Source organism: Doryrhamphus excisus, chromosome 15, assembly GCF_030265055.1.
Source record: "Doryrhamphus excisus isolate RoL2022-K1 chromosome 15, RoL_Dexc_1.0, whole genome shotgun sequence".
In the NCBI taxonomy this organism is placed as follows: domain Eukaryota; kingdom Metazoa; phylum Chordata; class Actinopteri; order Syngnathiformes; family Syngnathidae; genus Doryrhamphus; species Doryrhamphus excisus.
Genome location: NC_080480.1, coordinates 14,205,929 through 14,494,286, shown reverse-complemented (window position 1 = coordinate 14,494,286; position 288,358 = coordinate 14,205,929). Strand labels below are relative to the sequence as shown.

Genomic DNA, 288,358 nt, shown 5'->3' with positions numbered 1-288,358 from the left:
AAAAATCTTAAAAATAGCTACTTAGGATTTTGCCACTCTCCTGTGTCATTTTGTACATACCAAATATGAATACAATTAATTTTTTTGCATTTTTAAAATGTATTATTATTATTATATTATTATTATTTATTATTTGGGGGTAACTTCAAGCATAACCTATAATTTTATAATTTATTACAGATTTTGAACCTCAGCTATGAATGCATAGAGGAAAAAATATAATTTTGACATTGTGAAAATTGAAAGAAGAATCCTACGAAATAACATCAAAACACAAAATGTAAAGTAAAGTAAATATATTTTTTATATTATAAAGTAAATTGCAAAAATATTCACATATAAAAATATTCATATCCTTTTTTTTAAACATAGAACTTTTTGTTAAAGTGTAAAAAAATATATATTAGTGGAGAAAGTTGTAAAAAGTGTCTTTTTTTTCTTTTTTTTTTACATTGTATGACATTTTTTCTGCTAATTTCTGCCAATCCTAATCCTACTCATTGCAGGTTTTTCCACATGCACCTTCATATTAATATGTTAAAAAATAATAATCTTGTGTCATTTCCAGCCAAAGAAAAGCTAATTTAGCAATTTGGGTGCGCATCATGGTAGCGTGATTAGCCTGCAGGTGTACCTAATGAAATGTCCCGGTGCTGAAGTGATTGCCGTGCATGTGACAGCCGCCTAAACTGGATAATTAGGATGAAACAGCCAGAGGAGAGCAGTCGTCAGAGGACATGATATTCCCTGAAGCCATCCCCGCCCGCCCCCCCATCCACCCCCCTTCTCCTCCGCTGTTGAACCCTCCCTTCTCCTCCCCTCCGGGCCCTGGGCTCTCCGCCTGGAGGCCCAATCGGCAGCGTGGCACTGACAGATTGACAAATAAGGTTAATAAGTACTTTCCAACCTCTCCTAAAGGCTAATCAAATATTAATCCTTGAGGTGTGGTCAGCAGAAAGAGAGGGCTACCAAACAACAACAAACAATTGGTGGTGGAGAATTGATTGAATTGATTCTGTAATGCTCGGGGTGGGGGGGGGGGGGGGGGGGGGGGGCGGAGGGGGGGTGGAAGGGTGTAGGAATACATTGCAGCCTGGCGGTGCTGCAGACAAATATTTGGATATATAAGCGATTAGAGCGAGTTTCAATTTTTTAATTTTTTTATTTTATTTTTATTTATTTTACTTTTATTGAGTCACCAAACAATGATACATTGATAATATCAGTTTTTTCCCTTATCTACTTGTATTTATCTATTGATATTAAGACTATCCAGGTGTCCTTTGGTATTTATTTATTTTATTTTTTATTTTTGCTAATTGCTAAATTAGCTTTTTTTTTTGCTGGAAATGACAAAAAATTATTATTTTTTAACATATTAATATGAAGGTGCATGTGGAAAAACCTGCAATGAGTAGGATTAGGATTGCCAGAATTTAGCAGGAAAAAATGTCATATAATGTAAAAAAATATATAATAATAATATTTTTGTAAATGTATAACTGACTTATTTGGTGTTATTTCTTAGGATTCTTTTTTCAATTTTCACAATGTTAAAAATATATTTTTTTCTCTATGCATGCATAGCCGAGGTTCAAAATCTATAATAAATTATAAAGTTACAGGTTATGCTTGAAGTTACCCCCTACAAAATATGATCATATGAATAATAAATAAAAACTATGCAAAAAAAATAATTTTATTAATATTTGGTATGTATGAAATGACACAGGAAAGTGGCAAAATCTTCAAATTTTGTAATTTTTTGTATTTTTTTTAAATTATCACCAAAAATGCTATGTCAAAAATATAGTTTTTCCTCTATGCATTCATAGCTGAGGTTCAAAATCTATAATAAATTATAAAGTTATAGGTTATGCTTGAAGTTACCCCCCAAAATTAATAAATTTGAATAATATAATAATAATATATTTTTTTTTAATGTAAAAAAATTGCTATTTTTAGGATTTTTTTTCACTTTTTATCAAAAATGGTATGTAACCATAGTTGTAGGTTATGCTTACCCCCCCCCCAAAAAAAAGAGAGAGAAAAGGGACAGAATTTGCAACTTTCTTAATATAATTTTCTAATATATATATTTTTACTCTTTCAATTTTCAATCTCGTCTCTATATTCAATCTTCGCTGTTTTTTTTTTGCGGCTGTGGGCTGTGTGACCTCTGACCCTTCACCCCCCCCCCCCCCACACACATATGTACAAAGCTTGCCACATAAAAAAAAAAAGACGACGGTGATGTTTCTAAATGCCACCTTATCACCACATGTAAATATAAACACACTATTAGTGACTTATTTAAATTGTACACACATTTCTTATATAAACCCCCCACCACCCCTTGTACCCCCGTCACTCCCTCCCCTCGCTAATCGGACGCCCCGGGACATCTCGGGAGGGGGGGGCCACACACTCGCCGACTGACTGATAGGGCAAAATTGGATCCAGTGAAAAATGCAAAGACGCTTATCAAGCAACACTTGCAGGCGGCGTTCCCTGCAAGAGCATATGTCAACATCATTTATTAGATGTGGCCGGGGACTAAATTATGTATGATCACCAAAAAGAAAGAGAAAGGGAGGGTGTGTGTGTGTGTGTGTGTGTGTGTGTGAGGATCATATGCAGCAGGTGGATGGGATAATATTTGAAGAGCATATGGAATGATTAATAAAATATTTGCCATCAATCATTAACCCCTCCAGTCGGGTTTCATGTACATTAAATGGCCGCAATATTAGGTACACCTGCCTGCATAATCCAATGCAGTCCTTCTGGACCCAAACACAGACGGGGAGAATATTCTTGTTGTAAAAAAGGCCACAAATATTAAATTGTGTTATTATCAGTATCAACATTTCACCCATTTTGGATTATTATTTTTTTTAAACAGTGCTCTTATATTAATACTATTCCATATACTACAATCTAGTATATCTATATTATATTTAATTTTTGCTGTTGCTGTTCGTAAAAAAATAGTATTATAATAAGGATGGTAACGGTTTAATTTCACTTGAACATGCATCAGATTGCAATTGAACGCATCACATAATCAGTTCACAGTTCCACATGTCCAAAAGGAGTAGGAAGAAGCAAAGCTTATTAAATCCTACCCCTCCATCTGGTACTTTTACAATCAGTAACTGTTACATTTGTTCACTTCCTGCTTTCCATAATACAGTTTAAGGGTTTTTTTTGTTTTTTGTTTTTTTTTAAATAATGTATCTCGTACCGAAGTGGCTATTGAGTAATTTTGCCCTCAAGGATGGTAATGGTAATGGTAAGGGTTTTATTTCATTTGAACATGCATCAGATTACAATTGAATGCATCACATAATCAGTTCACAGTTCCACATGTCCAAAAGGAGTAGGAAGAAGCAAAGCTTATTAAATCCTACCCCTCCATCTGGTACTTACTATAATCAGTAACTGTTACATTTGTTCACTTCCTGCTTTCTTAATTTAATTTAATTTAATTTAATTTAATTTAATTTAATTTAATTTAATTTAATTTAATTTAATTTAATTTAATTTAATTTAATTTAATTTAATTTAATTTAATTTAATTTAATTTAATTTAATTTAATTTAATTTAGACATCATGGCTGGTTCAAGACTCTTCATCCTTGTATTTAGCAAACATTGCTTGTATTGTTTCTTAAATTCATCTATACCTAATGTTGTGGCCGTTCAGTGATGTTCCACATGAAACTAAAAACAGAAATGCAACACTTGGAGAAAGAAATAGCGCTCGCAAAAAAAAAAAAAAGTGTGTGGAGCGCCGCCATTTGCTCCTCTCCGGTCCGGCGTGCGCTAAGTAGCTTTTAATATTGCCAGATGAGCAATCTCTCAAGCAAAATACTCTTCAGAGATGCGATGTAATTGAGTGCACATCTAACAGTATGGAACAAATCCCACACAGCGCAGGGGAGTTGACAAATTGCATTAAAAACAGGCACACATACAGTATATATGTGTATATATATATACAGTATATAAATATAAATATATATATATACAGTCAATTGGTGCAGGATTGGATAGAAAGAAGCTCATGTTGCTTGCTTATCCCATTACACATGAAACAGTTTAAGCTCTCAAACTTGCTGACACGTACGAGGAAGCGCTTAAAAGCTAGCGTGTTTGATGTGTGCAAAGAATATATATATATATATATATATATATATTTTTTTTTTTTAAATCAAGGTGGGAGGGGGTGCAATTGTTTTTAACAACAGTAGCAAAGGCAGCCATGATGGAGGTCGACCCAAAGTGTCAAATCATCCAAGTTTACCCGATTTTGAAACATGTTCCGCTTCTTTTCAGGACATGTAAACAGGTTTTGACATGGGCCTGCTTAAAAGGAGAAGAGAGATGGGGGTGGGGGGGTAGGGGGGGTTGAATGTGTGTGGAGAAAAAAAAAAAAAAAAGGAAATCAAAACCTGTCAACACACAGTAAGTACACCTGCTTTAAATCTGTTCCCCCATTTCAAGCAATCTGTGGGAACCAGGCCTGTGGAGTCTAATCCTGTTTTCAACACACACACACACACAAATACATACATATAGACACCCCCCCCCCCCCCCCCCCCCCCTCATCTGTATCACACTTTCAATTCCACTCACCGGCATCTTTGTGTGATGTTCATTTGATCTCGCTCTTTAAAAAAAAAATCTATTCAAGTTTTTCTTGGGTGCGTCTGCACAGACGCCTTATTTAGCGTCTACATTTGGAATGACAGGAAATCAAGAGTGTGTCATTTTAAAAGGGTTATAGAAGTCGAAACCCCCCCCCCCCCCCTCCCCCCCCCACACACACACACACTTCACCCCCCCGGCCCCTTTTATGATGCTCCAGGTTTAAAATGTTAACAAGGGGCGTTTTAGCAAGCTGATTCATTCATTCATTCATTTTCTACCGCTTATCCTCACAAGGGGTGCTGGAGCCTATCCCAGCTGTCATGCGAGAGGACTGGTGGCCAGCCAATCACAGGGCACATATAGACAAACAACCATTCACACTCACATTCATACCTATGGACAATTTGGAGTCGCTAATTAATCTAGCATGTTTTTTTTTTGGAATGTGGAAAAAAAACCCACGCATGCACTGGGAGAACATGCAAACTCCACACAGAGATGGCCGAGGGTGGAATTGAACTCGGGTCTCCGAGCTGTGAGGCCTTTGCGCTAACCACTCTACACTGTGCAGCCCCTTTTATTTCCTTTTATTTACAAATGTGGGTAATAAGAGTTTAAAAGTCAATATAGGGGTGTTATGAGGGCTAGAGGGCTCTAATGTTTATCACAGGGCACATATAGACAAACATGCAAACGCCACACAGAGATGGCTGAGGGTGGAATCGAGCTCGGGTCTCCTAGCTGTGTAGCCTGCACGCTAACCACTCGGGAATCATGGCATGTTTTGCTAGTTTTGCTAGTCGCCAAAAAAACATGCTAGTAACCTAGCATGTTTTTTTGGAATGTGGGAGGAAACCGGAGTACCCGGAAAAAAACCCACGCATGCACGGGGAGAACATGCAAACTCCACACAGAGATGGCCAAAAGTGGAATCGAACTTGGTTCTCCTAGCTGTGTGGTCTGCACGCTAACCACTCGGGAATCATGGCATGTTTTGCTAGTCGCCAATTAACCTAGCATGTTTTTGGAATGTGGGAGGAAACCGGAGTACCTGGAAAAAAACCCATGCATGCACGGGGAGAACATGCAAACTCCACACAGAGATGCCCGAGGGTGGAATCGAACTCGGGTCTCCTAGCTGTGTAGCCTGCATGCTAACCACTCGGGAATCATGGCATGTTTTGCTAGTCGCCAGTTAACCTAGCATGTTTTTGGAATGTGGGAGGAAACCAGAGTACCCGGAGAAAACCAGAGGAGAACATGCAAACTCCATGCAGAGGGTGGAATCGAACTCAGGTTTCCTAGCTGTGAGGCCTGCGTACTAACCACTCAACCAACGTGCAGCCCTTAAATACTTTAAATAGCATATTGCTGCTTTATTAGCATCTGCTCTGCCTCACAAAGTCACAGTACATGCTGGGGATTTGCACCTCAATGAACCGCAGCTCCCTCAGTGGCGGCAGCACTCGTGCAGCCCCGCATCATGATGCTACAGACAGCCCTCGAGACTTGGAAAAAAAACATTATTGTCACCTTTACTCTTGATTAGCCAAAATAGTAAACATAATAGAAAACGTGGCCATGTTGTGCGTCAAGAAGGACGTACATTAGAAGTTCTGTTTCATAGTTAGGTTAGCTTAGTAAAAAAAAAAGTGATTATTCCATCATGTTTTGCGGCGTGTGTAAAGTTGACCTTTTATATGACTTTGTATTCATGAAAAATAGATTTACCTGCTCATAGAATTATGTATGCTCTCATTTCATCCATTAGGGCCGCACAAAAAAGCCAGTGCGGTGCTTTTTTAATGATACACATTGTTTGCCATTAACCTCAAGAGTTATTCCACGCTAAGTGTGTGTGTGTGGGGGGGGGGGGGGGGGGGGGGGGGGTCTACTCAGGATCAGGGGACAAACAAACGACACCCTCATCCTTTTATCCATTACATACATCACCTTTCGTGACTTTGACGTTTACATTTGTGAATTTCTGTGTTTTTACCGGCCGATAAAGAGAGAAAAAAAAAAAAAAAAAAAACTTGCTACGATGCCGCTAAGTCGCGACAAAGTCCTCCAGTCAGCAGATATTGGCAGGAAGTGAGTAGTCGGTCATGGTCGCTCAGCTAAATCCCCTGACTGGGTATGAAGGCTGGCCTTTTGCTAAGCTAACACATTCCCTCCCCATGCAATGTGATTATTGGTTCTATATTTTTCACGGCATACAAATGTGATCTAAGGCTCGCTCGTCGTCTCGGCCTAACTTAGCGCACACGTACACGCACTCTGGGATTTATGCAGGAAAATATCCACTTGTTTATTATTGTTTGACATTTAAGAAAACAGAAAATGTAGCTTTTTTTTAGCGCGATGAAGCGATATTAAATGTCTTTGCATATATTGAGCTGAAGTCGGATTTTTTTTCCCACGCAATTTCTTACAGAGCGATGAGTACGTCGTCTCGGGTCTTCTGTTATTAATATGTCAGGTATTGATATTGATATAAAGATCAGGTAAAAAAATCTCGATGGATGCAGATGTGGCATTTGGCGGTGTTGGTGGTACTGCTACAAATCCCGACTGTGTTTTCTATTCCGCGCTCTAGCAGTCCAAATTGTACATCGATATTTATATTTCCGTTGGGCCTATGCAAGAAATCAGGTGATCTGAAGAGTTTCGTGCATGCATTTGTTGTAATATACGACATTTTGTGGTTCTAAAGTACAGGGTCAGGCAAAATGATATGGCATATTTGTAGGTTAAATAAAAGGCAAATAAAGTAAAGTAACAAAAAAAGTTTTGTTTTGATTTTCATTTAAATTAATTTGTTTTGATAAACGTTTCCATAATGAAAGTGCCATGCTCACCGGAATTGAATTATATGAAAAAAAAATGGCATATGTACTTTTTGAAAATAAAAACACTTTAGTTTTACTTTATTTGCCTTTTATTTAACCTACAAATGTACCAGTTTTCTGAATTGTTTGGCAGTTTTGTGGTTCTAAAGTACAGGGTCAGGTAAAATGATACAGTATTTTTAGGTTAAATAAAAGGCAAATAAAGTAAAGTAACAAAAAAAGTGTTTTGATTTTTGTTTCAATTAATTTGTTTTGATAAACGTTTCCATAATGAAAGTGCCATGCTCACCGGAATTGAATTATATGAAAAAAAATGGCATATTTACTTTTCGAAAATAAAAACACTTTAGTTTTACTTTATTTGCCTTTTATTTAACCTACAAATGTACCAGTTTTCTGAATTGTTTGGCGGTTTTGTGGTTCTTAAGTACAGGGTCAGGTAAAATGACACAGCACATTTGTAGGTTAAATAAAAGGCAAATAAAGTAAAGTAACAAAAAAAGTGTTTTGATTTGCGTTTCAATGCAGATCCAGTAGCTCTGAAATTGGTAACCCATAACAAAACGGTGTTTTTTTGAAAATAAAAACACTTTAGTTTTACTTTATTTGCCTTTTATTTAACCTACAAATGTACCAGTTTTCTGAATTGTTTGGCGGTTTTGTGGTTCTAAAGTACAGGGTCAGGTAAAATACAGCACATTTGTAGGTTAAATAAAAGGCAAATAAAGTAAAGTAACAAAAAAAGTGTTTTGATTTTCGTTTCAATGCAGATCCAGTAGCTCTGAAATTGGTAACCCATAACAAAATGGTGTTTTTTTTTTAAATAAAAACACTTTAGTTTTACTTTATTGCCTTTTATTTAACCTAAAAATGTACCAGTTTTCTGAATTGTAGCCAACAATATTCCTCTCTGTTACCAGTCCATATTTTAAAGACATTTTACCTTCCCTCGTGCCACCAAAGCTTTAAATTATTCATCATTCCAAAGAGTTCCACTCGTACTAAAATAAAAATATATTGCATTTCCTGTCTCGCCGTGTGTTTTTCTTGCAGTTAACAGTAATGGCCGGGACATTTCCCATGACATTTGGAGGTTAATTTGCACCGGTTTCACGGTCATTTATTGACGGGAGGGCTCCGAAATTAACATTCACCACGCTTTTTATTGACAGGAGTGTCTAATAACCAATCAGACGCAAGCCGGACGACCAGCACGGAAGTGGATCTATACAACAGAACGAGAGGCAATAAGAAATGCTGGGGTGAACTTTCTCGTTAGCGTTCACATGCCAGCATTTTTGTCACATTGCTTTTACCAGCCAGTAGGAACTATTTTGTGCTTGGTTGATTTGGATTTTTTTTTTTCCGCCCTATCAAAAAAAAAAAAAAAAGCGACAAGCTGCAGGTTCCGGAACAATGTCCCGTGTTCGAAAACGTGTTCTGCATTTGGACACAAATGTCATCAGCAAAACGAGGAAATTAGTTTGAGGCTGTAAAAACACGTAACCGTTTTTTTTTTTTTTTTTTTCTGACCTCTTTTCTAATTCCCAGCTTCTCCGCTCGCAGCCTTATCTCACCGCTCGCTGTTGTGCTGCGCCGTGGATCATTTTCCACAAGCGCACACATCCAGCGCGACACGCCACCACCTCACAGTGAAAATATGCTTATGTTCAAAGGAGTTCTAATGTGGAGTGATGGGCGGGTCCACGCTAGCCTCGCAGTCGCTGACACGCAGCTGTCTTTGCCGTAAATCTTTGCGGCAAATCCACTCGGGAGGGGAGAGAAAAAAAAAAAAACGACTTTTTGCAGCACTTCAGCTGTGAGAGTCAACTACTCCATTTTAGTCCTCAATACACTTTTGAGATGTAGTTTATGTAGACGCAAAAACCCTAATTATTGTGATTGACATATGAATCATGTCAATACAATCAAAGGAGTACTAGGGCTGGGTTAAACGATTATTTTTGTAATCGATTAATCTTGAAAACAGTTTTTCGATGCATCAATTAATCTAACATTTTAATTTAATTTTTAAAACCGATTTGATTCGATTTCCATTCGACTATCGATTATCTCCCCATAATTTGACATACATAACAATTAAAGTCTTTTAAAAAATTAAAATAAATTAAATTAAATTAAATTAAATTAAATTAAATTAAATTAAATTAAATTAAATTAAATTAAATTAAATTAAATTAAATTAAATTAAATTAAATTAAATTAAATTAATTCAAATTGAATTGAACAATACAACAATAAAGTGCACAATGGAATCTATAATAACAATAAATATAATAAATATAATAAATATTCTTTCAATAAATAACACTATTGTGCAAAAAACCACAATCTGAATCAAAATTAAGAATGGGAACGATTAATAGATGATCGATAATTGATCATTAAGAATTTCGACAATCACGTAATTTTTTTCGATTTTTTTCGCCATTCTAAAAAAAATAATTCTCAGTGCCGATGCATCGACGTGCAGTTCTTGCGTCGACTTATTTTTTGTGTCGATGTCATCGACGTCCCAGCCCAACGAAACTGGTTTAGCTATGGTTTATAACCATATCAGTGCCATGTTTCTATTCAACACTCGAGCAGCAGTTTTTCCAACCAATGTTGCCATTTGACTCCAGTACGTTTATGCAAGAACCAAGCAAGAAGATACGGGTACAATGTTTCTTTTCAATGCTCTACTATTGTTATAGTTGCTTGTATATTTGTCAGACCTGCATCAGTTTTCTTTGCGGCTCTCTACAAGTTTAAATTTTAAATTAATATTACTAATTTCCTCAAATCTTGCAAGAATTCAGCTGAAGTAAAACAAAACCTGCCTCAAGAAGCTGGTTTAACTGTGGTTTATTATCATATCAGTGCCATGTTTCTATTCAGCATTCTAGCAGCAGTTTTTTTTTTAGCAGCCAGTCCTGTTGTTCGCCCCCTGTAGGTTTATTCAAGAACCAAGCAAGAGCTATACCGGTACCATGTTTCTTTTCAGTGCTCTACTACCCAAAATATCATGACCAATATTGCCTTTATATTTGTCAGACCTGTATCAACTTTCTATACAGCTCTCTACTAGTTTAAAAATTTAAACCAATTTTACTCATTGTGGTTTATTTATGTTCGATGACATCAGTGTCGTGTTACTTTCCAGCAAATTAAATTGTATCAAACAAGCTTCCACTTTACCGAGATCCTGTTTCTTTGCAGCACTCTACCCGTCTGATGTTATTGCTCTGTATCAATGCAAAAAGATGGCCGAGTTACAGTAACTGATATCATTGAACATGTTTATTTTCCATGCTAAAGCAGTCAAAATATTAGTAAATATTTGACATTTGCCTGTGTCCTGTTTCTCGTCAGCGCTCTACCAGTTGGCCATATTGGTTGAGATTGATCATAGTATCAGTGTTGTTTCTTTTAATTGTCCTAGCAGTCAAAATGGACAAATAGATAATTTCTATTCATAGCTTTGCGGTTCTAAAGTAGGTTTTCTATTCGGCGCTCGAGCAGTTTTACCTAAATATTTATTTCCTTTGTGTGTTGCAAGAATCTAAGTCTAAGACCACAATTGTTATGTTTCTCACAAATTTCAACTACTCTATCTTCACGCTAGCTTCTCATCAGCGCTCTAACAGTCCCCCCCAACAGTTTGGCTAAGTTGACGCAACAAAGTTGTTGATTTTGACTGCATTCCGACACGGTGTAGCTACAGCAGTAACACAATCAGTACAAATGACTTTACAATACTCCGGGGTCAAACGTCACACAGCTACATTTTCTCGTTAGCGCTCCACCAGTTGCAGATTTCAGCGTTTTTTTTTTTTTTCTGCTCGTTGCTAATCTGTGACGGCTTTGTGGCTTTGACACAATGTCATCTTCCGCAGTTAAGTAGTTCAATTGTCGCATTTATCACCGCGGCTCGTCTCTATGCGTGCAACAACAAATTAAAGCAGCTACAAAAAAAAAATATTCATATTTTTCCTGCGTAATGAATGTTCTATTATTTATACAATAAATTATGGATGGATTCGAGGGCAGCCCGGGAAAAAAAAAAAAACGACAGTTCGCCATCAATCCTCGTTTGAATGGTGCGCCACCACGTCGGGACGCTAACCGCCGCCGTTATTACCTGCACTCAGCGTCATTTAAGGGCAAATTTTCCCAAAACGCTGATTAAAAGATGCATAGTTCAGTGATTCGGTGTCATTGAAAGAGCTTTTTGGATTCATGCACTTTGGAACTTCACATGTGGCGGCGACGGCGACGTTCACACGGATCCGAGATAGGCGGGAAACATTATTCATGGTGTTTTTTTCATTTTTTTTTTCATCTTAACTCCACTTTATTAGCTTATTTGATTCCCCATTCTCCTCATAGTTGATTCAATACATTCCATATTTGCATAAAACTGTCCGGTAAGATTATCTTCACTTATTCCATCTATCCTAAGAGTCACCTTGTTCAGGATCTTATAGGAATAATGAGATTTTAAATTGGAAGACACTCACACAGAGAATGAGGCATTTACAGTTAATTCATCTCATTGAGTTACATTGCTTAGAGGTATTGGAGGGTTTAGATTTTCATTCAAGCATCATATTTAACAGTGTCTGCCCCCCCCCCGTCCCCGTCCCCCCAGCCCCTACTCTCGCTCCATCATTCCACTTTACTGGCATTGAAATTTAAATGGCCCGAGCCTGACAGATCCAATATTGCCACACACTGTTGCTGTTTTTCCCTCCCAGCAAATATATTCTCCCAATCGTTAGCGCCGTCTTTTTTTTGCGTTGCTCGTCTCCAAATATTTAAAATACGCAATTTCTAGAAAGAGATGCAAAAAAAAAAAAAGGGACAAAAAAGAAAAGGGGTGGTGGTGAGGGAGGGAGGGAGGGGGAGAAGGCGGGTTAATTGGCTTTTTATGACTCCAATTAAATAACATTATGCATATACTGGCTTAACGGCTTATGTGTGGCCTCTATTAACAATGTCCTCTTGATTGGTTCTTTGGCTTAAGGTCCACAACTCGTAGAAAGTGTCGTGGCGGCGTTGCGGAGAGGAAGAGCAGCGGCGTGACAGGAAGTCTGAGACAATACTGTTCCTTCCACACAATAAAAAAAAAATAAAACAATCAAATCGACTGTTTAATGACGCAGAATAGTGGCGCCATTTCCTTCCAAAACTTCAACTCGATCCAAGGACGAGATGTACGTCAAGCCAACTATTGTGTCAATCCAAAACGCTCCTGAACTAGACTGTTTTGTGCATAGACATTAAAGGAGAGATTATGGGCAGAAAAAAATAAATGTAATTTGACCCTTCTCTGTTTATTGACGCTTTTCCTTTGTCTGAAGCAAGTACTACTACGTATTATTTCCATCTATCATGAATTAACTACATTGGGAACATTCAAGGTGAGATTGTGGGCAGAAAATTGTAACATCTGGGAAAAAAAAACTTAATTTGACACTTCTCTACTGTTCATTGACACTTTTTCTTTGTCTGAAGCAAGTACTACTACGTATTATTTCCATCTATGCCGAATTAACTACATTGGGGACTTTCAAGGTGAGACTGTGGGCAGAAAATTGTAACATCTGGAAGAAAAAAAAAACTTCATTTGACACTTCTCTACTGTTTATTGACGCTTTTTCTTTAGCTGAAGCAAGTACTACTACATATTATTTCCATCTATGCTGAATTAAATACATTGGGGACATTCAAGGTGAGATTGTGGGCAGAAAATTGTAACATCTGGAAGAAAAAAAAAACTTAATTGGACACTTCTCTACTGTTCATTGACGCTTTTCCTTTGGCTGAAGCAAGTACTACTAAGTATTATTTCCATCTAACCCGAATTAACTACATTGGGGACATTCAAGGTGAGATTGTGGGCAGAAAATTGTAACATCTGGAAGAAAAAAAAACTTAATTTGACACTTCTCTACTGTTCATTGACACTTTTCCGTTGGCTGAAGCAAGTACTACTACGTATTAGTTCCATCTATCCCGAATTAACTACATTGGGGACATTCAAGGTGAGATTGTGGGCAGAAAATTGTACAATAAATAAATAAATAAACAAATCAAGAATAAAGAAAATCAATCAGTAATAAATAAATAAAATAATAATAGTAATATAATAATACTATAATAAATAGCCAAAAAAGTTACCACTTCCACACGGATAGGGAGGATAACTATTAACAGTTATTTAACCTTTAACATGAACATGAATCAAATGTAATAATTTTTTTCTGGGTACATGATACCATACAGCATCCATATCAAACTAACATTAAACTTTCATATCAAGGCAAGGGCCTCAAAGTAGTGTCCTGCGGGCCACATTTGGGACCCCTGCTTTAGAAGGTGCCTATCAAAAAAAAATCCCTGATTTCCTTTGTTTTTTCCGGCCATTTTGCCTCGCCAACAGCGTCTTTCAATAGTTAAAAGTAACAATCTCCATACATTGAAATGATCAGTGACTGCCACACACTCAGTAGCGCTACATGCAACTCTTGAAAGGCTTAAAAAAAAAAAAAAAAGTAAAAAACATGGCCATTAGGGCCGCCTGTGATATGTTGAAAGAGAACAAGAGGGAGTGAGAAATGAAAGAGGGAAGAGGAAAAACAAGCATGTGCCTGTCCTGAAGCGCGACTCCTGAGGTGTTAACTAATCTCTGGTGGCCAGTCCACGGCGCTGCCTCCTCTAATTGCTCCCCGTATTTCAGTCTGCGGCGAGAGAGCAGCCATTGTAGCGAGCGCCCAGTCAGCCCCCAGAGGTCTCACACCTTCATTATCACTCTTTATTGCACAACCTTATACTGGCACTTGGCACCAAACAGCCTGCCCGTTAAAAATAGAGCCTCCTTCTCCCCTCTCCTTTTGCTGGTTTCACTTTTAATTACTAACACCGAGCCAAAGTCCTCAGCAGGCCCTGAGTGCTTCTTTTCTCCACCCCCCCCCACACACCCACCCACCCCTTCACTAATTAAAGCCAGGATGGAGCTTATTGAAGGGACCCTGACTCTGTGCTCTCATCTATTATTAAGAGGCCAGGACAAATCATTTTCAAATTTATATGCTGAAAAAACCGTCCGGGGACTGACACAAGGTGGTAAAGGTTTGGGGGGGGGGGGGGGGGGGGGGGGGGGTGAAATGATGCTGAACACATGGATTGAGGGGGGGATATTTATGTACAGATTATTAGGTCCATTCACAATGTTCAATACAACAGCTGTACCGTATACATTCATAAACAACCAAAGCAACATGAGATAATTAGTGCATGTGTACCTAATATTGTGACCAACGAGTGCACTTTTAATGTAACATGACGTTATGGTTCTGCAGCCAAATATGGTACCAAATATTTAAGACTAAATATGGTGGCAGAATTACAAATATTGCAATTTTTATATTGAATTGGGTATAAATACCTTGCTGAGTGTAATACAGAGAGTAATACAGAGTTCTAGTGTACCTAATGTTATGGCCCAGGAGTGTTTGTATCGTAGCATAGCACAAAAGTTATCAAGCCGTACTTTTGGTGTCAATCTGGTTTTAAAAATGTTAACTATTGCAATTTTTATATTGAATTGGGTATAAATACCTTGCTATGTGTAATACAGAGTTCTAGTGTACCTAATGTTATGGCCCAGGAGTGTTTGTATCGTAGCATAGCACAAAAGTTATCAAGCCGTACTTTTGGTGTCAATCTGGTTTAAAAATGTTAACTATTGCAATTTTTATATTGAATTGGGTATAAATGCCTTGCTATATGTAATACAGAGTTCTGGTGTACCTAATGTTATGGCCTAGGAGTGTTTGTATTGTAGCATAACACAAAAGCTATCAAGCCGATTTTAACAGAACTTGGTGGAAGTTATTACGGCGGGTCATGTAAGAAGTCATGCGATTTTGGTGTCAATCTGGTGTAAAAATGTTAAATGTTGCAATTTTTGTATTAGATTTGGTCCCCTTACGTCCCCTATCTCGCTGTACATGTTTGTAATAGAGCAATACAAAATGCAGAAACTGTCAAGCCAATTTACACAGAACTTTTACGATGAGTCGTACCATTTTGGCCTAAATCTGGTGAAAAATGCTAATTGCTAAATAAATGCTGAATATTGCAATTTGGCTCTCCATCATTTCACTGTACACATCCAAGGTATTTTATTGTGAATGAGTGTTTTTATTGCATCATAACACAAAAACCAAGAAGCCGATTTTAACAGAACTTGGTGGAAGCTATTACGACGGGTCATGTAAGAAGTTGTGCGATTTTGGTGTCAATCTGGTGTAAAAATATTAAATGTTGCAATTTTTATATTAGATTTGGCTTAAGTCCCCTATCTCAGTGTACATGTTTGTAATAGAGCAATACAAAATGCAAAAACTGTAGAGCGGATTTACACTGAACATGGAAGACTTTACGACGAGTCAGGTATGAAGCCGTACAATTTTGGCTTAAATCTGGTGAAAAATGCTAATTGCTAAAAAAATGCTGAATATTGCAATTTGGCTCTCTGTGTAAATATCATCATCCATGCCTATATGTAATGCAGACTTTTAGTGTATTTAATGTGGCCGATGACTGCGTTTGTACATCAGTGTACCACAAAAGCTACTAAGCAAATTTTAACAGAACTCGGTACAAGGTCTTAGCATGGGTTAAGTCAAAAATCCTACAATTTTGGCTTAAATCCGGTTTAAGTATACACACTAAATCCATTGCATATAGCATGAATGCCTCATCTCAATATGCAATTGGCAGTTCACAGCAGGACAGCAACTGAAAACAACATGGAAGCAGTGACGGATCAATGCTGAACGTGCACGATGCTACTGCATACCCGGCATCGATCCCGTGTCTTCTGTGTAAACAGCGGTGCAACAAAATAGCGTATATAAACAGCATGGCGGCAATGCAAGAGCACAACGTTCCGGCCGGATTCATGTTCTCGCCGATTAGCTGGCTCGCTCGCCACTAACCCCCCCACCACCCCCGGCGGTTGGTACATTCTTAATTGTCTAAACAGTCCCGACCCCCGACAGCTGCACAGGTGAGGGAGCGAAAAGACCAGCCTTTCAGCTGCGGCGCCAGCTGGCTGCAAAACATCAAGTCTGAGAGAGACACTTCAAGCAAAGATGGCGGCTCTTTTAAAACAACTATACCCGCATAGCGACACACTTAGCTTAGCATGAAGCAAAAAAAAAAAAGCATCAGAATGACAATTTAATGGATGCTATACTGGACGCCGGCGTCCGCACGCGGGATAAGTAACACGCAATTAGAGACAAAGGATGTTCATCTCGACTCTCTTAACCTTTAATAGGAGGAGGTGTTGAATGGGAGGAATAATGAATTTAGCTGCGAGGAAGAGGAAGAATAAGAGGAAGGAACAGTCCCTTAGCCTTAACGAGCAGCTCACATCGTCAGGGCAATTAGTCACTGTCATATGAGGGCAAATGTAGAAGCCTTTGCATGCTTGTTAAGTAAAAAACTTACATAAGGGTCACTGACTCCCAAAGACAAATGCAGCGCAGAACGTTTGGAGCGTGAAAATAAACCTCAATCTAGGACGTTTTTAATAGAACTCTGCTGGTAATACGACTCAATATAATTACTAGAAAATAATATGGCATAACAATATGTATTAAAAACATCCGATTTGAAAGGCATTTACAGTATTTAACACCTTAACATAGTATATCAAAGTGTATTTCCGTGTTATATTGTATTTATTTACAATATTAATTCTTAGAAAATGTAATGACATATTTATATGCCTAAAAATTTAATAATTAATACAAATTTATAATTAATAATAAGAATTAAATAATTGCCAAATACAAGGGTGAAAAGTCTTGAACCAGTCATGATGTGACTAAAAAATAAAATAAAAACATACAAATAATTAAAAAAAATAATAATTAATCATTAATAATAATAATTGGTAAATAATTGCTAAATAAAAGGGTGAAGAGTCTTGAACCAGTCATGATGTGACTGAAAAATAAAATAAAATAAAAACGTAAAAATAATAAAAAATAATAATAAATAATAATTAATCATTAATAATAATAATTGGTAAATAATTGCTAAATAAAAGGGTGAAGAGTCTTGAACCAGTCATGATGTGACTAAAAAATAAAATAAAATAAAAACATAAAAATAAGAAAAAAATAATAATAAATAATAATTAATCATTAATAATAATAATTGGTAAATAATTGCTAAATAAAAGGGTGAAGAGTCTTGAACCAGTCATGATGTGACTAAAAAATAAAAAAATAAAAACATAGAAATAATAAAAAAGTAATAATAATAATTAATCATTAATAATAATTGGTAAATAATTGCTAAATAAAAGGGTGAAGAGTCTTGAACCAGTCATGATGTGACTAAAAAATAAAAATACATAAAAATAATTTTAAAAAATAAGAATTAATCATTAATAATTGCTAAATGATTGCTAAATACAAGGATGAAGAGTCTTGAACCAGTCATGATGTGCTATACATATCACTATATTGACACTTACTATGGTACACATTATGTCATTGGATGGTATGAAATAAAGTAAATACATTAAAAAAAATAATATAATAAATTTTTTAATAGTTTTAAAAAAATTAAATTCGGAAAGCAGGAAGTGAACAAATGTAACAGTTACTGATTGTAAAAGTACCAGATGGAGGGGTAGGATTTAATAAGCTTTGCTTCTTCCTACTCCTTTTGGACATGTGGAACTGTGAACTGATTATGTGATGCATTCAATTGTAATCTGATGCATGTTCAAATGAAATTAAACCATTACCATAACTTAGCGGGTGTTTAGCATCAACAAGTCTAATTCTAATAAAAGTTTTTCATCACTGGCTTCAGATGTGCGGCAGCCCGAAGAACAAAAGGCGAATTTCACCGCCGCTCAATGAATTTAATTCCCCATTTCTATGCATTATAAATGTACATTTCTTTCAGGGAGGATTTCTCCAATTTGTGCGGTCGAGGGGGGGCGAGGGGGGGGGGGGGCGGCGGTGTCGGGTATATATGGGTCAGAGACCCCGGCGCCTTATCAGTAATTCGCCATTGCCTGGTTATTAAGGACAGCTTAGGTGGAGAGGGCTGGAGTAGCAGGAGGGGTTGAGGTGAATTGATTGCCTGTGGACATGTTAAACATGACCCTGCCAGGCCTCCACTCCACCGCTAAAACGTGCCAACCTGTGCGCCTCACTCCAAGTAATCAGCTGTAGAGTCTTTAATAACATTCAGAAAGTACCCCCCCCCCCTTCTTTCCAACACACTTCTCCCCCTTAGGGACAAGTTGGAAATAATCGAAAGCCGCGAGGCAAGAGACATTTACACTCTTAGAAACGTTCTTGGAGGTTCATTCATTCATTCATTTTCTAACGCTTTTTTCCTCACGAGGGTCGCGGGGGTGCTGGAGCCTATCCCAGCTGTCTTCGGGCGAGAGGCGGGGTACACCCTGGACTGATGGCCAGCCAATCACAGGGCACATATAGACAAACAACCATTCATACTCACATTCATACAATTTGTTGTCGCTAATTAACCTAGCATGTTTTTGGAATGTGGGAGGAAACCGGAGTACCCGGAGAAAACCCACGCATGCACGGGGAGAACATACAAACTCCACACAGAGATGGCCGAGGGTGGAATTGAACTTGGGTATCCTAGCTGTGAGGCCTTTGCGCTAACCACTCTACATTGTGCATCCCTTTTATTTCCTTTTATTTACAAATTTGGGTAATAAGAGTTTAAAAGTCAATATAGGGGTGTTATTTCATGTCTAGAGGGCTCTAATGTTCATCACACAGGGCACATATAGACAAACAACCATTCACACTCACATTCATACCTATGGACAATTTGGAGTCGCTAATTAACCTAGCATGTTTTTTGGAATGTGGGAGGAAACCGGAGTACCCGGAGAAAACCCACACATGCACGGGGAGAACATGCAAACTCCACACAGAGATGGCCGAGGGTGGAATTGAACTCAGGTCTCCTAGCTGTGAGGCCTTGGCGCTAACCACTCTACATCGTGCAGCCCCTTTTATTTCCTTTTTACAAATTTGGGTAATAAGAGTTTAAAAGTCAATATAGGGGTGTTATTTCATGTCTAGAGGGCTCTAATGTTCATCACACAGGGCACATATAGACAAACAACCATTCACACTCACATTCATACCTATGGACAATTTGGAGTCGCTAATTAACCTAGCATGTTTTTGGAATGTGGGAGGAAACCGGAGTACCCGGAGAAAACCCACGCATGCACGAGGAGAACATGCAAACTCCACACAGAGATGGCCGAGGGTGGAATTGAACTCGGGTCTCGTAGCTGTGAGGCCTTTGCGCTAACCACTCTACATCGTGCAGCACCTTTTATTTACAAATTTGGGTAATAAGAGTTTAAAAGTCAATATAGGGGTGTTATTTAATGTCTAGAGGGCTCTAATAATGCTTAAATATTCATTAATTTTCTACCACTTGTCCACACGAGGGTCGCGGGGGTGCTGGAGCCTATCCCAGCTGTCTTTGAGCGAGAGGCGGGGTACACCCTGGACTGGTGGCCAGCCAATCAGAGGGCACATATAGACAAACAACCATTCACACTCACATAATAATGGTAATAATAATAATAATGAAAATAATAGAGAACAGGCTGAGTAGGTGTAAGATATGCTAACACAATGCTAATTCATTCATTAATTCATTCAATCAAACCCTGGTCCTCCTTGCTGTGAGGTCTGTGTGCTAACCACTCGACCGCGGTGCCGGTTCTTGGAGGTAAAAAAAAAAAAGCACTGAAGTTGTTGTTCACTGTTTAGCACGTTGGAAAGTCATCTGCTTGCAGCAGCCGGCTAATTACGGGTTGCATGGGGGGGGGTGCGAACTACCCCACCCTCGTAAAAAAAAAAATAAAAAAAAAGGGGGGGGGGGGGTGGTTCCCCTTGATTAGGGCCGACTCGGGAGGTGAAGCCCCCTCTGCAAACAGCAGATTGAAGTTCATGACGGGGGTCTCAGCTGCCGCCCGCCCGGTCATGAATTGCCGGCTGCGAGAAGGTGTTGACAGCAGCAGCTGGACATCACAAAGTGATGAAAAGGAAAAGCCGCCGAAACGCTCCGCTGGGGACAGGACAGACTGGGAGGGGTGGAAGGGGGGGGGCGTGCTTGGTCATCTGCTGGATGGAAGCAGAACTGCAGCAGATCTGCTTTGACCTTCACGTGTACTTGGAAGAGTCGGACCGAATATTCGAGCGGGAAACTTTTCTCTTGTTTCAGGCAAGATTTTATTTATTACGTGGCAGCAAAACTGAGAAAGTCAGTATAAACAGATTAGCATCGCTAGCTAGGCCTTATCACTCTCCATCCTCCACATGTTCAAGGTCAAAGGTCACATAAGTCCCCGTTTTCGTAGCTGTTTCGGGCAATGCCTGAAACGAATGAATGACTTGATTCTCGTAAATTCATGACTTTAGTTTCGTAATATCACAAGTTTTTTATCGGAAAAGTAAAGTACGACTTGATTCTAGTCAATTCACGACTTTCGTTTCGTAATATCACAAGTTTTTTCTCGTAAATGTACAGTACGACGAGATTCTCGGAAATTTGAAAAATTATTTTTGTTTATTTTTCGTAAATTCAGGACTTTTGTCTCATAATGATTATTTTTCTCGTAAATCTAAGACTATTCTCGTAAATTCACAACTTTAGTTTCGTAATATCAAGTTTCTTCTCGTCAAAGTAAAGTACGACCTGATTCTCGTAAATGTGTCTATTTTTGTAATTACAAGTTTTTTTCTTGTAACTGTACGACTTGATTGTGTTAATATTACAAGTTTCTCATATCAGTACAACTTGGTTCTTGGAAATTTGCAAAAAATTATTTTTAGTAAATTCACGACTTTAGTCATATGAGATTTTTGTCTTGTAAATCTATTGTAATCTATTTTCGTAAATGTACAACTTTTTTTCGTAATTAGAAGTTTTTTCTTGTCAATGTACGACTTGATTCTCGTAAATTTACAACTTTACTCATGTAATACCGCAGCTTTTTTCTTGTAAATGTACGACTTGATTCTTGTAAATTCACAACTTTAGTTTCATCGTATTACAATTTTTTTTCGTAAACGTAAGAGTTGATGATGAGTTTCATCATTATTCGACAAATGATGAATGACTTGTGGGTACTTGCTAAGTCCCGCCCATGTCTTGCAAACATAATTCCGTTCAAATTTTACACACATGCTAGTTCACAAAAAGTGTGTTTTCTCCCTTTTAGTTGGGAACTGATATTTTCCTAAAACTTTCCTTAACTACTGCTGATTATGAAAGAACAGAAAAATGTAGAAACAAACGGGTGTAACATGGCGGGTACTAAAGGGGTTATCTTAATGAGTGAAACCCCCGTAGGTTGGATGGACTTGAAATTTCTCCAACAACTCTAGAAAACCCCAACTTTGGACCTAACTTTCAGGGACTGACAAGCACTTGCGTTCAATTGGGGTAAAGTTGTTTGAAAAACATGGCTGCCGTCATCCAAAATGGGTCAATACCCACTTGTGTAATGATGCTAAAAATTTGAGGATATCAATATTATGTGTAGCCTAGCATGTCTTCAACAGCACAAATGTTATTTACAGTCTGTCAATTTTCACTCAATTTATGACCTTTGTTTTTGTATTCAAATGATGAAGAATGACATGAGACAGGCCTTTTACACTGGCTCTCTGACCCCCACCCCCTACACACCCACACCCACCCATTGTCCTCTCAGCTCCACAATGGTGAGTGATGTTATTGGAAATGAGGTGTGTGTGTGTGTTTGATGAATAGAGATGGTGCCCTAAGGTGAGGACAGACTATATTGGTGTGATTCTACTATTCACTATTAATGAAGTGCCTTAAGGTGCAAATTAGCTTTTAATGGGTGTTACTTTACTAGCTTGCTGCCACCAAATACAAAGAAAGACACTTTTTCTTTCTTTTTTTTTTTTTTTGGGAGGAGCGGTGGAGAAAAAGCAATTACAATATGTATCGTCTCCGGTTATGGTGAAATAAAACAAATATTAGCCATCAAAAGACTGGGGGGGCGTGTCGGGGGAGGCGGGTGGGTTAGTTCACATTGGAGAGATTCACTTGACATGAGCGTGCAGTATGTTACACATGTGCATGTTTGCCATGTTTGTTTGTCAAAATATGGAAAAAAAAAAGAGGAAAAAATATATTATAATAATATATTTATTTTCTTAGAATGCAAAATTAAAAGTATATCTAGTCCATTCATCCATTTTCTATGCTGCTTATCCTCACTGGGGTATGCTGGAGCCTATCCCAGCTGTCTGCGGGCGAGAGACAAGGTACACTCTGGACTGGTGGCCAGCCAATCACAGGGCACATATAGACAAACAACCATTCACACTCACATTCATACCTATGGACAATTTGGAGTCGCTAATTAACCTAGCATATTTTTGGAATGTGGGAGAAAACCGGAGTACCCGGAGAAAACCCACGCATGCACGGGAAGAACATGCAAACTCCACACAGAGATAGCCGAGGGTGGAATCGAACTCAGGTCTCCTACCTGTGAGGCCTTTGCGCTAACCACTCTACAATGTGCAGCCCCTTTTATTTCCTTTTATTTACAAATTTGGGGAATAAGAGTTTAAAAGTTAATATAGGGGTGTTATTTCATGTAGAGGGCTCTAATAATGCTTAAATATTCATTCATTTTTTACCGCTTATCCTCACGAGGGTGGTGAGAGGGTGCTGGAGCCTATCCCAGCTGTCTTCGGGGCGAAAGGCGGGGTACACCCTGGACTGGTCGCCAGCCAATCACAGGGCACATATAGACAAACAACCATTCACACTCACATTCATACCTATGGACAATTTGGAGTCATCAATTAATCTATCTATCTATCTGGGCTGAAAAAAATTCTGGCCTCAGGTTGGGGGTTCATAACATAAAATAATAATATATTATGTTTTGTAAATCTCAATATGTCAATATTGGCTGCATAATTTGTTTTCGGCCCGCCACTGATACAATTGGACCGCCATAAATAAATCTTATTTGTGGTCTTATTGGACACTTTTGGATAGACTAAGATGTATTGTAGTATCGGAAGAGTATTTTTGCTCTGTATTTCCTTGCACTTGATCTAAAGTATCAAAAAAATAAATCCAATTAAAATAACCCAATTACATTCCTCCTTAACGAGACAGCAGCCACAAGCTAATGAGTGAGCAGATTGTTGTGTTAAGTTTTTTGGATAATTTTTTTTTGTTTCCCTCTGTATGTGTCAGCGCCACTCTGCAAAAAAAAAAAAAAAAATCAATTGGCTTATTGATCCCCCCCGACTAATTAGGCAAAGATAAATGGTTGAACTAAATACATACACCCTTTGTAATGACCCGATAGAGTGCACGGCACCGTAATTGACTTGCGCATGATAGCACGCCACCTTTCCGGCGGAGGTCGGGAGGCCGGAAACGAGCCTTCGACGTTTGATTTATTTATTTTTCGGATTTTCTTAGCATGTCTCAAAGTGTGTTTTTTTTGTCTGTGTATATGTGTGTGTGTGTGTGTGATCAAACGCTAATTAGCGTGAGCTGACATCGGCGCTAGCCCGGGTGGTGGGTGGGGGTGGGGGGTCAAAGATCACGGATGACGGCGAGAAGGGGGAGGAAGTGCCTCATTAGCTGGTATCAAATCTAAACGCATCACTTGTAATGTATTTTTATAAATAATAATAATAATAATAATAATAATGCAGATTGACAACTAGGGGGCGCCCTCTTTCATTGCCTATTTTCCCTGGAAGCCCGAAATATGAAAGAAATAAATTTATATGCTCTCCCCTCCCATTCCAAGTCCCTCACACTCACAAAGTACCCTTGTTGACTCAATTGGATTAGCACTAATATGTAAACACAGGAGGTAATCCTCTAATGAGAGCGGAGGAGGGAGTCAGACATAAAAAAAAAAAAAGGCAAATAAATAAGTTAAAATAGCCCAAATGTCGGCAGGTGTCCGCCGCCAAAGATGGTGACGTACGCGGCGGAAGCAGCGATTAGAGTTGGGGGATATTGTAAAGCGTGCGCCGACCCCGCCAGGTGACAGCGTAATTACTGGCTTGTAACTTAGCGGGATAATAGGAACACGGCCCCCGGGGGATAAGACAAAGACCTGTTAATTATTAAAGCTCACGTCAGACCCCACACACCAGAGACTGGCAATTATTCGTGTTGTTGTTCTTGTTTGTGCTTAAACGCCACCGCCGCCGCTCTTAATATGCTCATTAGGCAAAATGACGGCTTTTTATGACTCTTCGTTTGTTTTTTGGTTTTGTTCGACTTGTCAGATGTCGAGAGTTTTACTCAACACGCTCCATCACACCCTTTGTTCTACGCAAACCCCAAAACAACAAGAGACTTTTGGCTGCATCAAGTCAAGAGGAAGTCACTTGGATGAAACCAAGTCATCATTTTTTCAGAATTATGGAGAAAAAAATAAGAGAAACCTTACAAAAATTACATTTTTTTCCCTCCAAAAAATAAAATAAAAATTGTCTTACAGGGATGTATATTTTACACAATTTTACAAAAAGTTGTCCATATGGTTTGGGGGGGGGTCTCATAAGAAAAAAAATGTTTTTTTCTGAGCATAGTATTTTTGAAGGAAAAAAATCAATATTTTCTTAAAGTAACTTTTCACAGAATAAAGTCCAAAAATGTTTACAAAAAAGTTTTTCAAGCAATAGTTAGCAAATAAATGTCCTTTTGGGGGGTGGAAGGCATAATCTTGCAAGAATAATATCATATTTTTTACAAAAATAATGTTATAATTTAAATTATAACCTAGTAATAATAATATAATAATATTCACCTCAAGGTTTTTCCATAAATTAATGCATGATGGCTGTTTCACATTACCTTACATTCACATTACCACAACGCATGTAGTCAAATGATGGAGGGAAAACAAGTTCTCACATTCGTTGTGGAAGTGGTACTTTTTTTTTTTAGCTTCCTTCTTTGTCCTTCTTCCGCTCTCTGTTACAAACTCTTAAGTTTAGAATAAATATTTTGGAGTCTGACTTTCTAAAGCAATTATTAGCAAAAAAATTCAGTTTCCTTTGGGGGGGGGGCATAATCTTGCAAGAGTAATATAGGAGTAATATATTGAAAGACGAGTCCTATGTAGTACTCTAGTCACTACGAGTCAGAGACATTACCTTACATTCACAGTGAAATGACGGAGGGAAAACAAGTTCTCACATTCGGTGTGGAAGTGGTACTTTTTATTGGCTTCCTACTTTGTCCTTCTTCCCCTCTCTGTTAGAAACTCTTAAATTTAGAATAAATATTTTGGATTATGACTTTCTAAAGCAATTATTTATTTGCAAAAAAATTCAGTTTCCTTTGGGGGGGGCATAATCTTGCAAGAGTAATAGAGTAATATAATGAAATATGAGTCCTATGTAGTACTCTAGTCACTACGAGTCAGAGATATTACCTTACATTCACAGTCAAATGATGGAGGGAAAAGAAGTTCTCATATTCTGTGTGGAAGTGGTACTTTTTTTGGCTTCCTACTTTGTCCTTCTTAGAAGTTAGAAACTCTTAAGTTTAGAATAAATATTTTGGAGTCTGACTTTCTAAAGCAATTATTTATTAGCAAAGAAATGTCAGTTTCCTTTGGGGGGGGGCATAATCTTGCAAGAGTAATATAAGAGTAATATATTGAAAGACGAGTCCTATGTAGTAGTAGTACTCTAGTCACTACGAGTCAAAGAAATTACCTTACATTCATAGTCAAATGAGGGAGGGAAAACAAGTTCTCACATTCGGTGTGGAAGTGGTACTTTTTTTTGGCTTCCTTCTTTGTTTAAAGAAGTTTAAAATAAATATTTTGGAGTCTAAAACTGCGGCGCTCTAAAACAATTATTTATTAGCAAAAAAATCCTTTTTTTTTGGAGGGGGGGGGGTAAGCTTGCAAGAATTTCGTAATTTCTCCAAGAATAATGTCATTTTTTTTGTAATTAAAAAAAATGTTTTTTTATGTTTATAAGAACAGTGTGTTTTTTTAAATATAAAATGTAAAAATATAAAAATACATATAAATATAAAAAATAAAATATATAATAAATATAAATATAATGTAAAAATACATAAAAATAAAAATATGCAATAGTAAAACTCACAACTATGAGCGGCGCATTTTTCCCAGAATGCTTATCTAAACTTATCCCCACTTAATGACTTTCCGTGACATATCGGCCACAATTTAAACAGCGTAATACGCTGCAGTCAAATTTAGCAAATGTGATCGAATTAGGCGAGTACTCTTTTTTGACGCTTAGACGCCATACTTGAAGCGCTTTAATGAAAGGCGTCTGAATCAATAGCGTGAAATATTCCGTCTGAGAATGTAAATGTTAAAGAGTCGAACACGCGCCATTCAGAGACGCAACAATTACCTTCCACCCACCGACCGGCCCCCGAGCTTATTGGATTCAACATGGAGGACTTTTTAAATGCTTATTGCCATTTTGTCAGATGCTCTAATTGGACTGGTTTGAGGGACAAAAAGTGATTTAAGTTTGATGTTGCATTAAACCCCCTCATTCATTTCAAGGCTTATGTTCAATTCCGCATACAAAAAAAAAACACCAAAAAAAACAACAAAACAAACCAGCAATTAAGTTTGTTCTCATTCTATTGTGAGCCATATGCAGCTTTGGAGGGGTCGTCTTCTATCTCCTAATGGGCCCCGTGGGGACGAAGGGGTTAATTGATGCAGATGTTGATGGCTTTTCCACATGATGCGGGGAGCATCTCCCCAGTGGCTCCTATTAGAGGCACTTTTAATGAAGTGCTAAACACAAAGCTTCCCTACAACTGGCTTCTGTTCTCAGGAATACTCGGCAAAGAAAACGCTTTGCAGGGAAAAAACACACACACACACATACACACACAAAGTCCCCTAGTGTGTTTTGTTTTTTCTCAACAAGTCGAATCCTTTCAGATACCCCCCCCCCCCCCCCCACCTCTAAAATCAATGCTCCTTTCTCATCTTATGGAAGCTAGCGGAAGAAGACAGCATGAGAGGAAGTCAATCAGGGAGGTGTTAACGTTGCTTAGAGCGAGCGTGGCTGTCGCTGTGCAGGGAAGACAGAAATAAGAAAGAAATAAAAAGGGTGGATTTGAACCTCTCAATTGTGGCTGCTTCCGTCATTTCGCTCCAGTGCTGCACCTTTAACGGGATCACGGGGTAAAATCTGCTATTTAAGAAGTTGGAAATCTTAAATCTTAAACACTCCATTGTGACAGGTATTTTTAAAATGGTGGAAATAAGCAAATATTAGGTTAATGAAGTGAACAAAAACGTGTGTGTGGATTCATTCATTCATTTTCTACCGCTTTTCCTCACGAGGGTCGCGGGGGTCGCTGGAGCCTATCCCAGCTGTCTTCAGGCGAGAAGCAGGATACACCCTGGACTGGTGGCCAGCCAATCACAGGGCACATATAGACAAACAACCATTCACACTCACATTCATACCTATGGACAATTTGGAGTCGCTAATTAACCTAGCATGTTTTTGGAATGTGGGAGGAGACCCACGCATGCACGGGGAGAACATGCAAACTCCACACACAGATGGCTGAGGGTGGAATTGAACTCGGGTCTCCTACTATTTGTGAAGCCTGTGTGCTAACCACTCGCACACCGTGCAGCCCCTAAAAGGTTTTATTTCCTTTTGTTTACAAATTTGGGTAATAAGAGTTTAAAAGTCAATATAGGGGTGTTATTTCATGTCTAGAGAGCTCTAATAATGCTTAAATATTCATTCATTTTCTACCACTTATCCACACGAGGGTCGCGGGGGTTGCTGGAGCCTATCCCAGCTGTCTTCAGGCGAGAGGCGGGGTACACCCTGGACTGGTGGCCAGCCAATCACAGGGCACATATAGACAACCATTCACACTCAAAATGAATGAATATTTAAGCATTATTAGAGCCCTCTAAACATGAAATAGCACCCCTATATTGACTTTTAAACTCTTATTACCCAAATTTGTAAATACAATGAAAACCTTTTAGGGTCTGCACAGTCTCCGAGTGGTTAGCACACAGGCGTCACAAATAGGAGACCCGAGTTCAATTCCAGCCTCGGCCATCTCTGTGTGGAATTTGCATGTTCTCCCTGTGCATGCGTGGGTTTTCTCCGGGTACTCCGGTTTCCCATGCTAGGTTAATTAGCAACTCCAAATTGTCCATAGGTATGAATGTGAGTGTGAATGGTTGTTTGTCTATATGTGCCCTGTGATTGGCTGGCCACCAGTCCAGGGTGTACCTAAAGACAGCTGGGATAGGCTACAGCACCCCCCGCGACCCTCGTGTGGATAAGCGGTAGAAAATGAATGAATATTTAAGCATTATTAGAGCCCTCTAAACATGAAATAACACCCCTATATTGACTTTTAAACTCTTATTACCCAAATATGTAAGGAAAAGCAGTAGAAAATGAATGAATAAATAAAAATCCTTCTGTTTCAGATGCCATGTGATGGTTATTAGAAGCAGCCGATGTATTGTATATTAGCAATAGTCGTAGTGGAGGTTGGCTAACGTGATGCTAATGTAATGGGGCTACCAGCAAGCTCACACTCACTAAATTCTGCTCATTAAAATGACAAACCCAAACCCACACACACACACACACACACTTACTGAGGCGTGATGTTCAGCTGTGTATGGCATCTGGCCCCCGACACCCGCCCCCGGCCCCCTCATCTCACCCCCCTGCTCCCCCGAGGCCGTCATCACGTGATCACGTGCACACAAACACGACTCGTCGGGCCCAATCAAATTTGAAAACAATCAGCATCCCTTTCGTTTCCAATTTAGCCACCTGCCACAACACCCCATTAGCGTGGGCCCACCATGTACCATTAAAGCGTCGTATGGATCGAGGAAATAATAAAAAGCAGCGTCGGCCTCCTCCGTCCCGATTATCGGGAGACGGCGCTTTCAAAAGAGACATCTTAATAGCGGTGTCAGCGTATTAATTAGAAGTGTTAATGAGCTAAAAAAAAAAGCAGCCCAAATTAAATTAATGCAGCCGCAGACAGAGAGCGAAATTAGCTTCAATTTCTGTAAATGACTCTGAAGTGTGCGCAACATATCAGGCCGCTCCCATCCCCCCTAAGCTAATCAAGAGCTACATTGCAATTAGCTGCTTAATTAAGGCAACACTCTGGCTGGTGAAAAAAATCCACCACAATTAAGTAATGGCTGTTACGGCATGAAGACGGAGTGTATTTTTCCAACATATTCTACGGCTAATGGCCTGCAGGGGATTGCGGCGGGGCCGAGATGCGCCAAGATGGAGAGCTTTCCTATCTCACGCTTCAGTGGGGATCTTTGCTCCAGCTGGAAGCCACGCAGCCGCCATGACAGCGTGGGGTTGCAGTGTGGGGAGGGGGGGATCAAACGTCGGAGACGTCGGAATTGGCACCGAGCGAGGCGACGGCGGAGTCCTAATCGCCAGCTTTGTCGCGGCCGCTTAAAGGCTTCCCAGTTGGACTCGGGAGCCGCTCGCTCGTTGTTGACACTTTGCACATATTCTCGGCAGCGGACCTGTTGGCGGTCCCGGGTACTCACTGACTGTAGACTATGTTGGCCCACAGTCCCTGCTGCCAAGGGTAAACAGGGTCCGAGCTAGACCCAGGCCGCATCCTCTACAGTACAGTCCTTGCTGGCACAACCTCGGATTTGGATATGGATCCATCTCAGGAGACTTTTGGGATTTGACTTGTTCGGATTTCAAATGAAAAAAAAAATGATCACTTGAACGTGGAAATTGTGAATTTTAACATTTTATTATTTAATTTTATATATTAATACTACGAGCATTAACATTAATAATATTAACATTATTAATATAACATATATCATCATATTATTAATATTATTATTATATTACCATTGACATTTATAATAATAATATTGATAATGTTCATGGTAATATTATTAACATTATATTACATAATATTATAATATAACTAATATTAATATTAATATTAACATGAACATTAATAGTATTAATGTTAATATTATCAACATAAATATTAATGTTATTGTTAGTTAATATTAATATTAACATTAATATCATTAATAATATAATAATTTAAATATGAATTATTAATATAATATATAATCATAATATAAACTGTACAAGGTTCCTAAAATATTGTGACAAGTCAATAACACACAATAGGTTATTACTTAGGCCTTTAAATAAATATAAATATTTTACAATAAAAATAATATTTGCAAAAATGAATATTTTTAACGACGTCTCATGGCCCTCCTGCAGTACCACCACAGCCCACCAAGGGGTCGCGTCCCACACTTTAGGAATCACTGAAATACGGTATATATATATATATATATATATATTTTTTGTTTGTTTGTTTTTTTTTTTGTTTGTTTTGTTTTTTTTTAAGCTAACTTGCCCAACAGAAGTGTTCAGGTTGGCTGTGTGTGTGTGAGTGACAGGAAGAAAAACTCGCTACAGAAGCTTTCTAAGTCGTGATACTCACAATTTGACTTTTAGCTAACAAGAAAACGAAAAATAGGAAGTGGAAGGGCTGAGTGTGTTCCGTACCTTGCAGCCGCATCTTTCCAGGTCGGCGATGTCTGTGTGTGTGAGTGACAGGAAGAAAAGCTCTTGACTCCACAGGAGAAGTAGTTGGTGGTCACTTCCTGGTTGGCATGTATAAATTCAATTCATATTGTATACAAGTTTTTTTTTCATAATATTTTCGAGAGAAAAGGATACTTACTGTATGTCAGCTTTTATTCGGGACACCAAGTGGGTTGTTTTCCACCTTAGCTTGGCTTGGGACGGGGTAAGCTAGCTAGAGAAACGCTGAAAAATAAATAGATTGGAAGGGATGTTACAATTTTTTATTTATTATATATATTATTATTATTTATATTATTTTTCTATTGTATTTTGGGAAACATTTCAAGACTGTCTAATGTACGTCACAAGTGATATTTCCTTGGATGCATTTCGGAAGGGTGCACTCGGACTACGTATTCTGTACCGTGCTCAAGCAATATAATGTTCCATACCGTACTTCCGGACTCAAATTCAGACCTTTTCCAGACCAGCCTAGTCTTGTTACAGTCAAATACTCCTAAAATGTCCCTAAGGACTGCCTCTTTGGACACGGATTCCCAAAGGCTATCGGCTTATTTTCACAATTCCAAAAGTGCCCGACTTGTGTGGTGAGCTATGATAAGCAGCTTTCCCTCCGGAAGCGGAGTCAAGAGACTGCGGTGTAAACGGCGTCCTTCAGCAGGTGAGGCCCACGATAGAACGTATCGAGCGGAGTCGCTCCCGTTGAGACCGTTTGAGTTTGTGTCGGGTGTCGCTGTCAGTCAGTAAACAGTTGGGCCCGTTAACATCGCAGTTTGTCAGCAGGTCAAAGGGTGGCGCTCTCTTGTTATAGCATCAACAGCTTAGGAGAACACAAGATGAGAATGGTTGCACCCTCAACATAAAAACAGGTTGGCGCTATCACACGTTCCTCCCAGGACCAAACCAGGGTTCTACAGAATGAAAGTCGAGAGTGCTGACCATCGAGCTAAATGCTAGACTCTAGTTCGATGTTTTACCAACATACTCTATATAAAAACACTGGTTCCAGAACCGACCATGTTATTATTGAAAATAATAATTATTAAAAATAATTTATAATTAATATAATTTATTATTATTTATTATAATTTAATTTATAATTAATTTAATTTATTATGATTTAATTAATTAATTATTAAAATTATTGACAAGTAGGATTCCTTATTTATTCATTCAATTTCTATCGCTTATCCTAACAAGCATCACGAGGGGTGCTGGAGCCTATCCCAGCTGTCTTCAGGCGGAGAAGGCGGGGTACACCCTGGACTGGTGGCCAGCCAATCACAGGGCACATATAGACAAACAACCATTCACACTCACATTCATACCTATGGACAATTTGGAGTCGCCAATTAACCTAGCATGTTTTTAGAATGTGGGAGGAAACTGGAGTACCCGGAGATAACCCATACATGCAAACTCCACACAGAGTTGGCAGAGGAATTGAACTCCGGTCTCTTAGCTGTGAGGCCTGAGCACTAACCATTCGACCACCGTGCAGCCCACATTAGATAAAGTTGAAATTCAGACCACAATGTGATGAGGGACTGTATCAATATTTAAAGCAATTGTGCCATCTTCCCCCCCTCAGTCCGGAGTACCCGGAATCGAACTCGGGTCTCCTCGCTATGAGGCCTGCGCTCAGCCCTTCATTATTTATAAATAGGATATTTTCATGCTGCATAAAAAAACCTGTTTCTGACCTCCCCATATGTTTTTTTTGTGTACATTAGAGCCCTACAGACATGAAATAACACCCCTATAGTCACCTTCTCACTTATAATACCCAATGTAGTTGACATAAGAGGAAAATAAGACAATATAGACTCATGTTAGCATTGGGAGGGGTCCTTCTTTTTTCTGTTTTTTTTACTTCCTGTTTCAGTTCAGTACTTCCTGTAGTCACTATCATTATATAAAAATTATGGTACACACATTGTTAGGTTGAAGTCTGAGTGTTCCGAAATCTTTTTTTGTTAACAAAATGTCAGTTTTTATAGGACCAAAACACAAAAAATATGTATGTGTGGACATGGTGTAAATATTTAATTTAATTTAATTTAATTTAATTTAATTTAATTTAATTTAATTTAATTTAATTTAATTTAATTTAATTTAATTTAATTTATTATTGCTGTTATTGTGGCTTTTCCCAGACTTTCTTCAGGCTTCTGAAAAATAAAACATTTTTTTAAATGATCTATTTTAGCCTGAAAGCTCTAGGTTTTGGTATGAAGACAAACTAAATAGAATGGGGAAAATAAAATAGCTTGCTTGTGCTTGAATCAAGCACCAAACGCGGACGTGAGCCGGATCGGGAATGCTTGGCGCTGCGGGATACGGGTTACCTTCGCCGCCACGGCCGCCGCCGACGAGGAGAAAAGACACCTGAAGTGTTTGAAGCTAAATGAGCTTTTCAAAAGACAATAATTAGACTTCTCACGCCTCCAGGTAAATTACCTGCTAACCGACTGCACTGTGTTCTAATTATGGACTCCTGCCCAGCAGCCATTGCAAATCCTAAAGCGGAAAGGATGTATAACATGTTTTTTTAAAAAAGACATACAAAAAAGCACATGTTCCGTGCACTCAAAAGTGACAGATAAGTGCGGTGGTAACCTTTTCGAGGATTTAAACCCGATGTTTGGACACAGCAGCTTTTTCCTTTCTGCGGGAACACTGGAAAGCTGACAACAAGCGACTTATCTGTGCTTTACATATTCCACACCGGATGTCATGACACTGCAAATTGATTTGTAAGACTCCCCGCCATTTAAAGCATGGGGAATGTTTACATTTGGTGTCTCCATTGCCCACAAGGTGGCGCCAATAACAGGCTATCGTTCTTTTCCCTCAACCAGCAGCTCATTAATATGTAAATATACATTTTCTTTGTTTTCATGGGGGTGTCAAAGTTTGACGTGAGATTGACACATAGCAAAACCCGCCTTCTGGATAGATGTGTCGTTTTATATTTTATTACAATACCACCACGGCGGTCTAGTGGTTAGCGCACAGCTAGGACACCAGGGTTCAATTCCACCCTCGGCCATCTCTGTGTGGAGTTTGCATGTTCTCCCCGTGCATGCGTGGGTTTTTCTCCGGGTACTCCGGTTTCCTCCCACATTCCAAAATCATGCTCGGCTAACCCGAAGACAGCTGGGATAGGCTCCAGCTCCCCCTGTGACCCTCGTGAGGATAAGTAGTAGAAAATGAATGAATGAAAGTCTATATGTGCCCTGTGATAAACATTAGAGCCCTCTAGACATGAAATAACACCCCTATATTGACTTTTAAACTCTTATTACCCAAATTTGTAAATAAAAGGGGCTGCACGGTGTAGAGTGGTTAGCGCAAAGGCCTCACAGCTAGGACACCCGAGTTCAATTCCACCCTCGGCCATCTCTGTGTGGAGTTTGCATGTTGTCCCTGTGCATGCGTGGGTTTTCTCATATTTCCTCCCATATTCCAAAAACATGCTAGGTTTCTAGTCGACTCCAAATTGTCCATAGGTATGAATGTGAGTGTGAATGGTTGTTTGTCTATATGTGCCCTGTGATTGGCTGGCGACCAGTCCAGGGTGTACCCCGCCTCTCGCCCGAAGACAGCTGGGATAGGCTCCAGCACAACCCCCCCGCAACCCTTGTGAGGAAAAAGAGATAGAAAATGAATGAATCACCGCAGCGTCCCCGGCACCTGAGAGACAGTCATGTGATACTTTATTAAGCCGTGCTAATTGAGAAGCCCATCAAAATATGTAATTAAACACTTAAGCGTAATTACCCGGCACGGTCGGAACCCTGTGAATTAATTATGAAAAAAAAAAAAAAATACATCACATTTATTTGAATTCATTTGTCCCCTTTTCCACTTGTAATAATTAACATGTTAATTGCCTTAATCTGAGAGACAGGAAGTGACTTTATTCGACACGAAAGGAGCGATTCGTCACTTGTTAGGATGCGTTACGAGGAAAAACGAAAACGACGGTGGCTTATTTATGGAATACTGAGACTTCCCAGGTTAATTTGCGGGAAGTGAACGCGTCGTTCTCTGATGTGAAACAAACACCCCAATGTGTGTGTGTGTGTGTTGATTATCAGCATCCTGCCTGTGTTTGATGCATACCTGGAGAGACACTGAATATCCTCAGGCCACTACTAACATGTCAGGCCATGAGAATGACACACACACACACACACACACATTACCGTGGCCCCGCTGGAGCCATTTACCTTTCTCCAAGTAGGTTCGAGATATTAATTAAGATAAATCCAGCTCAATTCTCACATTCTGCCATCTGCTTATTTATCAGAATTATGTTAATCATTTCTGTAGGGGCCCGCCAGAAGAATTATTATCCATTTTTGCGCCTAATTCCTTTTAACGTTTGCACGCCGAGTTGCTTTGCATGAGGGCACCGTGACGTCTTTTTCGCCGTTTGTTGGAGTCGACGCACGTGCTGGCAGAGAACTAGCATGTGACCTCATGGTGTGTTCTTGGTTTGTCAACTGAGTTTGGGGGGGATTAGGTTTATGAGGGATAAGGTTTTTTGCAGGTTTAGGGTTCAGGTAGTACAAGGGTTTTGATCAAGACGTCAGGTTAATGCAGATTACAGGAGTTTGGGTCCACGTTTCAGGTTATTGTACTTGCGTTTTGGTCAATAGAGTCTGGGTTCTAGGTTTTGGTTCCTGGGAATAAGGTATGTGGTTTGGAGTTTTTGTTATAAGAAGTACAGGTAACCTCTTATCAGGGTTGGTTTTTGGTTTTTGGTGGAGGGTATGGTTCTTGGGTTATAGGACTTTGGGTACGAGTGATAAGGTTTGCGTCACCTTGTGTTTTAGGGTTTAATTAAGAGGCATGGCGGTCTGGGTCCTGGGTGGTTTGGGGTATGGGATTTGTTCTAGGGGTATAAGGTTTGGGCTTTCGACTGCGTGTCCTTGTATACGTTTTGGGTTACAGGTTATTGTACTTGGGTTTTGGTGGATAGAGTCTGGGTTCTAGGTTTTGGTTCCTGGGAATAAGGTATATGGTTTGGAGTTTTTGTTATAAGAAGTAGAGGGTGCAGGTAACCTCGTATCAGGGTTGGTTTTTGGTTTCGGAGCTGTTATTCTTTTGCTGACGGGGTGTAGGGTTTGGTTCTTAGGTTATAGGACTTTGGGTACAGGTGGTATGGTTTGTGTTACCTTGTGTTTTACGGATTAACAGGTATGGCGGTCTGGGTCCTGGGTGGTTTGGGGTAAATGTTTGGGTTATGGGATTTGTTCTAGAGGTATAAGGTTTGGGCTTTCGAATGTTTGTCCTTGTATACGTTTTGGGTTACAGGTTATTGTACTTGGGTTTTGGTGGATAGAGTCTGGGTTCTAGGTTTTGGTTCCTGGGAATAAGGTATATGGTTTGGAGTTTTTGTTATAAGAGGTACAGGTAACCTCGTATCAGGGTTGGTTTTTGGTTTCGGGGCTGTTATTCTTTTGCTGACGGGGTGGAGGGTTTGGTTCTTGGGTTATAGGACTTTGGGTAGGGGTGATAAGGTTTGTGTCACCTTGTGTTTTGGGGTTTGGCGGTCTGGGTCCTGGGTGGTTTGGGGTAAATGTTTGGGTTATGGGATTTGTTCTAGGGGTATAAGGTTTGGGCTTTCGACTGTGTGTCCTTGTATAGGTTTTGGGTTACAGGTTATTGTACTTGGGTTTTGGTGGATAGAGTCTGGGTTCTAGGTTTTGGTTCCTGGGAATAAGGTATATGGTTTGGAGTTTTTGTTAAGGTTTGGCCTTTCGACTGCCCTTTATGTTTTGGGTTGAGTTAGGGAGTAAAGGGTCTTTGTTCCAAGAGTTTGCGGGTATTGACTTTTTTGGTCACAGGGGTACAAGGTTTTGGACAAGGGTCCTAGGGACCAGGTTCGCGGGTATACGGCTTTAGGAACAGGATAGTTTGGTTCGGGTTATGTTTTGGTTACAATGGTATGGGGTTTGGGTTATGGGGGTATGAGGTACGGGTTCAGTTTGTGAGTGTTTGGCTCTTTAGTTTGGATTGGGAAGGATAGGGTTTGGGTTTGGTGGTACGGTTGTAGAGGGTAAAACTGGTATAAATCAAGGCTAGTAGGTATATGGTTTATGTTTTGGTTAACAGATGACATCATTCGTAGATGTCATACTCAGGTAAAAGCGTCTAAAAGCGCGGACCGATCCAACTGGTGCACAAGGCTAGGACTAATGAGGGCGAGGCTACGCGGCGTGATTAAATTTAGATCTGGAGGGAGATCTTGACCCGAACTGGCCCACGTCTAAGTGACATTTGCTCAAGAGAAACACACTGCAGCTGAGGCTTATTAACCTTTTATAGATCCCAGCACTGCCTCGCCACTTAATTGGCCGTTGGATTATTAAATAGACCAAAAATCACAGTCATCTCATACAACAAGGTGGAGGTCCGATACGGGAAAGGGAATGATCTGGGAAGACTTGCGACAGGAAACACTTCCAACATGGGAAAAGACGGAATAGAATATATACGTAACAAGTGTCTTTAGACAATCCATGCCTAAAAAGTAAACATTACAGTACAATGAACCATATTATATGTATATTTTATTATTTTTTATATTATATAAAATTATATTTATTTTTTCAACATATTAATGTATGTATTTTAATATAATATATAATTTTTAATATATTATTTAATATATACTATATTATATATTTTTATATTATATTTTATTATTTGTATTATTTTATTATGTATATAATATAAAAATAATATAAATTATATATAATATAAATTATATATATTAATATAAATTATATGTATATTTTATACATTTTTATTAATTTGTATAATTTTTAATTATATAAAATTATATTATGTATTTATTTAATATATTAATATATATATGTAATATATTTTTATATAATATATAAAATATATATATTATATATTATACTTTTATATATTTTTTATATTATTTAATATATACTATATTATATTATATATTTTTTATATTATATTTTATATTTATTATTTTATTATGTATATAAAATATACACATTTTAACAAGTGTTACTAGACAATCCATGCCTAAAAAGTACACATTACAGTACAATGAACCATATTATATGTATATTTTATTATTTTTTATATTATATAAAATTATATTATTTATTTTTTAATATATATATTTTTATATTTTTTTAATATTATATAATATATATTATATTTTTATATTTTTTATATATTATTTAATATATACTATATGATATATTTTTATATTATATTTCATTATTTTTATTAATTTATTATGTATATAAAATATACACATTAACAGATTTGATTATTAGCGGAATAATGTTGACATTCGTCAATATATGTTTGCCATTTTATTCATATTCGTAAGTAAGTTTCTAATGGTGATTAAATGTCACATGAGGGGGTGGAGGCGAGGCCGAGCCCCGGTTTCCCAGTAATCCCACACAGTCTTGCTTCCTGACAACTTTAATACGGATCCCAAATCTCCATACAGAGGGAATTCCATCAACGCATCTTTTATCTTAAAGCCACGTGAGTGTTGATGCAAATAAGAAGAATCGGGGACAGTGAAGATGACCGACAAGGACTGTGGAACATGAGTTGTGTGGCGCACATCAAGTGTGTGATATGGGGGGGTGGGTGAAGGGGGGGGGGGGGGGGGGGGATCAACATATTCTAAATGAGCAGACATAATCCCACTGAATGTGGAGTTAAGCCATTTCATAATTAGCAGCTTTTCTAATGTATGCCAGACTTTAATGACCTTTGCAAATGAGAATGCTTGTTGGAATTCTCTCCCGTCTTTTTTTTTTTTTTTTTTTAAATATCCCTGCCATCTTTGCCGTCTGATGGAAGGAGCGCGCTCGCTGATGATGATATGCATAAGCCTAATGAACAAGTGTGCACGCTCCTCGATGGGAAGTGATGAGATTGGAAATGCATTTCCACACCTTGCATATTATCAACGGGAGGGGGGGCCGGGGGGCCCGAAGTGGCGTGCCCCTGACCCGTTAACAATGCATTTTAAGCCTTTTTCCTTCAATTAGGTACACTTCTACCGTCTCACATTAAGGTGCTGCTAATGCATCACACAGAGGCTAATGTTTAAAATATAAACACCTGATCATGTAAGGATGATCCTTGATTTGGGAATGTTACATTTTCATTTCACTTTTGCTATGTCTCACGTAACTAAGGTGTGTTCAAGGCCCGCCGAATCCCGACTTAGTTATATGTTTTTATAAACCCCAACACCCAATCCCAATACGTTTTTTTTTCCAGTAGCAAAAATATATGATGCAGCAACTCTTCACTGATGCATTATATCCCATAAAAACGGCAACAAGTTGGCAGAAGTGTATTTGATATAAAAACTGTGTAGAAGTGGAGCATGCAAAATGTTACCCAATACAGCAGGGGTGTGCAAACTGCGGCCCGGGGGCCACATACGGCCCGCCAAGTGTTTAAATACGGCCCGCCCGTTCTTCACAAAATATCGTATTTTCCGGACTATAAAGTCGCACTTTTTTTTCATAGGTTGGCTGTTCCTGCGACTTATAAATGAAAAAACTGTTTATGTTACATAAACACTGGACACCTTTTCTGTTCATGTTTATTTTTTGTGTAGCTGAATAACCATTGTGTTAGCATAGCTTACACCTATTCAGCCTGTTCTCTATTCCTTTATTGGTAGAACTTGCCTTCCAAGAGGACGTAATGTCTGTTCTGGTCAAGTAGTTTGTGAAATACCGTATTGAGTATTTATAATATAAGTCGCACAAGGCCAAAAATGCATATTTAGGTAGAAAAAAAACATACATAAGTCACACTGGAGTATAAGTCACATTTTTTGCAGGTAATTTACCGTATTTTCTGGACTATAAATCACACTTTTTTTTCAATAGGTTGGCTGTTCCTGCGACTTATACTCCAGAGCGACTTATAAATGAAAAAACTGTTTATGTTACATAAACACTGGACAACTTTTCTGTTCATGTTTATTTTTTGTGTAGCTGAATAACCATTGTGTTAGCATATCTTACACATATTCAGCCTGTTCTCTATTCTTTTATTGGTAGAACTTGCCTTCCAAGAGGACGTAATGTCTGTTTTGGTCAAGTAAAATGCGACTTATACACCAGTGGGACTTATGTAAGTTTTTTTTTTAGACGTAATTATGCATTTTTGGCCTTGTGCGACTTATACTCCGAAGCTTAGAACTTATAGTTATAGTCCAGAAAATACAGTCTATAGATATTTTGATATTTGAGTTGTCACAAAAGCAAAAAAATCTTAAAATACTCAAAATACTCGTCGGGAACTGATATTTTGCTAAACTTACATTCGTATGTTCTACTGCTGATTACTAAAAAAATGGAAAAAAGGTCGAAACTAATCTTTTTTTTCTTATGAATGACTGGAGTGATTTTTCTTTTGGTAGGTTCCATGTTTATTTACCTACAAAACCAATATTCTGTGTACCTTGAAGTAGTAAAAATCATTAAAAATGGCTAGGATTTAATGAGTTAATGTATGCAGTATATTATTTGTTTATTAATTAGAATTTAATTGAGGTAAAAAAAAATTTGTACATGTATGTACACGAAAGTATGATTTTTTTTCCATTGTTGAGGCCCGTTTTAGCATTTAGTATAACTATTATGTGCAACATAACTAGCTTAGTTAGCTACATAAGACGGACTAAATATTCCAAATAGTCGGGAGTTTTTCCTTGCCTCCGTCGCAATATGAACTTTCAATCGACATAAGAAAGTCATGGGGTATAAAGGCTGAAACAGTGGCTTAGCGTAGCACGCTAGCACACATCCCATGATCTCATGTAATCTGGTCAGTAAAGCTAATGACCGGTCCACAGCCAGCTAAAGAAAATGACACTTGCGATATCGAGAGTATTTAGCAAAAGTCTCAACACTCGGCGACACACAAAAAAAAAAAAAAAAACACGCATCAAAAGCCGCCAAACACGCGTCTTTGGCTTTCACACTGGCTCATAATCTGTCTGGGATTTCACGTGTGTTAACACAGCTCCCGACGCACAGAGCAAACACTTGAGCGGCGCTACATAAATGTCTCAATGTAGCAAGTTGACAACAAACAAGCTATTCAATTCCAGGGATTTGCATGGGAAATGCGAGCATTAGCCGAGCGCAGGGGCCCCGGCGACGTGAGAGGAAAAAGATGGCTTCAAACGAGATCCTTTTGTCAGGATGGCAGACGAGGCCCTCGCGCTTTGGCACGCGCCGGCTTGGCGACGCCGCAGATTAGCGGCGGCCTGACCACGGAGCCGGAATAAGCTAATTGCTTAATTAGCTGACCCAATTCCGTAAGCTTCTTTGGGCATATTAACAACAGCGACGCGGCAAACACTTGACAGAGGCAGTGTTTGTTTTTTTTATGGAATTACAGTAATGAGGATCAAATACAAGTCACCAGCGAGGATAAGGTGCACTTTCATTTATTTATCCCCATGAATGCAGATTTACACGCAAAAAAAGACGCTAATTTGTTAGTGTTTACATCCTTCTGTTTGTCCTTTTTATTTAGCGAAACAATTACGCCACTCTGGGGAGTTTTCCGCTTCCCCTCCTCGTTTTTTTTTTAATGCATCATTTTTTGTTAGCAATGAAGAAATAACGAGAAGACTGAATGATGATTGAAACTGATGAATGTACTTTTTTTTTAGGGGGGGGGGGGTACTTTACATACATGATCTCCGCTCAGCACTATTTGTATGAGAGGAAGTCATCTATATGCTAATTCATTGGCTTCATTTCTTCCATACAGGACTGTTTACCTATTAGCTCACATGGATGTAAAGGGAATTGGAACATTAAAAGCAAAAAAAAAAAAAAAAAAAAAAGATGAGGAATGGAGAGCATTAGCGGTACATCAGGCTCGCATTAGCTTCCTGTTTGTGTTTGTCCGCGTTGGAACAGCAAGGAGCTAACTTCCATGTTGGCGACTTGTTGCCTTTAAAAGGGCAGTGGAGCTTTTAGCACACAACATAGTCATTTATTTGGGAATGGACGTTAGCAAGGCTGCGATGATTAAATAATCGATTAATCTATTATCTAATTAATCAACAACTATTTTGATATTCAATGTTTTTGATTTACAAATGTTAATATCCTCCGATTTTATGATTTTTTTTTTTATTTCCATACTCATCCATCAACGTGGATTTATAATCTTTGTGTTTTAGGCAAAACATCGTGTAGCATTATATAGTGTGCATACAAGGGGGCGGGGTTGCTAATAGCCGTTTCCCACCAAAATTAGTGGCCATATTAGACGCTACCGATGCTAAAGCTACGTCTTGAAGTACGTTACTTGGTCGTGTGGAAACACATTTGGTTTGGTAACAGTTTACGCATGTTTGTGTAGCATTATATAGTGTGCATACAAGGGGGCGGGTTAGCTATAGCTGTTTCCCACCAAAATTAGTGGCCATATTAGACGCTACCGATGCTAAAGCTACGTCTTGAAGTATGTAATTTGGTCGTGTGGAAACACGTTTGGTTTGGTAACAGTTTACAGAGCAAAAGCACTTGTCTGTGTAGCATAATATAGTGTGCATACAAGGGGATGGGGTTAGCTATAGCCGTTTCCGCACCAAAATTAGTGGCCGTATTAGACGCTACCGATGCTAAAGCTACGTCTTGAAGTAACCTCTTTTCTTTAGAAATTTCCAGTCTCTACTAATCCGGATTGGATTCAGAATCCAACACATATGGCTATTAGTTAAAAGTGGACCAACTCCTAAAAAGTTGGGTTCACCAGCTAGCAACACAACACCGGAAGTCCTCGTTAGCACTTGGGAGTGTGATGAACTACGGCAGAGTGGGCTGAAACCCGACGCCTTTGACGTTACTTGATCGTGTGGAAACATGTTTGGTTTGGTAACAGTTTACACAGCAAAGGCGCATGTTTGTGTAGCATTATATAGTGTGCATACAAGGGGGCGGGGTTGCTAATAGCTGTTTCCCACCAAAATTAGTGGCCATATTAGACGCTACCGATGCTAAAGCTACGTCTTGAAGTACGTTACTTGGTCGTGTGGAAACGCGTTTGGTTTGGTAACAGTTTACACAGCAAAGGCGCATGTTTGTGTAGCATTATATAATGTGCATACAAGGGGGCGGGGTTGCTAATAGCTGTCTCCCACCAAAATTAGTTGACATAGTAGATGCTACCGATGCTAAAGCTACGTATTGAAGTAACCTCTTTTCTTGAGAAATTTCCAGTCTCTACTAATCCGGATTGCACGGCGATCGAGTGGTTAGCGCGCAGACCTCACTGCTAGGAGACCCGGGTCCAATCCCACCCTCGGCCATCTCTGTGTGGAGTTTGAATGTTCTCCCCGTGCATGTGTGGGTTTTCTCCGGGTACTCCGGTTTCCTCCCACATTCCAAAAACATGCTAGGTTAATTAGCGACTCCAAATTGTCCATAGGTATGAATGTGAGTGTGAATGGTTGTTTGTCTATATGTGCCCTGTGATTGGCTGGCCACCAGTCCAGGGCAACTCCTATAAAGTTGGGTTCACCAGCTAGCGGCACAACACCGGAAGTCCTCGTAAGCACTTGGGAGTGTGACCAACCACAGTGAAGTGGGCGTGTCTATTAAAATACACTCCCAATGCCGTCTTTGGTCCATTTAGCGTTCACATTGGAGCTCAAGGGCACACACACACAAGATCAAACCAGTTCCTTCTGACCAAAATCAAACACGACAAGTGTGAACGCACCCTAAAACTTTTAGTTTGACTCGTCAAGTTGCATCTTTTTTTTTTTTTTGGTGCTTCTTAGCTTGCGTGTGAACACAATCGGGGAACATGCCAAAGCACAAAGACGGGATTAAAGACTTCCTTATAAGGACGTGTTGGATGGATCAACGTTGCCAGTGACGTCTGGAAATGTTAATGTAATTTTCTCATGAGCCGCCGCGCTGAAAGCGATGCAATCAACTGTTCCCCGATTCAGACGTCTGTTGTGTTTAAGAGGATGACGACCCCTCTTAGCCGCCCTCTTTTTTTTGCCTTTCTTATTGTCGCCACTGAACGCCGCACAATTGCCACTTTACAGCCGCTAAGAGCCGGACGTTTCATCTCCAAGCTTTCCTCTGGTCTTTTTCGCTACTCATCATCCCATTTCTACTTCCTCCAAAAGTGCCACCACTTCATTAACCTTGCCGGGCGTGAGATAAAGACACAGGCGGCGCATCAAAAGCTGCTCACACACACACACACACAGGCAGCCATTGTGTAGCTTGCAGTCATACATGAGGAGTTATTTCACAGATTTAAAGCAACAGTAACCAATTAAAGTGTTCTGTCTTGCCAGACAGCATTTGAACGCATCAGCCAGTAGGAGACTATCAAAACAACAATAGAGGACAACAATGTTTACATTTCTGCCAATGTGATCCAAGAGGAGGTGCGGGGTGTTTTTTTTTTTCTATGTTGACCCTCAAATGCTACAATCACAAATCTGCATGACCCCTGACCCCTGTATATATATATGTAGTACCTTCTTGGCACACTAGGGACCCTGCCTGTCCAGATAGCTGCGTTCAGACATAAAGAGTATGACATCATAAGTCGACTAACATGCTTTTATTGCAGGTTTAAATGACATCACTTCCTGTCACCCCGAGGGAAAAACTATTTTATTTAAGCCTGATTTATAGTATGTCTTCACTAGTTTATTTACTCTTATGTCTACTATATTCGGTAATACAAGTGTAAAGGTGACTATAGGGGTGTTATTTCATATTAAGAGGGCTCTAATTGTTTTAAAAGGCAACGCTGGCCATCAAAACTAGAAATCAAAATATAAAAATATGAATTATGCTGAGAGTATTGGAATGTTAGTACCAGTCCCCATCGATGCCCGACACAATAGTATCAACTATGAAAATATTAATTTATTCATTTTCTATACAGCTTATCCTAATGAGGGTTGCGGGGGTGCTGGAGCCGATCCCAGCTCTCGCCCGAAGACAGCTGGAATAGGCTCCAGCACTCCTTGTGACCCTTGTGAGGATAAGCGGTAGAAAATGAATGAATAAATAAGGAATCCTACATTTCAACAATTATAAGTATTAATAATAATGAATGAATTAAATAATTAATTTATTATTATTTAATTAATTCAGTTTTCAATCATTATTAATCATTATTAATAACTATTAATAATTAACTAATTAAATAATACACAAATTATTAATTACATTATTGAAAAGTAGAGACGTAGAGAAAAGATACACCCTGGACTGGTGGCCAGCCAATCACAGGGCACATATAGACAAACAACCATTCACACTCACATTCATACCTATGGGCAATTAGCCTAGCATGTTTTTGGAATGTGGGAGGAAACTGGAGAAAACCCACACATGCAAACTCCACACAGAGTTGGTTGAGGAATTGAACTCTGGTCTCCTAGCTGTGAGGCCTGTGCTCTAACCACTCAGCCTTTCATTATTTATAAATGGGATTTTTTCATGCTGCATAGAAAACCTGTTTGTGACCTCCCCATATGGGTTTTTATTGTTCATTAGAGCCCTACAGACATGAAATAACACCCCTATAGTCACCTTCTCTTGGGAGGGTTCCTTCTTTTTTTCTGTTTTTTCTTTTTTCTCACCGCTCAGTCGCCGTGCAGTCACTATGAAAATATTTGATACATAATATTGAGTCTTATTTTACAGAAATTAACTTATGGTCGGGTCTGGAATCAATTAAATGCGTAAATGTGGGCTTACTGTACTACCATACATGACTACAGTGAACGTGTGGAGTGTGGTTCCCAGGCACGGAGGAAACTTTTTACATCTAGTGTGTACAGCAGTACTGTTAGCGCCAACACAACATCAACATTGAAGACGAATAAAAGCATAGAATTTCAGTTGCTTGCCATTAATAAGCCGCTGTAGCACCCCAAATGATGCCGAGACTTATTTTTAGCGAAAAAAATGACGACATACGGCGGCGTCTTTAAGGAAGATTGATTGGGAGGTGATGCAAGTAATTGGTGCTGTCATGACTGTGACCTGCACACTTCACACTCGGAAGCCAGCTTCAGCCCTATGAGTAACAAACGCTCCCTTTAAAAAAAAATTTTAAAAAAAACATGAAAGTGGATGAGAGCGAAATGTATTAACTGAGTCACAACATTGTTTTACTTGCACCACATACAAATCTCTGTGCTGCCTTTAATCCCTCTACCCACAGTTTCTCTCCGAAAAAGGAGGATATAAATTATTTTCCTTTGGTGGGAAACGGCAAATCCCCGTCTGGATTCTGTTAAAAGGCTTAAAATGTCACTAAATGCCAAGGCTGAGACTCCTGCTAGCGCGCCGGGGTCTTTAAGACAAGATGTTCAAGCGTTGAAAGTTACCTGAAAGTGATGAGGTTAATATTCTTATCGCTGGGCGAGAGAGGCTTGTGTGAAAGTGGATATTAAAAAAATAGCCAGCTAACCCTTCGCATTAGCAGCTATATCGGGCCGGATTAGCCGCGTAAATACAAATTACACCTTTAATTGTTTATTGTCGGGGGTTAGTGTTTGCGGAACGTTGCACGGCGCGTGAAGGGGAAATGGTTGGGATGCTGTGGGGGCGGGGCTTGCGACAATAAACGCAAGACCACGGCACAAATTTTTTCAAAGACTTGGTTTGTTATTTTACCATCACACCGTCATCACACGTGGGCATACAAATAAGACTATATGCATTAGATCCATATATTTCTGCCGCAAGGCATGCTGGGTAGCTTGTGGCATTCTGTCGCAACATGCATTTTTGGTTCATAGCAACTAATAATAATAATAATGAATAATATTATTATTAATAATAATAATAATAATAAGTCAAATAATAAGAATAAAGTCAAAAATTATCTAAACAAGAAAAGTTGAGAAATATTTATTATTTAGCACCATACCATTTTTACATTGTTTAAAGCTGTCGTATTATGCTAACAACATAACATAAACGGCAAATAAAGTTGTAATTTTCGGAAATTCAGGTTGTGGAAAAATTTATATTATGAGAATATACTCGAAATATGAAAATAAAGTCATGATTATGAAAAACTTTTCCAAAGAATAAAGTCAAAATATGGAGAGAAAAAAGTTGTATCCCAACAAGAAAAAAGCTGCAATTTTATGAATAATAAACTAAAATAAAATAATGTTAGAAGCACAATTTTTTTACCTGTAATATTACAAAAAAATAATTTAAAAAATAATAAATAAAAAACATTTAGAATTTTTTTGAAAATTCCATCAAAACAGTAAGAATATGGAAATAAGTAATATGAGAATACAATTGACAAAAAAAAGTTGAAATAGTGGGAAAATTTAAAAAAACCCGGCAAACGAAGTTCATATTAATTCGGCTTTTTTACCGATATGCCAAAGTTGAGAAATATAGAGAATATGTTGCTTTAAAAGACATTAGAAGTAGCCTCTCATTTTGCAGTCTGTGGACCTGGCTGGAAAACGCTTGGGCCTTTGAATAGCGTTTTAGAATTGCTATATGCTATGCTATGCTATGTTTACCAGGATTCTAAATTCTCATTCCATTTGTTTAGTCAATTTTGTATGTTTGTATTGGTGTTTTCCATTAGTTTGCGATAGTAATCCACATGTGGTTTGCTGCATGCTAATGTTTAGCTAACCCAACAGGAAACACACGGTGGTCCTAAAGTGTCAAAAAGGCTTCCTACGAGACGAATGAAGGAGATCCATGCTACAGGTTTTTAGACGACTTGACGTTATTAGCATAGCAGTGCCCAGCAATGGAGGACAAATGAGGTTTTAGACCACATCCTGTGAGACGGCCACCAGGGTGAATCACGGCTATAATGCAATCTCTAAAAAAAAAAAACGTAGGCTGGAGTGAGGCATCCCGCTATCTTATTCAAAACTAGCGTCGCGTGTATATATTGTGTTTCAGGGGGGGAATTTCACTGAGCACGCAGCGGGAGAGGGATAAAAGTGAGTGAGCTCATGACCAACGCGGCGAACGAAGCGCGGGCCCAGAATCTCCTGCAAGTTGAAAGTTGCGGCGGCGTTCCGGCAAAAAAAAAAAAAAGTCTGTCAGGATCCTGCACGCCCGCTGATAACATGCTTGGATTATGGGATGTTTAAGGCAAGTGAAAATTATTCATTTGAGATGGATGAAAGCTGCACTTGTCAAGTCTACCAGTCATGCACTTTAGATATTTCATTTCCACTCGCCGCCATGCATAATTTCCTCTCAATGCAAATTTCTACACATAAAAAAAAAAAAACATGCTTCTTCACCCCTTAGCACGCTTTGACATAGAAAATGGATCTTTGCCACTGAATAGGCAACAAAACAATGCAATTTTGGTTTTGCGCTGGTGTGAGAATCCAATTTGGTGAGTGACAGAATGCAAACAAAGACTTTTTTTCAAAGCATGCGAAGCCGCAAATTTTTTTTATTTTTTTTTTAAAGCAGTCAAGCAGTGGAGCTGATCTATGCGCTCTAGATCTAGATTGCTATTCAAATATCACCACGGCCGACCACTGATGAGAATCCTGGCCCAATAAATTAGCGGCGCCCTTCTCGTTTACTTCTCGGAGCTAATGAGCCTGATCAAATTACCTGGAGGACCATAATTACACATGAGCTGCCAAGGGGGCGGGGCTAATGATGACACAGCCGAGCCTCCGATAAAAATAGGGATATTTATATATTTATTACACAAACCCAACCATAAGTACATTTCCACAAAGTAGGATTACTTATAAATGGGATATTTGTTATATGTTTAATGTTAGAGACATACAGACATGAAATAGCACCCCTATAGTCCACGATACACTCCTATTATCCATTATAGATGCTCCTGTATGTTGCTATAAATGTGTTTCTTATAGGGGAACAGAGTGAGTGGTAGACAGGAAGTAACCTTGGGGGTTTAGAGTTGAGTTTTAGTTTGTTAGGTTAGGGTGTTTTTATGAAGGGTTTTAATCAAGTCTGGTGCTTGTGTGTCACACCTCACAATACAGCACGGGAATACCATATATATATTTTTAATGCCTGAAAAAATTGTTAATTTATGCAAAAAATATTTGCGTAAATATGCATGATGTTTTGACAATCGGGGAGGCAGTGGCAGATTGTGCAGATATCAGAAGGTCGGCGGTTCGATCCTCAGAGAGGACATAGATGGAAATTAGCAACCATGTCTCCATCAGACTACCCTAGTGCAGCTGTGGATACAGACGTAGTTTACCACCACCAGCTAGTGACTGAAAAATGGCTTCACTTTGAAAAGTGCTATAAAATCTAATCCATTATTATTATTATTATGTATTCAACCACAAAACAGCATGATTTATCAATATAATGTTGAAGTTATATACACTATTTACAGTCATGTGCATGTTGATTAAGTAAGTCATTTAGCTCTGAATGAATCGTTTACTCTGTTTTTACTCAACTCTATTTGTATTTATTTTTTCTCTACTGTAAAGCGTATTTGAGTACTCTGAAAAGCACTTTATAAATAAAATGTATTATTATTTCTTGTCATTACTATTTATCAAGCTACAGGTTTATTGCACGATTATTGCACAGGATTTTTTATTATTGAATCTCTCCTTCACACATTGAAAAAGTGAAAAAAAAATGTAAAGCACTATATAAATAAAATGTATTATTATTATCATTTATTGTTATTACTATTATTTATCAAGCTACAGGTTTATTGCACGATTATTGCACAGGATTTTTTATTATTTAATCTCTCTTTCACACATTGAAAAAGAAAATGATAAAAAATGAAAAGCACTATATAAATAAAATGTATTATTATTATCATTTATTGTTATTACTATTATTTATCAAGCTACAGGTTTATTGCACGATTATTGCACAGGATTTTTTTTATTATTTAATCTCTCCTTCACACATTTAAAAAGAAAATGATAAAAAATGAAAAGCACTATATAAAGCACGATATAAATAAAATTGATTATTATTATCATTTATTGTTATTACTATTATTTTTCAAGCTACAGGTTTATTGCACGATTATTGCACAGGATTTTTTATATTATTGAATCTCTCCTTCACACATTAGATAAAGTTCATTCATTTTCTACCGCTTATCCTCACGAGGGTCGCGAGGGGTGCTGGAGCCTATCCCAGCTGTCTTCAAGCGAGAGGCGGGGTACACCCTGGACTGGTGGCCAGCCAATCACAGGGCACATATAGACAAACAACCATTCACACTCACATTCATACCTATGGACAATTAGCCTAGCATGTTTTTGGAATCTGGAAACCGGAGTACCTGGAGACAACTCCACACAGAGAGGAATTGAACTCCAGTCTCCTAGCTGTGAGGCCTGCGCACTAACCACTCGACCACCGTGCAGCCCACATTAGATAAAGTTGAAATTGAAACCACAATGTGATGAGGGACTGTATAGATATTTAAAGCCTGTATTTTATTTCTACAATATGTCACCAGCCAATAAAAAAGCATTTTGGACACCTATTACAATTCTATTCTATTCTATTCTATCTATTACAATATTTAGCATCTTTTATGTGCAATTTCCAGGCATTAAAACAATTAAAAATTCTATTGGACTCAAAATATACCAATAAATTTAAAGCTTAAAAGTGCGGCCTCATCATGTTTCGAAAAGGGCGAAATTCAGTCATGAGATCGTGCGGGCCGATACCTAATTTTGTGGCGGTATTACCCCAATTGCAATCAAGCAAGATTACATATTCCATCTTTGTGTCGGGCGCAGTTCAAACAGACTTTTTCATAGAGATTAAGCACTTGACGGCTAATGGCGTATTCTAATGAGCTGCCTGGACACCAGAGCTCACCTCGGAGGATTCCATTTCATCAAACACACACACACACACACACACGACATGAATTGTTTTACTTATGAATATTAATGTCCCTCTAATTTGATGCTGTTGTTAATGCTTGTCGCTAGGAGCCGGGGCGAATCAGGTCCCATTCCTGTAAAAACCATGTATTAGACACCCCCCCTCATGTGACACTAAGCCCTCGCCTTTGATTCTTAATTGCACCAGTGCAAGCGTTTGCAGGAGACGGGGCGCAAAGCTTTAATTAACTCTAATATCACACGTTCAAGTCTCGACTGTCAGACGCATCACACGCGTGCCACTTCCTTTTTTTGCGGAAAATATCATCCCTAAACTCTGTTCCGACTTCATGATTTCATGCATCTCAAAGTGAGCCGTGTGTCATGTTTTTTTTCCCGTATTGTTGTATTGGCTTTTTTCTGCGATGCTTGTTGCAAGGAGCGAGCGAGGAGGTAAAAAAAAGTTGAGAAATAGGTTTTGCTGGAAAAGATGTGTGGCAAGAAAAGGAGGCTATTAAGTAAATCATTCCACCTCTTCCCACTAATCTTCAAAAGGATTTATTGGCCACCAGAGCTGGAGTTGAACATGCTCCACTGTGAGCTGCTGCTGCTGCTGCTGCTGCTCCAAATCATTCAAGCTTCCTTACAAGCTAAAAAAAATGCTGTTTTTGTGCTTTGCATGCATGCAGGAAGGCAAGCGCGTTTTAAACTCCTCAATTGTGATGCAGATATTAGTAAAGAGTAATGTTTAATTACGATAAAAGAGCTCGGTGCAGCACTATAGTTTATAAGCCTCTGTCCGCCATAAGCTAGCGCCCGGTTTAATCCTCTTTCTGCGTCGGTACGGCTCGATTTTTTTTTTTTTTACTCGGCATTTATAAAATTAGCAAAGAAATTAACTGTCTGCAAGTGTGGCAAATTGGATTGTGTAAGTTGTGTCTTCATGTGTGTGTGTGTGTGTGTGTGTTAGCCAGGAAGCAAAGCCAGGCTGCCACCTACAGTACAGAACGGAGGGGAACACTGTGGCTTACTTCATTAACCCCCCCACCCCCCCTTTCCTTGCTAATTTCGTTACAGGAAATTTGTTAAAATCCATTATTGGAATTATTAATGAAATAATTTCAATTTGGCTGGAAGACTGTGGAAGGATTACACGTGTGTCTAATGTGCACAAAATGATTTGAACAGTCGGTGACCTACTTTTGACCCGGCGCCACCTGATAGGCTGAGGTTTTTTTAAACAATTAGCCACTCGTTAAAGCACCACACAGTGACATGAAAGAAAAAAAAAAAGTGTCAAATGTAAGTAAAAAATACTTTAATGTGTTGCGATTCCTGCCTTGGATATATTATGGGTATAATATGACAAACTGCTGCAGTAACAATGTGTGAATATTCCATGGAAGCATCAGCTAGCGTTACACTGCAAGCCTAAATAAACACAAACACTCACAACCGGGCCACACTTAGTTCAAATGTTTGTGTACTAGCAGGAAAAAAACCCCTAAACTGAAATTCTGGAATTAGTAATGGTGTAAAGTAAATGGTGTTGTTATTCCGGAAAATGGCTGAAAATGAAATTATGAAAGTGAATAGCCAATGTGAGTAAAGTTTAGATTATTCCACTCTTCTCTTACTTCTTCGACCAAACAGTTTTGAGATGGAAGATTTCCTTTTAGGTTTGTCTCTCTTTAACCCTAGTGATACCAAAGAAAACAAAAACCACAAAAAAAAACCTCAATCGTGGATCAAACGTGTACCAAAACAAAACACATTATGTAGTACTTTACAATAAGGTACACAAAATTACAGTGGTTAGAGGAACAAACATACACAGCCACTACTGTAACCACTCTAAATATGTGTTTTGTTCATCGACAACGACTCTATTCAGTTCAGTAACTACTCTACATTTGTGTCCTCGAATGAGTTATTGCCACTAATTAGTTCCTCGGTAACTACTCAAAATGTGCCTTTGTGCCTCAGTAACTGAATGTATGTGACTAAATATTTGCCTTAATTCCTCAGTAACTACTCCATTCTTTGGTCACTACTCTAAATGTGTGCCTGAGTTCCTCAGTAATTAATCAGTTCTTCAGTAACTACTCTAAACATGTGCCTTAATTCCTCTAACTATTTTACGAATTAGTTCCTCGGTAACTACTCTAAATGCATGTGCCTTTGTTCCTCAGTAACTGAATGTATGTGACAAAATCTATGCCTTAATTCCTCAGTAACTACTCTAAATGTGTGCTTTAGTTCCTCAGTAACTATTCTATTAATGAGTTCCTCGGTAACTACTCTAAATTGATGTGCCTTTGTTCCTCAGTAACTGAATGTAAGTGACTAAATCTATGCCTTAATTCCTCAGTAAGTACTCTAAATGTGTGCTTTAGTTCCTTCGTAACTATTCTATTAATTAGTTCCTCGGTAACTACTCAAAATGTGCCTTTGTTCCTCAGTAACTGAATGCATGACACTAAATCTATGCCTTCATTCCTCAGTAACTACGCTGTTCTTTGGTAACCACTCTAAATGCGTGCCTTTGTCCCTCAGTAACTATTCTATTAATTTGTTCCTCAGTAACTACTCAAAAGTTAGGTGCCCTAGGTCCTCAGGATCTAAATTTCTGTGCTTTAGTTCCGCAGTTACTACTCTAGTCAGTTCATTAGTTCCTCAGTTACCACTCTAAATGTGTGCATTAGTTCCTCTAACTAGTCACTTCATTGTTTCCTCAGTAACTACTCTAAATTTATGTGCCCTAGTTCCTCAGTATCTAAATTTATGTGCTTTAGTTCCACAGTAACTACTTTAGTCAGTTCATTAGTTCCTCAGTTACCACTCTAAATGTGTGCATTAGTTCCTCTAACTATTCTAATAATTACTTCCTCAGTAACTACTCTAAATTTATGTGCGCTAGTTTCTCAGTATCTATATTTCTGTGACTTAGTTCTGCAGTAACTACTATAGTCAGTTCATTAGTTCCTCAGTTACCACTCTAAATGTGTGCATTAGTTCCTCTAACTATTCTAATAATTACTTCCTCAGTAACTACTCTAAAGTTATGTGCCCCAGTTCCTCAGTATGTAAATTTCTGTTCCACAGTAACTACTCTAGTCAGTTCATTAATTCCTCAGTTACCACTCTAAATGTGCCCTAGTTCCTCAGTATCTAAATTTCTGTGCCTTAGTTCCGCAGTAACTACTCTAGTCAGTTCATTAGTTCCTCAGTTACCACTCTAAATGTAGTATGTACATTAGTCATGACTTCCTCAGTAACTACTGTATTTGTGTACCTTACTGTATATATCGACGATTATAAATACTACTTACCTAAATTTCTCATCATGGCATTCAACTGCTCGTCCTCCGCCACTTCCCTAGAAATTTGCGGAAAAAACCCAAATCTCTCATGATGTTACTACGCAATTGCCTATGCATTTGATTATTGTATTTTTACAAACAAATTGATGGATGACTTGCTCTGAAACATTTCATTTGGAACATACATTCCTAAAACCTGAATCTTCCTCACCTGAGTCGGTCGTCATCCAGAACCTCCACGATGGCGTTCCTGCCGTTCACGATTTCCATCAGCCTCCGCATCAGAGTCTTCTCCCGCGCTCGCTCGTCTGTGGTCTTGCCGTGATCTGTTACATGCACGGGAATGCCGGTTCAAAGCAAGAAAGCATCGGATCATTCAAGAACCAGATTGTTACCAGGCTTCTCCAGCAGGGTGCGGAGTTCCCGCTCGACACGGAGCTGCTGCTTTTCCAGATCCTGAGTCCTGGCACTGAAACACACCATATGCAAAACGTCCTTTCTTCTTCTTCTTCTTGATGAAGGTTTGAAACAGAACTGTACCAAAATGGAATCAAGACTCACGTGTAAACAAGTTCTGACTCCCTCCTGATGAACATTTGCTTCTTCTGGATGAGTATAAACCAGTCAACCATCAGTGGGTCCATCAGCAAGTTGGTCTCACCCTCTGAAAAAACACAAATGTGATGTTAATACGTGCACTTCCCCTTTCGAGTTAATTTGACCTAGCTTACAGCGGACATCATTGGGTTAATCCTATTTTGACTACATGATCATGTGATCTGTGATCATGCATTAACGCGTACACTAATGATAACATGTAATAGTTGCAGTATCTTGTTATATTTTGATGATTTAAAACACTACTGAATCTTCCTGTGATACACATACTTACTGTATGCTAGTTCTGTATGCTAGCACTTACAATGTCCGCTCTAATTGGGATGGCTGTGTCTTCCAGCACAAGACATGTGCTCCAGTCCTCAGGTAGGGGTTCATAGTCAAAATAGATTGCGATTACGTCCATTGTAAGCTAGCTGAAATTAACTTGTTTTCTTGTGTTATAATGTACAGAAAAGGGTCGTGAATGATGGGCAAAATTCCACAAAAAGCGCACTTCCCCTTTAAATAGCTAGCACTATTTGTACAGCTTAAAATGCAATATTGAATGTAGTCAATTGTAACTCATAATGGCATTAATTTAAACATTCAATGTACTTTTCATTTTAAATAGAGTCGTTTTTAAGTAGAGCAAGCCGAGTGGTTCACAGCTAGGAGACCCGAGTTCAATTCCACCCTCGGCCATCTCTGTGTGGAGTTTGCATGTTCTCCCCGTGCATGCGTGGGTTTTCTCCGGGTACTCCGGTTTCCTCCCACATTCCAAAAACATGCTAGGTTAATTAGCGACTCCAAGTTGTCCATAGGTATGAATGTGAGTGTGAATGGTTGTTTGTCTATATGTGCCCTGTGATTGGCTGGCGACCAGTCCAGGATGTACCCCGCCTCTTGATCGAAGACAGCTGGGATAGGCTCCAGCATACCCACAATCCTTGTGAGGATAAGCAGCATAGAAAATCGATGGATGGATGTGTTGTTGGGTCTGCACGTCGTGTGGTTAGCGCGCAGGACTCACAGCTAGGAGACGCGAGTTCAATTCCACCCTCGGCCGGTTTCCTCCCACATTCCAAAAAGGTATGAATGTGAGTGTGAATGGTTGTTTGTCTATATGTGCCCTGTGATTGGCTGGCCACCAGTCCAGGGTGTACCCCGCCTCTTGCCTGAAGACAGCTGGGATAGGCTCCAGCATCCCCCACGGTAGAAAATTAAAAATGTAAAAAAATTTAAAATTTAATACAAAAAAATTACATTAATAGATTCATTTAAATACAAAATAAAAAAATATATAGCAGAAAAAAAAACATTTACAGTAATTAAAATAATGAGTTCACCAGAAGGTAACCACCAGAGGGCGCAATTAACTCAGGCCCAACTACTGCAGTTTGTCAAGTTAAAAAGTCAAATGCAGAAAGAGCCAATGATGTTGGACCCTCCATCCATTTTCCTCCGCTTATCCAGGTCCAGGTCGCGGGGGCAGCAGTCTCAGTAAGGGAGCCCAGACTTCCCGGTCCCCAGCCACCTCCTCCAGCTCCACCAGAAGGACACCAAGGCGTTCCCGGGCCAGCTGTGAGACATAATCCCTCCAGCGTGTCCTAGGATTGTCCCGGGGCCTTTTTCTGGCTGGGCATGACAGGAACACCTCATCAGGGAGGCGTCCGGGAGGCATCCGGACTCGATGCCCGAGCCACCTCAACTGACTCCTCTTGATGTGAAGGAGAAGCGGCTCTACTCTGAGCCCCTGTGATGTTGGACCCTTTGGAACCGAAATATTCCTACATAGTTGGAATGCAGTTGACGGGTGGGAAGTAGGGGTAGATAGTGTAGATAGAAAAGGCAGCATCCGTTTAACTGATACTAGTGTGATGGGATGAGATGGATATTATATTTTTATTGTGCTATATTTTCACAATCTGGGTTTCGTGTCCGTAATGTTACATTGATTATATATTTTTAATTTCTGGATTTTCCTATCCCAAAAAATAGCAGAAAACCTCTCTCAGTGATAAAACATCAGCATTGTGACATAACGCATGGTTCCATAGGTTGGCAGTTAGCGCCTCAACGTGTGAATCTCCCAATATATTATTTTCTTTTCTTACAATGGGCTGGTGCGTTCAAATGTGAAACCGAGTACCTTCCTCACAGCGGCGAAGCTTCTTCTCCAGTTCCACGCCTTCTCTCTCCAAGCGCGCTACGTTTGCCTCGATGTCGCTCAGCTCGCTCTCAATCTGCTCCGCTGGGATGTGATAAGACTCGCGCTGATATAAAACAAAGAGTCACATTCAAGTGGTTTAATTTAAAAAAAAAAAAAAAAAAAAAGCTCAATGTAAAATGTCCATTTGTCTCCCCTCTTTTTGACAGCACATGTGTGGCGCTGTTAATTAATCTCTTAAGAGACTTAATGGAGGGAACTTACAGAGGGTGACCTCATTTCAGTCCTGGAGGCGTCGGTGGGTGACAAATACTTTCCCTTTTTAGCACCTAAGAGGTAGATAAAATAGGATTAGATGGGTCTTTTATGGCAGCTTTTGTCACATCCAACTTTGCCTAAAAACTGACATTTTATCAACAATGATGGCCGCCACGGTGTGTCAATCAGTACGTTTTCACGCACTAAGAACAGTACCGAAATAGTTCAGTTTAGTTAGTTTTAGTTCAGCAAATGCTGTGCACGTCCGATACACTAGGGGGCGATAATGGTCATTAGTATGGGAATCCCATCCGTTTTACGGAAGCTGGTTCTAAATGAATCAGCTTTTTTGGCTTCCAAATAACACCTCAGATTTTTATGGATGTATTACCAAAATACGTGCAATTTTTAATGTTAAAATAATTATAACAATAATTAATATAACCATTTATTACCTCCATAGGTGGTGTTTTGCCAGTGTTTGTTCAAAATAACATAAAATTTACAGAATGGATGTGGATAAAATTTCCAGGAATTGTCGGAAACCGGATATGGAAGACCTGATTCAATTTTGGGGGCGATCCGGATCACTGTCTGGATCCAGGATTCTTTCATATTGTGAGATTTGTGGCTAAAAAAATGGTCATAGCACTTCTAAAAAAAAAAACAAAAAAATACAGAAAAATTTCTAAGAGGTTCCACAAATGTCAAAGACTCATAATAAATAAAACTAAAATTAAATAAATACATAAATAAATAAATAATGCAGATTATGCAGTCTCGAATAAACGCATCTCTTATCTTAATTCTGTAGCAACTTCTCTTGTGTGTGTGTGTGTGTGTGTGTAACCCCATGAGGAGGCCCACCCTCACCCGTACACTACCCCCAGCACACCCCGCCTCCCCAGGTCAATTGACATTGAGACACCTGGTCTACAACATGTTCTGCTATTATAGCATGTAGCACCACCCCGACATTACATTTAAGGACATTGTTTGGGTGTAATCAATACATTTTTTTCTTAATTCAGTGGGAAAAGGAGACCCTAGCAAGTAGCAGAAGCCCACACAAATGTGTGAGTCACAAAAATTCAAAGGCTGGTTGTAGAGTCCAGCTAAATGCTCACCAAAAAGCAGGTAGTAAAGTCCATAGCGAATACAGCAACTCCATATTGAGGCCCGATTGAACTGAATGGTAGCCTGATTAAAAATTACCAACAGCTGCTTCTTCCAGGTCTTAGCAGCAGAAGCAAAACAGGAAACTGAAAACCAAATTAAGAGCACCGGAAGGAAACAAAAAAACAAAACTGAAATGTTGGGTTTTTTGTATCCGTATAAAGTGGTTTGGAAAAAGCGATTTTAATAACTGGTTGGGCCAAGCAAACTATTTATTGGCAAAACAACAAAAACGGTGCATATAAATAAACATACTGTTTATGGTTTTGGGTGATATTTTTGGCAAGAGAAGCTGTACCTGATGATGGTGAGCTTGTGGATTCTGAAGGCGGCCATCTTGCCAGAGATTTGACAGACAAGCGCGTCCTGGGGGGATCTAGTGGAATAAAGAAGAGGAAGATTTACATCTTCTTGGTTTAAGATGACAATCAACAATTTACATCCTTTTCCATCTGCATTGCTTCATTTTTTTATATCACCTAGACGTCCATGGTGAGCTGGTGGAAAGGAAACTAGTGCTGACGTTGGAGACCTCGTTGCGCTGTAGAAAGGCGTCGACATCGAGCCATGTTCTCCATTTGTGGAGTCATCTCTGCTTGCGAGAAAGAAGGAAGTTGAGCGTAATCAGTTGAAAAAGAGGACAACAAAAGTGAAAGCATGCTATATTTAGCAGCTCCCAGAAACAAGAGGATGGATAACTAATATTCCTCCTTATTTACCTTAGTTGTGGTGTGATTTGGCAAAATTTGGGCCTAATTTGCATGTCACAGAGCGGACCTGTAAGCAAAAAGTATTAGTATACATGGAACAAATACAGTAGAAAATCCATAAATAAATGGCTAAGATGAATGAGCTAACCTTTAGTGGATGTTTCTGTTATGGTGTCACACTTGATTGCCGTAGAACATGCAGGTTCTTCACTGCCGCTGCTTAGAACGTTTGATTCTGGGGTTTTGCTGCATTCAAGCATTCGCAGATTGGACTTTTTGGATAAACTGGATGCAAAAAAAAAAGTACAGAAAGAGATGAATAGCATTTAAAGGCTAAATAAATCAGCAGCGTTTACCATGTCTCTCCAGAGCAAACAGGAAATAAATATTTGTTGTTATTGTTGCAGTTTTCCTGTGTCTTTCCATTTCTACTCCGGTCGGCATCTGGTTTTTGCGGGAACATGAGCTGCCCCCATTGCTCCGTCGACTTCCTGCAATCGGTTGTCGATGTCTCCAGGAAAAAGTTCTGCCGGGCTGCTTGTGTCTTCTGCGCTGACGCCGTCCAGTAGTGGGTTGGAGGTGCGGGATGGACCAATTGGGGTTGCGGTGGAAGCTGCGTGGAAAAATTTGACATCCCAGGTCTGGTCTTGATACGAGTCTCGGAGGACGGTTTGGTGTTGTTGTCTTTGTGGACTTTGCAAATAAAAGTGTCCGGGTCTTTGCCGGGTTTGTAGCCTCCTGCATGGAGGGTTCCTGAGCACTCGTAGCATCTGGAAGACCACAATGAGGAAAAATGCTGAAATGTTGATACTAACAACATTAAACTTATGTATAATGTTAAGCTATTTTGGTTTAAAAGTGCACTTCATCTCTTACATGAAGCAGGTCCTGTGGAAGAGTTTTCCCTCCGCAAAGTGGCGCTGGACTAGATGAACGTGACTCTTGCAAGCGACGCATTTGCTGTTCATGGTGCCATTTTTGTTGCCGTTTTCTAGCTTCTGTGAAAAGAAACCTTCATAATAAAAAAAAAAAGTGGATATATTACATCTGATGTGACTGCCGCCGTTAACTGACAGGAGATGCAGGCTTCGGCGATGATCGTGTGGTGGTGACAGTAGGAGGGGCCTGGTTCTTGGAGAACGAGGCTTTGACGGACACCGGGAGATTCTTCTTCTCTGATGGCGCCTCCTTGGAGATCTCTGATGGCCTCTTAACTCCTCCCACAAATAAAAAAAAAAAACTTGAAGCTTCAGAGAGATAAATTATAGCGTTGCAACTTTAAGCAACTCAGGCTACTGTGTATTATGCTCATTTTTCAACCCTATGTATTAATTTGTGGACTTCTATAGAGCAGCTACACACAATAACCAGCATAGAAAACTTTCTAGATCTTCCAGAATCTGACCCTATTCAGCTGTATTTCCTTTGATTTGTGCTTCCCGTCTAAACTGTCTGTTCTACACACTTGTTTTTTGCAGGACTACTACTACTACTACTACTACTACTACTACTACTACTACCAGACATCCTCCGTGGATTAATGCACCTTTCCTAGCGAGAGCGCACTGCTTCCGCGTGAAATACCGTTGACAAATTTTGCTGGGAATCACCAAATACAATAACTTCTGACCTCGTGAAACAGAAAAGCAAAGTGTGAATCTGGCTTACTTCCACGCCCATATAAGGAAGCCTGTCTATGTGTGACATCACAAAATAACTGTTTTGCAACACCCTCTAAATCCGAGCGTTTTTAGCCATCCCTAACTTATTTCAGGGCTCACTTGCAAATGCGTAAATCTCGTTATCTGAAACTTTGGCATCGTTTAACACGAGAATACGACATTCTGACAACATTTATAGGTCAGAAAAGTGTAAAAAGCATAATGGGTGCCCTTCAAAATCATCAAAAGTTGGAGGTTATTTCTGTCATATCATACTCGCTGTGTTCTCACTGTGGGTGCGTCCTTTGAAGTAGTTGTAGTACTGAGAGACGTAAGTGAGTATGCTGAGCCTGTCCGGGATCCTTAAGGCCACCATGTCCTCTGCGTCCAACAGAGCTGGGATTCCCAGTTTCTCCTCAGCCACCTGAAAAGCCTTGAAGAAGAAAACATCGACATTTGTAGGCCATCTCGTGCGTCACAAGTCAGACAATACAAATGTCTTTAAATAGTCTACAGAATGAATAGTGTGCTTCCTGTGAAGGATAAGCAGGACGGAGTATTGTTCAGCACCAAGCTGGGACATGCTTATTAAAACGTTCTAACAAGAAATACACAATGACAAACATGTTTGTTATCTAACAAGACCCGTAAAAAAAAGAAACGTGACACTTCATGAAAAATACACGGGTGTCCATTACTACCACAAACTCATGTTTCCTTTACATGGAGCATCTCCACTACTCCAAAAAGTCCTCAAAATAGCCATGGAGGTGCTGCAGGAAGTGAACTTTCATGAGAAGTCCTTCACAGAGCACACACACCATCCTAAACAGGAAAATGGTGGAAAAAGCATCTAAATAATAAAGGAAAAGTCCCGGCTTTGGAGGTTAATATAACAAAACCAGGCCAAGTGGACAAAAAGACAGTACTGGATTTCAAAATGGCGTCAGAAATGAAACGATGCGAGTCAAAGATCCTCTAAAAGACTGTTTTTAGGAATCTGTTTTTACTGTTTTTAGGAATCTACAACAAAAAGCACTAGTCATAGCTTCTTTATACGACAGCCAATCACAGGGCACATATAGACAGACAAACAACCATTCACACTCACATTCATACCTATGGACAATTTGGAGTCGCCAATTAACCTAGCATGTTTTTGGAATGTGGGAGGACACCGGAGTACCCGGAGAAAACCCACGCATGCACGGGGAGAACATGCAAACTCCACACAGAGATAGCCGAGGGTAGGAATTGAACCCTGGTCTCCTAGTTGTGAGGTCTGTGCGCTAACCACTAGCCCACCGTGTGCCGGCCAGAGGCAATTTTTCGGGGATTAATGCGAGTCAAAGGTCCTCTAAAAGATAGGATTTCTCTGCTGTTTTTAGTAGTTTCCCACAAAAATGCTTGTCGCAGATCCTCTATTTGACGAGGAGGACTTGTACTTACAAAAACACACATTAAAAATCTAAATCTACATGAACCCTGCGCTGTTTGTCTTGATGTTTCAGGCTTGTGCGGTGTATTAAAGTGCTATAAAGTGTTTGATATTGTAATGGTAATGGTTTTATTTCATTTGAACGTGCATCAGATTACAATTGAATGCATCACATAATCAGTTCACAGTTCCACATGTCCAAAAGGAGTAGGAAGAAGCAAAGCTTAACATTGTCAACAGTATGTTAAGAGGTTGTCTCACCAGCTTGTTGTTGTCAAACACATCCTCCATGCGTAAAGAGTCGTAATCTCTGCACACACACAAAAAAACAAAACAAAACAGTAACTTTTATTATTATTTTTTTCCCCTCTCAAGCAGTCTTCAGTTGTTAATGCAAAGATGAATAGAACTTACATGAGATCAGGTCTGTGTCTGTGGATGAGGGCACAGAAGGCCAATCCACTCCTGAAGGACGTGGTCATGTTGGTGATGCTCACATCTCTGTAGCCCTCACACTCGCACCTGCACCATTGCTCCAGAGCCTGGATGGCCGACATGTTCAATAAAGTGTGCAAATGTTTTGCAGTGAGCAGTGAGGAGAAAGGAGGAAGAGTCAAGTGTGGAGATAAACAGGCGCTGTGAGTTCGGGAAGCGTCGCGTTGCAGCTGCGTCCTGTTTGCTTCTTGTTACCTGAGTGAGCAAATGAGCGAGTGGTGGAGTTGTGTTCCTAACAGCTGATTCGTCACAAGTTAGAGTGGGACGGAGAGAAACATTTAAACTCAAAGTACGAAACGGCGTAATAAATTTAAACACAATTGTAAGGACCAAAAGAGTACTAGAAAAAATAAAATTATTATTATTTTTTTTTAAACAATTTAACGAATAGTAGAACCTTAATCACACCAACATTTATTTGACTATATCGCGAGTGTCTAAACATAGTTATTATATCTATTCAAACGCTCATAAGTACTACTAAAACATTTATCTTTCCAACTATAACTTCCAAAAATAAAAAAACACAGTAGCTAGAAATTGATTCCAAACTTTCTAGCTAGCTTCATAACTACCGCTAACCTGTTAACTGGCTAGCTCTTTAGCTAGCTACAGACGTACACGTAGCAAATCATAATAAAGGTCACTTAATAACACCTGAAAAGAGTACAAAAAATTAAATTATTTTATTCTTTTTCTTAAAAAACAATTTAACGATTAGTAAAACCTTTAATCACCACAACATGTATTTGACTATAACTACCACTAACCTGTTAACTGGCTAGCTCTTTAGCTAGCTACAGACGTACACATAGCAAATCATAATAAAGGTCACTTAATAACACCTGAAAAGAGTCCTAAATATATTAAAATTAGTGTGGGCGATAGTGTATGCCCAAGAAAGATGATAGCCCCTTTTTAGGGCCCCTTTTTATCTAGTACTCGCAAGTTGTCTGTAATGGTGTGTGCAGAGGTTCTTATCTACTGTGCACAAGGTTTCAACTTGAATTATCTTGTGCACTGAAGAAAAAAACATATACATATGTTATATATATAAAAACATTATACAAGAACTGACCCATTTTGCAGCATTAAATGACCCACAGACCTCACAGGTTTGTAACATGACACCTGACATCATTAGCTTGAATACCTTAATATGTGACCATTGCTGTGTGAATAGGATCTAAATAAATCAATTAACTTACCCACTTTTATTTCAGCAAAGGGCAAATATAGTCATACATAAAAACAGAGCTGTGTTGTTTTTAATGATGGCAAAAACCTGAGTCAAACATCCTTTTTATGACAGAAGCACACTGAAAAAAAAAATCCTCCTCAAAGATCCTCTATATAACAAGAGCGTCTCCTGTTCTCCTGCAAAAATGTTCGTCTTTTCCAAGTTATGAAGTGAAGTCGCAGGCCGTTCTTGGTCATTCATGGTCCATATTGGGCCCACGGGCTGCCAGTTGAATAGAAGTGCCTGCACTATGAGAAACAGCAGCGGTACATGGGGGAAATAATAATGGCCACTAGGGGGCAGCGTTACACTGCTCTAGTCAATGCATGCAAGCAGCTGTCTGTCTTTGAAAGCATACAGAAAAAATCATTATAGCAAGTTAGGTTGCATTTACACCAACACATATGATTATATTGTAACGGATGGTTTATTATACAGTGATACACATGATGTTGAAGGCATAAATACATTCAATAATTTTAATATTGTTGGGCAAATTGATGTTTTAGTTTAGTTTATAATTATAGGTGTGTGACAAGTGCACAGGAACTTGAGCTTGCAAGTGTGCCTAATATAGTGTCTTAATAGCGTGTCAATGAGCACAAACAGGAAGCAGGAAAATGATCAATCATCACCCACGTGGTCAACTTCCTGCATGTGGGACGACACGACGCCACCCGACAAGCTCAGAGCGCCATGGATCTCCGCCTCATGCGCTCTGGCTTTGGCCCTCAGCTTGGCGATGCTGCACGAGCGCAGCTGCTCCGAACTGGGCCCCTCCCACTTACGTAACCTCTGACCTGTCGTTTCCGTGATGGCGCTCGGCGTGGCGCTGGCAGCTTTCGTCCAAGGGTAGTTGTTGTTTTTGTCGTCTTCCTGTCCTAAGGGTCGGCGCTCGCTGCGGGAAGCGTCCATGTGATGTTTTAAGCTCCTGGTGGCTTTATCCGACACGTCGGCATCTTCGCCTTTGGGATGAGGTTCGGCACGCTGACCCTGGAGTTTCAGCTGACGCCTCATCTTGGCACGGCGGTTCTGGAACCAAACCTGGAATCATGTTTAGGATGCGGTATACACCGTAAATACTCCTATTCAATTCACTGCAGAATCTCTGATAATAATATATATATATATAACATTGAAAATTTTTAAACTAATTTATATTTTTTAACAGACGAGACAATTATCTTTTTTGCATTTTTTTGCTGTAGTTCTGAAAGTTATCATTTTAAATATTTTTAATATTAAAAATATTAATAAAACATGCATATTTTTATATTATAATTTATATATAATACAATTAAATGTACAATTTTATAATTCAATGTTATTTAGAATTTATAAATTATAAATTAATTTAATTACAAATTAATCCAGCCTATTTATTATTATGTATGCATTGTTTCTTTTTAAGATTAAAAACATTAATACAATTATTATAAATTGTATTATGATTTAAAAATAAATTCAATGTTATTTAGAATCTATAACAGGGGTCACCTGCATTCTGGATTTTTTTTGCGGTAGTTTTGAAATTCAAAATGTTTATATGTTAATAAAAAATATATACATATTACAGTATATTATTACATATCAAATATAAATGATGCAAATACATTGACCATTTATAAATTAATTTCATTATAAATTAATCCAGCCTATTTATTATTATTATTTATGCATTGTTTGTTTTTAAGATTAAACATTTTTACATAATTAACATTAATACAAATATTATAAATTGTATTATGTTTTTAAAATAAATATAATATAAAGAGATTTGCCCTATGTATTATAGATAAAAACTTATTTCCATATTCGATTAAATGCGATTAATTGTGAGTTAACTATTGACAAAATGTAATTAATCGAGATAAATAATTTTAATCGATTGACAGCCCGAGTGTAAACAGAATAGATTCTCAAATCACAACTAACCTTTGGCCTTGTTTCATGTTCGATACCCAACGGTTTCACACACATAGCTTGTATTTGCCCACCTGCACTCGGGCCTCGATGAGGTCCAACCTGAGGGCCAGGGCCTCCCTCATGAAGACATCCGGGTAGTGTGTGGTCTCGAAGGCCTTCTCCAGCTCCTCCAGCTGCCAGCTGCTGTAGTTGGCGCGGGCGCGACGCTGCTTCACCGGCCTCTGTTCGTCTAGGGTGGGGTGAGCGGGTGGGGGAAAGAAGAAAAAAAAAAACACAGCGGCCCAATTTACAGCATCGCCGACGGGTGACAAGGAGCTAATGGCTCTAGATTGGCTAATTAGCGCGGCGATCATTAGCGCCGCTTCGGCACGGCTGGATAATTGATTGTTAGTTACGAGCCGTTAGCCTTTTGTAAACATTTACACTCGAGTCTGACGCCACTTCACTTTAACGCTGACTGCCTGACTTATTATTGACGTTTGAACATAACTTTCAACGAGGCGCTTTACGGTCGAGCATTCGTGGGATACTTTTTGGATGTCGGGAATTTTAATAATCGGACTCACCCACGCCCTCGGTTAGTTGCCCCATGACCATGGTCTGCGAGGCCAGGAGCAGCGCCTCCTTGCAGGGTTCAGGCTGCAGGTAACTCCTCAGGGATTCATAGCTGATAAAGGGTCCTGGGATCAGAATGGGAGGCCGGGCGGCGAAGGCGGGGAAAAATTGGGCTGCACCGGGCGCGTGGAAGACCGCAGGCAGGAACGCGGAGACCAGTTTCCCCGGTCCGAACATCTCCAAGCTGATCCGGTTGATCCGTAGTCCTACGCTGATGAAAGCATCCCAGTGGGAGTATTGGTTCTGATACCTGAGGGGCTCAAGGCAGGTAAACACAGTTAGGGGGTGGACTCTCACCTGTCTCCGCCCCCTTACAGCAGTCACATGACGTCCACCTCAGCTGGAACATGTAACCTCGTCTCTCATCAGGATCATCATCATCGTCTTCTGGAGTGTGATAACGAGCGTCTCTCCTCCCCGACTTGCTGACATGTTGCAACACCTTCTGAGGTTTCAATCCCAAGAGCCAATGCGGAGACCGTTTGTTGAGACAAGTACGTTGTGAGAAACGGGTGGGACGATCCCCGAAAAATGATGGCGGCAGCGGCGGCGGTGGCGGCTTCCAGAATAAACACACGCTAACCGACATGTCAAAGTGACAAAAGCCTCTCAGAACACCTTTGGTGTTGATGTGGAACAGCGGCAGTGGCGGCGGCGAGGGAGCTGACGGCTCGTCACCCTAAAGATGGATGACATCCATTGGAGTGGCGAATGTATGGACTTGTTTGATGGTTACACACGAAAAAGGGGGCGCTTCATTTATCAGCTTTCAGGTGCTTTGTTTTGACTTTGTAGCAAACGGATACATTTTAGTAGCATTGGGACTTGAATTAGAAGAAATGTATAAATGTTGGGTGACATGCCACATTTCTGTCTGTATTCATGAATATTATACACACATATATATATATATATATATACACTATATAGATATATATATATAAATAATTAGCCCGAAACCAAACAGCTTTTCGGGAAACTCCCAGTTAGTGCGAGATCAAATTGCCAAAATTGCCTAAATCCAAACAGACATGCAAATTTTTAAAGCAACGTGTCATATCATTAACGTTAAAGCTGGAGCCTATCCCAGCTGTACAACCGGGGTAATATTGATGTATATAGCCAATATTGTATTGTCTGTATTGTAAAATGTGTAATAATACTGGAATTAATGATTAAAAATAAATAAATAAATAAATAAAAAAAATAAATAAAATAGTGTATATGGCCAATATTGTATTGTCTGTATTTTGAATTTGCTAAAAAAAATTCAACATTTTATAATTGTATTTTATTCAACAAAATGTGTAATAATACTGGAATAAATTATAAAAAATAATAACTAATAAAATAAATAATAATAAAATAAATAATGTATATAGCCAATATTGTATTGTGTATATTTTTAATTTGCTAAATAAAAATTTCAACATTTTATAGTTGTATTTTATTCAACAAAATGTGTAATAATACTGGAATTAATGATTAAAAAATAATAATAAATAATAAAATAAATAATAATAAAATAGTGTATATAGCCAATATTGTATTGTCTGTATTTTTAATTTGCTAAAAAAAAAATCAACATTTTATAATTGTATTTTATTCAACAAAATGTGTAATAATACTGGAATTAATGATAATAAAATAAATAATAAAATAAATAATAATAAAATAAATAATAATAAATAAAGTGTAAATACAAGAGTATTATTACTACTTATTACTAAACGTATCTGAACGTACTAAATATATCTGCCAACTGTTACTTTACGTATTTATACTGTAATCCTTTGTTTATCACCGTTAATTGGATCTAGAAGTAGGATCGTGGATCGTGGATCGTGAAGTAGGATTCCTTATTTATAAATACAATATTTTCCTAGGTAGGGCATAGAAACTGTGTTTATGACCTTCTAAAATACAGGTTTTTAACATTATTAGAGCCCTCTAGACATGAAATAACACCCCTATAGTCACCTTTATACTCGTATTACCCAATATATAAAGACATTTAAGACATAAATAATACCCATGTTTGTGGAAGTGACACCGGGGGTTAAGAGTTGAGTTTTAGTTTGCTGTGGGTTACAATGAGCAAGTCTGGTGCTTGTGTGTCTCACTGGATATCTGTGAAATAAGATGAAAAATGTGCTGGTTTGTCCCGAAAAAAAGATGGTGGATGCAAAGAGAGGCGGATGAGGACAACATTTGGGGGTGTACACTCCTGTGGAACGGAGGTTCAGCGGAGGATGCTTATTGTTCGATTCCTCTCCTCCCGCACGCCTGATGACATGTTATCTCAAGACGGCAGCCTGGTACCATCAACATGTTCCGATTAAAGCCCCCTCAACACATTTAAAGCGCCAGGATTATTCGCACCCCGGCTATTCTGCGGCGTTGACGGGTGGCTGACGAGCGTCAGCGTGAATTAAACACAGGTGTGCCTCAATTAATCCTGACATCAGCTAACGGTGCACATCACGCTAACAACGCCTGATCGGGCGGCAGTGAAAACACGGGCCTGTCGGACGTAGGGGCTTTGATCAGCGTGCCAAGTCGGGGTCCGGTGAGGAGGCGGGAGGGAGGTGAGTCACATGGTGGTCATTCCTGCGCCCTCACCTGTGGGTCTTTCATCTGCACCTGTCTAAACAGTGATTTAACGCCTCGGTTAGGCACGCAGGGGGCGGGATTAAGGCTGGATTGATTAGGATATCTGCTATAATTGTCTCTCATTGAATTATCATTGAATATTGATTTGGCCAAACGCTGATTAGATGTCAATTTTACACTGATTTTAAGAATGACTAAAAAACAATAATCCAATAATCCCTTGAAGATGTCTAAGGAAGCTAAGTTCAAAGGTCGCAAGGGTGCTGGTACTCTGCCGGCCTCAAATTTCCACCAATCCCCTTAAAACATTAAGGGATTAGCCACCTCAGTAGCACCGTAAACAGAGGATACCCTTAAAAAGCATTTCAAATTGCTTAGACACGGTTTCATATTTATGTTATGTACTCTTTGTAACTTATTAAAAAATTGTATGTTTTACATTTTATCCTAAACATGCTAAAAAAAATGCTATTTTTTGACATGCCGTGGCAGATACAGAGTGGAAAGAAAAGTTCTCCTCTCATTTGGTGTGAAGTGGTAAGTTCATGGCATCCCTGTCCTTCTTCTCCACTTGAAATTTAGAATAAGTCGATTGGAGAGGCTAACTATTTAGCTCGGTGTGATGTAAACAAAGGCGGTGCTTCATATGGACCGCACACTCATAATGTTAAAAGCCCCTTATATAGAAAGTCATAAAGTTTTCTATGCTTTTATATGTTCTAGCTACAAAAAAACTGTTTATTTAGATTGTATTTATTAATATATTTTGCGGAAATTTGCCTATTGCGGTCGAGTCTGGTAGCAATTAACTGCCATAAATGAGGGACAACAATCCTAAACAAGAAAAGTTCTCCTCCCATTTTGTGTGGAAGTGGTAAGTTCATGAAATCCTTGTCCATCTTCTCCACTTTAAATTTAGAATAAGTCGATTGGAGAGGCTAACTATTTAGCTCAGTGTGATGTAAACAAAGGCGGTGCTTCATATCGACAGCGCACTCATAATGTTAAAACCCCCTTATTTAGAAAGTCATAAAGTTTTCTATGCTTTTATATGTTCTAACTACAAAAAAACCGTTTATTTAGATTGTATTTATTAATATATTTGGCGGAAATTGGCCTATTGCGGTCAAGTCTGGTAACAACAATCCTAAACAAGAAAAGTTCTCCTCCCATTTCGTGTGGAAGTGGTAAGTTCATGGAATCCTTGTCCGTCTTCTCCACTTTAAATTTAGAATAAGTCAATTGGAGAGGCTAACTATTTAGCTCAGTGTGATGTAAACAAAAAGCAGTTTATTTAGATTGTATTTATTAATATATTTGGCGGAAATTGGCCTATTGCGGTCAAGTCTGGTAGCAATTAACTGCGATAAATGAGGGACAACAATCCTAAACATTGGTCATTTTTGCAGGTATGACTTTGATCAAAACGTTGCATGTTTGTTCATTTAAAACCCTTTAGTTGCTACAGTATAGCATTTAGCATACATACATACATATAGCATATTATTAGTTAAAGAACTGAAAAGCAAATTTTCCATTGGCCGGCGGCAATATCAGTTTGACAAGCCACAGTAATAAACGTGTCGTTAAATGAATATTAACACATTTTAATGCCCGCGGCGCAGCAGTTGAGAGCGATTCTAAATGGGCTCGTTAGGATTAAAAGTTGTGCAAAGAGCAGAGAGCATGTGTACAGTATGGCGTGTTTGCACAGTGTTAGATTTAACATTTGTCTAATGAATCAGAGCGAAATGAAGCTAAGCTACGATAGACTCCGCTTGATGAGTATGAAAATGTGACATGTCATTAACAGCCCAGGCTTCACTTAGGCTCTCATTAAACGTTGATCTGATCTCTCCTCGCTCATCGTCGTCGTCGTCATCGCCGCCGCCGTGCCCCGCCGCGCCGTCTATCCCGCAAATTACATCACATTGATGACGATAATAATTGATGATTACCATCCGTCAGCGCGCGACGTGTAGCAGAACTCTCGTTTTATGGGCTTGAAGTGGCAGCGTGGCTGAATAATAACGTTGGGAAAAGAGCGTTACGTCAGATGCTATCTTGTTACGGCGAGTGCGTGGCACCATGACATCGTTAATCCACTACAACGCCGCTTTTACGGTAAAAGGCGACAAACACGATATCATTACGACAAATTGTGCAAAATGTGAGGATATACAGAATCAATATGATGGAGTATTAGGGTCACATTGGAAAAAAAAAGATTTAGTAAATTCACGGTATTATTCTCGTAAATTTATGAGAGAAATTTACAATAATATTGTGATTTTACAAAATATTTTTTCGTAAACTTTGACACATTGGAAAAAAAAAAGATTTAGTAAATTCACAATATTATTCTCGTAAATTTATGAGAAATTTACGACAAAAAAAAGATTTAGTAAATTCACGATATTATTCTCGTAAATTTATGAGAAATTTACAACAAATTATTCTTGTAAATTTATGAGAGAAATTTACAACAAAAATATTGTGAGTTTACAAACTATTTTTTCGTAAACTTTGACACATTGGAAAAAAAAGATTTAGTAAATTCACAATATTATTCTTGTAAATTTATGAGAGAAATTTATGACAAAAAAAAAGATTTAGTAAATTCACGATATTATTCTCGTAAATTTATGAGAGAAATTTACGACAAAAAAAAGATTTAGTAAATTCACAATATTATTCTCGTAAATTTATGAGAGAAATTTACGACAAAAAAAGATTTAGTAAATTCACGATATTATCATCCTTCCAATGAACCTAACACTCCATTGTACATAAAAGACATGTGAAGGCATACTTAAAAATATTAACAAATAAGGAGTATGTAAAGCTATCTTAAAGTGAAAACAGGAAGTGAACAAAAAATTAAAAAATTAAAAAAAAGTTCATTTACGGGAAAAACTTTTAAAGTTGTAAATTTAGGACTTTTTTTTCCCAAACTCTCTCCTTCTTAAAGGTGTAGCATCAAAAAAAAAAAGCGAAGTTGCACCAGTTTCAATAAATGAATACCAGCTGAAAGGAGTCGATTTCAAGCTGAAGGACATCTGACTGGCGGCTAGCTAAACCCACTGACAACACTCCGACTAATAACACCAAGACGTCTCCGAGGTTACACTGTCATCCGGGTCACCCAGAACCCACCCGAGAGTCGACGTGAGCAGTCACCATTGTGGTCTTAAGCCCTCCTTCAATTATCCACCAGCAACTTCTTCTTTAGAAACGTCTGTCACAACCTCAAGTCCACCACCTCCCAAATTCTGCTCCCTGATTATCTGGATCAATCGGCATTAAAGGACGGAGAAGATGAGTTTGACGGGGGGGTCTGCAAATCCGGCTTAACTACCTGTGTGCCTGGGACAAACGCAGGTGGCTATTGAGGCGTCAGCGGCGCCACACACCGTGTTTGTTTAGCCACAGCTCAAAAGGTGACACTTTCTATCTAGTTAGCTTTTCCTCACAATTTGAACACCCGAGGAAATATTTGGAGCTTTTTTTGCAGTCTGTCACTTTAAAGAAAGAAAGAAAAGATGGTGTCTTGTTGCATCCTTTAGGCTTGGAAGAAAGCTAATGCACTCTAATAAGGAGACAATTCATATATCTGCATTACTCCTAGTTTGTTAGTATTCACAAAGGTTTATTAAGTATCCCTTTGATTGCTATTGGTTGTTTTGCAAAGGGGACTTTATAGCAGGAGGGGTGCGGGTGGGTGGGGGGGGGGGGGGGGGGGTGAACAACTGATGGCAACAACTGTCCATATAATTATTATGCTAAGTTTATGCTGAGTCAGTTTCTTTATTTAATTAAGGTACTCCTTAACAGGTTTTCCTATTAGTTGAAGGAGTATAATAAAACTAAAATAAAGTAAAAGTAATTGATTGGCTGACTTCCTAGCTGTTCTAACCACAAACCGTGTGAATTAATCTGTAGTTTAAAGAAACATTTTTAAAAAATTGTCTGCATTTAACTATTAATTTAATAGAATTAAACTAAAATAAAGTAAAATTACTCACTCTTTTCCTATGTCGCAGTGAGTTCCATAGGTATGAATGTGAGTGTGAATGGTTGTTTGTCTACATGTGCCCTGTGATTGGCTGGCCATCAGTCCAGGGTGTTAAGTCCCGCCTCTCGCCCAAAGACAGCTGGGATAGGCTCCAGCACCCCCCGCGACCCTCGTGACGGTAAGTGGTAGAAAATTACAAATTTCCCCACTGAGGGACGAATAAAGGCATAAAAAAAAAATTAATGAATGAATGAATATTTTGTGAGGGGCTGCGCAGTGAACAAGTGGTTAGCATGCAGGCCACACAGCTAGGAGACCCGAGTTCGATTCCACCCTCGGCATTCTCTGTGTACTTCGGTTTCCTCCCACATTCCAAAAACATGCTAGGTTAATTAGCGACTCCAAATTGTCCATAGGTATGAATGTGAGTGTGAATGGTTGTTTGTCTATATGTGCCCTGTGATTGGCTGGCCACCAGTCCAAGGCCCGAAGACAGCTGGGATAGGCTCCAGCACCCCCCGCGACCCTTGTGAGGATAAGCGGTAGAAAATGAATGAATTTTTTGTAACTATGTAACAACTGCTTCCTTACCAGTACTTGTACTATAGTACTATATAGTATAGTACTACAGTACTATGATGGTGCTGTCATCTTATTATTATTATTGAGTAAACCTTGTCATTGACATTTGTAACGTATTAAAAAAACAGCAATAAATGGCATAAAGCAATTTTTAGTGCACACTAACTGCTTGGTTGGTATGTTCACAGTTCACATGTCCGAAAAGTACTTTCGAGTACATAACTGCTGAATGGAAAGCATGTACTATATCTTCACGTTTTTACATTTTATCCTAAACATGGGCAAAAAATATATATTTTTTTGCTATTTTTCGACATGCCATGGCAGATACAGAGTGGAAAGAAAAGTTCTCCTCTCATTTTGTGTGGAAGTGGTAAGATCATGGCTTCCTTGTTCTTCTTCTCCACCACTCATTTAGAATAAGTCAATTGGAGAGGCTAACTGTTTAGCTCGGTGTGATGTAAACAAAGGCGGTACTTCATATCGACAGCGCACTCGTAATGTTAAAACCCCCTTATTTAGAAAGTCATAAGGTTTTCTATGCTTTTATATGTTATTATTATTATTGAATAATAATTATTGAATAATTGACATGCCATGGCAGATACAGAGTGGAAAGAAAAGTTCTCCTCTCATTTTGTGTGGAAGTGGTAAGATCATGGCTTCCTTGTTCTTCTTCTCCGCCACTCATTTAGAATAAGTCAATTGGAGAGGCTAACTGTTTAGCTCGGTGTGACGTAAACAAAGGCGGTACTTCATGTCGCCAGTGCATTCATAATGTTAAAATCCTGTTATTTAGAAAGTCATAAGGTTTTCTATGCTTTTATATGTTATTATTATTATTGAGTAAACCTTGTCATTGACGTTCACTTACAGTACGTTGAGCTTAAAAACATGATTCAATGACGGTCATCCCCTGCCTCTTTCTTGTCAGAGCACACGCTTCTGATTGCACAAACGGCTACTCGCCACACTGTGGTCAGGCTTGAGCAGTCGAGTGCTTTCCTACTTCCAAAGGCTTTCATGTCTGTTGTAGAAAAAACCCCGTGAGGAATGTGGATTGGCATAATTCAATCAGCACACATTAAAAGTCTTTTGTAACTTGGGAGGAAAAGTGGATGTCATGCCTGAGGAGGCGTCAATGTTGGGTGCCGGTAATCGAATCCCCGGCAGAGCGCGGGGTGCACTTTTAGTTTTAGTCGAGCATCGTCGGCAGCCTTTGGGGGGGGGGGACCCGAGAAGAGGCCCCGGTCTTGCTTTTCATGTCATTAAGGTGAAAAGCGGCCTACGATGCAAAAGCAAATCACACTTGAGACATCAAAGTGGCAGCGGGAAAGAGATTTTTTTTTTTTTTTCCACGCGAGCCGAGCGCAACTGAAGCGTGGACGAGGAGGAGATGATCTAAAGCCAGGGGTGCCACTGAGAGGAAGAGCGGACAGATGTGCGAGGGGGGGCAGGTAGCGGCACATCCCCTCGTTCCTTTAACCGAAACAAAAAGGCAGCATTTACATTCCTGCCAAGCTGATCACTGTGATCAATACCACTATCTGGCACCACCAAAGTGGGCGTGGCTCAGGGGTGGCTGGCCTCAGCTGAGGGCATGCAGCCTCACAACTAAAGGTAACGACGCCGCAAGTTTTTCCCAACTTCTACCCGCCCTTCATGCTACCACGCTTCTTGCCGTCACTCATCTCCGTTCCGCCTGGCTGCTGCCCGGCCAATAGGATGCTGGCGCCTGACCAAGAGCCGTCAGGACTTGTGCAGCAGGTTGATGGATAACCGTAAACACAGCTCTCGGCTAGTTATAGGACACCATGCAGGTGCAATTAACGGCAGGACGACATCTTGTGTAAATACAGTCATTAAAAGCAGACTCATAGTTCAGGAATAGTCGACTTTTAGTCCAATTAAGGCCACTATTCAATTACAGTATTCCGTAGGGATACATCCTGATGCAGCTTTTTAGCAATTCCATTACATGGTAGCGTTTGAAGTATCGCGAGTTGACAAAATCCAGCCGCTATACGTACATATATATGAACCGTATCGGCTCATATCGGTGTGATAATGATATCAACGCGCACATCATGGCTCAGTATGATCCATGACATGACATTGGTATGATAGTGATGACTGTATAGGTATGGGTCCATATTGCTATGAAGTACTGGACCATAATGTATGGGTATGAAAGGCAATATTAAGAATTACAATTAGGGCTGCAACTTGCGCCATGTTAGCGTGGACTTTTTCTAATTACGTTACACTTTTTTCCTCATTTTTTTAATTTTGTTTTCTTAATTATCGGTTAAATTCTCATTTATTATACTATTATAAATATTCTAATATATTTTTCCTAATTTTTTCTTTTATTTTCTAAATTATCTGTTAGTCTCATTTTGTATACCATTATAAATATTCTAATATATTTTTCCTATTTTTTTCTTTTATTTTCTTAATTATCTGTTAAATTATCATTAATTATACTATTATATTCCAATATATTTTCCTCATTTTTTCTTTTATTTTCTTAATTATCTGTTAAATTCTCATTTATTATACTATTATAAATATTCTACTATACTACTATATATATCATATATATATTATTTGTACATTTCAAGGTTGTTGTACATTTTTTCTTTTACTATTATGTCTTTATTTACAATATTTTGATTGTGGGATGAACTTTGGACTGCCAAATCAGTTAGTGTGGTCCACAACACATCAGAATAAAGTTAAAAAAAAAATGTCTGTCACTGTTCTCCAAAGTCAACAATATCTTGTTTTGCTTAGAATACAAAAGATAATAATTCCCCATGGATGATGACAAAAATTCAAATCAAAATTCACACTTGAGAGGCTAAAATCAGAGAATATTTATATTTTTTAATTTAAAAAAAGCATTAATGGAGTACCAAAATAGTTGCTGATTCGTTGGACCATTAATTGGAATATCAACGAGCTACGTTTTCTGTTCAAATTAGTTAAAAGGTCATACGGGCACCAGGAATCGCTACTAGCTTCTACAGTTACAGTTAGTAATGGCGTCAATGTGTTTCATCGGACACTATTATGGGATGGAAGACATAGGTTCTCATATCTTTTGCACCAATGTCTTATGTTTGGTACAGTCGACTTACATTAAAGAGTAAATAACAGAATTTGAAGTATTTTAAAACAGCCAATCACCCTGTATAAAAAAATTAATAACAGTAATTTAGGTAAATAAACACCCGTGCTATAATTTGCTATATGGAGTATATAAAAGCTTGACTTATCTTAGACTACACTGCATGTTTAATTAATAAAAAAAAGGTAAAGCACATGAATGGACTACTTTGTTTTGGTTCAGAGACCCCTAGTGGTAGAAATTATACACTGCATATTAATAGTCATGAGCAAGTTTTAAAAAGTTTGTGTTGCTTTGGGAGGGGGGGGGGGGGGGGGGGGGTTGTTCCTATGTTCCAAAGAGTGTAGTACAAAGGTACCGAGTGCTAAAAGCTGAATGGACATTACTGGACTTTTTATTTCTGAGTGACAGCTTCCACTGAGTGACAAGTGCGGGCATGCCTCCTGCCTCATCCTCACGTTCCGCGAAACACAACACCCAGTGGCAGTCTGACGGGGGTCGGACTCGTATCACGTCATCAAAGCGGACCTTTGGCTGGAAATGATTGAACAATTACCGCCACGGTCAATTTGTCCCCAAAGGGGGGAAGTCCACTTTCCTCCTTTCGGGGCCCCGCATGCCTGCATTGTTTGACTGGGGGGCTCTTTGCGCTCCATCAGGAGGCTTTCAGAGGAAGTTGGCGGCACGGCGCTAAACAAGACACACTTTCATGGCAAAATGGTTTCCATCGCGGCATGTTCATCGCGCCTTTTAATCTGTCTGCCGCACGCCGGCGAGGAGCGAGCCGCCACGCAGCGTGACAGACGCTTGGCTGCTTTGTCTGCAACGAATTGAAAGGCGCCTGTTAGCATCGTTTTTTTTTCCCCTCATCTTACACAGAGTTAATAATTGGGTTTGGTAGCTGCTAGGATGTTTTATTTACTATTTCAACTCATCTTTTTTTTTTTTTTTTGGCTGCATAAAATTTGTTCCACTACTCACTCAAAAGCAGATTGTGTCATTCCTTTTATTCAGCGGGGGTGTGCTTCAGAAACGCTTTTTAGGTGACAGCAAAACATTGCGGATTGCGGACAAAGACATGAATGACTTTGTGGTTTTCCGTTTAAAAGTCCAAAATGTTTCGGTGACTGAAATTCATATAAATTCAAACCCTTGGCCAAAGCCTAATTCCATACTTGGGTAATACGAATCAAAGACGTGTGTGTGGTGAAAAATACCAAATAATCTAAATTGCTTCCATGTGAAGGACCTTCATGGACTCTGAGATCATAGAACTGGTGTCGATTTGTCCGTAGACGCCCACTAAGAACGCCTTGTGGAGTAAGATGTCTGCATGCTCTGGATAGGGGAGGAGAACAAAAACAACAAAACTCACATGGATGGAGGGTTTGGACATGTGCCGTCATTTACAGACTTTTTTCCATGTATCCAAATTTGAAAGTTAATCATACTGCTAATTATACTGCCCCCAACATCGAAAGCTTTAAGTCTCGTCTTAAAAAACACTTTTATTCTCTGGTTTTTAACTCGGAGTGAGTCGTATTTATTTTAATTGGTTTTATTTTTTTTTTTATAATTTTATTGCTTTGCTTCTTGTTTTTAATATTTTAATATCTATTTTACTATTTTATTTCTTAAATGATCTTTTAGTTTTGGATTCAATTCAATTTGTACCTTATTTATTGTATTTTATTTTATTTTTTTATTTTATTTTACTAGTCTGTGCAGCACTTTGGAATCTCTGTTGATAAAAGGTGCTATATAAATAAAGTGGATTGGATTGGATAGGCTAGCGACAGTGAGATCGGGAGCTTGGTGAACTTTCTTACCAGTAACGTGCTTGTTAGACACGCTTATGACTTGTTAACTGCTTATGTTAATTATATATAATTATATGTTCTTTCTGCAGTTATGTAGCTCAGTCACACATTTTCCGTGTGTTCTAAAGATATACAAACAGATAAAAAAGGGGCAGCGAAGAATGAATGTAATAGGATGCACTGATTGTTTTTGAGTTTGGACAAGTTAACAAAACTTGTGTGAAAGCAACGCGCCCACAAAGCTCCGAAATCATTATTATCATGAATGTACCGGTTACAGCATGTATATAAAATCATACAAGCTTGTTAATGGCGGGTTTTCTAGGCGCAATAGATGTGTCCCATTATGTGTTTTAGAACACAGGAAAGAGAAAGCCGTGTTCATGTCTCACATACGGATTGTGAATGATGGACAAAGTTCCAAAAAGAAGTGCTGCTGTTCTTGAACGTAGCTCATTCTGTTGTTGTCTGCTGTTGTGCAGTTGAATAACCTGGCTTGGTTTAGAATTTTTTTTAGATAAAATAAGCTATATACGTTTTTTTTACCTCTATGTGATGCATTTTTGGACTGATTCGACATATAGTCTTGAAAAAAACGGTATGCGGTCATCCGAAGGAGAAATACGCAGCCCTGCCGACGTGGTTGCGTCCTCTTACCTTGACAGAGCAACACATATTCCGGAAGATTCCTCAAGGCTGTCTGCACCACGTCAAAGTCCCCGCTGCCCATACAGTACATGAACGTCGGCAGGAAGTCGGTGGCCAGGCTGCGGGACAGAGAAGTTGCAATCATTTTTGTCAAAAAAAATATATATATATATACAGAAATATTTTTTTACGGAATCATTCCCACTTTCCATTGTGGGAATACAGTACCTGGGATTATTCTGGATGCAGCGCAACGCCAGGTTGAAGGCGATATTCCGACACAGTTCCTCAGAGGACGTCATGAGTCTCTGCAGGTCGTTCTGCCCCCCGCCCCCGAAAAAAAGAAAATTTTATTGAGAAAACACACATTTACATGATTCAAATAGTTCACAATTGAATACTTAAATCAACATGACCTCGTACTTCGGTACGAGGTACATTATTTAAAAAAAAAAAAAAACCTTAAACTGTATTATGGAAAGCAGGAAGTGAACAAATGTAACAGTTACGAGGTACATTATTTAAAAAACAAAACCAAAAAAAAACTTAAACTGTATTATGGAAAGCAGGAAGTGAACAAATGTAACAGTTACAAGGTACATTATTTAAAAACAAAACAAAAAAAACCTTAAACTGTATTATGGAAAGCAGGAAGTGAACAAATGTAACAGTTACTGATTGTAAAAGTACCAGATGGAGGGGTAGGATTTAATAAGCTTTGCTTCTTCCTACTCCTTTTGGACATGTGGAACTGTGAACTGATTATGTGATGCATTCAATTGTAATCCGATACATGTTCAAATGAAATAAAACCATTACCATGACCATAAATGCACCATGCAACCTTCACTTTTAAGTCTGAGTCGGACTGCATGTGTTCTATTTGCTTAGTGACTCACGATGAAGTACTGGATGATCTCCGGGCTCCTCCTCGACTTCTCATCCACCTCCGTCAACACTTCCAACACGTCTGCGGAGAAAGAAAAGCAAAAACAGCGCATTGAGTCATTCTGTCGTTCTGACGCCAAAGCTGCCGATTCAGCCTCACCCTCCACGGCCTCCCCTCTCGACATCTTCTTCAGATATTTTGTCATGTCAGCGCCGCTTAGAGGAACCGACGCAGAGATGTTGACCATAGGGAGGGAACCGGCCGCTACCTCATCTGGGGGTTGATGAATAATGAAAATTGTAATCTACGAGTAGGGGCATCAAATCCATTTTAGAAATGGAGGTTGAGTTACCATCTCTGTCTTCTGCAGTGACCTCTGAGGAAGAGCTCTTTACAGGAAGCGTGAGACCGGCCAGGAGAGACTTCAACTGGACCAAGTCGGGATTTTCAGCACTCATGCTCCTGGAAGAGGAGGTCACAGAGACACATTTGTATGATTATACGATATGTACTATGTATCATTAGATGACTTACTGCAGTATGTCGGAGTGTCTCTGCAGATACGGGATAGCGGCTGCTGCATCATGGGTAATGTACTTTTGCGTAAATTGGAGGAATTTATTGATGATGACTAAAGGGGAACGGCTCCTTTGAAAGTTCTGTAATCAGACAGCGACAATGTTTAGAATTTTTAAAAAAATGGCAGCCAAAGTCAAGCACCACTTACCTTCAGGACCTTCATGAAGGACAAGAGGCAGTCTTGAAGCGCCCTCTGGTGGTCGGTGTGGAATACCAGGGGTTGCAGCTGCTCCAGGATAGCTAGGACGTTGCTGAAGAATGTCATGTGGTTCTGCTGCCGGAACTCGCGCAAATTTAGGTGAATGCGACCGTGAAGGAGGCCAGCGATCATGGGTAGATGCCTGGGAAGATGTCAAGAAAAGCAAAGTCAATAAAAATGGCGGGTCATTTCACTAGTGAAATGCTGTCAGAAGGATATCAGTGAAAGTAGATACATACATACGTATGCATGACGCGTTCACAGCCACACAAAACAGTCAGACATCTCATTCGCGACAATATAATATTGGCCTGTTTATTACATTCATTCATTCATTCTCTACCGCCTTTTCCGCATGAGGGTCGCGGGGGTGCTGGAGCCTATCCCAGCTGTCTTCGGGCGAGACGCGGGGTACACCCTGGACTGGTGGCCAGCCAATCACAGGGCACATATAGACAAACAACCATTCACACTCACATTCATACCTATGGACAATTTGGAGTCGCCAATTAACCTAGCATGTTTTTGGAATGTGGGAGGAAACCGGAGTACCCGGAGAAAACCCACGCATACACAGGGAGAACATGCAAACTCCACACAGGGTGGAATTGAACTCGGGTCTCCTAGCTGTGAGGCCTGCGCTCTAACCACTCATCCCTTCGTTGTTTATAAATAAATGGGATATTTTCATGCTGCATAGAAAACCTGTTTCGGACCTCCCCATATGTGTTTTTTGTACATTAGAGCCCTACAGACATGAAATAACACCCCTATCGTCACCTTCTCACTTGTAATACCCAATGGACTTGACATAAGAGGAAAATAAGACAATATAGACACATGTTAGCATTGGGAGGGTTCCTTCTTTTTTCTGTTTTTTTTTACTTCCTGTTTCAGTTCAGTACTTCGTGTAGTCACTATCATTATATAAAAATGGAATGTGGGAGGAAACCGGAGTACCCGGAGAAAACCCACACATGCACGGGGAGAACATGCAAACTCCACACAGAGATGGCCGAGGGTGGAATTGAACTCGGGTCTCCTAGCTGTGTGGCCTGCGCTCTAACCACTCAGCCCTTCCTTATTTATAAATTGGATATTTTCATGCTGCATAGAAAACCTGTTTCAGACCTCCCCATGTGTTTTTTTGTTGTACATTAGAGCCCTACAGACATGAAATAACACCCCTATAGTCACCTTCTCACTTGACATAAGAGGAAAATAAGACAATATAGACTCATGTTAGCATTGGGAGGGTTTTTCTGTTTTTTTTTTACTTCCTGTTTCAGTTCAGTACTTCCTGTAGTCAACTATCATTATATAAAAATTGAATGTGGGAGGAAACCGGAGTACCCGAAGAAAACCCACGCATGTACGGGGAGAACATGCAAACTCCATACAGAGATGCCCGAGGGTGGAATTGAACTCGGGTCTCCTAGCTGTGAGGTCTGCGCGCTAACCACTTGACTACCGTGCCGCCATTGTTTATTACAGCCTGATATAAAATCAACAACAATGGAAGGCATGTGCGATGTCTGATATTTGCCGTGATTGCACGCTCTCCGATGTCCAGATTCAGGGATCGGATCGGAAGTGAAAACAAGTGGATCATTGCGGAACTACTTCTTACCTGAGCAAGAGGACAGGATGCGACACGGCCAGCTTTCTACATGCAAGGTTAGCATCAGAAACACGTCCCTCTGATGATTTAGAGTCTCCTACATCAGCGAGCAGCGTGACCAGACGGTGGACCAGGACGTCAAGCTGATAAAATACAGAGCATAAATAAAATCATATTATACGTATATTAGGGCGCATCAAAAAACACAATTATTTAATTTTGATATGGCCGGGTACTAAAAGTGTAGAAACAACACATACAAAATATTTTTCCAATACATGATTAGTTAGGGGTGCCACCATATATCTGTTTTTTGTGGAATAACGTGATGAACAGTTCAATGGTCGCCATGGAGATTTGATGTTTTTGTTGGTATTTATACTCCTATTACATTCATTCATTCATTCATTTTCTACCGCTTTCCTCACGAGGGTCACGGGGGTGCTGGAGCCTATCCCAGCTAACTTTGGGCGTAAGGCGGGGTACACCCTGGACTGGTCGCTAGCCAATCACAGGGCACATTTTAACAAACAACCATTCACACTCACATTCATACCTATGGACATTTTGGAGTTGCTAATTAACCTAGCATGTTTTTGGAATGTGGGAGGAAACCGGAGTACCCGGAGAAAACCCACGCATGCACGGGGAGAACATGCAAACTCCACATAGAGATGGTCGAGTGTGGAATTGAACCCTGGTCTCCTAGCTGTGAGGCCTGTGTACTAACCACCACCTATTACTAGTTAAAACCTTAATTTTGGTTCGTTAACATGAGACTCACTCGAGAATGAGTTACAGTGTGTACGCAATGGAATTGAACCCTGGTCTCCTAACTGTGAGGTCTGCGCGCTAACCACTAGACCGCCGTGCCGCCACTCCTATTACATATTACTAGCAAATTTGTGGTTTTGTCTTTGTGATTTGAATGATTTGTAGTCATATTTATAAGTATTTAGTGCTCATTGCCTCTACTGTAGCTAACATTAGCTAGCTACAGTTTGCTAATGACAGTTAGCTAATAGCTGAGCAAGCATAACATCAACAACAGTAATATAGAGTACACAGTATTGCTGATGTCTCATATTTATTGAGAGTGGTACTGTAGTCCTACATAATCTGATATACACTTTTTTTAATATATACACTTTTGATATCAACTTTTTGGCAATTAGACTAGAAATTGCACATTTTCCGAAATTTTACAAAAGTTTACGTGTGAGGTGGCACCCCTAAATCTCAATGGATTTCCTCAAAACTTTGCAAAAGACATTTTTATGTTCATTAGAAAAATATTATATAGAATATTATGAATTTAAAATTTCCCATTCAAATTTGATGCACCCTAACATACTTGTATGTACAGTTATGTTGCTATAATATGCTGTACGTTCAATGATAGCTAAAGTTAGTAGCTAAACTTTACCAAACGGCTAGATTTACCTTGGAGGTGCTTCCGTCCGCTGTCCCCCCGCTACTTAAAGTCCCCTCGGGTAAGGCGACATGCTGGATGACCTCTGGGAAGTGGAGGTAGATCTGCAGCAGCAGGTTCTGACAGCGTTTAGTCATGGCGCTGAACGGGAACAAGCACACTTAGCCACATGCTAACAAAAGCAAACAAAATGACCTCCTCTTACCATCACTTTTAATCCCTCAAGCTAGCGCAGACTGTACACTGGTATTAACGTCATGAAAGTGCCACTTTTTGCAGCTTTTTTTGATACAAGATCACAGCTCATGATCGTCTTTTGTGTCCGTCCACAAAACGACAAGAATTCACACGCAGTTAAGACAAACTAAGCACATGAAAAGCAACAATGTATTTATTTATTTGCCTTCATGTCTGTGGCAGTTTCATGAAAATCCTCTTAAAGAGAGAGAGTTGAACTCCGCTAACGAGACAGTTTATAGCAGCCGGAGCGACCTTGAGTAAAGAGAGGCTTGTTGTCGGTATGTAATTGGAATCAACAGCAGCTTATCTGCCGCTGAAGACCGCACAACATCTACTCAACACAAGGCCGAGCGTCTGTACTTTGTGCTTATGAGCATCCACCTCTGCTCAGGCTTTTAAAAAAAAAAAATACTGTAATTCGAGAGCTAATTTTGTCTGACCTTGGCCAAAGTTTCCTCATTAAAGTGCTTTTAATAAGCACAGACACGTTGGGTAAAAAAAAAAAGGAGGGTTGGCCTCCACAAAGAGTTGCACCCTGATCTCTGACAGCGGCTCACAACACAGGCGAGTTTTAGCACTCCAGCCTTAATCCTCTCGGCTTCATTATAACGCGCTGAGCTTTTAAAGAGATCACGGTGCCGACGACTTCTGCCGGTTTTAATTTCACACCAATAGACCTAATTATCGGGTTTTTCCCCGGTCCGCGGCATTGTGGCTGACAGAGGAGGAGTTCAGCAGCACCGTGGAAGGAACATCGGGTAGCGATTTGGACCCCCGGTTAATCAGCGGCAAGATAAAAAACACTCACTGGCGTGGACTAATTGGGGGAGAGGAACACACAATAGCTCGACAAAAATGTGAAGTATACGCTCGTACTATAAAAAGTACACCTGCGCCATTACATCATTTCAGGGTTGCACTATTTTGATTAATACAATAATATTTTTCTGTTCAACCACCAACCTGTCCTCCCACTTCTTAGTGCAGCTGATGAGGTACTCGGACACTTTCTTGATGTTCTCCAAGCGGCCGTTGCAGTACGAGCGGAGAAGAGGCAACCTGGCCTGGATGAGAGAGCAGCAGGCTTCCTCCGCCACGCTCTGCTCGTCGTGCGGGGAGTTGCGGACGTTGAGTTCCGACTCGGCCAGGATGAGATCCACCAGACTGATGAGCTCTTCGGAGCTGAGACGCAACACAAACTTCTCGGTTTTCTTCTGTGGGGGGAAAACGCAGAAATACATAAGAACGGGCGGTGGTGTTTCAAGGGAGATGATAACTGAACTGGAACAGACTTGTGAGATCTTCTGATCGCGTCCTTGCCAGATGCGTGGGATATGGCTGCACGCCCACAGGAAATCCAGAGCAGACGTTGGGTCCAATCTGGAAGATGTTTTGAAGTGAATATAAAAAGCATGGTATTATAAAATGCATACTATGCTATGTTTACTTGTAGTCTTTTCGCTTGCTGAGGAGGGCGCTGATGCACTGCAGCAGCGTGGACCAGTTGGACTGATGCGTGAGCAGGGCCAGAAGGTAAGGCCTGTAGGCCGGTGTGCCTCGTGCCTGAGACAGAGACACGATAAGATGCATCAAGGAAGATATAATCAATCAATCAAACTTTATTTGTAGAGCACTTTTTATACATAAAATTTTACATGTTAAAAAAAAAAAAGAACGACACCCCAACCCCCAACCGAAAACAGCCCCCAGCGCAGAGAGCCCCCACTGAGGAAACACTGGATATATGGGATTAATATAAAAACATAAAATAAGAATATAAAAAGTATATATAGAAATAAACATAAAAGTGAAATCTATAAGAACATTAATAAAAACTAAAATAAGCATGTGTAAAGCTATAAAAACATTTGGTTAAGATCCAAAACAAAAGTTATAGAGCAGGGGTCTCAAACACGCGGCCCGCGGGCCAAATGTGGCCCGCAGGACACTAGTTTGAGGCCCCCACCTTGATATGAAAGTTTAATGTTAGTTTGATATGGATGCTGTATGGCAGGGGTCCCCAAACTTTTTCCAGTGAGGGCCACATGACTTTTCTTTCCTCTGAAGGGGGCCAGGGTCAGGGTAGTATGTTTGTTTATGTTCTATGACTGGGGCAAAGTGTGGTTGTAGTCACATCACAATAGGTTACCATTTCCAGTTCTATGACAGAAAAATGACCATGCTTTATTGTTCGGGACCGGGACAAATGTGGAAGTGGGCCGTGTCCGGCCCCCGGGCCTTAGTTTGGGGACCACTGCTGTATGGTATCATGAATCAAAAAAAATTATTACATTTGATTAATGTTCATGTTAAAGGTTAAATAACTGTTAATAGTTATCCTCCCTATCCGTGTGGAAGTGGTAAGTTTTTGGCTATTTAAGTTTACAGGAAATAACTTGAAGGCTACCGTTTAGGTCGCTAGCTCTCTAGTTTGCGAGTTAGCATGTGTCTCAAGACCCTGCAGTTGCGCAATATGTTATAAATAAAAAGAGTATAAATGTGACTATAGTCGTGTTTTGTCATGTCTACAGGGCTCTAATAATGCTTTGTTCATTTTAATCTGAAAAAAATAATTTGTCTACCCACCAACTATATGTGGTTTCTTAAGTTTTTATTATATGTATTTACTACTGATTGATTTTCTTTATTCTTGATTTGTTTATTTATTTTTCATCTTATTTTGTGCAGAAAAATAAAAATTAAGATATTTGAGAACAGTGGAATGTTTTATCAGAGCTTTTATTTTGGAAAATCGGAACCAAAGCACTGAAAAAGTTTGTATATTTTTCGGAAAACCTGATACGGCCCAGCCTTGCCCAGACCCTAGCTCCAGTGGCCCCCAGGTAAATTGAGTTTGAGACCCCTGGTATAGAGTATAAAATAACCATTAGATAAAAGTCAAGTTCAAAGGTTAAAAAAAGAGTATACTAAGAGCAAGAGTTAAAAGCTAAATTAAATAAGTGGGTTTTGAGCCTATTTTTTTCAAAAATCTCAACGTTCTCTACGGCTCTCTAAGGAAGATATAATACAACATGGGGATGTTCTCACCTTGTTGAGGGCAAACAAGAGCTTCTGCTGAAGGTCGGGACACACGGATGTAACCTCGGGGTCCAGATACTCCATCCAGTCCACCAGAAGCCCTGAGCTCAACCCGGATTTTGTCAGCTCGGAGCTGCTGGCAAGGATAATTAAACATTAACATTTACATTAAGCAGAGCTTAAATGTAACAACATTCAATAGCGCTCACCTGTTTTCATTGGTATCCTTTTTCACGGCACGCTCCCCGCTTTCCTGCAACAGCAATGATATCACCATGGCAGCAGGGCCGGCTGTCCCGTTCTGTGTACCGACAGTCATCAAGAGAGACAACAGCTCTTCTAAATAAGGTGACTTGGCCTCCATGAGTCCTTGTAGCACTGGAAGAAATCATCAATAAAACAGCACACTCAGTTAACCCGTAATTAATTGATCATTAACATCCTTGAATACCTTTTCCAATGAGCTCAGCCTCAGCGTTACATCTCTCTCCCGCTTTAAGCATCGCTATGACGGCTCTGAGCGGCACCTCTGTGTCGCTGCGATACGCCAGCGTCTCATCCAGGTGAAGAAAACCTGAACGTACTGCGAATAAAATCAGTGGTTATAAATAAAATAGTGTGTTAAACGTACACAAAATGGTGCTCACCGTCATTGTATCTGTGTGTGTGAGAGTTCTGGCTGATAAAGGACTTGAGCAGGGTCTTCAGTGGCCCCACTTCCACAGACGGGTTGTCAAGCCAGATCAGCATCTCGACACTGACCTTGAGGAACAGTGAGGAGAAAGAGACGTCCTGCAGCACGAGGCGCTGCCAACATGAAAAAAACGGTTAAAATGGTATAAAAGAATAGAAATTGAGTTTTAAGGTGAGCTGGATTTACCTGGTAGAGGTGAAGCTGGCGCATGAGCGGGCACGAGAGGGCGTGGTTACGGTGCATGGACAGGACGATTTGTCCGGCGTGGGTCGAAGTGAGCAAGGCCGCAATGGCCTGCAGGAGACAGAACGCCAACCCCCCCTGGTGAACGTGACCCTGCTTGGCTCGCATGATCTCTTTGGCCAGAGCTTGCTGCAAGGCCAGGGAGAGCTGGTTGGGAGGCGGGCCGTGCCAGCGCGGCTCCGCCTTCAACGGGAATATCTGCAGGAGTGGGGGCGGGGGTTCCGTAAGTTTCGGATAACGGTAACATGAAACGAGATATTACTGCGATACATACTCGAAGCATCAATCCTGTCAGATCATCATCAGGACCGACCGCGGGAAGCTGAGTTGCTGCTCTCATCTTAACAGAGCCGTGGGGCGTTTCCACGGTAACTTTAGCTTTACTTGTATCAGCGTCATCTGTGAAAAGCAATGTATGTTATTTTCATTCATTTTTGACATACAATGAGTTAAAATTGACCCGCCATAAGTAGTTGAAGCACCTGACCTCTGTGCGTAGGAAGAGAGGAGCTCAGCAAGGTGTGGAAAGTGTGCCCCCCGGTGGCACCGCGCTCATGCTGCACCTCCACAAGGTGGGCCATGTAATCTAGTTGGGGGGAAAAAATAAAGTCAAATTCATTCATTCATTCAAGTGCTGATGGAGGAAGTTTGTTAGACCTGTAGAAGGTTTTGTATTGTTTACATAGCGGCAATATGCACTTGTAACAATGAGTGTAACTTTAGTTGCTTTTTAACTTTAACAATGATAAGGAGGGAATGAGAAAGTGGAAAGAACTGAACTTAAAAATTCATTCATTCATTTTCTCCCGCTTTTCCTCACGAGGGTCGCGGGGGGTGCTGGAGCCTATCCCAGCTGTCTTCATGCGAGAGGCGGGGTACACCCTGGTGTACTGGTGGCGAGCCAATCACAGGGCACATATAGACAAACAACCATTCACACTCACATTCATACCTATGGACAATTTGGAGTCGCCAATTAACCTAGCATGTTTTTGGAATGTGGGAGGAAACCGGAGTACCCGGAGAAAACCCACGCATGCACGGGGAGAACATGCAAACTCCACACAGAAAAGCCAGAGGGTGGAATTGAACTCGGGTCTCCTAGCTGTGAGGCCTGCGCTCTAACCACTCATCCCTTCCTTATTTATAAATGGGATATTTTCATGCTGCATAGAAAACCTGTTTCAGACCTCCTCATGTGTTTTTTTTGTACATTAGAGCCCTACAGACATGAAATAACACCCCTATAGTCACCTTCTCACTTGTAATACCCAATGTAGTTGACATAAGAGGAAAATAAGACAATATAGACACATGTTAGCATTGGGAGGGTTCCTTCTTTTTTCTGTTTTTTTTTTTACTTCCTGTTTCAGTTCAGTACTTCCTGTAGTCACTATCATTATATAAAAATGGAATGTGGGAGGAAACCGGAGTACCATAAAGTCAAATATGAATCTCAAATCAGGAGTAAATTAAATATCAGATCATTTTTCACGGTGCCCGACTGAGATGCCATAAAATTCCGCTGGCTGGAATTATTTCCAAGTTTCGCTCCGAAATTCTGAAAAAGTTTGCTCTTTGTGTGTACTTTGGCTCCACCTAAATCACCGCAAAGTAGTTGCGCCTGGAACCAAACAGGAAACAGACAACCAAAAAAACAGCATGTCCCCTCTTCTTCAAGTTGTATTAATCATTATTTCTTATTTTATACAGTTTTCATTTGTAAAATATATAATGCGTTCGGGGGAAGAGCTGCTCCCTTTATCAATATCAACTGATATCAATAATGAAATCCCATATTCAACATCTCGCTTACGTTTATCCATGATGTTCTGCTCCAGTGACTGTGGATCATGAGAGACAGCCTGGTCCAAATACTGCAGCAGTTTACTCATGCTCGAGACCGGAATACCAAAGGACTGAACAAACAGAAGCAACTGCTGAGGTTCCAGGTCCTGCAAAGCTGAAGGAGGACACCGGAGGTGTTACAATAAACCAAACCAATTGAGGAAATATGCAGATTTTTATCGATTAATGGGGGGGTACCTGCATCTACTAATCGTGACACCTCGGATCGAATCATTCTCAGTTTCAACCAGTCGGGCAGCAGCAGGGCCTCCTCGGATGTGTCCACCAGGAAGGCGGTGGGTAAAGGTTTCTTGTCAGGGAACCAAATGTCCAAAAGATTGTAGAAGTCGCTCTCCCCTGTAGTAAAGACACAGCCATTATGTTAAATCGAAACTAAACATTCAAAACAAATTTTTAAAACTACCTTTAGGGGGTCCCAGAGTAAGAAGTATGACCATCGCGTGAACGACAAGGATGTGCATTGTAGCGGTTTCCCCTGTAGTCCATCGCAAAAACACCTGATCTTGAGATTCTGACTAAAAAAAACCAAACAGAAATCGATTGAAAACGATCAAACAGTGAGTTCATCCATCATGATCTTCACAAGGAGGACGGTACCCAGCTGTATAGATCCTCCCCTTCCTTGGTCTTCCTCATCCTCCTTATGTAGGCCGAGAAAATGGAGAGGAAAGCGCTGAGAACGGCCTCCGATTCGGGTCGACAGGAGTGCTTGGAGAACAGGCTGTTCATGATGGTGGAGCGCTCCACGATGAGCCGGGCGACGTCCTGCACAGGAGACGCGGGTATCTCGTGTTAGCGTTTAATAGACATTGTAGCGACAAAACGATAAAACTGACATTGGAAAAATATCATGCTAAGATGAAGAATTCATATTATTTTGTAGTATTTACCAAAGCTAGGTCATTGTGAGAAGCCTGCTCCTCCACTGGTGCATGCTGGGATAGGTAGATGAGATAAGCACTGATGGTCTGAGGATCTGTCTCCATGTGAATGGCCTTGTGGGGAGGAGGAAGGAGGAACATGTTTTAAAAGCAAACCTCTCCTGCTGATGATGTTCAAATGTTTAGATGCCGGTCATGCAGACCTGCTGCAGTGCGGTGGACGTCATGCCTCGCACGCTGTCAAACATGGGAAGCTTCGGGAGGTCCTGCAGGAGCCACTGGTACCCGGGAAGGAGCTCAGCATCAGCAGAATCCTCTTCCATAGGCTGGTCGCGATCTTCTCCATCTTTGAGGCCTCCTTCAGTAAGAACCAGTGCTAACCCCTGCAAGCGGGTGCATGTGTGATGAATGAGGTTTTGAACGCAATTCGATTGATAATAAGAGGATTACCTTCATCGCCAGCACTCTTGACGCCACCTGAGAGGAGCTGAGACGTCGCAGGAAGTAATCCAGCACTTCACATGTGGTTTGCTCATCAGCTTTTGGTCCAAGCAAAAGATCTTGAAGACGTCCGAGGAGCTGCCTTTGTTTTTGTTGTCTCTGGAAGGAAATCACCATTTGAGTTAACCTGTTTTACATTTTAATGCATAAAAAGAATCACATAACATTTGTTTATTGCATTAAGGCTTTTTGACTTTGTCAGGAAACTCTATTTCAACAAAATAAAACCAAAAAAATATTTTTTTTACTACATTTTAAAATGGTCTGGTTGAAATTATGACCACTGTACTGTTAGGGTCGGTTATATTAATATGACTATAAAGTAATATTTTGAGCCACAACTGAAATCATAAGTGTACAATTAGCCAACACAATGACAACAAAGCTCCTCTTCTCATCATTTTGACGGCTTTTCCAGTAATACATGTGAGGTGAATTCACTCATTTGATTGGCTGATTTCACATTTACAATTTGGATCATGGAAAGAATGGTAGTAAAGAAGTACTGTGAACCAAGATCTGGATCTGTTCTGGTTTTTGATTTCAGTTTATACTAAAGTTCTGTTGCTGAAAACAAGAACTTTTTCTACCTTTTCTTGGCATTAATATATATATATGGGTCAAAATTCACCCAAACACCATAGATGTTTCTTTAGTGATTAATACTAAAATGAGAAAATAAATAAAACTAATTGATTTAAGGGTTTTGTTCTATAGTTCTCAGTAATAGCCAGGTAACAAAAGAATTCAATTTATTAATATGATTCTTTTGACGTTCATTTTACCATTTTTGGAAATTGAAATCTGGGGTATAGTGACAAAAAAGGCCGACATGCCCACACCAAAATGATGAGGAAGCCTAAGAAGGTAACCAAGACATTCATTCATTCATTCATTTTCTACCGCTTTTTCCTCACGAGGGTCGCAGGGGTGCTGGAGCCTATCCCAGCTGTTTTCGGGCGAGAGGCGGGGTACACCCTGGACTGGTCGCCAGCCAATCACAGGGCACATATAGACAAACAACCATTCACACTCACATTCATACCTATGGACAATTTGGAGTCGCTAATTAACCTAGCATGTTTTTGGAATGTGGGAGGAAACCGGAGTACCCGGAGAAAACCCACGCATGCACGGGGAGAACATGCAAACTCCACACAGACATGGCCGAGGGTGGAATTGAACCCTGGTCTCCTAGCTGTGAGGTCTGCGCGCTAACCACTAGACCACCGTGCCGCCGTAACCAAGACATAAGAAGCAAATTTGATGGTAAATTATTGTTTTTAGTGTATTTTATAGCTAATTTAATACACGGGTCAAAACCGACATGTTAACATAAGAAATGATACTAGAAATCTAACACAAAAGTATGAAAGGTGTGATGGAACGATGAGAATACTTGTCTCTTCTTGGCCTTCTGCTCTCTGCTCCCTCCCTCGTCGTCATCATCTATTTGCAGGCTGTCATCCGCAGCGTCGTGCAGGAGGAACTCACACAGGCACTGCACTGGAAGCACGTCTAAGGACCCCTCGCTGGATTGGACCAGATCAGCCAGCCATGGCATGGACTGAGAGGAAGCCTGTGTGAACAATGAAAGTTATAGCGATGACATTGTGGGAACTTTTTTTTTTTTTTTTTTTTGCAAGTGGACCTGTCTCTGTATGATGTTGAGGAGGAAGTCCGGGTTGCGGCTGCGGCAAAGAAGGTGGCCGAGGCGTAGGGACTGGTTGAGTGTCTTTACTTGCTCCTGGACTTGAGGTGGAGGTCGACGAGGAGGACCCCTGAAAACAAAGACAACACTGAAGTATGTCGACAAGCCACTTGTGTTTTCGGGGTTGGGTCACATGACCGTACTGTGGGTCCAGACTGGTAAGCTGTGAGAGCAGCAGGCTGTTGCTCTCTGTGATGGTCTGCTTGGTGGAGGCGGCGGCGAGGTGGCTCTCGAAGGCAAGAATCTCTTGCTTCTCCCGTTGAGAGATCTGCAGCTCGCGGCTGATCATGTCGGTCTTCGTGTCGTCATCCGCCACGGTGCATGGCGGGTACGTGTAGTTACTGCGGAGGCATGAATGTTCAGCTTTTGCATCATTTGGAGAAAACAATAAAATAGAGACCGAGGCACCTACTTTGTCATCACCATCTCCATGAGCATTTTTAAGGTGGGGTAACCATCCCAGGCGGCTAAACCTGCAGGATAAAATACAAGATGGTGAGCGATATGAAGTAATATAATGGGAAAGTACACAATTGTATCTGTTTAAAAATGATTTATTTACAACTAATAATGCATAAGGACTGCACGGTGGTCGAGTGGTTAGCACAAAGGCCTCACAGCTAGGAGACCTGAGTTCAATCCCACCCTCGGCTATCTTTGTGTTGGAGTTTGCATGTTCTCCCCAGGTACTCCGGTTTCGAGTACCTGGGATTAGCGACTCCAAATTGTCCATAGGTATGAATGTGAGTGTGAATGGTTGTTTGTCTATATGTGCCCTGTGATTGGCTGGCCACCAGTCCAGGGTGTACCCCGCCTCTTGCCCGAAGACAGCCGGGATAGGCTCTAGCACCCCCCAGCAGTAGAAAATGAATGAATGAACGTTCATCTCAGCTGCACAGTGGTCTAGGGGTTAGCACACAGACCTCACAGCTCGGAGAGTTCGATTCCACCCTCGGGCATCTCTGTGTGGAGTTTGCATGTTCTCCCCGTGCATGCGTGGGTTTTCTCCGGGTACTCCGGTTTCCTCCCACATTCCAAAAACATGCTAGGTTAATTAGCGACTCCAAATTGTCCATAGGTACGAATGTGAGTGTGAATGGTTGTTTGTCTATATGTGCCCCGCCTCTCGCCCCAAGACAACTGGGATAGGCTCTAGCACCCCCCAGCGGTAGAAAATGAATGAATGAATGTTCATCTATCTATGCTAGCAATGTCCACGATTACGTGTGAGCTCCTATTACTAATTCATTCATTCATTCATTTTCTACCACTTTCAGGTGAGAGGCGGGGTACACCCCAGACTCGTGGCCAGCCAATCACAGGGCACATATAGACAAACAACCATTCACACTCACATTCATACCTATAGACAATTTGGAGTCGCCAATTAACCTAGCATGTTTTTGGAACATGCAAACACACAGAGATGGCCGAGGGTGGAATTGAACCCTGGTCTCCTAGCTGTGAGGCCTGTGTACTAACCACTCGACCACCGTGCAGCCCCCCTATTACTAGTTAAAACCTTACTTTTGGTTCAAATGGGTTTTTTTTGGTTTGGAATGAGTTGAGATGTGTTTGTTATGCAAGAAAACCCCCAAAAGAGTGGAAAAGCTTTCCAAACTTTTCATTTCTGTCAATGTAATTTCCAGTGTCCCAATGCTTTTTTTTTCAATATGTAGATTATAAACAGTGCGGACATTACCTATTTTCTGTGGATTGAATGCAGCCACCACCAGCAGGAGCAGCCATGCCTTCCAGTACAGGGTGCATATTGCCAAATTTGGTGGTTGGTACCTTTGAGACATTTAGAGTCATTTGTTTTGACTTAAAACGTAAATCTATGCGACATGTTGAGTGCCTTAAAAGCTGAAAGTTTTTACCCAGCGGGCAGCTGGATGTTTTCTGGGTGGTGGTATGTACACAGATTGAGCACGGCGTCAATGAGCTGGATCCGCTCCACGACGAGGACCTCCAGATCTGTTTGACAGGAAGTGAAATCATTATAGTGTTTGACTTTTCTGTAAATTTTGACGGTATTTACGTACCGTCTGACTGAACACCAGCCGCCCTTTTGACAAGATGGTCTGCCAGCTCCATGGCGTCGGCGGGGCCCAGCGGCAGATCACGGGACAGCCCGATAACCAGAATACGCATCAGCGTGTCCTCCAGCAGGGGCACCTCAGAGCAGAGGCGTAAGAAGAAACTGCGAAGCAGCGAAACGAGTCTCAGTCCAGTTAAGAAATCAAAAGAGTTAGCAAACGGTCACTCACTTCCTGTCGCTCTCTGGCGGCCAGTTGTCCCACTTGTAGTAGGTCTCTGGTTGCTCTGTGAAAAGCACTTTGTGAAGGCTGCAAAACAGGAGAAAAATCAGAGCTTGCGAAATCAGACAATGCTCTGAAACGCCGCTGAGACACAAACCAGTGGACGTAGTCCTTGGCGCCCACTTTGCTGATGGTAGGAACCACGGAGTGCAGCCACCACACGGCGTCCCTTTGAATGGAGGCGATTTGATTCTGAAAGGATCTCAGGACCTCCAGATCTGCACCAGAGAAAGACGCCGATTCAGAGAAAGTCGAAAGTGTAAAAGACGCAATCGGCGCTACAAACGTACTCTTCTTCTCTCCTTTGTCCCAAGCAATGCCGGCTTCTTTGACTTGAGCTGTGATGCCCAACATCATGGAGACGGTCAGTAAATCAGTCACCTGGATCACAAAGCGCTCCTACAGGAGAGGCGAGGAGAGTCAGACTTGATAACCTTGAGGAGAACCAGGGTTTAGACACTTACTTTGAACTCCATGTCCACGTAGCTGGCCTCCTTCCTCTCCTGCATCAAACCAAAGCAGAAGGACTGGAAATTGATTTCATGTTTAGTTTGTTTGATGATCTCTCTCAGCAGAGCTCGCGAGGCGCGGAGGTAATCGTCCTTGTTGGTGAGCAGATCCTGGAACACCATTGCCAGGAACTGCAAACACATAACAATGAGCCTTGAACATCCTTACCATTTATTATATCTCCAAATGAAATGATAAAATAATCAAAATACCTTTGGTGCTTGCTCCGGGCTGTGCTGCAGAACCGTGTGGAGAACCTGCATGTTGTTGGGGTTCCTGGCATTGGACAGCTCGTTGAAGATGACCAACTTCACCATGGTGGCCAAGTTGTCCCTGTGCGCATTCAGGAGTTCCCTGAAGATATCAAGGCCAAGAAACAACATTCAGTTTAAAGCCGTGTAGACTGCATTTAGAGGTGAAAACAACATGAAAACCAGAGAGAACAAGCAATTGTGTACTTTATTTGGAAATTGAATGCATCCAGGCTGCACAGTGGACGAGTGGTTAGCACGCTACCTCACAGCTATGACTTTTTTTCTCCCACATTTATGACTTTATTCTTGTCATAAATATTACATTATGCAGTCATTTTTCCTTGTAAATTTATGACTTTATTCTCGCCAATTTACAATATTATTCTAATGAATTTAATTTAATTTAATTCATGACAATAATATCGTAAATTGATGAGAATAGTTATAAATTTACAAGGAGAAAATGTATGTTATTCTCGTCAATTTACAATATTATTCTCGTGAATTTAAATTAATTTAATTTACGAGAATAATATTGTAAAATGATGAGAATAGTCATAAATTCATAATGCACGAGAATAATTTCGTAAATTTATGAAAATAATCATAAATTTACAAGGAGAAAATTTATTTTATTCTCGTCAATTTACGATATTATTCTCATGAATTTAAATTAATTTAATTCACAAGAATAATATTGTAAAAATGATGACAATGGTCATAAATTTACTAGGAGAAAATGACTGTATAATATTTAATTTAATTCATGAGAATAATTTATTTAATTTAATTTTGTGAAACTGTTTTCCCGAATGTGACCCTAATACTCCGTTATTGCCTGTGCTATTATTTTCCATAAAAAAAATACACCACATGGCTGTGTTGTCATTAAACCCCATAAATCAGATTGACTTGAAATTTCTCACACATGGCAACACACGCTACGAAACACCCACTGTCACTTTAAGGTGTTTAGTCGAATCACTGCCAAATTTGGTAAACACCTTTAGGGGACTAACAAGCACACGTGTGTAAAATTTTAGCAAGATTGGTTGTAAAACGGCTGCACGGTTGACGAGTGGTTAGAACACAGGCCTCACAGCGAGGAGACCCGAGTTCAATTCCACCCTCGGCCATCTCTGTGTGGAGTTTGCATGTTCTTCCCGTGCATGCGTGGGTTTTCTCCGGGTACTCCGGTTTCCTCCCACATTCCAAAAACATGCTAGGTTAATTAGCGACTCCAAATTGTCCATAGGTATGAATGTGAGTGTGAATGGTTGTTTGTCTATATGTGCCCTGTGATTGGCTGGCCACCAGTCCAGGGTGTAGAAGACACCTGGGATAGGCTCCAGCACCCTTCGCGACCCTTGTGAGGATAAGCGGTAGAAAATGAATGGAACGAACGCACCCAGCTGTCCCCTTCCTTCCTCCTGATAAGCACATTCAAGTGCACTGCGTATTTCTGAGTGTTTATCGGCTCTGCACCTTTTTATTTAGCACAGATGCAAATGCATTTGGTAGCGTCGGTTACAATAGGATGGTAATGTAAAGGTTTCTAGGAATTATAGAGCTCTTTAAAAAATTCTGTCTGTCTGGTAGATACCTGACACAGAGCATGTAATGGTTGAGGAGCACTTTGGGCTTGAGTCGGATCTTGATCAGGTTAGAGATCACCTCCATGTCGTCGGCTCCGTGTGTGCTGCAGTTCATACACAGCGACATGAGGAGGTCTTGAGCTGGTCGGGTCAACTGCACGCAGGGGAAAAGAAAACCAAGAGTTCTGCAATGTGCTTTGACGCCACATCGAAAGTCAAGAGTACCTTTGGGTTCTGGAGCCACATCTCCAGCCTCTGCACCGCCATGAGTCGGGCCTCTTTGTATCCGCACGCAGCCGTCAGCAGACGCAGCAGGTTACGGGACACGTTATCCATCGGCTGTCGGCGGTTCAACTGATCCCTAAGAACGTCCAGCACGTAGTCTTCCACACTCTCCGCTAGTTCCTCGTACCTGCGTTGAACCGGACAGCAACCCTTAGAACTAATTCAGCAAAAAAACGAATATACCGAAGATCATTATACCTTGGCATGATCTGCCCTTCATCCTCAGGACTGAGTTTTTCCTCAGCGATCAGTAATTCAGCCTGGCTGTCATCCTCATCAGGAGTTGATGGATGAGGACTGCTACCTGCAGTCAAGACAACCAGGGTGTTTATAGTATGTAAATAATACAATACACCGCCTTAGGTGAGAGCGCTGCACCTGCACTGAGATCGCCACCGGCTCGACCCGTATCGGCTTGCAACAGCATGCTTTTAGGCGGCATCTTGGTGCCGAAAGCCGTCTGGATGTTGTCCACAAAATTCTTGCAGTGAGAACTGTCCACCCAGATTCTTTCCCCCAGGGAGTCTTCGATGTACACCTGAAAAACGTACGTCCTATGAAAACCTAAACAGCGCAAAAAGATCAGCAGAGGACGTCTCACTTTGACAAATATCTCAGGCCAGTTCTCGTCCTCTTCATACGCGGCCATCAGCAGATTGCAGGCCAGCACGGACACGAGGCTGTTTCCTTTGGCTTTAAAGTTAATGGAAGCATCTCGCCGCAGCAGGCTGCACAAGGCCTTAGGAGAAGAAGAACATGTTCCTAGGTTTAGTAAAGCTTTGCGGATCTGACCTTATTAATGGTAATGGTTTTATTTCATTTGAACATGCATCAGATTACAATTGAATGCATCATATAATCAGTTCACAGTTCCACATGTCCAAAAGGAGTAGGAAGAAGCAAAGCTTATTGAATCCTACCCCTCCATCTGGTACTTTCAGTAACTGTTACATTTGTTCTTCCTTGCACTTCCTGCATTTCGAAGATAATTTAAGTTTTTTTTTTTTATTTAATTTAATGTAATTTAATTTAATGTAATTTAATTTAATGTAATTTAATCTAGTGTAATTTAATTTAGTGTAATTTAATGTAATGTAATGTAATTTAATCTAATTTAATGTAATGTAATGTAATTTAATGTAATTTAATTTAATTTAATGCAATGTAATGTAATGTAATTTTTCTCATATTACTGATATTTCTCATATTTCTCCTCTCTTGTAGAGAAGTATTGGATGACATTTTTAGCCTTATGCATTATTTTAGCTGTTTGAAGATGAACTATTTGAGCAAGTTTTAGCATTTTTGATTTTAGAAATAAGGAGTTAAAGTAAACCTCGGATATATCGGACTCGGATATATCGGAAATTCGCTCACAACGGACAGATAAAAAATAACCGATTTTTCTGTAATGCATTTCCAATAAAAATTCATTGCATATATCGGATTTTTTATAACGGATTTCGCCTATTTCGGACAAAATCTCCAGTCCCGTTCCAATGCATTTCCATTAAATTTCCCTTGCATATATCGGATGGCCGCATCGTGGCGCTCCGATTCGCCGAATCGTGACAGGCCGCTATACGACGTCATTTGCAGCGTTTGCAGCGTTGCCTGCACGTCCAGGTTCATTGGAAACATAGTCAAGGAAGTGCCTTTTTATAACGGATAAAATCCGATTTACACATATACCGGATATAAATCCGATATATGCGTAAAACGGACATTTTCCGGTATACGCATATAACGGATTTTGCTTATATCGGACAAAACCAGTGGGAACAATTGAATCCGATATATCCGAGGTTTACTGTAGTATGTTCTCTGTAGGCGGCATTATGAATTGTCCTTACTGACCTTTTTTGCAGTACATTCAGCGAGTGAAGATTGCTTTTATAATTATTAGCCCATATTTCCACACAATAAGTAAGATATGGTAGAACCAGAGAGCAATAAAGAGTGTGGAGTGATTTCTGATTGAGAACAAATTTTGCTTTGTTCAATATTGAAATATTTCTGGCCACCTTATGTTGTAATATTTGTAATATGAGGTTTCCAGTTCATATTTTCATCTATTGTGATCCTGGTACGTGTCCTTTCTGCTGTTAGCAAACAGCATGATTTTAGTTTTATTTAAGTTCAAGGATAATCTATTATCATCAAACTATCTTTTTCGTGTGAACATTTCTTCTCTGACCTTTCTAATGATTATTGATCATTGAACAAATGAAGCCCGTACCTCGATGATTCCTTCAGTGGCAAAAACGTTGGGTTTGATTTTAGCCAGGAACATGAGGCTGAGGTACAACGTGATGTCCGGCTTGGCCCTGTTCATCTTGAGTTGCTTCACCGCTCCACATAGTAGCCCCTCAATGCGGTCGTCATTTCCCTCCGCTTCCGCGGCCTCGATCTCGTCCAGCAGCAATGCCGGTGACACTGACAATGAACATATATTAATTATACATATAAAGGCATTAAAAATGCTGCGTCTGTGATTTACCTTCAATTGGTATCACAGATGGCTCCTTAATGGAGGGGGATATGGCCCTCTTGTCCACAGCTACAACATCCGCAAGTCGTCCCAGAGCGTTGACTGGCGGGGTGGTGGAAAGTTTGGGTCGCTTGGCAAGGCTGGAGAGACTCGATGAGGATGGCGGTGCGGAGGACGTATCTCTCTTGCGGTCTGCTGGTAAAACCGCAGCAGCTGGCTTCAGGAGGACCGCCGGGGCTTTGGATTCGCTACCTTGGTTCTTGGAGCCCAGAGCGATGAAATCGCCAGGCGGGGGATGACCTAGGGGAATATAATGTTTGACTCTCATTGATGATTGGATATTATACACCTAATAATCATGTCATTTTACCTGATGTTTTTGCAGCACTTGGGCGCCGCAGGGCTGTTGGTTTTGGTCGATTCATCTTCACCGAGTCTCAAATCAGCAAAGCAGGTCGCCCAGGTATCATTTCATAGGCTAGGTTGGTCGAAGAGTGAAAAAACATAGTTAAAAGTCCTCATTGTTCCCATCCCGAATTACGTATTTAGCCAATTGGCAGGGTCTATAATACTACTATAAATATCATAATTAGCATTAGCGTTGCCTACTGGTTCTAATAGTATTTCACATAATTTGACAGCTGACATTTTTTTGTTTATTTGCAGTACAAAATAGGTGAAAAGATGTTAGGCTAATGACAACAAACAAGGCTAACCAAAACTCACCAAAAGAAGCCGGTGGTTTGTAGCCAAATCAATTGAAGAAAACACCTTGGATTATTTAAACCGCCTCACAAAACAATCGTGATTAATCAGTATTAATAAAATGTCGGGAATTGTCACATAAATACTGTCTGAAGTGTAGCGTTGTTGCTGCTGGAATGGCGTCTTCTTCGCTGAGGACAACAAGAGTGGAAATTACATGCTGCCACCTAGCGACAGTAAATGGAACTGATGGTAATATGTAATATAATATAAACCATTTTTTAACTTCCATGACGCTTTTTATGACTAAAATAAAACCCCATATTGTATTTATAACCACCAGCTATAAGTTAAGGTATAGCTGCCCATTAAAAAGGTTATATTGTGTCATATTATTACACTATATATTGATGATACGTGCATTAATGGTCTGAATTGTAGTATTATTCATATATATTGATGATTTGACACCCAGCCATAATAAAAATACTTTAGGAACATATAGAGTTTCATCTAAATTTAAGTTCATTCTACTTAAATCAGTACAATTAGTATTATTAGTTAAAATTGTGTTGCGTTATTGCTGCTGGAATGGCGTCTTCTTCGCTGAGTCAAACAAGCGTGGAAATTACATGCTGCCATCTAGCGACAGTAAATGGAACTGATGATTATATGTAATATAATATAAACGAGTTTTCTACTTTCAGGACGCTTTTTATGACTAAATTAAAACCCCATATTGTATTTATAACAACAAAATACAAGTTAAGGTACAGCTTCCCATTTAAAAAGTAATATTGTGTCATATTATTACGCTATAGAATGATGATGATGACATAATTGACATATGTGCATTAATGGTGTGAATTGTAGTATTATTCATATATATTGATAATTTGACACACAGCCATAATAAAAATAGTTTAGGAACATATAGAGTTTCATCTAAATTTAAGCTCATTCTACTTAAATCAGTACAATTACTATTATTAGTTAAAATTGTGACTAAAATAAGGTACTGCGCAGGTCAATGTGATTTGTGTGTAATGACACTAATCTAACACTAGATGGCAGCCGTTTCCATTCTACTTGAATGAGTCTGCAGTTTCTAGCATGTTTGAGGTTACTTTTTGATGTTTATATGGCCTTTGTGGAATGCAAAGTACAAAGTGAGCAGAAGCAGGTTGGACTTCTGCAAAAGGAGTCTTCAGTCAGATGAGTTAATTGGTTGTTTGGTGCGTCTAATTGTCTTTATCGATGGCGTCATCATCCCCCCCCCGGGTATGAATTCTGCTGGATCAGAAAAAGAAAAACAACACTTTTCCACCTTTCAAGTGGTCCCACCCATAGTCAGAGGTTTTGCTCATTCCTGAAACATTGCTCAACGTTTACAAGCTTGGCGTGTTTCTCCTTCAAATATGATCAACAAGCTCCCGAATACCCTGAACATATTCCAGAGATTTAAATACTCGGAATAGTCCATAACTACCGCCAATGTAAAATGCTAGTTTCCATTCAGCCCGTTACGTAAAGTGTTTATGTGTTTTTTGGGGGGGTGAAGTCAGCGGAATGTTCAGTGCATAGTCCAAAAAAGAAAACCCGAGTCCACCAGTCTACTTAAGATATTATGTCTCTGGCTTAGCAACAAATCCAAGACAATGCCAAAACATCTGGATGGGGGGGGGGGGGGGGGGGGGGTGATTTAAGCTGAGCCACGTCATGAGTAGTCAGTATCAAGCCTCATTTGAAGCTCAAGGTGGGGGTGATGGTGAGGGTGGTATGCCGTGGAGGCCTCATGGTGCCAGATCATATTTCAAACTAAGTGTGAGTCAGGCAAAAACGCAACATTAGTGACTCAATGGGACTTCCTGTAATCGAGCGAAGAATCAAATCATATTCTGCTGTAAATGACTACAATGTATCTCAGCCGACACCTGCCTGGTTTTCCTATGTGCTCTAATACACAAGTGAGTGAGGAAAATTAATGACTTGTGACAACAAAGCAAGGCATCTCTGTTATGCTGCAGCTGCACGTGAAACTTCACCTCAGCTAAAAATCGAACCAGTTATGATTATTCTGAAAATTGGTGATAATTTGACATATCTGAAACTACTAGTGTGTTCTCTTAATTCTATATATTTATGATATATGTTTAACAACATTTATTTTTCATATCGTACATAGTTTGGAAGCAATTTACTGCTGTATTATTATTGTTAAGGCATAAACGCTATAAATGCTAGGTGTACTTAATGTAGCGAGCAACTCTTATAATAACATGTCCATAAAATATGCTTTATTAGCTGAATGTCTCTCCTTGTTAACCTTGCTTGAACTATGGAGACTACAACCGTTTAGCAAGAGTGGGGGCGGATCGATCCAAATATCGATGTTATCGATATCAAGGGTGGTATCAGTAGTGGATTGATGCTAACGTGACGGCGTGAATATTTTTGCAAATATCTGTATTGTTCATATCGACTTATATTGTTGTCGTTATGTATTGATGGCAGATAAAGTGTGAGATAAAAATAAAAATAAAAATAAAAATAAAAATAAAAATAAAAATAAAAATAAAAATAAAAATAAAAATAAAAATAAAAATAAAAATAAAAATAAAAATAAAAATAAAAATAAAAATAAAAATAAAAATAAAAATAAAAATAAAAATAAAAATAAAAATAAAAATAAAAATAAAAATAAAAAAAGTAGGTTGCACGGCGGCCAAGTGGTTAGCGTGCAGACCTCAAATACTAAATACTAAATAATAATAAATAGGCTGCACGGCGGTCGACTGGTTAGCGCGCAGACCTCAAACACTAAACACTAAATACTAAATACTAAAAAATAATAAATAGCCTGTACGGCGGTCGACTGGTTAGCGCGCAGACCTCAAACACTAAATACTAAATACTAAATACTAAATACTAAATACTAAAAAATAATAAATACGCTGCACGGCGGTGGAGTGGTTAGCGCGCAGACCTCAAACACTAAATGCTAAATGCTAAATACTAAATAATAAAGGTGAAATACTAAATACTAAATAATAATAAATAATAAATAATAATAGGCTGCATGGCGGAGGAGTGGTTAGCGCGCAGACCTCACAGCTAGGAGACCATGGTTCAATTCCACCCTCGGCCATCTCTGTGTGGAGTTTGCATGTTCTCCCCGTGCATGCGTGGGTTTTCTCCGGGTACTCCGGTTTCCTCCCACATTCCAAAAAAAACATGCTAGGTTAATTAGCGACTCCAAATTGTCCATAGGTATGAATGTTAGTGTGAATGGTTGTTTGTCTATATGTGCCCTGTGATTGGCTGGCTGGCGACCAGTTCAGGTGTAACCCTTCCTCTCGCTTGAAGACAGCTGAGATAGGCTCCAGCACCCCCTGTGACCCTCGTGAGGAAAAGCGGTAGAAAATGAATGAAATAATAAAAATGAATAGTATACAATATTGTACAGTAGCCCTGCTCATTAGGGTGGAGATATTTAAAAGGCTCTGTCATTACATGTTTTTTTTAATTCTGACATTGAGGATTTCATGACCAAAAGGCCAGAAATAACCTGCCAGTGTAGCAGCTCCAATAAGAGAAATCCTGTGACTGCTGTGCTGTGCATACTTTCCCCAGGAATGGAATGCTTGCTGCTCCCAAGGCAGACACGAGGAGTTACACCCCCCCCCCCCCCCCCCCCCCTCCTTACACACTTGTTACAGCACACTAACAATCCAACCGTTAGTTTAACTAATTTCTCCACCTTACTTAACGGATTAAGTTGTTTTAAAGCGAAGCTTTCTAAAAAACAAAACAAAAGCCTTCTATTTATGGCGACCCATCTCCCCTCCCTCCCTTCCCCAGCGCTGACGTCAGCACGAAGTTATTTTCATGAATGGAGGGGGCGGTCACGAGGACGCGGTGACGTCAGTGCTTGCGGAAGCTGGAGCGTGGAATGTTAGTAACATATTGTTGTTGTTTTGGACTTCATTTAGTAGCTCGCTTGCTCTCTCGCTCGATCGCCTGTCTGACGGACTACCAAGCGGGGGTCGAGGCAGCTTGAACCGGCGTACCCTTTTTTTTCGGGGGTTAGGGTCCCACCTAACCGGACATATTTGACACTTTTTTTTTCTTGTTGTTTTTGTTTTTCCACGCATTCCGATCTACGGAGTTTTACACACATCCACTGCAGGTAAGACTGTATTTTGTGTATTAGGAATATATTTGAATTTTAAGTTCTTGTTTGCTTTCTTTCGATACATTTCAGGTCAGATTGTCGAAAAAAAACGGACTTTTCTCTTTTATTTTTTACAAAAACAAGTCGACACGTGTTGGATTAAAAACAAGATGGCCAAACAAAAGCTATTCAGGAAATCAAATTGATTCTACTTGACTTGTAGTGAAAGATTAACTACGGGTGTGTTTTTTTTGTAAAATATGAGTATTTAATCTACCTTTTAAATAAGTAATACTTGGGAGTTGTGGCTTTACTACGAAAGTTGGAAAGTTGATTTATGCAGGTTGTACTTTATTTATAATACTGTTACTATAACTAGTGATGCCTGGTGCTAGTGTACTCATTTTGGAGTATATAAGTGCTCCATATTTGCAGGTATAGTTTTTTATTTTATAAACCACAGACCCGATTGGCATATGCATGTATTTTTTATGTACTTGTTTATGTACACTGCTGAATAGAGTACTTACTTCTGCGCCCCGCTTCCTTGACCTGATTCTGTTCTATTGTAATGGAAAAGATGAATCGGTTGAAATATGTTCACACCACTTGAACTGTTTTCATTCCCGTTCCCAGTGTGAGAGGGAAAAACAGGCCATTCTCATGCAAAAATTCCAGGCTGCCCCTTTGACATTGGAAACAACACGTGGTGTGCATTTTCGACATGTAGGACAAAGGGCGCCATGAGAAGTCAAGACCACCGGGGCAGGCACAGAGAAGGGAGTGTGTGTGTGTGTGTTGGGGGGTGGTGGGGGGCACATATATCCATAAACACTACGGGGGGGGGGGGGGGGGGGGGGGGCAAAAGAACAAGTCTTATCGTCCCCTTCTTCATACTTGACATCAATCTCTGTGGTTTTATGTCTAGGAGAGCATTTGAGTCACCATCTTGCACTTTAAATGTCACAAAATTCCAATCTATGTTCCGGGTGGGTGCATAGAATGTGGGAGTGGGTGCTCTTGTCTGTCATGAGGTTACCATGTGGCTCCATTTTTTTTTTAAACCCCACACCTTTTTTTTGGGGGTGGTAGTCTGAGTCACTTTTCCACTTGCATGGGGTGACGCTGATGAAGCGAAGAAGATCCATATTTTAATCGAGAGCGTTTATTTACTATTTCGTCTGGATGAAAAGCGGCGCAGAAGGCCGTGAGCGTTCATGTGGTGGAGTGTTGTGAAAGTGACATAGCTGCGGTGAGCAATGTGATGACTCACTGGGATGTTTGCTCTCATGTGCACACTCGGGAGGGAGAGAGCGAGAGAGGGAGGGGTGGCGGACATCTAGTTTTGATGATCGGCTTTGCATGTCTGTGATTAAATATCATGTACACAGCTCGTAAATACATAATAACAAGAAAGCCGGTCCTGCATTTATAAAGATAATACATCTCATTAGAGGTACTTACTGAACAATATGGTTGCCGCTGTGGTTGTAGTTTGCGGTGTTGTGTGAATGCTGAGACAAGCATTCATACTGAAGTTCTTTAAGTGGCCGAGAATTTCGGAATTCCACCAACACGCCTCTGAAGTTGAGTAAAACCTGCACAACACAACCTCAATCAGATTAACACTGCATGTTTTGCTTCTTCTTTGGCTTTGTACAGGAAGCTAGCTGAGAAAGTAAGCATGTGTGATGCTAATCATGTTTGCATTTAGCGTTCCTTTTATTGTGTTTATGTCCTCTCCAAAGGAGCAACTTTTGCTTTTTCTTTGACTTTTTGCAGACACACTCCCAAATTAGTGTCAATAATGGGTGTTAAATAAAGCCCAATATACACAACAAGAATGTTATGTTGCTTGTTGTCAAAAAGTGGGTATTCTGCAAAACGTGAGAAGCCGCACTTGCCTGTTCAGTGACGGTAGCTCTCTTTTAAAGCAGCCGTGTCACCATGGTAACTTAGGCTAAACTCATAACCTGGTCACGACCTGTTTATGTCCAGGCATTCGGCTTAAAATGGGCAATGAAAGTGCCACTGTTTAACTAACCTACAAGCTTCCTGAGGGGATGGAGACCACAAAAAAAATTTTAAATAGCATTCCCTGATGATATTATGGACCCTGTGGTTGTGTTGGACGATATAATGTCCTGAATGCAGATACTTTTTTCCGTCGTGACACATTTCTAAAAGACTCGTACTGCTAAATCAGTCGGTTAGCTATGAGAAACATGTTGTTATCTTTGTAAAGGTAAGCTCTCATTAGGTTGTGCATCCTGCTGGCCGGGCCTCATTGTGCTCAGAGGCGTGGCTCGCTCCCAGTTTATTTATTTTGTGGGATGTTATTGGGAATTCCTTGTCTGGCAGCTTGCTGATGCAAAATTTTTGTCGCGACTTCCTGATTCCACAGTGACTGCAAGCTGGCAGAACATGCAAATGTCTTGAATGCCTTAGCTTGTTGTTTTTGGGTGCAGATCGAATCAGTTTTGATGCGTTCAAGTACCAACGGGGGGTATTATTGTGTGTTAGAGAATGGGTAATATGAGCTAATGCGTCCTATTATTATTCTCACACAGTTTCCATGTTGGCTTTTTTTTTTCCAGCCGTTCTGCATTCTTGAAATTGTCTTTGGGCTACACCGAGTCCTCCTCCCTTTCCGTACCAAAAAACCTCTAGTGGTCATGCCAACTGTTCCTAAGGGTACTTTTCCTTCCTCCTCGTGAAACAACGGGATTTTCCAGGAAACGTCAGCTCGGGAGGGTGTGATTCCCTGCCTGCCGCTTGTCGCTTTTACCAGTAAACAGCGTGACTCACCGCTCGGCTATGCGTACCGTTTCCTTCACATCGGATCCCACCAAATGTGCTGCGCTGGGGGGAAAGAGCGGAGTACGTGCAGGGTAGAACCGGAGGGATCTCCATGAGACGTCCTGGGGAGAAAAAAATGCAAGGAAAGCAACACGAGAGAGAAGATTATCTATAGCCAGGCTGCACTTTGAATTAGCAAACAGAAAGAAAAAGGAATAAACAAGGCCCGGTGTCTGCTGTGGTGTTTATTTTCAGAGCGGTTACCTGGTGTAGCCTTGAACTTGACTAGAGGCCTGCAAAAACATCAACATGTGGCATCAATGAACACAAGCTGCAAGTGTTTTATCATAGCTGTGTGGTCAAACTAAGGACTAAAGTCTTGTTTTGGCCACAATCTACTGACAGTGGATCATTTCCAATACCAAACACATATACAATTCCATATTTGACCCAAAGGTTCGGAAGAAAAACTCGTGTTATGTCATACAAACAGAATCAAAGGATTGTTTTGAAGAACGGAAAAATCGAATCTTTACTGTATAATCTAATCTATAATATAATCGATACTGTATTCATTCATTTTCTACCGCTTATCCTGTTGGAGCCTATCCCAGCTGTCTTCGGGCGAGAGGCGGTGTACACCCTGGACTGGTTGCCAGCCAATCACAGGGCACATATAGACAAACAACCATTCACACTCACATTCATACCTATGGACAATTTGGAGTCGCCAATTAACCTAGCATGTTTTTGGAATGTGGGAGGAAACCGGAGTACCCGGAGAAAACCCACGCATGCACGGGGAGAACATGCAAACTCCACACAGAATTGGAATTGAACCCTGGTCTCCTAGTTGTGAGGTCTGCGCGCTAACCACTCGTCAGCGTGTAGCCCTATCAGTCATTCATTCATTTTCTACCGCTTATCCTCACGAGGGTCGCGGGGGGTGCTGGAGCCTATCCCAGCTGTCTTCGGGCGAGAGGCAGTGTACACCCTGGACTGGTGGCCAGCCAATCACAGGGCACATATAGACATATTGTTATTCATTCATTAATCATATGACATTCTACGCATTATTAGAGACCTGTAGACATGAAATAACACCCCTATAGTCACCTTTACACTCTTATTACCGAGTATTAATTCATTTATTTTGTACCGCTTATCCTCATGAGGGTCGCAGGGGGTGCTGGAGCCTATCCCAGCTGTCTTAGGGCGAGAGGCAGGGGTACAGCCAATCACACTCACATTCATATATTAACCTAGCATGTTTTTGGAATGTGGGAGGAAACCAGAATACCCGGAGAAAACCCACTAATGCATGGGGAGAACATGCAAACTACACACAGAGATAGCTGAGGGTGGAATCGAACTGGTGTCTCCTAGCTGTGAGGTCTGCGTGCTAACCACTCGTCTGCGTGCAGCCCTATCATTCATTCATTCATATTCTACAGTTTTTTCCACACAAGGGTCACTGGGGGTGCTGGAGCTTATGCCAGCTGTCTTTGGGCGAGAGGCGGGGTACACCCTGGACTGGTGGCCAGCTAATCACAGGGCACATATAGACATATTGTTATTCATTCATTAATCATATGACATTCTACACATTATTAGAGACCTGTAGACATGAAATAACACCCCTATAGTCACCTTTATACTCTTATTACCGAGTATTAATTCATTTATTTTGTACCGCTTATCCTCATGAGGGTCGCAGGGGGTGCTGGAGCCTATCCCAGCTGTCTTAGGGCGAGAGGCGGGGTACAGCCAATCACACTCACATTCATACCTATGGACAATTTGGAGTCGCTAATTAACCTAGCATGTTTTTGGAATGTGGGAGGAAACCGGAGTAACCGGAGAAAACCCATGCATGCATGGGGAGAACATGCAAACTCCACACAGAGATAGCTGAGGGTGGAATCGAACTGGGGTCTCCTAGCTGTGAGGTCTGCGCGGTAACCACTCGAACACCGTGCCGCCTGTAATTCAGTTTTTCCAGGAAATAATCTTTAACTACAAGAAAAACAAAAAATATTGCCTTGTTCACAGTATCGTGATATATCGTTTTCGTGAGCCTAGTATCGCGATACGTATCGTTTCACCAGATTCTTGCCAATACACACAATATTCTGTGTATCTTCAGAAATCAAAATAATCAATTTAATCGATTAATGAGTTAACCGGTGTTAAAGAGTCCTCAATCCAGTTTTGTATTTGGGACTAAGTTTCATTTGTGATCCATCAGTTTATCAATCCAAGTCCCGCTACCATCTACCGTATCTCACAGCTTTGAAACATCGTATTTGTTTTTGTGGATATTGTTAGGATGGGAATATTTTCCCACTTCGTTCCGGATATTCTTATCAACAACAGAGAGATACAATCATTACAAGACCTTTGACTTGGAACAAAAGGGACACTATTCAGTTTTATCATGGGTCATCCCTTCTGTCTGGCTGAGGTGCTTAGTCCTCATAACCTTGAAACCCTGGTTAGACCAATGTAACGACTTCCTGATCATCGGGACCGCCTCTCGGTTTGTCGCTAAGATTATCTCCACGCTTAAATATTCAATTGTAGTCCTCACTTGAGTATTATTTCAACGCTCAGTCGCGTCCAGCCTGTTTTTGTCCAGTAAAAACCATCCGTCGGTGGCCAAAAATAGTCTTGAAAGAGTTTGTTTTCAAAGTAACACGTCCACCCAAAACGTACCAGAACATTCTCTTGTTCTGCTCTCCACATCAATCAGTGTTTGTTTCGCCCGAGTCATTTGCTCTTTTCTGCTTTTTATCTTGTGGTGGTGGATCATTCCTAGCATTGTGTCATTATCATGACGTTCGTTGGCTTGGAAATGAGGGGATTTCTGAGGTTCGATGCTTAAAGGGTGGATAAGAAAGCAGTAGGACATCTAAGGTTGAACACTGGCCAATCTGTGTGGATTGTCTGACAATATGAAAATAGGAATAATCTGTTCCAGAGTCAAACTGTGACCGACCAACCTCTCATTAGCTGGCAATGTTTGTGTCACATTTGAACATCCTCTTTGCCACTTGCGCCAGTTGGAGGATTGAGGTGCAGGTGCGCCAGGCTGCGCCAATAATTTCAAAGTGCGCTGGCCACACCCCGTTGGCCTGGGCAGGTGCAGAAACATAAAAACAATAAACGATGAAGGCGAAATCTGACTTTTGTGTCACAGGTGAGCCTTGAGTATCTAACTTGAGCTGACACACAAGTGTAAAAAGAAGTTAACAACTTCTGGTATCTTACTTTGTGATATTTTGACCTGACACACAAGTGTAAAAAGAAGTTAACCACTTCTGGGATCTTACTTTTTGATATTTTGAGCTGACACATAAGTGCAAAAAGAAGTTAACCACCTCTGGTATCTTACTTTTTGATATTTGGAGCTGATGTTCAAGTGTAAAAAGAAGTTAACCACTTCTGGGATCTTACTTTTGGATATTTTGAGCTGGCATTCAAGTGTAAAAAGAAGTTAACCACTTCTGGTATCTTACTTTTGGATATTTTGAGCTGACGTACAAGTGTAAAAAGAAGTTAACCACATCTGTGATCTTACTCTTGGATATTTTGAGCTGACATTCAAGTGTAAAAAGAAGTTAACCACATCTGTGATCTTACTTTTGGATATTTTGAGCTGGCATTCAAGTGTAAAAAGAAGTTAACCACTTCTGGGCTCTTTCTTTTGGATATTTTGAGCTGACATTCAAGTGTAAAAAGAAGTTAACCACCTCTGGGATCTTACTTTAGAATATTCTGAGCTGACGTACAAGTGTAAAAAGAAGTTAACTGCCCCTGGGATCTTACTTTTTGATATTTTTTAGCTGACGCACAAGTGTAAAAAGAAGTTAACCACTTCTGGGATCTTAGTTTTGGATATTTCGAGCTGACGTTCAAGTGTAAAAAGAAGTTAACCACTTCTGGGCTCTTTCTTTTGGATATTTTGAGCTGACACACAAGTGTAAAAAGAAGTTAACCACCCCTGGGATCTTACCTTTAGATATTCTGAGCTGACGTTCAAGTGTAAAAAGAAGTTAACCACATCTGGTGTCTTACTTTGTGATATTTTGACCTGATGCACAAGTGTAAAAAGAAGTTAACCACCTCCCGGATCTTACTTTTAGATATTTTTAGCTGACGTATAAGTGTAAAAAGAAGTTAACCACCTCCCGGATCTTACTTTTAGATATTTTTGAGCTGACGTATAAGTGTAAAAAGAAGTTAACTGCTTCTGGTATCTTACTTTTTTATATTTTAAGCTGATGTACAAGTGTAAAAAGAAGTTAAGCACTGCTAAATGGCAAATCAACAAAACTTGTGTCAATCCTTCGATGCACGCTGCCTTCAAGGCACCTTTTCCCACCTGACGTTTAGTTCCAAAATTGTGTATGTTGTAATGTGTTGGACCCGAACTCCTCGCATGTGCTCACAGGCGCCGTTTGATTTGTTTGGGCACGTGAAAGGATACGAGACAACTCGGAATTCCAGACATTTTGTACACTTTGCATCTGTTGTTTAACATGTGGGGAGCGTCTCCGCCCCCCCCCCCCTTCTTCTTGTGTGCGAGTGCATGGCGGGACATATTGAACATGGCGTACATTTGCATGAGAGGCTGTGCACACATGTGTGTTCACTCAGGAATGTGGTTTTGTTCTCTTTTCTGAGCACCGCCATCTGTGGCTTTGTTTTTTTGGAGGTATTTTCCCAGACTCCCTTTTTGCGTACTGTCTTGAAAAGAACGGCTTCGCACAAGTTGTTGTTCTTGATTGCGGGAGAGAGAAAAAAAACTAGCATTTGTCTGAGCGTCTGTATTATATCACGGAGGAAATGTCGGCGTCTTGATGAGGAAAACCTTAAAAAAAAACACATGCCTGAAGAATTTGAGGAAAACAAGCCAGCCTCTTTGGCCCCCTTGCATGAAAAGGAGCCCCCCCCCTCTCAGCCATCATGTACCACTTTTTCCATAATGTGTGCAAGGAATATACCCAGGGACCCCCACGCTGACGCAATGCTTCTTAAAGGAGACATTTTAGGCCGACTTGCACACAAGGAATGCCACATATTCATGTATTTATTTTGGTTCTGCAGCTGTTTGCTGTGCAGAATCATCAAGTGTGGGCGGGGTGGTGGTGGTGGTGGCGGGGGGGGGGGGGGGGGGGCGGGGGGGGGGGGTGTGGAGCAGATGTCCCTAAACAGGACTTGATCTGTTTGTGTAACTTTTTTTTTTTTTTTACTTTCCAGGTCTAGAAACGTGTCCCTTGTTGTTAGAAGTTGATCACATTACTGCACCGCATATTATAGCATTGGTGGCGCCCCCGGTGGTTATAATTCATTTTCTACCGCTTATCCTCACAAGGGTCGCGGGGTGCTGGAGCCTGTCTTCAGGTGAGACTGGTGGCCAGCCAATCACAGGGCACATATAGACAAACAACCATTCACACTCACATTCATACCTATGGACAATTTGGAGTCGCTAATTAACCTAGCATGTTTTTGGAATGCGGGAGGAAACCGGAGTACCCGGAGAAAACCCACTCATGCATGGGGAGAACATGCAAACTCCACACAGAGATGGCAGAGGGTGGAATTGAACTTGGGTCTCCTCGTTGTTAGGCATGCGTGGAACTGTTTTACAACCAATCTTGCTCAAATTTTACACACGCGTGCTTGTTAGTCCCCTAAAGGTGTGTATCAAATTTGGAAGTGATTCGACTAAACACCCTAAAGTGACAGTGGGTGTTTTGTAGCATGTGTGTGAGAAATTTCAAGTCAATCTGATTTATGGGGTTTAATGACAGTACAGCCATGTAGTGTATTTTTTTTTTAAGGAAAATAATAGCACAGGCAATAACGGAGTATTTGGGTCGGATCACATTAAGGAAAACAGTTTAACGAAATTAAATTAAATTAAAATAAATCAAAATAAATTAAAATAAATAAAATAAAATTAAAAAAATTATACAGTCATTTTGTCCTAGTAAATTTATGAATTTATTCTCGTCAATTTACAATATTATTCTCGTGAATTTAATTAAATTTAATGAAAATGACTTTAGAATATTTGTGTCAAGAATAAAGTCATAAATGTGGGAGAAAAAAAGTCGTACAAAATTTATTAATTGTACCGTAAATCATACCATTTGTGGCGCCCCCATACGGGTTGTGTTCAGAATGCCTGTTACGATGGAATATTAAAATATCTCATATTTTGATAATAAAGTTTTAAATCTAGGAGAAAAAACTGTAATATTACAAGAACAAAATTATACATTTACGAAAAATACAATTTACGAAAAAGACAAAATTGACTGTATATTATATTATATACGGTGAGGATAAAATTGAAAATTTATGAGAAATAATAATTTTTGATTTTTTTCTCATATGTAGTATTTATTCTTGAAATCTCTGATTGTTATTATTTTTTAATGTGGCCCTCATACTCCAGAATAAGCAGCACAGCAGGGGTGCATGGTTTGACAAAATGTTCATCAGTAAACCTTGACACTGCACTTCCTGTGGAACTGGTGATTTAACAAATAAAAAATGAACAGAATGAGTCAGCATCTTCAAATAAGAGCTCTTGAAAACAATCCCGACTACCGGGAATATTCTGCGTCTTCCCGGAGTATCACTTATGGCTTACTTAAATTGTCAACTTGGCAGAAAGTGGTGTCAGCGCGGCGGCCTAAATTTATCCGTCAGAGTTAAATAAGGGCATGGAGCGGCTCAGGAAAGCCCAGCGTAAGAGGATCCAAGGGTGCTGATAGCGTACATTGTCTGACTGTAAAAATACATCAGTGACTACAAGGGAAACTATTCCTCCGTCATGCTCCCCGGACGGGAATTTTCCACACGCCGCCCCTGGTAAAGTTCAGCATAACTGTAAATGTTATATGCTGACGTGACAATAACGTATGGCAGGTTGGAATATACTGTACAGACTCAAGAGGACACCCTCGCCTTGTAAAAAAAAAATAAAATAAAATAAATAAAAAGGCAGGCAGGCTACTCTTGTTTGTACTCTGCATGAGCTCTTGCCTCTGCGGTTATGAATGAGCCTTGTTTACCCATTCGCTGACCATGTGACTCACACTCCCACGCCCATTCGCACGGGCGTTGCCATGGCAGCCGCTGAGAATGGAACACAGCACTAAGTGAAGGTCCCGAAATGGAGCCTCTCCTCTTTCTCTCTTTTTTTTTTTTTAAGCCATGGGAAGCGTCTCCGTCACCAGGAGGGCTTTTCTAAAAAGAGTCGAAGGTTTGAGTGATGGGATTCTTGTTCTTGGGTGCTACTTTGTGGAAGGTGTGTACAATTAAAGCTACAGTGCCCTCTGCTGGGAGAAGTTGCACATTGACACATGGCAAGCCGAGAAAGCTTTTTAAATTTTTTTTTAAATGGTTCTATAATTTTCTTAAATTTAAACAGCTGAGGCATTTTTACAAAAGAAAATCAAAAAATATTTTTTCTTAGTCAAAATTCTAATGTTTAACATGAATGCATATTTATGTGTATTGTTGCAAGCTGCACGGTAACTGAGTGGTTAGCGCGCATGCCTCACAGCTAGGAGACCTGAGTTCAATTCCACCCTCAGCCATCTCTGTGTGGAGTTTGCATGTGTTCCAGGTACTCCAGTTTTCGCCCACATTCCAAAAACATGCTCGGTTAATTAGCGACTCCAAATTGTCCATAGGTATGAATGTGAGTGTGAATGGTTGTTTGTCTACATGTGCCCTGTGATTGGCTGGCCACCAGTCCAGGGTGTACCTGCCTCTCCCTCGAAGAGAGCTGGTATAGGCTCCAGCACCCCTGCGACCCTCATGTGGATAAGCGGTAGAAAATGAATGAATATTTAAGCATTATTAGAGCCCTCTAGACATGAAATAACACCCCTATATTGACTTTTAAACTCTTATTACCCAAATTTGTAAATAAAAGGAAATAAAACATTTTACGGGCTGCACGGTGTACGAGTGGTTAGCACATAGGCTTCACAAATAGGAGACCCGAGTTCAATTCCACCTTCGGCTATCTCTGTGTGGAGTTAGCATGTTCTCCCCGTGCATGCGTGGGTTTTCTCCGGGTACTCCGGTTTCCTCCTAGATTCCAAAAACATGCTAGGTTAATTAGCGGCTCCAAATTGTCCATAGGTATGAATGCGAGTGTGAATGGTTGTTTGACTATATGTGCCCTGTGATTGGCTGGCCACCAGTCCAGGGTGTAGAAGACATCTGGGATAGGCTCCAGCAATAAGCAGTAGAAAATTAATGAATTCAATTAATTGTAGTTTAACCAATTGACTCTGGCTTGTTTTCGTCTAAGTACTGTAACATGTACTACTATTGTTCCCCCAGTGTGTCTCCTGTGAGAGTGTGTCCAGTTGTCTGCATGCAGGGAATGACGACTCCTTTCAAGACGACCAAAGCTTTAAAGGTAAGCATGAGACGCCATCTTGACTCATTCTCAGAGGCACCCACACTGAGTCGGTTTTACTTCCAGGTCAAGAAGGAGGCGGGCGAGAATGCCCCGGCCCTCAGCGACGATGAGCTGGTGGCCATGTCCGTCCGGGAGCTGAACCAGCACCTTCGCGGGCTCACCAAGGAGGACGTGGTGCGGCTGAAGCAGCGGCGACGGACGCTCAAGAACCGAGGCTACGCCGCCAGCTGCCGCATCAAGCGCGTCACCCAGAAGGAGGAGCTGGAGCGGCAGAAGACGGAGCTGCAGCAGGAAGTGGACAAGCTGGCCCGGGAGAACGCCAGCATGAGATTGGAGCTGGACGCCCTGCGGGCTAAGTACGAGGCGCTGCAGTGCTTCGCCAGGACTGTGACCCGCGGGCCCCTGTCGCCGGGTAAAGTGGCCACTACTAGCGTCATCACCATCGTCAAGTCGGCCAACCACAACAATTCCGGCCACGCCCCTTTCTCAGCTCCGTCCTAGTGTTGACTGGACTGGGCTGTCCTGAACCCTCATCCTGTGCACTGGGGGGGAAGCTCAGTCGTGAGACTGGAGCATGATGGGATGGCATCTCCATGTGATGTTATGCTGCATTCACACACCTCCTCTTTGTGGCGCCCCTTTTACACAGAAACCCACCAAAGTGGGTCCACCTTCGCCGATGTTCATTTATATGACAAACACGCCCACGTACAAGACATCCATCCAGTACCGGGACGCTTTTGGGGCCTTGACCCCACAGTTTACACAACAGCACAACATTCCCGACTGTGTAAAAGGGGCTTTTTTTTTTTTTTTTTTACAATCTGCCCTCTGAACACCAAACTGAAGAACGCAGCACTCACCTGGCACAGCTTGGATACTTAAAGTCCACCTTCTTATCATTTCCAAGTACACCTCGTCCCTTTGTGAGCCTTCAAACTGTGTTGCCTTAACGCATCCTTGGATTAGAAATACAGGATAATCGTTCCGGGTGAGTCCGTCCTGTCAAACAGTGGATTGGGTTCTTAGGGAGGTTTTTGCTGGAGTTAGTTTAGTCATTAGATATTCCAACACCACATTTTTGAGCACTTACTGTAGGAGGGAACTGTCTAAGTCGCAGTATAAAACAGTAAACGAATCGGAAGCTAATCAGGTACCGGAAGACACGCCCTTTTACAACAGCACTTCCTGTATGGGATTGCGTTCATGTGAATGCCACTGAAAAAAAAATGACTTTACTCTCATACAAATACAAATTAATATCCTAAAATGACCAATTTTCAAACATATTTTTCTTTATTTTTGTAACATTACAAAAATATTGTAAATTCAAATTAGGATATTACTTTTGCACAATTAAAATAACGTAATGAATCAAACTTTTTCAAAAAAATCACAATTTTTTTGTCAAATTTCAGGGTTATTCTTGTAAGGAAATTTTTTTTAAAACAATTTACGACTATTATTGTAATATAGATATTAAAAAAAATCTATTGTAGTGTAATTCCAAAGTTATTTTTATGTCAAGTTATTATTTCGTTCTCAAAAGCAGAACATTACGACTTTTTTGGGCCAAATTTTAATAGTTTCTTGTCATATTATTACACATTAAAAAAAAAAATAAAGTAAATATTGAAATTACAATTTTATTCTTGTAAAATTACAACATTTCCTCTATTGAAATTTTACAAAATTGAAAATTTTAATTGAAAAAGTCAAAATAGTAAAACATGGACAATCTGAGGTATGTTTATTTTCGGTCAGTGCTAGCATTTACTGGTTAAAAAACAGCTAATGTGCTAGCATTAGACAAAGTACTCACCAATTGTCATCCACAGTCACAATACGGGACACACTGTATGTGCATAGTGTGTGTGGATTGCTATGATATGCTATGATGTAGTTATTTTTCCAATGGCATTTACATCTTTCTGCATTCGCACGCCATTTTCTGAAAATATTGCGGTTTTCTCGTTATTCAAAAGGTAATCCCTATTGGATAAAGCTAAAAAAGAACATAAAATAACTTGAAGTGAAATGCTTCCTGAACTTATTAGAGACTTCGGGCTCACCCCTTTTTAGCTGTGGTCAACTCGCCTCCGTCCAGAGAAAATAAAGACGTCATTCCTACTGCAGGGTCAGGCCAAGTGCTGCTGCTGCTGGTGACTCACACACGGTGACTTTTCTTTTTCATTCATTTTGATTTTTTTTTTCCCTTGCTTTTGACACACTCTTGTGCAAGAGGACTCCTGATGCTGACCTCTAAGTAGGAGGAGGAGGAGGAGGAGGAAAAGAAACATCAAATTTGGCGTCATGGCAACCCAATGCTGTAAACACCCGTGCTCTTACAACTCAAGCCATTCTTAAGAAAGGACAAAAAAAAAACGTTATCAGGATCTTCTCTTGGCCTAGAGGATATGACTGTTGCCCCCCCTCCAGAAAGAAAAAACTACACTGGGGGGGACTTTGCTGCTGTATAACCTGCTGTGACCTTCCAGCGGGGGCATTGCTGTGTCCTTACTCTCATTTTGTATGTTCTTATTTCCATAGGTTTTATAAGCATTATACATTATATAAATATATATATATATATATGACATATTTTTCTATATTTATGTTACTATCTCGGGAGTGGTGTGTTTATGCAACTTTTATGTTATTGATGCTGACGTTGTATCCACATTTACAATGAGAAAAAAAACTATTCTCATGACTTTGTGAGTATTTATAGGCCACGGATAGTTTGCTCTCAGCACACTTGTTTTGATTTTTTAGTCAGCACGACTGAGATTCATTGTTGACGGTTCACTTTTTGGTTCAAAAGTGCAAAAAAAACAAAAAACAAAAAGCATGCACAGCTCTTATGTTATTTTGGACTCTTAATTCCTCCTAATGATGATGGTAATGATTATAAACAGCTAAGAAACCTTACCTGAAAAGAATAATTCCAATAGCTGCTACAGGACATCCTGTCTGGAAGACAGTGAAAAATAAAGTAAACACAAGTGAAACAGTGACCTCTAGTGGCAAATTGAGTTCAGTGTTAAATTTCAGCTTAATAGTAAACATTTGAACAAAAACAGCCCTTTAAATGTTATACAAAAATACAGATATTACCTGTGTTGGATGTCTTGATCCTCTCCGTCCTTCTGTTCACGTCCATACTGACATAAGCCATAATGATGACAATGGATTGTTCTTTTCCTATTAAATGAAAATGTGCCCAAAACACACAAAAGCTAAACCAGCCCGACAAGCTCACATATATTTGTGTTTAAGGTGTCGGATGCACAATAGAATGAAATGCATTTTGAAGAGCTACGACATGTCATTACTCTGCTCATGAATATTTATTTCATTCAACTGTATTAAAAATGCCTAAATTATTTTTCTTGACTTTCACTTCCTTTCCGCCCCCCTCCCCTGGATGAGCATCCCAGGTGTATAAATCAGTAGTTATCTATGCTGCGTATTTTCAAATTATGCTAAATTATTCCATGACAATGGGTTTTGCTGTCTTTTTTTTTTTTTACTTCCTCCTCAATGAAAAGGTTCCACACAACGATGCACACTTCCGTTTAACAGTCACACACGCACACGTGTTTTTTTTTATTTTTGCATGAATTCAAATTCAAACGACCCACATGCTAGTTTATTGTTCTTCTCTACCGTCAAAACAGCAATCATTGGCACAAACGGGGTCCTAATTTGAATAACGATGTACAAACGTGGCAAGTCACTACCAAAGTTGTTTTGATTTCCGTTAATATTAAAATCAATTCTGTACATCATGAAAACAAAATTATAAATAGTGACCTCTGACACTAAAAGGCTTTACCAAGTATGCTAGTATTTGTAATATTCATGCAGTCAGAAAGACGACTGATTTGATGTTGACATTAAATACATATAAAAGGATTCTGCAGTTTGAAGTACCTGCTCCAAAATACGTGTCTTTTCCTGGAAGCTGGTCCATATTTTCAGAGAAAAATGTGTGAAAAATGGCAGATGCGGTCCACCAGGTGGCGTTCCCAGCTATTACCGTCATCCTGGTCGTTGGCTCATCAGCTCGTCAGATACCACCGAGGTAATTTTAAGGCCAAGACAGATAAATCTGGAGTTAGTGAGCTAGAGGTGTTAAAAACCAGTGTCAATAAAACCCAGGAAGCAGCCTTAAGTCAATACTGTGAACAGTGTTTGTGCCCTTTGACATACTTTGTTTTCCCTATGGGGGGGGGGGGGGGTTGTTGGTGCTGAGGGGGACACACGCACCTGCATTTGAAAGCCTACAATTCATCGTCAGACGTGATCAGCATGACTTTGTCCGGCTTGCGGGATCTGTTAGCGAAGGGGCCGGCTTTCCCGTTGGGGCAGGGCGGGACCACTTCCTGTGTGGATTGCTGTGTGTATTGCTGGTAGGCGGGGGAGAAGTTGTGGATGGCATCCTGGACCATGTCGCCTGGGTTGATGGTCTCCTTCAGACCGCTGGAGATGCTCTGCATGGGCGGCATGTTCTCTGCGAGGGGACGAGGGACAACACACAGCCATTGTCTAAATATCTGGCAACACATGTGAGTAGGAAAATAATTGTGCATGAGTGCTGCCGGCGCAAGGGGAGCTACGGTTCATGTGTGACATTGCAAAGCGGACTCACTTGTACAATTTAGACAACAATAGCAACAATACTGTGTCATTTTCAATGGAGGGTACATCCAGACTAGCTATTCAAGATGCACACAGACTACTTTAAACATGTTTAATCTCACCCGGCACGTCGTTCTTCTTCTCCTGGTACACCGTGCAAGTGAAGGCGTACCGGAGGGCAATGGCAGCAAAGAACATCTCGATGCAGATTATGAAGTTCTGCCAGCCCGCTGCCACGGTGCCGGCGCCGACCTCTTGCCCGTCGATGTAGAGAGCGTTTGGAATGACGCCGCAGCGTTCCAGGATGGCGAGAACCATTCCTGAAAGACATTATCGGTTATCTACAATGACTTTCCAAATAAGAAGCCCCCCCCCCCAAAAAAGAGGACCCTTTACCTTGCCAAAAGGATAAGAAGATGACAGACTTGATGGTGAGGAATTTCAGCACAGGCTCGTACGGCCTGAGGAGGTCGCTGGTGGCAAAGAAGAAGAGGAAGAGGGCGTAGAGCGACAGGCTGACGGAGAAGTTGTAGATGATGGTGATGTACAGGTATCCTCCGTTCACGCTGCACACAAGACAAGAGGAGAAAACACATGTGGTCACACCCGATGTCATTTATTCAACCTTGGACATTCCATGGTTCTCCAATTCGGAATTCCATCCAAAATTGTATGTGGCATAAACATTTCAAGGTGAGAATGGTTGCTTTTTGCTTTAAAATATTGGATTTTTGGTCCTACTCCAAAAAACATTTGGCCAAATATTGGGATGTCGCACTTTGTTCGGTGGTGCTTGAACGCATCACCAAACTTTTCATTTTCTACCGCTTATCCTCACGAGGGTCGCAGATCATGCTGGAGCCTATCCCAGCTGTCTTCAAAGCGAGAGGCGGGGTACAACCTGGACTGGTGGCCAACCAATCACAGGGCACATATAGACAAACAACCATTCACACTCACATTCATACCTATGGACAATTTGGAGTCGCTAATTAGCCTAGCATGTTTTTGGAATGTGGGAGGAAACCGGAGAAAACCCACGCATGCACGTTGAGAACATGCAAACTCCACACAGAGATGGCAGAGGGTGGGATTGAACTTGGGTCTCCTAGCAGTGAGGTCTGCGTGCGAACCACTCGACCGCCGTGCAGCCTATTATTTATTTATTATTTATTATTTACTATTTATTATTTATTATTTATTATTTATTATTTATTATTTATTATTTATTATTTATTATTTATTATTTATTATTTATTATTTATTATTTATTATTTATTATTTATTATTTATTATTTAATGTATTATTTAATGTATTATTTAATTTATCATTTAATTTATTATTTAATTTATTATTTATTATTTAAATTATTATATTATTATTATTATTTTATTATTTTTCATAGTTATGGCATATGAAACCTTCGTACGGTCTTCTAAATATGTTTTATAACATTATTAGTTACAATTACCACTGTGCGTGTTATTGTGTGTAACTGCACTATAGGAGTCCACAACTCAATACAAAGGCCTGGAAAAGAGTATAATAGGTCTGTGCTTCCGTCATCGTTGTTATTCAGTTATCTCCAGTATGAATGCTACGTGTTTTGCTTTGTTGTATTTTTGGGACTAGCAAAAAAAAAACCAAAACTGTTGGCTAATTGCAGCCAGACACGACAGGTGCAGCTAATAAGAATCTGTTTATACTTCTCATTCCTGCATGCATCTGATCAAATCAACGTTTGTGGTTTCTTTAATTGTCAGTCCGCCTTTCCCAGGTTGAAGAGGTTGAATGAATAAACTAATAACTTCTGCGCCTCGGTAAACAGTCTGTGACTCATCAGGTTATTTAGGAAAGAAATCTTCGCCTAAACTGTGAAGCAAAGTCAGACGTAAGTAGAGTCCTTCTATGTTTCTCAAGGCGAGTGATACAAAGCTTATCCGCCTCAAGTGTTGTTGAGTCATTTGCAAGATAAAAAACATCCAAACTTTCATACAGACCAAAGTGAGAATACAAAAAAAGAAGACACTGTCAGGGCTGTGCACTTGACTTAAGAGCCGGAGAGGAGATATGCGGCGGTATTATGAAGCATCTCCATCTGTATACTCTCACATATGCACTAAAACCTCATATGAACCAGGGAATGATGACAGTGATGAATAAGATCATTGTGTTTGTATGCGCTGTATGATGAATAAAATGCAATCTCACTTAAAATCCCCATCGTGGTATTTTCCGTAGGCCTGCAGGATGATGGTGATGGCGGCCATGATGGGCTTGACGATGCAGAATTGAAGCGTTGCCTGTGAAACACGAGCACAAACATGAATACTGTTTCTTTAAATAGCCTATTAGTCAGAAAAAGTAGTCGCCAAGTATAGCTACTGGACACCTGCATAATAAAACTAATTCCAACTGTATTATAAATTCTACCATTAAAAGGACGATATTGTTTACTTTCATCAATACAAGAGGTTTTACTGCACTGCATCATACTGAGACTTGTTTCTAATATTTTGATTATCCCATTTTGCTACGCAAGAGACACAAAAGTACAACTAAACAATCTCCTTCATGCAACCCTGTCTTCTGCACACCAACTACCCTCATGTCCTCCTCTACTCCTCCTACCTGGAAGCTCTAAACGCAGCATCCTTCTACCGATATATTCACTATATCTCTCCTCTGGACGTATCCCAACCATCTCAGTCTGGCCTCTCTGACTTTATTCTCCAAGGTCTCTAACATGTAATGTCCCTGTGATGTACTTGTTCCCGATCCTATCCATCCTGGTCACTCCCAATAGGTTTTAGAACCTCAGCATCCTCATCTCGTAAAAGCGGCATTTTTTTTTACCAGAGTAGATGTCTCCAAAGTGCGGCCTGCACAATTTAAATTAAAATTAAACAAGAAAGGTGGGGGGGATCCAGTGATTTTATGAAATGTGAGAAAAAAATTATAATATTAATTAATATTCATAATTGTTATTTATTATTATATTATATTATTATTTTTTATTATTATAATAATTATTATTTTATTATTATAAAATTTTTAATGAGCATAAACCCATAATACATTGAGGAAAAAAACATTTTTGAACCATAAAGTTTATAAAAATTTAAAAAATTTTGAAGTTGTAATATTACAAAAACAAAAAAAGAATAAAGTCGTATTTTTTGAAAAAATAAACTTGGGAAAATTTGTAGTATTACAATAACAAAGTCAGAATATTATAGGAATAAAGTCACAGCATAAATTCCAAGAAGAAATATTTGTAAAATAGGAAAACAAAAACAACAAAAATGGGAAACGTCCATGTAATAATCAACTTAGTCACCTTTAACCTCTAGGCCAGAAATAATCAAATATAATAATCAAATATTTTCTGTCATACCCCCACAACGCACAGAGAAACTGACAATATTTATTATTTTATCTGTACTGCACAGACTGAAATTGAAAGTGAAACCAGGATAAAGCAACAAAATGGAGATTGAAGAGTCAAATTGCATATTGAGTACAATAAATTGGGACATGTTGCCTCTCTGACAGTCCCCGGAGACAATTTAAATACAAGGGTCACTCGTGGAGTGCAGACCGCCCGCCTGGCACTGACGCAAGCTGGGTCGGATCGGGTGGGGTAGCATAAAAATGTCAATTCTATAATAGAGTCTTGACTTGTCCTATTGCCTGCTTTGATGCCACTGAAGAAAAACAAGCTAGCGTGATAGCATCTGACAAGCGTGACATTCAGGGGGACACAGTGCACGTACAAAAGTTAACTGTGTGTCTCCTGGCTCACATTAATTGAGAGAGAAAAAGGGCGAACGGGGCGTGGGGGGGGGGGCATTCTTTCATAGCGGCTTTATTTAATGGCTTTAACATTTAATTATTCACTACATACGCGTCTTTCATCGGCGGTATACTTTACAAAGAAGTGAATCAAACAAGTCATGTGACTTCTAAGCGTGTTGGCAACCTGCTGGCATTTTGCATTAAAAAAATGACTAAATCAATTTTTCATGATCAATTCCCCCGCTTGAATTGACCCAAGGTCTTGTTTTTTTTTGTTTTTTTTTACAGTTCCTGGTTGACTGGTGGCAACAATCGACAGGCCAGATTTGTTATGTTCTCCTGAGTATTAATTAAGAGCAAAGCTACTCCATGTTGATGTTATAGTCAAAGCTCAGCATCTAAAATTGATAATGTTGTAATTATAAGTTATCACATAGGGGGGGGCATGATACTGGGCTTGATACCAGACAAACCATGTGATGATCTTATTATCACATACTATTTAATCATGAGCTTATTATCACGTACTATTTAATCAAAAGACCATTTTGTTTCCAGAAAATTTTCAGTTTATTACATGTTATTATATCTAAACAGTGTAAACACAATAATTGCAAAAAATAAAAATATTTCAACAATAATATTTTATAAACAGTCTTATCTTATCATTCATTCATTCATTTTCTACCGCTTATCCTCACGAGGGTCGCGGGGGTGCTGGAGCCTATCCCAGCTGTCTTCGGGCGAGAGGCGGGGTACACCCTGGACTGGTCGCCAGCCAATCACAGGGCACATATAGACAAACAACCATTCACACCTATGGACAATTTGGAGTCGCCAATTAACCTAGCATGTTTTTGGAATGTGGGAGGAAACCGGAGTACCCGGAGAAAACCCACGCATGCACGGGGAGAACATGCAAACTCCACACAGAGATGGCCGAGGGTGGAATTGAACCCTGGTCCTCCTAGCTGTGAGGTCTGTGCGCTAACCACTAGTCCGCCGTGCCGCCCTTATCTTATCAATGTCTGACAATTAAAGTTCCATTAATCAAGTTTGGGTTTTTTGGTGACTGGAGAAGCAAGAAGAATATTTATAGTTACAGTGACATTTCCTGTCACATGCACAAAGTTTAGAAAGTTAAGCCCAGGAGCCCACTTCATGACCTGGGCTCGTTCGCTGTTCTCTGATTGGTTGTTTCAGAGCAGCGCGCTCTGAGTGGACAGCTACGGGGGGCTGATACTGGACACGGTTAAACTCTATATTTTATCAGTATCACTACCCTGGGCTTTGACACAGTATCATTTCGGCCTTTTTCCCGTATCATTCATGGGCGGTTTCTAGGGTACAGGGCCAAATAATACTGTAGCATGTGATAATGAAATGTATAAAGCAATCTAATTTGGAGGGGGGGCGTATATACAGAATCAGTGCTGCAAGCCCCGGCATTGTTGTTGTTGTTGTTCCGACAGATTTACATTATGTCTACATTGCAGGTAAAGCTCACCTGTTTACAAAATCGTAAGAATCCGATAGAGTAGCTCATTCCGACCAGACAGCAGGTTCCATACAGACAGCTTGACCTGCACAGGATTACAGGAGAACCGTTCAAATTCATTGCAGAAGCTCCATAAGTTAAAAGGAAGTGAAAGGAAAACTCACTGTATTGGCTTCCCTCGGATCTCGGACATAATTGCGCTCTCTCCTCCCAAGTACTCAAAGGACAGACTCAGGAAATTATAAATGACAAATGCTGCAATAAAAAGAAGATTTTCATTTTACATGAACAATTAATTAAGTCCAAAAAAGTGTCAACTTAAGTTCCCATCACTTTCAAATATAACTTCATTTCAACAAAGAAGCCAATACAACTTCCATGCATGCGATAAAGGATAATTAGTGCGACATTATGGAACAATAAATGTTTCGCTTCTTACATTAAGAAGCTTGCAAGGTTGTGTGTCTTGGAAAATCCCTTCCTAATCCTTTGTTGCTATTTAAAGAGGGGGGGGGATTAAATGAAGCTAATGCAGATGGTGTCCAGTCAAGAGAAGAGTGGGATTCCCTTCTTCCTGCCTCTTGATGCGACCGCACCAATCAATCAGCCACTAAATTGGCCTTGCAAACCTGAAATTAATCTGCTCAATGATATACTGTATACTGTAGCCTCGTTTTGGTCTCATCTAGTGGATTTTGTCATTTATTCCAATATGCCGAGTTGCTCAACCTAGTGGGATTTATCCCAGTTTTCCAATCCTTTGAGAGAAAATGTCCTTAACTCTATTGATAAGGGGGTATGTTATTTAAACCTGAAACAATAAATCCAAAGTATTCCGATAGGATGGAGTGAATGCTTTTCTGACAGTGTCAATCAAAACTTAGCACTTTGAATTTTGGATACGGGTCTTGCATGTGTACGTCATGTTGTGGGTAACTAAATAAGGTGTATTGTTTCAAGTACGCTATAAAACACCCTGTAGATAGATGCGGTGTCAACTATCACGTATTGGAAAAACTAGTTTGGTGAGTTCCTTGCCTTTCCTGGCAAATGTTGAAATCCGAGTGAGGGGGATGCTTGCGCCGCAGGAATGGAGTCGAGCCGATGTAGTATCGGCATAAGGTTCCGATACCAGCATAATTTCTGTATGTTAAAGTTCCAAAATCACTTGTGCTTGAATGTTGTCAGTATGCGTATGCGCTTCAGTCGTCGCCCTCATTCGTGCAGCACACTGCTTGATGTGTTCGCAATCACACAAAACAGTTGGACATAACAAACTCGCCAGTTAGTGGTTCGAATTTCACGGCTTCACTCTGAATAAATGAATAAATCATGCTGTTTTGTGGTAGTACACAGAACATTATTAGTCAAAAATGTACATATTTAATCAAATACTACATATTTTTGGCTTCAATTAAGCATAAAAATTGGTTAATGAACTAACGTACAAACATAAGGCATTCAGAAGACCCATTCAAAGACGCTGTGAATGATATGCAATATGCTACACTGGTCACTCGGTGTCAGTCATGTTACTTAAAATGTTCAAGCTTTTAAAAAACAGGCTTTTATTGCAGGTTTGAATCATTTCAATCAAAACACCCTAATAAAAATCCCAAATCAAAGCAGTGGCTACTGTTGCCAAGGCAAGTTAAAACTCAACTCTGAACTGTTGCCTTCACTTCCTGTCCACCCACCACTCAGGTCCCCAGATAGGAAACAGTTATAGTAACACACACAAGTATAATTTATGTCTTAAATGGCTTTTTTTCTCTTATTATGTCGACTATATTGAGTAATACAAAGGTAAAGGTGATTATAGGGGTGTTATTTCATGTCTTCAGTCTCTAATAATGTTACAAACCATATTTAGAAACTACATGAATAAAATCTAACTACGTTTTTAGACGCAAAAAAGTGGCTAGATGAAGAAAAATACAATTATAAAGCATTGAGAAGATGCAATAAAAGATTAAGATAAAGGAACAACAAGGAACTCTCCCAAGGCTAATTATGTCATTATGTCTTATATGTCTTATGTGTCTACTATATTGAGTAATACAAGTGTAAAGATGACTATAGGGGTGTTATTTCATGTCTTGAGGGCTCTAATAAGGTTAAAAAACTGTATTTCAAAAGGTCATAAAATGGTTTTCTATGCTCTCACTACATAAACAATTTATAAATTATAATTTATGAATCAGGAAACTGACCTGGAACCAATTAACCCCGATAAAGTACGCTCCGGGGCGCTACAATATCATACTTGCTCGTACAAAGGTTATTTAGTTTACTGCAATAATGATAATGTAGCAACCCAGAAGTTCTGAAGAATTCTGCGTTCATACATGGCAACATCCACATTTGCTGATATTTTTCTAGGTACATTTGCTGTGGTTCCTTGTTCAAGCTAACAGAGCTCCGGTATCGGTATTGTATCAGTATAAATCCAAATTCAGAAGTGGAAAAGAAATGTGGTTTGTTGCGTCGCTAGTGCATGTACGTACCTTCGTAGCAATCTCGAACGGAGTCAAAGTAGACGTAGTACTGGTTGTTGCTGATGAAGAGCAGGCTCAGCCAGGAGTCGAAGGCGTAAATTGGCACGATGAGAAGAATCCGAATGATGTAGCGCTGCTCGTTGGGGACGGTGTAGGAGCGCAGGTGTGTGTAGATCTATCAGCAAACCACAAAGTTAATACCAGCATTGGCAAACCACAAAACTCCAAGAAAAGCTGCATGGAAATGAAAATAACAGACTGCTGCTGTGATATTGTGCATTTATTAAAAACTATGCAGAGCATCTGCTTGTAAATGAATAATGAACTTGGTCAGTCCAGCCCGGCTGTGATTAATTGCAGGATTTCTATTCCTTTTTGTGTAAAGAGCTGCCAAAACAAATGCAGCGGCAAAGATTCGGATGAGAATAAATAATACATTTTCACACTGCTTTGTGCAGATAAAGGGATTTATTCAAAGGGGGAAAATAAGCTTAAAAAACAGGGCCTGAAATGTTTTTTTTCCCCATTTCACTGATTTATTGTTTGGCCTGAACACTATGACACACAAGCACCAACTACTTTTCGTCCACCCTGAAATCACATTTTTCCGATATCTGCAGCAGTACACGTACAAAACATAGGTGGTTAAAATGTATTTAGTGATATGGGAACACAACTGACACATTATTTTGGATCTGTTCTGTCTCTCAGTACTATATAGTATTTGTTTAAGGTCACTAAAAGTGACTTTTTCAGAACTCTAGACTTAGCCTTTTGCTACTAGAGTTATACTAAATCTATTCCTGACACATCAACAACTTTTACGACCATGTGAGCAAAGGGCGGGTCCATTAGAGAGTCTATATTATCCACCAACAGCAACAGCTTGTTCCTGCAAATGCAATCTGTCGCTATATAAATCAGTTATTTACCCTAAGAGGAGTAAATTATCATAAGATATCAATGAACTGGACAAATATTGAAGATGACCACGTCGATTACAATAATAGACAACTCACAAATACCCGATACAGCTTGAAGTCATCATCAACTGACAAAAACAACTACTTGTTTATTTCTATGTATATGAATGTATATGGTTTGGTGCACACTGCACAACATATGTGTGAAAATTAATCTGCTAATCTATTAATAATCAATTTCTGCAGCTCTAGGTAGAATTACATACATCCTGCTTCTTCCTCCTACTCCTTTTCAGACATTATTAAACATATCTGAAACACATAAACCACACTACATAACCCATATCTACTGGATGTGTATTTATACATACTCAATCTATGCTAAAAGTCCTTAAAAAAACAAATTAACAAATAAAACGCAAAACGATAATAATAAAAAAACCAATACAATTCTTATGCAGTCACCCAAGATGATGGTAATAATTATTATGCCCCATTCGTGGACTAATTGAGCATGAAATTATTGGCTGAAATGGTTTTCCAGAAGAATACACAACATCATGGCGGTGCTTTCTCTTTCAGCCGACAGTTGTAATCCCAAACATGTTAAAGTAGAGCAAGTAGGCAAGCCTTGGCGATTTAATAATAGAAACATTTTCAAGAATTTTAACCCTGCTTGGTGCGCCGCCCATACTGATGTCAGTGCTGATAGTGGAGCACGGCAAGTCAATCATCAAACCATAATGATAAGCTATCAGCACACTGAGACATACGCACATGGGGGAATATGCTCTGTTAAACATCTCGCTCTTCTTTTTTTTTTTTAACCTTGATGAAGAACCACATTGTGCATTCATCAAGAGGGAAGGAGTGAATAAATATAGCAAGCCGAGCCATGTGACTCACGGTTATGGCGGAGCACGGCCTCAAACATTGAGCTCACAAAAGGTGAAGTGTGAGGTAATAAACCTTAATGGATGTAACAATTGGTTTTCGTCCTCTGGCGAGGGTGGCAGCGGCGGCGGCGGTGGTGCGTGCGGCGTGTCAGGTCTCGGTCATCTCTGATTACACCTTACATTATTATATGGTGCGCGGTCCTCATGTGGATATCAACAGTTATTAAAAAATGGTTTACATGAATCTAAAATGTCAGGAAAAACATGCCTTAATATACCTCACATAAAAACTTTAAACTTGGATTAACCCCACAAGTGTGATAATAACCATAGAACAGGAAATGGGACTTTTTGTGATGAGAGTGATACTTGTCCTGGCTGCTCAGTACAAAATTCCTGAAGCGGCCAACATTGAGGAAAATGTGATAGTAACCATAGAACAGGAAATCAAACTTATTGTGATCAGAGTGACACTTGTCCTGGCTGCTCAGTACAAAATTCCTGAAGCAACCATCATCGAGGAAAATGTGATGGTAACCATAGAACAGGAAATGGAACTTATTGTGATAAGAGTGATACTTGTCCTGGCTGCTCAGTACAAAATTCCTGAAGTGACCAAGATTGAGGAAAATGTGATAGTAACCATAGAACAGGAAATCAAACTTATTGTGATGAGAGCAACTCGTCCTGGTTGCTCAGTACAAAATTCCTGAAGTGACCAACATCGAGGAAAATACGATACTAACCATAGAACAGGAAATGGAACTTATTGTGATGAGAGTGATACTCGTCCTGGCTGCTCAGTAAAAAAGTGATAACTGTCCTTAAGTGGCTGGCAGAGATAGGAGGAAGAAGAATGTCTACTTCATACTTTCAGTATATTCACAGTTCAAAATGTTACTGCAAATATTGCCTGTGCAGTTAATAAAGGTTTTATGTTTCACCCTGGAACATATAACCCCCATTCGCTTTATTTCCTATGGGGGGAAAATGGATTATCAGCACAAATCAGCATCCTGGAAACAATTACCTGGTGGCAGGTGATGAGCAAGGCGGACCACACAAAGATGCCAGAGAGGCCGCGGGCGGGCATCGTGTTCAAGAACATCTGGTCCTCCAGGATGGTGCCGTTGCCCGTGCGAAGGATGGTCATGTTGGAGATGTCAGCCTTGTCTGGGAGTATGGGCGCGGTCAGGTGGACAATGGAGGTGTTCTCAACTGAGAGGTCCATGTCCTCCACAGAGACGCTCACCTGAGAGCTAGAACGGGATGGGGAACACATGGATGAAGATGACAGAAGTCAGCATCTAGCCATCTAAACTGTCGTCATCGTCGAAAAATCTAAATTATTATTATTATTATTATTTTTAAATCAACCCCTGCAGATATGCACGTTTTCTCATATTTTAAGAAAAAAAAACAGCCTGCATTTCAACATTGTTGTTATGGCGACAAAACATGGACTATTCTGCATACTTAATATATTTTACATTTTTATTTCATAGTTTACATGTATTATTTTCATATTTTGCCTTTTTTTTTTTACTAAAATTGGTGTTTGTTAATCAGATTAAGTTTTTTTCCTTACATTTTTCAATTTGTTCTATTATTATTATTATTATTATTATTATTATTATTATTATTATTATCTTGTGACTCTAAACTGTCATCATCCCTCAAAACGTGAGACGTTTGGACCCGTAGACATTAGAGTGGAAAGGTTGAGGGTCCAAATTTTTTCCACGGAGGGCCACATACTGAAAAATCAAAATTTAAATTTTTTTTTTAAAACCAACACCTGCAGATATGCAGTTTTTTTTTTATATTTAAAGAAAAAAAACAGCATTTCAACATTGTTATGTTATGGTGACAAAGCATGGACTTTTCTGCATACTTAATATATTTTACATTTAAATTTCATTACATTTTAATTACATGTATTCTTCTTACATTTTGCCTTTTTTTTTTTACAAAAATTGTTGTGTTTGTTTTTCATACATTTTTCTATTTTTTCCTGTTAATATTATTATTATTATTATTACCTTGTGAATATTTCTGTCTCTTCTTGGAAAATCACTGCTCAGTTTTTCTTGTTAAAATAGCATTTTATAGAATGTGTCGAGGGCCAATACAAAAATGGCCCGTTGGCCCCATCTTGGACACCAATGTACTAAAAGAAGACAGATACAGAACACAGCAAATTTACATATGTACTTTATACGTGCCAGAAGGAACTCACCTTGTCCCTTTATCTTGTTTACTGTCCACAAAACGTTCCCAAGCGTCCCGGGTCTACCGTCAACAGATCACCATCGAAGTTTAATCGCCTTTTAGGGTCGCCGACCGAGCACATTAGTCGTCATTTATATTAGCTCGGGGGTCCTGGAGTTCACAGCAACGGGAGGTCCAACACTTCCTTGTCTCAGGGAGGCCTAGCTTGCACCGAGGTCGGAGTCCGAAGCAAAACACCTCTAAAGTCGCGAAACGAACATAAAAACTAAACGTCTACCTTCTGCCGTCCGTGGTTGACGTTTTTTAGACTCCCCAAAGTAGATGTAAATCCAAATATAAAATGAAAACAATCAGTTTTTATATTGACAGCTCGAGGGGCGGCGAAGAGACAAACAGGTTGAGGAAACAGGTGAATGTGTCACGTGACCGCAGCTAAAGCGAGTTGACGTCATGGCGGTGCTTTCAAAGGCCCGAAAAGACGACTCGGACAAGACAAAACTCTATATACATTATTTAAAATTATGAAAAATAAACAAGAGGTTTATTATTTGTGTTGCTTCGTATAAAAAGCCGTTTGATTTTTTTGCAAACATCTAAGGCAACCCTGCTCACTAACAATACACAGTCATGTGAAAGGCAATTAGGACACTCCGTGATGGAACTTTTCTGCTCCTAAAACGCAACACACAAACAGGTGAGAATTTGAATTTACTGCGTTGCCTGCTATTATCTTTCTGACAAATACACCACATGATGGCGCTGTTATTAAACCTCTCCTTCCGAGTGAGTGCAAGTAGGACTTACGGGAAAATGTAACTTTAAAACGAAAAAGAAAATTATTGAACAGACTGAAGTATGTCCTCAAATGAGCCAATTCTAGAAATTATTTTTTTTCTTTTCACAAGCATGCTGAGAAGCATAATTGTATTCATTATTAATGTTCTTTGTGTATTAATTAAGTCATTGTGTAATGCTTTGGTGAATATTACTCCTGCATAGAACATGAATTATTTATAGTTATTGTATTGGATCTCATCAGAATGCATGGGTATACCTCCTGGTGTGGTGTATAATATAGTATAAATATAGTATAATTCAGTATAATTACTGTACATTGGTAAGACAGACTAACCTGGATGGTTTTATGTGTTTTAATGTACATTTCATCTTCCTTAAGGTACAAAAACAGTACAATGTCAGACTGATTATGACAATGTGGTATTATAACTACAAAAATAGAAAAGTCACCCTCCTGTCCATTTTGTTGGCTCTCTACCACACTTGACAACTTTTGACAACTTCTTTCATTTGCTTGATGGCGTCTACCGAAGAGTCCTTCAGTGCCAATCCCAGTAAGACGGGTCTGTTTCCGGCTTCTTGTGACACAAATGTTGCCAAGTTCTTGCCGCAAACGTGCGTCAAAGGCTGAAAACAAGCACATATATGAAAACAAAAACTGTAACACTTCTAGTTTCAACATACAACCAATGCATACCTCGTCTTTTCCCAACAGCACTTTAGTGGAGAATATTGGGGTGCTGAAGTCGTCACATCTAGACTCAGGTGTGACAGATATCAGCGTTCCGATCTTGCCGTACTGGGTTATAACCACAAAAATGTAGTTACTGAACTCTGTGCAAACAACTTGAGTGGAAATGCCATTGACTTCTTTCTGAATCTGTTTGGACCTGATGATGGGCTCTGCTGCAGACATTTTCAAATGGATCCTGAGGAGGAAAAGAATAAGTGTAGTATTCTTTAGCAGGTCACACACAATGACTGGTATGATTCAACTGAATATTATTTCTACTAACTTCCATTCACTCCTTCATGCAAAGCAAAATGAACGCTAATGTCAACATAGGCTTCACGACTGTCATTGTACTCTAAACTACAGAGCTGATCGCCAAATGAGAAGGGAGGTGCACTCTGGAAGTCCCACCCATATTAACAAAGTTTCCTGCACATAATTTGATCAAAATATCATCATTTGCGACCCTTAAGTTTGCCTAGAGTTAGCTTACACGATGCTGACGCTAGGGTGCTACTAGCTTTAGCTCATAAGAGAACACCGAATACAAAAAAAACAGCTTTTAGAATAAAGAGTAAATATTACATACCCCTTAAACCCCAACCGGGAGCTTTCACTTGCAGCAATCTACCACAATTTGTTCCATTAAAAGTTAGCCTAATGTGTTTTACTTTCAGTTTGAACGAATACGTCTTAGCTAGCTGAGGCTGCGTAACGACGTCATGACGTCACACTTCCGGGTTGCCTACGTCAAAGTAATATTAAAAAAAATACTAAAAGTAATATACCGAAACAAGACAAACAACAAAATAACTTTTAACTTTTTTTCAAAATCTTGTCTTTTCTTTTCCTAACTACGTCGTCTGCGTAATTACTCTTACTTTTTCCGGTTTACTTCCGGGTTGCTTTCGTCATCACTCATATAAAAATAATGAAACACATAAATTAGAACTACTTTATTATTTATTTATATTATTATTATTATATTATATATTGTTATTATATTATTATTTTTTATTATTTTTAAAACCCATGTCTAACATTTTTTATGATACCTGATGATAAAAATAATATAAATAAGTGCTAGTTTTCCTGCATAATGTAATGGAAAGTGCTATTTCAAACTGTTTTCTAACTTTGCTTGATGCTGCAGACTTCAATCAATACCGGGAAAGTGGTCCATGAAATCACAGAAACAGGATGCTTGGCTATACTCTGAGCTGAGCTAATTCTAGATGTCATATGAGGCCTGTGATCTCATTTTATTTAAATTAGAAAAAAAAGTCCACCTATAACTGGAGGCTTGTTGTTTAACGTCAGAGTCGTGCAAAAAGCCCAAGTCCCTCACAGGAGAATTTATAATCTGCATGACTTCTTCTATCGGCTGGCTTCTTTTGTAATGGGCCCGCTAATAAACCGCTTTACACCGACCAACTGTATGACATATGAACAGAACGAGGCCACAGATAAGCAGACGCAGCTCCACGCCAGACAAGCACCGGAGGAAATTTCACAGTCATCAAAAGTGCTTACAAGACTTTTTTTTTTTTTTTTTTTTATAATTCCAGGTGGATGTGAAGCTCCAGTGAAGTCTGCAAATGCTGCATCAGGCTGATCCGAAAGGCAGTGACCGTCGCTGTGACACATCCACAATGTCACAACAAAATGCTGGACTCAGCAGAATTCCTATGCGCTGATGGCATGCGGTTTTGGAACTGCTAGTACAAAACTGATCATCTTGATGGCGAAATAGTTAAATATCAATAAACAACATCTCAGCAGTAGCGCGTGGAAGCGTGTGATGCACCGCCACACATTTTGTGTTACTGAATAGATTTTTTCTGTTCCTGAGTAAAGATAAGGAAGTATTTCAAAGCACAGACTTTAACTCACAAGGTGCTCGGGACTGATATTCCCGCTTTGGTATTTATACTGTAGTAAAAAGCTTTTAAAGTTCACGCTGATAAAGGTTCATTTCTACGTTTCATGCATAGATTATGCACCGACTCTCACAGTGGGGATGGCTAAAGTCGAATGAGGTGAATCTCTTTTTACACTTGGATGGCGTTTTTTTTTTACCACCTTTAAACAACATTAACAACATTATTTGTCTTTTTGTGGTCTTGTTTTTACTTTTAACTTGTGAATCGGCACATTTGAATGACGGCTGCGTGATGATATATAGTGTTGAATATGTTTTTAATACTATTGGAGCCCTCTTTATATGAAATAACACCCCTATAGTCACCTTTGTGCTACAATATTGTAGCCATATTAAGACCAGAGTGGGCAAACTGTAACCTGTGGGCCACATCAGCCTGGCCAAGCTTCTTAATCCATCCCACGGGCAATTTCTTTTTTTTTTTTTTAAACCTTTAACATCTTTAACTGTAGCCGCCAACGACATTTGCAGTGTTATTGTAGCACGCTCCGGTCACCAGAAGGGTCAGATGCAATCTGTTGCTTGTAGAAAAAACCAATCCACAACGCAACACGTCAACGCACAGCGTAACCTACCTACTGCACAATGTGGGCACACAAATAAATTTGTGTTATTATAATTCATAACAGAGTGAAGTGACGGTGAAGTGGTGAGGGATAACAATGGCTATTAAATGTGTTTATGACTTTCTAATGCTGTTTTTAACATTATTAGAGTCCCGGAGACAGGAAATAGCACCCCTATAGTCACTTTTAGTAAATATATATGACTTAAAAGAGTGGTTTGTTATGGTTTAAAATGAATAATACTAACCCAATATGGTTAGAAAGAAAGTACTATGGAATGGAAGTCAACATTTCATACTAACACGCAATTGGTCTTTTTTAAAATGAGCCTATACAACTTTTTCTTTGGTTGATGAAGACATTTTTCAACAGTGGAGAAGTAAAACTTGCACCGTGGAAGTCAATAACACTCTCAAAGGGAGCTCGGAACACGTCCAATCTTTTCGGGATGACTGTTGTCTGGCAGGCGCCTGTGTCAAAATGTCGCCTCGGTCGAAAATGGGTTCTTTTGGGAAAATTCTACCCAATCACCTCGGCGGACCCTCACACCTGCTCTCAACAATGGGAAAAGTTCACAGAGGTGGAGAAACACTTTACACACACACACACACATTATTATTACCCTGGTGGCCACTAGAGTGCTGTGCTGTATTGCAGATGGACCATTTGCTGTGACATTTCAAAGTTGCACTCAGTCCACGTGAGATTTCACTTTCCACTGAGTGTTTTTCAAAGACAATGCAGGAGGGACCACGACATGCTCCGTGCATTTGTTTGAAAGCACTAACAACTCCCGATTCCCTATCTGGACCATTATTTGAATGACTCGTACTTCACCTTAATCAGTCAGCCCATATTGTCGGCACAGCACAATCCATTCAAAAGGATGCTTCATGCTACGTTGTTTGAAGGCAGATCTGAGAGCAGTTTTATTGAGTTGGCTTATCATAAAGAAAAAGGTAACTTAAGAAATGTCTTTGAATGCGTCTTCTGAGCGCCTTATTTTAGTTCTTCTAGTCAATTTTATGATAATTTTTTTTATTTATCAAAAAAATAAGCACATTTTAAATATATGCAGATTTTTTGACAAATAATAGGCCATATTTAATCACAAAACAGAATGATTTTATCCATCCATCCATTTTCTATGCGGCTTATCCTCACTATGCTGGAGCCTATCCCAGCTGTACTTGGGTGAGAAGTGGGGTACACCCTACACTGGTCGCCAGCCAATCAGAGGGCACATATAGACACTCACATTCTCACCTATGGACAATTTAGAGTGGAGTAGAGCTCAAGCAGAGAATCGAACCCAGGTCTTCCAGATCTCCTAACTGTGTGGCCTACATGCAAACCACTCATCCAAGCGTAATTTTATTAATTATTATATTTCATAACAGAGTGAAGTGACGGTGAAGTGGTGAGGGATAACAATGTCTATTAAATGTGTTTATGACTTTCTAATGCTGTTTTTAACATCATTAGAGTCCCGGAGACAAGAAATAGCACCCCTATAGTAACTTTGAGACTCCTGTTCTTCTTTTTTTTGCACCACATTGCTAATGCGCAGGCTACAGGATCATTGCAGGAACACACCGCTTCAAGCATAGCATGCTAGCGAGCTAACTCATTAGCATCCAATGTATGTATTGTAAACTGAAGGTCGGGTTTCGAATGGAGTGGGGAAGAATGGATATTTTTTTCATTCAATAATTAAAACTTGGCGGCACGGTGTTGAGTGGTTAGCGCTCAGGCCACACAGCTAGGAGACCCGAGTTCGATTCCACACTCTGTGATCTCGATGTGGAGTTTGCATTTTCTCCCCGTGGGTTTTTTTCCGGGTACTCCGGTTTCCTCCCACATTCCAAAAACATGCTAGGTTAATTAGCGACTCCAAATTGTCCATAGGTATGAATGTGAGTGTGAATGGTTGTTTGTCTATATGTGCCCTGTGATTGGCTGGCGACCAGTCCAGGGTGTACCCCGCCTCTCGCCCGAAGACAGCTGGGATAGGCTCCAGCACCCTTGTGAGGAAAAGCGGTAGAAAATGAATGAATGAATGAATGAATGAATGTGAGTGTGAATGGTTGTTTGTCTATATGTACCCTGTGATTGGCTGGTGACTTTGGGGGGTGGGGTTTAATGAATGAATGAATGAATGTTAAACTGGATAGAAGGAAAAGCTGGCAATAGTTCCCAAATTTCAAACCAGTTTTTCCTATTAGTTGGAGGAGTATAATAAAACTAAAATAAAGTAAAACATTGATTGGTTGACTTCCTAGCTGTTCTAACCACAAACCATGTGAATTATTCAGTAGTTTAAAGAAAAGTAAAAAAAAATTAGTCTGCATTTTAAAATCCTAACCTGTCATACTGCAAGAATTAAACTAAAATAAAGTAAAATTACTCACTCTTTCCCTATGTCGCAGTGAGTGTGAATGGTTGTTTGTCTATATGTGCCCTGTGATTGGCTGGCCACCAGTCCAGGCTGTACCCCGCCGGGGATAGGCTCCAGCACCCCTGCGACCCTCATGAGGATAAGCGGTAGAAAATGATTATGTATTTAAAGCCAATAATGTGTGCTATTTCCCCACTTTACCTGCTTTTAAGAAGGTGATGACCTTTAAAGCTAACAGTGTTTAATACCAATGCCACCTTTTGTTCCATATAAGTTGTGCCAGCAGTTGAGATTCATTTTTTTTTCTGTACAACATGACTGCAAGTTTGTATTGTGCACATCATATTACCATCATGTAGCAAGCCGACATTCATCATTTGGTTTGCAAGGTGTTGCGCAACTGATAAGACCCGACTGCACCTTCACTCCATAGCGCTATTCAGCCCAACAGCGCGCTGTGTATTTTTGCAGAAAGTTTTTACTTAAAGATTTTTCCGCGCGCGAGCGAAATTAGTAGGGGAACTGGAAATATCAAGTTCTTCGCATATCACACGGTAAGCAGATGCTTTTAGACCTCCGTCTTGCATTTGCGGCTATTCATCAGGCGCCAAAAAGGCCTTCATTAGATGTTAACTTCTTCCAATTATGAGAATGAAACAGTGCATGCAAGATGGAGTGAATGTCACGGATGTCAGCGGGGATGAATGAGCTTCGCTGTCTGAACTGTTGAGCAGACTTGCTTGATGAGTTCGTTAGCCGTAATCAGACCCGGCCGCTTCTCGGGCACGTGCGCGGAATACGCCGCGCGTCTGCTCGGCCTCTTTGGCGTTGTTTGGTTTCTTTAAGCAAACGTGTCTCTTGATTAATTCCAATAATATCTGTGTTCATTTGCAACGCTTGATTATTTGACTGCTTTGTGATGCAGCACCTCATTAGGTAACCGTTCACTGCCATCTAAGTGAGAAATGAAATATATGTTCATATTTGCACTGCTAATTGCATGATTAAAGGTGACCTATTATGTTTTTTTTCACTTTTCTGACCTATAATTACACTTACAATGTTGTATTTTCATGTTAAACCATAGCAAAGTGGTTTTCACATTTGGAAGTTAGCCCTGTAAACGCTCGGTTTCAGAAGGTGTGGTTAAACTGCCCCTTTGTGATGTCACAGAGGAGCAAACTTCCTTATATGGGCATGGCTGGAAGCCTTCCTTTCTGTGTTTACATTGCCTGCAATGAATAGTAAAATGTGTTTCTTTGGGTGTAAGGGAAAGCTACATTTGTTTACAATTAACAATGTCTATTAAATGTGTTTATGACTTTCTAATGCTGTTTTTAACATTATTAGAGTCCCGGAGACAGGAAATAACACCCCTATAGTCACTTTTAGACTCCTGTTCTTTTTTTTTTTTGTACCACATTGCTAATGTGCAGGCTTCGGGATCATTGTAGGAACACACCGCTTCAAGCATAGCATGCTAGCGAGCTAACTCATTAGCATCCAATGTAACCAAGGTAACCGTTCACTGCCATGAGTGGAATACATTAAAACAGACCGTTTTCGCGGGAAGCACGTAATCCAAAGAAATACAGCAGAATAGGTGCAGATTCTGGAAGGACTAAAATGCTTCCTGTACTGGTTATTGTGTGTAGGTGCTCTATAGGAGTCTACAAAGGTCCGACAAATGAGCATAATATATTTTACAATATAATAAAAATTACAAGAAATCAACGGTTAAATGAGTACTGTACATGGCAAAAAGTAAAATTAATAATAAATTATTTTATTTGAAGTTTATTGTCAATACAATATATATATATATATATATATATATATATATATATATATATATATATATATATATATATATATATATATATATATATATTATAAAAACATAAAAAACTACATACATTATTTTTTAATAATTTAAATAATTATAAAAAATATAAAAAGTATACAAATAATTATACAAATTATATTTTATGAAATACATTTATTTTAATTATTATTTACTTAAAAAAAATGTAATATTAGCAACAATTCTTATTATTTTTCTATTATTTAACAGTATGTATATATATATATATATATATATATATATATATATATATATATATATATATATATATATATATATATATATTATAAAAATATATAAAAAACTACATACATTATTTTTTAATAATTTAAATAATTATAAAAATCTAAAAAAGTATAAAAATAATTATACAAATTATATTATATGAAATACATTTATTTTAATTATTATTTACTTAAAAAAAATGTAATATTAGCAACAATTCTTAGCAACAGTATATATATATATATATATATATATATATATATATATATATATATATATATATATATATATATATATATATATATATATATATATATATATATATATATATATTATAAAAATATATAAAAAAACTACATACATAATTTTTTAATAATTTAAATAATTATAAAAATCTAAAAAAGCATAAGTATAATATGTAATATTAGCAACAATTCTTATTATTTTTCTTATTATTTAATAGTATGTATGTATATATGCAAACCTACAGAGATCTTGCACCACTGTGGTCAAACTTAAAAGAAATGTGTTTCTTTCCCAAGCCAAACTGGCAGCGGGAGTATATAAAGAGTACATCCATTATATTTTCACAGAGTTGTACTTCCTCTATGCCCCAGGAAGTCGACTCAAATGGCATCCATTAGTTTCCCAAAATGTCGCCAAGCGGTCTCATGGAAAATTCACCCCGCTCTTTAAAATTTCATTTATACCAGAAGCACACTCAAGAACGCCCGGTGGGGGGAGGGGGGGTTGGTGGAAGTGGAAGATTTGGCATGCAAATGATTGCACACCTTCTTTAAAAGGAAGGAAATTTGCTGTTGCATCACGACAGAGAGGGGCTGCATGTCATGATGAGTCTTGATTGATGTTTGTTTATGAGACCGTCAGCAGACACGTGGTTCTACGTCTGGAGCTAAATATGTGTTTGTGGAGCCGGCTCCTTAGATTTTATATCCATTAATGTTCCCTTTGAGGGGAGAAGCGACTCGGAATGCATACGATTTGTGAACTCTGATTGGGTTTCGGCCTCTCCTGTGACTAATTCTGGGTTCTTTCCTACTTCTGAGATACCCCATCAACTCAAGTTGTTGCTTTCAGGGAAAAAAACAACAAGAAATCAATGGTTAAATGAGTACTGTTGAAAACACATGGTAAAAAGTAAAATTAATCATAATAAATGAATATTTGTGATAATACAAATTATTTAATTTTATTTTAATTTAGTGTCAATACAGTATATATATATATATATATATATATATATATATATATATATATATATATATATATATATATATATATATATATATATGTATATATATACACACACACAACATTATATACAGCAAAAATCTACATACATTATTTTTAAATAATTTAAATAATTATAAAAACAATTTTACAAATTATATAAATTAAATTAAAATTAATTTTAATTATTATTGACTTGTTAAAATTTAATGTTAGCAACAAAAAGTGTCCCCTGGGATTATTAGTATTTTTCTTTTTCGGTATCAAATGCAAGACTCTGGGGCCAGAGTAGGCCCACCATATAGTTTTACTGCGGCCCATGAAAGCCTGGAAAATAAAGTCAAGTCAAGTCAAGTCAAGTCAAGTCAAGTCAAGTCAAGTCAAGTCAAGTCAAGTCAAGTCAAGTCAAGTCAAATAAAATAAAATAAAATAAAATAAAATAAAATAAAATAAAATAAAATAAAATAAAATAAAACATACTTATAGTACATATATGGTTATATTTTACAGGCGGCCCACAAAACAAAAATAAGTTTGATGCCTCTGCAGTCGGTTTTAGTGTTCATGTGGTCATGGGGTTGTTTTAATTGTTATGCTAACAGTTAGCATAACCAAAAATTGTGAAATAATACAGATTAATTAGATTCTAATTAAGTATCCGTATTATATGATAAGACATTTCTACAAATTTGTATATTTTCAAATATTACTCGTAAAATGTGTTCCTCAAATAAAGGGCTCCTCTTTAATAAATGCCTTACTTAAATAAATAAAATAAATAAAATAAAATTAGAACGTAATCATCCTTTGCAGTTGCAGCTGAATAATGAATGAATGAATGAATGAATGGGTGATCAAAAAGATTTTTTTCAACACAATGCCATCTGGTGGATGTGATGGGGAACTGCGCTACATTTCCCACTCATCGGGAATCAGCATCGTCACTGTGAGAGTATGTACGCACACGGGCATGGCGCTGGTGTTGCATTTAAACAGTCCTTCATCCAGCGAGTGCTGAACTTGGAGTAAATTGTGCATGAACCCCATCATTCCCATGCATGGCCACGCCAGCCAAGCTTTGGAAAAAGGTAGATAATGAGAAGCTGACGTTTTATTCCTGCGTGGTTCAACACCTTCCGTGTCCTGCTATTTTCTTCATGTATTTATTTTGGCCCTCGCTGTTCATTCTGCTTATGCATGCTGTCTAAATCCCAGCATTGACACTTGCAATGTCACCAATCTTGATAAATGGCCTTGCCGCCCGCCCGTGTCTCCCCGGAGCCAATCAGCTTTGTTGTTCTTTAAATATCATTACAATCTGTCAGCGCCGTCTTTCAGAGCGGGCTCGCCTCCTCCCCCATTACCACCTTGACCTCCAGGATGTCCGGAGGCGGTGAACACGTACACACACGCAAGCTCCAATCAAGCATCACTTGAAAATAACAGCACCTTGGACTCAAGGGATGTTTTATGTCTTACTGTTTGCGCCATTCCTCGCAGTATTAGGGAAAGCTGCACTACAAGGACCCTCGCTGCTGCCTCAACATTTCTCGTCACCTGACTTGGTGTTTTGTGTTAATGAGTGTCTTGCTGATTCAGGGGTGTCCAAAGTGCGGCCCGAGGGGCAATAGCTGTTTATTTTGATTTAACAGCAAAAATGGGAACATCTGTAGGAATTTTACAATACCAATGAGGATAAACAGCATAGAAAATGGATGGATGGAAGTTGTAATCCAATGGTAAAAAATATATATATCGTATTATGTGAAAAAACATAATTTTAGATGCATAAATTTGAACTATTAAAAAAAAACATGTTTATAAAAAAACATGATATTATGGGAAACAAACAAAACAACAAATTAGGTTACAGAAGACGTTATAATGTTACAAGAATAAAAACAAAATATTATGGGGAAAAAAAAATTACAAGACAAAATTACATTTGGTTGAAAAAAAAGAGCAAAAATCTTGAAAAATACAGCTGTAATTTTACAATAATTAACTTAAAATATTAAGACAAAAAAGCTGACATTTTGCATGAATATACTCATAATATCAGAGGAAAAATAATGTTTTAGTAGCATAAAGGTGAAATATAAAAAAGATGGGGAAAAATTTGGTTGGGGGAAAAAGTTAAAAATTTATGCGAATAAAGTCAAAATGCTACAAAAAAATATGCACAAAGATTATTTAAGAAGACAATTGAAATATTCAGAAAATAAAACGGCAAAGAGCAAAATTCATACTAATTTTAATTAATTAATTTTAATTAATTAAATTTAATTAATTTTTTTCACCTACATCACAAAGCTGATATAATTTTTTTTCCTTGAAATATATTCTATAAAAACTCTTAGCATATCGAGTGATAGCGTCGAGGAGAAGCTAACAAATTACCTGCAAGTTCTTGATGTTTCCTTTCAAAAACCATGAAATTCGCAAAAGCTAAACTAAAGAGTTGTATGTTTGTCATGTTCTTCCCTGGCTGCACGGTGAGTGGGTGGTTAGCATGTTGGCCACACAGTCAGGAGATCGTGAAGATCTGGATTCAAATCTCGTTTGTTCTCTCCCCGTGCGTGGGTTTTAACATCCATGCATGCTAGGTTAATTGGCGACTTCAAATTGTCCATAGGTATGAATGTGAGTGTGAATGGTTGTTTGTCTATATGTGCCCTGTGATTGGCTGGCCACCAGTCCAGGGTGACTCCAGCAAACCCCCTAATGAGGATAAGCGGTATGGAAAATGGATGGATGTTGTCCCCTTAGCAAAGCAAGGTACATACTGGATCGTGATTATTGTATACTGTTCCATCCCTGGAAGCACCTCAAAGCACTGTGAGCACTTTGCCCAACGAATCGGGAACAATCGGAAAGTGAAAGTTTCCTTAACAAGGAAAAGAGAATAAAGAGCTTTAAAAATGTTGCAGTGAAATTCCCGATATTCCGACACAGGTGAGTATCCGTGTTTAGTTCACTTCCTATCCCCCAAACAAACAAACAAACAAAAAGCCTGTCTATCCAGGCTAATGTAATACATAAAACACGATAGCATAGCTTGTAAGAGGTGTCACAGCCAGGCGGGGGAAAAAGGGAGGTGTTTCATGTCGGATCAAGGCAAACATGGCGTGCGCATCTGGGCGAGCTCGCCCGTGCATTAGCACTAAGAGGCGATTCACATGTGAATACTTCATGCGGGCCGAGGGATCGGCTGCGCGCTCGGCTTAATGCGGCCGACAAGAAGCTCAAAACAATCCATGAATAAAACAGGAGGCCGAGGCAGAACGGCTGCTTTTAATTTCCAACGCACAGATTAGATTGTGCACCGCGCTCCATTTTTGGCAATGGCTGCCGGCGAGGAGGCCTGATGCAGAGTTGTATGGTGTTGGTGCCGAGGCTGGGTGTCGTTATGCTCATCATACATTACACCCCATACACTATATTGTCATTATATACATTTTTATGCTTCAAAATGTTTAAAAGGCAAAAAAAAAATTTAAATGTTCTTAAAGAGGAACTGCACAACTGTATTTTTTGTGCATTGCAACACATGAAAACAAGTTAATATAAGCTAGGTAACAATACACATAATTGGGATACACCTATTTTGACTATGAAGACCTCTAAAAACAACAATTTGGAGTAGCCATTTTTTTGGAATGTGGGAGAACATGCAAACTCCACACAGAGATGGCCGAGGGTGGAATTGAACCCTGGTCTCCTAGCTGTGAAGTCTGCGCTCTAACCACTCGAGCTCCGTGCCGCCTAGTTTTCATTCATTCATTCATTTTCTACCGCCTTTTCCTCACGAGGGTCGCGGGGGGTGCTGGAGCCTATCCCAGCTTTCTTCGGGCGAGAGGCGGGGTACACCCTGGACTGGTGGCCAGCCAATCACAGGGCACATATAGACAAACAACCATTCACACTCACATTCATACCTATGGACAATTTGGAGTCGCTAATTAACCTAGCATGTTTTTTTTGGAATGTGGGAGGAAACCGGAGTACCCGGAGAAAACCCACGCATGCACGGGGAGAACATGCAAACTCCACACAGAGATGGCCGAGGGTGGAATTGAACCCTGGTCTCTTAGCTGTGAGGTCTGCGCGCTAACCACTCGCCCACCGTGCCGCCGAGAGGAATATTGTAAACACACAAACAATATATATGACATTCAACATAAACAAAATTCAAACAAATGTGCTAGCTCGATGCTAATTGACATGGGAAATCCCATATGCACGCTAGCGATTAGCATTAGCGAGTTATATGCAGATTTCAAACACCACTAGGGAGGAAACCAGAGTACCCGGAGAAAACCCATGCATGCACGGGGAGAACATGCAAACTCCACACAGAGATGGCCGAGGGTGGAATTGAACCCTGGTCTCCAAAGCAGTGTGGTCTGCATGCTAACCACTCTTCCACCGTGCCGCCTAGTTTTATGTATATCAATTCATATTTTAATCTCTCTATACATGATTCAATCATAACAATTCAATCATAAGGTGCATATTACACATTTTTCAGGCATTACCGTAATCACACATTTGTCCGCTGTTTCGTTTTCCATTTGATGGATAGATGGAACAATTGAGCTATTGTCATGCATGGGACACAATAGGCCCAATATTTTACCATGACATGACAGTGTATTTGTATTTGTAGGCGGATCGCCCAAAAGTCATCCATCAGTCTGGGGGTTGTGCGCGTGCTTGATGGCCGGGTGGCATTTGGAGCAGACTGAGTGCGGGTTGTGTGGCAGGTCTGTGATCCGGCTCGGGCATTATTTAGAACAACAGGAGGCTACTCGGATACATTGCACACACCTGGGAAAAGGTCAGTGAGAAAAAATGGTGAAGCGTAGCAAATTACGTCTCTCCGTCTAACCCCATTACTGCTCTTTGTTACCACAATATGTCATGGGGAAGGTGGAAAGGGGTGGCGACGCTTGCCACATTGCACTGTGGACTCTGATATAGCTGCAGAATTTTGGCTCTCATCAATCTGCTGTTTGGCACTTGTCAACATGAGAGTGTAGTTAGGATGTTACTGGTGACATTTATAATATTGGTGAAGTCCTGGGAAGATGAAGTTGCCGTGTTTCCTCCTTAAAAGCATTCATTTAAAGGTTAAATTGTTTGTTCTTGCAATATGTACTTATTTAAATGCCATATTGTTCACTTTTTTTTATTTAATGTACCGTACATGCCACAGGATAAAAATTAGCATATGCAGCAGGGGACACAATTCAAGTCAAAATTGAGGCAAACTTCATTTGTAAAGAAAATGTATATTTAAGCACATTTTATGTATTTTTGGCCCAAATTAAGCATTTTCAAGCATGACAATGGCTAAATGGACTCAAATACAAATGTGAGGCATTCAGAAGATGCATTCAAAGACGTTGATATGTATGATATGGGTGTCAGTATTGTTACATTGGAAGTAACCCCCAACTCACCCAAGGCTAACGTGTGAGTCTTATTTTCTCTACGACTTAGGTAATAGAAGCTAAAAGTGACTATAGGGGTGTTATATCATGTCTAGAGGGCTCTAATAATAAAAGCCTCGTAGAGCATAGCCCTCCACCAAGTGGGATAGTTGTGATTTACATCATAAATAATCATCATACATTTATTTTATCTACATATTTAGATTTCTAATGCTAGCATGCTATCCCTTAGCAAATTAGTGCAACAGTTATATATGTATCTAGCTATGAAAAGGGCAAAAAATACAATGCTAATCTTAACATGTTAACAATGCTAATGTGCTAACATTACCATGCTAACACATAACATGATAGCATATTTAGATTGCTAATGCTAGCATGCTAAATCTTAGCATATTAGTGCAACAATTATATATGTATGTATCTAGCTATGAAAAGGGCAAAAAATGTTATGCTAATCTTAACATGTTAGCAATGCTAATGTGCTAACATTACTAACATTGTTAACACATAACATGATAGCACATTTTTATTGCCAATGCTAGCATGCTATCCCTTAGCATAATATTGCAACAGTTACATATATATGTATCTAGCCATGAAAAGGGCACAAAATGCTATGCTAATCTTAATATGTTAGCAATGCTAATGTGCTAATATTACCATGCTTAAACATAACATGGTAGCACTGTCTTTATATTACTGTCTACGTATAAAAATGGCAAAAAATGCTACTATGCTAATGTTAGCATGCTAGCATGTAGCATAATAGTGCTAATTGTTTATATGTTTCTAGCTATGAAAATGGCTAAAATGATACCATGTTAACATGCTAGCACTGCTAATGTGCTAACATTAGCATGCTAACATATAGCATGATACCACTTTATATTAGTGTCTACTTATACAAATGGTTAAAAATGCTACTATGCTAATAGCACATTCAAAACCTTAACATTTGAACACAGACAGACATAAAAGATGACAAAAACATAACCTGCATAGAAAGCAAAGAAAGTATATATATATAAAGTATATATATATATATATACTTTATATATATATACTTTCTTTTAGCAGTTCTGGGTGCCAACCCGGTGCTGTGTTTATGGTATTTCGGCCATATCCAGAACATTTTGGTCTGTGCTCTGTTGAGTGACATTCTAGTGAAGCAGAGGGTCGAGATTTTTTGCATGTCCATTATCAACTAATTAGCTGTACTTCTGCTTGTATGAAATATGTGCGTTGCCCTTGGTTACGCCAGGTGTTCTATTTCTCAAAGGTGCTTCATTCAGTCTCAGCCGGCCTCCTCCACTGAAAATCATCAAGGTTGAGGTGTGAAGAGTCACAGGCTTGTCGCTGATGTGTTTGAGGGTGGAGGGCAAGCATGCGTGCACCCCGGCGTGTCCCCGTGGTGTTGTTTTGCTTTACAGTCAGACAAAAGGCCGCATGTATGAGCGCGGCCCGTACGTATATGCGCCCGCTGAAGCGGAATATTACGTTTGACTCGGGCGCTTCTTATCTACCCCTTGGATGTATTCTTCCCCGGTTTTAATTTACTTCTCACTGAAAGGCTTTTTTTTTTTTTTTGTTATTAAATTATTCAAAAGAAGGCTGCCACACTATAGGAAATAAATCCGAGGAGGGCGAGTTTAGCTAAATGAATGAAATGGCAGCAGAAAAGAAGCAAATCATTTGAAGCAAAAAGCTCTTTAAGTGTGGCCGAAGGAGAGAAAGAAAAGAATGGGCAAACATTTGTGCTTTCATGCTTCCTTAAACGCACCTTGTAAATCATGTTGTCCTAATTGCACCATGCTTCACATTATATTTTTTTAGTCCTAAAAAGATGAGCAACATGCATTCTTTGAACCATATATATGTATATATTTAAATGAATCTATGATATGTGGAAAAAGAACATATTAGTATGAACTTTGGCCTTTTAAAAACATTTATAATTTCTTCAGAAATAACTTCAATAAATCGAATATTAAATAAATATACGTTATCTTCTCTAATTTTAGTTCATAATTACAGTTTGCTCCCGTAATGTTTTAATAACATTTTCTCTTTCATACCTCTTTTATTATTGTAGAATTGTGACTTTTTAAAATATTTATATTTATATTTATATTTATATTTATATTTATATTTATATTTATATTTATATTTATATTTATATTTATATTTATATTTATATTTATATTTATATTTATATTTATATTTATATTTATATTTATATTTATTTTGACTTTATTTTCATAAAAATACAGCCATTTCTGGAGTGTTTTTTTCCTTTGTTTTTGTCAATTTATGTATTTATTATGATTTTATTTCCATAATATTTAGACTTTATTATTACATTTAACTTCACATTTAATGATATAACATTATAGTATAATAACTTTTTTTCCCCCCAAACCTAATTTTTCAAAAAAATCCAACTTTATTTAGGTTTGTTTGTCTTTTCTTATAACATTTAACTTTTATTCTCGTAGAATTGTGACTTTTTTTCCTCTTCAGAATATTACCCTTTCTTCTTAATATTTTGACTTTATTTTCATAAAATTACAGCAGTTTCTGGAGTGTTTTTTCCCTTTGTTTTTGTCAATTTGTGTATTTATTATGATTTTATTTCCATAATATTTAGACTTTATTATTATATTTAACTTAACATTTAATGATGTAACATTATAATAACTTTTTCTCCCAAACCAAATTTTTCCAAAAATTCCAACTTTATTTAGTTTGTTCGTTTTTTCTCATAACATTATGGCTTAAAAAATAATAATTTCATAATAATTTCAACTGTAGAGTTTATTCTCAAAATCACATTTTTTTCTTAATATTGTGACTTAATTCTTGTGAAATTAAAACAGCTTTTTTCAAATTAAAAAAAAATTCCAAGTATTGAAATAATTGTGATTTTATTTAAATAATATTTTGGCTTTATTCCCACATTATAACTTTTTTCCAAAACCTAATTTGTTGTAAAATAACAACTTTATGCTATCAAAATGACGTTTTGCCTCATAATGTTATGTCACTTTGTCATAAAAGTTTTTCTCGTTAGATTCCACCGATTTTCTCTTTCTTGTAAAATTACTGCCGAGTTCTTCATTCTTTATGTGAGCTCACATTTGAACAGCAACATCATGCTAGGTTAGCATATTTATTTTGACTTTATTTTCATAAAAATACAGCCATTTCTGGAGTGTTTTTTTCCTTTGTTTTTGTCAATTTATGTATTTATTATGATTTTATTTCCATAATATTTAGACTTTATTATTACATTTAACTTCACATTTAATGATATAACATTATAGTATAATAACTTTTTTTCCCCCCAAACCTAATTTTTCAAAAAAATCCAACTTTATTTAGGTTTGTTTGTCTTTTCTTATAACATTTAACTTTTATTCTCGTAGAATTGTGACTTTTTTTCCTCTTCAGAATATTACCCTTTCTTCTTAATATTTTGACTTTATTTTCATAAAATTACAGCAGTTTCTGGAGTGTTTTTTCCCTTTGTTTTTGTCAATTTGTGTATTTATTATGATTTTATTTCCATAATATTTAGACTTTATTATTATATTTAACTTAACATTTAATGATGTAACATTATAATAACTTTTTCTCCCAAACCAAATTTTTCCAAAAATTCCAACTTTATTTAGTTTGTTCGTTTTTTCTCATAACATTATGGCTTAAAAAATAATAATTTCATAATAATTTCAACTGTAGAGTTTATTCTCAAAATCACATTTTTTTCTTAATATTGTGACTTAATTCTTGTGAAATTAAAACAGCTTTTTTCAAATTAAAAAAAAATTCCAAGTATTGAAATAATTGTGATTTTATTTAAATAATATTTTGGCTTTATTCCCACATTATAACTTTTTTCCAAAACCTAATTTGTTGTAAAATAACAACTTTATGCTATCAAAATGACGTTTTGCCTCATAATGTTATGTCACTTTGTCATAAAAGTTTTTCTCGTTAGATTCCACCGATTTTCTCTTTCTTGTAAAATTACTGCCGAGTTCTTCATTCTTTATGTGAGCTCACATTTGAACAGCAACATCATGCTAGGTTAGCATATTTGGTGTAGAAAAACGAAGTAATCAAACGTACAGCTCACGGGTGGTAGAGCCCTGGGATTTATTTTAAGCTGTGTAGCGAAGCCTACTTTTTTTTTTTAAGCTCTTTTTTTTTTTTAGCACATTAAAAAAAGTCACTTTAGCACAATTGAGTGAACTTGTGATAACAAGTGATGACACCGCTTTTAAAATATCCGCCCTTTATGTATAATACTATTTACTAGCCTTCCTTTCCCGGAAGTTAAGGGGAGGAATGTTAACTTTTAACCAGCTGTAAGTGAGATTAAACCCCCTGTGGAGCCCTCGGGCAGCAATTAATTAGAAATTTATAATGATGCAAGTGTACAGTGACCTCCTGGGACATCAACAAGCAGGCTTATTGTGATTATCATCACCATCATCACACTTGCTTTGTTTATTCATTTCACGGGCTATATTAACCTTTGTTATCTCCCATGACGGAAAAAAAAATAAAAACACCTTTGGATTGTACTGAGGCTTTAGTCATGCATTCTCTTCTAATAGATTTGTATTCATTGAAATGCCCATCCAAGGTATCATTAAAGATACTTTTCTTCATTATTGATAGGTTATGCTTCAAGCGATGGTTTCATTTTTCCTTCACTGCACACCCCGTGATGAGGTGCGTTCTTCAGCAGCATCACAGGAAGGATTAGTGCTGCTGTGGATTACAGGCGCTGAGTCATGTGTGGGCAGAGCAGGTAAGTGTTGCTATGGCGGCCAGCTCCAAAGGACTGCGCGGAAATCAGACTTGGATGGGAGGAAAAAAAAAAAAAAAGTCATCTGGTTGACCTTTTTGCGAGTCCTTCACGTCGCATTTCACCGCGTAGTGTTTTATCTGAAATATCTCATTTAGCAGACGTCGGGGCAGAGTGTCAGGGAATGACACTAAATGCTATTGAAGTGTCTCGCTGCTGTACAAAGTACCATATGAAGGGAATTCGTTTCATATTATGTACCTTTATGACAGGGGGGGGGGTCAAAGTTGTTCCAACGAGGGCCACATAATGATAAATGTAAGGACGCAAGGGTCACATGGATATTGTCTAATGCAACACTGCAACGCCTATAGATATGCTAAGAAGTTATGTAAAATTAGTGCAACAGTTATATATGTATGTAGCCATGAAAAGGGCAAAAATGCTATGATAATCTTAACATGTTAGCAATGCTAATGTGCTAACATGACCATGCTAACACATAACATGATAACACATTTAGATTCCTAATGCTAGCATGCTATCCCTTAGCATATTAGTGCAACAGTTATATATGTATGTATCTAGCTATGAAAAGGGCCAAAAATGCAATGTTTATCTTAAAATGTTAGCAATGCTAATGTGCTAACATTACTAACATTGCTAACACATAACATGATAGCACATTTTTATTGCCAATGCTAGCATGCTATCCCTTCGCATATTAGTGCAACAGTTATATATGTATATAGCTATGAAAAAGGCAAAAAAATGCTAATTTTAACATGTAAGCAATACTAATGTGCTAACATTACCGTGCTAAAACATAACACGATTTCACTGCCTTTATATTACTGTCTACCAATAAGAATTGCAAAAAATGCTACTATGCTAATGTTAGCATGCTAGCACGTAGCATAATAGTGCTAAGTGTTTATATGTTTCTAGCTAGGAAAACGGCTAAAACGATACCATGTTGACATGCTAGCACTGCTAATGTGCTAACATTAGCATGCTAACATATAGCATGATACCACTGTCTTTATATTAGTGTCTACTTATACAAAATATATATATATATATATATATATATATATATATTCATAAATGAAGGTTTACTGCATCATGAATCATCATCCAGCAGGTTCATATACTGGGCTCAACAGCAGTATACTGTATTACAACATTATATATATATAATATATATATACTTTCTTGTCATGTATATGATCATGTATATTGTCATGTATATATATTTCAAGGAAGAACATGCACAGCTTATTATTATCAACTTGCTACATACGCTACATCGCGGTTCAACATTTGCATGTTTTTTTTACGTGTAATTTTGTTTTTTGTGCATTGTGGTCTGCATCCTTGTGGTGTATTAGAGCAGTATATCTGTGCTCTGCTGTATGTTTCTGCTATTGTATTTACTACTGCCCCCAGACGAGGAAGTTGACGACTCATTTGAGTTGAAGACGTGCCAGTTAACCCGTCCTACAGATTAACCCGTACCGTAACTAGCACGGGTTACATCACTAAACTTCTTTCTGTTTCGGCTTTTCTCTTCAGGGGTCGCCACAGGAAATCAACCCTTCTGCATCTGTCTCTCTCACACCAACTACCCTCATGTCTTCCTCCACTACATCCATAAACCTCCTCTTTGGTCTTCCTCTGATCCTATCCATCCTGGTCACTCACAATGAGAACCTCAGCATCCTCGTCTCTGACATGTCCCAACCGTCTCAGTCTGGCCTCTTTGACTTCATCTTCAAGGCCTCTAACATGTAATGTCCCCTCTGATGTACTTGTTCACGATCCTATCCATCCTGGTCACTCCCAATAAGAACATCAGCATCTTCATCTCTGACATGTCCCAAACGTCTCAGTCTGGCCTCTCTGACTTCATCTTCAAGGCCTCTAACATGTAATGTCCTCTCTGATGTACTTGTTCATGATCCTATCCATCCTGGTCACTCCCAATGAGAACCTCAGCATCCTCATCTCTGACATGTCCCAACCGTCTCAGTCTGGCTTCTCTGACTTCATCTCCAGGGCCTATAACATGTAATGTCTCCTCTGATGTAATTGTTCATGATCCTATCCATCCTGGTCACTCCCAATGAGAACCTCGGCATCTTCATCTCTGACATGTCCCAACCATCTCAGTGTGGCCTCTCTGATGTCATCTCCAAGGGCTCTAACATGTAATGCCCCCTCTGATGTACTCGTTCATGATCCTATCCATCCTGGTCACTCCCAATAAGAACATCAGCATCTTCATCTCTGACATGTCCCAACCATCTCAGTCTGGCCTCTCTGACTTCATCTCCAAGGTCTCTAACACGTAATGTTCTTATGATGTATTCGTTCCTGATCCTATCCATCCTGGTCACTCCCAATGAGAACCTCAGCATCCTCATCTCTGACATGTCCCAACCGTCTCAGTCTGGCTTCTCTGACTTCATCTCCAAGGCCTCTAACATGTAATGTCCCCTCTGATGTAGTTGTTCATGATCCTATCTATCCTGGTCACTCCCAGTGAGAACCTCAGCATCCTCATTTCTGCTACCTCCAGTTCTACTTCCTGTCTTTTCCTCAGTGGCACTGTCTAGACTAAAAAAAGATGGCTGGCCTCGCCACCGTTCCTTTCATTTTAGCTGAAACTCTTCTATCGAGCTAGGTTTTTTAATAGCGGTCTTTGTAGACGGCATAGGTGTGTCCCATGACATGCAGTAATGAGCCGCCTCTTTTATCTGTTTTGATATCTTTAGAACTCACAGTAAAGAGAAAGACTTGTGTTTATCTTTCACATTGTGGATGATGGGGCAAAATTTCCTTCAAACCAAAGCCAGAAAAGTTGCAAGTGGGAAAGTTTTGCTGCGAAAATATTGCTGAGTCAGAAAGAGGAGAGTTGGCATTGAACATTATGCACAATAAAAAGAAGATATGCTTTTGCATGTGTTATAAAGTCACCATTTTTTTTTTTTTTGCTGAAATATACTGGAAGATGACTTTATTGGCTGCGGCACAAAATCCTACTCATACACTACTGTCTCCATCACAAGGAAACATTTGGATGGAGAAGAAGAATTATACCTAACCACAAAAAAAAAACTTTCAGCACATGTAAACATTATTTGCAATAAGATAAATAAAAAAGTGCTTTGCCTGAGTAATGGCTGACTTCCAGCATGATGACGCAGGCCCTCTCCCACTTTAATCGATTTGCTGCCGCCTACAGGAGTAATTGGACGTGTAATTTCCGTCTCTGGCAAAGTGTGATGGGCTTTTCGGAATGATCCAAAAGGAAATAATTGAAACTTTTCGCGCCCACTGAGTTTTCCTGTCTCATCTTAATGTTGCTGGTGGTAGCGAAGGACGCGTGTTTGGAGCCGCCATGCCGTTTGAAGTGTATCTAAACATCCTAATAAACTCTTATGCACTCCCGGTGATTAGCTGTTGCGTAAGCTGAAGCGCTGCCAAAGGGTTAACGCTGCAGTTTGGAGGTACTTGAGCCATTACTGCGCTTCGTTCTTGGGCTCTTTTCCAAAAGGACCATTTAAGAGAATGACTGAAAGCACATCAAGGTGTCAAAGGTGGCCATTTTATCAGCGTGCACGGTAAAAGACACATTGTGCTGCTAATGAGAAAAGGCTAAAGCATGCGATTGTTCATTTTTCACATATGCTACATCGATTAGGCATGGCCTCACCGACTGTAAATTACATTGGTGGCGCCCCCTTTGGGTTGTCGACAAAATGCTTCCGAAGCCAGAAAACTTCAATACGTCATCCTAATAGTGACTTTTGGACAATTAGTCGCAAAGTCCCGCTTATATTTTGCTTGATTCCGGCCATGTTTTACAATCTTGTTCAAATTTTACGCATGCGCTTCTCAGATACCTAAATGTGTAAAACTAAAACTAGATTTAGCTAAACACCCAAAAGCAAGGGAGGTGGAAGACCGTCTGGAACGCAGTAGTCCCGCAAAAAACGACATTTCCACGATCGATGTTGTGCCAAGATCCGGCTTCTGAGCTCCACTGCACCAGCAGTGCCCCTGACAAAGTGTGTCCGACAATGAGTGCTCCTCTTTCGGCCGACGAGGTGGACGCGGTGCCATCGAGCCCCTGTTCCCCAAGATTGTCTGCGGTTCGTAAACACGGTGCCCTCACATCCGGCTTCTGAGCTCCACTGCACCAGTGGTGCTTCTGACAAAGTGTGTCCGACAATGAGTGCTCCTCCTCGGGCAGGCAAGGTTGTAGGAGTACCAGCGTTGCCTACTTCATTGTCGTTCATACACGGTAAGTCAGGTGCCTCCAGCCGGTAGCTTTTAGCTCTCCAAAGATCAATTAATTTATCATCAACTCTTATAGGGCTCTTATGGTTAGCGCGCAGACCTCACAGCTAGGAGACCAGGGTTCAATTCCACCCTCGGTGATCTCTGTGTGGAGTTTGCATGTTCTCCCCGTGCATACGTGGGTTTTCTCCGGGTACTCCGGTTTCCTCCCACATTCCAAAAACATGCTAGGTTAATTAGCGACTCCAAATTGTCCATAGGTATGAATGTGAGTGTGAATGGTTGTTTGTCTATATGTGCCCTGTGATTGGCTGGCGACCAGTCCAGGGTGTACCCCGCCTCTCGCCCGAATACAGCTGGGATAGGCTCCAGCACCCCCCGCGACCCTCGTGAGAACAAAGCGGGGGGAATCAACTCTTAATCAACTCTTATATCCACGATATTAGGAAGTGGGGTTCGTTTGTAGCTAGGAAGCACTTTGGGTGTGTGGCCAATCACGGCAAAGTGGGTGTGACCGGGAAGCATAAATCCAAGGAAATACAGCTGAAGTAGGTGCAGATTCTGGAAGATCTATAATTTTTTTGTAAACGTTATTGTGTGTAGCTGCTCTATAGGAGTCGACAACTCAATACAAAGAGTAAAAAAAATGAGCATAATAACTCCCCTTTAATAATAACACAAACCAAGTATTTTGAGTGCTACAGGCTAAGTCACTTCCACTTCCACACGTCCAGTCCAGTCAGCACAATCAGATCCATTTCACTCCCCGCTTCCTGTCCAGCAGGCCCATCTTCCAATGATTAAAAGTGAGAATAAAGCAACATATGGACATGACTATTAACTTTGTTCTGTACTGGCAAAGCATGAAATTCCGGCCTGGAACTGATGACTGAGTAAGCATTAATATTCAAAAACTTTCCTTACAGAGAAGAACCATCTGTGCAGACACTTTAATAATTACATACCAGCATAAAGCTGCCAAATAATAGCCTTTAAAAAGCATACCTGCTATTACGTAAAGGCAGCTTGAACAATGGAAGAGAAGGCTGGGTATAAAAGGTGAACAATTTAGTGAAGATAATGCAGTCAGAGGTGGCGTCGGGCCACTCTTGCATTGTATCCATGTCATTTTCACTTACATGATGATGAGAGAATACACGGATGGAAGATGTTTGCTTTGATGCAAGGATCCCATTTTTGTCTGAGACTTTGTTCTTCTTGTCTTGTCTAAAGATCCATGATGAAATATCTCCACTTCTCCCACAAAGCAGCTTAGTTCCTTTCACTGACTGTAATCACCCTCACTGCACATAAGTGTCTTTTAATTACATTTTCTTGCTTAGAAATGCCTGAGGCGGACTCTAATTACCGGGAGTATTTTCCAGTACGCAAAGGTTCCAGTCACGATCAAAGATCTACGATTTGACGACTGTTGTGATTGTTGTTGTTTTGGTCGTTTCTTTGATAATTGCTTTACCTGAGAGGGAATGCACGGCAACGAATCGAAAAGATATCCAGCAAAGTCAAAACTCCATGCTGGTCGTTTAATAATTGGGTAGTCTGAGTTCTGGGTGGATGGATAAGTGTTGCCTTGCATCAATCAAGGACTGACTTTGCTGCATTTTTAATAACTTTAATAAAATATAGAATACTGGATTCAACAAACATGCCCAGAGGCATTATGTTACATTCATAACACAACATTTTTACAGCAACATTTTAAGAAAAGCAATACGCTGTGGAAAAAATGATAGACAGGCTGAAAATATGCGAAAACAGAAATAACACAATTCTTCAAATGTAACCATGACAGCTATTTTTTCTGACAAATATAACAAAATTATTGTCAGACAGACAAGTTTAGGTTATTGTATTATATATACATATATATAAAACATTTTTGGTACAAAATTTAATCTTGAGAAAATCTTTGGACTTTGAAAAATCTTTTTAGTAAAGAATTTCTGTGATAAAATTCTACTTTTTTTGTTACCATGATGCTTTTGTAGGTTTTATTCATCGTTAGCATCATCAGTCACGTTTTTGTTGAAAATCCCATCACTTACTACCTTAAGATTTATTGTAACTATGAGATTTTTTTGGTCAAAATCCGACAAAATGTTTGTGATTCTCGAGAGCAGTGGTTTTCTATTATTCTTGTAACCATGAGGTATTGTTATTGCATTGTGAGATTTTTTGTCAGAAGATAAATACGGTTATTGTAACAAAATCAAAATCCTACTAAATGTATATGAGTATTCCTGGAAGAAATTCTTGTTATTACAACTAATGTTTGAAATCCTACAGATTTACTGCAGAACTTTCTATTATTGTTGTAATTGTTGCACAAAATCCTGCTAAAATCCTACTAAATACTTATGTGAACTTGCTGTTTCAGTTCCTGCTAATATCTTACTAATCTTACCACAAAATCTCCTTACCAGGAGAACCAGAAGTTCCTGTTATTGTTGTCCCAATGAGAACAATTTTGTACAAAATCTTACTAAATTCTTGTGAGAATTAGGTTGTTATTGTCGTCATAATATCAATGTTTTTTGTACAAAATCTTACCAAATTCTTGTGAGAATTAGGTTGTTATTGTCGTCATAATATCAATGTTTTTTGTACAAAATCTTACTAAATTCTTGTCAGGATTCCTGGAGGACAGGCACTTCTTCAAAATCCTGCTAAATTCTCATACAAAAACAGTCTGTTTCAATTCCTGCTAATATTGTAACCACAACTAGTCCTGTTATTGTAACCATGAGCAATGTTTTTGTACAAAATCCTGCTAAATTCTCATACAAAAATGGTCTGTTTTAATTCCTGCTAATATTGTAACCATGAAAAATCCTGTTATTGTAACCCTGAGAGATGTTTTTGTACAAAATCCTGCAAAATTTTCATACAAAAAACGGTCTGTTTCAATTCCTGCTAATATTGTAACCACGACTAATCCTGTTATTGTAACCATGAGAGATGTTTTTGTACAAAATCCTGCAAAATTCTCATACAAAAACGGTTTGTTTCAATTCCTGCTAATATTGTAAACCACGACTAATCCTGTTATTGTAACCATGAGAGATGTTTTTGTACAAAATCTTGCAAAATTCTCATACAAAAAACGGTCTGTTTCAATTCCTGCTAATATTGTAACCACGACTAATCCTGTTATTGTAACCATGAGAGATGTTTTTGTACAAAATCCTGCAAAATTCTCATACAAAAACGGTTTGTTTCAATTCCTGCTAATATTGTAAACCACGACTAATCCTGTTATTGTAACCATGAGAGATGTTTTTGTACAAAATCCTGCTAAATTCTCATACAAAATCGGTCTGTTTCAATTCCTGCTAATATTGTAACCACGACTAATCCTGTTATTGTAACCATGAGAGATGTTTTTGTACAAAATCTTGCAAAATTCTCATACAAAAAACGGTCTGTTTCAATTCCTGCTAATATTGTAACCACGACTAATCCTGTTATTGTCATGTTTTGTGCTACATTACTGTGTTTTTTTTTGTTAGTCTCGCTTTATAATAATGTACACAAAAATACAGTAGTCACTGATGAACTAATTTGTAAAGTACTAAGGAATTAAGGCACATAAATTGAGAGTAGTAGTGGTTTGGTCGGTTGGTCGGTCGGTAAAATGTTCCCATTCTTGTCTCTTGTTACCCCACGTGTGTTCCGTGTACAGTATGCACTCCATACTTCCTTCTACAAGAGTGATAACAGGAGATATACATACTATAGAATCTCCCTTCTAAATATTAATCACACACTTGAAAATGCACACAGTGAGGCGGCAGTAACTTATGAATATATTAAAGCAACAATTCAACATGTGCTAGCGAAAGGCTCTCAAGTTTACCATAATTACCCGGACAGCCCAGTGTAACTAGAAAGGACTCCACACAGTACAGCCATGCAAAGACATTAGATAGTTTGGAGGAGAGACCTTCTCAATGACTAAGATGAGAAAGTGTCTTCATGTGTTTGTTTATAATGGAAGTGCTGATAAACTCCAGCATATCGCTGTGGCCCCAGTAAGGTCAAGCGGCATAGAAAACGGATGCATCGTATATGCAAAATAAGCTCATTAAATGTTAACTGAGCAAAGTTTATCAACGTTGATGATTGTGAATTGAAGTGGATGTCATTATCATAATAAATGTCTCCCTGCTCAACAGTTACCTCACCTCAACCACCTCTGCTAAGAGCGGGAAATGTCGTCTGAATTATAAATGGGGAAATGTCACGGCTTTTGCTGTGGGCGGGTCACGGTTTGGCGACAAGGTTGTGATGAATAAATCAGTGTCATCGCATTTGTTGACAGCATTCTTTGTCATGATGAATTATAGTTGCGAGAAAACATAAATTGAGTCATTATTTTGGAGTGCAAGAGAAAGTGAGGGAATTTTTTTTTAAGCGCATGTAGAGGTAGATAAAAGTTTGAATGCTGATGCCCTATGATGCCATTTTGTGGTGTTAATTAAAAAAAAACACCACACTGGAGGTTGCCTACAGCCACAGCTGTTAATGGCAATTATTATTTATATTATTATATATATATATATATATTATATATATATATAATATATATATAATTTAAAATGATATTATTCATTATTCATTATTTATTACGGTTTTGCCCTATGATGCCATTTTGTGGTGTTAATTAAAAAAAAAACACCACACTTTTATTTTTATTTTTATTTTTATTTTTATTTTTATTTTTATTTTTATTTTTATTTTTATTTTTATTTTTATTTTTATTTTTATTTTTATTTTTATTTTTATTTTTATTTTTATTTTTATTTTTTATTTTTATTTTTATTTTTTATTAGGGTTATGCCCTATGATGCCATTTTGTGGTGTTAATTAAAAAAACACCACACTGGAGCTTGCCTACAGCTAGCACAGCTGTTAATGGCAATTATTATTTATATTATTATAATATTATAAATATAGTAATATATATATTATTTATAATATATGTATATATATATAACTTAGAAAAATATTATTTATTATTTATTATTTATTATTTATTATTTATTATTTATTATTTATTATTTATTATTTATTATTTATTATTTATTATTTATTATTTATTATTATTTTGGACAACACTCACTTTCTAAACCCTCTCGCCCCCCCCCCCCCAAAAATGTTCTGGAATAGACAAGCAAACTTGTGCAAAATGAGACGATTAACAAACACACACGGAAAGATGAGTGCCAGCAGCTCGTTTCTCTAATAATCTCAACTCCGCTACCTAATTGGCTGCATGCCAGCTGTTTCTCATCAAAATAATGAGTCTGTTTCTTTACCGTCTCGTATGAGGAAATGATCCATCCTCTCCTCTCCCGTCCTCCCACGGAACCCAACCGGCCTCGTCACTTCCTGCTGGAGACAAAGCAAGCTGAGATTGAAGCTTGCGTGACGTCCCAATCTCATCATAATTAAGATTATTATTCTGGAATAAAATCTCTTGAAAACACCACCTTGTGTCCAGGGTTGGTGATACTACATATCGCGTCTTCTGGCGAGAGGAGGGGTACACCCTGGACTGGTGGCCAGCCAATCACAGGGCACATATAGACAAACAACCATTCACACTCACATTCATACCTATGGACAATTTGGAGTTGCTAATTAACCTAGCATGTTTTTGGAATGGGGGAGGAAACCGGAGTACCTGGATTAAAAAAACCCATGCACGCACGGACATTGAACTCGGGTCTCCTAGCTGTGCGGCCTGGCGCTAACCACTCATACCCCATGCAATGCAATGTAGCATTCCTTATTTATAAATTGAATATTTTACTAGTTAGAGCGTCAAAAATGTGTTTACGACCTCCTAAATATGGTTTTTAACACTATGAGAGCCCTCTAGACATGAAATAACACCCCTATAGTCACCTTTTAGACTTTCATTCATTTACCCTCACCCAATCACAGGGCACATATAGACATATGGAGCCTATCCCAGCTGTCTTTGGGCGAGAGGCGGGGTACACCCTGGACAGGTCGCCAGCCAATCACAGGGCACATATAGGCAAACAACCATTCACACTCACATTCATACCTATGGACAATTTGGAGTCGCTAATTAACCTAGCATGTTTTTGGAATGTGGGAGGAAACTGGAGTACCCGGAGAACATGGAAACACAGGGATGCCCGAACGGAGAATCAAACCCAGGTCTTCCCGATTGCCATACTGTGTGGCCAAATTTGACTCAAATTTAGCCAAAATGTCGAAACAAGGACGCCGCAACATAAACACAAAATGTTTTTCCATTTCTCCGTTGTTTTCAATAGAAGAGATGCGGGTCGAGTTCTTATAAAATGCACTTCTGCCACCTTGTGGTGTTTTTTTTTAGCATGAAACGGCACAAAATAAATGCAGTTTTGCATTTTGTTCCCTTAAATAAATGGCCTTAAAACCGAGAGGCCCCTATTTCCTATGACTGACATGTTTAAAATGAATTAATCACAGATGGCGTATGTAATCAGGGTAATGCAATTTGCTTGATTTTAATTAGTAAACCTAAAAAAAAAACTGTTGTGCTGATCAATATGTTCTTGGCGCATCACATATGGGAATGACAAAAGAAAACATTGTGCCAAATGTGAAAAAAAAAACAAAAAACTTCCCCATCATCTTGATTAGAAATGATCATTAGTTTTCAAGTGCGGGCGTGAATGCTTATCCATCTCCAAAAACGGGGTGGAAAAAAGGACCCTATTAAACATCATGAGGTGGAGCACGCTGTCATCTGGTGTGAGGATCCGTGTCGGATCAGGACTCCATTAAGAGCACTCATGGGGAACCTTCTATTTCAGCAAAGCGATAGAAAGAGATATTGTCCATCCAGATCTTACATCACTTTCCGACAAGAGGTAAGATAACTGTGGATTTTTTTTTAAAGCCGTTTGAGCGCCAAAACATCCCAGTGCACGTGAAGGCTGCTTCAGCAGTGCATGTAAAAGCAAGAGGTGGTGCAATACAAGTAAAATAAAGTAAAATGAAGTAAAAATAAAGTAAAATAAAGTAAAATAAAGTAAAATAAAGTAAAATAAAGTAAAATAAAGTAAAATCATATTTAAGAAAATTGCATCCCAGTGCACGTGAAGGCTGCTTCAGCGGTGCATGTTAAAGCAAGAGGTGGTGCAATACAAGTAAAATAAAGTAAAATAAAGTAAAATAAAGTAAAATAAAGTAAAATAAAGTAAAATAAAGTAAAATAAAGTAAAATCTAATTTATTTAAATGTATTATAACAATATATATATTTAAAAAATTGCATCCCAGTGCACATGAAGGCTGCTTCAGCAGTGCATGTTAAAGCAAGAGGTGGTGCAATACAAGTAAAATAAAGTAAAATAAAGTAAAATCAAATTTATTTAAATGTATTATAACAATATACATATTTAAAAAATTGCATCCCAGTGCACATGAAGGATGCTTCAGCAGTGCATGTTAAAGCAAGAGGTGGTGCAATACAAGTAAAATAAAGTAAAATAAAATGTATTTAAATGTATTATAACAATATATATATTTTAAAAATTGCGTTTCTTTTTTTATTGTTTTTATTTTTTTAATGTATTCATTTAAATTGATTATATATATATATAATGAATTTAAAAAAATTATGTATATATATAATATTTATTAGAAATTTATTATATAAATATAATCAATTTAAATAAATTATATATATATATATATATATATATATATATATATATATATATATAAAATTTAAATACATTTAAAAAAATAAAAACAATAAAAAAAGAAACACAATTTTTAAAATATATATATTGTTGCGTTTCTTTTGCAGGCTTTTGGTCACAACCCGTTTATGTACACTTGTGCTAATGTTAAGTCCATAATATTGACCTCCTGGCATCATCAAGAAGAGGATTTATTTTATTCCTTGCGGCGATAATGCCACGTTATTTACCCGCTACGAGGACGTTCAAATGGAGGGACAAGACGCTTCCATCCCAGGGAGCATCAAAGCTGGCTAATACATGCGGTTGTGTTGCACTGATGAGACGTCGCTACACAAATTGGATGGGAAGCAACCTTGACTGGCTGGCTTGTTGGAATTCCAGCCAGTCTTACTATAGCATCCATAAATCACGACAGCGAAGGTGACCCTAACTACAGGCCAATGTAATAACCCTGATTTTTATTTTTTTTCTTTACATAGAAACACATGAAGGATGGCTGCATTAAATCAAGCCTCACCATGACAGCAGCCCTGTTAAGCATAATGATGCTTTATGACGTCTGACCATTGTGCTTCATTAGTATGGCAAAGAGGATCCACGTTGAGGATATTCATCTCATTTTTGATTTATTTCAATGACCCGCATGATAAAGAAGACAGGGGATTCAACAATAAGAATCTAGGACTAGCGTGTACATAAAACGGGGGGAGTTTCAAAAGAAAATAATGCATTTCAGTCAGGAACTTGTGGTGCCCAAGACGAGACTTAAGACCAGGGGGAGACCGAGCCTTTTCTGTGGTTGGCCCCAAGCTATGGAACTCTATCCCTTCCCAAGTAAAAAAGCCACCGAACATCGAAAGCTTTAAGTCTCGTCTTAAAATCCACTTTTATTCTCTGGCTTTTAATTCGCAGTCTGTGTCTTTTAGTTCTTTCTTTTATTTTATTTTAATTGGTTTTATTTAAAAAAACATTAAAACTCTGTTTATAAAATGTCCCATATAAATAAAGTGGATTGGATTGGATAGGAAAGAAAGGCAAAAAAAGGGATTTTTGTCCTAAAATATTACATTATGATAGTAATATTATATGGTCCTGTGTCTTTAAGTTCTTTCTTTTATTTTGAGTGGTTTTATTTTTTTTTATACTTTTCTTGCATTGCTTCTTGTTTTTAATATTTTTATATCTATTTTACTATTTTATTTCTTATTTGATCTTTTAATTTTGGATTAAATTCAATTTGTACCTTTTATTTTATTTTTACTTTTTATTTTACTAGTCTGTGCAGCACTTTGGAAACTCTGTTTATAAAATGTGCTATATAAATAAAGTGGATTGGATAGGAAAAAAGGCCAAAAAAGGGTGTTTTGTCCAAAAATATTATATTATAATAGTAACATTATAGATTTTAAATATTAAAAAATATTAAAATATAAATATTTTATGGACGCTGGTTAATACTAATGCCAAAAAGTAATAAAATACCAACTTGTGTTTCTATGTATGATTAAAACTGTTAAATATGACTTTCCAGCGTGGAAGCGCATGCAGAGGTAGATAAAAGTTTGGATGCTGACGCCCTACGATGCCATTTTGTGGTGTTAATTAAAAAAAACACACTTGGAGGTTGCCTACAGCCGCAGCTGTTCATAATAAAATACCAACTTGTGTTTCTATGTATGATTAAAACTGTTAAATATGACTTTCCTGCGTGGAAGCGCATGCAGTGGTTGATAAAAGTTTGGATGCTGACACCCTACAATGCCATTTTGTGGTGTTAATTAAAAAAAAAACACACTCGGAGGTTGCCTACAGCCGCAGCTGTTAATAATAAAATACCAACTTGTGTTTCTATGTATGATTAAAAGTGTTAAATATGACTTTCCTGCGTGAAAGTGAAATGACATTCAATCAGCAGCAACAATACTTTAGGGACAAAAAATAATGCATCTGAATGTTGAATAAGTGGAGAAAAAAAAAGATTTTCCTGTTCAATATGCGCACCATTAGCAGGTCTGTTACTCACTGTGTTGGCGAACAAGTGTTTTTTTGCCCTTGACCTGAATAAAGAGCTACACACACACACACGCACACAAACACACACTTGGCTATATGGTGGAATGCATTATGTCATTTAAGGTGGGCACAAAGCAGACAGTTAATAAACTAACCTTTTTTACTTGAGTGTTTACCTTCAACTGAAAGGGATGATGGCGTCAGACATCATTCGCCTTAAACAAAGTCATCATCAGCGCCCAAGTTGCTAATTGTCTCATGTTGGAACATAATGGCCGTTAGAACGCCATGAACCTGCATTGTGATCGTCTTGTTAGAGAACATCATCACGGTGGATATTTTGGTCCTGATGCTGCATGGTTCAATCGCTCCAACAGTACAGTGTCTCCGCTTTGCTTTCATAACAAGTCACATTAAGGAGCATTAAAATTATGATTTAATTGAATGAATGAAAACATACAAATTGGTAATATTGTTTTGCGTTGTTATTAGCCACTTGCAGGCAGTTTAGCTTTATTATATGCAACTAACAAGAGGCTGTTGTTCGGAAATAACACTTTCTGCTAAATTGCCTGCAAGTTGCCAATAACTAATTGAAAGTTTCTCACCAATAAGAAAGGTCCGCAGTGCTGACTAAACTGCATGCAGGTCGCTAATAACAAATAAGAAAGCTAAACCGCATACAGGTTGCAAGAAATTGGACTCAAATCGCTAAAATTGAAGTTAAACTGCATGCAGGATACCAGTAACAAAGCCAAACTGTATGATAATCGAATAACAAAGGTTAGATGCATTTTAGGCATATAACAAAACTAAACTGCAATAATAATATTAAATTAAATTAAATTAAATTAAATTAAATTAAATTAAATTAAATTAAATTAAATTAAATTAAATTAAATTAAATTAAATTAAATTAAATTAAATTAAATTAAATTAAATTAAATTAAATTAAATTAAATTAAATTAAATTAAATTCTACTGCTTTTCCTCATATTATACTATATTATATTACTTTTTATTATATTATATTATTCATTCATTCATTTTCTACCACTTTTCCTCATATTATATTATTATATTGTATTATATTTTCATTCATATTATTCATATTATTATTCATTATATTTTCATATTTTCATTATATTATATCATATTATATAATATATTAATTCATTCATTTTCTACCGCTTTTCCTCATGTTATATTATATTATATTATATTATATTATATTATATTATATTATATTATATTATATTATATTATATTATATTATATTATTCATTCATTCATTTTCTACCGCTTTTCCTCATATTATATTATATTATTCATTCATTCATTTTCTACTGCTTTTCCTCCTGTTATATTATATTATATTATATTATTCACAAATAAGCCCAAGTTAAGTTTAGTTGCAACTGTCAAGCAGTTTAGCTTTGTTATTGGTGACCGCCATGTTTATGTTTCTTAATGACAACAAAGCATGTAGTTGACTTTTGTTATTGGAACCTAGCACACAGTCAAACTTTGGTATTGTGGCCAACATGCGGTTTTACTTCCTTATTCTCAACTTCACATTGAACGTATAAGCCTACATTACAGGCCGTGCAGTACATGCAATACAATACAATACAATAGAGCTCTCCCTGTATTCAAAGGAGCTAGTGGGCTCGTTGCCTCACTGCCTCCTCCATATGTCGGCTTCTTCACACATGAGAGCTGCAGGCACAGGCACACATCTCAGCGGTTTTCCCTACATGCCATATTTCTCAAATTTGCATGTGTGATATGAGAAATCACGCTGACTCGCGCCCGCGATTCATAGACGCTTCCTCCCCACCATCATTTAGCAGCTGGGGTTCATGTACATATATACATATATGATCTATGTGGGCACCAGAAGGGTCCTCAAGCAAATCATAGCAATATGAACACTAAGGAGTAAATCACACCACTTCATACTTCATACTTTCCCTGTCATTTATTTATTTGTGGCTGTCGGCCACAAATGTATTAGTTATTAATGTCGCCATTTTAGTTGGTTTACATTCATATTGCGCCTTTTTGCTCTATTTTTCTCATTTTTTCTGCGTAATTTAAAATTTCTACAATGTGCTGCAGGGCAAACAAAGGGAACACAGGCCTCAAACGGCCCCTGGGTCACACTTTGAGACACCCCTGCTGTAAAACAGTACAAACGAAAGCATAAAAGTAGTTAATTTAATAATAATAATTTAGAAGCTTAGCCCCGAGAGATGCATATATATTATATATTATTATATTATATCACAATAATAATAATAATCATTATTATATTATTAATTAGCCTATTATTATTATTACTATCATTATTATTATTCTCCTGATTATTACTAGACCAGTAGTAGTAGTAGCAGGCTGATACTAGCCTACTACTACAACTACGAATAGTACTACTACTAATACTACTAATAATATTTTTTTTCCTTTTTAAAAATAAAAAAAGGCTAAGTAGCTGGCTAATACTAGCCTACTACTACTACTAATAGTACTACTACTAATATTTTTTTTCATTTTTTAAAATAAAAAAGGCTAAGTAGCAGGCTAATACTAGCCTACTACTACAACTACGAATACTACTACTACTACTACTACTACTACTACTACTAATATTTTTTTCATTTTTAAAAATAAAAAGGCTAAGTAGCAGGCTAATACTAGCCTACTACTGCTAATACTACTAATACTACTACTACTACTAATAGTTTTTTTGTTTTTAAAAATAAAAAAGGCTAAGTAGCAGGCTAATACTAGCCTACTACTACTACTACTACTACTAATAGTACGACTACTAATAGATTTTTTTCTTTTTTTAAATAAAAAAGGCTAAGTAGTAGCCTCATTCTAGCCTACTATTACTACTACTAATAGTACTGCTACTAATACTAAAACTACTAATAGTTTTTTTTATTTTTAAAAATAAAAAATACAATATATATATATATATAATTATTTAGGGGGGACTTAAGAACATTTTAGGGGGGTTGAAGACCCCCTAAAATAGGCCCAGTGATTCCACTGTTAGATATACCTTTATTCGTCCCTTGTGGGGCAATTTTTATACAAAAAAAGTACAAATTTAGTAGACTCTGATACAAAATGTCAATTCAAGTCGATTAAATAAGTAAAAAAAAATGTAGCCTGGATTTGATGGTAAAAGTCCACAGGTGAAGCAGACTGAATCCGGAGCTAAAATAATACCACTTGCATCTGAAAGTGACCAAAATGTGTCACGACGGCGTGTATTTGCCAGGGGCACATTATTCACAAATACCATCTGGCGCTCTTGTGTGCTGTGATTTGCCTATTTGACACCTTCATAAATACTGCACTGGTGGAAGTATTCATAAGTCTTCCTGGCGTGCTCAATGGAGGTACAGTAAATTAAAAATGAGAGCACCCACTATCGGCACTTTGCTTCCTTAACGTCTTCCATGAAGCCAGGGGAGGGCTTTTTGGTGGGCTTATTCTCTCCCCACCGGCTCGTCTTCTTCAGCTTTAAGGGGCCCCCTAGTGATGCAGTCAAAGTCTTTTCCTGCCAGAGCGTCGCTTTCAGGAAGTCGTGTGTGATTATCTGTGCTAGTCACACTCCTAATCAAAGCAGAAATCAGAGGCGCCGCGGTGGTTGGGGAAGCGACGACATTAGGGGATGGAAATAATCAGGTGCCACTTCTGTTTCCGCCTGAAACAAACAGCGTGGTGTATGTGAAACAAAAAAAAATGGATGAGGTAAAAGCGGCGTGGGTTTTTTTTTTTTTTTTAAACTTGAAGTAGAGGGCCGACTGCTGCTACTACGCCTAGCAATGTTTACGTGTAGGGAAATATTTCATTTCTCCGTGTTGAATTCATTAATTCATTCATTCATTTTCTACCGCTTAACCTCACAAGGGTCAAGGGGATGCTGGAGCCTATCCCAGAACATGGAAATTCCACACAGAGATGCCCGAACGGAGAATCAAACCCAGGTCTTCCCGACTGTACTGTATGAGAGCCACAAGCGGAAACAATTATTCATTTCATTTTTCCGCTTATGCTCACGAGGGTCGTGGGGATGCTGGAGCCTATCCCAGCTGTCTTTGGATGAGAGGCAAAAATGGCTAATGCTAATGTTAACATGCTCGCAATGCAAACCCCCGAGCATGATCGTGGTGTTTATATATGTGTCTACCCATGAAAATCACAAAGAATATTCGTATGCTAACATTAGCATGCTTGCAATGCTAACACCTAGCATGATGGCGTGAATCTACCGGGCAGGGTAACTGTCTCAAACAAGTGCCCTGACCATTAATTCATTCATTCATTCATTTTCTACCGCTTATCCTCACGAGGGTCGCGGGGGTGCTGGAGCCTATCCCAGCTGTCTTCGAGGCGAGAGGCGGGGTACACCCTGGACTGGTGGCCAGTCAATCACAGGGCACATATAGACAAACAACCATTCACACTCACATTCATACCTATGGACAATTTGGAGTCGCTAATTAACCTAGCATGTTTTTGGAATGTGGGAGGAAACCGGAACATGCTAGGTTCCAAAACATGCTAGCTTAATTAGCGACACCAAATTCTCCAACGGTATGAATGTGAGTGTGAATGGTTGTTTGTCTATATGTCCCCTGTGATTGGCTGGCCACCAGTCCAGGGTGTACCCCGCCTCTTGCCCCGAAGACAGCTGGGATAGGCTCCAGCATACCTAGTGAGGATAAGTGATATAGATAAAAATATGGATGGATTGTTGCGGTATTTTGGCTAAATATATGGGGCAAAATTCATGTACCCACGCATGCACGGGGAGAACATGCAAACTCCACACAGAGATACCCGGGCGGGGAATCGAACCCGTGTCTCCTAGCTGTGTGGTGTGTAAATCATCATTGTTTTTGTTCCTTATTTTTACCCCATTGTGTAGCATCCTACGTCTAAAAACAAACAACAAAATGTCCGTGTTTACTTCGGCCAAACACTTCCACAAAATAAAACGGAAGGAGCAGGAATGCCACAGCTTTGCCGGAAAAATCCTCGCACTTCATACAAACACACACACACACACACACACACTGTATGGAATGGAATTAACCAGCATCTTCAGCGTCAACACACAGTTCCCAGGTTGAAATCCTAATCTTGCTGGCCGCTGCACAGAGAAAAGCAGCGTTCCTTTAGAAACATTCCACCAAGAACATCCTGGCCGCCTGTGAATGAAAGAAGCTGAGAGAGAGTGAAGCAGACACCGAGGCGAGCACATCCATTCAACCTTTTTTTTTTTTTTTTTTTTGCTCTGCAGATGCGTCACTCGTACTCCTGCAGCCAAGTCATCTAAATATGACTAATCATTTTGGAGAATGTTCCCCTGGAGGTTGCCAAGTTCTTACAGCGGAGAATTGTTGGGAGAAATGACTTGCGGGGTCCTGTCTGAAGCTTCAATGAAGAATTCAAGACATTTGCTAGATTGCCTTCTGCCCTGGTAGGATTTCAACGTTGCTGCCAGCACTTCAGCTGTCGAACCCTCGACCGAGCTTATTATACCGCCTATGATGTCGCCACGCCAGGAAACTCACAGAAACGCACGTTTTTATCAGCACTCGCTTAACTGGGACTCAAACTTTTCCCAAATGGCATCCGATTCAAGATGCTTCAGCCAGATAGTCCGAAAGGTCAACACGATTGGCTAGCGTAGCATAAATAAACCAGAAGGCCACTTTGCTGGACTCAACTGGAAGCAAAACAGATTTGTGTGTCTGTTTGTGTTGTTTATGTTGTGGCATCAAGCCGCACGGTGGATGAGTGGTTACCATATTTTGCCATGCTAAGACCTGAGTTTGAATCTCCGTTGGGCATCACTGTGTGGAGTCTGCATGTTCTCCCCGTTTTCTCCGGGTATTCCGGTTTCCTCCCACATTCCAAAAACATGCTAGGTTAATTAGCGACTCCAAATTGTCCATAGGTATGAATGTGAGTGTGAATGGTTGTTTGTCTATATGTGCCCTGTGATTGGCTGGCCACCAGTCCAGGGTGTACCCCACCCCGCCTCTCACCCAAATACAGCTGGGATAGGCTCCAGCACCCCCGCGACCCTCCTGTGGATAAGCGGTAAAAAAATGAATGAATATTTAAGCATTATTAGAGCCCTCTAGAAAATAAAATAACACTCCTATATTAACTTTTAAACTGTTATTACCCAAATTTGTAAATAAAATTTGTAAATTTGTAAATTTAGGGGCTGCACGGTGGACTAATGGTTAGCACGCAGGGCTCACAGCTAGGAGACCCAAGTTCAATCCCACCTCGGCCATCTCTGTGTGGAGTTTGCATGTTCTCCCCGTGCATGCATGGGTTTTCTCCGGGTATTCCGGTTTCCTCCCACATTCCAAAAACATGCTAGGTTAATTAGCGACTCCAAATTGTCCATAGGTATGAATGTGAGTGTGAATGGTTGTTTGTCTATATGTGCCCTGTGATTGGCTGTACCCCGCCTCTTGCCTGAAGACAGCTGGGATAGGCTCCAGCACCCCCTGCGACACTCTTGAGGATAAGCGGTAGAAAATGAATGAATGAATACTCGGTAATAAGAGTGTAAAGGTGACTATAGGGGTGTTATTTCATGTCTACAGGTCTCTAATAATGCATAGAATGTCATATGATTAATGAATAAATGAATGTTAGTTGTTAAACATTAACTCTATAGTTAGTGAAGGTTGACCCTGGAGATGATTATTCCTATTTCCCATATTCCCATATTCATTCATTCATTTTCTAGCGCTTTTCCTCAGAAGGGTCGAGGGGGTGCTGGAGCCTATCCCAGCTGTCGGACCCCCCGGACTGGTGGCCAGCCAATCACAGGGCACATATAGACAAACAACCATTCACACTCACATTCATACCTATGGACAATTTGGAGTCGCTAATTAACCTAGCATGTTTTTGGAATGTGGGAGGAAACCGGAGTACCCGGAGAAAACCCACGCATGCACGGGGAGAACATGCAAACTCCACACAGAGATAGCTGAAGGTGGAATTGAACCCTGGTCTCCTAGCTGTGAGGTCTGCGCGCTAGCCACTAGACCGCCCAATCTAAGTACTACTATGTATGTACTATGGTACTATGTATTGTACATGGAAGATACAAACACTTTCAGTCATTGGACATGAGTTAATGCAAATGCATCGTGTTTGTCAATGCAGATGTCTGACTCATCAGCACAGAGAAATGATAGTTCAAAGGTCAGGTAAGTGGATTCGGTATACATGCCGGGTCCTTCGTCGCCACATCTCACTCGTTAGATGTCCTCTGCAGGCATTTTTTGAAGCGGCGAGGCGCCCACCAGTCTGCATCTGTCTGTCTCAAGCAGTCCAGTCTGGCATCTCCTCCATGGCCTATCCTTTAGAGAGAGCTAGCTACCGGGCCTAGCAAGCAGCCCACACGGATGCCGGGCAGAGGACACCCGCCTACGGTTCCATTCCCGAGTGAGGATTATAACAGCATGACAGATTGTGAAGCGATGTGAAGATATTTATCTGTAACTTTTTATTTATTTACTTTTTTTTATGGTAGATTTGTTTGAACTGGAGGAGCTGAGATACTGAGGTGACCTGGCGGAAGCGTCAAGGTGAGGGACCGTTTAGATGAACTGCTTGTTGTAAATGCTTCGGTGCTTTTGAACGCAGCTTCAAAAGGTGAGGAAGTCAAGTGTACTCGCCTGTGTTCACCTGTTGTTGTTGTTCAAAAAGACACACACCGAAAACATTCTACAACACACTATGTATACGTATATACAATACCCTCAACAAACCAACGCAGGGGTCTCAAACATGCGGCCCGCGGGCCAAATGTGGTCCACAGGTCACTAGTTTGAGGCCCCCTCCTTCATATGAAAGTTTAATTTAGTTTGATATGGATGCTGTATGGTATCATGTACCCAGAAAAAAAATATTACGTTTGATTAATGTTCATGTTAAAGGTTAAATAACTGTTAATAGTTATCCTCCCTATCCGTGTGGAAGTGGTAAGTTTTTGGCTATTTAAGTTTAAAGGAAATAACTTGAAGGCTACCGTTCAGGTCGCTAGCTCTCTAGTTTGCGAGTTAGCATGTGTCTCAAGACCCTGCAGTTGCGCAATATGTTGTAAATAAAAAGAGTATAAATGTGACTATAGTCGTGTTTTGTCATGTCTACAGGGCTCTAATAATGCTTTGTTCATTTTAATCTGAAAAAAATAATTTGTCTTCCCACCAACTATATGTGGTTTCTTAAGTTTTTATTATTTGACGTTTTATTATTATTATTATTATTATATTTATTTATTACTGATTGATTTTCTTTATTCTTGATTTGTTTATTTATTTTTCATCTTATTTTGTGCAGAAAAATAAAAATTAAGATATTTGGGAACAGTGGAATGTTTTATCAGAGCTTTTATTGTACCAAAGCGCTGAAAAAGTTTGTATATTTTTCTGTTTTTAATAAATGTGGTTTTTTTTTTCCAAATTGTCCATAGGTATGAATACGAGTGTGAATGGTTGTTTGTCTATATGTGCCCTGTGATTGGCTGGCCACCAGTCCAGGGTGTACTCACCAATGTTGTAGTACTAATGAGTTCATTGTCAACAATAGCGAAGTAACATTTTAAAGTGGGTGCTTATCATGTGGCGTTAACACTCAAGAGGTTGCCTACAGCCATAAGCTGCATTTTTGACTACAAATGACTGCATTTGTACTTGTACAAGTTGACTACAAATATATTTTGCTATACTCATATATAGTCCATAAAGTCCAGGGTATCTCACCGGAAGACAGGTAGAAGGTTGCCTACAGCCACAGCTGCATTGTTGACTACAAATGGTATGATTATTTCATACCACACCTCAGCGACTTTCGGATACTCAATTGGAGTATATTTTGCTATACTCATATATAATATAGGGTATCTCGCCCGAAGACAGCTGGGATAGGCTCCAGCACCCCCGCGACCCTCGTGAGGATAAGCGGTAGAAAATGAATGAATGAATGTAATGACGCAAACAATGAGGCATTAATTGGGGCTTTTACCATAACTATATTATATACTATATATATATATATATATATACACACAAGAGTAGTAATACTCATGTTGGGTTTCATCTATTTCTGAGCTGCTTCTGGTTCTTCTCAACCACTTTAAGTGTTCAAAGAGCTTCTTCTAGTGAATCATCAAGCTCACATCAGACAGCGTGTTTGGTCATCCTGAAAGCCTCGTCCTTTCTGTCGGCACATTCCGGCGTCCCACTCCGTCTCGTTGAGTTATACATCTCAGGACACGTGGGGATGACGAAAGAAGGAGACGCTTCCTGCAGATGAATTATTAAATAGCTATTTTTTATTTTTTTACTCCTCTGTGTCCAGACAGGTGAGAGAGCCTTGCTGACTGGGTAAATGTTGGCAATGAGTCAGCCAAGAGTGGTGTTACTATTAAGAGTTCAACTAGAGACGTAATGTACAGTTCTTTGGGTGATATAAACCTACCCCGATCTCTAAAAGAAGTATTGTGTTTCAGTGATACACAAGCACCAGACCCGAACAACATGGCTTTTGTTCAACAAACATTCATTCATTTATTTTGTACCGCTTATCCTCGCCAGAGCCTATCCCAGCTGTCTTCGAGCGAGAGGCGGTGTACACCCTGGACTGGTCGCCAGCCAATCACAGGGCACATATAGACAAACAACCATTCACACTCACATTCATACCTATGGAGTCAACACTTAGCTTACCATGTTTTTGGAATGTGGGAGGAAGCCGGAGAAAACCCACGCATGCACGAGGGGAACATGCAAACTACACACAGAGATGGCCGAGGGTGGGATTGAACCCGGGTCTCCCAGCTGTGCAGCCCTCATGATCATTATAATATATAATAACAACATGGGCATGTACACATGAGCTTCATTTTTATCTTAAACGACTTAATTGCTTTAATTATATCCTATAGTTGTGTGCAAAGGTGACTATAGGGGTGCTATTTCATGTCTAGAGATCTCTAATAATTGTTATAGACATTGTGGCTATGCTCAAAGATACGACAAAGATATTGCATTTATAAGTAAGGACTCGTACTTTGTGGAAATTCACTTATCACAGTCAGGTCTGGCCGAAGGTAGAATCATACTCGGGTCTCCTAGCTCTGAGGCCTGCGTGCTTACCACTCCACCACCGTGCAGCCGAATCAACCAACAAAATCAACAAAAATCACATAGCTGAAACTCAACTCTGAACCCTTTGACGTCACTTCCTGTCCACCCGCCACTCTTCTCCCCTGGAAAATGTAACTTAATTGGTCCTGATGGTTTCCGTTTCGGCAGACCTCACAGCTAGGAGACCCGGGTTCAATTCCACCCTCGGCCATCTCTGTGTGGAGTTTTTCTCCGGGTACTCCGGTCTCCTCCCACATTCCAAAAACATGCTAGGTTAATTAGCGACTCCTAATTGTCCATAGGTATGAATGTGAGTGTGAATGGTTGTTTGTCTATATGTGCCCTGTGATTGGCTGGCCACCAGTCCAGGGTGTAGAAGACAGCTGGGATAGGCTCCAGCACCCACCGCGACCCTTGTGAGGATAAGCGAATGATGGTTACTGGTATGACGACAAGTATCACCATTGGGGGGCCCGTTTGTACATTTAAAGTCAATGGAGCAATAGAGCTTCGGGTTGTGCAGGGGCGTCAAACGGTGTAAAACTATGAACTGAAACTAACTATGTTCTACAGCTGATTACTAAAGAATGTACATGTAAATTTGACATGCTTTTCGCTGTTCTTTACTACTCAATGTTTGGATCCAAAACAAAAATACCAGTGTAAACGCTAACACAACAAAACCAAAGTGAGACCAGATCAGAGTACTAAACCACAAACGTGTCCCTGTTCCGTTACTTCCACCCTCATGTATTTAGTGAAGCTATCTGACAGTTTATGCAGTAGAACAGCAGCAGAGGAGTGAGAAGTGCGGCGAGCCGAGCGTGGGCTAACTCGTCCGCCACTCAGCGAGGACGGCCCGGGCCCCGCCGGCCGGCCCTCGACGGTGGCTGTCTCAGCGTGACCGTTGGGATAAACACACCACCTACACTAAAAGCCTTACAAAAGAGACGCCGGGGCCCTCCCAGCTGCAGCGACATTCCGCAGCCTCTCGCTGTACTCTCGGAATGCGCGGCGCTTTATTTATGCCGGCGCTGAAAATAAAAACCATGTTGGTGCTTTCAGAGCTCCCAGCTGAGCCACTCCTGCTTTGGGGTCGGTCCCCCCCACCCACCCACCCCCTCTATCCCTGCCTATAAATAGCACCTATTGATACATTTACACGGATTACACAGCGGATGGATTTGGATGAAGGATACAAGATATGTATAATTAAAACAGCCTAAGTGGATGTTTGTGACTTTTTTTTTTTAAAACACAGTACTACTACTACTACTCCATCCATTAGAGGCCGAGAATGGATGTACCTATGTATATATTTTACACACTGTCTCCAAAATGTGTATAATTCATGAACTTGTACGTTCTTGTCCTGTCATTTAAGAGCTTGTGAGTGTTTGCCTTTAAAAAAAAAAAAAAGTCAACGTTGTCCATGTGACGTCACCCATCGACGACATCCCTCGGACGTCTGCCATTTTTACACTGCTGTTGTCGGTTTATTTATTTACATTGGAATTTTTTTTCCAATATTACACATTCTTTATACTTTTGGCTTCTTCCTACTCCCTTTCAAATATGTTGAATTATACAATTGTAAAAAAATGATGTAACTTTTTCTGCACGGTGGGTGAGTGGTTAGCGCATAGGCCTCACAGCTAGGTGACTCGAGTTCAATTCCACCCTCGGCCATCTCTGTGTACTCCGGTTTCCTCCCACATTCCAAAAACATGCTTGGTTAATTAGCGACTCCAAATTGTCCATAGGTATGAATGTGAGTGTGAATGGTTGTTTGTCTATATGTGCCCTGTGATTGGCTGGCCACCAGTCCAGGGTGTACCCAGCTCGGATAGGCTCCAGCACCCCCGTGACCCTCGTGTGGATAGAAAATGAATGAATATTTAAGCATTATTAGAGCCCTCTAGACATTAAATAACACCCCTATATTGAATTTTAAACTGTTATTCCCCAAATTTGTAAACAAAAGGAAATAAAACCTTTTAGGGGCTGCACGGTGTTGAGTGGTTAGCACACAGGCTTCACAAATAGGAGACCCTATTTGTGTTCAATTCCACCCTGGGCCATCTCTGTGTGGCGTTTGCTTGTTCTCCCCGTGCAGAGCTTTCTAGATCGTCCAGATTCTACACCTATTCCAAAAATGGTCTGTTTTTTAATTTATTCCACCCATGGTCCGCCTCCGGGGACACCCACTCCGCTGTCATTGGGCCCACTCAGCTTGTTCCTAGGCATGCCCATATAAGTGTTCGAAAAAACCCTCTGAAACCGAGCATTCAAACCTCATTATCAGAACCTTTGGCATCATTTAACATGAGAATAGAACATTCTAACAACATTTTCGGTCAGAAAAATGAAAAAAAAGCATAAAAAAGTTAATTACCTTGAAATATAAATAGCAATAAAAGAGAAGCTGGGATAGGCTCCAGCACCCCCTGCGACCCTCGTGAGGATAAGCGGTACAAAATTAATGAATGAATACTCTGTAATAAGAGTGTAAAGGTAACTATAGGGGTGTTATTTCATGTCTACAGGTCTCTAATAATGCATAGAATGTCATAAAACAGGTTTGCTATACTTTAAATATGAAAATATTCCACTTCCTACGAAGGAACCGGGTATGGAACCGGTTAGCTGAGATAAATGAGGAATTACTGATACTGTTAGTGATAAATAAAAGTGAGAGGGAACACGTGATGGTAACCATAGAAATGTTTGTGTTTGATTGCCGTGGTTGTTCAGCTGCAACCGTATAAGTAAAGACTCTCAGTGTAATTAAACGCTTAACTGTGCATACCTGCATGCCTCCATATTGGTACAAATGTAATGCATAAGAAAACATTTGGTCCATTTTAACGGTCCCCAGTTAGTATGCAAAGAGCATTAAGTTGCCCCCCCCCCCTTCCATTTGGCCGAGTCTGCCCCTCTTCCTCCTCATGCAGCAAAGATGGATCCGCCGCACTTCATTGACAGCAGATATTCCATTAAATCAACCGGCGCTCGCTAACCCCCGTCTCCACCCCTGAATTATTGCCAGTGCCATTACCGCCCCCCCATCTCTCTCTCTCTCCCGCCCCCGCCACCAAATTGGCTTAGGCACTAAATGAAGGATTTAAATAATTAATTCCGCCTATATGCCTCCTTTTCTTCTCCGCTCGGACTTCATTTAGTGGCATTATCATCTTTTCATTGGAATGGGCGTGCTCAACAAGTCAGACCGCCAGATTGCTTTTTTTTACCCCCCCCCCCATTTTTAATGTCACTGCTGTTGGACATTCACTGGACACTTCATTAGGTACAGCAATAACTCCTAGGATATTTATTATTGCTCTAAAAAGTCACATTTATTGAAAAATATGATGTAAAAATCACTCATCCATCCATTTTGCTTGGGTATGCTGGAGCCTATCCCAGCTGTCTTCTGGTGAGATACCCTGGACTTTATGGACCATATATGAGTATAGCAAAATATATTTGTAGTCAAATAGTACAAGTACAAATGCAGTCATTTGTAGTCAAAAATGCAGCTGTGGCTGTAGGCAACCTCCTGAGTGTTAACGCCACATGATAAGCACATGCTTTAAAATGCTACTTCGCTATTGTTGACAATGAACTCATTAGTACTACAACATTGGTGAGTGAGTCACTGCTGTGATGCTCCTTCATACTTTCTCATGCACTCTAAATCATTATTAACTCAATTCATTCATTCATTCATTTTCTACCGCTTATCCTCACGAGGGTCGCGGGGGTGCTGGAGCCTATCCCAGCTGTCTTCCGGTGAGATACCCTGGACTATATATGAGTATAGTAAAATATACTCCAATTGAGTATCCGAAAGTCGCCGGGGTGTAGTATGAAATAATCATAACATTTGTAGTCAAAAATGCAGCTGTGGCTGTAGGCAACCTCCTGAGTGTTAACGCCACTTGATAAGCACCCGCTTTAAAATGTTACTTTGCTATTGTTGACAATGAACTCATTAGTACTACAACATTGGTGAGTGAGTCACTGCTGTGATGCTCCTTCATACTTTCTCATGCACTCCGAATCATTATTAACTCAATTCATTCATTTTCTACCGCTGATCCTCACAAGGGTCGCAGGGGGTGCTGGAGCCTATCCCAGCTGTCTTCTGGTGAGATACCGTGGACTTTATGGACTATATATGATTATAGTAAAATATACTCCAATTGAGTATCCTATAGTCACCGGGGTGTGGTATGAAATAATCATAACATTTGTAGTCAAAAATGCAGCTGTGGCTGTAGGCAACCTCCTGATTGTTAACACCACGTGATAAGCAACCGCTTTAAAATGTTACTTCGCTATTCACTATTGTTGACAATGAACTCATTAGTATTTCAACATTGGTTCTGATGCGCCTTCATACTTTCTCATGCACTCCAAATCATTATTGACTCAATTCATTCATTCATTCCCTTTCTACCGCTTATCCTCGTGGGGGTGCTGGAGCCTATCCCAGCTGTCTTCGAGCAGAGAGGCCAGCCAATCACAGAGCCCATATAGACAAACAACCATTCACACTCACATTCATACCTATGGACAATTTGGAGTCGCTAATTAGCCTAGCATGTTTTTGGAATGTGGGAGGAAACCGGAGTACCCGGAGAAAACCCACGGAGAACATGCAAACTGCCCTGGGTGGAATTGAACCCGGGTCTCCTAGATGTGAGGTCTGCGCGCTAACCACTCGACCACTGTGCAACTCAATTCAATGGCAGCCATTTTTGAAAAGTAACAATTCAGAGTTTGATGGCGATATAAACACATTTTTGGTGCACTGCAGAAGTTGCGGAGGTGAACATGTAAGAAGTAAACAAGGAAGGGGCGTTCACATGCCCTTCTGTGGTACATATTGTAAATATAAATATATATGTACTCTTTTCCAGTACTTTCTGGCAGTCAAATTCAACGATACAAAGCAACCTCCAGATGTTTAAAGAAATATAAACACAGTCTAAATATAATAGAAGCTATAGAAGGTGAAATATGGTATTGTAATGTAGCATGATCACAATAGAAAAGGCAGAATCCTACATCCCTAAAGTCAATATTTCATCTCCTAGCTGAAGCAGACATATTATTTCCTTGCTTCCCTATTGGAGACCTTTGCCTCTCGCCATGTCTAAGTTGTGTTTTAATGTGGCGTTCAGTCCTCAGAGACCAACAGCAGACACAGCGAGGATATTAGAATGCGTCTATCTTCCTCAGAGCTGCTGCGGTACGTCCTTGTCCGCATATCACACATTCCTTCCCTTCACCGCCACTGATGCCGATGCCTTTACAGAACCCCCGTGCCCCCCACTTCCCCCTCTCCGTCCTCCACCCACACACACGTACTGTATAGTCACCCTGCTGGGGGTAGTCCTCAGACTTCGACATTGTGGAAAACGTGAGGCTGTATGGTCTAAAAAGTAAAGCAAAGGTGACAAAAACTTATTTTTAATGTCTTCAAGTGAATATTTATACTACTGTAGTACTATAGTGCAGTATATTCCTCGTACATTTGGACATATAGTATGTCTTAACATTAAATTACACACATTTTCAGTCTTACATACACTCCTGTACAAACGTCTAAGGTCATGTTTGGATTTGTTATGTAAGCAATGCTGTACTAACTGTACATAATTATAATTATTATATTTTATTATAATTATTATATTTTGTTATAATTATTATATTTCGTTATAATTATTATATTTTGTTATAATTATTATATTTTATTATAATTATTATTATAATTATTAAATATTTATAATTATTATATAATTATAATTATTTATCATTGTCTTTGTTACAAAACTATTGTAAAATATTGTATAAAAGTATTCTGAAAATCAGCTTTTTATCTGAGTATTGCATCTTGAATGATGTTTTTATTTCCCCAAATCCCTTTTGTTTGCACTATTACAGCATGCCCATGCAGCATCTTTGTGGTATTCCATCATTTATCATTAAAACGTATTGATTTAGCATCACATGGAACCAGAACTGACCTCTGCGGTGAAGTATGATCTGCTTTAGCGGCTGCCTGCCCCGCCCCGCCCCACCCCGCCCCTTTGCTTTCTAGTTAAGCCCTGAAAATTATGGGCCACCGTCATCGCTACTCTTGACAGTTTATTTCATTATTTGGTCATTTATCTGGGGTGGTCGTTTATGATGTATGTTGCCGTATGTGCGTGTTTGCAGGACGTACAACCAAACTAGGCAGGCCTGCACATAAATACAGACAGCAGTAGATCACAGTAATCTTCATACAGGAGTAACACAATGTATGCGAAACTACGCCCTCTGGTGGCGGTGTACTGAATGGCATTCAAAACATGATTGGACACCTACTCGGGGGATATAGTGGGTGTGGCTCCCCCCCACTGCCCAGGTGAGCAATAAAGGAACTCTGCCTAGCAACAAGGAGAATTAATCTGTTAAAATAAAATAAAAATAAGATAAGATAAAATAAAAAATAAAAATAAAAATAAAAATAAAAATAAAAATAAAAATAAAAATAAAAATAAAAATAAAAATAAAAATAAAAATAAAAATAAAAATAAAAATAAAAATAAAAATAAAAATAAAAATAAAAATAAAAATAAAAATAAAAATAAAAATAAAAATAAAAATAAAAATAAATAAAATAAAATTTCACTCACTTTCCAAATGTCACTGATTTTCAAATGATGCAGAATGCTTTTTTTTTTTTTTTTTTTACAGTTTTACACTGTAAATAAACTACTAACAACAGGAGGTTGCCTCCAGCCACAGCTGTGTATGATCTCTGTATACTCCATGAATATTACAGACAAATTGAATATGAATTTAAATATGTATCAGGAAATAAAAAGGTCAAATATGAACGAATAAATGCCAAATATTATGAAAACAAATAATCACTGATGGAATTATATTGTTATAATAATCTCAAACCTGCCTGAGAAGGATTATAGTCAGTATAATACATTGAAAAATTTAATTAATTTTTTTAAATTAATTACATGAAAAAAGAAGCATACTACAACTTTTCTTTATTCCTTTAAATTTAATTTATAATCTACAAAATTAATTTAACAAAATGAAATAAAGATATTTTGTAAATAAAATATTCTGATGAAAATAGGACTATTCTCGTAATTTTGGAAATTTTTTTTCCTGGTATAATGTCATTTTTTTTTCTTTTATAAATGCATTTTTATTAGTATAGTCCAAATATATTTTGACTAATTAACTTCACGCAGGGGTGTGGCTATTGCGGGCGTGGTGAGGGGGTGGAGCTACGGTCCCAGGCTCCCGCCTGTTGTTGAGCCCTTTTTTTTTAAAGCTGGTATATCTCATTAGGAGCTTTACAACTTTACCGTGTTGATCCAAAAAAAACAAAACAAAAAAAAAAAACCCACTCGTCTCTCTTGGCAGCGTGTGAGCTGAAGCTGACAGCAGCCCCCACCCACTCACGCTCACACACACTTCCTCCTCCTGCGCGCCTCCCCCTCTCTCCCTCGCTGGTGTCTCGGCGGATAGAAAGAAGAAGCCCGAGCAGGTTCGCTGCTCAGCTGAAGCGATGGAGCCTCAGCAGCACTGTTATTAAACATGGATCTTTCAGCGCCGTCTCCTACCAACGCCTTGACCCAAACGGGAAACACTTGGAAGCTTCTTTCCCGACACAATTCTGCCACCCATTCTTAGAGCGCAAAGACACTGATCTGAGCGAGCCATTCTCTTTTATTGACACAGGTAAGAAAATGTTCTATTTGGACTTTATCATGCAACAAGCGTGGCTCTTATTAAAAAAAATGTTTTTTAAATGCCTTTAAAATTATTGCTTCACCTGTTTGCTTGCTGTTGTGCTGCATGTGGTGGACAAATTATGGAAGAAAAAGCAAAAATTTTGAAGTGTTGTTTGTGATGTTTTAGAGTATGCAGTGCACGTATATCTAATATGGGCGACAGAGCATTCAGCACCATGGACAGCTCCACCGATATAAGGGAACATTTTCATTAAAAATGCTTCTTGTTTTTTGAAAAAAAAAGTTGCTTGACTAAGAAAAACAAATTCTAAATAATATAAAATAAAAAAAGCTTAATTAAAGAAATAAATAATTAAGCATTTTAGTCATAAAAGTTGGAATCACGCCATTGTAATAGTCTGTACAGAAGAAGTAGAAAATGATTAGCCATTGCTTGGCCTTAATCTATTCTATTAGACTGTGCGGTCATTACAGTTGGTTGTGCAGGCTCACTAAGATAAGCTGAGGATTTTGCAGCCTCTGTGCCATCTGTCTTGGAAATGCACACTCGGCCGGCACGCTACAGCTGATTTATGAGACGCAAAAACCTTGAGATGGATTGATTTTCATTTCTTTTTTTTTTATTATGTATTTTTTGTGCCAAAGCACATCCTGCTCAGCTCTGAGGTTAAATCTCCTTCAATGTGCCAGTCTGGAGGAGAGGAAAAAAGCTGACAGGATGCCAAGTTAAATACACGCCGCACCTGCTGGTGGCCCACAAGAGCCAAAAAAGTGACAAGTTGGGTGTTTTTTTTGTGTGTTTTTTTTTTTTTTTTGCTTCGGACGCATGTTCAACTTTTGATTTATTAACAACTGTAAGCCAAGGAAGCGTTTAGAGTCCACCGAGGGTTTAGAACTTTGCTTCCATCTCATAGTCAATGTTGCCAAAGCCGTCTCTCCACACTTCCTGTCACCGTCTCCCTTATCTTGATTATGCAGCTGGATGATTGAGTCAGCTATTTTGTATGCAACTTGCCCAAGCCCGCTCCTTTGTGGAGGAGAGAGAGGGAGGAGAGATCGTGCCGAGGATACCGAGAGAGAATTACAGCTTCTCGTGATGGTTAAAAAAAAGAAAAAAAAAGAAAAAAAAAAAAAAAGAAAGACGAGGCTGCCCGGCTCGATAAATTGCTGTTTGAGGGAGACGGATATCCCCAGGGGACAGCGGTTTGGAGAACATGGCCGACCTTATTAAGTGGGAATGGTATGACACATTTTCATAGACGACCTGGATGGAAGTATCTAAAAATCTTTGTTTCCACGTTCCTCCTTTTAGTTTTCACTCTAAGGCTGCACTCACTTGTGTAACGTGATAAAGAGCTTAAAGCAACAGTAAGGAATAATAGTGTTGTGTGCTGTAGGGCTCCCCCTGCAGGAGTAAAGTGGCATTTACCTTCAAAAACACTGTGGGAAATACAAAAGTGGCTTTATAAAAAGCTAAAAAAAATAAATAAATTTTCTGACATGAAATTGCCCACGGAGATTATTTTGACAATTTGACTGATCTTTCAAGGCACACACATCATTATGTTCTCCAGCTATATAAACACGGAAACCACCAAAACAAAGATTAGACTCCTGTCTTTCATCTGGAAAAAAAGCTTGTTTCTACATTTTTTTGTTCTTTAGGAATCAGCAGTAGAACATAGAGAAGTTTCAGGAAAATATCAGCTCCCAACTAAAAAAAAAAAAGAATAAAAACAGCATTTTTTAAAGATATCTTGTGGCCGTTCTTATGGCTGAAAATGCACAAAAAATACATTGTTGTGATAGAGCACGTATAACTCCATCTGCTAAGAAATGACTTAACAGCTGTGGCTGTAGACACCCTCCTATTGTAGTTTTTATGAACTCAACAAGATGGCTTACATCAGCATCCAGTCTTTCATCTGAAAAAAATGCTTGTTTCTACATTTTTTTGTTCTTTAGGAAATAGCAGTAGAACATGGAGAAGTTTCAGGAAAATATCAGTTCCCAACTAAAAATAAAATAAAATACAGAATTTTGTGAAGATACTTTATGGCTGTTTTTATGGCTTAAAATTACTGTAAAATAAAAACCATTAGTGCAATTTTTTTCTACCTCTTGTGCACAAAAAATACATTTTTGTGATAGAGCATGTATAACTCCGTCTGCTAAGAAATAAGTAAACAGCTGTGGCTGTAGACACCCTCCTATTGTAGTTTTTATGAACTCCACAACATGACATACATCAGCATCCAGTCTCTGAAAAAAATGCTTGTTTCAACATTTTTTTTGTTCATTAGGAATCGGCAGTAGAACGTGGAGACGTTTCAGGAAAATATCAGCTCCCAACTAAAAAAAAAAGCATTAAAAAATGCTTTTTTTAAAGATAATTTTTTGCCTCTTGTGCACAAAAAAATTACATTGTTTTGATAGAGCATTGAGGATTATAAAAAAACATCTAAGGAATGAGTTAACAGCTGTGGCTGTAGGCGCCCTCTTATTGTAGTTTTACCTCTGCATGCACTTTAAAATGTTATTACAACATTTCTTCTTAATACATGTCCACTTCAGATCATTATTAAAAGTTTCCTCTCAGCAGTGTAGGTACATTTTTAGTACCATACCAATAAACAGTATGCTAGTAGCAGACCTGGCTGGTCCATCAACATGAAAGACTGAGTGTATATAAAGAAATGATTACATAGTGTTGCTTTAAATCACACTGGCAGTTTAATGATAAGGTAACACATTGTCCTGTCAGACTTAATCACTTGCTGTCCAATGTTTATTGATGATTTTCATTACAGAAGAAAGGGTGGAGGCAAAAGTATTGGGACATGACATACAGGAAGTGACTTTCTTGACTTGAGATTTGACTTTTTTTTCATTTTTGTTCATTTATATTTTAATACGGTGACAGTTTAGAGCCTGGAATAGATGACTTGTTTAAAATCGATCGACCGGCCATGTTTTATTTATTGTTATTGTATTACTATTATTAATAAAAGAGCTGCTATTGCTTTCACTATCAATAGTCTGCTGAGTAAACGCCACACGTTTCCAGCCAGGCAGCCAAACGGCGGCTTTATAAGCAAGATGCTGCTGCTGATTCATACTGAAGTCTGATGATTTTTTTTTTTTGTGAGGGCTGAAGGAAAAGTGTGTCGGTTTTGTTGGGGGGATAGGGGGGAGGGGGACCATATCCTCTGTCTTAGTCTTGTGTTAGAATTTGAGCTTTTATCTCCTGGTTGCAGCCTTTATTAGATATGGCAAAGTCTGGGGTTTCTTTGTGAATGGCAAGTTGCAGTCAATAAAGCGTGGCGTCTTCAGGCAGGGCTGTGGGCAGTTATTGACAGGCCTGCCCTTCAACATGAAGATGTGAGGATAAAAAGATGCTTTTCTGGTCGTTTACGTCTGCATATAAGCTTATATAATGGACACAGTATTTGAAGTGGGCGCAGTTTCTCCTTTATTGCTATTTATATTTCAAGGTAAAGGGACTTATTATGCTTTTTTTTTTCATTTTTCTGACCTATAAATGTTGTTAGAATGTTCTATTCTCATGCTAAATGATGCCAAAGGTTCTGATAATGAGGTTTGGAAGTTGGGGATGGCTTTGAATGCTCGGTTTCAGAGGGTTTTTTCAAACGCTTATATGGGCATGCCTAGGTACAAGCTGAGTGGGCCCAATGACAGCGGAGTGGGTGTCCCGGGAGGCGGGCCATGGGTGGAATAAATTAAAAAACAGACCATTTTTGGAATAGGTGTAGAATCTGGAAGATCTAGAAAGCTTTTTTTCTACCTTCATTTTCTATCCTCACGAGGTTCGTGGGGGGTGTGCTGGAGCCTATCCCAGCTGTATTCAGGTGAGAGGGCGGGGCACACCCTGGACTGGTGGCCATATGGGCATGCCTAGGTACAAGCTGAGTGAGCACAATGACAGCAGAGTGGGTGTGCCCGGAGGCGGGCCATGGGTGGAACAAATTAAAAAACAGATCATTTTTGGAAATGCAAGGAAATATAGGTGGAATAGGTGCAGAATATGGAAGATCTAGAAAGCTCTATGAGTCCACAAGTCAATACAAAAGGCCGAAAATGAGCCTAATAGGTCCCCTTTCATACAGACAATATATATATTTTTTGTTGTTTTAATTGCCTTTTTCACAGCCAATAACAGTAATAAAAGTATAAATAGTAGTATCTTAGCGGCATTGAACCCATTACAGGTGGTACTCGGTCGGAGAATACTCATGCTGGTCGGATGAATACTGTGTTTGTATATACAGCTGCATCAAAGAATAACAACATTAGGGCTGACAAATGATTAATTTTTAATCTGATTAATCATGTTTAAAAAAATAATCATGATTAATCATCATTAGCAACTAATTTATTCATTTATTTTCTACCGCTTATCCTCACAAGGGTTGTGTGTGTGTGTGTGGGGGGGGGGGTGCTGGAGCCTATATTAGCGGTCTTCGGGTGAGAGGCGGGGTACACCCTGGACTGGTCGCCAGCCAATCACAGGGCACATATAGACAAACAACCATTCACACTCACATTCATACCTATGGACAATTTGGAGTCGCTAATTAACCTAGCATGTTTTTGGAATGTGGGAGGAAACCGGAGTGAACTGAATTGAACTCGGGTCTCCTAGCTGTGAGGCCCGCGCGCTAAACACTCAACCGCCGCGCAGCCACCTTTAATACAGATTGAGTGGTCCCGGAATTTCTGTAAAGTAAGAATCCTTATTTGTAAATTGAATATTTTTGTAATTAATTCATAGAAAGCAGCAACAGAACCAATGTTGTAATATTAATAATAAATAAAAAATAATAAGTTATTAATAAAAGAGGGGTAAAATTACATGATGGAGTAGCTGAGTAGCATGTGACACTTATTAGTGTGTGGATTCGGAACACTCACGATACTAATTAGGAGGTTGCCTACAGCCACAGCTGTTAATGCAAATGTGTTTAGATTCGGTAATAATTCCAGACAGATGGGGTTATTATTAGCTTCAGTGCAAAGTTGTACAAATCCCGAACCATGATCAACATTTTAACTCCTCCCCTCTTTTGTTCTCCCTCTGTGGCTCATTTCCCGACTTTTCTGCCATCCTCGGCCGAGCGAGGCTTTAAAAAAAAAAAAAACAAGCTAGAGCGCTTGATCAAGCACACCAATGTCCCCCGCATGGGACGCCCGGAGGTGATGCAACAACAGCTTTGGCTTTGTCAAACGGCGGCAAAGAAGAGAAGAAGTTGTACGCTTTGAATCCCGTGCCGTGCTGTCGTATAGCATATGTCTCCCAGCACGAGTCCCTTTACACATTGTTAGTCGGGAGGACAACAACAACGTCCACGCTCCGACACGCACGCTCTGCACGGGAATCATTAGTCAACAAATACAGTCTGCACAAGAACTGGGACACACCTTGTTAACCACGTTATTAATTAGACCTCGAACATTTTTAGTCATGTTTAGTTCGCTTAAAAAGGGTAATATGATTGGATTAAATTCCGAATGATGCCTTCAAGTGTACAGGACGTTTATGTACCGGTTGGCAGCTTGTGGGAGATCAAGAGGTTCAAAACCATGACTTTGTTGGCTAATTATCACCGGTATAGAACACACACGCGCGTTGAATCTGGCAGAGTGCCGCCACTCCAGCCACCTGCCGGCCCACTCAGCACGGCCTCGCTAAACAAACATGACACGGTGGAGAGGTGGGCCATATTGAACCTCCTCGCTCCGTCATTACCTGCAAAGGCTGTGATGAATATCCAGCGCATGAGAGCCCATTAACGCTCGCCGTGACGGAACAGCAAACTCTCGCCACTCAGAATCCGATTCTTTGAGTGTGGATGTGCTGGTATTAATCAATAAAGTTTTTATTTGACTTTGTATGAAAAGGATCGTACTGAATTTAGTAGGAAACCTGACACTTGTAAAAAAAAAAAAAAAAAAAGGTACATCACATTACATTACATTAATATCTGATAACTTTGAAACAGGCTGCACAGTGGTGAAGTGGTTTGCACTCAGGTCTCGCAGCTAGGAGACCCAAGTTCAATTCCGTGCATTCTCCCGGTGCATGCGTGGGTTTTCTCCGGGTACTCCGGTTTCCTCCCACATTCTAAAAACATGCTAGGTTAATTAGCGACTCCAAATTGTCCATAGGTATGAATGTGAGTGTGAATGGTTGTTTGTCTATATGTGCCCTGTGATTGGCTGGCCACCAGTCGAGGGTGTAGAAGACAGCTGGGATAGGCTCCAGCATGCCCATGAACCTCATGAGGATAAGCGGAATAGAAAATGGATGGATAGATTATGATTTATTGATGCTCTGGTGTAGGGGTGGGCAAACTACGGCCCAGGGGCCACATCCGGCCCGCCAAGTGTTTGAATATGGCCGGTCCGTTCTTGCCAAAGTTTTTTTTATTTAAACTGGCTCCAGCACCCCCGCGACCCTCGTGAGGATAAGCGGTAAAGAATGAATTAATGAATACTCTGTAATAAGAATGTAAAGGTAACTATAGGGGTGTTATTTCATGTCTACAGGTCTCTAATCATGCATAGAATGTCGTAAAACAGGTTTGCTATGCTTGAATTATGAAAATATTCCACTTCCTAAGAAGGAACCTTGGCTTATACCGGGTCTGGAACCGGTTAGCCGAGATAAATGAGGAATTACTGATACTGTTAGTGATAAATAAAAGTGAGAGGGAAAACGTGATGGTAACCATAGAAATGTTTGTGTTTGCTTGCTATGGTTGTTCAGTACTAAGGGATCAGTCCATACTGCCTTCTCATTTGTTTGTCTATATGTGCCCTGTGATTGGTTGGCGACCAGTCCAGCGTGTACAACCGCCTCTCGCCTGAAGACAGCTGGGATAGGCTCCAGCCCCCTCCCTTGTGATGTATGTATAACATCATACCCAATGCTTCCACATACAGCAAATAGATGCACACTATCTCCATGCTAGTCAATTGCTATGCCACTTCTGTTCCACTTACACCAAGTAGTATCAGTATGGCTCAAACATTAGCATTGTATAAATAATCTACAAGGCACCTAGATTGGAATAATAACAAAGAGGTTCAGGTGTCCTCCTTTTTGCAGCTTGAATGGCATCACTTTCTTATCGGGTGCCATCAATAATTCATGAATGTAACACAGAGGGTGTGAATGAATTAACGGGCAGACGTGTGAACATTAAAATGTGCGGTGATGCCATTATTTTGCAGTCAGCGAATGCATCCGATTATCTCCTGAGCTAATGTTGTGTAATTTAGAGCATTGGATTGTTGAGGATGATCGACATGAAATGTAAGCGGTGGGTGGATAAGGTGGGGGGGGGGGGGGGGGGCACAAACAAAGTGACAACACATGAGGACACGCAGGAGATTACCGCCAACTGGAAGCTCTCCAAAGCATTTTTGATACTTTTCCTTGTTTTTTTTTTGTACGCTGTAACTGAGTCCATTTGACAGGAGAGGCAACACAAAGGAACAGGAATGTGGTTTTCTATTTGAAGAATAAGAGCTTTTAGAGTTGACAGCTGGGAATATTAACAGCTCTCAAGGGGTCAATAGGTGACATGATGGAAATCAATAGAGCCTCCATTGCCATGAATGTAGAGTCGCTTGTACGAACGCAGCTGCACAAAACATGCGCCACACATACGCAACAAGATGAATAAATATTAATGGAAGGAGTGTCTTGGACAATACTATAGTATATAAAGTACTGTAATATAGTTTCGTCCATCGGTGTCCAAAATACGGCCCTGTGGCCATTATATGAACACTTAGTACTATCATGGTGTTAGCATGCTAACAATAGCGTAGTACAATTTCTACAATTTTGTGTTAACGTTATGCTAACACGTTGGCATGCCAACATTATGGTCCCATGTTGGCATGCTAACATTATGCTGGCATGCTAACATTATGCTGACATGTTGGCATGCTAACATTATGCTGACATGTTAGCATGCTAACATTATGCTGACATGTTAGCATGCTAACATTATGCTGACATGTTAGCATGCTAACGTTATATTGACATGCTGGGATGCTAACATTTTGGTAACATGCTGGGATGCTAACATTTTGGTAACATGTTAGCATGCTAACATTATGCTGACATGTTAGCATGCTAACATTATGTTGACATGTTAGCATGCTAACGTTATGGTGACATGTTGGCATGCTAACGTTATGGTGACATGTTGGCATGCTAACGTTATGTTAACATGTTGGCATGCTAAAATTTTGTTGACATGTTGGCATGCTAACATTTAGTTAACATGTTGGCATGCTAACATTATGGTAACACGTTGGCATGCTAACATTATGGTAACACGTTGGCATGCTAACATTATGGTAACATGTTGGCATGCTAACATTATGTTAACATGCTAACACACTAGCATTTTTTACATGTTTTATGAATACGAACTTAATTATATTAACATTCTTAGCATTTTCAAAAGGTAGGCACACATATTGCTATTACGTAAGATGTTAGCATGCTAAAGTTAGCATTCTTTAAGTCATTCAAACCCTTCCATGGTATGTTTTTATGGTTAAGGAATATGTGGGGTGCTATGGCGCTTGGCAAAAGTCTACTTTTCAAGTAAAATTTTGTGAACCCATACTTATTTTATTATTTACAAAATTCCAAAGATTAAAGATGTCAACTTGACCGTAAATGTTGACACATCCTATTATTATTATTAACAGGTTACATGATGCATTTTTGTTGGGTTTTAAAGTTCTCATTTAATTGCACTTTTGAATTGTGCAAGATAAAAATGGCCCCCGGGTTGCCTGCGGACACCCGCAGTGTACAACTTGCATAGCAGTCGACATTTTATTGATTTTAATAGATCCACTGAAGACAGCCATTACTGTCTAAACATCTGCCAACATATGTGAGGCGGCAGATAATAGTGTCATGCCTTCAAGCAAACATGGCACTGGGTGAGCGGCGGTTAATTGAGGAGAAACGCTAATTCCAACATGTACTGTTTGACATGGAGAAGCAGAAGCTGTGCTAGATGGACGTTTTCCAATATTATAAAAGGAGCCCAAGCTCACTCAATTGTAAATCGACACTCCCATACAAGCCACACACTGACTTCTCTAAAAGTTGAATTTCTATATTATTGTCCCTTGAGAGTCGGGCTCCAAGATGCCAGCACTTTAGGAGTCAAGGAGATGATTGTGATGCAGCTTTAGCTCCCATGCACTCTCCCTGCCTCGACCGGGCCTCGGAGCGAGCGTCTCCATGCGTACAGTCGTCTGAAGTAAAAGTCAAGAGTACAAGGAGCAATCACAGGAGCAGACAGCAGTACTTCGCTGGTGCTGTTGTGTGAAGGTCATCCTGCAATCTTGCGTGTGTGGTACGACGTCAAGCTTGACGGACAGACGCCACCCAGGATTCCTTCTGAACTGATGTCCACCAACAAGAAGAAAAATCAGGTGTATTATGATGTGAAAGTGGCCTGTCACCTTTGAACCCCCCTACCAATTCCAAAAAAAGGTCACTTGCTGAAAATGAGAAGAAGGGCGAAAAAAATTGGTCATACTTTTATTTATTTTCCAACTTTAGACCTAAGCTTGCCCCCGCCACGTGGGTTGGATACCACAAAACCTGAAACAAAGCCAGGTTTCCATGACAGACACGATAAAGCGGGTGGTCTAATGTGACCTTTGACCTGTACCTACCTTAGGATGGGGGTTCAGATGAGAATTTATTAGGACATTGTCCAAAACATTAATTATAAAAGCCAAAGTAATGCCCCAGTAGGAAATAATGGGAAAAATAGGAATAATAGGATAAGAATATGGGAATATGGGAAATCGGAATAATCATCTCCAGGGTCAAACCTTCACTAACTATAGAGGTAATGTTTAACAACAACACTAGCGTAAAAATAAGCATATTGTTATTCATTCATTCATCATACGACATTCTATGCATTGTTAGAGACCTGTAGACATGAAATAACACCCCTATAGTCACCTTTACACTCTTATTACCGAGTATTAATTCATTTATTTTATACCGCTTATCCTCATGAGGGTCGAAGGGGGTGCTGGAGCCTATCCCGGCTGTCTTAGGGCGAGAGGTGGGGTACAGCCAATCACACTCACATTCATACCTATGGACAATTTGAAGTCGCCAATTAACCTAGCATGTTTTTGGAATGTGGGAGGAAACCGGAGTACCCGGAGAAAACCCACGCATGCATGGGGAGAACATGCAAACTCCACACAGAGATGGCCCAAGGTGGAATCAAACTGGGGTCCTGCATGCTAACCACTCAAGGACTGTGCAGCCCTCCAGGCTTTATCAATTCATTCACGAGGTTTGCGGGCGTGCTGGAGCCTATCCCAGCTGTCTTTGGCTGAGAGGCGGGGTGGGGTACACCCTGGACTGGTGGCCAGCCAATCACAGGGCACATATAGACAAACAACCATTCACACTCACATTCATACCTATGGACAATTAGCCTAGCATGTTTTTGGAATGTGGGAGGAAACCGGAGTAAAAAACCCATGCATTGTGCAGAACAGAGATGGCCGAGGGTGGAATCCTGAGGGTGGTCCTGCGGCTTAACCACTCATCCACCGTGCAGCCCTCCTGGTTTTATATTGTAAATAAATTATTTTGATGGAAAACAACCCATTGTTTATGTTGTTTATGTTGGTTAGCTTAGTCACAAAAAGCAAAAAAATAATAATACTTTAAATGAAAGAAGCTGGTTTTCTAACTGGTCTAGTGGTTAGCGCGCAGACCTCACAGCTAGGAGACCAGGGTTCAATTCCACCCTCGGCCATCTCTGTGTGGAGTTTGCATGTTCTCACCGTGCATGCGTGGGTTTTCTCCGGGTACTCCGGTTTCCTCCCACATTCCAAAAACATGCTAGGTTAATTAGCGACTCCAAATTGTCCATAGGTATGAATGTGAGCCTCTCGCCCTAATACGACAGCTGGGATAGACTCCAGCACCCCCTGTCCACCCTCATGAGGATACGCGGTCCAAAATAAATGAATTAATACTCGGGAATAAGAGTGTAAAGGTGACTATAGGGGTGTTATTTCATGTCTACAGGTCTCTAATAATGCATAGAATGTCATTTGATTAATGAATGAATAACAATAAGTCTATATGTGCCCTGTGATTGGCTGGCGACCAGTCCAGGGTGTACCCCGCCTCTCGCCCGAAGACAGCTGGGATAGGCTCCAGCACCCCCGCGACCCTCGTGAGGATAAGCGGTAGAAAATGAATGAATGAATGAACAGGAATCAACCATTTTCCAATAGTGGAGGGGCTAAAATGAAGTTCTGTATTCATGTTATTGTACCAAAAGTAATAATTTATATGATATTGAATGAAAATACAGAAAGTTGAGTAACTTTTGCATAATCCTGCAAATGAAAATGTTGATTGTTGGAGGTGAAAACTTTTCCTGGTCAGTTTTGCGGAAGCGTCAAACAGTAGCGAGCAGACAGCCTGCATTAATGAAGCACCTCTCTCCGCTCCGATCAGCCGAGCTGGCAGCATTACAGAGGACAGAGGATTCAAGCCGAGGCGCATTTAATGAGACGACGGCCCGCTATAAAAGGCGGGGCGGGACGCGACAGGCTGACTCATCAATAATTTGCCCGGCCATATGTCCGGCCTTTGCAACCTGCTGACGACCTGCTTTTGTGGCCCATCAAAGATAACTTTTTTTTTTTTTAGGGGGGGGGGTTGGATGAATGAAACATGGCCTTTTCAGATGTGAGGCCTTGAGTGACAGCATGACATCAACGCCAAAAAAATGTCACCCCAGCTTTTTTCCGCCGCAGGTCTTCATCAGGCGTGCTTTACCTGAGCACGTATATACGACTTTTCCTCAAGCTCCACCGCCACGGCTTCATTTCTCACCACCGGCGACGGAGTGTCGACTGTCGAGTGAGGCCGAGTGTGTCGATAGGACACCGTCGCCATGGAAACTGTCTCCAAACTTGGAGCAAAGCTGGCGGCGACGGCGTCTTATAAATGAAAAAAAAAGTGGCAGCGTTCACAGCATTAGCAGACCACAGTGTACCACGACGGGTTTTTTTTTTTTTGTGGGGGGGGGGGGGGGTACCGAATACTTGACACTGTTACGATGCTTCAATGGGATGCACGACAGAATTTGTAGGCTTACATTTGGTTCCACAAACTCCGAATACAGTGGAACCTTGGTTAACATTCACCCCAGTCAGCCGTTGTTCAGTTAACAACAAAAAAAATGTAAATTTTGCCTCGGTTTGCGTACATTCCCTAGTACGGCGAGATCAACACATGCGTATTTCGGCATGTGTCACGTCTTGAATTCAAGAGTTTCACACCTCCATTAAAATGCTTGCACCGAAACAGGAAGTTGGCGTCCGTGCTTTGGGAATAGTCGCATTAAGAAATCATAAATCAATGAAGGGAAAGTTAAATCTTCATTTATCCCTTTCATTCATCATAGAATTATACAAAAACATTTTTAACTTCCAATATTTGTAATAGGAAAATGTTATTTGGTTAGAGTCCGTCTCAGTTAGAGTCAAACAAATGAATGACACTAACCAAGGTTATTTATGATTATGTACTGTTTTCTTTTAGTTCTTCTTGATGTGTCATTTGCAAACGAATTGGCTCCAAGAGCCGATCTTTGAAATGAACGATGGGAGCCAATTGAGTCTTGCCTTTTTTCCTGTGTGACCCCATAGGGGGCGGGGTTAAACACACACAGCACACAGCACACAGGAGTCTTTGAATGCCAATCAAATGTAAATACACAACTGTTACCTTGATGTTGCTTTTACGTTATGTCATAGCGGCTAATGCAGTGCTAATTCCCATGTAGTTTGTCAGCTAGGCCACAAATGGTCGTCTTTGATTGCAGCGTTACTATAAATGTTAAAATACTAATATGGATTTTGATGCCAAATTGCTTGTAAAACAACATTTTTCATCGTCTTTACCTCTGTGCTGTGTGCAAAGAGCAAGCTGATAGCTGTCACAGTCAATGTTATTGTTGCGAATATGTCACTTTCTTTGTGTGTGTGTGTGTGTGTGTGTGTACATGGCTGTGCTTGTTTGCACCGAGTTGTCGGTGTCACCCGTAAGTGTACTAGACCCGAATTGCTCACAAAACACGGCATGCTGTCACTTGTCTTGCAGCTGATCTGTCGGTGTCAGATTTTTGGACTAGATCTATTCTCGGAATGCTGGAATAATAGTATGGAGGCTCATTCCAGTATAGACATATTGCAGTGTTTTTTGGTGTGTGTTACATCATATTATAGGTAATATATCATGTTATTACTGTGTTACTGTTTCCTGGCTTTGCTGTGAGTTCCCAGTTGCACGTGTTTGAATGTGGTTCCTTGAACGTGTTCTGGTTGTGACATCACAGATAAAAAAAATCAAAAGAGGCGTGTCAAATTCACCACCTCATTTCATCATTGTTTATCTATGACAGCAGTATGACAAAAATGTTTTATTAAGTGAGAAATTTTATTGTATTTATTATTGTTTTTTTTGGTGTCATGAGCTCTTTAGTGTAAATAATTTTAGAAAAATTTGCTTGAGAAAGTTATAATATTATGGGAATAAAGTCAAATTACCATAGTTATAGAAAAAAGTAGTAATGTGATGAAAAGTCATACATTTATGAGAATAATGTCAGAATACTGTGAGGAAAAATGTCATATTAGTAGCGGAAGTATGAAAATATTGTAAATAAAATATAAAATAAAATAAATTGAAATATTAAAAATAATTAAAAATAAATGTTTTATAGGCATAATTTGAGAAGCAAAACAAAATAAAGTCTGAATTTTTGGATGATTATATTGGGGAAAAAATCATAATATTATGGACTAGTCAAATTAATTATTATTATAATATTATGGGAATAAAGTAAAATTACTTAGTAAAAGAAAAAAGTTGTAATGTGATGAAAAGTCATAAATTTATGAGAATAATGTCAAAAGTCTGAATACTGTGAGGAAAAATAATGTCATATTAGTAGCGGAAGTATGAAGATATTGAAAATAAAATATAATAAAATATATTGAAATATTAAAATAAATATTAAAAATAAATCACTTTTTATAGACATAATTTGAGACACAAAACAAAATAGTCTGAATTTTTTAACTATTATATTGGGGAAAAATCATAATATTATGGACTAGTCAAATTATAAAGAGAAAAAAGTTGTATTATAATGAGGAAAAAGTCATACATTTATAAGAATAATTTTGTAATATTATTAGGAAATTTCATAAGCATAAAGTTTAAAGATGGAAAAAAATGATTTTAAATATTAAAATTTAAGTCCAATATTATGAGAAACAAAAGAAAATTAGGATGGCTAAAATTAAAATTAGGTTGGGGGAAACGTTATAGTATTTTGAGAGTAAATTCAAAAAAGCAGTTGATATTAATCACACCATTTTTCACTTTAGAAATTAGAGAATTGGTGATTAATTGGGTACAATATTTCCTTCATCCAGCAGAGGCGCTGTTGAGTCAGTCTCCTTCTCTGTCTAAAAAACAACAACCCGACAACCATGTCCTTCTACACAGCCCAACTTCTTCTCAACACAACCCCGCCATAGAAACAGGAGTTCAGAATCCTCCCTAGCGTTGACGTCTCCAAATCCCAAGGATTTCTCCAGGAACCGTCTTGGACAAACACAACATAATTCCTCTAATGATGATCATCGGAGCTGACAGCTGGCGAGAGAGGCTCGCTTCCATCCCCAGCTGGCCCGCTCCAATCTGAAGCTCCACCTGTTGTCTCCTCGCTCGCGTTCACCGCCGCTGCTCATTAGACGGCGCCGCCTTTCAGGGCGAATCATTTCAGCCCGCTGATCACCCGCTGGGAGAGCGTGAGGAAGGGAAGGTGGTTCTGCGGGACCAGATTGTCATGCCCGTGAGGTGTTATTCCTCAAATAAATATGTGTAAAAAGCCTGCATGCCAATTACTGGACGCCGTTTTCCCGCTTTGGAATTCTATTGGAAGTGAAGGAAGGCACACAGTGTCTTCATCTGTGGAGCTAAATTATATAATCCTGGCTTTTGAGTCAAAAGCTGCGGCCATTTATCATCTGGCACGAGTCCTTATGAGCTCATAAAACATTACTTTTTACGCTCCCAGAGTCACGCTTTGGATTAAAGGAATGTCTGCCTTGCTGATTCCTGTCTCGGGAATGACACTAGGAAAGAACTGGCATGGAAACAGGAGTTCAGAACATTCAGAGAGCGATTCGAGACAATTTTTAGACACTAGTGAGTACACCACTTGTAGTCTTCGCAAGGTAAACATGCAATAATATAGAAATTTAACTACTGGGTAGCGTCATGGGCTGCACGAGTGCTCCCGCCAGTGGGTGAGCGGCGGTTCACTGACTCCTAAACATGTCATGTGGCCAGAAATTTGGCCACATGACCTCCAAGATGATCAAGCGCCTTGCTGAGAAGTCAAACACGGTGGGGGTAGCGTCATGGGCTGCATGAGTGCTCCCGCCAGTGGGTGAGTGGCGGTTCACTGAAGGGGAAAACATGTCATGTGGCCAAAAATGTGGCCACATGACCTCCAAGATGATCAAGCGCCTTGCTGAGAAGTCAAACACAGTGTAGGTAGCATCATGGGCTACATGAGTGCTCCCCGCCAGTGGGTAAGCAGCGGTTCACTGAAGGGGAAAACCTGGCCACATGACCTCCAAGATGATCAAGCGCCTTGCTGAGAAGTCAAGCACGGTGTGGGTAGCGTCGTGGGCTGCACGAGTGCTCCCGCCAGTGGATGAGCGGCGGTTCACTGAAGGGGAAAACATGTCATGTGGCCACCCAAGATGATCAAGCGCCTTGCTGAGAAATCAAGCACGGTGGGGGTAGCGTCATGGGCTGCACAAGTGCTCCCGCCAGTGGGTGAGCGGCGGTTCACTGAAGGGGAAAACATGTCATGTGGCCAGAAATTTGGCCACATGACCTCCAAGATGATCAAGCGCCTTGCTGAGAAGTCAAGTAGAGTAGGGGTAGCGTCATGAGCTGCATGAGTGCTCCCGCCAGTGGTTGAGCTGCGGTTCACTGAAGGGGAAAACATGTCATGTGGCCAAATTTCTGGCCACATGATCTTCAAGATGATCAAGCGACATGGGCTGCACGAGTGCTCCCACCAGTGGGTGAGCGGCGATTCACTGAAGGGGAAAACATGTCATGTGGCCAGAAATTTGACCACATGACCTCTAAGATGATCAAGCGCCTTGCTGAGAAGTCAAACACGGTGTAGGTTAGCGTCATAGGCTGCACGAGTGCTCCCACCAGTGGGTGAGCTGCGGTTCACTGAAGGGGAAAACATGTCATGTGGCCAAATTTCTGGCCACATGACCTCCAAGATGATCAAGCGCCATGGGCTGCACGAGTGCTCCCGCCAGACGAGACGGAGTGGCCAGGTACGTCTCATCCACACCTGAACCCAATCAAGCGGTAGTTCAAAAGACGAAGAAGCCACCAGGTCAATTCCATGCCCAAGAGGATTAAGGCACTGGTAAATACGCAGTAAATTCATACTTCTAATACTAAATGTTACACCGACTACTACAAATGATATACTGTCATTTATATGAGAAGTAGGCCCCAAACCCATCACTGCTGAAACGAGTGAATGCATCGTGCATCTACATCGAACAATGAACGACTCTCGTCTGACAAAGAAATGAAGTGTCTTCAAGGTGATATCACTAAGCAACCAGGCCCGAGCTCCTGTCTGTCTGAGTGCTGCAAGTATAATACGTTGTACCATTAAAGTACAGCAGCACTTAAGTCCTTCACAGTACAGAGAGTACAGCAGACACTGTATGTTTCATGTTAGAGGACAGGAAGTCCCCGGTGGGTCTCCATTAGGCCGGCAGGTGTGCCTGCTCACACTTCAATTGTGGGGCCTCGGGGTTGGTCTGTGGCGCCTCTGGTAACCTCCCCGAGGAAGGTTTTCAAAAGAGGCACATCTGGTGTCAAACTAATGCCGATGATGACAAAGGGGATTGGGTATTTTTTGTGCTTTAGACTCACAAAAGTGGAGTTTGTAAGCTATCAAACGAACTGACAGACAACCTTGAATAGCTGGTAATTCCTATTATCACCATATCATCGCTTTTTTTTTTTTTTTACTCGTGCAGCCATGTACAAAGTGTGGCTGGGGGCCATTTGTGGTACGCAGCACATTCTACATAGATAAATTAACAAGAAAACAAAAAAACTGTTATAATAATAATAATAATAATTCATGAAAATTTAAGAAAAAAGCCAAAACATGCAGAGAAAAAAATGTGTAATCTAACAAGGACAAAGTGGTGATTTTGCAAAAATAATGTAATGATGTCATTATTTTTTTAATTCTAAATAAGTGCAAAAAAATTGCTATTTATGTAACATTAAGCTGCGGAAAAATATTATGTGACTAAAGTCATAATTACATAAAGAAAATGTACAAGAAGAAAGTTGAAGCAGCTATAAAATTTGAAGAATAAAGTCCAAATTTTATGACAAAAAAGTTGTAGTCTCCAAAGATGAAAAAAATTCAATAAAATCGTAATATGTCAAAAAATGTATGTAAAATTAGGCTGCGGAAAAATATTATTACATGAAGAAAATGTACAAGAAGAAAGATGAAACAGCTATAAAATTTGAAAAATAAAGTCAAAATTTTAAGACAAAAAAGTTGTATTCTTCAAAGATGAAAAAAATTCAATAAAATCGTAGTATGCCGAAAAATATATGTAAATTAGGCTAGGGAAAAATATTATGTGACTAAAGTCATAATTACATGAAGAAAATGTACAACAAGAAAGTTAAAACAGCTATAAAATTTGAAGAATAAAGTCAAAATTTTTAGACAAAAAATTAGTATTCTTCAAAAATAAAAAAAATTAATAAAATCGTAATATGTCAAAAAATAGTCATTTTAGTATAGCAGAAATCCATCCATCCTTTTTCTATACCACTTATCCTCACTAGTGTGACGGGGGTATGCTGGAGCCTATCCCAGTTCACTTTGGACTTTGGAGGCGGAGTACACTCTGGAGTGGTCGTCAGCCAATCACAGGGCACATATAGACAAACAACCATTCACACTCATACCTACTGTATGATCACAAATGAACAGTGCAGCCTAGAACTGAAATATTATTTTTCTTAGTAATAAACCAAATAGAGTAACTTCAGTTAGTGGTGTTTGAAAAGGAGTAGTCAGAAGTAGAGCTTATTTCATGCTACCCCTTCTCCATCTCCCAGCTGCTCATTGAATGTAATATTTTCTTTTCCACTGAAATGTGCTGGATGACAACATGGACGTTAAGTTATCTTCATAATGAAGACATTGTGGAAGCCTGAAAGAGATGGGATTTCATTTCATTTTCCTTTCTGCTCTGGTGATTAAAAAGTATAATTCATCTTTGACCCCCACGCCAATCCATACCACTGCGTGTATGATATGACCAATGTCTTATTATAGACTAACTATCATTCTCTAAGTAATCTGATTTACACAGCTAAACGCACCCCCGCCCCCCCTCCTTCCCGTGGCTTTGACTTTTAATTAAAAATGGAAGTCTTTTCCTTTTGCCTTAATCTTGCTCTTGAAGGATCCCAGCAAATCCCCTCTGCCCTGATCGGCAAAGATAGAGCCAATATAATGTGGTCGTGTTGAGAATTACCTGAAAGTAATGCAACCTCGCTGGTCATGTTGAAGCACAAGTATGAATGATATTCATATTTTATTATTAAAGCCCTTTTACAGACAATTTGACTATTATCACACGTATCGGTACTCTAGATACTCACTGGCCACACAATTAGCTACAATGAGACATAGGAACGCACTTCCAATCTTTGTATGGAGTTTGCATGTTCTCCCCGTGCATGTGTGGGTTCCGGTTTCCTCCCACTTTCCAAAAACATGCTAGGTTAATTGCCAACTGAATGTGAGTGTGAATGGTTGTTTGGAATGGTTGTTTGTCTATATGTGCCCTGTGATTGGCTGGCCACCAGTCAAGGGTGTACCCTGCCTTTTGTCCGAAGACAGCTGGGATAGGCTCCAGCACCCCCTGCGACTTTTGTGAGGATCAGCGGTAGAAAATTAAAATTAATAAATTAATATATTTGACATTGTTAGGGTTCATCCAAATATTATAATGAAGTAAAACCACCCAAAAATGGGAAAAAATATATGTATTATATTGATAAAGAACTAAAATAAAAATATAAAAAATAAAAATAAATAAATATATATATAATAATAAATAAATATACAATAAATAATAAATAAATATACAACAAATATATTAATAAATATATAATAACAAATAAATATAATCATAAATATATAATAAACATAATAACAAATAAATATGTAATAACAAATACATATAAAATCAATCATAAAATAATATAAAAAAATAATAAAAATATTTGCAAAATAATAGTAATAACACCAATAATAATAAAAATTTTAAAAATAATAAAAGATGCCTGCAGGTGGTTTTGACACTGTCATAAGCAAGATATTAGACTGAACTAAAACAATAATAATGCAATAAATAATAACAACAATAATTACAAAATACAAATAAAACCCAAACCCAAAGATATATAATATTTTTGACACTGTTAGGATTAGCCCAATGTTTACAAAGAACAAAAACTAACCAATAATGAGCATGATTATCTTATAAGGCTGAATTGCTTGTACTGGTTATCATTAGATATGCTTAATAATATGTATCACAATGTTTTGGATTTGCCAGACAAAAAAACAATGAACTAAAGCAACTACTTTAAAGACTAGCCGGATATATACATAAACTAAATACTCAATACCGCAATGCTTAAAAATATATGCCGCATTTGGCATTCTTACATAAGTATTCTCCTAATTATATTCGCAAATCAGCAGCGTGAACATCTCGAACATGTAAATTAGAAAAAAAAACATGCTGCAAGTAGAAGTGCTCATTTGAGAGCATGCACACCTTAATTGCCACACTGGATGGAAATGAGGTGTGTCAATCTCAAGTGTGGGTTGCGTTCAAAAGCAGCAACATGGAGCTGCTGGGCTTATACTAAAAATACTGTACTTCCATGTTACCGTCGTATAATAATAATAATATGTCAGCTGGCTTGTGCTTCAAAGCTACTGAAGCTCGACGGAGGTTCCCGTGAAGGGATCTCGTCAGCTTCCGATAGTTGGAGACTCTCGAAAGGTCCGTCCATTTAAGTCTCTTTGAGTCCCTCGGGTGGTCTGATGCTCTTTTAACCCGCTAACTCCCACAAATGGATTTAGCCGGCTTAAGCGGTCTGTTTGGGATGTGAAGGTTAACGACCCGGGCCGCATATGACGCCTGTTTACATGCTCACATGACAAGAGGCGTCGTTATTTTCGGTGCTTTTTCCTCCAGTCCTGAACTAAACACGCATAATTTGTCATGCTATAAACTTAAATGCACCAAATCAATTCAAGGCCGCTAACCTCTATAATTCATATTTTTATTCCAGTATAATATATTACTGTGGGCAAAATCCTCACTTATCTTCATAATAACATCAATGTTCCTATTTTTATTCATATTAAAGCATTTTGTCAGGCCGGTCATGACTCATTTACATTAATATACATCACCAATCGTGCATTATTTTCACTAAAATGCAACAAATGTGTCAGTTTTACAGCAATTATGATTTTAATATAATATATTATGATATAATTTCTTGCATATATGCAATACAACTTCAATTTGGTCTGTTTATTTAAGCCGTGTAGCCTTCAGGGACTAAATTCCGCTCCTATTTTGGCATTGTTGTTCTGGAGATCGGGTATGGTGCTTGTGTATCCAACATTACCGGTGTTGAATATACTACATTCAATCACAATAGCTGTGTTAGAAACCGCATACTTACCTACTACTCATACTAACTCTTATACTCTCATACTCTGAGTATACAGTATGCGATTTTTGAGTATAAGAAGTTCCCGGATGCGTATTGCATTCGCCGGAAATGTATGAGTATGTATCATAAGTGTACTACTCACACTCAAGTTACCCAGAATGCAACGTGACGTAACGTCACCGGGACGCGATCAGTCCAAACGGCGGTATCAAACAGGATATATTGAGAGTTGGTTCGCTTTTTGTTTTCAAAGTAAAAGCAGTGATTTATCAATATGTTTTTTTTTTAATGAGAAAAGTAAAGGGGTGTTTTGTAAAAATAACCGGAAGTGCGTTGCTCACTTCGGTTAGCTTAAATTTCGGCGTAAAAGCAGTGATTTATCGCTATGTTTTTTTTGTACGAGAAAAGTGAAAGGGGTGTTTTATTTTGTGGAAATAACCGGAAGTGCGTTGCTCACTTCGGTTAGCTTAAATGTTGCCGAATTCATCCGAACGAAATTGTAAACGGTTTGTATTTGGACAAATAAATGACCCACTCGGGATCTAAACGGCTACTTTCTCACCTTATTTTAAAAAATCTCAATAAAGTTATGTATTTAAAGAGTTTAGAGCGAGTTTAGAGCAAGTGATTTCGGCTCAGGTAGGAACGCAATGCATTGTGGGAAACGCTTTGCATACTGTCTGAGGGATTGGGTATGCAGTATATGGAGTGTGTATAGTATGGGCATGGAAGTATGCAGTAGTTAGTATGCGGTTTCGAACACAGCCAATGTCTTTGAATGCATTTCCTGTTTACATTAGTTTAGAGGAGGAGCCTGCCTTGTGTAAAGTAATGGCGGACACCATTGCTGGCCGTTATACTGTACTTCCAAAAAGGTACTTGAGCCATTCCGACCGTCCTTTTACTTGAATTTAATTGATTCATTGTGAAGCGTCGGCCACGAGGTGCGGAGGGACCAGAGACTCTTGTGGAATTACATAACAAGACCCCGCTCGCTAAACTGGAGCACTGCCAGTGGCAGCTTTGAGAAACCAGCTCGAACTCCATCGGGTTCCTTGTCTCTTTTTAATGTGCTCTGGATACGCGGCCACCAGCAGCCATCAGCAGCCATCAACCACGCCGCTCGCCTGCTAGCCTACATACCGTATGCGCTACACCCCCCACCACCCTGTTTTGCCCCTCCGGGTTTTGGCCTCCATAGCCAGAAGTGAGTTTACTCTCCCTCCCTCTCTAAAGACATTAGCCTCGCTTCTTAAACGGGTTGTGGAAGAAGCGCAGAGCTTCTTATTGGCTCATAGGGTTGACAGGCACGCTCGCACTCACACATGATATGAATAAAACACGTTAAATTCACACTACGGTCACGTTACGATTTGGACTAAATCACGAGTCAAGTGTGAGGCATCCATCATCTGGACGGCACAAGAGGAGTATCGCCCCAATATGAGCTCCCTAATGACTAATGACTAGGGGTGTGTACTGGCAACAATCTGGCGATACGATACGTATCACGATACAGTTAACAAGGTGATATTTTTTTTCGTTTTTCTTGTAGTTAAAGATTAAAGCTGGACTGGTGGCCAGCCAATCACAGGGCACATATAGACAAACAACCATTCACACTCACATTCATACCTATGGACAATTTGGAGTCGGTAATTAACCTAGCATGTTTTTGGAATGTGGGAGAAAACTCATGCATGCACAGGGAGAACATGCAAACTCCACACAGAGATGGCCGAGGGTGGAATTGAACTCGCGTCTCCTAGCTGTGAAGCCTGTGTGCTAACCACTAGTCTACTGCGCAGCACCTAAAAAGTTTTCATTTTATTTACAAATTTGGGTAATAAGAGTTTAAAAGTCAATATAGGGGTGTTATTTCATGTCTAGAGGGCTCTAATAATGCTTAAATATTCATTCATTTTCTACCGCTTATCCACACGAGGGTCGCCGGGGTGCTGGAGTCTATCCCAGCTGTCTTCAGACGAGAGGCGGGGTACATCCTGGACTGGTGGCCAGCCAATCACAGGGCACATATAGACAAACAACCATTCACACTCACATTCATACCTATGGACAATTTGGAGTTGCTAATTAACCTAGCATGTTTTTGGAATGTGGTAGGAAACCGGAATACCCGGAGAAAACCCAGGCATGCACGGGGAGAACATGCAAACTCCACACAGAGATGGCCGAGGTTGGATTTGAACTTGGGTCTCCTAGCTGTGAGGCCTGCGTGCTAACCACTAGTTCACCGTGCAGCCCCTAAAAGGTTTTCATTTAATTTACAAATTTGGGTAATAAGAGTTTAAAAGTCAATATAGGGGTGTTATTTCATGTCTAGAGGGCTCTAATGTTTATCACAGGGCACATATAGACAAACAACCATTCACACTCACATTCATACCTATGGACAATTTGGAGTCGCGAATTAGCAACTAGCATGTTTTTGGAATGTGGGAGGAAACCGGAGAACCCGGAGAAAATGATGGCCGAGGGTGGAATTGAACTCGGGTCTCCTAGCTGTGAGGCCAGGTGCTAACCACTCGACCACCGTGCAGCCCGATATATATATATATATAATATCTATATCATACATTTTAATACCAATACAGTATCACGATATATCAGCAAAAATATATTTTCTTACACCCCTACTAATGACGGCAGCTTGACAAAATAAAGAAAAACTACAACTACAGTACATGGTTCCAATAGAAAGCCAGCCCTTTGCTTATGAGTCCAAACACGCCCAAATGTGATTTGTTATCAGTATTTTGCCTGAAAACAACTTCCTCGTCTTCCTTCAGATGCCTGCACTCATCGTGGTGCATTCATATGCAAAACATCCAAGATTTCATTTCCTGTCTTGTCTGTCATCATTAGCTGGGTGCTGAATAGTTGGGGTATAAAATGCATGTTTATCTGGACATGCATTAGAGCTGCCAAGTGCTTTGATTGCCAGGAGTGAGGCTAGCTCGCCAAACGAGGGCACACAAACGTCTCTCGCCTCCCTTTGTGAGCCGCCTCATGTTCTCCGCTGAATTACCTGTCACCATCGATTACACACAGGCAGTGCGGACGGGATCTTGGATTTTCTCTCGCCGAGAATTAAGATCAGCTCCTGCCTGTCCGTTTGAGATGCCCCCCCTTGTTGACCCACCTGTTGAGCGGGACGTGCGATGTATGTGTATAGTGCCGATGGGATGCGGGCCTCACAACATTAGGCAGACCTGAACAATCGCTACAAGAAAAAGATCATGTATAAGATCTGTGTGTTGAATGTTTTGGTTAGCATCCTCTCAACTCTTTGTTTTTTTTTTTTTTTCTTCCTTTACTTTCACAGCTCATAAGTCTGACTTTTTTCAGCCCCATCGCTCCCGCCGCACTCCATTGACGGCAAATTTCAGAGAGAAGATCCCATTTCTGTTGTTATTCAAGCGCAGATAAAACATTCTGCCTCGTTACCTTTTTGGAAATGGGAAATATATATATATATATATTTGTTTTTATATATACTTATTGGAGAACGCTATTTCCTGGCGTAGTTTAAATTGACTGTTCTGTGCCATCCACTCTGACATGCACACAGGGAGCATCTTAAAGTGGGTAGCCACAGGTTTTTACTCAATATTTTTATGTCCAACACCGTCACCCATCCATTTTATGGTCACCAGCCAATCACAGGGCACATATAGAGAAACAAACATTCATACCTATGAACAATTTAGAGTCACCTATTAACTTAATATGCATAATTTTTTTTATGCTAACCACCAGGCCACCGTGCACCAAGCAGGTTTTATGTACAACCCTTCTGTGCAATTTTTTGGAGGTAAATCATAAGAATTTAACATTGATTAAATGATAAATGACTAATAATTAATCGATACTTAGCTAAATTAAACCAAAAATAATACAGTGAAACTGGTTGACATTTGAAAATGACTTTTTTTAACATTACTATTATATTACAGTGTATATATGAGGAGATTTATATTAAAGTGTATTTGCATGATCAGAAGCTAACCTACTCAACTGTTGATTTTGTCCAATTTTTTAGCCATTGTAAAGAAAATTACCCCTTGTATTTTGCACTCCAGACCAGCGGGGGCAGCATTTCATCACTAACTCAACGTGTGTCCACAATACTCATGTAGAAATCACAACTACAAACCTCGAAATTTAAGTATATTGTATTTAAAAGTGACGAACATTTGTTGTTTTTCTGTTTGTGACATGTGCTAATGCTAAAAGCTAATCTGTGTTTCAACATTTAGACTAAAATAAAGTTAGCACTGCTGCTAATGCTAAAGCTAGCTCGCTAATGCTATTTGTAGCAGTCACTGTAGCATCCAAATTTCCATGTTTACCTTACAAGGTAGCAGGTTGCACTTGATGCTAACACGGATGTTTGCTAGCACTTTATGTTACAAGGTAGCAGGTTGCACTTGATGCTAACATGGATGTTTGCTAGCATTTTATTTATGTTACAAGGTAGCAGGTTGCACTTGATGCTAACATGGATGTTTGCTAGCATGTTGCACTTGATGCTAACATGGATGTTTGCTAGCACTTTATGTTACAAGGTAGCAGGTTGCACTTGATGCTAACATGGATGTTTGCTAGCACATTGCACTTGATGCTAACATGGATGTTTGCTAGCACTTTATTTATGTTACAATGTAGCAGGTTGCACTTGATGCTAACATGGATGTTTGCTAGCACTTTATTTGTATTACAAGGTAGCAGGTTGCACTTGATGCTAACATGGGTGTTTGCTAGCACTTTATTTGTGTTACAAGGTAGCAGGTTGCACTTGATGCTAACATTGATGTTTGCTAGCACTTTATTTATGTTACAAGGTAGCAGGTTGCACTTGATGCTAACATTGATGTTTGCTAGCACTTTATTTATGTTACAAGTTATCAGGTTGCACTTGATGCTAACATGGATGTTTGCTGGCACTTAATTTGTAGTTACTACGCCTGATTGATACACAACGCTGTGAAAACAGCAGTCGGACTCGACTTTAACGTGAACAGGATTTAATACATTCGTATCACGACCCCATTCAGCGAAAGGTAAACAGGAAATGCCTGCATGGTAATCGGGTTAATATGGGAATAATGCATGCGGTGTATAAGCGTGTTCCCTGTTGTTTTAACTCTGCGGGGCTGCAGTCCATATTATTTACATATATTAGCATACTTTCTCACAAACAAGCGCCTTCCAGGAGTGAAAAAGCTCTGTATGTTTATTTGAACAACTGCTATAATGGAAATTCCCAAAGATTCCCAACTCATCTGGTGACCTAGAACATTCCATAGTTTATCTTTATGTCTGGAACACAGTGTCTTTTGTACTCAGCTATGAAGAGAAGTGAAGTGTCTGTTCTTGTTTGTCGTCAGAGACAATTTCATTAAAAAAAATGTGGGAAACGTTCCCGTCAACATTAAATTTTATCCATTTATCATTTATGCTGTATTTTCTGGACTATAAATTGCTCCGGCGTACATCAGTTACATCAGTATCACCATACATGAGCTCTTCTATTGTGCAGTTGCATCATCACATCTTTGGGATTGGCCGTTCGGGTTGGAAATAAACATACAAATATGTTTAAAGATACAAAATTAGTGTCACTGCTATCTAAAATACCACATTACTCATAATAAATAGTTATAGTTGCACATTACTTACAGACACAGTCGCCAAGTCAGAAATGTAGCCATAAGGTATTCCACAACAAATGCTATGCATCATTCAATTTGTGTGTCTTATTTCTATATTTTTTGTTAATAATTTTGGGTGCCTGGACCAGATTAATTGGATTAATTACAAGTGGTTAGCATGCTAGGTTAATTGGCGACTCCAAATTGTCCATAGGTATGAATGTGAGTGTGAATGGTTGTTTGTCTATATGTGCCCTGTGATTGGCTAACTACCAGTCCAGGGTGTACCCCTGCGTCTCGGTCAAAGTCAGCTGGGATAGGCTCCAGCATACCCCTGTGAGACTGATGAGGAGAATCGCCATAGAAATTGAATGAAAAAAAAATGTCATTTTTCTTTTGCCCTTTTGGAACAAATCAATGGCGCCATATTGTTAGATCTTAGATAGCGGCCTTGTTTTAGAACCAAGAACTTTAACCCACTAACACTTCCTGTTATTTCTGACCTCTAATCTAATTCCCACTACGTCTTACTAAAGCCCAATAGAGAAAATAAATTGATTCAAATAAGAGCGAGGTCACCGATGGGGTTTGCGGATTATTCTATTCTTGGCTCACAGATCAATTCTGTCATTGTGTATTTTTTTTTTTTTTTTTTACAATCCCACTAACGGAACTCTCCTTGAGCTGAAATTCAGACAAACTATTTATGAGTCATCCAAGACGGTTTCCTATTCATTATCAGCATAGGCGCTGCAGGTGATGCATCAATGTGACACAGCTGCTAAGCACCGCTTCTCGGGCATTGCCGCCAACGTTTTCATCTTGATTGGAAAGAAGGGAAAGAAGGGTGGGGGGGTGAAATAATAAAATCTCTGACTTTGTGCCGTCATAGCGTGGCATCAGAGAAAAAGGGGCGGCGGTCCTCAAAAAAAAAAAAAAGCAGTTCGGATAATTTGCACGGTTTTGGGTTTAATATTGACTAGATGAGCTGAAGGCTGATTAACGCTAAATGGCGAAGATTTTTCAATATGTCAGCCAAAGTGCTTTTCGAAATAGTTTCTTCCAATTAAAATTTCACGTATATTTAACTATACATTTGGTATCTGGGCCTTCAGAGGGGACTTGATCGCCCTCTTATACCTCATATAAATCCCTCATAAAAACACGGGCTACTTTTGAGGCCATAACTCACGGCAAGCTAAAATCTTCCATGTCACTTCCTGTCCGTCAGTCATCTCACTCCCAGAGGGAACACAACACACATGAGCATGAGTCTTGGGTATGTTTTAAACAGCGAATTTACTTTGATTATGTCTCTTATATCAGGTAATACGAGTATAAAAGTGACTATAGGGGTGTTAGTTCATGTCTGGAGGGCTCTAATAATGTTAAAAACGGTATTTAGAAGGTCATAGGCAGGTTTTCTATTGCCTAATTATGAGACTATTAAATTTATATAAATAATAAATAAGATAATATAATAAAATATATTATAATATATTATAATAAAGTTATAATATAATAAATTAAAAAAAATAATACTAATTATAATAAAATTTAAATATAATAATAAAGGTATAATAATAATAATAAAGGTAATAAAAGATAAGATAATAATAATAATAATAATAATAATAAAGAATCCTTCTTTGCAAACTATTTGTCCAACAACTGTTGGCAACACTGTAAATAAATACAATTTCATGGATTAAATACAAGAATTATAATCTGATTTACTGGGCCGTCGGGGCCAGCAAAGCCTTCTCTGCAGGCCTAAACCGCCACAAATCTTTTTTCTTTCGGGGTGTACAGTAGGCGCTTGCTTTTTAAACACAGCAAAGTCATTGTTTCCTCGTCAGCCATGTTGTTATTGTGCTAACAGCCCCTAATCCCTCATGTAATCCCATCAAGTTCACTACAGCTGCTGCAGTTTACCAGCTAACACTTTCCAGGACTGCTAGGATGACAGAAAGAGAGACTACTCGGAGGAAACTTCGGGAAAGAGTCCACCTTGGGGTCATTCTGTTAGTACTTTCCATGAAAACATTGTCCCTTGTTGTTGTGGAGTGGGAATTATGTTATTGCTTATGTTTATAAAGGATAGTAATGGGGAGCTGTTCGTGGTGCTGAATAAATGCAGTCACAACCACCTGTAACAAGTACTTGAAGGTTTCAAAAGTACATCGGTATCGGATAATATGTCAACTATACCCAACTCTTGTGGTATTACGGTCGATGGTGGTTGTTTTTATTTGGTTTTTGATCATTCCTGTATTTGAAGCGCTAGCCCCTGTTAGCCAACATCTTATTCTTATACAGCTCTTATTTCCTTGCTGGAAAAAAACCAAAACAAAACTGGGGCCTCACAAATGGAGCATATTATTAGAGAGAATCAAGAGGGAACAATTAGCCGAGAAAACAACCAAAAAAAACACACACACACAAGGCTGAACAAGCTCACTTAACAGGAAAAAACAAACAGCGGAATGAAACGGCTCCATTGTCACACGCGAGTAAACGGCAAGCGTAATTAGCTTTAAAATGAACTTTGATGAAATTTGTCACAGGAGAAGGCTTTGTTGACAGATTATAATCAACGCAAGTCCGATGTTGTGTTGCTGACAAGTTTGGCAGAAGCACATACACTTTGAACGCAACTACATTGTTTAAAAAGGTCCCCTATTATGCTAAATTTATTCTGACATTTTAAAAGTAGCATGCATGCAGTGACGTGCGGTGAGGTTCAAGGCTACAAATTTGTTTTCAAATACTTAATACAATTTATTTATACTTTTTTTTTTTTAAACTCAAAGGCATTTGTGGGTTTATATTTTATTTGTATACAAAGCACATGCACACTATTCTTCTGCAGGAAAGGGACTACTATTTTGTAGTAGAAGTTTGATCACCCTTTGGTGAGTTTAGATATATAATCCTCCATCTTGGCAGCTGAATTCATAAAATTCATAAATTTCTGTCAAGTCAAAAAAAGTGACTTTTCCTCTCTATGGAAGGACGGCAGTGATAAGCACCTTCCTGCATCACCTTTCTGTGTATTTTATGGTCCGATTATCAAAAATAATGATGACAAGCTATATAAAGTATCATAACCAAGTAATTAACCTGTTATGGTTAATCCCCGTTATGGTAATTGAATGCATCGCATAATCAGTTCACAGTTCCACATGTCCAAAAGGAGTAGGAAGAAGCAAAGCTTATTAAATCCTACCCCTCCATCTGGTACTTTTACAATCAGTAACTGTTAAATTTGTTCACTTCCTGCTTTCCTAATATAGTTTAAGTTAGTTTTTTTGTTTTTTTAATTTTATTTTTGTCATGTACCAAAGTACAAGGTGATATGACCATACAATTACATAATTGGTACTTTAGTAACTGTCAATATAGTGATATATATATATATAGCAAATCAACTGCTTGTATTGTTAAGCCCTCATTACGACAGTTGGTAGTTTCTCACTACAGGAATCATACAGCGGGACAGAAAGAAGCAGTTCATTAGCAGGAGTTGATGCGGTCAATTTTCTAATCACCTTTTCTTCAGGGGAATTATTTTTGCCCTGGCAAAGATTGTTATGAATTGTGAGAATAACAAGCTGGTAATTGGATCCATCGGCGATGATCATTGTTCCCATTAGGACCATTTGCATACCGTCGCATCGCCTCAATCTCTTGTTGCCCCCTCCTCTCCCATCAACAATGAATAATTATCTTCTGTAAATTGATTTTTTTTTTTTTTTTGCTCATGTTAAAGACACACCCTCTCTCTCTCTCGCTCTCTCTTTTGAGATCTGTCGCCCTTTTGACACATTGCACACACGGCGAATCGTCCTGATATAGTAAGCTTTATCTCTTACTATATGTAAAAATGTAAAAAATGTGACTCCTTTTCATGTTTGCTTGGCTGTAATCCCACTAATCCATTATTTGTCATGCTGGAGATAGGCGCCACGTCAGGGAACTCAAGTGATACTGGTGTAGAAAGGAAACAAGAAAAAGCAAAAAAAAAAAAAAAATGGGACGTGAGGGTACAGCGGCTATCGCTATCAGACGATGTCAACACCGCCTCAGGGACATCACACCCTGAGGTTTACTCCATTCCCTTAGTGCCATCTCTGATCTGATGTGTCAGACACACTCGATTCACACACACACACACACACACACACACACACACACACACACACACACACACACACACACGCACAGAAATGCCCCTCGGGTGGCCTCGCGTCTCATTGGCTTCCTGAGGCTGTGCACAGGAGACCTCTCAAGGCCACATACACTCCCCAGTCACGTCATTAGGAACACGTACACAAAAAAAAAACCCAAGCACTTTCGGTAAAGGCTGCCTTTCCGAGAAACTGTTTTGTTTTTTTTTTTACATTTATTTTTATATTTATAAAGCAATGGCTGTACGGCGGTCGAGTGGTTAGCACACAGACCTCACAGCTAGGAAACCTAAGTTCGATTCCACCCTTGGCCATCTATGTGTGGAGTTTGCGTGTTCTCCCCGTGCATGTGTGGTTTTTCTCCCACATTAAAAAAAACATGCTAGGTTAATTAGTGACTCCAAATTGTCCATAGGTATGAATGTGAGTGTGAATGGTTGTTTGTCTATATGTGCCCTGTGATTGGCTGGCCACCAGTCCAGGGTGTACCCCGCCTCTCGTCTGAAGACAGCTGGGATAGGCTCCAGCACTCCAGCGGCAACCCTCGTGTGGATAAGTGGTAGAAAATGAATGAATATTTAAGCATTATTAGAGCCCTCTAGACATGAAATAACACCCCTATATTGACTTTTAAACTCTTATTACCCAAATTTGTAAATAAAAGGAAATCAAACCTTTTATGGGCTGCACAGTGTTTGAATGGTTAGCGCACAGACCTCACAGAGTTCAATCCCACCCTCGAGCATCTCTGTGTGGAATATGCATGTTCTTGTGTGGGTTTTTTCCGGGTACTCCGGTTTCCTCCCACGTTCCAAAAACATGCTAGGTTAATTGGCGACTCCAAATTGTCCATAGGTATGAATGTGAGTGTGAATGGTTGTTTGTCTATATGTGCCTTGTGATTGGCTGGCCACCAGTCCAGGGTGTACCCCACCTCTCGCTTGAAGACAGCTGGGATAGGCTCCGGCACGCCCACGAACCTTGTGAAGATAAGCGGTACAAGAAAATGGATGGATGGATTATGATTTATTGATGCTCTATTTATTGATGCGCTAGTGCAGGGGTGGGCAAACTACGGCCCGGGGGCCACATCCGGCCCGCCAGGCATTTGAATACGGCCCGTCCGTTCTTTGCAAAGTATTTAATTTAAACTTAACATACAACCTGGCATCATGGCTTGAGCCAACCTTTCGATGGTTTAAGTAGCTGTTTCTCGGTTAATTGGCGACTCCATATTGTCCATAGGTAAGAATGTGAGTGTATATGGTTGTTTGTCTATATAGGAATAGAGGAAAAGCGGTAGAGAATGAATGTATGTACTTTATGTCATGCGGTTTTACATAGTTGTTGCATAACTGTATAAATATCTATCAGTGTGTCTCTAATGCTGTGGTAATAACCATAAACTCCTAAATTGTGTTTTATGAGGATATTTGTCAAATTAAAAAAAACCCTCCACAACAAAGCCGAGTCTCACCAGTTCCTCTTAAATCGCCTGGGATGTCTTTACAGGGGCAACTTACAAGCAAAGTTGTAAACAAAGACAACCGGGCGAGGCATCACAGCAAAGTAATACTGATGGCTGCTGGTGCGCCCAAACAGCATCACGCCACCTCACCTGGGCGTGAAGCGCCCGAGGCTGCTTCAGGGTGTGTTTCAAGACCCTCGGCTTACATCAATCACATCATCTGTCTCTCGCATTTCTTCTTGCATTCTAGCCTGACCGAACCTCCTCACCCCTGCCGCTGAGCAAAGAGCACTGACCACAGCAGACTGGGAGCAGCTTTAATAGTCTACTCCATGCACCGCCTGCTGAGTCTCTCAAGCAAAACATACTTGTTTCTGCTTATTTGGGATCCTGCATTCGTGGCTGGGAGTCCTTAAACCACAATTTTGTTGGACATTTCCACACATCCATTATTGATATTCATTTAATAATATGTTTATTATTGTGGATGGAGAATGCTATGATGTAGAACTAAACAGTACTTATTGTTGGGGATATTGATGCATTAGGAGCAGGAATTACACATTAACTCTTTAAAAGGGGCTGCACGGTGGAAAAGTGGTTAGCATGTAGGCCATATTCCGCTTGTGCATGCGTGGGTTTTCTCTGGGTACTCCGGTTTCCTCCTAAATTCCAAAAACATGCTAGGTTAATTAGCAAATCCAAAATGTCCATAGGTATGAATGTGAGTGTGAATGGTTGTTTGTCTATATGTGCCCTGTGATTGGCTGGCGACCAGTCCAGGGTGTACCCCACCTCTCGCCCGAAGACAGCTGGGATAGGTTCCAGCACACCCCGCGACCCTCATGTGGATAAGCGGTAGAAAATGATTGAATATTTAAGCATTATTAGAGCCCTCTAAACATGAACTAGCACCCCTATATTGACTTTTAAACTCTTATTACCAAAATTTGAAAATAAAAGGAAATAAAACTTTTTAGGGGCTGCACGGTGTGCAAGTGGTTAGCACACAGGCTTCACAAATAGGATCCCCGAGTTCAATTCCACCCTCGGGCATCTCTGTGTGGAGTTTGCATGTTCTCCCCGTGCATGCGTGGGTTTTCTCCGGGTACTCCGGTTTCCTCCCACATTCCAAAAACATGCTAGGTTAATTAGCGACTCCAAATTGTCCATAGGTATGAATGTGAGTGTGAATGGTTGTTTGTCTATATGTGCCCTGTGATTGGCTGGCCACCAGTCCAGGGTGTACCCGGCCCGGGCAGCTGGGATAGGCTCCAACATACTACCAGCATAGAAAATGAATGGAACAGTATGTTTACATGTAAACCAGTAGAAGTAAAAGTAAAAGTAGAATTTTTCTGCATGCATTGAATGGGAAAATGTAGCAGCAACTGGTGGATAAATATGAAAATAACAAAATCCTCATTAATATATGTCAGTGTTTCTGTATTATTTTTCATTATGCATATTCTGTCATACTCTGGTTTCCTCCCACATTCCAAAAACATGCTAGGTTAATTAGCGACTCCAAAATTGTCCATAGGTATGAATGTGAGTGTGAATGGTTGTTTGTCTATATGTGCCCTGTGATTGGCTGTCCACCAGTCCAGGGTGTAGAAGACAGCTGGGATAGGCTCCAGCACCCCGCTACCCTCATGAGGATACGCAGTAGAAAATGAATGAATGAATGAATGAATGCTACAGAACCTATATTAGTTATTTCCATACCTGCACAAACCACTGTATGAGTTGCTGGCACTAGCATTGTTAAAAAATGAATAAAAACACAAACAGACCTGCCAACCTTGAAGAAACGTAGACACCAAAATCTGTCAGTCAGTCAGAAAGCAAAGAAACGTCGAAAAAGAAGCAGTATAAAGAGCCCTCATCTTTGCTAGTTGCACAGCAAAGTTGTCAGGTAAAGCCGTAACCTGCAAACATGTCACTTCCTGAGTCAATCACCAGTTGATGCAGAGTTTCTACAATAGCTTGACAGATGTGTGTGTCAGCCGACAGGAAGTCGCCGACACCCGTCATTCGCCGTGAAAAACGAGCCAGAAAAGAATGTTGCTCAGTTCTTCAGTGGAGGCAGACATCGTTCTGTTGGATCATCTGTTGAACTCAAGCAGGTGACAGACGTTTCTTTTTCCTCAAAAGACGCTTTGCAGTGTGGGAGTGTTTCCTAAAACACTCCCACATACACTTTGCAGCGTTCTCCCCGGAGCGTTAGGATGCCGGTTTGCTTTTGGAGAGAAGAGCTTTCTTTGCTTTTACAGCCAACACTGCAAATGTACAGTATCCGACAAAAGCAAGCAGGAAGCATTGCATTATATCTTATTGAGGGACGGTATAGTGGAAAGGAAACTGTAGAGATTCTATCTTAATCAATGACATCACAATATTCGACTCCTTGCACTCCTTCAGGGCTGAGGAGGCCCCACATAGGACACCCTTGGCCATCACCCTCCCCATCTTCAGCAATACTGAATCTTCTTGGAGGTGTGTTTGGGATCCTTATCATGGAGAAAAACTTGCCATGCGACCCAGTTTTGGCTTCACAATGTCTCACTTCATGTTGGAATTCCCGTTTTCCCCATCAATGAGCCGCAGCTCCCCCCAGTGCCAGCAGCCCCAGACTATAAAAGACAATTATCTTTGCGTCTCACTTGTGTTGCCAGCTACTTAGACAATAATGGCTGTGTGCTGACTCATTTTCAGTTGATAATAAATCTATACTGTGTTAAGAATGGAATATTTACTACTCTCTGTGGTCGATAAGCACTGCAGTATGCTGGTGCTCATCTAAAATGTGGAAAATTATACACTCGGTGGAAGATCAGCATGAAAATGTTGCATTACCTATCTAAAACATAGTGGAAAATATTCCATTCCTAACAGTATTGGCAATATGGAATATTTTGCTCTAGATAAATACAGTAGGGAAATATTCCAAACCTAACACGGTATAAGTGACTGAAAGAAAACTGTCAAAATATTCAATATTTCCAATACTGTAAGAAAGTACTGCAATGTCTGAGTTATATGGAATATTTTGCTCTAGATTTTCCTTGTTGCCAATACTTTTAGGAATGGAATATTTTCCAGTCTGTTTTAGATAAGCACTGCAAAGTGTGAGTGCTTGAAGATACTAGAAAAAAAACCCAGAAAAACCCAGTGGAAAATATTCCATTCCTAACAGTATTGGCAATGTGGAATATTTTGCTCTAAATAAATACAGTAGCATGTTTATGCTTATCTACCACAGAGAGTGAAAAATACTGTGGAAAATATTCCATACTGCCAATACTGTTAGGAATGGAATATTTGCCAATACTGTCAGGAATGGAATATTTTCCTGTTTGTTTTCGATAAGCACTGCAAAGTGTGAGTGCTTATCTACCACAGGAAGTGGGAAATATTCCATTCATAAATATTCAATTCCCAACAGTATAAGCGAAGGAAAAAAAACAGTGAAAATATTCCATATTTCCAATCCTGTTGGGAATTAAATATTTTCCATCGTAGATAAGTACTGCTATGCTATGGATGCTGTACACTGACTACTCTTAGGTATATCTATGGTAATTATACCCATTTTGGTGAGATGCTGTAATAGTACTACTACTACAAATGATGGTTTGATAGAAGAGCCTGACTCCGGTAGCAAACGTTCCGAGAGTGCATATTCTGCAGAAGGATGATGTCAGCACTCCAGCTTTCAGGCGGCTGGCGTGCGTCCAGGTGGAGTGACATATGGCGAGGAGGAGGCGTGAACAATGTTGCTGCACAATCCCGACTGGCCTCTAAAACAATCTCGGCCATCACTTTCGGGATTATAAATAATTCAGACTGAGCAAAAAGGAGCAGATTCGGGATTTTCCCCAGAGGAAAGACAAGATTGTGCCTTAAAGTGCACTTGCTTTAAGGCGAGTGGGGAGTATAGTTGAGTTTATTTGTGATGACGTCACATACGAGGTTTCCAGCATGTTTATAGCTACAAAAACCTCCCAAAAAGTCTAGACAGACTGACATCGATGGGAATGGAATTTTTTTTTTTTGCTGAAATAGGTTGTATTCACAGCAATGCGGTGTGATACAATAGTGTGAAAAGCAACCCTGTGAAAATATTCAGCATCTCCATTCAGTTATCATCACAATGATCTTTTTCTTAGGGATTATCATTAAAAGTGACACGCAGGCATATGTTGTAGCCGCACAATTTTGAGGCAAAAGATTGATTTTTATGGGTTTGTTTTGCCTTCTGGAGACTTGCGGGAGGATGAGTCTTCCAGGAGGTAATGGATGGGATGGAAAATAAATTGCAACTCTTACAGCTTTTAAGAAAAAAACAAGTTGTGAGAGAGTAAAAAAAAAAAAAACAGAAAAAGTATTGCAGTAAAACATTTGTTTGTACACAGATGGTTTTCAGTAATGCAGGGCTAGGTGGGTGAAACCCAAAATGGGTCACAGGTTCATTGATTGATGCTTTTCAGTAAAAATCCTTTAAGATATTTAAGTGGCCATAAAGCCTGATGCAGTGCATCCTCCATCATGGGTGCATATGACTAAAAGCTGCATTGTACTGCTGCTGCTGCATACGTTGACACTACGTGAACAGGGAAGCAAACAAGAGCCGACAGAGACAAATATGAGGTAGGGAATAAGCAGCAAAGCACCATGGGAGCTTTTGTGTATGTGTGTGTCTGTGTGTGTGTGTGTGTGTGTAAGAGGCTGTGAAAAGATATGCTTTACTGATAGCTGTTCAGCGTTATTTATTATGAAAAGCGGCTTCCTGAAAGGTTCTGGTGGAATATGTCTTGTTGAACTCACAGAAAAATGTCAGTAGATTTGGAGTGGAATATGATTTCCTGTTTGTTGGCCGATGGCCAGGTATGCTTGGGTCCTTTGAAGTCTGCCTAGCAACAGGTGTCGGGGACAATAGTGTGGAGATGAAATATTTTGACATACGTTGCTGTCTTTACTAGAAGAGTTAATGCAGGGATAAAGTTTGTGTTATTGTATATTGTGATTTTATTTGTGGTTGCTGTCGATGCTGTCGTCAATTATGAATAATTAGATAATTAAGATTTTTATTTTATTTATTTTATTTATTTTATTTATTTTATTTATTTTATTTATTTTATTTATTTTATTTATTTTATTTATTTTAATATTTTGATGACATACATTGTGATCTTTACTAGAACAGTTCATACAGGGATAATGTTTATATTATATATTCTGATATTTTTATACATTTTATTTGTGGTTGCTATCGTCAATTACGAACAGTAATATAATATAGCATTAATTTTGTTAATTTATTTTAGATTTATATTTATTTTATTGGTTGTAAAAAAAATGAAAAATAAATTATATATTATTTAATTAGTTTAAATATATTGTATTATGTGTAGTATTTTTCTGAAATATTATAATATAATATTATATATTTGCTATTATCAAATGAAGATAAACCTACTTAAAATTGAGGGGTAATATGTTTTGATAATTTTTACTCTCATTACTAATCTTAAAACACAAACACAACAATTATAAAATAATTGTATTTTAGTATTATATATTCTGATATTTTCATACATTTTATTTGTGGTTGCTGTTGATGCTATCGTCAATTACAAATGATAATATAATATAGTATTAATTTTGTTAATTTATTTTAGATTTATATTTATTTTATTGGTTGTAAAAAAAAGGTTGAAAAATATATTATATATTTATTATTATTTAATTCGTTTCAATTTATTGTACTATGTGTAGTATTTTTCTGAAATATTATATTCATAATATTATATATTATCAAATTAGGATAAACCTACTTAAAATTCAGGGGTATAATGTTTTGATAATTTTTAATATCATTACTAATCTTAAAACACAAACACAACAATCGTAAAAAATAATAATGATTTTTTTTATTGTTTTAGCTGACAAATGTTTACCCTTCTTGGTGTATCTAATCAATTGGTCAGTGTTCTGTACATGTTTCACACGAGAAGAGGTCTCACTCTGAGCCAAATGGTTTGACAGCAGCATGACAAATCTGATTTCCTTGCGTTCTTTTCCAATCCATTACATCTTATGTATAAATTATGCATGCATGACTGCAAGTCGTAAACGCAAAGTGTCAAAGATAGCAAACGAGCAACTGTGATAAAACGATACGCACAGATCACTTCTGGCGGAAAAAAGAAAGAAAAAACACACTTAACGCTTTTATCTAAGACAATGAGCCCTCTTCCGATGAGTCCCTGACGCAGCAAGTGGATTGTGGTAAATCCTGCTGCAGTAAAGCAGCTGCGAGTGCAAAACTGCTCAACAATAAGACAAAACAAGCCTCCACACTAAAAGTTGGAGTTTCAAATCATGTGACAGCATCTCGCTTTTAGTGATAAACTCTCTTTTCAGGGATGCAGAGTCAAATCTTCCCCTCTTTCTCCTGACGGGGAAAGAAACCGCAGCTCACTTTACTACCTCATCAGTATATTTAACCATTAGCACAATGCATATTTATAGCGGTTAGCGTTCACTCCGTCATCATAGGATCGCTGCTTCATGCAGTAATAATTGCATGCAGTTACAAACGCTTAATAAAACTAAAACACAGGGGAGTTGACATGAAACTTAACGGCGTGGAATCTTTTATATCACACTCAAGTTATTGCCGCATGTTTATCTGCTCCATGAAAGATTAATGGTATTATTCGATGCTTACATAAAAGTAGCTACAGGTACTGTATATGTGTTTTTTTTCCCCCCACAGGAGAGCAGTCTATTTGTGGACACAATCAAAAGAAATATCTTCTGAAGTACAAATGAACTGTGAGCGCTTCCCGAGAGGTAGTGTAAATTGAATCTGTAGCGGTCCAAATGTATTTGTGGCGGTCCCAATGTATGGGTATCATTGGTAGATGCTTGTTGTGTATCACATTTAAATCATCTACATGGGTAAGTGCTTCTCAAAAAGTGTGTGGGGGTGTGGGGTGGTGGGGGGGCTACAGTCCCTTATTCATGTTTGAACGATACTGGTTCCAGCAACTCACAAGTGTGTGTATATAGATAACTATCGCAAATCAGGTTAAAGAAAGGCAAACTATTCATTCATTTTCTACCGCTTATCCTCACAAGGGTCGAGGGGGTGCTGGAGCCTATCCCAGCTGTCTTGGGGCGAAAGGCAAGGGTACACCCTGGACTGGTGGCCAGCCAATCACAAACAACCATTCACACTCACGTTCATACCTATGGACAATTTGGAGTCGCCGATTAACCTAACATGCTAACCACTTGTAATTAATCCAATTAATCACACCCAAAATTATTAACAAAAAACACTTTCTAGTTTTACATGCAATAATCCAATAATAAGATTCATTAGCAACTCATTTATTTAGTCATTTTCTACCGCTTATCCTCACTAGGGTCCTCACGGGGGGTGCTGGAGCCTATCCCAGCTGTCTTCAGGTGAGAGGCGGGGTACACCCTGGACTGGTTACCAGCCAATCACAGGGCACATATAGACAAACAACCATTCACACTTACATTCATACCTATGGACAATTTGGAGTCGCCGATTTACCCAACATGCTAACCACTTGTAATTAATCCAATTAATCCGGTCCAGACACCCAAAATTATTAACAAAAAAAACTTTCTAGTTTTACATGCAATAATCATTCATTCATTCATTTTCTACCGCTTTTCCTCACAAGGGTTGCAGGGGTGCTGGAGCCTATCCCAGCTGTCTTCGGGCGAGAGGTGGGGTACACCCTGGACTGGTGGCCAGCCAATCACAGGGCACATATAGACAAACAACCATTCACACTCACATTCATACCTATGGACAATTTGGAGTCGCTAATTAACCTAGCATGTTTTTGGAATGTGGGAGGAAACCGGAGTACCCGGAGAAAACCCACGCATGCACGGGGAGAACATGACACAGAAATGGCCGAGAGTGGAATTGAACCCGGGTCTCCTAGCTGTGAGGTCTGCGCGCTAACCACACAACCACCGTGCAGCTGAAAGGCAAATTAATACAATGGTAAATATGTATATAATATGTATAATATGTATATAATATAATATAAATATGTATATAATATGTAAAATCAGGGCTTTGTGTATATTTTTGGTAATTTTAGTGACATTATCTTCCCTCGGATTCAATTAGGCGACTCATTTAGCTGCCAAAGCTGAGTCGAAAACTTTTTATTGGGTGTTTTCATTGCATGAAAATGAGTTTGCTGTTCTCCCTAAATGGAAAAACAGGCTGCTCCGGACTGATTGCTCGCAGAAAATTAAAGGTGGACATCCGACACAGAAAATTACTTCATTTAAGTCCATTGGCTGGCAAAATGAAGCAAAATATTTCAACGTTGCGCAACAGCAGACATCTCAACCCCCCTGGCTTGACTCTTCCACTTCCCTTCAGGGTTCATACATGTTTCAGCATTTTCCCAATATGGAGCTACTTTACGTTGTAATTCCTCTTTAGCGGATGATGCAAAGACACATGTGACAGTAGCTTTAGGAGCTGCAACCTCATCAGGGCCCCCCCTTGAGTGCATTAGCGCCATGCAAACGGCTTTAATGAATCAACGTTGGCACACATGCGTCGATACCGAGACACTGAGTAATGCGGACTGCGGCCGACTCGGATCGCAGCGGTTGACGTCTTGCATCCCATTAGAGCTGACTGAGGGGGCGGGTGTGACGTCAAACGGTGAACGTGAAAGTTCATGCCATTAGTTGGATTACGTGTAGAGATGGAAAAATTGCTTACCTTTTCCTTGGCACAAGTCAGAAATACGAAAAAAAACTGTTAATTTCATGCCCATGTAACAGCGCACAGACCCCATGACCCCTCTAGTATTCAACAACATGCAACAACTTTCCTTAACGATGGTCACAACAGTCCAGCGGCCGACATGCTTTCCTTTTCCTTGGCACAAAAACATGCTAGGTTAATTAGCGACTCCAAATTGTCCATAGGTATGAATGTGAGTGTGAATGGTTGTTTGTCTATATGTGCCCTTTGATTGGCTGGCGACCAGTCCAGGGTGTACCCAGCTGGGATAGGCTCCAGCACCCCCAGCGAGGATCCTCGTGAGGATAAGCGGTAGAAAATTACTGAATAAATTAGTTGCTAATTAATCTAATTATTGGATTATTGCATGTAAAACTAGAAAGTGTTTTTGTTAATAATTTTGGGTGTCTGGACCGGATTAATTAGATTAATTACAAGTGGTTAGTATGTTAGGGTAATCGGCGACTCCAAATTGTCCATAGGTATGAATGTGAGTGTGAATGGTTGTTTGTCTATATGTGTCCTTTGATTGGATGGCGACCAGTCCAGGGTGTACCCAGCTGGGATAGGCTCCAGCACCCCCAGCGAGGATCCTCGTGAGGATAAGCGGTAGAAAATTACTGAATAAATTAGTTGCTAATTAATCTAATTATTGCATTATTGCATGTAAAACTAGAAAGTGTTTTTTTGTTAATAATTTTGGGTGTCTGGACCGGATTAATTGGATTAATTACAAGTGGTTAGTATGTTAGGTTAATCGGCGACTCCAAATTGTCCATAGGTATGAATGTGAGTGTGAATGGTTGTTTGTCTATATGTGCACTTTGTAGAGATGGAAAAATTTTAAGTTATCGGCGTTTCCGGTTTCGATGCATAAAAAACATTGTGATTTCTCGCCAAAACGGGCGGTCTAAGCAAAGTCATGACAACGTGTCACTACAACGCTCTGCGGGGGGAAAAGTCGGGGGTGTCAAACTGTGACTCGGTGAGCGGGTTCACCGCTGTGAGAATTACGTGTAATCATCTGAAGACGTTGATTGCGTATCAACGGTGTCACTATGAAAGGAGACAATGAAATCCACGCTTCCACATCCACAGGCAGATGAATAACATGTTTACGAGATGCGTGGGCGTGCGCTTGCGACAGAACTGTCCAAACATCATCCGTGGAGGATGCATGACGGAACAAAAGCAAGTCCGTGATACTGGATCCTGCATGCTGCTTCACACACACGTCAGATTCCAACGACTTCATTAGCTCGACGCTGCACACTTAAACCGTTTTTCACATGCAAACATCAGCTATCTTCCACACCTTCCACTTTTAATCTGTTACATGACAAACTGCGTGAAGAAAAAACATCACTTTTACACATCTGGGAAAAAAAAGCAGAGCTTTACAGCAAACTTAGATAAACTCTTTTTTTTATTATGACAGTCATCTTCAGCTCTGCAAACAACTCTCAGGGCTTAAGGGCGCTCACCAGGTCTGGCTTTTCCATCTCACAGTCCTCTAACTCTCCCCTGATTCCATCGATTAGACCGCAATGGAGGGCTTAAAGCTCTTATCCATTACACAGCGGAAAAAAACGGGGGGGAAAAAAGGTCTTTTTTAAAAAACCTCACACCACTGTAACTTCCTTGACACAGCCAAAAAGATAAGCTCAGGTGCTAAACTGGTGGTCCTCGGGGTTATGGACAAGTTCTGGACCCCATAAGTCAGAAAAAACTGTTAATTTCATGCCCATGTAACAGCGCACAGACCCCATGACCGCTCTAGTATTCAACAACATGCAGTAACTATATCCTTAATGATGATCACAACAGTCCAGCGGCCGACATGCTTTCCTTTTCCTTGGCACAAGTCAGAAATACAAAAAAAACCTGTTAATTTCATGCCCATGTAACAGCGCACAGACCCCATGACCTCTCTAGTATTCAACAACATGCAATAACTTTCCTTAATGATGGTCACAACAGTCCAGCGGCCGACATGCTTTCCTTTTCCTTGGCATAAGTCAGAAATACGAAAAAAAAACTATTAATTTCATGCCCGTGTAACAGCGCACAGACCCCATGACCGCTCTATTATTCAACAACATGCAATAACTTTATCCTTAATGATGATCACAACAGTCCAGCGGCCGACATGCTTTCCTTTTCCTTGGCACAAGTCAGAAATACAAAAAAAACCTGTTAATTTCATGCCCATGTAACAGCGCACAGACCCCATGACCCCTCTAGTATTCAACAACATGCAATAACTTTATCCTTAACGATGGTCACAACAGTCCAGCGGCCGACATGCTTTCCTTTTCCTTGGCACAAGTCAGAAATACAAAAAAAACCTGTTAATTTCATGCCCATGTAACAGCGCACAGACCCCATGACCCCTCTAGTATTCAACAACATGCAATAACTTCATCCTTAATGATGATCACAACAGTCCAGCGGCCGACATGCTTTCCTTTTCCTTGGCACAAGTCAGAAATATGAAAAAAAAAACCCTGTTAATTTCATGCCCGTGTAACAGCGCACAGACCCCATGACCCCTCTAGTATTCAATAACATGCAATAACATTCCTTAACGATGGTCACAACAGTCCAGCGGCCGGCATGCTTTCATTTTCCTTGGCACAAGTCAGAAATACAAAAAAACTGTTAATTTCATGCCCATGTAACAGCGCACAGACCCCATGACCTCTCTAGTATTCAACAACATGCAATAACTTTCCTTAACGATGGTCACAACAGTCCAGCGGCCGACATGCTTTCCTTTTCCTTGGCACAAAAACATGCTAGGTTAATTAGCGACTCCAAATTGTCCATAGGTATGAATGTGAGTGTGAATGGTTGTTTGTCTATATGTGCCCTGTGATTGGCTGGCGACCAGTCCAGGGTGTACCCAGCTGGGATAGGCTCCAGCACCCCCAGCGAGGACCCTCGTGAGGATACGCGGTAGAAAATGACTGAATAAATGAGTTGCTAATGAATCTAATTATTGGATTATTGCATGTAAAGTGTTTTTTGTTAATAATTTTGGGTGTCTGGACCGGATTAATTGGATTAATTACAAGTGGTTAGCATGTTAGGTTAATCGGCGACTCGGACCAAATTGTCCATAGGTATGAATGTGAGTGTGAATGGTTGTTTGTCTATATGTGCCCTGTGATTGGCTGGCTGGCCACCAGTCCAGGGTGTACCCCGGCTCTCACCTGAAGACAGCTGGGATAGGCTCCAGCACCCCCGCGGGGACCCTCGTGAGGATAAGCAGTAGAAAATGAGTGAATAAATGAGTTGCTAATGATGATTAATTGTGATTAATTTTTAAACAGTGATTAATCCGATTAAAAATTAATCATTTGTCAGTTGTTTTTCTTTGATGCAGCTGTGCAGACAAACACAGTATTCATCCGACCAGTATGAGTATTCGCCGACCGAGTACCACCTGTAATGGGTTCAATGCCGCAAACGTACTACTATTTATACTTTTATTACACCGGCTGTGAAAAAAGCCATTAAAACAACAACAAAAAATCTGTACAATGTACACATACTGTAGTAAAAATGTCCACGTTGTATTGTTGATGCCGGGGATGCTGATGCACAAACGTACTAAAAAAAAAGAGCTTAACACAGCTAGAATCTATTCTTTCCTTGAAAAGAAGCCTCAGCATGTTCTTCACAGCGTTCCTCAGGCCATCATCCATCCTCAAAAGCCCACAAAGCCCTCCATTTACCTGCTCGCACTCAGAGAAAACCTGCTAAGAGCAATAAAGGCGCATGGAGTTCCACTTGCAATCCCTCGCCTTCTACCCTACTTCTTCCAGATAATGACAAATTACCAGCCGTGTCACTCAAAGCGGGCGGAGAATAAAAGTCCTGGCAAGATGTTCTGAGGCATAAATCGAGAGAACGGAGAAGATGAACGGCTTTGTCGCCAGCATGTGTGCAAGGCCACTTCTGGTCACTTCTGCTACTATTCTTACTGCACTCGTCCACAGGGAGGGAAAGAAGATGCCCAGAAAAGATGTTTTGCTGGAGAAATTATGTCGTTATATAATAATTCAAGCTGAAAAGACCATGAAAGGTTGGTTTCTGTCAGATGTTCATGCTGGCAGGGTCATTGCAAAATGTGGTACTTATGAAGGTTAGCATGTTATTAATAATGAGGTCAAATATTCATTCATTCATTTCAAAATGAATATTGTGTGCAATATTATTAACTATTCATACAATTATATTAATATAGAAATGGTTAATAAATAACACAAAATTAATTCATTGATATAATAATATACATATGTTAATTTTTACTTGTTTATTAAATTTATTAAATATTTTTTATTATTTCAATGCATAATGTATAGACATAGTAATAAATTGAAGTTGAAAAATACATTATTTGACCAATTAGTAAAAAATAATTATAAAATTATTGATATACTGATAATTACCATATTAACAAGAAAGAGGAAGATAATATAATATTTATAAATTTCCATGTATAATTATTATTATTATATACGTATGTTGATTTTTACATGTTTATTAAATTTTTATTACATATTTTTTTATTATTTCAATGCATAATGTATAGACATATTAATAAATTGAAGTTGAAAAATACATTATTTGACCAATTAGTAAAAAATAATTATAAATTTATTGATATACTGATAATTACCATATTAACAAGAAAAAGGAAGATAATTTTTATATTTTTATTTCAATATTTAATTTATTTTCATTTTCATTATTACTATTATTATTATTATTATTATCGAATAAAATATATAATATTGATTGAATATAATAATATTCATGAATACAGTATGCGAAGAACAGATCAGATTTATATTCAGTATATATTATTTATTATATTAATATATTAACGTGTAAGATATATATGTCTCAAAAAATTAAATAAAATTATAATAATGACATTGTGAAATTAATTGACAACTTTTTTAAACCTTTATTACTGTAAAAATTATTATTATAATAATATTGTACATATTTTTGTATGTATTTAAATATATACTGAAGTTATTCTTAAGTGATGAGCATATTTGATTTTAATACTAAAAATATACATATATAGACAAATATACTGTAGATGTACAGTATGCTATTTTCATTGCTCTTGCAAGTCGCAGACAATGTTTGCATTCATCAGATTAGACTTATTGTCTTGCACTTTGGCCGTGTTCCATTTCCATCATTAAGTGTGCTCTAAAAAGCACAGCAAACGACTTTAATACTGCATGAGCGGCGCACCGGTTGCCTCCACGCCGTGACTCCATGTCTGTGTCTCCTAATGTGTCCATGTGTGGCTGTGTGCGGCGTACGCCGGCACCGAGCATTACCTCTATTTTTAGAAAAAGCAATTTCAGAGTTAGCATTGTGCCTGCACATAGACACCCCCCATGTGTGTGTATTTGTGTGTGGTTTTTTTGCGTCCTGGTCTGCTGTTTACGGGTTCAACAGGCTGCACGAAGGCTACCATTGGGAACGCTTTACGTTTCCTCCGGGCTTGAATTTTCATCGACATAAAAAGGAAAAGAAATCCAGCGCGTTGAGTTGCAACAAACATTATGTAAATGTAAAAGCTGCCCTCTCGCTTTGGGTTTAAGAGCGCCTGCTCGGTATCATCACCTTCGGGCTGTTGAGCTCCATTTGTAATTATTAAAGACACAGATGTCAACATGATGTCGGGGAACTCACAACCAGCTCTTTGGGCCTTTGCACTCCGACGTCATGCTGACTAGGATCTCTTGTTTTCTGGTAAACACTACGTGAGACGCCATAACGAGAAAACACATACGCTGCTTTTCTTGTTTGTACAAAAAAATGCTAATTTCCGCTAAACGACATAAAGAGGACTTGATATTCACTCTGCATCGGGGTCAGGTGGTGCATTGCTATTGGTAATGACTTTGAAATTTAAAGTTATCGCCACCTACATGAAGGGGGGTGCAACAACATCACATGGAAATATGGGGATTTTTAATCAGACAAATATATTGAGAATTCTTTATGAAGCATTTTTCTGCTTTAACATTGCTTTTGCCATTACAAAAATACATTTTTGGCCATTATTTTTTTATTTTATTTTATTTTGTAAATATATTTTCATTGAATTAATTGAGCGTATTTTTTGTTATTATATAATTCCTAATAATTATATTATATTATATTATATTATATTATATTATATTATATTATATTATATTATATTATATTATATTATATTATATTATATTATATTATATTATATTATATTATATTATATTATATTATATTATATTATATTATATTATAATTAATAATTAGTAGTAGTTTAAATTGTGTGACTTGGAAAAATATAAAAATGTTAATTTTTCATTAAAATTAAATATATTTTATAGTTATAAAGGTATACACATTGGGACTGGACAAAAAAATGGTAAATAAAAAAAAAAAATAAAGGTAAACATTAAAAATAATATCACATTTTTAATGGGATGTAATCATTATTTATAGTTTTTAAATAATATCTTGTGATTTATATACGTTCATTAGTAGAATATAATTATAAATACAAATCATTTAAATGTGATTATAATTAATGTCAATCTGATATTTTTAGATGAATGTATGTATTTTTCATAAACGGTAACATTATGATTTAGTATTTTTTATTTAATATTATAACATTATTATTATTAGATATATATTATTGTTATGATTATATCCACCTATTAATTGCCACCTTGCTTCACTAAGAGAAATGATCGCTAGATAAGCTTGACTTGCGCCCACTCAACACAGATGTGTCTTATAATTTACAATTTATGAACAATAACTAACTTTGCACAATAGAAGTAAACAGAGCCACACCAAATAAGAAACCAAGTCAAAGAAAAACTCCACTGTAGGCGCTCTTGATTGACAGCACATTCCCAGTTAATTACATAACTACCAAAGCAAAAACTGGCTTAACACCATAAAAGCACAAGGAGACCGCAGAGGACCGCCAAGGTCCAGAAATGAATGAAACGTGTCACTTTGCCTGGAGTCCTAGTACATGTTCTCATATTATTATTATTATTATTATGATGATGATGATTATTATCAACCCTGGCTTAAAGTAGCCATCAATCAAAAAAGCCGGTTGTGTGAGTGACACATGCATGTGAACCATGTCATTAATTAGATTAACAGCGACGTGATTGACAAGCGCCACAGAGCGAGGAGGCGCCTAATCAGCTGATCTGGATCGGCTTCGGCTGCCACGCCAACTGCTTGGATTGGGGAGAGTGATGGGAAAGTGCGGCGTATCACGCTGTGAGCTATTATGAAGCCAACTGCAACCGCCACGGTAAAAAAACATCCTCAAATAGCATTTCGCTAATGATCATCTTCATAAAGTCTCGATTTCGCCTATTTTTTTTTTGCGAATGAAATGCTTTTATCCAATATAGTGAAACAAAAACACTATCTGTCTCCGATAATGCTGGTCTCAGTAAAAGTGGAGCCTTGAGGCAGATGGAGGAGGCGGATTTGAAGGTCATAGGGCACTAAATGAGTCTACTAGTAAGAAAATACACATTTTTCTACATTTTGTTAAAAGAAATCTGTGTCTTTTAGGGGTGAATTTTGCCCGTCATCCATATTTATGTCAAACATGAGCACATATTTCCTTTTCTGTGTGTCCTAAAGTGAGTTAGCATGACAGCGCTAACAACAAACCCAACTTTTCTGATGATAAAGTCCTCAAAAAAAATAAAAATAAAACCTCCAACAATGAATACATTTGTGATAACATGAAATACTTAGAGTATTTTGTCTTATTTGACCATTTTGAACATTATTGCAACTTTTTTTCTAAGTGCCTTGATTTCACATAGCCGATAGGCGCTAACGCTACTTCTGTCATGCTAGCTTTCCTTTTCTGTGTGTTCTAAAGTGAGTTAGCATGACGGCGCTAACAACAAACCCAACTTTTCTGATGATAAAGTCCTCAAAAAAAATAAAAATAAAACCTCCAACAATGAATACATTCGTGATAACATGAAATACTTACAGTATTTTGTCTTATTTGACCATTTTGAACATTATTGCAACTTTTTTTTCTAAGTGCCTTGATTTCACATAGGCGCTAACGCTACTTCTGTCATGCTAGCTGCCCACTGTAGCTTGTTAGTGTTGGTGTAAATAAGTACATAAGTACATAAGTAAATAAGTGTATACATAAGTATGTCCCATGACGTCCACTGTTAGCTCAACTAATTTTCTCTCTTTGGAATGCACCGAAAAACAAAATTAATATGTCTTATGTTTCACATAAGGATGACAGGCAAAATTCCAATAAAGGGCAATTTTCCTTTTAGTATTAATTTGAAAAAAACAAGAAATATTAGGGGATTTTTTTTTTTTTAAAAGAGCAGTAATTTTTTAGTTTTAATTTTAGAAGAATAAAGAAAAAATATTAAGAGTGTAAAGTCATAAGGAAGATAGATAGACTTTCTTTATTGTCATTGCACAATAACAGCAGTGAAATTGCCAACGAAATGTCATTACCTGGCTCCCATATTACAATAATAAATAATAAATAATAAATAATAAATAATAAATAATAAATAATAAATAATAAATAATAAATAATAAATAATAAATAATAAATAATAAATAATAAATAATAAATAATAAATAATAAATAATAAATAATAAATAATAAATAATAAATAAATGGCATCAAATATGAACAATGTACAGCGTAATGAGAATAAAGTCCTAATATTATGTACAAGATTAAATATTTGTCAAAATAAAAAAACAGTACCCCTAGTTCAGTCAGCTGGGATAGGCTCCAGCACATGCTAGTGAAGATAAGCATCATAGAAAATATTTGGATGGGTGTAAAAATACTAAAAGCATATCTATGTGGGTTGGATGAAAACATGCAAAAGTTTGCCCTCCCCCCCGACTTAGATCCTTGAAATGGGTTCTATGCTATGACAACACGGTTTTAAATGCTGCATATTTGTGACACTAAATTGCTTCTAGAAGCACCTGATCCCTCACTGGGGTTCAAGCGGAGTCCAACAACACTTGAGATGACTTCTTACTGGAAATAGACTGCAGGGAGGGAATAAACACGCTCTAGTGAATAATGCACGGTTATTGTTAATTCAGTGGTTAGCCAACGCTGGCGTTATGATTTCTGCAGCAGATATCACTGTCACAGCGGGATAGCGGATGGATGATTGGATGGATATCACTGTCACAATGAGACATTATACCACGACGAAATAAATCGGTGTTATTCCTGCTGGTCTATGACGAGTATAAGCTATCCTTATCTATTAGCAGTCAAATTCACTCTCCAAGCCGCTTTGACATCAATATAACATAATTGATATAATTAATAATGGATATTACAATCTGTTGCTACTTGTGCTTGAGGAGGGTACATGACAGGAAATTATATGTCTACACTTGTTGATGAGCAGAATGTAAAACTGCCTCATATAGCAAATAAAAGGACAGGGAGATGTGTGTTCCATTTCATTGGAGCGCAAATAGTTGGATGCATGGATGCTTCCGTCCACCAGGGGCAGCGAAAGGAGATCAGAAGCCAAAGAGAGGCTGACGTGACTGCAGCACTCTGGCAAGCATCAATACATATGTTGCTCAGACGCAATGCATTCTGTTTTTTCATTTTAAAATTGTATTGGTACTTGTTTGTATTTTTCTCAGGTATAACTTTTGAGTGTTAAGTTGCCGTGTGATGAGTTTAGTGTTACATTGATGAGTTTAGCAATACATTGTTTTTTCATTTTTTAATTATATTGGTACATGTTTGTATATTTCTCAGGTATAACTTTTGAGTGTTAAGTTGCCGTGTGATGAGTTTAGTGTTCTTTGTAAGATGACACTGTGAAACCTGCAATTTCAAGAAAAAAAGTGAGCAATACATTGTTTTTTCATTTTTTAATTATATTGGTACATGTTTGTATATTTCTCAGGTATAACTTTTGAGTGTTAAGTTGCCGTGTGATGAGTTTAGCAATACATTGTTTTTTCATTTTTTAATTATATTGGTACACGTTTGCATAATTTTCAGGTATAACTTTTGAGTGCAAAGTTGCCGTGTGATGAGTTTAGTGTTATTTGTAAGATGACACTGTGAAACCTCCTGCAATTTCAAGAAAAAAAGTGAGCAATTCATTCTGTTTTTTTATTTTAAAATAATATTGGTACATTTTTGTATAGTTCTCAGGTATAACTTTTGAGTGTTAAGTTGCCGTGTGATGGGTTTAGTGTTCTTTGTAAGATGACACTGTGAAACCTCCTGCAATTTCAAGAAAAAAGTGAGCAATACATTCTTTTTTTTCCATTTTAAAATTATATTGGTAATTTTGGTAATATTGGTAATTTCAAGAAAAAAAGTCTTGCACATATGCAAGATTATGAACTAAATTATGAAATGAATATTCTATAAAGTTTTCACAGGGCAGACAAAGCCTCCATTGATCCAAACATCCCCGAGTGCAGTCATATTTCCAGCTATTTCCATCCTCACATGTGTGCTCTGTTTTGCACGTCCGCAGCCGAGCAGAAGGCATTAGCTCGCTGCCAAGTCAACCTCCGGGTCAGCGTCCTGGAGTTATGCCACTTATTCCAGTCTCCTCGAGACCACACGTGGTGTGACTGGCCTATACCACCTTCCTCCTTCCTTCCCTCCCTTCTTGCTTGCTTGCTTTCCTCTCTCCTCCGGCTGCCACCTGACCCCATCTTCAATTTTTAACAAGTTTACCTACAGCTTTATTGGCTTGGCTTACTCCCATAGCTCTCATAGTGGCACATAGTAGTGTTTAGCAGGGCGTAATGTTACAGAGGGACAGAAAACACAACTCCAGTGACTTCAACAAAACAAACTTGCATGTAAACATCAAGCATAACAATATTGCATGATATTACATAATAATTAGATTTATGGTTTTAGTGGTTTACTGATATTTGCATTTTTAGATCTGAATTGACTGATGGATTGAATCAAACAGATTTTCCTCAGTATCCATCCATTTATTTACACATATAGACAAACAACCATTCACACTCAAATTCATACCTACGGACAATTTGGAGTCCAATTTGGAGCCTAGCATGTTTTTGTAATGTGGGAGGAAACCGGAGTACCCGGATTTAAAAAACCCACGCATGCACGGGGAGAACATGCAAACTCCACACAGAGATGGCCGAGGGTGGGATTGAACTCGGGTCTCCTAGCTGTGGGGTCTACGTGCTAACCACTCGACCACCATGCAGCCCCAGATTTTTCTTCTTGGGGAATAAGTGTCTTGTTTTCAGAAGGGTATTTAATTGTCAAGACAGCTGGGATAGGCTCCAGCAAGCCCGCGACCCCCGTGAGGATAAGCGGTATTGAAATGACCCCAATGACCCCCAAAACACAAAGGGTGGGATTGAACTCGGGCCTCCTAGCTGTGAGGTCTGCGTGCTAACCACTCAACCACCGTGCAGCCATTCCAAAAACATGCTAGCTTAATTGGCGACTCCAAATTGTCCATAGGTATGAATGTGGCTGGCGACCATAAGACAGCTGGGATAGGCTCCAGCACGCCCGCGACCCTCGTGAAGATAAGCGGTAGAAAATGAATGAATGAATGAATAATGATGACAACAAAAATAGCTCATAAGAGTATCATGAAAACCATGATATAAGACTCTTATGTAGGCATGTCTGATACCGATATCAGCATAAAAATTAGATAACGGTATCAGATTTTTTACCCGCACATAGACTTGCATTGCTTCCATTATCGTGTGCAAGTCTATAACAGTTTAGTCCAGTATGCACTGAACTACAGTACACCACAACAGGAAGTACTGTTATGCTACAAGCGTATTTTCCTCACAGTTAAGTTGTTCAGCAACATCTGCGCGGCCGTTGTCAAAGTGTGCCGATTTGTGTTCTCCACCATCGCGTTCATGGATCCCACGAGGCTAAAAACACATACTCGCATTTGTTTCCACGGCCGAGGCTTTGACAATGGAATTGTTGTAGCGCCGGCAGTCGTATTGATCCGGTCGTGCGTATATTCTCGTATTTTCACCTCGCATACGAAGCAGACGGATGATACTAGAGGAAGGAACGTTTGAACCTCCATAACCTTTGGCATAACATGTTGCAATTCATCACTTAGATACTATATAACATATGTATATAAACAGTATGGGCTGCCTCCCACTAAGTACTACATGCATCATTTCAACATAGCAGTACCTTTTGATACTGAGCCCTATTATGCAAGCGTATACTGTAACTTTGTGCTCTTTAAAAGTATACTTTACAAGCTTTTGTTGAACTCTAAGCTGGTAAAAAAAATAGCAGAATTTCTTCTTTCAACACAGCAGACGCCATTTTGGATTGAAATAATGACAAAAAATAGCATTTGGATGCTAAGCACCAAGCGTCCAAGTTTGCATCTTTGTGTGAAAGCAGCCTAAAAGCCAAGAACTCTAAGCTGGTAAAAAAAAAAAAAAGCAGAATTTATACATTCAACACAGCAGACGCCATTTTGGATTGAAATAATGACAAAAAAATAGCTATTTGGATGCTAAGCACCAAGCGTCCAAGTTTGCATCTTTGTGTGAAAGCAGCCTAAAAGCCAAGAACTCTAAGCTGGTAAAAAAAAAAAAAATAGCATTTATTTATACATTCAACACAGCAGATGCCATTTTGGATTGAAATAATGACAAAAAATAGCTATTTGGATGCTAAGCACCAAGCGTCCAAGTTTACATCTTTGTGTGAAAGCAGCCTAAAAGCCAACTGTTCCCTCTTGGCTGAGAGGCTTCCTCTACGGGGGGGCAGCTGCAAGAGCGACCCTGCCAAGGGCGGTGAGCTTCCCGTTCGACGCCGTAAAACGGGTCATTGAACAGCTAAATGGACTCATTATGATGTGTAATTAAAAGAATACTGCCGAAGACTCCCCGACTCCCCTCGGTTTCCTCGTCGTCTCGGGGTCTTGTGCTGGACGCCGGCCGCCGCTTAAACTCTCACCTCGTTCCCTGGCATGCAAACGGCGGCCTTGGCGAGCTAATTGAATGGCATTATCCACTGTCCTCACACGCGCTGATCATCTCGCCCCGTTTGCAGATTCCAATTACGGAGTGTTGAGATTGAATTTTGTACAACATGTTACATCCTTTGTGACTCACGAGGGGCGAGATCACAGAATAGTTTCATTAGAAGGCGAGCGGTAATATGAATACCGATTGGACTGGAATCTCTTGTGCTGTTTGTCTTTGTGCCGCCATTAATATGCATTCGCACCCCTCACACTGCATCCATCCCACTACCGAGCACACGGAGGGGGGGTAGAAGATGATTACATTTTACATTCACTTCAAGTTTAGTCCGGGGAAAATGTATGGAAGAGTAGCCTACTGAAGACTAACGCTTCCACGTGTGACACTGCTGTTTTTGAGAACCTACTGCAAAACATGCCAGTCAAAAATCTATTATTGCAAAATTTCCAGTCAAAGATCATCTATATGACGCTTGCTACTGTAGGACCTACTGCAAAAAATGCAAGTCAGAGATCTTTTTCTATATATATGACAGAGGAACTGCTGTTTTTAAGGATCTACTGCAAAAACTTAAAGATTGCAGTTTTTATAGAACTACCGCAACGCTTGTCCAAGATGTTCTTTATACAGTAACAGACGCAATCAGCTCTTTTAAGAATTTTCTGCAAAAAATGTGAGTCAAAGATCCTCTATGTGACAGAGGATTCACCGCAAATAGTTAAAAAGATCCTCGACATGACAGGAGCTTGCTGCAGTTTTTATGGACAGGGGCACTCTACTATCTTTAAGCACCTACTGCAAAAAATACTAGTCAAAGATTGTAAAAAAAAATGTCAAAGATCCTCTATATGACAAATTACCTCTGCTGTTTTTAAGAACCTACTGCAAAAATTGCAGTCAAACATTAGGGTTAGGGCAAGGGTACTCTGCTGTTTTTAAGTATCTACTGCAAAACATGAGTCAAAAATCTTATATATGACAGGAGCACGCTGCTGTTTTTAAGCATTTACTGCAAAACACGACAGTCAAAAATCTTCTATATGACAAGGGCACTCTGCTGTTTTTAAGCATCTACCGCAAAACATGACAGTCAAAAACTTTATATATGACAGAAGCACTCTGCTGTTTTTAAGGATACACTGCAAAAACGCATGCCAGGATATTACTGCTATTTTTGAGGACCAATTGCAACAACTGTCCAAGATCCTCTATATTACGGGAGAAGTCTGTTTTTAAAGAATCACTGCAAAAATGCCAGTCAAACGTTAGGGTTAGGGCAAGGGCACTCTGCTGTTTTTAAGCATCTACTGCAAAACATGACAGTCAAAACTCTTCAACATGACAAAGGCACGCTGCTGTTTTTAAGCATCTACTGCAAAACATGACAGTCAAAAGTCTTGTATATGATGGGGGACTCTGCTGTTTTTAAGCAAAAACTTTGTATATGACAGGAGAGCTCTGCTGTTTTTAAGCATCTACTTCAAAACATGCCAGTCAAAAACTTGTCCTTGTATATGTCCTGCTGTTTTTAAGGATACACTGCAAACACGTATGCTAAGAGATTACTGCTATTTTTGAGAACCTATTGCAACACTTGTCCAAGATCCTCTTTACGACAAGAGCAGTCTGTTTTTAAGGACCCACTGCAAACATAGTAGTCAAAGATCCACTATATAACAGTAGTGCTACGGTTTTTAAGCATCTCCTGCCAAGAAAATGTGACTCAAAGATCCTCTATATGACAGAGGAACTGTTAAGAATCAACAATAGCCAAAGATAATCTACATGACAGTAGCTCCTACTGCAAAAATACCATTATATGTGTCTGCAAAGACTCTATGCAGTCAAAGATCCTCTATAGGAGGGTTAATATTTCCGCTAATAAAAATGCATAGAAAGGTGGCCGCTGCTGTGTGCAGCAGATGCACTTCACCGGGGACTCATAAAAAAAAACGATAAGAGGGGGAATGATGTTTGATTAATTAGCGGTAGAAGTAACTTTTGGAAAGAATTCAAAAGCGTGTGTTTTGCTTGTTATAGATAAGGTTAATGAGGTGGCTCCATTTCTTTACAAAAATGTTTCCTCAGGGAAGCGAAAACGGAGGAAAAAGTAGACTTATTCCCCCAACTTTGCTGCTCATAATAGCTTCCATAGCTTCCGTGGGACATTTGTGGCTATTAATGAGGTTGGAGGTCACTGAAGGAACGAAGAGAGGAACGTACGGGCTTGCTATTGCTGTTCTAGTTTGTCCCATAAGGTGTTTGATGCCATTCTTCCACACCCAACTCATCTTAGCATTGCTTGTGAGCACTGATAGTGTCTCCACAAAGTGTTCCCACTAAGTTGGAGTCATCCATAATGTCTTGCAAAGATAAATAATTAAGATTGATGAATGAATTATCATTTTTTTGTGTCACTATTTGCGTTGCAGAGTCCACATCAGTCTAACGGCAAGGACAAGGACATCAGGCATGCTCTGCTTCGTCGAGGACTTCCAACCAACAGACTACCAGAGAGGTAAAATGTGAGCATGGTGCACAGCTTTGCATGTGCTAAAACAACAACAGCTTTGCCCCCCCCCTCCCATCTAAGAGGATGACAGAGAATCCATGCCTAATCCCGTGGTCAATACACATGACGAGTACAGCAGCAAAGACAAGTCCCTCCAAAGGACGTGTCATCTTGGGAAGTTTACATGCACGGCCGCCATGGCAACCTCCGTTTTTGTGTGCAGTAAATACACTTTAAGATGCGGGGTGGGGGAAAAAAAAGGCAAATTAATTAAAGTTATACGACAGCAGGAACACTATAAAGTGTCTTTTCGACGACCACTAGCGGTTTTCTTGCCGGAGGCCTGCAGAGGATGAATGCAAATCCTTGTTTAAAAAAAATAACTGCTTTTTCGTGCCGAAGGTCAAACACAAACAATGAATGAGCTAGCCTTGCTGTGTTTAATGCTGGAATAAAGCAAAGCAGAGACAAAAATGATCGGAGCTGTCCAATCAAAAGCATGGCAATTTATTTTTAGTTATTATATGTATTGCTGTGATTTATTTATGACACTATATGGTTAAAATACTTCTTATAAGTAGGGACTTTTATTTTCACTGGTTATTATTATTATTATTAAATTAGGTTATTTTTGTGTCATTAATATTTGGTGAAATTAAGTATTATATAGGATTTTATAAGATATTTTTATGTCATATTTTAATTATTTATTATTTATTTAATAAAAAATAAGTGACAAATATATCTAAAATAAAAATTAACTAACAATTGAAACTTGTTTTACGTTATATATAAAATTAAATTAGTTAATATAAATTAATAATAATTTAATATATTTATTTATTGTCTACTTAAATATTTTTACTGTATTTTTATTTATTATTACTATTTACTATATATATAAAAATATCTATATATGTACAAAAATGATCTGAGCTGTCCAATCAAAAGCATGTCAATTTATTTTTAGTTATTATATGTATTGCTGTGATTTATTTATGATACTGTATGTTTAAAATACTTCTTAAAAGTAGGGACTTTTCACTGGTTATTATTCATTAATGTCATTAATATTTGGTTAAGTATTATATAAGATTTTATAAGAAATTTTTATGTCATATTTTAATTATTTAATACATGTAAATAAAAATAAGTGACAAATATATCTAAAATAAAAATAAACTAACAATTTAAAATATATAAATTCTATATTTAGGATGTTTTAAATTTTGATTACTTTTTTGTAATATTATATATATAATATTTATTTACTATTGTCTATTTTTTATTTATTTTCTATTTACTATATATATCTACTTTTTTAAAACAAAAAAACACTATAAATAAAAGCTATTTATTTATTACAAACTAATGCCAAAATAAATTAATTACTATAATAATATGAGCTGCAGCTTTAAACTGTAAAAAGTCAGTTTATTTTTAATGGCATGCTAAGAAGTGAAAGGAAGTGATGTCATTCGTAGGCAGACTTGAGACGGAAAACCCTTTATGCTGGATTTTCCCCCATAAAAAGCCAAAAGATTTGCCTGCTGAGAATAAAGCATGCTGACATCCAGCCTCCTGCCCTGTGCAGATTTCGAAGCAGATAATTGTCTTGTTAAAAAGATAAAGATCCATAAAATGAGTCCTTGCGTTCACCCCTAGCACAACTTTACTGCCAGTACGCGTCCTCAACACATGAATCATCATCGACTCACTCCCATAACCGGAACACCCCGACTTCCTAAATGACTCATGCGTTACACCGCTAATCACTGGCGGAGTGGATCCGGTCCAGCCCGCGTGGAGATGGCATCTTATCATTTTTGATAAGACGCTATCGCCATCGTACGAACTGGCGAGGCCGCGGGCACGAATATTTGGCGGTTAATTTGTTGCTGCGCTGACAAACAGAGACAATAGCAGCCTGAAGCACGAGTGTGATTAACAAAGCTGTGTTGGAATAATAAAGATGTGTTTCACTCTGCATTATAATGAAAGCAGTGATAATTCATCATCATCACGCAGACACTCGCGGAAAGATAGCATACAGCAGCGTGACGTTAACTTGAGACAAAGAGCTTCCATGCGGCAGGAGTGCTCTTCTTTTTTTTTTTAACAATGTACGGTGCAAAGACTCAAAGATCCTCTATGTGCTGTTTTTAAGGATCAACTGTAAAAATACTCCTCAAAGAACGACTGGAAAAAATCTACTAGTGCTGTATTTAGCAGCACTATGCTGTTTTTAAGGACTAACTGCAAAAACACAAGTAAAAAAAATCCTCTGTATGTCTGCTGTTTTTAGGAATCTGATCAAACAATTGTCAAAAAAAACCTTTACTGTATATTCCAGCAGTTTTTAGGGACCGACTACAAAAACACCCCTCAAACAACCTCTAAATGATGGAGCACTGCGCTGTTTTTGAGAATCTGCAAAAATACCAGTCAAAGATCCTTTATATGTCAGCAGTACTGTGCTGTTTTTAAGGACTAACTGCAAAAACACAAGTCAAAAACCCTTTGGATGCCAGTAGCGCCCTGCTGTTTAGGGACCAACTGCAAAAACAGTCCTCAAAAATATCTAAATAACAGGTACACTCTGCAGTTTTTAGGAATCTGATCAAACAATTGTCAACGAGCCCAGTACTTTTCTTTTATTTAAGGACCAAGTGCAAAAACACTGAAAATTAGTCAAAGCTCTTCTATGTAACAAATGCACACACAAATGCTGTTTTTGAGGATGTACCTCGGAAACACTAGTCAAAGGTCCTTGATATGACAGGAGCTTGATATTGTTTTTAAGAAGCAGCTGCAAAAACAGTTCTAAAAAAATGCTCAAAATGACAGGCATGTTCTGCTGTTTTTAGGAATCTACAAAAACACAAGTCAAGGATTGTCTAAGTACTGTGCGCTGCTTTTTTTAAGGACCAAGTGCAAAAACACCAGTCAAAGATCCTCTATGCCACAATCTGCTGTTTTTAAGAACCGGGTCCAAAAACACTAGTCAAGGACCCTCTATATGACAGCAACATCATACTGTTTTAAGGACCAACTGCAAAAATCCTGTGTGTGTCATACTTGCTGTTTTTAGGAATCTACAAAAAAACAAGTTATACTATACTACACTATACCATACTATACATACTATACTGTACTGTGCGCTGCTGTTTTTAAGAACAAAGTGCAAAACGCTCTTTAAAAAAGCTCTAATTGTCAGACTTGTGCTGCTGTTTTTAGGAATCTGCAAAAACACTAGTCAAAGATTCTCTATATGATAACAACATCATACTGTTCTTACGACCAACTGCAAAAACGCTAGGCAACGATCCTCTGTGTGTCATACTTGCTGTTTTTAGGAATCGGTTGCAAGTCACGGTCTGGTGTGATGTCACTCATAGCCCGCATTTGGCCCATGTGCCATCAGTTGGATAGCCCTGCTTTGGAAGTATAACGTAAACAATGCAAATGTGTGTTTACACGTATGCTAATGAATTATTAAAAGACATGAGCGCCCCATAAAGAGAAGCAGACTTTAGTGCGCTGTAAAGCATTTTATACGTGTTCAAGTGTCACTGGGCGAGTGAAATAAATGTTACTGTGCTGCTCGTTTGGGATGCAGCCAGGCTCTTTTCAGGCCGTGACCATTAGGACCTCCATTAGAACTTCAATGAGATCACAGTGCAGTAATCCATCATTTGTTGGTCCTCACCTAGACCAACTTCAAGCTCCAGTTCGGTGTCCTGTGTCATGTCAGTCAGTGTGGAACGGCAGCAGAGGAAAAAGAGGTACCTGAATGGATTAGAGGGAAGAGCGGTATGGATTGGCTGCACGCAGACGTACGTACATCCCTGAGGAGGCTTCAATCGGTGGCAGGAGAAACATCAGCGTGCTTCGTCAATGATTGAGCTATGTGCTCATCAATGGAATTTAACCTTTTACACTGTATTGGTCACGAGTTATCAATATTGCAGCACTTTGTCATGGCGGGGCTGAACAGTGAATATCACGCGTGTCATTACTCTAGCACAAGTGGCGTGTGACCTTTTTGCGGCGTGGGTTACATACTGACAAGAGCAACAGATGTAGGTATGCTAAGAAGGTAGTAGCTTTGTGATATAGGTGGATATAGAGTGGATTATTAGTATGAAATTTATAATGACATTATTTTTCCTCAATATTACAAGTTTATTATCATAAAAATGCAACTTTCTCTTTGGAATATGACTTTTTTCTATTCATATTTAGACTTTATTCTCGTAAAATTGTAGCTGTTTTTCCATTTCTGATGAATGCCTGGTTTATTGGCCAATTTTCAAACCCTTTCAATTTTCTTCTTGTTAATTTTCTTCTCATAATTACGCCTTTAATTAATATTCCCATATTAGAACTCATTTTCCAAATATTACATTATTTGTTATTCATAATATCACAATTTAAATTTATTGATTTTTTTCTTAATATTTCTAGATTATTTTTTTACTAAAATTATGTTATTTTTCCTCAAAATATGACATTATTCTTTTTTTGACATTTTGACTTTTTGCCCCCCCTTTGGAATATGACTTTTTTCTCTTAATATTCTATACTATTTTATACTTTGGACACCCCTGCTCTAGCAATACTGCCAATACTTGTTATTCATAATATCACAATTTAAATTTATTTATTTTTTCCTTAATATTTCTTTATCATATTTTTATTAAAATTATGTGATTTTTCCTCAAAATATGACGTCATTCTTGTAAAATTTTGACTTTTTCCCCCCTTTCGGAAGATGGCTTTTTCTCGTAATATTTTATACTTTGGATAACATTATTTGTTATTCATAATATCACAATTTAAATTTATTTATTTTTTCCTTAATATTTCTTTATCATATTTTTATTAAAATTATGTGATTTTTCCTCAAAATATGACGTCATTCTTGTAAAATTTTGACTTTTTCCCTCCTTTTGGAATGTGACTTTTTTCTCTTAATATTTTATAATATTTTATACTTTGGACAACATTATTTGTTATTCATAATATCACAATTTAAATTTATTTATTTTTTCCTTAATATTTCTTTATCATATTTTTACAAAAATTGTGTTATTTTTCCTCAAGATATGGCGTTATTCTTGTAAACTTTTGACCTTTTGGAATATGACTTCATATAATTTTATAATATTTTTAATAATATTTTATACTTTGGACACCCCTCCTTTAGCAATACTGCCTGTAAAAAAAACAACCCACCTGTAACCGAGGCACCTGTGTGAAAGAATACCACAAATTCGGACCGTAATTTCTATGCCACACCCACAAAATCATACTGGCCAATCATGGCGCAGCAAAGACCAGGCTGTGCTTCTCCTTGTAGAGGTCCATTCTATTTCATGCTAGGTTTTTACCATATAGACCTGAATATAAGACGACACCTGATATTTTGCCAACTTTTTTTCAACATAAATTGACTGGTCTGACTCGTCTGTATATTTAGGGTAATATTTCTGCGTAAATGCAATGTTGCAGCTTTTGTGAAAGCTCTATTGTTTGCCGTCCAACAAGTAAGAACTCTGCTGATTTTAATGGCGCCTGCGGATCCAGATGCGTCCAAGTGTTTCCCCTGTTACCTGTAACCATAATAGCGTACAAACCGCCTGTTCATTAAGTCCTATTTATTCCAATAATGGAGACCTTTTACAGCAACAGGCTCTGCCAATGAGAGGCATCTGTTAAAAGAGGCTGTTATCACTTGATGGAAGATTTGCATCTTATGCGCTTCTTGATTAAACCTGTCATCAAGTAGCATCCTTTTCATCGTTACATAAAAAAAACAGCATATTTAAATGCAATCTGCCAGATGCCAGGCATATATTAGACGTGCTTCTCCCCGCGTACTCCTCCTCCTCAAGTAACATTTCCTCAGTCTTTGTTCAAATCTGCAAAGCAAATAACTCCTCCTTTGCGTGCTTTGCCATGTGAGGGTTTTTTTTTTTCTTTTTAATGGAAAGCGGCAATAAAAATGCAAATTGTGATTCAATGCCATCTGAAGCCCTATGTGTCAGAGGATCTCATCGAAAGTCCATTAGTATTTCCAGGATTTATGTTGCACCGTGCACCCTAACAGGGATAAAAGTCCCCTCAGCGGTGAATCAGTCAGCTCCTGATGAGATCTTAAGTCGGTTGCTGTGACGCACCAAGAGAATTTTTACTCCTTTTTTTTTTTTCTTTCTTACAGTCAAGTACCAGCTCTCTATTATGTCTTTTGGACCCTGAGGGAGCGTGGCCTGTAAGAAACAATAACTGTCCTGTCAAAACCGAGACACTTTTATTTCTCAGCCACAAGGTGCTCGTATTTTTTTTCCATTTGCCCGCTCGCGTTTCCTGTCATTCAGACTGTATGGGAGGAATGTTACACGTTAGGTCTTCATTTATTCCACCTACGTCCTTTTATTTGCTGCCACCTTCTACGTCTGACAAAATCCACAGGAAGCAATTAAGGCAACAGGTTGTGATGTTGCAATGTGGAACTGTTCGGATCAGAATTCTAAAGAAAGTTATTTCCTGGAAAAGGCACGAACATAACAGTAGCGTAAATGTTTCTAGCATTTTTAGCATTGCTATGGAAGCCAGCACAAACTAATTCAAGACAAGAGGACGATAGAAGAGTTGCAAAATTAGTCAGTATGTATGTTTTATTAGTTTTTTTATTACATTTTTTAAACATATTTTTATTTAGATTTCAATACATTTTTATTTTCTATATTTATTTTTTCTATTTTATTTTTTTTTTATTTTTTTTTATTTTTAGCATTGCTATGGAAGCCAGCACAAACTAATTCAAGACAAGAGGACGATAGAAGAGTTGCAAAATTAGTCGGTATGTGTGTTTTATTAGGTTTTTTATTACATTTTTTAAACATATTTTTATTTAGATTTCAATACATTTTTATTTTCTATATTTATTTTTTCTATTTTAATTTTTTTAAATTATTTTTAGCATTGTTATGGAAGCCAGCACAAACTAATTCAAGACAAGAGGAAGATAGAAGAGTTGCAAAATTTGTCAGTATGTGTGTTTTATTAGGTTTTTTATTTATTTTTTTAAACATATTTTTATTTAGATTTCAATACATTTTTATTTTCTATATTTACTTTTTCTATTTTAATTTTTTTTAATTATTTTTTATTTTTATTTTTCTCATGCGGGATATTTTTTATGTATTTTTCTTCATTTTGATGATGATTATGAGTAATAGCAGCAGTAGCAGTAGCCACGTGATTTGTGGACATTTTGAAGACAATTTAGGTGGGATTTTTCAGTATTATCATAATTAATGGTAGTGTAGTAGCAGTAGTAGTAGAACCAGCAACCACCACTATTGTAGTAACAGTAGTGGTAGTAGTAGTGTGGGCATTTTTAATAATTTTTTTCTTAATAATACAGCGAAACCCCACACACAAGTTTAATTGAGTCTTATTTTCTCTTATTATGTCAATTATATTGGGTAATACAAATGTAAAGGTGACTATAGGGGTGTTATTTCAGGTCAAGAAGGCTCTAATCATGTTAAAGCCCGTATTTAGAAGTTTTCTATGCTCTAGCTTTGGAGATATTAGATTCATCAATAAGGAATCCTACTTTTTAAGAAAGTTGGGGTTGGAAGCAATCAACTGCGATGAACGAGGGATTACGGAAGAAGCGAGCAGCCTAGAATAAACAGAGTCGTAGCAGTCTGTGAATTTAACAAAGCTCTGCTTTTAATTTAGCTTTGCTTCGTCAGCAGCCAAAAAAATCATCACAACCACATGCTTTTGGCTTCGAGGCTATGAGCTAACGCGTGGAGTTGATGGTCAGTTGATGGCCTGGAAAATTGCGTTTGAACCTCCGGGTGTTATTGCGACTCATATCTTAGTCTCTAAAGTGCAGGATTAAATTAAACTCTGCTGTCTGTTTGATAAATGCTCGCAACAGCTCACTTGGTTTTTTTTTTTTTTTTTTTCGGCTTGTGTTTTTTTTCGTACATACATGGCTGCCATCTCCGGTAGCGTGTTGTCGTTATAAGATGTCACTCAAGCAGAGTTTTTACTTCATGATGAGATTTTTTTTTTTACCCTTGTCTCAGCTTGAACCGCCACTGAAGGACTCTGGGTCCACTAAAGAACAATAGAGTCAGGCATTGAGGATGTAGGAAGAAGATGGCGAGCGCCAAGTCATTTAAAGTTTCACAAAGTATGACACCGAAGTGGAATACCAAGTAGCGAGTGCAAGGAGTGGAACTTTTGCAGTTACACATTTTCCCCTGCCCAACCTTTGCACCCAAGGCTCTAATTACTCCTTTTTCCAAAAAAAACAAAAAAAAAAATCCGTCACTTGAAATTCAGCGTTTAATGCACCATCAGCGTTCAATTACACCAGCGCTGCTCCTCCACCAACACTTACTGCTAATGAGCAGCAACCCGTGCCAATTAGCGGCAGTGAGATGTTGTTGGCAAATGTTAACGTAGGTTATTAGATTAACAAGAAAACAACAGAGATGAAAGATTTATTTGTGCTGCTGCTGCTTGATTGCAAAAAATTGGTTTTATTTGTGTAATGAATACAGCCAACCCTCCCCCACTCCCCTCCTAATGGAAATAGGAAAAGTCAGTTCTAGGGTCAAACTGTTGCCACCATAAAGGAGTCAAGATTTTAACATAGCCCCACTTATATCTCGTTATGTCATTCCCATGTAATATTATTTTTCCCAGTTGCAAATAAGCCTCCTCCCACATTCCAAAAACATGCTAGGTTAATTAGCGACTCCAACTTGTCCATAGGTATGAATGTGAGTGTGAATGGTTGTTTGTCTATATGTGCCCTGTGATTGGCTGGAGACCAGTCCAAAGTGTACACCGCCTCTCGCCCGTAGACAGCTGGGATAGGCTCCAGAGTGATAGAAAATGAATGAAAGAAGCAAAAGTACAGTTATACAGTTGTCCCTCATTTATCACTGTTATTTGGTTCTAGACCCAACCACGGTAAGTGAATTTCCATGAAATAGGATTCATTATGAACTCATTGGACCAGTCCAGGGTGTACCCGAGCTCTCGCCCGAAGACAGCTGGGATAGGCTCCAGCACCCCCGCGACCCTTGTGAGGATAAGCGGTAAAAATGAATGAATGAATTGTAAATAAGCCGGGCTTAAAACTGCACCAAACATGTTCTCTTCTATTGTGTACCTGCATCATCACTTATTTTTGCTTTAAGTATGGCTTTGCAATCGGGCTTTCGGTTTGAAAAAAACGGATTAATACAAATTTGGTAGCGAATGAGTTCATAATGAATCTTATTTCACGGATATTCACTTACCGTAGAACCAAATAACAGTGATAAACTGTATGTTAGTTTCACTCAACTATGGTACATTCATTCATTCATTTTCTACCGCTTTTCAATCCTCATGAGGGTTGCTGGAGCCCATCCCAGTCGTCTTCGGGTGGGGTACACCCTGGACTGGTGGCCAGCCAATCACAGGGCACATATAGACAAACAATCATTCACACTCACATTCATACCTATGGACAATTTGGAGTCGCTAATTAACCAAGCATGTTTTTGGAATGTGGGAGGAAACCCACGCATGCACGGGGAGAACATGTAAACTCCACACAGAGATGGCCGAGGGTGGGATTGAACCCTAGTCCTAGGTTTGCACGCTTTCCACTCGTCCGCCATGCAGCCCGTATGAAATTTCAATGTTTTTGACGATTATATTTAATGAATTACTAAATTATTATTATTACTTAAGTCAGCTGGGATAGGCTCCAGCATACCCTAGTGAGGATAAGCGGCATAGAAAATGGATGGATGGGAATTGATACCAACTTATGGTGAATGAAAAAAAAATTCAGAATTTGCTTTAATTTCTTTCTTAATTTTCTGTAATTATACTTTTAGCGCTTGCCACAGGCCAACACAAAATGGATGACAAAAGAGATGACACTGATTTAGGCGCCATACGCAAGTTTAGAGTAAATGTAAGCCTGCAAACCTCACTCTAGGGCCATTTGTGGTACATTCAAGGCCACCTGTTTGGACTCAACACATGGTTTTCCGTCCCGATTTCACTGTATCTCTCCACTAGAAGGTCGGTGTGGTTACGACGGGTGGGGGTCATGTGATAAATCCAATGTCGGAAGCGCCAATTTAAGTGCAACTGTGCGGAACAAAATCAATTGAGGTGCTAAGCTAAAAGGTTAAAGTTAATAAGACACATATTTGCTCGAGTATATCTGCAAGCTATTTAAAGTCGCTCTGCAAACATCACTTTTTTTTTTGTAAAGCCGCATCCCGCTGTGATGAATGTGCAAGTTTAATATGCACTGATTTAACCAGAGCACGCCTCCTCCTCCCCCCTTCTGACAAAGCAATCGAGGACCTCGATGAAGACAATGTTTTCCTTCCCCGAGAGCCGTACTTCCATTTCAACTCAATTGATTCGCCACTTCTGCTTCTCCTTCGTTCTTTGCTTTTTCTCCCTCTCTCCTATCCTTCTATTCTGGCTGGAAAGAGCCTTGGCCGCATTTTCAATGACATCAAATAAAGGGACGGCCATTGGTATGGATGAGAAGTGTCCGCAGAGACTGAGCCACCTTCACCGCTACAAAGCACATGATAAGAAGAAGCACAGTAGAGAACAAGCCGGGTTATATTAAAAAAAAAAAAAAGAAAAAAGAAAGATGCTCTGTTTTGATATCTGCCCGTGTAGATGCAATTTTGAATTCAGTATGCACGCTGTTTGTTTGGACGCTTGCAGCCCGGGTGGCTGTGCGCGTTCAATATCCTGTCATTAAGGGCTGCAGATGTCAGATCTGTTTCATTTTGGAAAGCTCTTGCATGGAGACGGAGCACAAGGAAACACTCGTAGATTGGCTATAAAAGCTTAGAACTATCAAGCAGACACTTTTACAGCACCTTCTCCGCCTCTGGACCATAAAACAATCCATATTTGACCTCAGTCGCTTTTCAGTATGGCTGCTGACTACAGCTTACATAATGACAAAAGAGTATTCTTGCAAAATCCAATAGGCCACCATGTATGAACAGCAATGTGTCGTTTATCCACTAAGTAGGATTCCTGATTTATAAATGGATTATTTTTTTATAGTTAGAGCATAGCTTTCAGCATGATTAGAGACCTCTAGACATGAACTAACACCCCTATAGTCACCTTTACACTGCTATTACGATTCCTGATTTATAAATTGAGTATTTTTTATAGTTAGAGCATAGCTTTTAGCATGAGTAGAGACCTCTAGACATGAACTAACACCCCTATAGTCACCATTACGCTGCTATTACCTAATCCAATAGCCGTTTAAGACATAAGTAGGATTCCTGATTTATAAATGGAGTATTTTCATAGTTAGAGCATAGCTTTTAGCATGATTAGAGACCTCTAGACATGAACTAACACCCCTATAGTCACCTTTACACTGCATTACCTAATACAAATAGCCGTTTAAGACACAAGTAGGATTCCTGATTTATAAATGGAGTATTTTTATAGTTAGAGCATAGCTTTTAGCATGATTAGAGACCTCTACACATGAACTAACACCCCTATAGCCACCTTTACACTGCTATTACCTAATACAGTAGCCGTTTGCATTTGACTTCATTTAGCCATTTTTACGCTTGAAAATGCTTAATTTAGGCAAAGCTATGTAATATTTGATTAAATGTAAATATTTTGTTACTAAAAATAGACTATTCAACGACACAACAGCATCATTTTTCAATCAGTCTTGCCATCATGTGATGCACCATGGTCGGATGAGAGTTAACAGACACTTTTTCAATCCATTTTTTGTAGAATGGAATAATCTCTCAGAGAAAATTCCCGTTTCCGTTTTCATGAATAGCCTCCAATGGCTGACAACTACAGTAAATAGAACCAACAGCGCCTCTGCTGGTTGCAGCCAAGTAGTGCATCTTGTTTTTACAACACAGTCCTGCAGTGCATGTCCAAAGGTGCTTTTTCCCCTCTTACTACTGCATCACTGATGTCTTGTATCGCCCCTTCAACCCACCCTTCGTATAAAAGAACCAACGAGCCAAGCGAGCCCTGACCAGCTCCGAGAGAAAAGTACAAGTCTGTGTTTGGATGGTCCTTCAAAGGCGGGGTTTCAATAGGTTATCCACAGAAGTGGAAAAAAAAAGAAAAGAAAAGCCTTCATTAGCCAGAGCATAAAGCCTGAATGGTGGAGCATAGAGCCTGTGGAATGGCTGCCTGGTTCTGATAGGGGAATACACTCAACGTGCGATGCCTCGGGTGTTCTGGCCGGCTGCACTGGACCGTGCAGATTGCAGCCATTATGGAAAGTGGGTCTTTGGTGGCAAATAAGACCTCATAAGGCACCACCAACACTGCTGGCTACATATAAGCATGGCACCGTGTGCGTGACACTAAGGCACCCACATCAGTTTTCGCTGTTTTTAACTCAAAAGAAAACTTCTTAAACTTTTCCTACCTGTGTTGCATTTCCTTGGAGCGGGGGCAGTCGATTCTTGTGTCCCTTTATGGACAACCAGGAGATGAAACTGTGCAGACTGGGTAGAAATCTGAAAGAAATTTAAGATACAGACTGATATTTGTGTAGCAAGGAACCATTTTGGGGGGCTTAAGTAGGAGGAACACAGTATGCCTGACTATGAAGAATGAATTATTCCTGAGGATCAACAAAGAAAAGTAATTACAACATTATTACATTATCCAAATGGGCATAACTTATGTATATGTGTACTTTTTTAAAAAATATATATATTTTTTTCAAAGTAAAATAAGTGTCCATGTTGATGTCGCAACAGTTGGAATCTGTGAGAAATGTGGAAATAGTTGTTTGTATGCCTTTGATCTAATTAGAGCAAAGGCATCTCATGTAGATTATATATATATCTTTATTCATCACTCAGCAAAGAGGACAGAATCAGTTAAATAGTAGATCTATTAATAGATCTAATGCATTTGATCTAATTAGAGCAAAGGCATCTCTTTTAGATTAGATATACCTTTATTCATCCCTCAGTGGGAAAATTTACATTGCCCAGCAGCAAAGAGGACAGAACCAGTTAAATAGTAGATCTATTAATAGATCTAATGCCTTTGATCTAATTAGAGCAAATGCATCTAATTTTGATTAGATTAGATATACCTGTATTCGTCCCTCAGTGGGGAAATTTACATCGCACAGCAACAAAGAGGACAGAACCTGTTAAATAGATCTATTAATAGATCCATTGCCTTTGATCTAATTAGAGCAAAGGCATCTAATTTAGATTAGATATACCTTTATTTGTCCCTCAGTGGGGAAATTCACATTCCCCATTAGCAAAGAGGAAAGAACCAGTTAAATAGTATTCTTTTAATAGTAATGCCTTTGATCTAATTAAAGCAAAGGCATCTCATTTAGATTAGATTAAATATACCTTTATTCATCCCTCAGTGGGGAAATTTACATTGTCCAGCAGCAAAGAGGACAGAATCAGTTAAATAGTAGATCTATTAATAGATTTAATGCCTTTGATCTAATTATAGCAAAGGCATCTAATTTAGATTAGATATCCCTTTATTCGCCATTGCACAGCAGCAAAGAAAACAACCAGTTAAATAGTAGATCTAATGCCTTTGATCTAATTAGAGCAAAGGCATCTAATTTAGATTAGATATACCTTTATTCGTCATTGCACAGCAGCAAAGAAAACAGAACCAGTTAAATAGTAGACCTAATGCCTTTGATCTAATTAGAGCAAAGGCATCTAATTTAGATTAGATATACCTTTATTTGTCCGTCAGTAGGGAAATTTACATTGCACAGCAGCAAAGAGGACAAAACCAGTTAAATAGTAGATCTATTAATAGATTGAATGCCTTTGATCTAAATTAGAGCAAAGGCATTCACACCAGAGGCTCTGAGGGCATTTTCATTTTCATACTTCATACAACATTTGTTTCGGGTTGAAAGTTTCAATTTTGCAATTATTTAAACAGATATTGCGTAAACATTACAGTTAGCGGGGTGTGCTTATGTATGCTAAAGGTATAAAAACATTGATAGTTTGTAAAAAGTGCGTATATCATATTTACGAGGGAATTTGTTGTTCGGAACCGTTGATGAATGATACCCGGTGTTGTCATTTGTTGTTTGGATCCAAAGTAATGAAGATTTTGTGTTGAAAGAGAGCTCTAATGAGGCAAATGAGCATAATTGATGTCTGGCTTAAAGCGGTGAGAAGCAGTGAGTCGGTAGCAGGGTGAGTCACTGTGAGACAACAAAAACAAAGCCAATGCATTCGAAAGCAGACATCTCAGGTCCAACTTAAACCATTTAGACACTAAAAGATCTCACAGCGCCAGTGGCAAGGAGGTCGGGCCGCGTTTTCGCCGCCGCCGTACGTTGACTATCGGTGAGAAAGGTCACAGACGCGGCATTAATAACAAGACAGTGCTCCGCCGTCTGAGATGTTTTGCCTGGCCAGATATTCTACAGAGATGTATTTTTCATACTCATTTCATGGAACATTTGATTCGGACCCATTCTCTCCGCCCTTGGGGGATTTGGAGTGTGTTCTTTTTCTCGTCAGTTCTCCACCACTGCTGCTGCTCCTTTGTCATCCTGAAGGTGCTTTTAAATGGCAGCCTTTGGCATTCTCGTCCTCCATCTTTTTCCATCTGTACCCGTGTGGCTGACCGCAGCTATTTCAATGTGGAACATTTAAACAGCATTTAAGTGCACTTCATCCTGCGATGAAGCAGCGTTTTTATGTCTTTTTTTTTTTTCCCCCAGCGCTCCAGGTGATGTTATTGTGACAATAAAGCAGCAGCCTCGAGGAGTAGCGGGAAGATTACTGAATTCCAGGAAAGCAGAGCAACTTTTTCCATACAGCTTTTAAATATAATATCTCTTTTAAAAGACAGCAGTTCTTGGAGGGAGAACATGGTGAAATTTAATCTAACTTTACCACATCACAGGTATTAAAATTTGACACAAATAAATCACAAATGTGAGACTCAAGGTTAAAAACTATGCCTTGAAAGTTGCATAAAAACCTGAACTATCATAACGATATTCAACAGTTAACAACTCGCTAGTTGCGTACCGGCTAGTGTTTTAAAAAAACGACTTACATGGTGTATTTTGATACTTACCTAAGTGTTACGATTTGGAAAATGTTACTAAAAAGGTGACAGTTTGACCCTGAAACAGACTTTTTGTTCCATTAATTCCTTGTTTAACGCTATTAATTGATTTTCAGCAGCATTTGCAGCATTAAAAACCTTATTATTAGAGCCCTCTCGACATGAACTAACACCCCTATAGTTACTTTTACACTGCACATTATAATGGATATAATTCGAGTAAATAGACTATTGAAGACTCAAGTCTCAACATTGCAGTCATATTACTGACACCTAGTGACCAGTTGTGAATACTACACATCATGAACATATTTATTTTTATATTTATATTATATGATATTTATATTATATTTATATACATTTATTTATTTTTATTTATATTTTAGTTAATGTAGCCATTTTTGTGCTTGGATTTGCTTATTAAATTATCTTAAATATACATGAGTTTTGACGAGACCCTATTCAACCATGAAATATTTGAATTTTTTTTTTAAATATATAATTATTATTTTTTTGTCCAAAAAAATAAGATATGACAGAAATGACTTTTTATAAAAATCTCCCCACCAAGGCAGCATTTTTAATTTTATATTTTGTTCATTTTTTTCCATGAAGCATCACCAGAATTAAATGCAAACACATATAGTAGATATAATCCGAGTAAATAAGTCTCACTCAACATTGCAGTCATATTACTGACACCTAGTGACCAGTGGTGATTACTACACATTATGAACATATTTGAATGAGTCTTTTGATTGCCTTATATTTATATTTTAGTTCATGTAGCCATTTTTGTGCTTGGATTTGTTTAATCTAGGCAAAATATATATAAAATTATCTTAAATATACATACGTTTTGACTAAAAATAGACCCTATTCAACCATTAAATATTTGAATATATAATTATTTTTTTGTCCAAAAAAAAAGATATGACAGAGATAACTTTTTATAAAAATCTCCCCACCAAGGCAGCATTTTATTTAATATTTTGTTCATTTTTTTCCATGAAGCGTCACCAGAATTAAATGCAAACACATACGTATCTACTCACCACAATTCTAAGATATAGATGAAAAGACAGAAACAGGGAGCAATGAATAGCGCTTTATAAAAAGGGAAAGCAAAAAATAGATTTCAACGTATAATCGCACCCCGGAGGCCTATTGCGGCTAAGCTTCAGATCATCACATCAATGAGCCAGTGTATCATCTTTGCGCAACAATATTTAATACTTGACTGTACTTGCTTCTTGTAAAGCGAATGTCACAGCAATTCAATCAAAGTCATTTAAAGCATAAATGCCACAGTTGTATTAGAGGGGGAAAAAAGCATCAGCTTGATGAAATACATTCATATAAAAGTGGCGCCGCCGTGTCCTGGAGATCGCATGTAGATGCATTCATTGCTGCAATTACATTTTTTTTTATCTCATTCTAATCCCCGAAAGGGAAATTCAATCAATTCACTATCGTACGCTGCAGCAGTCATCCTTTTTATAGCTGTTCAATTTCCATTACTTAAATAAAAATAAATATTTCCCCATCCAATACAGGGAAAAATCAATTATCATCTCAATTTGCCACCACCTCCAATAGCATTCAGCACCTCTAACAGGGAATGTGACCCCCCCACACTCCCATGAACTCTTCAGTGAAGAAGTGGCAGCTCTAATGAGTGGTCAGCTGATGCGAAACACGTGCTCATCAAAACACAAATGAGAGAATGTTTTTTTTTCTTTTTGTGGTCCACACTCAAATCAATATTACACAATTTAAGTGTTATCACAAAGCCCATAGTCGTTAACACGTTGTTTAATGCCCACCGGACCAACCCTGTATCAATCATCATTGAATAACTGGACATGATAATCAATTTATAATTACGAATTCGGTTCACTGTGAGCAATAACAAAATGGAGTGCACTACTTTGGTGCAACCACCAGAGGCGCTGTTGAATCAGTGTCAATGAGTCTGTCTAAAGTAGTAGCTATACTACAACATTATGTCAACTAGGTAAATATCTATATATCATTTTTATTTAAAAACTGCAATAGTTTATAATTGGACAAAACTAGGTTAAATATTGTCATATACATATACAAAACCACATGAAAAATGATTAAAAAGTATGAGTATTAAATATGTTTTAAATTAATAATTCAATTAATATTTAATATTAAATTAATAATTTAATTTGTGTATTTATTAATTAAAATTATTTTGCTTTAATTTTAATTTAATTTATTATTGATTATAAAATATTAGTTATTAAATATGGTTATTTTAATTATTTTTTCTTAAATTCTTTTAGCTTTAACTATTTAGCTTTAATTTTATTTTTTTACTGATTATAAAAAATTGTTAATATGGTTATTATTTTAAATGTAATTATTTTTTCTTTTTAATTCTTTTTTCTTTAATTATTTTAGCTTTAAAAAATGTTTAAACATTTTTTCTTCCAATCTTTTTTAGGAAATTTGTGGTTAGGAACTGTTGACGTTTGATGCCCAGTCCCAAAATTTGCTGTTTGGAAGCAAAACAATCCAAATTCGGTCTTGAAAGAACGCTCTAACGCGGTAAATGAGCCTAACTGATGAGTAAGAACTAATCAATAACGAATTGATCAGTGAAGAATCAGTGAGCCAAAACATTGAAAAGTACGACTATTTTTAAATGAATAAATAGTGGACAGCTATATAGTAATGTCATTTATTGATTCATTTTCAGTTTAATTTGTCAGAAAATGACTCACAAAAATGATCCAAAGTTCCTTGATCGGTTTCGATTTAAACTATATTTGACTCTTACAATTTCATAAAAGACTTTACAGGGCTGATAATAATCTGTTGAACTTTATCGCTGAATTGGCAAACTTCATTTAAAGTCATGTCGTCTACAAATATAAAAGCCAATGCCGCATGATACATTTAATTTAGACAGAACCAATCCATTACGGAGCTATTTTGAGGTGATGTTTGCAAAAGACTCGTCTCTCCCTCACAAAAAAAAAAAAAAAAAAAGGATCTATATAGCACGAGCCAGCAAATTGTACACAAGTCCACGTCCTTTCTTGGGGATAAGCGTGCACACACAAATAAGGACTTTATGCATGGAGGTTGTCAGATGGAAACCCGAGCTCATCGATCCAAAGCACCATTTGCACACAGTGCTGTATAATTGATTTAATGCAGTGTCTAAACGCTGGCCTCACTGCATCTGACAGTCTGCAGGTTAATTGCCGGACAACTGGGACCTTGGCTTTGCCTAAACTGTCAAGAGGTAATTGGCCGATTGTTTGTTTTAATAGTCTGCCACGCAACATAGCGTGGTGGGAACCCGTAAAGCATATATGGTACGGGTGGAACATTCATTCATTCATTTTCTACCGCTTTTTCCTCACGAGGGTCGCCGGAGCCTATCCCAGCTGTCTCCTACACCCTGGACTGGTCGCCAGCCAATCACAGGGCACATATAGACAAACAACCATTCACACTCACATTCATACCTATGGACAATTTGGAGTCGCTAATTAACCTAGCATGTTTTTGAAATGTGGGAGGAAACCGGAGTACCCGGAGAAAACCCACGCATGCACGGGGAGAACATGCAAACTCCACACAGAGATGGCCAAGGATGGAATTGAACCCTGGTCTCCTAGCTGTGAGGTCTGCGCGCTAAAGGGGTGTAACAGTGTACCATAATCACATTTCAGGTCAAGGGTCGGTTCATTTTGGGTACAGTAAAGGGCTGCATGGTAGTCTAGTGGTTAGTGTGCGGGCCTCACAGCTAGGAGACCCGAGTTCAATCCCGTCTCGACACACTCTTGCATGTTCTTAGCATGCATGCGTGGGTTTTCTCCGGGTACTCCGGTTTCCTCCCACATTCCAAAAACATGCTAGGTTAATTGGCGACTCCAAATTGTCCATAGGTATGAATGTGAGTGTGAATGGTTGTTTGGTTTGAATAACGCAACTTACGTTACGCACAGGTTGAAAAAGTGTGTCTTATACTGTATGTAAATGTGACTGTAGGGGTGTTAGTTCATGTAGAGAGGGCTCTAATATGTTAACTGTATTCAGAAAGTCGTAAACTGGATTTCTCTGCTATATGAAAATATTCAAGGCTGCCCGGTGGACAAGTGGTTAGCACACAGGCTAGTAGATCCGAGTTCAATCCCACCCTCGGCTATCTCTGTGTGGAGTTTGCATGTTCTCCCCGTGCATGCGTGTTTTTTTTTATCCGGGTACTCCGGTTTCCTCCCACATTCCAAAAACATGCTAGGTTAATTAGCGACTCCAAATTGTCCATAGGTATGAATGTGAGTGTGAATGGTTGTTTGTCTATATGTGCCCTGTGATTGGCTGGCCACCAGTCCAGGATGTAGAAGACAGCTGGGATAGGCTCCAGCATGAAGATAAGCGGTAGAAAATGAATGAATGAATGAATAAAGGAACAAATAAATAAATCGTAAAACTTCTTCGTGGGTGCACGCAGACTCCTTAAGGAAGCTCAGACTTCCCAGGACACTGAGACATTCCCAGGGCAGCTGTGAGACATAACCCTCCGAGCTTCCCGGCTGGGCATGCCCCGGAACAACTCACTGGGGAGCCTGAGCCACCTCAGTTGGCACCTCAGCTCCTCCGGGTTGACAGAGCTCTCTCTTCGAGTGAGTCCAGCCACCCGACAGCGGAAACCTATTTCAGACAAGACTATCCACGATTTTGTTCCCAAAACTCATGAGAGTGAGAACATAAACCAGCTGGTAAATCAAGAACTTTGCATTCGGGCTCGGCTCTCTCTTCACCACAATGGTCCGGTACAGCGATCGTGTTACTGTAAGCGCAGTCTCGGTACGCATGTCGACTTCACGCATCAAGACACTTTAACTCCTTGACTTCCAACCCGAAGATGCAGAATTTAAAGTTTCAGTTTGTAGTCGTGAACAATAGCTGTGAGGATTCCCAAGCTCCTCTTTGGGACGATCCCTATCCTATCCACTAAATCGCCCTCACTCAATGTGTTCCGTGTAGGAAAATGTGATTATGGATAAACGTACCATGACACCCACTAAAGCCACTTTACATTATACAGTAAACCTCGGATATATCAGACTCTGATATATCGGAAATTCGCTCACAACGGACAGATAAAAAAGAACCAATTTTTCTGTAATGCATTTCCAATAAAAATTCATTGCATATATCTGATTTTTTATAACGGATTTCGCTTATTTCGGACAAAATCTCCAGTCCCGTTCCAATGCATTTCCATTAAATTTCCCTCGCATATATCGGATGGCTGCATCGTGGCACTCCGATTCGCCGAATCGTGACAGGCCGCTATACGACGTCATTTGCAGCGTTTGCAGCGTTGCCTGCGCGTCCAGGTACATTGGAAACATAGTCAAGGAAGTGCCTTTTTATAACGGATAAAATCAGATTTACGCATATACCGGATATAAATCCGATATATGCGTAAAACTGACATTTTTCGGTATACGGATATAAAACCAGTGGGAACAATTGCATCCGATATATCCGAGGTTTACTGTATTTAATTGTCATGTTTCTGTGTTGCAGGTTATGCATCCACACGGAAGCGAGTGATGCGAAGACGACAACTGGCGTAAAATGATGTACACTTCCACGATAAAAAGCACAAACCAAGCGACCATGGAGACCATGCCACAAGTTCAGCATCCGCAAATGTAAACAAATCCATCCATGACGAGGCGACGGCTCAACTTAGTCTCTTTGCTTTGGAATTGAAACCACAACGCTTCCTTATTTCTTCAGCGATGACTCGCAGGGAAGCGCCGATGGCGTTCAGGTGGGGCGTGGCGACAAGGACTCTGCTTTGGTCTGCGGTCATTGTGTATTTCAGCCACGTGGGCCAAGTCAGTGCAGACTGTTGGCTAATCGAAGGTGAAAAGGGCTTTGTGTGGCTCGCTATCTGTAGCCAAAACCAACCGCCTTATGAGGCCATCCCACAGCACATCAACAACACCATTGTGGACCTTCGCCTGAACGAGAACAAGATCAAAAGCATCCACTATTCAGCCCTAAGTCGCTTCGCCAACTTGACCTACCTGAACCTGACTAAGAATGAAATCTCCTACATTGAAGATGGCGCCTTTTCCGCTCAGTTTAACTTACAAGTTCTTCAAATGGGCTTCAACAAGTTACGGAATCTAACAGAGGGGATCCTTAGAGGTCTCGGAAAGCTGCAGTACCTCTACCTCCAGGCTAACCTGATAGAGACTGTGACACCCAATGCCTTTTGGGAATGCCCCAACATCGAGAACATCGACTTGTCCATGAACCGCATTCAGCAACTGGACGGTTCCACGTTCACAAGCTTGACTAAGCTGAGTACATGCGAGCTTTACACGAATCCCTTCAACTGTTCCTGTGAATTACTGGGATTCGTGAAGTGGCTTTCCGTGTTCCCCAACAGAACCAACGAGCGAATGGTCTGCGATTCCCCGAGCGGCGTATCTGGTTATAGTCTACTCAGCCAGAACCCGAACAACCCCACGTATCGGAATGCTCTTCACATGCTCACCACTGTGTGCACCGACGATTACGTCACACCGTTTTTCCCACTTCCCCTCGAACCCACAACACCTCCGCCGGACTTTACACTTTGCGGTTTGGAGGACTGTCCATCCGGGACAGAACCGGACGACATCATTCCGAACAACATCAGTACAACAAACAACGAAGTGGAAGCTAACCCTCTTATGAAACTGAAGCAAGTGTCCAACACGGGCGCCACCATCACGGTCCAGATTCCGTATCCGTTTAAAAAGATGTACATCCTGGTTTTGTACAACAACAGTTTTTTCATGGATATCCAACCCTTGAATGAAATAAAGCAGGACATCGATCTTAAGAACCTGAAACCTCACACAAACTACACGTACTGCGTTGCTTCTATCCGGAACTCGCTGAGACACAACCACACTTGTCTGACAATCACCACCGGGCCCTGGAAGGGCAAGTCGAGGGACTCGAACAACGCAACTGCCACTCATTACATCATGACGATATTGGGCTGCCTCTTCAGTATGGTTATCTTTCTCGGGGTGGTTTACTACTGCTTGCGACGGAAGCGGCAACAAGACGAAAAGCACAAAAAAGCAGGAAGCCTGAAGAAGAACATCATGGAGCTGAAGTATGGACAAGAACTGGAAGGGGGGACGATTTCCCGTATGTCCCAGAAGCAGCTTCTATCCGGGGAGAGCATGGCGGCACGTATGCCGTACCTACCCCCGAGTGAGATGGAGCAGTACAAATTTCAAGAAATAAGCGAAACTCCTAAAATGATGAAGGGAAGTTATATGGAAGTTCGAAGCCTGGACCACCATGAACGCAGGGAATGCGACATGGGAATGGCCGGGAACAGCCAAGGCTCCGTGGCAGAGATTTCCACAATCGCGAAAGAGGTGGATAAAGTCAACCAGATCATCAATAACTGTATCGACGCTTTGAAGTCGGATTCCACTTCTTATCCGGGGGTTCGATCCGGAGCGGTGTCCAACGCGGAGCCCCAGTTGGTGCTCATATCGGAGCAGCCGCAAAACAAATCGGGACTTCTGTCCCCTCCGTATCAGGACAGCTACCACCATTCCCTGCAGAGACATCGTTCCTCGGACGCATCGCCGAAAAGGCCCAGCACTGCCTCAGGAATGCGAAGCCCCAGGCCTTACCGCACGGAATCCAGGTACATCGAAAAAACCTCCCCGACGGGGGACACCATCCTCACGGTAACGCCCGCCGCCGCTATCCTGAGAGCGGAAGCGGAGAAAATCCGTCAGTACGGCGACCACCGCCACTCTTATCCCGACGCTCAGATCGAAGAACTGGAAGGACCCGACGGCATCAAGTCGCCCATGCTGGAGTCTCTCTCTCACTCTCGTTCTAGAGACTTGGCGTACTCCCAGCTGCCATCGCAGTACCACAACCTGAGCTACTCGTCCAGTCCCGAATACTACTGCAAACCTTCGCACAGCATCTGGGAGCGCTTCAAGTTGCATCGTAAACGGCACAAAGACGACGAATACATGGCGGCGGGACACGCGCTACGCAAGAAGGTACAGTTTGCAAAGGACGAGGACCTGCATGATATTTTAGACTACTGGAAAGGCGTCTCGGCTCAGAATAAATCATAACCTCCTTAGGTATTTTTAATCATGGACTTTGAAGATATGAAGATATATAACACAAGAACCTCATCAGACTATCCATGAATGGATTCTTCCACACTCAAAATCACACATGTTGTCTTTTGTCTGTGAGGTGGTGGGGGGGATCTTTAAAATTTGTCATATTATGTAAAGAATCTATTAAAGAGAAAACATACAATAATAATAATATATATGTTACAATGAATTATAGGTTTTTTGGATATCGCATGGCCAAGTCCTGTGGAAGTGGATTTGCTGTTGTGTAATATGAAAACTATTCTATGAAACTTGTTTACTGAAACCTCTTTTTTTTTTTAATCAGGACTATTTTATTTTATTTAAATTTTTTTATTTTATTTTAATTTTATTTTTTTAAATTTTAATTTTATTTTAATTTTTTTTTGCTTTTAAAATAAAAATCCCTGCATATGTTTAGTTTCGATACAATGTACAGATACGGTTGTGTTTATTTACTTGGCTGTCCAGAGTAAATATGGTGTATAAGCCACTACTTTTTTTTCTTAAACATTGGCAATGCTGTTTGTTCACCAGAGGGAGGCTGATATCATCGCAGTGCCCCGGCCAGCCATAACCAATGAAATGCTTTGCTATGACAAAGTGCATTATATGAAAAATAATTTTTTTGCCCCTCTTGAAGTCAGTTTTTATTGTTTTCTGGACTTTTATACTCAAGATGTTTTTTTTATTATTATTATTATTATTATTATTAAATCACATGTATGAAGGTTTCATTCATCAGACTCACAAAAAAAATTCTAATTTTATGACCAAAGTAGAAAAACTGTTTACAATATTCCTGCACGGTCTGGGAATGGTATGAGCATTTTTTTTCCCAAAAATATTTGTATCCTCTCCTTGGATAGTGAAATGATTATACGGGAATTGGGCTATGGGAATAATATCTCATAGAAAAAAATAGAAGGACAATGACGGCACTTCCCTGCTAGCGAGCCCGATGGATGAATGTAACATAAAAATGTGTCGATGGCAGCTTTTATGTATATTTTACAGGAGTATTTATAGGATAAAATAATGTTTTTTTTTCTCTTTGCTTCCAGTGTATTATACTGCATCATGTCTGACGTCAAGGTGGGGGGGGGAAGTAGTTTAATACTCCGATGGGCCTTGTGTTGCTTGCTGAAAGGTTTCATCTTTTTGAATAAAACTGTGAGGCTGTTACGTCCTTTTGTACATTACGGCGTTTAATTACCGAACGGACGGACGGACATCAACATGCTAGAGTTCACACTTGAGAATGTGATTCCTCTGACTTACTGGCTGTGAATTTGTATATTATGAATTTTTTTTTTGGCAGTATATTGTGAGGCTTATAACGTGTCAAAAGGATGTTTACAGAGCGTATTCCACGCGGGCTCAAAAGAGTGGGGGCTTCATTGTATATTTATGAATGAGCAATACACAAATGAATGTCAGCTCAGCGACACAATGCTTTAGTTAAGCTTCACATGGCTACACAAAGATGTGCATTATTGTCTGTTTAAGTCCACTCCAACAGTGTGGGTGGGGGGGGGGGGGTCACTCTTAACCAGATGGTTGCATTACATGTTTACAACAATTCAACATATCCAGAAAACCACAACACCTCAGTGCCGGGAAGCACTCATGCAGCCCCAGACCATGATGCTACCACATAGACAGTAGGTGAGTGTTTTTTGGATGTTGCATTTAGGGCTGCAACGGTACGCCGTCGTCATGGTTCGGTTAATCATGGAACAAAATGCAATGATGCGTTGATAAATAAAGTTGTGAAATAATTTTAAATTTTACCTTAATTTATGGTGTATAAGCCACTACTTTTTTCGTAAACATTGGAAATCCTGCTTATTCACCAGAGGGAGGCTGATATCATCGCAGTGCCCCGGCAGCCATAACCAATGAAATGCTTTGCTATGACAAAATGCATTATATGAAAAAGTTAAACTGGTATTGGTACTTGTATATTTCTTAGCTAGCTTTCGAGTGTTAAGTTGCTGCGTGCTGACTTTAGTGTTCCACTGCAGCCATTACCAATGAAATGCTTTGCTATGTCAAAGTGTATTATGGGAAAAAGTTAAACTGGTATTGGTACTTGTATATTTCTTAGCTACCTTTAGAGTGTTAAGTTGCTGCGTGCTGAATTTAGTGTTCCACTGCAGCCATAACCAATTAAATGCTTTGCTATGGTAAACTGCATTATATGAAAAAGTTAAACTGGTATTGGTACTTGTATATTTCTTAGCTACCTTTTGAGTGTTAAGTTGCTGCGTGCCGACTTTAGTGTTCTTTTTAAGATGGCACCAGGAATCAGACGGTTTTATCAAGTTTTATATGACGATTTGGGAAATTAAGGAAAAAGCAAAACAGGGGAAAAAAGTAAAGACCAAAGTACACAAAGCTGACATGAAGGGGCTTTAAAAAAAAATATATATATATAACTACATTAATTATTAATAAATATCAAAGTACCCCTTGCATTGTTTCATTGCATTTTTCAGTATGTGGCAGTCGGTGGAAAAGGTTTGGACACCCGCAATGTTCGTTATTATTTCACCAGGAAGGTTGAGTGTTCCCAAACAGAAGAGGTTGCTAGCATGAATCCTGCTTTGCCAAAAAGGCTGGGCTGCACCGTATTCCTTTACAGCATAGATGCATGACGACATTACAAGACAGTTCGATTTCCTGTCCCTCGCTTGATGTGTACCGCGTGGGAACTCGATACAGATTTCAAATCCATGCAGCGTTATACCCCGAGTTGGAACCCATCATGAAAGGGATTACTTGTTAAAGTAGGACATCAGTGTACAAGTGTTTGGATTAGCGGTGTTTGTTGTGTTTGTGTGTGTGTGTGTGTGTGTGTTTGTGCTTTATTCATTCATGTGAAATGAAGCATCCGTGAGCCTGACGTGGTTTGCATCCCGTAAACACCCTCGCCACGCGTTAGCTGGACTCGATACAGTGTTTCAATCGCCTTAAGATTTTTGAAATTGTTGTGTACAAGTGTAAATTTCATTTGTTTTCTTTCCAACACATTTTTTTTTCCATTTTTTAAATTCTCAAAATTTTCGTGGGAGTTTCTAGTTCATTTATAGCTACTTATCGACATGTTTTTTTTATATATATACTGCATATTGTAGCACTTGTGTATTATAAAAAAAAAATTGGTGAGTGACAAAGCCTTTAGGAACATCAACAGTTGTTCAAGTGCATCAAAAACAAACAAGAGCACAAAAGTTGTTTTTTTTTTAAACTTCCTTTCATTTTATTTCCTAATACTATGTAATCTGCTTTCAGACAAAGTACTGTGAAATAAAGTTAAGGGTGCACAAAAAAAAGTATCGGTATCATTATTATCAAGCCTGTGAGCTACTTTGAATTGATGAGGTACAGTCGTCCCTTGCTACATAAACAATAAATACTACTAATATGTAATGTTCTAGTTACTAGGCATCATTAAAGTTACATTGATGAGATATTACCTTAGTTTAAATTACCTTAACAGTGCATCAAAACAAATAAAGGTCCTCCCATTTTGTGTGGAAGTGGTAATTTCTTGGCTTTTTCCTTTGTCTTTCTTCCCCACTCTGAAATCCTTTAAGTTTAGAACAAATCAATTGGAAGCTAAATGGTTAGCTTGATAGCCTGCTACGTATATGCTATGCGAGGCGGTCGTCTGTTTTGTCCCTGCACCGCATTAGCCCGGCGCAATGTGGCGTAAACAAATAATATGAATAGTAAAGGTGACTATAGGGGTGTTATATCATGGATACAGGGCTCTAATAATGTTAAAAACATATTTATGGCATCAAACAGAACAACATACTTGCTCACGGTGCCACAAAACTAAAACACCACATCCACGGCAAGTTAACACGTCACATAAATCAACAACAAAGCGCTAAATATAACATGTAAATTAAAAGTGTTAGTTCCAAATGCCCACAAGGCATGCTGGGCAATCCAGCAATATGAAGTAAGAACCATAAAACCATATTGGAAAAAAAACATATACCTTGTTTACTACTCTGACTAACACCTTGACATATTTTGTAATCTAGCAAAAATGTGACAAACATGGCAAAATGTTGAGATGAATAGTACCATGAGATAACAAGCATACCTTGCGGCAGGAAGTATGGGTATTACACGTAGATATTTTTATGTAAGTAGGTTACTTTTTGATGTGTTGTGGTGGCTCTAACGCCGGCTACAGTTTCCATGTTTAAAAAAGGAAGTTTGGAAATGGCCCGGTAAGACGCTTGGTGAGCCCTTGAGCCGCAGTTTGCCTACCCCTGCTCTCACTACAAAAATATTCAGTTTATTAATATTGAAATTCACTTATCAATGCCGTCCATTAACCATAATAAACAAGGGATAACTGTAAAATCAAAACTGACTTTTTGGATGTGAAGCAACATTTTTGAGCACAACTATGCTGATAAAACTGCACAAAACTTCACACACAATATAAGCATATTTTACTCGTGTAAGAAAATCCTCTTAAAAAGAAGCTGTATTCATTCCTGGAGGCACATGAATTATTGAAGTATCTGTTGTTGCTCATTAGTAGAGTCAAGAAAAGTTCCTCCCTTTTTGTCAACGTTGCTCTAAAAAGGCCACGCTGGTTGTGATTTATTTGCTGGTTTGTCGCTTTGATTTCTGCTAAATTCTAAAAATGGCGTCATGTACTTCATCATATGACATACGCTGGGGGGGTAAGATGCGGTCGTGACACCTGTCTCAGTGAGAATGATCCTTGTTACTTGAAAGAATTGATAGATCGTCTCATGGGATAATATACTTTAGAGTAGCCAGTGTACAGCTTCCATAGCAGTATAGATGTAGTATATCCTTATTTTTGTGAAGATGTCCACAGTGTTGCTATCTAGCACTGCTTTAACACCTAAAAAAGTGCATAAAAAACAAATAAAGGTTCTCCTCCCATACCGTGTGGAAGTGGTAAGTTTTTGGCTTTTTTCCACTGTATCAGCAGGTTGCAATTAGGGCTGCAACGGTACGCCGTCGTCATGGTTTGGCGCTGATAAATAAAGTTTTGAGATAACAATTTTACATTTTATCTTAATTTATTGTGTATAACCCACTACTTTTGTCTTAAACATTGGCAATGCTGCTTGTTCACCAGAGGGAGGCTGACATCATTGCAGTACCCCGGCAGCCATAACCAATGAAATGCACAGCCATTATTTTTGTGAAGATGTCCACAGTGTTGCTATCTAGCACTGTTTTAACACCTAAAAGTCCATTAAAAAAAACAAATAAAGGTTCTCCTCCCATACCGTGTGGAAGTGGTAAGTTTTGGCTTTTTTTTTTAAATACACAGCTATTATTTAAGTGAAGATGTCCACAGTGTTGCTATCTAGCACTGCTTTAACACCTAAAAGTGCATAAAAAAACAAATAAAGGTTCTCCTCCCATACCGTGTGGAAGTGGTAAGTTTTTGGCTTTTTTTTAAATGCACAGCTATTATTTTTGTGAAGATGTCCACAGTGTTGCTATCTAGCACTGCTTTAACACCTAAAAGTGCATTTAAAAAATAAATAAATAAAAAGGTTCTCCTCCCATGCCGTGTGGAAGTGGTAAGTTTTTGGCTTCTTTTTTTTTTTTTAAATGCACAGCTATTATTTTTGTGAAGATGTCCACAGTGTTGCCATCTAGCACTGCTTTAACACCTAAAAGTGCATTAAAAAAATAAAGGTTCTCCTCCCATACAGTGTGGAAGTGGTAAGTTTTTGGCTTTTTTTTTTAAATGCACAGCTATTATTTTGTGAAGATGTCCACAGTATTGCCATCTAGCACTGCTTTAACACCTAAAAGTGCATCAAAAAAAATAAAGGTTCTCCTCCCATACAGTGTGGAAGTGGTAAGTTTTTGGCTTTTTTTTAATGCACGGCTATCATTTTTGTGAAGATGTTCACAGTGTTGCTATCTAACACTGCTTTAACACCTAAAAGTGCATAAAAAAAAAAACAAATAAAAGGTTCTCCTCCCATACCGTGTGGAAGTGGTAAGTTTTTTTTGTTTTTTTTTTTTTACTTTGTCTTTGTCCTTCTTCAACTCTCCTTTGGAAACCCTTAAGTCGAGAAGAAATTTGGAACAATTGGAAGCTAAATTGTTAGCTTGGTAGCCTGCTATAAGCTATGAGTGGCAGCAGTCTGTTATGACCCTGCAGAGATCCCATAGCCTGCGCATTCGTGTGGTGTAAAAAAATAAATAGGGTAAAAAAGGTGAGTAAAGGTGACTATAGGGGTGTTATATCACGTATACAGGGCTCTAATCTCCTTGGGGGTTGATTTGGGCTCCTTATGTTGGAAAACTTTTCAATGAAGCTTCTCAATGTCACAGTATATGTTGGAATCCATGTGAACCACAGCTCCCCTATGTGCCGACAGCACTCATACTTGTGTTTCCAGCTACAGTACAGTTCAATAAAGTCCAAGCGGACTTCCTACTTCCAGTCCTATAATATGCTGAGGTCCAGGATCCTGTGGAAAGGCTGCAGCACAGAGGCCACAGGGGAGTTGTAGCGTATTTTGATGCTGAACAAACAAATAACCCAGCAGTGCTCGCCGCATACGAGAATAATGAGACAAAAAGGTCATCCTTTCCTCCACCGCATGTAATACTTGATGATTTTTCTCCTCCAAAAAAAAAAAAAAACCGCTGAAACTGTTGGGAGACAAAGTGTCATGTCGAGGTTACACAGCGGGCTGAGATCCATCCATCAAGGAGAAGTGCGCTCCTTACGGCGCACAACAATTGACAAGAGTTATTCTTCGGTCACGCCGCCAAAAGTGGCGCGGACGGAGCAAAAAAAGGAAGCTTACGGCACAGACTGTGATGTTCTTCACTCAGCTGCTGCTTTTTCAATCAAACAGGAGACGGCAAGTCAAAGATCTAAACCACTCAGACGTGGTTTCCATGTATCTTACCGTACCACAGCAAGGTATTTTGTAGTATATTAGTATATTATCATGTGATATAGAGCAGGGGTTCCAAAACTTTACCAACGCAGGGCCCACTTAAAAATCTAAAAAATGGCCGCAGCCCACCTTTGTCCTATAAACAGTACATAGATGAAATGCTGCATTCTCAGAACACTTAATAATAATAATAATAATAATAATAATAATAATAATAATAATAATAATAATTTAATAATATTAAGCTTAATAATATTAAATTATGCCATAAAATATTTTTTTCATGATTAAAAACAAATATTTATATGCCCAAGTAATAACCTATTGAGTGTAATATTAATATTAATTATTTTTATTAAGTATTATAATTATTATATTTACAAATTATTATGAAATATGAATATAATAATAATATTATTAATAATATCAAATTTAATATTTTACAATATTATCACATTTAATATCATTAAATTATTAATATTAATGTAATTTAATATTATTAAATTTAATATTATTCACTTATTATCATTATTGTATAAAATAAATCTTTTAATATGAATTAATAAATAATAACTATAATTCATAAAAATAATTAATATTTATTATACAATAATAATAATAATAATATTACACTGAATAGGTTATTACTTGGGCCTATAAATATTTGTTTGTAATCATGAAATAAATATTTTACAATAAAAATAATATTCGCAAAAAATAATCATATTTTTAATGACCTCTCACGGCCCGCCTGCAGTACTACCATGGCCCAATAGGGGGCGTTTGTGTGTTCAGCTTTCCAAATGAGGAAAGCATCAGCATGAAGTGGTTGGAGTCCCTAATTTCTGTCCAGAAAGATAAAAATATGCTCACCTGTCAACGGCACTTTACACTGGACTCTTTTGTCAACATGGGCCAATACGATCCGCCAAACTGTTACTGAAGTCTGATGTTACTTGGTCCTGTCAAAGAGTCAGAAGAGCAACCTGTAAGTACGAGTCTAGAGTAAATACATAGATAGGTAAATAGGTCATAAACACAGCAAAATTCACAAATTTACAACCAATTAGCCACATAATCAAGGAATTACTGTATATACAGTAGTATATTTTAGTTCCCTTACTTCCCGTACTCAATTTTCAAAACCTAGCAAGTTTTTCGGAATGTGGGAGGAAACCGGAGTACCCAGAGAAAACCCACGCATGCACGGGGAGAACATGCAAACTCCACACAGAGATGGCCATGGGTGGAATTGAACTGGGGTCTCCTAGCTGCGAGGTCTGCGCGCTAACCACTCGTCCATCTTTAGGAAGACGCATTCAAATAGTGACTGTAGTATTATGCACTGGCCACTAGGTGTCAGTTATGTTACTGTTATGTACAGTGAGAGACAAACACTACTTTATTGGGTGAAAATATGGTATAAAAGGTGATTATAGGGGTGTTAGTCCATGTCTAGAGGGCTCTAATACTGTTAAAACAGAGGGAGAGAGTTAAAACAAAGGAATTACTGTATATACACAGTAGTATATTTTAGTTCCCTTACTTCCCGTACTCAATTTTTAAAACCTAGCATGTTTTTCGGAATGTGGGAGGAAACCGGAGTACCCGGAGAAAACCCACGTATGCACGGGGAGAACATGCAAACTCCACACAGAGATGGCCGAGGGTGGAATTGAACTGGAGTTGTCCACTTTTAGGAAGACTCATTCAAATAATGACTGTAGTATTATGCACTGGCCACTAGGTGTCAGTTATGTTACTGTAATGTTCAGTGAGACAAGCACTACTTTATATTGGGTGTTGTTTTAAGCAATTATGCGCAAAATTATGCCTAAATTTTTATACCAAATTCTGCAGCAATTAAGCCTAAAGTTGCAGTGTAGCTGTGTGAGAAATTGCAAGTCAATCCCACTTGGTAAAAACATCATTGTGAGGTGTATTTGTCCGGATAATAACAGCACAGGCAACACAGTAGTTGTGCATGTCTTGATGCATTTGCATGCTTGTTCAGGAGCCTCCATATTGTAGCCCATGTGTGTGTATGTACGTACGTACGTAAGTTGAGGGTACATGAAATATGATTCATGCACGTGTGCTTCATAACGACATGAGTGATGTGCTTACTGCAAGAAGCTGCCGCATTATGAAGGAATCCATCACGCTCCCACCGAGGGGGGCGTTGATGTACGAGCTCCTCCACGTCGGCGGGCCTGAAACCCTTCACTCTCGTTAGGGTAAGATTTATGCTGATGGAGGATTGTGACGAGCACAAACAGCCAAGTCCTGCTCGTTAAATACGAGGAGCGGCGGCTTTTGTTTCTGACCGGCGGGTAGAAGAAACGACGAAAAAAAAAAAAAAAAAGACAAGAGTCAGAACCTGAAGAAGTGCTGAGAAGGGTGCATGTCAGGGCAGCAGAGAGCTGATTGGCTCGTTTTGGAAATGAAAGCCGGAATCAAAGTGATCATGTGACTTTTGTTCTTCACATTTGTGATCTCAAACAAGGGGAGGCTGTGTGAGGGGGGGGAATAAGGGCTTCCCATTCCTTAGATAAAAAAGCTTTTAGCCTTTGATTATTTCCTCCACTCGCCCTTTTATGAATTTGCTTAACATTCAAAAGATGAGGGGGTGCCCTTAAACGCAGCCACAAAAAGGCCACTTCACTTCCTGTCGCCACTTTTAAAAGCAGCGTCTCATTACTGGACCGGACCCGACAAAAACCCACGACATGATGAAAGTAGCCATTGCTATTGCTACTGCAGGAATACTATGCTTTTTACAGTCGTCCCTCGCAATACTGTGCTTCACTTATCACTCCCTCACTTTTTCCTGTTTTTTCAGAAATTAATTCCCCTACCAGTCACAAAAAAAATAACTAAAATAATTACCTCATTCAAAAAAGATGTATTCATATAGCCTTTTTTTAAATATCGTTTTTTCATGATCAGGAAAAAATCTAATACCAATATCAACCACTATATCTGTGCCGATAATTCTGAAAAAACACGATATAAGCACGGTATAAAAAGTGACTATAGGGGTGTTAGTTCATGTCTAGAGGGCTCTAACACTGTTAAAACACATATAGAAAGGTCATTAACATAGCAACAATTCACAAATCTATATTGAATAATATGGTATAAAAGGTGACTATAGGGGTGTTAGTTCATGTCTAGAGGGCTCTAATACTGTTAAAACACACATAGAAAGGACATAAACAGGTAAATAGGTCATAAACATAGCAACAATTCACAAATCTACTATATTGGGTAATATGGTATAAAAGGTGACTATAGGGGTGTTAGTTCATGTCTAGAGGGCTCTAACACTGTTAAAACACATATAGAAAGGTCATAAACATAGCAACAATTCACAAATCTACTATTTTGGTTAATATGGTATAAAAAGTGACTATAGGGGTGTTAGTTCATGTGTAGAGGGCTCTAATACTGTTAAAACATATAGAAAGGTCATAAACAGGTAAATAGGTCATAAACATAGCAATAATTTACAAATCTACAACCAATTAGCCACATAATCAAGGAATTACTGTATTTAAAGTAGTATATTTTAGTTCCCTTAATTCCTGTACTCAATTTTCAAAACCTAGCATGTTTTTCGGAATGTGGGAGGAAACCGGAGTACCCGGAGAAAACCCACGCATGCACAAGGAGAACATGCAAACTCCAGACAGAGATGGCCGAGGGTGGAATTGAACTCAGGTCTCCTAGCTGTGAGGTCTGCACGCTAACCACTCGTCCACCGTGCAACCCTAAATATTTTCATATAGAGAAAACCAGTTTACGACCTTCTATATACAGTTAACATATTAGAGCCCTCTCTACATGAACTAACACCCCTACAGTCACATTTACATACAGTATAAGATGAATAAGACAAAATATGACCTTTTTTACTTCCTGTTCAGGAGAGTACGTTCTCATCAATGTAATATTACTGATACCTAGTGGCCAGTGTGGAATACTACATACACAACATCTTTGAATGCTTCTTTTGAATGCCTTATATTTGGATTTAAGTTCATTTTGCCATTTTTATTTTTTCATTTATATTTTTATATTTGAATTTTGATGCTTTGCCACAGCATGAGGATAGATGTTTTGAATAGCGTCAAATAATACGAATAATTTGACAATTTCTTTTCGACCAACATGTGTGTAACGTAAGTGCTTTTCAACGACTGCATTATTCAAGCAGTGAGCCCATGCAGCCCACCCACTCAGGTGTTTTCACTGATTTGGTGCGATTATACCTGAGGACAGCGTGGGAGGGAATGTGCAGTACTTGATTGACATGCCGAGTCCCCTTTGTAGTTGTGTACCACCGTGTACAGCGGGAGTGTTTATGCCTCTATTCTTATTATTATTATTCTATGGCTAATGTTATGCTATTAGAGCTAATAGGTTGTATAACAGATGGTGTAGTGGGCGACTCTGTGGGGTAATCAGGAAGTCATGTCCGGGTTTTTAAATAGCAACTAAGTAATTAAGCAACACAAAGTATTTTTTATTGATGCTTCATCATCAGTTTATGTTTTTGTTTTTTTTTTTTAATTTCTTACTCCAGTCGCAGTGTTCTAATCACACCTCCAAAAGGAAGGAAGTGGAGTTCCCAGTGATGAAATTATTCCTGCTTTCTGGAAATAAAAGCGTCAATCAGATGCTAACAACAAGAAGTATGCAGGAATAAGGAAGCTAATGAACGTGAATGGAACAGCTGCACACTGATCAACATGTTATACAAGCACGTTCAAATTCTCTTATTAGTCTTACATCTTCACAGGTCCCTTAGGAGGGGGTTCAAGGGTGGTCCCAGTATGCACTAGGAAGGTATTTTTAACACTTGTGTATTGTAAAAAAAAAAAAAAAAAAAGGAAAAACAGGAATTTCCATCCAGTGTGTTTTTAGATTTTTTTCCTTGTTGCATAACTTTAAAAAGTTGAGTTTTTTTGCTTAGACTGTACCATATTGCCAAAGATGTCTATGGCCGTGCACACCCCCCCCCAAAAAAGAGGTGAACTTGTCCAATAAGCTACAAATAAAATGACTTCTTGAAACAAACACATGGGAAAAATACTAAATACAAAAAATACAAAACAAAAATACAAAAAATACAAAACAAAAATACAAAAAAATACAAAACAAAAATACAAAAAAATTAAAAATAAATTACGAGTTTTGTTTTTTGTTTATACTGTACCATATTGCCACAAATGTCCGTCTGTCCGTGCCCCCCCCCCAAAAAACTTTACAAAAAAAAAAAAAAAGAGGTGAACTTGTCCAATAAGCTACAAATCAATTGACTTATAATTGAAATACAAGAACAAGAAAGAAAAAAAAACTACAAATTACAAAAAAATACAAAAAATACAAAAAATTTAAATTACAAGTTTAGTTTTTTTTATACTGTACCATATTGCCACAAATGTCCATCTATGGCTGCCCCCCCCCCAAAAAAAACACAAAAAAGAAGAAGTGAACTTGTCCAATAAGCTACAAATCAATTGACTTATTGAAATGAACACATGGGAACAAGGAAAAAGAAAAAAAATATACAAAAAATTTAAAATAAATTACAAGTTTAGTTTTTTGTTTATACTGTACCATATTGCCACAAATGTCCATCTATGGCTGTGCCCCCTCCCAAAGAAAAACACAAAAAATAACAAAAAAGAAGAGGTGAACTTGTCCAATAAGCTACAAACCAATGACTTATTGAAAAACACAATGGAACAAGAAAGGAAAAAAATAAATACAAAAAGAAATTCATTCATTCATTCATTCATTTTCTACCGCTTATCACAAGGGTCGCGGGGGTGCTGGAGCCTATCCCAGCTGTCTTCGGGCGAGAGGCGGGGTACACCCTGGACTGGACTGGACAGCCAATCACAGGGCAACAAAAAGAAATTACAAAATTAAAAATAAGTTTAGTTTTGTTTATACTGTACCATATTGACACATATGTCCGTCTATGGCCGTGCTCCCCCAAAAAAAAGGTACTCTACAGTGGCGGTTCTCGCTTCAATGGCACCCTGTGCAAGACCCCCCCCCATCATCATCACTGCCCCGACATCTCAATTCATTCCTATATCAACATCTTGTAGATTTCTAAAACGAGAGCATTTTGTGAACACTCCAGTCCAACGAGCCTCCTGCATCCTGCATCCTGCCCAGACAATGAGAGGCGTCAGACGGAGGCAAGGCTGCATTAGTATGCATTGTGACTCAAATTGAGCCTTGTTTTTCATTTTACATCTCCGGCACGCGGCGACATCGGAATGCTGCACAAATAGCGCTCGTAGGTGGCTGGTGTATGAATTTATTGCTGGTGAAAAAAATGAAATGCGGGTGCCTCAGTGCCGAGTATTACACCACTGACTTGCAAGAAGTGAGCAGTCTTGTCAATTAACTCTTTTTTTTTTTTTGCTACATCGGTTGACTTTTTGTACACTCCGACTGCGGTGAAGAACGGCACAGCTGCCATTAAATATAATTATTAACATTTTATCTTGGCCTAACATGCTCGGGAGTTAGAGATGATGTTTAATGAGCATTTAAAAGACTAACGGTAGGATTATAAAAACAGTTCATTACGGGTGTGAGTCATGCTGCAATGAAAATGAGCGTCTAATATTTTGCATTCACACGTTATGAAAATGCAGTTTAAAAGTGCCATCACTTTTCATGGGGGGCTAGCTAATGACAGAGAACACACTCGTTAAACGGAGGAAAAACACACATTAAAGGGTGGCGTATGAATCGTGTGTTTCATTGTCATTGTGGACGTATACGGACGGGCATCGAACGAGGCTCGTGCAACCCAATCATTTAGATTGCAAGACGGGCAGAATGGGTTCCTATGGCACCGATGGCTAGGGTTGCTGGAGCCTATCCCAGCTGTCTTCGGGCGAGAGGCGGGGTACACCCTGGACTGGTTGCCAGCCAATCACAGGGCACATATAGACAAACAACCATTCACACTCACATTCATACCTATGGACAATTTGGAGTCGCTAATTAACCTAGCATGTTTTTGGAATGTGGGAGGAAACCGGAGTACCCGGAGAAAACTCACGCATGCACGGGGAGAACATGCAAACTCCACATAAAGATGTCAGAGGGTGGAATTGAACTCGGGTCTCCGAGCTGTGAGGTCTGTGCGCTAACCACTCTAGCGCTGTGCAGCCCCACAAATGGAATAATATAGTGCATATTTTTGTGATAGAATAGTTTATGATACGCTTCTGCCTTGGACAATGTGTACCTGTTCATTTCGGTTCATTCAGTAAAAAGATCCGTTCATTTCGTTAAAATCGGTCATTAGCCTGTGCATAGACCCGGTCAGCCGTGTCGTGTCAGTCCGTTCACTTATGTTCACGTTCGTTCCGACTCTACAGTTCAACAACACGTGATGATTAGTAGTGTGTCGGTCATGAACGAACGAGTCAAGAGAAGTTTAGCTGTGTCGAGTCAGTCCGTTCACGTTCGTTCAGACTCAACAGCACATCAACATATGATGATTAGTGGTGTGTCGATCATGAATGAACGAGTCAAAATAATTTCTTTTTGTGAACGTAATGAACGGATTTCTTGGCCTCGATCTTTCAGTCAGTTAACCCCACCCACTCACAGAGAGAGACGCGACGATAGGATAAGACAGGCAAACACGTAGATAGTCCCGCCCTGCAAAAGAAACTGTGAACTGACTCTCCAATCAAAAATAAAAGCATTTGCAACTGAACGGACTGAACGGGTATTTTAGAGTCTGACCTTGTTCATTCCGTTCACAAAAAAGAACTAGTTCTTTTGACCTGTTCATTCATGACCGAAACACCACTAACCATTACGTGTTGCTGCGCCGTTGAGTCGGAATGAACGTGAACTGATTTGACACAGCTAAACTTCTTTTGACTCATTAGTTCATGACCGACACACTGCTAATCATCACGTGTTGCTGCGCTGTTGAGTCGGAATGAACGTGAACATGAGTGAACGGACTGACTCGACACAGCTAAACTTCTTTTGACTCGTTCGTTCATGACTGACACACCGCTAATCATCACATGTTGCTGCGCCGTTGAGTCGGAATGAACGTGAACTGATTCGACACAGCTAAAACTTCTTTTGAATCGTTCGTTCATGACCGACACACTGCTAATCATCACGTGTTGCTGCGCTGTTGAGTCGGAATGAATGTGAACATGAGTGAACGGACTGACTCGACACAGCTAAACTTCTTTTGACTCGTTCGTTCATGACTGACACACCACTAGTCCAGGAAAATATGTTTTGTTTTGTTTTTTAACTACGATATTTAACTGTAGAGACTTTTGTATAAGGTCAGAGGTCACAGTGGGAGTGGCTTGTATCGACTGTTGGCGAGCTATTTAAATCCGACTTTCGAATTCAGCGATGGCTGACAATGTCATCAACAAACGGCGCAATTAATATTTTTTTTTACAGCAAGCCTGTCGTCATGTTTGTGTCTGTTATCGCATTAATTGCATCACCTGGCAAGTAAGCGGGTGTTCCGAAGACGCTATTTGCCTCTGTTAATTTTTAACCATGTTTGGGGAAATTGGAAGGTGGCTAATTTCATGCCCTGCTGGACTCGCTAGCTTTTATGGTTTCCAAACAATCACACGGAACCTGGGGGGAATCATTTAGGATGGTTTCATCTTCTGTTGTTTACTTAAAGTCCTGCTGTAGAGCTGGAAAGACGCCAGACGAGTTTTGCTCGGAACAACAATCTCACTCAGCTTTTTAAGATCCTTTTCGGACGGACGTTTTTTTTTTTGGTTAGAATCTGCTGCTTTGACAGGACTCCAAAAGGTCAACTTATAACATTAAGCAAACAGGCAGGAGCATTAAGAGGAAGCCAACGGGGCCGAGTCGAGCCGTGATGAAGTATCGCGTTTGTGTCTCGTCGCCTCAAATGATGTCCCTGTCGCACTGAATCAGTTGGCTTTCGTGCTCCGGCTGAACACACGACTATAGACGACCAAAAGTAATTTGCACGCTTGTCTGATTCTTCTCAAACTCTCAAAGCTGATGGAAGAAACCACACTATAAAGTAATAATATAATATAATATAATATAATGTCACAATTATGGTAATTAAAAAATAAAAACATAGGGAAAAAAATTATGTACTTTTAAAAGAATAAAATCAAAATATTGAGAGAAAAAAAGATGTATTCTAATGAAAAAATGTAATGTGATGTAAAATATAATATAATAATAAATTTAAAAAATTGGGGGAAAAATTGAGTCATTTTAAAAGAATAAAATAAAAACTATAAGAAAAAAGATTTATTCTCATGAAAAAATGTAATGTAAAATATTATATAATATAAGGTCACAATTATGATAATTAAAAAATATAGATTTTTAAAATTGGGGAAAAATTGTGTAATTTTAAAAGAATAACATCAAAATTATATTAAACATTTATTCTCATGAAAAAATGTAATATAATGTAAAATATTATAATATAATATAAGGTCACAATTATGGTAATTAAAAAATATCAATTTTAAAAATTGGGGAAAAAATTGTGTAATTTTAAAAGAATAAAATCAAAATATTGAGAAAAAATATTTATTTCAATTAAAAAATGTAATGTAAAATAGGATATGATATAAATGAAGTCAATTATGTAATTAAAAAATATAAAATATAAATTTTAAAAATTGGGAAAAAATTTGAGTAATTTTAAAAGAATAAAATCAAAATTAAAGAGAAAAAAATATTTATTCTAATGAAAAAATATTGAATTTTCTGACAATAAATTGATATTGGGAATAAAAATAATGTCATTATTGAGTTGAAAGTGTTGAAATATGAAAGAAAAAATATGTTGTGTTTCAAAAAAGTCATAACATTGTGAAAAAAATTAAACAAAATAGTTTATATTATGGGAAAGTCAAATATGATGAAAATAATTATTATAAGAATTATTGAAAAGAAAAGTTGAAATATTGGGGGGGGGGGAAACAGGCAAAACAGGGGAAAAGACAACTAAAGTTGAAATGCATATATCTGTTTGTTTACAAAATAATGGAAATAATGAAATGGAAATGCAAAACAACTTCCTGTCCCGTCCTGTCGTAAAATAAACCAAACAGAAAGGCTTGGTGGAAACGCCAAACATCAACACACCCCCAAAAAGCCGCACATCAGACAATGTGTCGTTATTGTAGCGCTCCATTTGCCGCAGGCTAACATTCTACATTGCATCTCATTACTTTTTAAATTACACAAAAGTCATTTCAAGGCTGCTGATATGATGATGTTTGCAGTGCGAGCATTGCAAACATTGCATTCCCACTCCGGGTTTGGTTATAGCATCATACAGCTGGCCTGTTTTTTTTTTTTTTTTTTCCCCATGACCTTTCCAGCCCCCACTTCATGAAAACCATTTATATTATATCGCCCAAAGCACAGCGGCATTAATTCATGCGTTCTAAGCTGCGGATTTGAACCGGGCTGTTCCCGCTGCAAGCCCTCTCACCTCTGCTGGTGCTCACTCAATAAAGCCCAGACAACAAGGCACTGGAGCCTGGAGAGCCTGTTTGGTTCATGTGGCCGCTGTTAGAACACCTGCTCTCGACTGGACCGAGTCAAACGACCATGGAAGCGATGCAACCGGCCTAATCCAACATGTCTGCTTTGGATTTTAGTCAAGTCGTCACCTTGTGAAAACAATTGCAACAACAACTAATTTTGATTTTGTTTAGTTTTTCATATTTTAACCACATCAAAAAAGAGAATCGGGTAATACAAAATTGCAAAGCGTTTGATTTTCCGCACTAGGACGTGGACCAGAGCACGGCAGACATGTTTAATTACTCACCATAAAACAAGAACCTCCAAATGTCTTGGCCCCCCTCGTAATGTCATCTCTTGATCAAACTTGTCATGTATGATGAAGATCCCACCATGGAGAGCTCCATATGTCAGGTTCCTTAATTACTCCCAGCACCATGGAGAGGAGATCCAAATTGCAGGTGTCATTCATTAGCCTGCTTCTCCTCTGAGATGTATGCAATCGTCCTTCAACGGCGAGCATCTTTGAGGTTTCTCATGATATCAGGGGTGTCCAAACGTTTCCCACCTCAGGGCATGTAGTGAAAAAATGAAAGGATGAGAGGGTTACTTTGATATCTTGTAAAGATATGCTAAGAAGTTACATATTTAAAAAAAAAACGACCTCTCAGCATTGTGAGTGCTGGAGGTGAAAAAACATGCTTTGGTCGACATGTTAAGATCACATGTTCTCTGCTCCTACATTTGGGGGCTCAGCATGTGGGGAGACAACTGGGTACACCTGTTGCTAATCAGGGCAGATTGCTAGTTAAGCTGAGTCGGGGCGGCTGGCAGATGTCGCTCCCTCGTCTTAAACTGTGGCACACCTCATCTGTACTCCATTCATTCATTGTATATACCGCTTATCATCACTGGGGTCGCAGGTATGCTGGAGCCTATCACAGCTGACTTTACCCTACACCCTGGACTAGTTGCTAGCCAATCACAGGGCACATATATGTAGACAAACAACCATTCACACATTCATTCAATTAAACAGTTCAACTCTATGCTACTGAAATAACAATGATAAAAATTTACTTTTTCACCTAATATTTTGACTTTATTCTCATAAAACTAAAAGTGTTTTTTTCCAAGTATTTATACTTCGTTATTTATTAATTATAAATGTTTTCCCATAATAGTTAGAATTTATTCTGGTAATATGAGAATGTTTGGAATGTAGCAAAAAATAAAAACAATTGTTGTTTTGTTCATTTTTCAAAATATTATAACCTTCAAAAACTCTAGTTTTTATTTTATACTAAAATGACTTTATTTTTCACCATAATATTATTATAAAAATCATTTTAAAAATAATAATAATAATTATTATTATTATTAAAAAAAAACATAAAAATAATATTCTCATAAAACTAAAGATGTTTTTTTGCATGTCTGCTGTTTTTTTCAAGTATTTCTACTTCCTTCTTTTATTAATTAATTAATAAATATATTCCCATAATAGTTGGAATTTATTCTGGTAATATGTGAATGTTTGGAATGTCACAAAAAATAAAATGTTTGTTGTTTTGTTCATTTTTCAAAATATTACAACCTTCAAAATTCTACTTTTTTATTTTATTTTTATTTAAAAAAATATTATTATATAATTATAACAGTAATAATTATTATTATTATAAAATCATAATAATAATAATTATTATAAAAATCATAATAAACAAAAATATTATTATTATTAATATTAATAATAATAATAATAACAATAGTATTAAATGTATTTTTATATAATTGTTATTGGTTATTATATTATTAATATTGTTTCTGTAAACCTTTTAGCTGTTGTTTTTATTTTAGTTTTCTTGTGTGGCCCATTCAAAAAACAGTTGCGAGCCACAAATGGCCCCCAGGCTGCACATTGGACACCCCTGCTCTAGCTGCTTGTATATTAATTTGTATATTTTTGAAAGCCGGTAATCGAGTGAAGCCACAACATTCGTGGTGAGGAACGACTATAATAGCGACAGCAAAATGGGCTCAGCACGCCACAGCTTCATTATGTTAAAAACTATTTGGACACATTACGCTGGTCAGCCATGATGATGGGACGCGCTATTGGGCAGCAAATATCATCTGAGCGTGTCTGTCTCCATGAATGCTTCCCACTCCTTAACTTGTCGAGATACTTAAAATAAAAAAAAGTGATAGTACTCCATGTGTGTGTGTGTGTGTGTGTGACTTAAGTTTATAGGCCAATAGCTCTATTAGCCAAGCTGTCAGCGGCCATATTTCACCGGCGTTCCCATCCCTCTGCTCTCAGTGACGCCGTAAAGCGCCGATTGAATTACGACGGCCGGTTTCTGCCTACTCATTCTGATCATGGACGTCTACATAAATCTGCGAGGTGAGTAACGGCGCCCTGACAGCTTCTCCTGTTCTGTGTGAGCTCATGCTAACAACAAGATGGCGCTGGATGTTTTCTCATGACGGGAGTCGCCGGATTTAACATTCATTCATTCATTTTCTACCGCTTTTTCCTCACGAGGGTCGCGGGGGTGCTGGAGCCTATCCCAGCTGTTTTCGGGCAAGAGGCGGGGTACACCCTGGACTGGTCGGCAGCCAATCACAGGGCACATATAGACAAACAACCATTCACACTCACATTCATACCTATGGACAATTTGGAGTCACCAATTAACCTAGCATGTTTTTGGAATGTGGTAGGAAACTGGAGTACCCGGAGAAAACCCACGCATGCACGGGAGAACATGAAAACTCCACACAGACATAGCAGAGGGTGGAATTGAACTTGGGTCTCCTATTTGTGAAGCCTATGTGCTAACCACTCGAACACCGTGCAGCCCCTAAAAGGTTTTATTTCCTTTTATTTACAAATTTTGTGTAATAAGAGTTTAAAAGTCAATATAGGGGTGTTATTTTATGTCTAGAGGGCTCTAATAATGCTTAAATATTCATTCATTTTCTATCGCTTATCCTCACAAGGGTCGTGGGGGTGCTGGAGCCTATCCCAGCTGTCTTCAGATGGGGTACACCCTGGACTGGTGGCCAGCCAATCACAGGGCACATATAGACAAACAACCATGCACACTCACATTCATACCTATGGACAATTTGGAGTCGCTAATTAACCTAGCATGTTTTTGGAATGTGGGAGGAAACCGGAGTACCCGGAGAAAACCCACGCATACACGGGGAGAACATGCAAACTCCACACAGAGATGCCCGAGGGTGGAATTGAACACTGGTCTCCAAGCTGTGAGGTCTGCGCGCTAACCACTAGACCGCCGTGCCGCCCGGATTTAACATTTTTCCGCCAAAAATCCAAATGTACGGATGTGAACCGGCAAGCAAAGCGAGGGAATCGAACAGTCCCTCAGCTCCAGAGCATTAATACAAAGCAGGCATGGCCTCACTCTCTCTCTCTCTCTCTCGCTCCCCACCTTGCTAAACGGCGGCGGAGTCGAGGAAGCCCACAACTCAGCCATGACACTTTTGCTTTGTTCCATTCCCTCAACTAATAACTTCAATGTAAAAGGATTGGGGGCAGTGCTCATTGATTTGGTGTTATTAAAACTCCCAGAGCTGCGCCCCACTCCCTCCGCCCCCCGCCCCTGTCCGTCAGACTGTTAAACAGGTCCCCCACCAACACCTCGACAAGTGCCACAACATCGACTCTTCTAATTTAGGCTGCTATCGATATCGATTCCTTCTTGATATTCCCCAAAGCTGGAAGTCATTGCTCACCCACATGCCAATTACCGCAGGATAGAGAGCGCCGCCTCGTCTTAATGAAAGCAGAAGAGCTCGGGAGTTGAACGGCTTGTTGCGTTTATAAAAGGACCGTGCCGCGGGAGCCGGAGACGGGAATTTGTGCACGGTTCCCGTAGGAGAAGGAATTAAACTGTACGGAAACTGTGAAAAAGGCTCATCTGTTTCTACTCCAAAGCATTGAAGCTGGAGGTAAGATAGGTCAAAGGTCGACTTGGTTGTTTGTGTCAGTGGTGCACAACAAGGAGACCCTTGGTTCTTCACTTTATTGATCCATTTTTACAACTGAAGGTACATTTCTTTGGATAGATATAACGCACCCTGGACTGGTCACCAGCCAGCCAATCACAGGGCACATATAGACAAACAACCATTCACACTCACATTCATACCTATGGACAATTTGGAGTCGCTAATTAACCTAGCATGTTTTTGGAATGTGGGAGGAAACCAGAGTACCCGGAGAAAACCCACGCATGCACGGGGAGAACATGCAAACTCCACACAGAGATAGCCGAGGGTGGAATTGAACTCGGGTCTCCGAGCTGTGAGGCCTGAGTGCTAACCACTCAACCCCAGCCCGTATGAAATTTCAATGCTCGTGAGCCGTGCATCCCTGAATATTTTCATATAGAAGAGAAAAGCATTTTACGACCTTCTAAATACAGTTAACATATTAGAGCCCTCTCTACATGAACTAACACCCCTACAGTTACATTTACATACAGTATAAGACACAAGATGCTAACCACTCGTACCTATGGACAATTTGAAGTCGCCAATTAACCTAGCATGTTTTTGGAATGGCGAGTGGTTAGCACGCAGACCTCACAGCTAGGAGACCCGAGTTCAATTCCACCCTCGGCCATCTCTGTGTGGAGTTTGCATGTTCTCCCCGTGCATGCATGGGTTTTCTCTGGGTACTCCGGTTTCCGCCCACATTCCAAAAACATGCTAGGTTAATTGGCGACTCCAAATTGTCCATAGGTATGAATGTGAGTGTGAATGGTTGTTTGTCTATATGTGCCCTGTGATTGGCTGGCGACCAGTCCAGGGTGTATAAGACAGCTGGGATAGGCTCCAGCACCCCCGCAACCCTCGTGAAAATGAATGAATGACTGTTTTTGGAACATGCAAACTCCACATAGAAATGGCCGAAAGGGGAATCAAACCGGGGTATCCTTGCTGCATG

At 39.2% G+C, this 288,358-nt stretch overlaps 7 protein-coding genes across 20 annotated transcripts; 2 read left to right on the top strand and 5 right to left on the bottom strand.

Annotated features, from left to right (window-relative positions):
- Nucleotides 1–52,511: 52,511 nt before the first annotated feature.
- On the bottom strand, nt 52,512–64,450 carry micall2a (mical-like 2a). 7 transcript variants are annotated; one of them, XM_058049071.1, is made up of 18 exons: nt 64,252–64,450; nt 62,963–63,238; nt 62,810–62,858; nt 61,387–61,543; nt 60,524–60,666; nt 60,326–60,447; nt 59,806–60,219; nt 59,598–59,734; nt 59,459–59,516; nt 59,219–59,334; nt 59,038–59,115; nt 57,570–57,634; nt 57,288–57,411; nt 55,100–55,202; nt 54,934–55,007; nt 54,750–54,864; nt 54,548–54,594; nt 52,512–52,912 (listed from the first exon to the last, which is right to left on the bottom strand). In XM_058049071.1, the coding sequence occupies exons 2-18, from the start codon at nt 63,103–63,105 to the stop codon at nt 52,833–52,835; spliced, it is 2,025 nt and encodes a 674-aa protein (XP_057905054.1). In that variant the 5' UTR covers nt 63,106–63,238; nt 64,252–64,450; the 3' UTR covers nt 52,512–52,832. The 7 variants fall into 7 exon arrangements, with proteins under 7 accessions (XP_057905054.1, XP_057905055.1, XP_057905056.1 ...); XM_058049072.1 differs by having other exon boundaries at nt 59,219–59,331; XM_058049073.1 differs by having other exon boundaries at nt 60,524–60,663.
- Nucleotides 64,451–64,629: 179 nt separating this feature from the next.
- Nucleotides 64,630–78,018, bottom strand: si:dkey-43p13.5 (uncharacterized). The gene is made up of 9 exons (XM_058049733.1): nt 77,915–78,018; nt 77,788–77,857; nt 77,554–77,701; nt 75,704–75,832; nt 71,204–71,346; nt 67,323–67,503; nt 66,811–67,159; nt 66,281–66,464; nt 64,630–65,327 (listed from the first exon to the last, which is right to left on the bottom strand). Exons 1-9 carry the CDS (start codon nt 78,016–78,018, stop codon nt 64,908–64,910), a joined length of 1,728 nt encoding a protein of 575 aa, XP_057905716.1. The 3' UTR covers nt 64,630–64,907.
- ints1 (integrator complex subunit 1) lies at nt 73,192–101,880 on the bottom strand. 2 transcript variants are annotated; one of them, XM_058049768.1, is made up of 48 exons: nt 101,716–101,880; nt 101,360–101,467; nt 100,999–101,289; nt 100,738–100,934; nt 99,100–99,237; nt 98,877–99,036; nt 98,697–98,802; nt 98,439–98,625; nt 98,222–98,367; nt 96,577–96,718; nt 96,319–96,495; nt 96,145–96,253; nt 95,952–96,072; nt 95,804–95,881; nt 95,579–95,736; nt 95,414–95,510; nt 95,236–95,327; nt 93,946–94,006; nt 93,677–93,874; nt 93,474–93,603; nt 93,222–93,401; nt 91,772–91,921; nt 91,525–91,704; nt 91,331–91,435; nt 91,038–91,205; nt 90,844–90,955; nt 90,618–90,776; nt 90,388–90,534; nt 89,059–89,157; nt 88,846–88,970; nt 88,515–88,769; nt 88,282–88,441; nt 88,086–88,217; nt 87,844–88,012; nt 87,644–87,770; nt 86,043–86,158; nt 85,888–85,975; nt 85,559–85,809; nt 84,367–84,496; nt 82,933–83,066; nt 81,252–81,444; nt 81,059–81,183; nt 80,877–80,986; nt 80,684–80,797; nt 80,535–80,605; nt 79,864–79,955; nt 79,645–79,754; nt 73,192–78,505 (listed from the first exon to the last, which is right to left on the bottom strand). In XM_058049768.1, the coding sequence occupies exons 2-48, from the start codon at nt 101,412–101,414 to the stop codon at nt 78,393–78,395; spliced, it is 6,558 nt and encodes a 2,185-aa protein (XP_057905751.1). In that variant the 5' UTR covers nt 101,415–101,467; nt 101,716–101,880; the 3' UTR covers nt 73,192–78,392. The 2 variants fall into 2 exon arrangements, with proteins under 2 accessions (XP_057905751.1, XP_057905752.1); XM_058049769.1 differs by having other exon boundaries at nt 87,644–87,767.
- A 3,748-nt stretch (nt 101,881–105,628) lies between these two features.
- On the top strand, nt 105,629–120,513 carry mafk (v-maf avian musculoaponeurotic fibrosarcoma oncogene homolog K). Of its 2 annotated transcripts, XM_058049208.1 has the most exons (3): nt 105,629–105,883; nt 117,044–117,122; nt 117,189–120,513. In XM_058049208.1, the coding sequence occupies exons 2-3, from the start codon at nt 117,078–117,080 to the stop codon at nt 117,624–117,626; spliced, it is 483 nt and encodes a 160-aa protein (XP_057905191.1). In that variant the 5' UTR covers nt 105,629–105,883; nt 117,044–117,077; the 3' UTR covers nt 117,627–120,513. The 2 variants fall into 2 exon arrangements, with proteins under 2 accessions (XP_057905191.1, XP_057905190.1); XM_058049207.1 differs by lacking the exon at nt 105,629–105,883 and having other exon boundaries at nt 117,025–117,122.
- tmem184a (transmembrane protein 184a) lies at nt 118,580–134,031 on the bottom strand. Of its 3 annotated transcripts, XM_058049205.1 has the most exons (10): nt 133,623–134,031; nt 132,414–132,642; nt 129,574–129,739; nt 127,231–127,321; nt 127,076–127,151; nt 123,982–124,073; nt 122,166–122,335; nt 121,892–122,089; nt 121,398–121,641; nt 118,580–121,253 (listed from the first exon to the last, which is right to left on the bottom strand). In XM_058049205.1, exons 2-9 carry the CDS (start codon nt 132,612–132,614, stop codon nt 121,412–121,414), a joined length of 1,224 nt encoding a protein of 407 aa, XP_057905188.1. In that variant the 5' UTR covers nt 132,615–132,642; nt 133,623–134,031; the 3' UTR covers nt 118,580–121,253; nt 121,398–121,411. The 3 variants fall into 3 exon arrangements, with proteins under 3 accessions (XP_057905188.1, XP_057905189.1, XP_057905187.1); XM_058049206.1 differs by lacking the exon at nt 133,623–134,031 and adding an exon at nt 133,426–133,570 and having other exon boundaries at nt 118,580–121,641; XM_058049204.1 differs by having other exon boundaries at nt 118,584–121,641.
- Nucleotides 134,032–134,752: 721 nt separating this feature from the next.
- psmg3 (proteasome (prosome, macropain) assembly chaperone 3) lies at nt 134,753–284,289 on the bottom strand. Of its 3 annotated transcripts, XM_058048351.1 has the most exons (5): nt 283,685–284,289; nt 273,682–273,770; nt 254,992–255,082; nt 135,111–135,342; nt 134,753–135,040 (listed from the first exon to the last, which is right to left on the bottom strand). In XM_058048351.1, the coding sequence occupies exons 3-5, from the start codon at nt 255,000–255,002 to the stop codon at nt 134,888–134,890; spliced, it is 396 nt and encodes a 131-aa protein (XP_057904334.1). In that variant the 5' UTR covers nt 255,003–255,082; nt 273,682–273,770; nt 283,685–284,289; the 3' UTR covers nt 134,753–134,887. The 3 variants fall into 3 exon arrangements, with proteins under 3 accessions (XP_057904334.1, XP_057904333.1, XP_057904335.1); XM_058048350.1 differs by lacking the exon at nt 283,685–284,289 and having other exon boundaries at nt 273,682–273,795; XM_058048352.1 differs by lacking the exons at nt 254,992–255,082; nt 273,682–273,770; nt 283,685–284,289 and adding an exon at nt 135,736–135,903.
- elfn1a (extracellular leucine-rich repeat and fibronectin type III domain containing 1a) lies at nt 185,492–269,703 on the top strand. Of its 2 annotated transcripts, XM_058048349.1 has the most exons (4): nt 185,492–185,710; nt 224,834–224,910; nt 242,410–242,495; nt 263,241–269,703. In XM_058048349.1, exon 4 carries the CDS (start codon nt 263,459–263,461, stop codon nt 265,832–265,834), a length of 2,376 nt encoding a protein of 791 aa, XP_057904332.1. In that variant the 5' UTR covers nt 185,492–185,710; nt 224,834–224,910; nt 242,410–242,495; nt 263,241–263,458; the 3' UTR covers nt 265,835–269,703. The 2 variants fall into 2 exon arrangements, with proteins under 2 accessions (XP_057904332.1, XP_057904331.1); XM_058048348.1 differs by lacking the exon at nt 224,834–224,910.
- Nucleotides 284,290–288,358: the final 4,069 nt, after the last annotated feature.

Excerpts from the sequence above, each read along its gene's own strand:
- psmg3 (XM_058048351.1), bottom strand. Across the intron at positions 135,041-135,110 it reads TGCTGTTGGGAAAAGACGAG|CCTTTGACGCACGTTTGCGG; the intron begins GTATGCATTGGT and ends GCTTGTTTTCAG.
- ints1 (XM_058049768.1), bottom strand. The coding sequence starts at position 101,414 with ATGAATCGACCAAAACCAACAGCCCTGCGGCGCCCAAGTGCTGCAAAA. Across the intron at positions 84,497-85,558 it reads ACTAAGAAGTGGGAGGACAG|CGCCATGACTAAACGCTGTC; the intron begins GTTGGTGGTTGA and ends GTTCCCGTTCAG. Across the intron at positions 80,606-80,683 it reads GAGAGGGGAGGCCGTGGAGG|ACGTGTTGGAAGTGTTGACG; the intron begins GTGAGGCTGAAT and ends CTTTCTCCGCAG.
- si:dkey-43p13.5 (XM_058049733.1), bottom strand. The coding sequence starts at position 78,018 with ATGCTAACAGGCGCCTTTCAATTCGTTGCAGACAAAGCAGCCAAGCGT. Across the intron at positions 77,858-77,914 it reads TGCGGCAGACAGATTAAAAG|CGCCGTGCCGCCAACTTCCT; the intron begins GCGCGATGAACA and ends TGTCTTGTTTAG. Across the intron at positions 75,833-77,553 it reads ACTCAGAAATAAAAAGTCCA|CCGAGAGCTGTGTTTACGGT; the intron begins GTAATGTCCATT and ends TCCTATAACTAG.
- mafk (XM_058049208.1), top strand. The coding sequence starts at position 117,078 with ATGCAGGGAATGACGACTCCTTTCAAGACGACCAAAGCTTTAAAG. Across the intron at positions 117,123-117,188 it reads AGACGACCAAAGCTTTAAAG|GTCAAGAAGGAGGCGGGCGA; the intron begins GTAAGCATGAGA and ends TTTTACTTCCAG.
- tmem184a (XM_058049205.1), bottom strand. The coding sequence starts at position 132,614 with ATGGACCTCTCAGTTGAGAACACCTCCATTGTCCACCTGACCGCGCCC. Across the intron at positions 124,074-127,075 it reads TCTTACGATTTTGTAAACAG|GCAACGCTTCAATTCTGCAT; the intron begins GTGAGCTTTACC and ends CGTGTTTCACAG. Across the intron at positions 121,642-121,891 it reads GAAGAAGAACGACGTGCCGG|AGAACATGCCGCCCATGCAG; the intron begins GTGAGATTAAAC and ends GTCCCCTCGCAG.
- micall2a (XM_058049071.1), bottom strand. The coding sequence starts at position 63,105 with ATGTCGGCCATCCAGGCTCTGGAGCAATGGTGCAGGTGCGAGTGTGAG. Across the intron at positions 60,448-60,523 it reads CGCCGAAGCCTGCATCTCCT|AAGCTAGAAAACGGCAACAA; the intron begins GTCAGTTAACGG and ends TTCTTTTCACAG. Across the intron at positions 55,008-55,099 it reads GAGTCAGAACTTGTTTACAC|TGCCAGGACTCAGGATCTGG; the intron begins GTGAGTCTTGAT and ends GGTGTGTTTCAG.
- elfn1a (XM_058048348.1), top strand. The coding sequence starts at position 263,459 with ATGACTCGCAGGGAAGCGCCGATGGCGTTCAGGTGGGGCGTGGCGACA.